At 43.6% G+C, this 288,358-nt stretch overlaps 4 protein-coding genes, 1 non-coding gene and 3 pseudogenes across 13 annotated transcripts; 3 read left to right on the forward strand and 5 right to left on the reverse strand.

Annotated features, from left to right (window-relative positions):
• The first annotated feature begins 12,447 nt into the window (after positions 1–12,447).
• On the forward strand, positions 12,448–94,321 carry IGFBP7 (insulin like growth factor binding protein 7). The gene is made up of 5 exons (XM_002814758.6): positions 12,448–13,022; positions 84,452–84,561; positions 92,087–92,203; positions 92,845–92,971; positions 94,063–94,321. The coding sequence occupies exons 1-5, from the start codon at positions 12,548–12,550 to the stop codon at positions 94,080–94,082; spliced, it is 849 nt and encodes a 282-aa protein (XP_002814804.3). The 5' UTR covers positions 12,448–12,547; the 3' UTR covers positions 94,083–94,321.
• Positions 16,573–16,675, forward strand: LOC112133299 (small nucleolar RNA U13). Its single transcript, XR_002914966.1, has one exon. It is a non-coding gene; the product is annotated as a small nucleolar RNA U13 (small nucleolar RNA).
• LOC103890416 (ubiquitin-conjugating enzyme E2 C-like) lies at positions 49,838–50,420 on the reverse strand (annotated as a pseudogene).
• On the reverse strand, positions 94,241–149,901 carry POLR2B (RNA polymerase II subunit B). Of its 4 annotated transcripts, none has more exons than XM_009239973.4 (26): positions 149,794–149,901; positions 148,579–148,941; positions 141,180–141,252; positions 136,735–136,885; positions 131,350–131,462; positions 131,000–131,219; positions 130,455–130,613; positions 125,939–126,103; positions 119,950–120,146; positions 119,669–119,788; positions 118,389–118,575; positions 114,892–115,035; positions 114,508–114,647; positions 114,295–114,406; positions 109,744–109,898; positions 108,175–108,373; positions 107,688–107,856; positions 104,426–104,522; positions 103,170–103,264; positions 101,832–102,082; positions 101,661–101,750; positions 101,298–101,405; positions 100,402–100,515; positions 99,864–100,024; positions 95,000–95,195; positions 94,241–94,500 (listed from the first exon to the last, which is right to left on the reverse strand). In XM_009239973.4, the coding sequence occupies exons 2-26, from the start codon at positions 148,595–148,597 to the stop codon at positions 94,411–94,413; spliced, it is 3,525 nt and encodes a 1,174-aa protein (XP_009238248.1). In that variant the 5' UTR covers positions 148,598–148,941; positions 149,794–149,901; the 3' UTR covers positions 94,241–94,410. The 4 variants fall into 4 exon arrangements, with proteins under 4 accessions (XP_009238248.1, XP_063579502.1, XP_063579503.1 ...); XM_063723432.1 differs by having other exon boundaries at positions 149,777–149,846; XM_063723433.1 differs by having other exon boundaries at positions 149,585–149,795.
• On the reverse strand, positions 122,612–122,710 carry LOC112133230 (U6 spliceosomal RNA; annotated as a pseudogene).
• On the reverse strand, positions 131,700–131,795 carry LOC112133311 (small nucleolar RNA U13; annotated as a pseudogene).
• Positions 149,899–167,199, forward strand: NOA1 (nitric oxide associated 1). Its single transcript, XM_002814753.5, has 7 exons — positions 149,899–151,140; positions 153,598–153,762; positions 154,246–154,451; positions 159,090–159,221; positions 160,882–160,998; positions 166,017–166,137; positions 166,888–167,199. The coding sequence occupies exons 1-7, from the start codon at positions 149,997–149,999 to the stop codon at positions 167,097–167,099; spliced, it is 2,097 nt and encodes a 698-aa protein (XP_002814799.3). The 5' UTR covers positions 149,899–149,996; the 3' UTR covers positions 167,100–167,199.
• A 4,639-nt stretch (positions 167,200–171,838) lies between these two features.
• Positions 171,839–214,891, reverse strand: REST (RE1 silencing transcription factor). 6 transcript variants are annotated; one of them, XR_008524511.2, is made up of 6 exons: positions 213,709–213,839; positions 211,214–212,120; positions 202,813–202,896; positions 191,082–193,383; positions 172,916–173,172; positions 171,839–172,415 (listed from the first exon to the last, which is right to left on the reverse strand). XR_008524511.2 is itself a non-coding variant. In XM_054553966.2 (5 exons), exons 2-4 carry the CDS (start codon positions 212,109–212,111, stop codon positions 191,120–191,122), a joined length of 3,246 nt encoding a protein of 1,081 aa, XP_054409941.1. In that variant the 5' UTR covers positions 212,112–212,120; positions 213,709–213,839; the 3' UTR covers positions 171,848–172,415; positions 191,082–191,119. The 6 variants fall into 6 exon arrangements, 4 of the variants coding, with proteins under 4 accessions (XP_054409941.1, XP_002814806.3, XP_024101634.1 ...); XR_008524512.2 differs by having other exon boundaries at positions 171,839–172,431; XM_054553966.2 differs by lacking the exon at positions 172,916–173,172 and having other exon boundaries at positions 171,848–172,415.
• Between the last annotated feature and the right edge of the window lie 73,467 nt (positions 214,892–288,358).

Here is a 288,358-nt window from a genome sequence, read left to right on the forward strand (position 1 = left end):
TCAATGATATTTATCTGGGTGTAAACCCTCGATTGACCAGAGCTGCTGCAAGAGGCCCAGATAAAGAATTACGTATGTTCTAATTGGTTTGGTGCATTTACACCTAGGAATACTTTTTTATTTTTTTGAGACAGAATCTCACTCTGTCACCCAGGCTGGAGTGCAGTGGTGTGATCTCTGCTCGCTGCAACCTCCACCTCCAGGGTTCAAGCAATTCTCCTGCCTCAGCCTCTCAAGTAGCTGGGACTACAGGTGCGTGCCACCACGGCCGGCTAATTTTTGTATTTTTAGTAGAGACAGGGTTTCACCATGTTGGCAAAGCTGGTCTTGAACTCCTGACCTCAGGTGATCCACCTGCCTTGGCCTCCCAAAGTGCTGGGATTATAGGTGTGAGCCACCGCGCTCGGCCTTATGCCTGAGAATAGCTTTTATTCAGTCATGAGTTATCCTCTTCTTGCAAACACAATTGGTATAGAATTACCAATTGTGTTTGCAAATTACCCAAAAAGATTTAGCAAGATGAGTTCTGAGAGGCACATAAAGCTGGAAAGCGTTGCTTTCTTGCATTAAGCCAATTTTCCTAGACTTCTGGATGTCCATCTCTTCATTTCAATGGCTAAAGAGATAGGAGGTTTTCCTACACAGGCATCATTGCCACCACATAGCCCCTCCTAAACTTCCCACTGAAGAACTACCAGGATAACAGGACCTTCAGTTGGGTCTACTTCTGACCCTTTGAGGCCATGCAAGCCCCCACTACACTCCTCAGCTATGCCCTAACTTGCCCCATTCCTTCCTGAAACCAGGAACCACACACAGAATGCTAGAGATTTTACTGCAGCCCGAAGACACTTGTTCCTTCCTCTTGAAATTGTATCTTCCCTCCTGTCTCTTGAATATCTCATTCCCAAATCACTTGCCCTGCTGTAAGAAAGCCACAGGGAACGTGCCCTGCTCCTGAAGACCTTGACATTCAAGCCAATCACCATCTCTACTGTGTCACATGGGCTTTCAGGACCCAATTTTATGTAACATGAGGACAAATATTTAACCTTTGAACCTTAGGGAAAACCTAAAAATGCTATTGCTCAATAAGGCTTGGGAATATACTCAAATGACCTGAGAGAATGCCACTCAACAAGAATCAAAAAGAAGAGGGACTTAAAGTTTTCCAGGATTTCCTCTATTCTGACACATCCACATTTCTCTTTTAAAGCAAGCATTACTAATAAGCAATGATGTTAAGAGAAGACACTACAGAGGGAAGTGGCTTAGCATTAAGGAAGTTAGATCTGAAGCTTGACAGCTATAGACTCCGACAATATTGAAATTCGCTTGTTATTCACCTAAGAGGCTGACACCAGCCAGGTAGCTGCACTGCAGAGGCAGATAAACAACACCTATGTCATTCATGTGATCAGTGACTCTTGCTTAAAAAGGTGAATCTTCAGCATCAGTGAAAGGAATGTTGTTATTCTAACATCTTAACAAGCTAAAACATAATAAAAAAAAAAACTAGCATCCATGAAAGAAATGTTGTTAACATCTTAACATCCCAGCTGATCATCTGTTCAGAAGGAAAGGAATCAATGCTTGCAGGATAAATATCCTCCTAAACATTCAAAAACACCCAAGAAACTCCTTCCTGGGCACAAAGTTTTATTCATAGTGAAGTCTGTGAAAAAACCACTGAAAATATTTTATTTTTCCTAATTTGACTTTCTCTCAAGCCTCTTACGATGATGAGGAGAGATTTTTATTTTTTGTCTACTTTGCCAAGGTGAGTTATGAAATCGGGCCACTGGGAGATTAATATGGGGCACTGCATCATTTGCCACCAAATGATCATATCATTTCCCCATAACAAAAGAAAGATGAAGCCTAATTATGGAATAACCCAAAGACATTTTTTTCTACTTGTTGTCACAAAAAGAAATGTTTTCTAATTTATTTTACAGGGAAATGTAAATGTAAAAGTCTGTGTTAATGCAAAGTTAAAGTGTTAAAATGATGAATTTTAAGACAGGAAATTAGGCTATTCTGGGTTTAAAAGCCTCTCATGATATATGCAATATAGGCAGGATCATAGTTTAAAATCTAAATTTTCTTTTCAACTGTGTATATTTGGAAGTTGGCTATTATTCAGTGACCTCAAATCTTCCCGATGTGAAAGGCAGTTAAATAACAGAGCAGAACACAAGACTGACCACACACAAAAAAAATCTTCCTTGATGATTTCTGAGGGTTCTTTACATATTTCTGTGCCCCCGATGACTTAGGATCAGGGCTAATGGATCCAGAGTCACCTGGCTTTAAATGACCTCTAGTGAGTCCTTCAAGTTCTGTGTCTCTAATATTGAATTTTATAGGCTATTAATGCCTTTTCAATTATATCATTAGCTATTTTCCTGCATGGCAGTACCTCTTTTAAGAGATGAGATGCAGAATACTGATAAGAAATCAGTTTCTGTCCTTTATTACACAGTGAGATGTTATCATTGAGGGACTTTACCTCAAGGGCTTACTCTCAGCCAAATGCCCTGCAATGTCTCTGATACAATGTGATATGATCGCTAGGGAGCCCCCCCGTCCTTCCTCTCCAGAACTGTCCACAAAGGGCAGTCTTGATTTGTAAACAACGAGTCCAAAATCAAGCTCATCCTCTTCCCCCAACACAAACTGGTTGTGGCAGAGACTGGCACCTAGTCTCCCATGGGGGAAATGTTGGGGTTTCTCTTGACTTTTCCTCCAGTCAGTTTCTTTACAAGACCTGCATATTCTACTTCTTTAAGATCTCTTGTCCATCTCTTCACCTCTATTTCGGGTAACAATATGTCCCTATTGTCCAGGAAAGTCTTGATTTATGCCCATTGTCCCAGCATAATCATGAACAGTGCTCCCTTTCACTCACAAGAATCCAGGTATAGACAAATGAGACTGTCTCCACCTCGACTCTCATTGCCACAACTGACTTCAGGCCCTTGCTAATTCCTACCTGGATGGTTGTAGTAGTTGGCAGAAGGAGCTGCCAGCTGATTTTCCCTTTGGTCCATTTACTTTTAAAATTTTTTAATCGGCCGGGCGCAGTGGCTCATGCTTGTAATACCATCAGGGAGGCTGAGGTGGGTGGATCACCTGAGGTCAGGAGTTCAAGACCAGCTTGGCCAACATGGTGAAACCCCATCTCTACTAAAAATACAAAAATTAGCCAGTCTTGGTGGTGAGCATCTGTAACCCCAGCTACTCAGGAGGCTGAGGCAGGAGAATCGCTTGAACCCGGGAGGCAGAAGTTGCAGTGAGATGAGATTGCACCACTGCACTCCAGCCTGGGTGACAAGAGCAAAACGCCGTCTCAAAAAAAAGAAAAAGAAAAGAAAAACATTTTCATTGATTGCCAATTCTGTACCAGACACACTATTAGCATGAGGCCACGCTCCCCTGTAGAGACATGCAGTTTGCATACTGTACAAGGGCACCCAGCCCAGGCAGCAAGGAAGACTATAATTCAGTTCTCCACCTGCTGGGCCACGCATCTTCATGTGGACTGGGTCTGCTTCATCGGAGAAAGGGACGCCTTTTTCTTCACACAAAGCAACCACCTGCTTGCCAAGTCTTGAACCCTCAGTGCTGCATCTGCCCAGTGGAGGTGGTTTTTTTTAATTATCATAAAGGCACAGCATAGGCTGACAGTAGCCCCTGCATTGTGGAAACTGCATTCCTTCTTCAAGTCTGTCCCTGTTATGATCCATTTCCCTCTTACTTCTGTAATGACCTTCCAACACCACAACCTGACCTTGCCTCTCCCCTGCACCCCTCAACAGCTCACAGTCATCTATAAGATGCAGTCCAAAGCTCTGGGTGCAGTGTGCAAGGCCCTTCATCATCTGTCATCTGCCCTCTCTCCAGACTCATTTCTCCCCACTTCTCCACATACTCACCTTGCTTCAGCTAAGCTGAACTTCTTGTGGCAGCTGGAACGTGCCAAAGTGGTTTCCACTGGCTTAGCGCCTTTTCATGCACTGTTTATCTGAGTTTGGGTGATCAGATACACCCTACCCCATCACCTGACAATCTCTGACTTACTAATGGTGATAACGATGAAGGAGAGAAAGGAGAAAAAAATGAAATAATAAAGATGATAGATAACTATTGTAACAGACTGTTGAATAGAACAACTCTTCCCTTGCCTAAAAAATGGCACTAGGATCTACAACCCAAAACTATAGGTGCTATGTGTCCCCACATTCTAAAGCAGAGCCACCAAGAATTGGACCAGGGCCAGGTGTGGTGGCTCATGCCTATAATCCCAGTACTTTGGGGGGGCAAGGCAGGAGGATCACTTGACATCAGGAGTTGGAGACCAGCCTGAGCAATATAATGAGACTCTCTCTCTACAAAAGCAAACAAAAATTATTAATAGCCTGGTATGGTGGTATGCACCTGTAATCTCAGCTATTTAGGAGGCTGAATAGGGGGATCGCTTGGGCCCAGGAATTTGATGCTGCAGTGAGCTATGATTGTACCACTGCACGCTAGCCTAGGTGATAGAGCAAGACCCTGTCTCAGAAAAAAAAAAAAAATTGAACCAGAATGCTCCTCAATGCTACATGTCCCTGCCACAAGAACCACAAGCCCCACAAGCCCCACACACCATCCCTCCCCACCCCCGACACACACACACACACACACACACATATATAAACAGGTTTGGGGTGAGAGCTCACTGGAGAAAGCAGGTTTCTCCTCGCCTTAATCCCTGCTCCCCCCCAACTCCTAAGAAGACAAGGGTAATGAAGCCAAGAGATCTGTGATGTTTGCAAGAAAAAGAGACAAGCATTCCATTGTCCAATTAGCTGTCTCCTGAATGGGCAGGCTGGCATCTGGCCCTGTGCTGGCTGGACATAGAGGGACTTCACAGGGGCAGGCTGCACAGCACCACAGGTTTCCCACAGGTATCAAGAAGCTTGCCAGACTGCGTAGTCTTAGAGATACTCCACCAAGAAGGGTGCTCACCAGGTACAAGGACCCATTGGCAAAGGGTTTGGGAGTGTCCTGTGGGCTGGGGAAATATTAAGCTGAAGTAGCATAGAAGAGAGGGGGGCATATATCTCTTGCATCATTACCCTTAAGCCAAAGGTCACAGGAATGCACCTGTAGTTGAATAAGTTGAGTTTTTTTATTTTTTTATTTTTTTTTATTTTATTATTATTATACTTTAAGTGTTAGGGTACATGTGCACAATGTGCAGATTTGCTACATATGTATACATGTGCCATGCTGGTGTGCTGCACTCATTAACTCGTCATTTAGCATTAGGTATATCTCCTAAAGCTATCCCTCCCCCCTTCCCCCACCCCACAACAGTCCCCAGAGTGTGATGTTCCCCTTCCTGTGTCCATGTGTTCTCATTGTTCAATTCCCACCTATGAGAGAGAATATGCAGTGTTTGGTTTTTTGTTCTTGTGATAGTTTACTGCGAATGATGATTTCCAGTTTCATCCATGTCCCTACAAAGGACATGAACTCATCGTTTTTTATGGCTGCATAGTATTCCATGGTGTATATGTGCCACGTTTTCTTAATCCAGTCTATCATTGTTGGACATTTGGGTTGGTTCAAGTCTTTGCTATTGTGAATAGTGCCACAATAAACATACGTGTGCATGTTTATAGCAGCATGCACTTTATAGCAGCATGATTTATAGTCCTTTGGGTATATACCCAGTAATGGGATGGCTGGGTCAAATGGTATTTCTAGTTCTAGATCCCTGAGGAATCGCCACACTGACTTCCACAAGGGTTGAACTAGTTTACAGTCCCACCAACAGTGTAAAAGTGTTCCTATTTCTCCACATCCTCTCCAGCACCTGTATCCTGACTTTTTAATGATTGCCATTCTAACTGGTGTGAGATGGTATCTCATTGGGGTTTTGATTTGCATTTCTCTGATGGCCAGTGATGGTGAGCATTTTTTCATGTGTTTTTTGGCTGCCTAAATGTCTTCTTTTGAGAAGTGTCTGTTCATGTCCTTTGCCCACTTTTTAATGGGGTTGTTTGTTTTTTTCTTGTAAATTTGTTTGAGTTCATTGTAGTTTCTGGATATGAGCCCTTTGTCAGATGAGTAGGTTGCAAAAATTTTCTCCCATTTTGTAGGTTGCCTGTTCAATCTGATGGTAGTTTCTTTTGCTGTGCAGAAGTGCTTTAGTTGAATTAGATCCCATTTGTCAATTTTGGCTTTTGTTGCCATTGCTTTTGGTGTTTTAGACGTGAAGTCCTTGCCCATGCCTATGTCCTGAATGGTAATGCCTAGGTTTTCTTCTAGGGTTTTTATGGTTTTAGGTCTAATGTTTAAGTCTTTAATCCATCTTGAATTAATTTTTGTATAAGGTGTAAGGAAGGCATCCAGTTTCAGCTTTCTACATATGGCTAGCCAGTTTTCCTAGCACCACTTATTAAATAGGGAATCCTTTCCCCATTGCTTGTTTTTGTCAGGTTTGTCAAAGATCAGATAGTTGTAGATATGCGGCGTTATTTCTGAGGGCTCTGTTCTGTTCCATTGGTCTATATCTCTGTTTTGATACCAGTACCATGCTGTTTTGGTTACTGTATCCTTGTAGTATAGTTTGAAGTCAGGTAGCGTGATGCCTCCAGCTTTGTTCTTTTGGCTTAGGATTGACTTGGCGATGCAGGCTCTTTTTTGGGTCCATATGAACTTTAAAGTAGTTTTTTCCAATTCTGTGAAGAAAGTCATTGGTAGCTTGATGGGGATGGCATTGAATCTATAAATGACCTTGGACAGTATGGTCATTTTCATGATATTGATTCTTCCTACCCATGAGCATGGAATGTTCTTCCATTTGTTTGTATCCTCTTTTATTTCATTGAGCAGTGGTTTGTAGTTCTCCTTGAAGAGGTCCTTCACGTCCCTTGTAAGTTGGATTCCTAGGTATTTTATTCTCTTTGAAGCAATTGTGTATGGGAGTTCACTCATGATTTGGCTCTCTGTTTGTCTGTTATTGGTGTATAAGAATGCTTGTGATTTTTGTACATTGATTTTGTATCCTGAGACTTTGCTGAAGTTGCTTATCAGCTTAAGGAGATTTTGGGCTGAGACAGTGGGGTTTTCTAGATATACAATCATGTCATCTGCAAACAGGGACAATTTGACTTCCTCTTTTCCTAATTGAATACCCTTTATTTCCTTCTCCTGCCTAATTGCCCTGGCCAGAACTTCCAACACTATGTTGAATAGGAGTGGTGAGAGAGGGCATCCCTGTCTTGTGCCAGTTTTCAAAGGGAATGCTTCCAGTTTTTGCCCATTCAGTATGATATTGGCTGTGGGTTTGTCATAGATAGCTCTTGTGTTTTGAGATATGCCCCATCAATACCTAATTTATTGAGAGTTTTTAGCATGAAGCGTTGTTGAATTTTGTCAAAGGCCTTTTCTGCATCTATTGAGATAATCATGTGGTTTTTGTCTTTGGTTCTGTTTATATGCTGGATTACATTTATTGATCTGTGGATATTGAACCAGCCTGGCATCCCAGGGATGAAGCCCACTTGATCATGGTGGATAAGCTTTTTGATGTGCTGCTGGATTCGGTTTGCCAGTATTTTATTGAGGATTTTTGCATCAATGTCCATCAAGGATATTGGTCTAAAATTCTCTTTTTTGGTTGTGTCTCTGCCCAGCTTTGGTATCACGATGATGCTGGCCTCATAAAATGAGTTAGGGAGGATTCTCTCTTTTTCTATTGATTGGAATAGTTTCAGAAGGAATGGTACCAGTTTCTCCTTGTACCTCTGGTAGAATTCGGCTATGAATCCATCTGGTCCTGGACTCTTTTTGATTGGTAAGCTATTGATTATTGCCACAATTTCAGAGCCTGTTATTGGTCTATTCAGAGATTCAACTTCTTCCTGGTTTAGTCTTGGGAGGGTGTATGTGTCGAGGAATTGATCCATTTTCTTCTAGATTTTCTAGTTTATTTGTGTAGAGGTGTTTGTTGTATTCTCTGATGGTAGTTTGTATTTCTGTGGGATCGGTGGTGATATCCCCTTTATCATTTTTTATTGCGTCTATTTGATTCTTCTCTCTTTTCTTCTTTATTATTCTTGCTAGTGGTCTATCAATTTTGTTGATCCTTCAAAAAACCAGCTTCTGGATTCATTAATTTTTTGAAGGGTTTTTTGTGTCTCTATTTCCTTCAGGTCTGCTCTGATTTTAGTTATTTCTTGCCTTCTGCTAGCTTTTGAATGTGTTTGCTCTTGCTTTTCTAGTTCTTATAATTGTGATGTTAGGGTGTCAATTTTTGATCTTTCCTGCTTTCTCTTGTGGGCATTTAGTGCTATAAGTTTCCCTCTACACACTGCTTTGATTGTGTCCCAGAGATTCTGGTATGTTGTGTCTTTGTTCTCATTGGTTTCAAAGAACATCTTTATTTCTGCTTTCATTTCGTTATGTACCCAGTGATCATTCAGGAGCAGGTTGTTCAGTTTCCATGTAGTTGAGTGGTTTTGAGTGAGTTTCTTAATCCTGAGTTCTAGTTTGATTGCACTGTGGTCTGAGAGACAGTTTGTTATAATTTCTGTTCTTTTACATTTGCTGAGGAGAGCTTTACTTCCAACTATGTGGTCAATTTTGGAATAGGTGTGGTGTGGTGCTGAAAACAATGTGTATTCTTTTGATTTGGGGTGGAGAGTTCTGTAGATGTCTATTAGGTCCGCTTGTTGCAGAGCTGAGTTCAATTCCTGGGTATCCTTGTTAACTTTCTGTCTCGTTGATCTGTCTAATGTTGACAGTGGGGTGTTAAAGTCTCCCATTATTATTGTGTGGGAGTCTAAGTCTCTTTGTAGGTCCCTCAGGACTTGCTTTATGAATCTGGGTGCTCTTGTATTGGGTTCATATATATTTAGGATAGTTAGCTCTTCTTGTTGAATTGATTCCTTTACCATTACGTAATGGCCTTCTTTGTCTCTTGTGATCTTTGTTGGCTTAAAGTCTGTTTTATCAGAGACTAGGATTGCAACCCGTGCCTTTTTTTGTTTTCCATTTGCTTGGTAGATCTTCCTCCATCCTTTTATTTTGAGCCTATGTGTGTCTCTGCACGTGAGATGGGTTTCGTGAATAAGTTGAGTTTATCACTCATTGTAGCAAGGGAGGATAGACACCATATGGAACTATGGGGGTCTTAGTAACGGGGTATTAGAAAGAGCCTATTATAGGATTTGGACTTTGGTTTAGTAATTTAGGGGAAGGTCTAAGGAAGCAGGAGGTTGCTATGGATTGGGTGCTGTCAGAAAGCAGGAATGATTCTTTTAAACATTAAAAAAAAGTTTTAATTGACAAAAATTGGGCATATTTACAGTGTACATGATATTTTTATATATGTATGTATTGTGGAATGACTAGATTAAGCTAATTAACATATCCTTTTCCTCACATACTTATCATTCTTGAGACAAGAACATTTAAAATGTACTCTCTGTCAGGCGTGATGGCTCACACCTGTAATTCCAGCACTCTGGGAGGCCGAGGCAGGCAGATCACAAGGTCAAGAGTTCGAGACCAGCCTGACCAACATGGTAAAACCCGGTCTCTCCTAAAAATACAAAAATTAGCTGAGCGTGATGGCATGTGCCTGTAATCCCAGCTACTCAGGAGGCTGAGGCTGGACAATTGCTTGAACCCGGGAGGTGGAGGTTGCAGTGAGCCGAGATTGTGCCACTGCACTCCAGCCTGGGCAACAGAGCAAGACTCCGTCTCAAAAAAAAAGAAAAGAAAAGAAAATTCAACACCACTTCATAATGAAAAACACTCAATAAACAGAATAGAAAGTAATTTCCTCAACCTGATAAGACTGTCTATGAAATGCCCACAGCTAACATCATGCTTAACGGTGAAAAACAAACAACTTTCTCTCTAAGGTGAGCACTGGGACAAGGGTGTCCACTCACCTCTTCTATTCAACATTATACTGGAGGTTCTAACCAGGGCAATTAAGCAAGAAAAAGAAACAAAAGGCACCAGTTAAACAGGAAGAAGTAAAAGTATCTCCATCTCCACATCCAGCCTTTCCACCTCACTAAAACTGAAGCTGAACAGGTGACAATATATCTGTTATTGGAAGGGTGGAGTTGTCAACTTGCTCTTTAAAGGCTCCATTCACCTGCCTTTTTTCTAACATCTCTTCTTGTTTTCAAGCCCTCCAGCTTGACTGGCGCTATCACAGAGCTCGGGTTCCCCTTTCAGTGACCAGAAACTTGCTTGTTTCCTTTGCTTGCTGGGCAGTGAGGAGGTTCCTCAAAGGGACTCCGCTGTGGCACATGCTTGCATTCTCACTGTTGGCTCTGATGCAGGAATTTCACACACTGTGGGTGACAGCTCTTAGTGTACAGCTGCTGCCACCGCCCACCCACATGCCCCACACACACACACACATACACACACACACACAGTTTGTAGAGCCTGAGGGCTTCTTCTGGCTGCGGAGATAAGCACCTTTATTGGCTGTCTTCCCTTCCTGCTTGCTCACCTGCCTGGCCCAACCCTCAATCTGTGTGTCCTGATGTGGCCTCTCAGGTGACCTACTTACACTGGAATCCTTGTCTCAGAGTAAGCTTCTGGAGAATCTAAAACTATGACAGATCGTCATACTAGATCATGGAACCAATTTAGTGGCTCTTGACCAGTGAATTAATAAAAATGAAATCAGGGCCAGGCATAGTGGCTCACACCTGTAATCCCAACACTTTCGGAGGCAGAGGCAGGTGGATCACTTGAGGTCAGGAGTTCAAGACCAGCCTGGGCAACATGGTGAAACCCTGTCTCTAGTAAAAATACAAAAATTAGCCGGGCATGTTGGTGCATGCCTGTAATCCCAGCTACTTGGGAGGCTGAGGCAGAAGGATTGTTTGAAGCCGGGAGGCAGAGTTTGCAGTGAGCCAAAATCTCACCACTGCACTCCAGACTAGGCGACACAGGGAGACTTCATCTCAAAAAAAAATAAAATAAAATTAAAGAAAGAAAGAAATTAAATACAATAGGAAATAGAGTGCACTCTGCATTTGTTTCCTTTTCAAGAAAACAAATGGGTCATGTAAACTACATCTCTTAGGATGGAACGAAGACAAAAATATTTAGGAAAACTTTGCTCTAAAGATTTTTCATTGTTTTTTAAACAACTGTCAGGTCAACATATGACCTGTGAGGGGAAAAAAAAAATGCTCCACTTATCTATAATACACTAAGGAGAGGCCAAAAAGCAGTGCTAGGTTTTTCTGGATTGGAGGATGTTTCCCCACTCTCCACCCCCCGATTTTGTGGTCATTTAATTTTCAAAAAATTTGCAATAATTATCCTTTTAAGAGTCTGTTGAAAATGAGTTCTTTACATTGCTAATGGGATTATGAACTGAACTGCTGGCTTTCAGTCAGCAACCCTGTAAATCCCTGGATTTATGCTAAGAAAAAAGAACACAAAAGAACCACAATGTGACACGCAGAATAATGCACGCTGCAGTGTTACACATCCAGTTAAAAAGTGAAAGCAACTTCCATGTCTGCATTGGAGAGGCCAGTGTTCCTGGGAAGAGAGGCTTTCAAGTTGAGTTTGCAGAGCACTTCGCAGAAAGACTGAGGAAGAGTCCACCGTTTATATCAAAAACCTCCTGGAATGCTGGTGAAGACTGGGGGCGCTTTAGGTGCCTTCGTGGCAGCTCCAACGAGGAAGGAGCTGGGACCCCTGCTCCTCTCAGCTGCGCGCTGTTCTCCCGAGAGGCTTGCTGGAGGGCGAGCAGTTCAGCAAGAACTCAAAACAAGGGCACAGCTCTCACACGGATTCCAGTACTCACTGAAAACGGCTCAGCACAAAAAAAGCACAGAGTCTTGTTGAATGCCACTGGGAGACAAAGCGGGGAGGGAGGTGAAGGCAGTTAGGAGGTTCCAGAAAGGGAAGTGGTTGGCAACGATTTGTCCTTTTAGTGCTTGACACCCAAGACCACAGCAGGCCTGTGGCCCCCGGGGACACAGTCCACAAGTGGGGGTTTTTAACAGCTTGTTCTTAAGAGAGCTTCCCAAACCACAGAGTAATGAGCACTCAGGTGTCTCAGGCCCACGGAGGATTTAATAGATGAAACACTGGATCGTCTCGAAGCCATGGTTGTTAAGAAGTTTAAATATATTGACCGGAAACGGGGAGAAACCAGAAGGTGGAGGAGCCGCTCGCACTGCGGTGCGATCCCTGAGGGCTCGGGGCAGGGGAATGGGGACCGGGGACCGAGCAGGAGCTGGAGGGGTGAGCTCTGCGAAGCGGGCGTGAGACCGAGCGCCCATGGGCCGGTCACGCCGGGTGGCCGCTCACCCCCGCACGCCAGCAGGAGCGCGCGCAGGCCCCGCGGGGCCGGGAGGGCGGCACGGGCGGGGCCCCCGCGCTCTCACCGCCCGGGGGTGTGGTTCCCGCGGACGGGCCGGGCGGGGCGGCGGGTTTAAGGCGCCGGCCGGCCCGACGCGGCTCACTCGCGCCCTTGCCGCTGCGACCGCACCCTACCATGGAGCGGCCGTCGCTGCGCGCCCTGCTCCTCGGCGCCGCTGGGCTGCTGCTCCTGCTCCTGCCCCTCTCCTCTTCCTCCTCTTCGGACACCTGCGGCCCCTGCGAGCCGGCCGCCTGCCCGCCCCTGCCCCCGCTGGGCTGCCTGCTGGGCGAGACCCGCGACGCGTGCGGCTGCTGCCCGATGTGCGCCCGCGGCGAGGGCGAGCCGTGCGGGGGTGGCGGCGCCGGCAGGGGGTACTGCGCGCCGGGCATGGAGTGCGTGAAGAGCCGCAAGAGGCGGAAGGGTAAAGCCGGGGCAGCAGCCGGCGGTCCGGGGGTAAGCGGCGTGTGCGTGTGCAAGAGCCGCTACCCGGTGTGCGGCAGCGACGGCACCACCTACCCGAGCGGCTGCCAGCTGCGCGCCGCCAGCCAGAGGGCCGAGAGCCGCGGGGAGAAGGCCATCACCCAGGTCAGCAAGGGCACCTGCGAGCAAGGTGGGCACGAGCGCTTCCCTCTCCAACCCTGCGCCGCTCGGCCCAGCGAAGGGCACATCCGACGGGGCGTCCGCGGCGGCCTCGCCCCGCGCTGCTCACCACGATTCCCCCGCGGGCATCCGAGGAGCCAGATGGGAGGGAAAGAGTTGGCAGCCGCGGAATGCCAGGAGCGGTGGGCGACGCCCCCCCTTCTCCTTTTTGGTGCTTTTATTTTGAGAGTTTGGTGCGTGCGTCCAGAAAGTGAGGGCCGGGTGTATATGTAGAAAAGATTTCCCGAGACCTCAAGACTTCCCCATGCCCAGAGCGCACCCAACTCGTGCTGACATCTGTCCATTTCTCATCATTCTTTCTTGGCTTGGGGATGTAGAGAGAGGTGAAGTCAAGAGATGGGGGAAAGGAGTTTGACAATTAAATATAAAGTAAGGACTTCCAGACAGATTTTTTTTTTAAAAGATAGGATCTTTCTCTGTCGCCCAGGGTGGAGGGCAGTGGCACCATCTTGGCCCACTGCAACCTCTGCCTCAAGCGATCCTCCTGCCTCAGCCTCCCAAGTAGCTGGGACTACAAGCCTGTGCCACCACGCCTGGCCAATTTTTGTTTTTTTGTTTTGTTTGTTTTGTTTTGTTTTGTTTTGTTTTGTAGCGACGGAGTTTCACTATGTTGCCTAGGCTGGTCTCGAACTCCTGAGCTCAAGTAATCCTGGCCTGCTGGGATTACAGGCATAAACCACCGTGCGCAGCCCTGATTTCTTAGTATTGAAGAAAATAGCCCACTTTCTAAAAATTATAGGTTCTCAAACAGTAATCTAACTAGCTAATTATTTGTGGGCAAAAATAAAATGCAAACTCTTTGAAGAATGTTTTTGTGATGCACTTTGTTGTCAACCTTCTGCCATTTTGTTTTTCCTTCCTGTTTCTTTGATTTGTTTTGTTTTGCATAATTTGTCCCCAGGATGCACTGTTCAGCAGAAATGTCTTTGAGATTATGTTTGATTGTTTATTTTATTCCAAACAAGTCCAAGCTTGCTGTAAATGAAATAAGAAAATAGGCCGGGTGGGGTGGCTCACGTCTGTAATCCCAGCACTTTGGGAGGCCAGGATGGGCAGATCACGAGGTCAGGAGTTCGAGATCAGCCTGACCAACATGGTGAAACCCCATCTCTAATAAAAATATATATATATATAAATTAGCTGGGCATGGTGGTGCACGCCTGTAATCGCAGCTACTCAGGAGGCTGAGGCAGGAGAATCGCTTGAATCTGGGAGGCGGAGGTTGCAGTGAGCAGAGATCACACCACAGCATTCCAGCCTGGGTGACAGACAGAGACCCCATCTCAAAAAAAAAAGAAAAAAGAAAGAAGAAAATAAAGTCTGGACTTGCAAATACACGCACACGCACACACGTAGAAATTTTCACTGTAATGCCTGAAATAACATTTTCCATCGGCAGTATTTTCAAGGGAAAGTCAGACGTTCAATGTTGACAGCTCCTGATCTTAGCCGAGGTAGAAAAGGGAGACGAGGCAGTTCTGAGGTGACAGAAGCTGTTGCTTCTTTAACACACTTCAGACTTTCTCCAGAATTTCCACATTCTTTCTTTAGAGCATTTCCCAGAAGTCCACAAACTAATAGGTTGTATGTCATCAATTTCAGAGTTCACTATTGAAAGCCTTAAATTGTGTAACTCAATAGTAACTATTTATAGTATCATCACCTTAAACTTAGAAAATTGCAACCCAAAATAATCTGCATATGTTTCCAATAGAAACAGTTATTTGTTACTTTGGATCTCATTTGTCGGTCACATCATGAAAAGATAAATGTGCGTTATTTAAGAATTTATTCCAAATATTGAGATTTTCTTATAAACGTTACAATGGGGAACTTTATAGTTTTTTCAAAATGACAGATACTTGCCTTATCAAAGCAGAAGGTTAGCTTGGTGATTGTTCAAGTGTTGTCAATTTCTAGTTTATACTTAATATTCCTTTTTCTCACCTGCTACTTACATCACCAAACACTCACACAGTCTGATTATAAAATACTGAGACTGACAGTTTTATAGAACCAGTTTCATAACCTCGTTACCACGTACCCCCAGCTCAGTACCTCTCCAGACTGCAAACCCTTTGAGGGTTCTGGCCCGGCTTTTCTTTATATTTGGGGAAATGTTAGAGAAAACAGCATCTAAAACTGGAAACCTTGACTTAAATTAGCCATTTCTTCTCATCCTAAATTGAGAGAGATGAGGTCTAAATGGCAGAGACCATTTATAGGAGAATGCCAAAGAGAGCAGAAGAGAATGGGAAGCCTTTCCCACAGCAGAACCTTTCCACAGCAGAGACAATAGACTGATCCCTATCACGTCCCCTAAATATTTCTTCTAACACCTGGATGGGTTTTGACAATCATAGAAGCAAACTGGACAGAGTGCCATTTACTTCTGTGCCATTTCATACTAGGGCTTTGCACAGAATAGGAAATGCATTGTCTAGGTTCCTCTAGACCTCTAGGTTCCTTTCTATTCTCAGAAGAAACTTAAGTTATGCTTGAGTATAACTTGAGTAGGGGCCAGGTAGGGGCAGCATTGTGGGATTCAGCCACAATGGTGTGATTCAATCTGCCTTCTGGTCTTTGGTCCCATTTAACATGCATTTACTGAGCAGCTAGCTTGAGTCAGCGCTGTACTAGGTGCTATATACCAGGGATGTACAAAACAGATTTGATGTTGCTGATTAAGAAAGTATCTGTACAAGTTACAAACTCACCTCCCAGAGCACTAGCCCTGGAGCCCTGGAGCTTGCCCCAGTCTTCCTCCTTTCTAAGATCACCACTTACCCACCTGGGAAGAGATCTTGGTCTGCTTGTTTTCCATACCTCTCTGGTAGGAGGCAAAGCGATCTGCTTGAAAATATGTCTGAAAGATAATCAGCAAATAATTTCAAATCTTGGAACTGTCATTATGAATTTACTGCCATTAGATTGTATTGAGGTCCCTGAAGTTGTGGGTAACCAGAGGGGGGAATTTGAAGATTCCATTTAATAAAAAGAAGTTGATACAAAGAAGCTAAGATATATAATAAAATTTCATAGTTGGAAGAGAACATGATGCTTCTCTATTCCAATTACTGGTTGTACCTTTTGTTCATAGTCTTTTAAATCTGAGCTCTTTGGCAATCCCATTTCAGCCACTTTGGTCTCATTAGGTACCATCCTTTCTCCCTCAGAATTAATTTTCACTTCTGGAATCAGAATGTCATTCTCAAGGGTCTCCCTTCTTAGTACCTTTAGGACCAAGTTCAAACTACCTAGCAGGACATAACAGGCCCTTCACAATATAACTCCATTCTATTATTTTGACCTCTTCTCTCCAACCTCCTTTATGCACTAGCCACAGTAAGTGTCTGCTATTCACACTTCAGCACATATGTCTCTATGCTTTCATGCCTCTGTAGAGGTTGTGCCTTCTGCCTGCAATGCCTCTCACCTCCACACGCACCACAATCGCACCCTCCTTCACTTCCTTTCCATCCTTTGAACTCTTACCTATGATCCTTTTGTAGTTCATAAGCATGGTGATTGAGTGTTCATACACATGTGTGAGGTATGTCACCCCCAAACCTTTTATGACATTGGCACATTACCTGTCTGACATGAAAGAAAAAAAATAATAAAAATTTAAAAAATGGGCGGCCAGGCACGGTGGCTCACGCCTGTAATCCCAGCACTTTGGGAGGCCGAGGCGGGCAGATCACGAGGTCAGGAGATCGAGATCATCCCGGCTAACACAGTGAAACACCATCTCTACTAAAAATACAAAAAATGAGCCAGGCGTAGTGGTGGACGCCTGTAGTCCCAGCTACTCGGGAGGCTGAGGCAGGAGAATGGCGTGAACCCGGGAGGCAGAGCTTGCAGTGAGCCGAGATAGCACCACTGCACTCCGGCCTGGGCAAAAAAGCAAGACTCTGTCTCAAAAAAAAAAAATTTTTTTTAAATGAGCTCTTACCTAGCCTTCAAGGATCAGCTCTGTCAGTTTCTCTGTGAAGCATTCTGACTTTCCCCCACCCCAAAATGATGTATGTGTTCTTCTAGGGCTATGCATCCAGCCATTGTTTCAACTAATATTTATTCCACGTGTACTGTGTATCTGTATATAAGAGGCAGTATAGCAGAGAAGTTAAGATGAGGAGCTCTCAAGCCAGACTCCCTTGGTGTGAATCTTGACCACTTACTAACTATAGCCTTGAGCAAGTTATTTGACCTGTCTGCCCAGGGTTTTGCTCACTTATAAGACAGGGATTATAACCATTATCTATCTCATAGCGTTGTCATGAAGATTAACTGTCATGAATATTATCCACAGAAAGCATTGGATGAACGTTAATTGTTGTCATTATTCAACATGAAAGTAAGCTCCAGGTGGGAAGGGAGATTTTGCTCCCTCATACAGACAGACCCAAGGACCTAGATAACTGCATGGTATGTAGTATGTGCTTTAAACACATGTCTAATGCATGAATCAATGAATGAATCAACCTATGAATTGGCTAGGCACTCTCCTAATCTCAGCGTAAGTAGCCTTGAATAAGATATACAGAAACAAGGAAACATTTTCACACAATGTGTACATGCTGTGAAGGGTGTACATCAGAGAAATAGGATAGAGACTCCAGATGAATGAGCAGTATTAAGTGAGATGAGTGGAGCCATGCTAAGAACGCTTGGGAGGATTTCAGCAAAGGGAACAGCAAGGCCTTGGGCCCTGAGTGGAGAACAAGTTGGCTACTATAGACCTTCCCCAACTGCTGCAAAAGGACTCTTTGAATGTCTGTCTTCCCCACTAGACTGTAACCATTGTAAAAGAGGGATTTCATCTTATAACTCCTTATAAACACAGTGTCTGGCTAATAGTTGGGCATATCATAAATATTTGTTGATTAACAAAGGAATCCTCTTAAGAAAGCACCTTCCTGTTTGGAAATGCAGGAAAGCCCCTCTCCCGCCTGTCTGCTCTCTTTCCTCCTGGCATCTTCTGCCTTCCTAAAGTCTAGGCCAGGAAATTCATCTGACATTGATTTGCCTTCCTTTCTGTCATCAGCAGTCCTGAACTCTAACATTGGATGGTAACTTTTCCCCCCAAATCCCAACATTTCCATGTCCCCTTGCCGAGTAAAATTAGGTCCAGAGCTATAGAAACTGTTCTGTAAGTGGAAAATGCTTCAGTATAGATTTTGATTTTCAGGAACTCATTTTATTTGGTGAGTTTTAAACCTCCATTCTTTGAGAAGCTCATTTTAGATTCATTAGACTCATTTTTTATGTTGATAATATATCATTTAAATGCCCATGTTCTACTATCCTTCAGTAAATTTATGAACTTCATTGAAAGTTGAAACAAAGGCGTTTCAAATTAAATGAAGTCGTTAATTGCCTGGTTTATCTTGGGGGAGTGCAAGTCAGTGTAATACTTCGCTAAACTAACACAGTAGTACCATGAGGATTGTCAGAGAGCCAGAGGAGGGGACCCAGGTTTGTGGAGGAAAAGCCAAGAATCACTTAGTGGAAGAATGATGTCCTGGCTGAGACAGGGATAAGAAGGAATTGGCTGGAGAAGAGCTAGCATAGAGGTTGTGGTAGAGTTAGAAGGGAGATGAGAAGAAAACACTGTATATATACAATAGAATACTATTCAGCCTTTAAAAAGAAGGAAATTTTGTCATTGCCACAACATGAGAGGACCTGGAAGGCATTATATTAAGTGAAAAAAAGCCAAGCACAGAACGACAAATGCTATGTGATCTCACTTATATGTGGAATCTAAAAAAAGTCAAACTCATAGAAGCAGAAAATAGAACGGCAGTTACCAGAGATGGGGTTGGGAGGAGGGGACAGGATTGGCAAGATGTTGGTCAAAGGGCACACAAGTTTGGTTAGAGAGGAGACATAAGCTCAAGAGATCTATTGTCCCTCATGGTGACTATAATTAATAACAATATATTATATACCTGAAAATTGCCAGCCTGGGCAACATAGTGAGACCTCATCTCTATAAAAAAATCAAAAAATTAGCTGGGTGTGGTGGCGCACACCTGTAGTCCCAGCTACTTGGGAGGCTGAGGCGGGAGGATTACTTGAGCCCAGGAGGTAAAATCTGCAGTGAGCCATGATCATACCACTGCACTCCAGCCTGAGTAACAGAGCAAGACCCTGCCTCAAAAAAAAAAAAAAAGAAAAGAAAAATTCTAAGATCATAGACTTTAAATGTTGTTACCACACAAACCAAAAAAGTGTATGAGGTAATGCATATGTTAAATAGCCTGATTTAGCCATTCCAAAATGTCTACGTGCATCAGAACATCATGTTGTATACCATATATATACAATTTTCAGTTATCAGTTAAAACAATTTTTTAAGAGAAAGGAGATAACCAGAGCATAGCCAGCAGAAGGACTCACATGAGGTTTGGTGGGACTGCCTAGGGAGAAGGAGGCAGCTGGCCACGTGACAGAGCCCAGTGATAGGGGAGGGCCTGTGACCCCTTAAGGAGCTGAGACGCTGTCATAGAGCAGTGGGAGCACTGAGTGATGGAGCTGGATTTGTGCTTTTAGAAAAGCTTTGTTGGCTGCTGTTGGGAGAATGGATTGGAAGGGGGTGAGACTGCAGTCAGAGACTCCCATAAGGAAGCTGTTACTGTAATCACAACAACAGATGCCTACACTCCTTCCCAAGACTTCCCTCTCTGATCTTAGAAGCATTGTCAAATCCAGGTTCCCAGCCTGCCATGGCAAGCTGCTTGCTATTTGGGAGTGAAAAGCCCTTGTGGAGCTTTTTCCTATTCAGTGACTGCTCATAAAGTGCCCTCACCTCGCTTGCCTTATTAGCCAGTCCTGCCTCCAAATTACCACCACTTGCTCCTTTCAGGAGTCTCTCCCCACTAAAGTCCCTATTACTCTTTCTCTCTGCTTTCAGATCAGAAACAGAAAAAGTCACCTTCCCTAAGAGTCTGCTCCAGTCCAATAGAAATGCTTTAAAATTTTTCTGGCCTCAGCTGCCCTTCTTGAGCACAGAAATTTCTAGAATATTGAGTGAATCACTGGTTCTTTATTATCATTTTGTCCAGTTTCAATCACTGCATTTTAGGAAAGATTTGAAAAACTGAAGGACAAAGTGGGGCCTTAGAGGACTTAGGATTCTTTCAGAGAAAAGTAATCTAAAGAACAAGTTAATGTTTCTTCATCGTTTGGGAATTAGTTATTAAATGGAAGGTGCCTGACAAATTATTCTTTTAATACAGTTCTTCAGGAGGACAGCATTAAAAGGCCTGGAATTAAATAGCCACAAGGCACGTTTAGATGACACATCAGGAAGAACTTTCCAGTAAAAACTATTGAATAGGGTACCGTGTTCAGGCAGAAGTCAGGAGACTCTCTTTAGGAGAGCTGAGAAATAACTTGAGGGGGAGGGGCCACATCTGGGGGAGGATTTTATAATTTTTAAATCTCTTAAACTATACAGCTTTGAGATGGAATGATTAAGCTGAGCAGGCATTTGTTAACATCCTGAAATATGATTTCCATCCTGTCCCTAGAGCCTGCCCTCGGGGTCCACTGTAGACTGGCCTTCTAGAAGAAACCGCCTTATAAGGCTCTCTTGGATAGTTCAGTGACAGAACACCCTTGGATGGAGTCCAAGGCCAGCTAGCCTTCACTGATTCAAAATTCCTCCCCACAGTGGATGAGATTATGATGCTTCCTTTACCTCAAGCCACCCCTACCCCACAAACAGTCTGACCTCATCTGTGTTTTTCATTGTTAGACAAATAACATCTTGTTTTTAGCAGCTGGGAACCCTGAATTATCGTCAAAAGAATTTTTAAGCCAGGGAATGAGTGTAACCTTTTTTTGAAATTTAGGAGTGGCACAATTAGAAAGCTTTGAAACGGAAGGAAACAGGTATATGTGAATTAATAAGCCCGCTTATTTAAGGTAATTTCAAAGATTTCCCAGTGAGTCTTTTACTCTTATGTGGGGGTAGCAGTGGAAGACTAGAAATGTCCAAGGGAAGCTTCCCCCAGCCTGTCATATATGGCTTTTCCAGGTCAATCAAGACCGTCTCCTCCACCAGGCCTCTGAGAGAAAATGAGATCAAAAGAAAAAAGCCAGGATGATAATGGGGGAGTGGGGGAAAACGTTTACTTATATATTTTTTTTACTTAAAATTGATTGTGTTAAATAGTTGACCTCTGTTTTATCCGAAGTTGGATTAATGGCAAAATGATATGGCCCTTTTGAAAAAGCTAATGTGTTGAATTGCCTTTACTGTTTTACAGAGGAGAGCAGTCAAGGTTAATTAGAAACAGCTGGAGCTAACAATAAGCCTCACCCCCATCAATGTACCTACCAGGAGAGGGTTACCAGGGAGAGGAGCAGTCCCGGGAATCCAGGGAGGGGCCTCTGGTCCCAAGAGCAGGCCAGAGTTGCAGAGAAGTTTTGTGTCTGAAAAATAAGAAAGGTTCATTTCAGGTGAAACAGACCTAGGAACCCTGTGTTGATAAAGCCCCATTCATATGGTATGAAGTTCCCACAGTAAAGAGCACTGACAAGGCCAAGGCCAACCCGACAGGTTCAAAGCAGGCTTGGCCACTGTGAATAAACAACCCCCTCAAAACTTCAGGAGAATGTATATAATAAATGAAGGTACAATTTCATACCTTCACAGGATTATTGAGAAGGTCAAATTATGTAACAGATATGAAAGCACTGTGTAAACTATGTGGACTATGCGGCACCAATTAACTGTAAAGAATTATTAACTAGACTGTAAATGCCTTGAGGGCAAGGAATGCATCTGCAATGGGTATTTGTGAAGTACTTGACAGTTTGCTAAGGGCTTCTGTGGATTTTCCTCATATGCTACTCACAACAACCCTGGAAGGTAAGGGGAATTATTATCCCAAATTCCAAATAAAGACACTGCAGGTCAGACATCACATAGGTGGTAAATAGCAATTCTGGTACTTACTTCAGGTATTCTCCTACAGGCTTGCTATTCAAAGTGTGGTACGTAGACCAGCAGCATTGACTCTCTGTGCTACCTTTCTTTTTTATAAACTCGGAATTATTTCAAAATAAGAAGTTTCTAACAAAAGAGATTCAGAAGAGTCAAACCCTTGGGTGTGAAAAAGTTTTAGGAAGACTTTCCTGAATTTATTTTGCCTATATTTTGTTTTTGATGAGTGAGCAAGGGGGATATATGATATATTTGTGTCTAAACAGATCTAAAAGAGCTCTTTCATTAGCATAAAATAAACATTCTGTATGATAACAAAGTTTATTTCAGAGTTGAGATGGCTCTTTATGGTACATATGCTGTGCCTTCTAAAAAATGTCATATTATAGTCAGTGAAAGATGATGTTTCTTAGAAGGAATGAATGAGGTGGCTAACATTAGTCCTTCTACAGCCATATTAGCAATCTTAGAGCCTGGTCAGGCACAGTGGCTTTTGTTTGTAATCCCAGTACTTTGGGAGGCCAAGGTGGGAGGATCTCTTGAGCTCAGGAGTTCAAGACCAGCCTGGGCAACCTAGTGAGATCTCATCTCTACTAAAAACAAAAATAAAATTGTTAATTGGCCAGGCACGGTGGGAAGCACCTGTAGTCCCAGCTACTCAGGAGGCTAAAGTGAGAGGGTCGCTCTAGCACAGTCATCAAGGCTGCAGGAAGCTATGATGGTGCCACTGCACTCCAGCCTAGATGACAAGGTGAGACCCTGTCTCAAAAAAAAAAAAAAGAAAAGAAAAGAAAAAGAAATAAGAAACATAGAGCCTGGCAGGGCACGGTGGCTCTTGCCGATAATCCCAGTGCTTTGAGAGGCTGATGCAGAGGATCCCTTGAGACTGGGAGTTCAAGACCAACCCTGGCAACATAGTGTGAGACCCTATCTCTACCAAAAAAAGAATTACAAAATTAGCTAGGCTTGGTGGTGTGCCTGTAGTCCTAGCTACTTGGGAGGCTGAGGTGTGAGGATCACTTTCAGCCCAGGAGGTCAAGGCTGCAGTCAGCTATGATTGTGCCACTGAACTCCAGCCTGGACGACAGAAGGAGACCCTGTCTCAAAAAATAGAAAAACCTTAGAGCCCAACCCTTCAGTTGCAATCCAGAGGCTCTTGAAGGATCAGCGAGTGTGCTAGGGCTGCTGGCATGAATATTAGTCCAAGAAAGACCTCTTGGAGCATAATGTTTGCATGTGCTGTTTGATCATTTTCCAGGCCTTTCTTGTAACTCTGAGTAGGCTAGAGGAAAAGAATCACTAAGGTAACTGTCAACAAGCTCAAGTATTTGCTTTCACCTGAGGTTTGACCCTGACTGTTGACCTTAACCCCTGACTCCAGCACTGTCCCACCATCAATTTTCCCAGTTTGAGTAATAATATTTAGTCCACATCTAAGCTATGGTCTAAGGAATTTGCATTTTTTTTAATTGAAGCATATTTTTTGTCAGCTAGGTGACAACTTGCAGAAGGAAAATTCATGCAGGGGTTTGAGAACTCGATTAAGCATAATCCATTTAGACTTTTTGAAGAAGAAAAAAAGAGGGCTTTCATATTCTTACAGGCAGAAAGGCAGCTGACTCCAATCATCCTGTTCTTTCATGTTTTTCTTGAAGGGAAGTCTCCAGCTTCTACAGAGGTTTGTCTTTTTCTCTGAGTGAGAAATGCTCAAAGGCATTTTCATTTACATCACCACAGATTAGTGTGCAAGTGGTCAAGTGGTTGAATTGGGAAAGCTTTAGATCTGACATCTGTTCTGCTCTCTTCTGGCCTGACCCCAAGCAAGGAAGAAAAATTTATCAAGAAATAGATCTCCTGGAACATTCAGAAGGTTTTGAAAGAGACCACACAGAAATGAGGCTTCAAGAATTTTTTAGGGTAGCCCAAGCCTGCAGGATTCAGAGCCTGCTCCTTCTCCATGGGAGCTTGCAGAAATTTCTGCTCCAGGAACAGAACTCCAAAAGTGAATTTCAATAGCAGATGCAGCAATTACACTGCACCCCTGGCTTCCAAAGGACCCCCCTCAGGAAGCCATAGAGCGTTTGATGGAGAATGAAATGCTTGTGCAGCAGTGCTCTCTGAGTGAGAGAAGGGGAGATGAGAGTCCCATGCAGTGTGGCTGCTTAGTAGAAATGCTCAGCTCAGTGGGAAAGGGCAGGCTGGGGCAGAGATCAAGACGCCGCCAGGTATTTGACAGGCCAGGGCTTCGGAGCCAGAGGCCCCTCTCTGCTCTGTTGTGTCTCAGATCAGAGCCTCAGAGCAGGATGGAAAAGTTGATCTGACTTGGCTCTTTCTGCACTGCTGGGCCTTTGGTTCACTAGAAAATAACTGGCAGGGCAGGGCAGGCCTGTTCTGGACCCAGTTGCAATGTGGCAAAGTGAGCAGCTCGTGCCCTTTTCCCACTTCCCCATGTCCTCTCATCTGAGGCCTCTTTCTTTTCAGCCGTTCAGCCTGGCCTGTTACTGCATGCTGCCCCTTTTTCTTGTCTGACTGAACTCAAAGAAGTGGAATTTTCTTTTCTCCACTCACCAACCCTTTCTTAGTTATAGAGCCTGGCCAGTAACTTTATAAATGGTGAGTCCTGCTCAGTCCACTCCTCCTAACTCCATCCCCAGACTTATGAGCCACCTGACGTTCCCCCAAGAGAGAGCGAATAAGCAAAAACTTGGCATGCCACCTCTGAAAGGCAGCCAGCTCAGTCCATGTCATCCAGGAGAGATGGTCAGCCCTCTTGTTCTTGACACTCCATTGGGATGAAGTTTTTCACATGTCTTAGGATCATAATCCACCCCATATATCAGCCCCAAGCCTATCTCCCTTTTTAGGACAAGCCCAAGGGGTAGGAGAGATAGCTATAACCCCATGGTGTGACTGTGGGTTTGACAGGTCTCCAATGCTCACCCCAGGGCTGTCCCTACCAGTTACTTTCAACTCTTAGTGCCGGGTCACCCAGAAGCCAAGATTGGCTGGTATACGAGAGGAAATAGAGTAGTTAAGGAGATGAACTTTGGAGTCAGACCACCTGGGTCAAATCCCCACTCTGCCACTTAACTATTTGTGTGACCCTAACCTCCTTCATTCATGATTTTTTTTTACCTGCAAGACAAGTATAATAACAATGTTATTATACTTCGAGTTTTGGGAAGTTAAGTGAGGCAATACGTGAAAAACATTGGTACCTGGTATGTAGTAGGATTTCACTAAATGCTGTTTCGTTTCCATGTTTATTGTTATTAGCATTATACAACTGAGTATGAATTAATATATTAGTGCCTTGCTGATGTCCTACTTTGACCAGTCCAAACACAATACTGCCTCATGTGCTCCCAGGTTAGATCTGAAACCTATGTTCAGACCTGCATAAACAAAATAACAGGGTAGTTTTCTTAAAAAGAAAATTCGTGGGAACGTCCATCTTGCTCTGCAGAGATTCTAGAACAGGGAGTTCTGCCCATCTCTTGAAAGATCCCAGAGTCCAAATGCGGACAGTCTAATGGGAACCACGCAGAATGCTGGCCAGAGGACATGCTTTGCTTTGCAGCATAGAATATTTCCATCTTCAAGCTCATTGTCACTCACATTATTTTTAATAGCACCTTTTAGATATAGAATCATTTTGGATTCAGAGGTCACTGACATTTAGTAATCATTGGACTCTCTCCTCTCTGGATATTCTACCAGTATTTTATACATAGGAAATATTCAATAATTTTTGTTGGATGGTTCATGGGGGAAAAAATCGAAGTACTGGCCCCAAAGAGGATGTGAACCAAAATCACAGAGTTTGGCAGAAAAAGAGCACAATTAGTGCCCATTAGGTACAAATTGAGTATTATCTTTGGCTTTTAGAGTCTTATTGGTGGAAATAATAAAGTTCTTGCTGCAATTCATGTGTCTCTTCTTTGGCTTATACATGTAGCCTCAGCTTAGCAGGAACTCATTTTTAAAAAATCATTTAAAAATCAAAACATTCAACTATAAACAGATGTATTTCGACTCAGAAAGTGCCCACTTAGGTTGGTTCATTGCATCTGTCTGAGAGGTGATAATGTCCACCTTCCAGTGTGGGTTGACAAGTAAAGAAATGAAGGTATGAAGAAGAGGTTTAAGAAGCTGGATAACTTTTCAGATCCACCAGCGCCAGCAATTTTGAGTGAAATTGGCAGAACATTGGGCCTACTGACTCACCATACACTATGCACTCTATCGCCTTCTAAAGCAGTGGTTCTTCACCTTGGCTGTACATCAGAATCACCTGGGGAGCTTTACAGAATGCTGATGCCTGAATTCCACTCCAAGATTCTCATTTAATTGGTTTGGATGTGACCTGGGCAGCAGGACTTTTTAAAACTTTCCAGATGACTTAATGTCCAGCCCCAGTTCAGAACTATTGTTCTAAAAAGACTTCAAGTCACTTTTTGGGATGCTTCATTCCCTTGGGATAATCATAATAATAATAGGCCAGTTTTCGCTCAGTTTATCCAGCATCTAGTGTTTTGCAACAGGGGACTTTTGAGAAGATCTAGTGTGCCATGGGAAGTGTAAGTCCTAGAAAACATGATCACCCAATATAGTGCAGGCAGCATAAATGGTTTGGCTACTTCTTATCTTTTTAGCTATTTCAGAGCTCTTATTTGAATCAGACAGAACGGAAATATGTCAGTTTTGTTGGTATTTTAAAAATGGTATCCCAAAACACTCAGAAAAGTATTCACCTAAAGTATTCACATGATCCAATCTTTCTATTATTTCACTAGAACATACGTTCCATGAGCCCAGTGCTTTTTATCTATTTGTTCACTACTGAATCTCCAATCAGTACTGAATCTCCAGTGTCTAAACCGTCCTTGGGATATGGTAGGCACTCAATAGATTCCTGTTGCATAAATGAATGCCTAATTAAGAGTGGATTTATTATGAGCCCTGTTGGAAAGGGGAACCTTCACACTGATGGAAGCCCACCTCTGTCATCTATCTGGAATCTCTGATAGGGAGAGGCAGCTCTGCTCAGCTTATTGGTCCCTCAGCTTAGAGGAGTATCTCTTGTCACTTGACTGAGGCCTTTCCGATGGGCATCTTCTCAAATTATCCCTTATAGTTACTGTCTATTGTCACAAAATCTCTGAGACTGACAGCAGTGTTCCATTCCATTTTATCATCTCTCCTCTAATCATTTCCCAGGCAATGGGTATGGGGATTGTGCAGCCTTGAGAAATGTACTTAACCTCTCTGAGCATCAGTTTTCTCATCTGTAAAGCGAAGATACTACCGACCTCACAAGGCGGTTGTGAGAGTTACATGACTTAATGTATTTTAAGTGCTTAGCACAGTGTTTGACCCACAATTGGCCTTTAATAAAGGTTAATCTTAGTCTACCTTGCCCTTCAGTTAAACAGTAGCAGAGGAAGGCATAAGTACAATACATTCTCATTATTCACTGAAGTTTTGTTCTAGTAAGTCACCACAAGCACTGAATTAGCAAATGCTGAACCACTGCTCCTAGGAGCAATTCAGTTAGGTTCCTGCAAGCCTCCAATCACATTTTTGTCAACTGATCAATACATAATTTTGTTTTATGTGTGATTCTGTTTAAAGACATGTTATGTAATATAAATTACGATTCATTAACATTGAACTCGTGGCCAACAGCAAGCACTGCAGCTCAAGCCAGAATGAAGCTTATCTAACACACGTGTTTTCCATAAGGCATATCACAGCCTGCTTACTCTTAAGGAACGACTAGACAGCACTTCAGCACAAAGTTTGGGGCCATTTTAGACAGCTGAGTCACCATCAGAAAGCATAAAAATACAAAAGGAAGTGGCACCGCACAGACTGTAAGAGGGGTGCTTGTTGATAGTGTGACAGCTGGAACTAGAAGCCAGAGTGGTGCCTTGTTCCTCCTCAGTGGGGACCCTGTGCATCCAGTGACTCAAATGTTTGCTGCTCTGTGCATGTCTGCAAATGATTTGATTTGGGGGAGGCAATTACATTTTAGCAAGTAGGTGAATTTGCAAATATGGCATCCACAAATAATGAGGATTGACCATATTTGGAAATGTTCAAGGGTTCAGCAACAAGCATTAGAGAACTACCAAGGATTCCGAGGGCAGAACCCAAGTGTGGGTGACGCTTCCTTTATATGCCTCAAAGCATATAACGTCATTCGGGGCACAGAGCAGGTATTTAGGAAATAATTCTTGGATGACTCTTGATGCAATTTAACAAACACGTAAACTAGCCTTGTTTTGACTATCCCATGATGAGCCTGTTTTTGCCCTGCACCCTCCTACAAGATGTTAGTGAGAAGTGTAGAGTTCATTAAGTTTTCATAGGAGTGGCAGGAAGGTTTTGTGGGAGGCTTCTCCTCCCATTTCTCTGCACAGCCTTCCCACCAGCTACAGAGCATCCCACGTGGCCCTTACTTCACATGGAGCCACCCTCAAAGGCACTGTCCTGTCCACACCTTCCCCACAACCATGCCTGTCATCTCTCTCCCAGTTTCCACTTGGCAAGTAGGCTCTGTCCCTGGCTCTGTGGAGTGCACCCATCTTTTAACTCAGGACACAAGGTTACTTGGATCCTCACTATCATTGAAAGTGGAAAATTATAATAATTCCGTCACTCACATCCACTGCCTGCTTTTTGTAAATGATGTGCTGGGTGCCAGATGGAAATTTGCCCCAGGAGAAAGACTGCCCCTGCTCTAAGGAGCTTAGAAACCTGAAGTCCATCCTGGTGGAAGAAAGAAGAGGGAGTTAGTCTCAAAATAAGAGAGTCCCTGTGTAAGCCAAGCCAATAAAATGCACAGGAACAAAGAATGCACACACACACCCCTCAACCCTTCATTTTTAATTATTGGAAGCATATTTTCTGGGCAATTTCTACTGGAAGGGGAAAAAATGAACAAAGGTACATTTACATCTGTGGCCTGTGAATACATTATAATTTGCAGACTCTATGAGCTTATACATAATGTAACTATGGCTAGAGGTGTGGAAGTACATAAATGAATTAGTTATTACTTTGCCCAAAGTGACATTCTAGAGTGGAGATGAGTGAATCTTATGTTTGTTCAGACTTGAGCTAAGGAAAGAATATTGATCCAAAAGAATCTTAAAGATTATATTTAAATACCTTAGTAAATGCTAAGGAAAAAATATGTGGTAAATTCACTTCATTCTATCTAGTTCCCTGGCAAATGTGTAAAAAAAAATTTTAATAGGTGCAATGACCTATTGAGATGATGAGAATACTGTTTGGCAGTTAGTCTCTAACAGTTGTCAGAAGTTTCACTTTTTGGACAAACCACAGTGGATTTTAAATTCTTTTTTTTTTTTTTTTTTTTTTTTTGAGACAGATTCTTGCTCTGTTGCCCAGGCTGGAGTGCAGAGGTGTGATCTCCGCTCACTGCAATCTCTACCTCCCAGGTTCAAGCGATTCTCCCACCTCAGCCTCCTGAGTAGCTGGGACTACAGGTGCCTACCACCACACCCAGCTAATTTTGTATTTTTGCTAGAGATAGGGCTTCACCATGTTGGCCAGGCTGATTTCAAACTCCTGACCTCAAGTGATCCGCCCGCCTCGGTCTCCCAAAGTGCTGGGATTATAGGCGTGAGCCACTGCGCCCAGCCTGGATTTTAAATTCTAGACTTACATATCCTTGTTAATTAAACTTCAGCTGCTGTGCAGCTTCAGTGTGTCCTGGGAATGTAAGCTAATTTCATTTTATTTTCACTAAAGATCTTTTTTGTTATTAAAAACTAACAGTGGAAATTTGTAGAATTCATTGAAATCAAAGACAGTCATTGTTAATATTTTTATTGTATTCCATTCTAGTTTTTTTCTAGGCTCGTATGACATTATTTTGATCATACTAACCATATATATTTATATCTTGTTTTTCGTTTAGCAAGTAGGTGAATTTGCAAATGTGGAGTCCATATATTTGCAAATTTTAAATTTGTAACTAATATTTTCCATGTACTTAATTATTTTATAAATTTTATTTATAAATCTATATTTGTAATAATTTGAATGAACCATAATTTACTCCAGTTTTTCTGTCATAAATAATCTTTTAATTCACATCTTTAGACACAAAGATCTTTCTTCTGAGTTATTTCTTTATAATAGATCCCAAATTGGAATTACCAAATGATATGGAGATCTATATATATATATATAAATTTTTATATATTGACATTAGTGATTCCAGCTTAATAGCCTCTTCTAAACAATTCAGACACATTATCTCCTAAAAACAAAAGACCAAAAGCAAAACATTTCAATAATACAATAGAAATTACTTGTTAATTATCATTAGATTTGTATTGTGACTGCGCATCTTCAATGGCATAGAGACCATTGAGAGTTGTACCTGCATCCTAGTTTCTATTTATAAAATTTGCAGTTACTAGCCATAAAACCAGGGACCCTGCCTGTTACCTAGTTTGCATCTAATATTACCAGGAACCATGGTTTCTATCTCAGATCATGAAGAGTTATTCCAGCAAGAACTGAAAGAGAAGATATGTGTACTATAATAGTTTTCTTTTTTTAAGTTCAATTTGATCAATCAAAGATTTCAAAATAACAGGGAGAAGGAAAGAATATTCCTTTGTACATAATTGAATTGAGGTTCATAAAAAGCACCCACAATCCTACTAGAGCAGCTTGAAAATGTTTGTTGTAAGGGCAGCCACCCGTCTGAGATGTAAACGGGAAAAACTTTGTGAAATTTGGAGGTTTTGTCTTTAAGATTTTTTTCACAGAAGAAAAAAATGGTCACTACTATTCTATTTGACTACAGTCAATGGCATACCTCCAAGTTGAATCTCAGCAGCTCTTTACATGCAGCTTCCCTGCATAATACTGAGACCATGATTTGACCACTTGTTTCACCTCAGTTTCTGATATGTGCTGTTATTCTCCTCCTCTTAGGGACAGACTGTTTCCTGCTCCACTTATTAAAACTAGAAAAAAATTTACTTACAACATTTTTACCACACGTGTCCTTGGAGCTCTCCTTGGGTCCTTAAGGGGGCTGGCAAAACCTTGTTTCTCTTTTTCTCAAGCCCTTTAATCTCCATCACATTCAGCAACAATTGTCCTTTGTAAGGCAGGTATTCCTGTTAATACAGTAAACAGTGCTGAGAATACATGTATAAAATGGAGAAGCTGCGTGTGATTTTCAGGCAGAATTATTCCTGTATTTGACTGGGAAATAGGAATAATAACAGCACGGTGCATTTTCTAAGAATTTTCACGTATGTTCATATGCATATCACCTTTTTTTAATCCTTACAGTAACCCTGTGGTAAAGTATTATCCTCACGTTGTATCAATAAATTAGGCAACCAAGATTCAGTGTGTTTGAGTGTCTAAGCAGAGCTGCTGCTAATGGGAATTGAATGAAGCTGGAACGAGGAATCCAGGTGAGTTGGTGTGTACACGGACACACACACGTACCCACATTTCAATCCAAAGGAAGCTAAAATTGAGTGTCAGAAGCAGTTAAACATACATATGCTTCACTCACTCATTCATTCATTCATGGTTCTTCCATTCCTAATCTTGTATCTCCTACATTAAATTCCCTGTGTAGTTAATACTCTGCATTTCCACAATCTCCAGATACTCTGGTCATTACCAGTATGTGGAAGTGCATATGCTTTTGCTTGTTTTGTTAAACCGTGTGTGTGTTTTTGAAGAAACACATCCAGAGACTCTAAGGCTGTTGTTTTGGTAAATTAAAGCAACTTAAATTCCAGGTGTTGGCAGTGGCAGTTGTCTAACATAGCATGATAAAATTATCCCCCAGGTTCCTATATGCGTGGTTAATTACAGGTGATCCAACTCCCAAAGAATACACATGGCCTGGATCTCTGAGCTCTGCTGAATAAAATAACCAATGTATAATTTCATTTTCCGTGAAAAATGTTAACTAAACTAGAAAAGGTAATCAAATACCTGTTGCTCTCACATGTTTTGTTTTGTTTTTTTGAGATGGAGTCTTGCTGCGTCACCCAGGCTGGAGTGTGCAGTTTCGCAATCTCAGCTCACTGCAACCTCTGCCTCCCGAGTTCAAGCAATTGTCCCACCTCAGCCTCCCAAGTAGCTAGGATTACAGGTGTGCACCACCACACCTGGCTATTTTTGTGTGTGTATGTGTATTTTTAGTAGTGACGGGGTTTCACCACATAGGCCAGGCTGGTCTCAAATTCCTGACTTCAAGTGATCTGCCCGCCTCAGCCTCCCAAAGTGCTAGGATTACAAGTGTGAGCCACCATGCCCTGCCTTCTCACATGTTTTCTAAAAATAAAACCTCTATCACTGAAGAGCATTAAGAACTTTGTGAGGAACAAATTAACTGTTCAGTCAGTTTGAATAAAATTGAGTGCTCTGGGGAGATTTTATTGTTGTTTGTGTGTGTGTTTCAACACTACAGAATAAGAATGTGACTGTGAGCCGCTAAGTCCTTAAAAACAAGAGGGTGTATCATAAGAACTGGAAAACCTAACTTCAGACACTGACAAGAAAGCAGGAAATACTACGTTTCTCACGGTAGCAAGACTCAGGAAATTCTTACGCAAATAAAGAGTCAAGGAACAGTTGACAGCAGTTTTCTGAATCAATTGTATAATTATGAAATTTTCATTCACAAATACTTTTAGGTACATAAGTCTGTACCTGATGTGAAGATCCTACTCTATACCAGCTCCCTCAGCATATAAGGAGATGGTGGGATTTGGGGAAGAAGAAGTGAAGAATGTTGACCAAAAAGGACAATAGCTGGTCTGTTGGTAAAGAATGTGTTCAGCTGCAAGTAATAGAAAACCTGGCTCTAGTGGCTTGGCCAAAATGGGGTTTATTTGCTTGTAGAACAGGGAGTTTAGGTATAGATGGTTGCTGGTGTGGGTTTAACCACTCAGCAGTGCTGTCAAGGACCAGGGTCCTTTCACTCTTTCTGCTCTATCATCCTTTGCATGTTGGCTTTTGTCTTCATGCTTAATAATTGCAAGAAGGCTGCTGCACCTCGGATCATCATCATCATTAAAGACATTTAGAAGGAATAGAGAAAAGGACAATGCCAGCCACATGTCACATTATATCAGGTGAGCAAATGTTTCCCAGAAGCCCATACTCAGCAAATTTCTGCCTAATCTCATTGGCCAGAAATGATCACTGGGCCACCCTAGTGTCAAAAGAGACAGAGAACGGGGTGGTGAACACTGGGGCTGAGTCAGCCGGCTACATTGTCTGCCATAGCTGGGCAGCAGTTCTTTTTAGCTTTTCATTTCAGGCACGGTTGCTGAAGGTGAATTCAAAGGGTGACTAGAAGCTTAGTGTTTTAGAGAACACAGACCCCATCAGACTTCACTGAAATGTGAAATCACATGATAAAATAGGTCATAGCTGGGGGGAAAAATGGAAAGCTTTGTAGCAAATATGTCATTCCCAAAGTTCAGTGGAAAGAAGCCCTATCTGAAAGATGTCAAACCACATAGAGTCCATTTTGAAAGAAATGACATTTCACTCTTTCCTTCACAGAAATAATGGCTACCAGAATTGAGGGTTCCTGCCTGATTTAATTTAATATGTGGAAAGGGATAATTTTAAAATGAACTCAAAAAAGGAAAAAGTTATAATTGTGTATGGATAGATGCAGTAAAACTGCTTTAAAAAAGTCTTTCATTTTTATAAATTGTATAAACTTCAATTCATCCTCAGATCTAAGTATGGTGAATTTCTAATTATTGTAGTGTTTTTAAGCTTATTTAAGTCATACATGTTATGGAGATTAATGTTTTGGACAGTGTGGGGTTCAAATTCCCACTCCCCCACTTACTAAATGTGTGATTATTAAATGGCAAGTTGCCTCTCTTTTTTTCTTTTTTTTTTTTTTTTTGAGACAGAGTCTCACTCTGTTGCCCAGGCTAGAATGCAGTGGTGTGATCTCCACTCGCTGCCACCTCTGCCTCCCAGGTTCGAGCATTTCTCCTGCTTCAGCCTCCCAAGTAGCTAGGATTACAGGTGCCCAACACCACACCCAGCTAATTTTTGTATTTTTTTGGTAGAGATGGGGTTTCAGCATGTTGGCCAGGCTGGTCTCGAACTCCTGACCTCCGGGTGATCCGCCTGCCTCAACCTCCCAAAATGCTGGGATTACAGACGTGAGCCACCGCGCCCAGCCAGCAAGTTGCTTAACCTCAGTTTTGTCATCTTTAAAGTGGGGACAATGTTGCTCACCCAAAGGGTTGGTGAGAGTATTAACTTCATATGAGGTTCTAAGCATAGTGCTTGCCACACAATAGGGTCTCAATCTGGCCATTGGTTTTATCATTAGTAGTAGTGGCTAATGCTTCAGAAACAGCCCTCAAATGTCATACTATGGTACTTTTACCTTCATTCTTCCCTCTTTTTCTGGAGGGATAACTAGAGATGGGATGAAGGGTAGAAGCAGAAACTGAGAGTGGTAGGAATAATTGGATGGTATTATGTGGAGAAAATGAGAACTGTTCTTGCCCAAACTGGTCAGAACCTCAATATTTTTATATACTTACAATTTATAGCCTACCTTATTTTAACATTATATTTGTGGCAGTTTACATCACCATGCTTTTCAGATACAGCAACAGTGCTGTAAAAAGCACTAAACTGCCTGGGCATGGTGGCTCACACCTCTAATCCCAACAGTTTGGGAGGCTGAGGCAGGAAGATCACTTGAGACTAGGAGTTCAAGACCAGTCTGGGCAACATAGTGAGACCCTGTCTCCACAAAAAAAAAAAAAAAAAAAAAAATTAGCCAGGTGTGGTAGTGCATATCTGTAGTCCCAGCTACTCAGGAGGCTGAGGTAGGAGGATCACTTGAACCTAGGAATTTGAGGCTTCAGTGAGCCGTGATTGTGCCACTGCACTCCAGCCTGGGTGACAAAGCAAAGCCCTGTATCAAAATAAACATAAATACTAAACTTAGAAGAAAAGAGTCTGAATCCTCCCGCCTCAGCCTCCCAAAATGCTGGGATTACTGGCATAAGCCACCGCACCTGGCCAAGCATCTGAATCCTGACTATACACTGACTGACAGTGATAATGGGCACATTACTTAATCTCTTGGTCCCTCTGTTGTCTCACTTGTAAAATGGAGCAAGCAGGACCTGTATTAAAGAATTAGGGTTAGGGTTATGGAAATAAACGAAGTCACAGATTTGAAAGTCTTTGTAACTGTTAGGCCTTTATGAATCCAAGATTGTATTCCCTCTGACTTTACCAATTATTGTAGTAACAACTCTCAAATATGCCCTGTCAGTTACCTGATATAACCTTGTGTATAGCTGTGTCAGTTATTTACGTTTTTACCTATATACCTCTGGTCCACTCCTCCCCTTCAAATCACTATCAGCAAGTAGTGCCCAGGGACTCTTGTGTTATAACATTAGCCAGAACCAGTTAGTAAGGAATCTGTTACAACAAATTTATACAGAGCAAAATATAAAGTATTTTAAAATCGGCATCGTTTTGAGATAGTCTGTTCCTCTCCTGCCCTTCATTAGTTGGGTACTCAAGAGTTGGCAGTGTTTTCCCATCTAGAAGCTCATGTTGCATATTGACCTGCAAAGGTGTTAGTCCAGGTACCGATGGCAACTTTTATGTTATCCATCAATCACTTTAATGAGTACAAGAAAGCATCCTGTCACCCTGCCAAAAGACAGAGGAATTAAGAATGACTCATTTATCACTTAAATGTGTAAGTGTTTCCTATGTGTCAGGTGCCATCCTGGTGCTGTGGGGCACAGACCACAGACTCCAGTTTCCAGGGGGTTACCATTAAATGGAGCTGAGGCAGCAACAGTGTGTCGGTCTCCTGTATTCAATCTCCTCATAATAACTGAGCCACTAGGTCAGGAGCAGTGGCTCATGCCTGTGGTCCCAGCACTTTGGGAGGCCGAGACAGGTGGATCACCTGAGGTCAGGAGTTCGAGCCCAGCTTGGGCAACATGGTGAAACCCAGTCTGTCCTAAAAATACAAAAATTAGCTGAGCGTGGTGGCATGTGCCTGTAATCCCAGCTGCTCAGAAGGCTGAGGCAGGAGAATCGCTTGAACTTGGGAGGCAGAGGTTGCAGTGAGCTGAGATCGCGCCACTACACTCCAGCCTGGGCAACAAGAGCGAAACTCGGAATCAAAAATAAAAACAAAAAATAAGATGGTAAAATTTGTATGTGTATTTTACTACAATTTTTTAAAATTAGAAAACAAAAACTTAAATCCTCTAGATACCAAAATCCAAGCCCCATGGACAACATTTACCAGAAAAAGGTGACAAGCTACCCCCACAAATGCCAAAATATAAGTGGGTTGGAACAAGCCACCTATGCCACCAAGCCTGCAGGCTGTCAGCAGCTAGGTGGAAAGACGCAGAGGGCAGTAATGAGGTGATGACAGATCCAATAATAGGTAAATCTCAACATAGCCAACAGGTTTTCAATGGAAAGTCCATTAGTGGGTGAGTGCAAGGGACCCAAAGGGTGGAAGGGGCTTGAGCAGCCTGGGTCCCGTGAACTCAAAACCCCCAGCTGGGCAGCTGGGGCTCCTGATATGGTTTGGCTGTGTTCCCACCCAAATCTCACATTGAATTGTAACTCCATAATCTCCACGTGTCATGGGAGAGACCTGGTGGAAGGTCGTTGAATCATGGAGGCAGGTTTTTCCCATGCTGTTCTCATGACAGTGAGTGAGTCTCATGAGATCTGATGGTTTTATAAAGGGCAGTTCCCCTCTGCATGCTCTCTTGCCTGACACCATGTAAGATGTACCTTTGCTCCTCCTTTGCCTTCCACCATGATTGTGAGGCCTCCCAAGCCATGTGAAACTGTGAGTCCATTAAACCTCTTTACTTTATAAATTACCCAGTCTCGGGTATGTCTTCACAGCAGTGCGAAAATGGACTAATACAGCTCCCTTCCAGGACAGGGCCCTTCACCAAAGAAAAACTACTAGGAATAGAATCAAAATGGAGCAGGACAGAAACAATAGAGATGAATGAAACAAAAGGCCAAATAAAAGTGAAGGAGGGAAACAAACCCAGAAAATCACAGAAAGCAAGTTATTGTTTTTAACACTAAATGAAAACAACACAAAATGGAGTTCTGAGGAGTTGCAAAAAGGTATTTTGGACAATGTCTCCTTGTAAGGCTGTGGAAAACCAATTTTACGTTTTAAACAAGCACAGAGAAGGATTAAGGCCAAACCCCATACTAGAAAGAAATTTTGTATAAGAAAAGAGTGAGAGAGAAAAAGAGAATAACATCCCTACCTACAATGAAAGCACGTCTGCAAACAGGTGAAAACTATAACCGACTATCTGAATAACATGAGCTAAAAGACATTTTTTAAATAATACAAATAAAGAGTAACAACTTAAGCCAAAATTAGAATAACTTGAAAATGTGGTGAAGATCTCAGTTGTTATTTCAGAAATGAAACCAAAAGAAACACAATAGCAAATAAGAACAATAGAGAATCCCTTAAAAGACTAGAAGGTTAAAAGGAGGAAAATTATTAAATTAAAAAGAAAGGAAGAATGATCAAAAGAAGCAACCACTGAAGATATGCAGAGCAGATCTAGCATGCAGATAATAGGAGTCACTGAAGAAGGAAACCGAAGCAAGAAAGCAAGCCAACACTAAAAACTATAACTCCAAAAAACTTCACTGAAATACAAGAAAAATGTAGAACTACATTTTGGAAGACCAGACAGTATACCTGAGAATATGGATCTAGAATGACAAATACCTATTGATATTCTAGTGAAAACATTCCTGCACTTTAAAGAAAAAGAAAAAAGGATCTAGGCCAGGTGCAGTGGCTCATATCTGTAATCCCAGCACTTTGGGAATCCAAGGTGGGTGGATTGCTTGATCCCAGGAGTTCGAGACCAGCCTGGGCAACATAGTGAGACCCTGTATCCATTTTTTAAAAAAAATTATCCAGGCATGATGTCACACACCTGTAGTTCCAGCTACTTGGGAGGCGGCTGAGGTGGTAGGACAACCTGAGCCCAGGAGTCTGAGGTTGCAGTGAGCTGTGATCACATGACTGCAATCCAGCCTGGGCAACACAGTGAGACCTTGTCCCAAAAAAAAACTTTTTTTAAACATCTGAGTAAAAAGATTAAATGACTTATAAGGGAAAAGATTACATTATCATCAGACCATTTGACAGCCCCTCATTTTACCACAGAAACTAGAAGCCATTGAATAATAGAGGCAATTCAGGTTTCCTTGCAAGCCATTTCATGGGCAGTGCCTTATAAGTGGTGGAAACAAGAATTGCTGCACGTGTTCAGAAGCAGCAGCCATGACTTTCATCTAGGAGGGCTTCATGGAGGAGGTGGAATGATTGCATCTTAAAGAAATCTTGGAAAATGTTTAAACTGCTGACATCAGAATAATATAATGCATAAACATGTGACTTACCCTCAAAATGTTCAACTCTGTGTAATGTTGAATTCATTGCATACTATTTCATGTCCATGTTTTTTCTTCATGATTTTTAGAAAAGGCACATCATTTTTGGCTAAAGCGATTTTTTTTAATACTGAAATTTGAGTAATTGATTCTGTTAATCCAGCATATGCTCCTATTAAATAAATTGTATACAATTCAGTGACTTCATTAGAGATGATAAGCCACATACTTAAATTTTGTGATACTCCCTGATAATCTGCATTCATTGATAATCGAGACAAAATTAATCATATATAATCAAACAAAAATGTGAACAACATTAGCTGTCAGAAAAGCATTATCCAGTCTTTATTTTTTAGTTAATTTTAGATATTTGAACAACACATAAAATGAGTGGTAGGGTATGTTTGTATTTTACTGTATAGGACACCTTCAGATAAATTCTAAAAAGAATTTACATTTCATGTAATGCTTTTCACACAGAGTAATGGCCAAACTTTAGGGTCACTTTGCCCTGCTTCATACCACATGCAGAACAAATTTAAGATGGATTAGGACTCCAAATAGAAAAGAAAAATTCTTAATAAAAAACTGTTCAAGATGGATAAAAGGATTAATTTCAAGAAAAATAAAACTAATAAAATAGAACTATTCTGGTAGCCCAGAAACCATAAGAGAAAGGATTAACAGAGTAGCTGCATTAAAATTTCAAGTTTATTACTTATTCATTCACCCATTCATGAGATAATTGTTTTTATTGAGAACATACTATGTGCCACACACTATTCCTGCTGCTGAGGGCACAGCAGTGTACTAAACAGCCAGCATCACTGCCCTTGTGGCATGCTGTATGGCAACCAAAACCATAAACAAAACGGGAAGACAGTGATAGCCTGGAGAAGTTATTTGCAAAATATTTGATAAGCAAAGTAAATATCTGTAGTAAACAGGAGCTCATGTAAGTTGATCGATAAAGCAATAGGAAAAACAGAAAAGTAATAAATAGTGAATTAAAAGAGGAACAACTGCAAGTGGCCGTTAAACATGTGAAGACTTGCTCAACTTCACAACAAGTCCTGAAATGCAATTAGAACAACAATAACCTACAATGTTTTCCCGTTCAGCTTGGCCAAATTTTTTGAAAATTTCTCACTCCCACTGCTGGGAAATGTGTGGGGAAATGGGGACCTTCCTGCACTATTGCCAAGACCAGAATTCCTAACAAGCTTTTCAAAAGTAATCTAGGAGTATTTATTAAAATTAAACACTCTTATACCCTTTGACCCAGCAATCTTATTTCTGGAAACCTCTCCTACAGAAACAAAAGTGCTAACGCATAGGGACATAAGAATTAAGAATATTTATTGTATCATAGTTTGTATATAGAAGAATTTGGAACATCTGGAATATTCTTAAAGAATTATGCCCATGTTTGGGGACATTTTGCAGCTATTGGAAAGAATGAATTTGATTTATGTGTATTGAACTAATAAGGCTAATATGTAATACATGTAATACATGGATTGTTCACTGAAAAAAGGCAGTTTAAGCCAGGCGTGGTGGTGTACACCTGTAGACCCAGCTACTCAGGAAGCTTGAGGCCAGTAGTTCAAGATAAGCCTAGGCAACATAGAGAAACCCTGTCTCTTAAAATAAAACTTAAAAAAAAAATTTAAAGCAGCTTGCATGTTAATAGGTATGAAATTTTCATTAAAAAATAAAATAAAAACTATATGTATAAACAGTTTATATAGGTTGTTGGGGGTTTAGGATTATCATGATGTAAAAGTAGACAACTTGCTGCTTCTTTATATATTTGTATATTGGAATTGTTACAGTGAGCATGCACTTTTGCATTTTTTAAATAGCAACAAAATATTTTAAAAGAATACTGAACCACTACATCACTGATATTCCTCATAACTAAATTTTGAAGGTTTTTTTCTTTCCTTCTGATTACCAAAAACTTGATTCACATTTAAAACTATACACTCATAGATCTAGAATGATTCTGGGGTGAGATTTCAGTTCATCATTAACCTTTCCCTACCCACTTCCCCATATCATCTTAGTCTAAGAGATTTCAAACATCCAAAGACGCAGGTCCCAGAAGAGCTCTCTGAGACCACGATTTGGGACCCACACTGGTCAAAAGAGGAAAATCACAGAGCATCCTTTGTAAACTCAGCCTTCTCTCAGGAAAGTCTTTCTTATTATAACTGATATTCCTTGGGCTGAAACTCACACCTGTTCCTCCACTTCTGATGTAGAGACAAAGAGGATTCTTGACCCCAAAGGACCTCCTAGATCATTGCTTCAACCTTTCCATTTTACAGATGAAAAAACTGAGGACTAAGTAAAATGTGGGGAGAACTGGTACCAAAACCCAATTCCCCTACTTGCTAGTCAGTGCATTTTCTGTTGCTCTAGTAGTACCTTTCTTTCTCACACACCAGCATCCCCGAGTCGGTTCTACAACAGTGCCTTTCACCCAGTAAGCCAAAGTCTGTTGGATGCAAACTGTTTACAAAGAATCCCAAGTAGAAGCTAAGTTATCAACGTCAAAGTACCAGGAAGGCAGGGTGATTCAATTGCAAACCCAAAGCAGCAGCACTTTGGAGCCAGAATAGAACTCTGAATAATCCTTTATTTTGTGCTGAGGACCTAGAACTTCCACTTTTCCTTCTCTGGAGCCAGACTTCATGCTGGGGCTTTGTTTTAAAATCAAGGCCCCACCGGACTCAGAACTAAGGAATTTTTTTCACACATATTCAAAACGGAAGCCCTGCCACCATGGAGAAGCTCAAGGTCCTTGCTCAGCTTCTGCTTGTGTTTGGGCTACATGAAAATCCCTGGGTGGTGGTTGATGTTTCCCGCACCAAATGATTTCTGCACAAGGCCCAACATTCCCCCTGCCCTGATAGAAGGGTCACACCACACACCAAGAAGGATGTGACTAATAAAGAATGTGACTTCAGAGACTTTACAAGTCCAGACAACTTCTGATAAACATTTAAACAGAGGTCAGGAATGTTTTCCTTTCTGAGGGGAAAATATGTGGTCTATGGTGTGAGTGGGAGGGGCTGGTGGGGGGTAAATCTAAGCATTAGCTTCCTCCCTTCATAATTCTTAAGCGTTTTAACAGCAGTCATTTTTAATGCCCTAACAGGCTTTTATACTTAGAACCCATAGCTGACTATTGGCCAGAAAGCTCTGTGAAAAAAATTGGGCAATTCCAAAGTGATTACCAAGCAAGTTTAAAACTAACATTAGGATCATTAGAGGCACTTTCCCTGGGCCCCACCCTGAAGCTAAGAATGTTCCAGAAAGTATCAGTCAAGGCCCATTTTAAGTACCCAGGTTGGGATCTTTACTTCCCCTGCTGACAAAAGGGGGAAGCTCCATAGAGGAAATGGGTGTTGACTTCCAGGAAAGGAAAGGTGAGAAGGACCAGATGGCATCTGTCAGCATCCTCAGCCTACCGGAGAGATTCTGAGAACATTGGCCAGGGCCAAGGAGGAGGGATTGATGAGCGGAAGCCAACAGAGATATCCCCTTGGCAGTGGAAAGGAAAGCTGCAGGTCGTTTTTGTGACCCAACACACTTTCATTGGTAGTGCTGATCCAGCTAATGTCTTTTAGCATTTTCCTTTTCATCGGCTCTTTGGTTTGTCTCCTGACATTTCCTGGATCTGTGTGCACGGTAGGCACAGGGTGAGTAAGACTAGTATTCTCTCTGGTCGGTTCTAAATAAAAAGTAAGAAAAGAAAATGTCAGCCAGGTGTGGTGGTGCACACCTGTAGTCCCAGCCACTCAGGAGGCTGGAGTGGAAGGATCACTTGAGCCTATGAGTTAGAGGCTGCAGTGAGCCATGGTCGTGCTCCTGCACTCCACCCTGGGTGAAAAGTGAGACCCTGTCTCAAAAAATAAAATAAATTTCACTCAGAAATCTTCCTGTAAATGGGAAGATGGGGGCTCAGTATTGGAAGACAGGTTCTGATACCAACTTTAGTAAAACCCTTCATGTGTCTGCAATCAATATTCTTTTGGATATGTCAGCCTCCGTTGTTTCAGCTATAACCCCTGCAGGCTGGAGCACTCGGGCAATGTGAGTAGAATGCAGCAGTGTCAATTTCCCTCCTTTGTATCTTAGGCAGGTAGAGAAATTATCTCATTTTAAAGTCCTAAGTATTCCCATACTCAGTTTTAGACATTTCTTGTTTTTCTTACTGAGATAAAGTATGTTATTTTGAAAACCTAGTCTTCAGAAATCACATTCACTTTTTCATTGGTTCATTCATTCTTGTAGTCATTCATTCACTGAGGTACCCTCCAAGCCCTGTGGGAGACCCTGTGTTGGGGGTAAGGGCCATGTCAATGGGCCATCACTCAGAAAACTGTGGGAATCGTGGTCAGGATGGAAGTTCTGGAGTCAAACCTACCCTGAATCCTGGCTCTGCTTCCCATGTGCTCTGTGATTCTGGGCAAGTTATTTAACCTCTCAAAGCCTCCAGTTCCTCATCTGTACAATGGGGTCATAAGCATAGCCACTTCACTAGATTCCTGTGAAGATTACCTGAGATAATATATGGATGTGCACTGTGCCTGGCATACAGTAAACTCAGTAAATGGTAATAGAGGCAGTGGTAAAGATAGTAGTAACTTTTATTACTAACAATTATTAATGAGACAAATAGCATGCGAGTGATAGGAAAAGCGCTGTCAGTGGAGAGGAGATTGTTGGACAGAAGATAACTGGGAAGATTTCATATAGAATTTGACTTACTAGATTTTTTTCACTTGAGGTTTAAAAAAAAAATCTTAGTGGAGAAATTGGGAAATTCCCTTCCCTTTGCATTTCATTTTCTATTACTTTCCTGAAGACTGAAACTTTGGTGTAGAATTTAGCTGAAGGCTACATCCCAGCATTTGCATTGGCCTTGGAGTGCCAGGGTAATTATTCTGTCAATTATTTGACTTTTTAAAGTCTGTCTACCTTGAAGAACCTCTGCAAAGGAGGATCGTGTTAATGTGTAACACCGAGATAAGCAAGGCTCTGCTTTTTTTTTTTTCCCATGGCTGTTCAACTGGAAAACTGAAATGGTTCTATTTGCATCTCAGCCAGCAGTGTTGAAAGGTGGGGGATAAATGGCTTTTACTAATGAAGTACAGTGGGATGTGAATTTTAGCAATGCAAAATGCCATGTATCACCTGCAATTTGTTTTTTTAAAACACACACACACACACACACACACACACACACCGAAAAAGGGAAATCACAAGACAATATAAACCTCGCTTGAAGAAACGATCGTATTTAACAAGAAGACAGCAAAGAGAAATACTCTGAGTTGAGCCAAGTAGATGTGTGCTGCTTTTGTAGATGGAATAAATGATCCTCACTTGCATAGACAGCAAGGTCATTTTTCTCACCCTAAATGGAAGGCATTAATCATCAGCTCTGAAGAACAACATTCAGGACAAGAAGAAACAAGCCACCGCAGCAGGAGGTATTGAATTGAGCCAGAGGACTGGGGGCCCTGTGGACGGGAGCCAGCTCAGCCCAGGTAGTAGCTCCCAGATCAGCAGGGGTGGGTGGTGGAGCTGGTCCTCTTGAGCCCTAACAGCTTTGCTGGGAACTTTCCATTGTTCAAGAAATCTCCTAGTTACCATCCAAGTGCATTTCTGAAATGCCTGACTGTGCTCCGGGCTCTGTAGGCTCTGGATTAGCTGGTTCTCTGTGGACCCCATCTGCATTAAAAGCAAAGATCAAAGGAACATGGTAGAGCTCTTTTTAAAAAAAAATCCTAAACTCATAAGTGAATGGGAAATGCATATTTATATCACTGGCCCATCAAGGGTAAGGGTTTTCTGTGAGAGGGGAGAAAGAGAAATCGTTAAGTAGGAGTGAAGCTCTTCAGATTAAGAGCTGGAAGAACTGCATTGAAGACTGAGGAGAGGAGACTGAAGGCAAACAGTGGATCTTTTACCATTTTTCTTTTTTTTTTTTTAGACAAGTTTGAAATCGAGTTTTACCACTTTCCCATCAGCTACACCAAGTAGTTTACTTGTGCAGTGGCTAATTAATTTGTTGAGGCAGAATTTTAGGTTACCTATGAGGTAATATGGAATAGTGGTTAGGAGGTGTCTAGCTTTCTAATCCCAGCTCTACCATTTATGAGCCTTGTAGCACTGGGCAAGTTACTCAACCTTTCTATGTGTCAGTTTCCTCTTCTGTAAAATAGGAGACAGTACGAACCTCACAGGGCTGTCGCGAGGGTTAAATTATTTACACATATGAATGCCTATAGTGAGTAGTCAGTGAACAGGTATTGCTGTTGATTTTGTTATCGTGGCCACAGTTGGGTGGAGTGGGTGGTGCGTAGCAGGAATGAGTTGAGGGGGGAAAAGAGTAACATGAAACAGGATAATAGAATGTGGTTGTTGACAGGAACCATGAAAGTCATCCGGTCCAGCTCCCACTTAACCAAGGAAACAAATCCTATGGCATTTTAAAATAATTGTTTTGAAATTGTAAGTAACAGTGCCGATTTATTGATTGAGTGCTCTGTGTGCCAGACAGCATGGGAAGCCCTGCGCCTGCATCACAACACTCCACGAGCCCTGAGTGCTGTTATTACCCCATTCTGTAGATAAGAAAACTGAGGCTCAAACCATTAAGTCATTTAGCTAGCATCACCTGGATCTGAATGCAGACCTGTGTGAATGCAGAGATTCTGTGAGTGACGTGGCAGTTCCGTTCCCTTTGCGTTTCACTTCCTATTACATTCCTGAAGACTGATGATGCTTCAGTACAAGATTCAACTGAAGGCTGCATTGCAGCATTTGCATTGGCCTTGGAGTGCCAGAGTAAATTGTTCTGTCAATTATTTGACCTTTTAAAATATGCCTTCTTTTGGTCAGCCGTGGTGGCTCACGACTGTAACCCTAGCACTTTGGGATGCTGAGGCGGGCAGATCACTTGAAGTCAGGAGTTTGAGACCAGCCTGGCCAACATGGTCAAACCCTGTTTCTACTAAAAATACAAAAATTAGCCGGGTGTGGTGGCATGTGCTTGTAATCTCAGTTACTCAGGAGGCTGAGGCAGGAGAATCGCTTGAACCCAGGAGGTGGAGGTTGCAGTGAGCTGAGATCACATCACTACACCCCAGCCTGGGAGACAGACAGAGTGAGACTCTGTCTCAATAAATAAATAAATATGCCTTTCTTGAAGAACTGCTATAAAAGGAGGACTGTTTGGATGTGTTCTGTGGTCTCATAGAAGTGAATGTATAACATCCATGAATGCATGCCTTATTCTGCTTTGTCTCTTTCATATAAACCCAGAGCACCATATTTTGTTTTTTGTTTTTCTATTTCCACACTATACTGACATACAGAGTACATATTTTGAAAAATACTTTAATACTATTAATTTTGAGTAAATCATTTTTCAGTACTAGTGAGGTTAGCTGTTTAAAATAAATAATATTTATTCATAAAAAATTTCCCTTTGGAATCAAGCCATCATTTGATTGGATATGATTGAAATTATGAGTAAGATGAAGGATACATCCCTGACAACTTTCAACTATTGCTCAGATACACATGACTGCGTTTTCAGGAAGTCTGTTTATTGTTGGATGTCCTTTACTGCTGACAGACCTTTGTTACCTTGACCCTAAATAGGTAATGATTCTTTGATCTTAGTGCTTCCCTCTGAAGTAACTCAAATCAAGACTGCTCATTCTCTGACATGGCTTCCCTTCAAATGTAGAGGATATTTCACAAGTGTGTCCCCACCCCAGGCTTCTCTTCCTTAAGCTAAACACCCACATCACCTTCTAAGCTGGTTTTCAGACCCCACGAGATCCTTTAATCTGTCGGTTCTACTCTTCACCTCTTGGAAGGGAGCCAGTGCTGCAAGACTGTCGGATCTGTACAGAACAGGCTGGAGCCATACACTTACACGAAGGTGACCAAAATGGCTGGCTTCTTAGCTTTCTGGCTTCATTGATGTCAGGGAGGTTGCATGGTTAAATAATGAAGGAGGAGTGACAAGCAAGAGCCAAGGGAGGGATGTCCAAGGACTGTTTCCAAGTGATCCATGGTAGAGGCTTCATGGCATTCCTATTGTTTGTGCTTTGAGCAGGAATTCCTCAGTACGTTGGTTCTAGTAAAGAGATCAGCTATGGTCTGAATATTGGTGTCCCCCCGAAAATTTCTCTGTGGAAGCTTTAACCCCCAGTGTGATGGTATTCACAGGTGGGGCCTTTGAGAGGTGAATGGGATTAGCGCGCTATAAGAAGAGACAAAGAAAGATGATCTCTCTTTCCACCATGTGAAGCTACAGCAAGAAGGCAGCCATCTACAAGCCAAGAAGTGGGCCTCCCAGAACCCTACCATGCTCGCACCCTGATCTTGGACTTCCCATTCAACACACTTCAGAAGCTTAAGCCACCAAGTCCATGGTATTTGTTATAGCAGCCCAGGCTGACTCAGACAAGAGCCTTGGTATTCAAGATTTTTATATCGTATTCCTGAAAGTTCTGAAATTCTCTCAAAAGTTCTGAAAATAAAGAGATGTTCATAGGGCCCATATATAGTTATGTATAACAGATCCATGTTCCAAGTGGATGAGGATGAGTGGAAAGGCAGGTACTTCAGTAATACACAGATATTCAGGTAGCTCCTTGATGACCTGTCTACCCACCACATTCCTCTAACTTGTGTCTACCCTTTTTTTCAAATGCAAAAATTATCTGGACTTTATTTTTCTACTTGTCAAATTCTCTTTAGCTTTTTTTAGCTGTTGTGTTGACCTCTTCTATCTCTAAAAGGCATTTGGTTATTTTTTTTAATGTTTTTGCTTCAGTGAAGTTTAGTGTGGTTTTTATGGTTTTATGGTTACCTTGCAGAAATCTCATTAGAAAAGCACTTTAATGTATCACTTGGCAATGAGACATCTGACCATGTTCTAGTTCATTAGTTAGGAAACCTCCCCCAAGCTTGGAGGAATAGACATTCCTCTGTGAATGGCAGAGCTTTGATCACTCCTGCAGGGGCCAGGATTTATTTTAATGCATTTTAGGGGAGGAGAAGATATCCTAAGCCTGGCAAAATAAAAATAACACAGATTAAGGAAACAATGAAACATTATTTTAAAAGAAATCCACTTCAGTTAATATTATTCTGTGGGATCTCCTGAGTCCTTTGAAGGCAGAGCTTAACGTAGAAAATATGTCTCGTTTAGTGGGCAGGAGGTTAGTTAAGCAACCTCACACCAGATCGCAGATTATACTGAAATGATCCTAATAAGGATAGACTTTCCAAAGCTATATTCATTTTAGCATGAATAAATGGATTCAAGTCTTATTTGTGGGATTTTAATTTCCAACTTTGAATTTGCAAACTATCAAATTCCTTCAAAGACATGGTGTGCAGAGAAGGCTCTGAGTAATAGGATTGCTTATTTTTAAAGGAAGATGTCCTTTAGCAAAGCACTAGGCTTTGAAATGTGATCAGTCAAGGGTCCAATCGGCACGGATTTCCCCACATGGCACTGTTTCTTGTTGAGTTCCAACCAGATTTAATAACTCATACAAAATGCAACTCCACCCTGAGGGTGCCTAGTGCATTCAAAGCAGATAATGCTATATTGTTTTAACACAGATTATGCCAAATGAAGTACAATTTAAATTCCTGAAGCATGACAGTCCTTGGGTGCTGGTGGCTATGTTTTAGTTGGGAGCTGTATCTTTTCTTTCTTTCTTTCTTTTAATTGAAAGACTTAAAAGAAGCAAGCCGTCTGAAAAAGTGTTTAAAAGAGCTTGGTTTTCAAATGGTATAAATAGGACAGAGGCAAAGGATGCTATGGAAATAGGGCCTTCCTCCAACTTTAAGAGGTAGAGGAAAGAAATGGGAGAGTCTGGACAAAAGTGACATAAGCCCCTGAAGTCAGGCTGGAGACTCTTTTGTGTCTCATGTAAGGAGAGAAATGGGTGAAGCCTGTAGTACTTTCACACTCCCCTGAATGGGCAGTAGAGGCCAGATGCCAGTTGTGGCTTCTTTTTAACTTTTTAACACCTTCAGAGGCAGGAGACAATGGTGGGTGGGGGGAATGTTTTTATTTGGGATTAGAGGTAAATTTTCCAGGCCGGAGGAGGTGGCTCACGCCTGTAATCCCAGCACTTTGGGAGGCGGAGGCAGGCAGATCACTTGAGGCCAGGAGTTCAAGACAAGCCTGGCCAACATGGCAAGACCCCGTCTCCACTAAAAATACCAAAATTAGCCAGGCGTGGTGGTGCACACCTGTAATCCCAGCTACTCGGGAGGCTGAGACAGGAGAATTGCTTGAACCCAGGAGGCGGAGGTTGTAGTGAGCTGGGATTGCTCCACTGCACTCCAGCCTGGGTGACACAGCGAGACTCTGTCTCAAAAGAAAAAAAAGAGAGAGAGAGAGATGCATTTTCCAAAGAGGAAAGTACGATGGGCAGAGTTTGGAAGCTCGCTTGCTGGTGCCAGGACAGCGGCTGGGTGACCTGCTGCCCTTGGGAAAGTCGCTAGGTCCTCCATCTTCCCTCTTCCCTTTTTCCTCACCTTTGTGCAAAAGAGATTATGATCACTCCCGATCAACTCCACAGGACTGTGCTGAGGATCAGATAAAGAGAACACACTTTAGAAGGCTCACCACAAGTCGGGTATGGCCGTGGAGGTGGTGGTGGTGACAGTCGTATTGGCATCTGGGCTGGCTTGTAGCCTGGCCTGTAACTGTAGTTGTGGAAGCTTAGGGGGCTGTTTGAAGAGGCCCATCCTAGTCTGACCTCATGAGCCAGAGACACTAGTAATCTTGGGCAGTTCTGGGGCATTTTTGTTGTTATTTATTTATTTAATTTTTTTTTTTTGAGTCAGGGTCACACTGTCACCCATGCTGGAGTGCAGTGGCAGGAATCTCAGCTCAAGCAATCCTCCCACCTCAGTCCCCCGAGTAGCTGGAACTACAGGCATACACCACCATGCCCAGCTAATTTTTGCATTTTTTATGGAGACAGAGTTTTGCTATGTTGTCCGGGCTGGTCTTGAACTCCTGAACTCGAGCAATCCTCCCCTCTCAGCCTCTCAAAGTGCTGGGATTACGGACCTGCACCACCATGCCCAACCCAAAATGCATTTATTTAATATACATCACAAGCACTCAACTGGAGGCTTAAAAGACAAATAATAATAATAATAATAATACCACAGCTCAAGATACAGAGTGCTATACAAAAATCACAGAAAGGACAGACAATCTAAGGAAAACTTAAAAAGACGACACAAGGACAGGCTGGGCAGCCTGGGTCAGGGCTCCTGGCTGGTGACCTGCTTTAAGTAGGTTTCTTACAGGTGCTTCTTAAAAGCTGTGGGGGTTTTCCAGAGCTTGGCAGCATGCCTGTTCAAAGGGCTATCAATGTTGGGTTCTCCTCGAAGGCTGTGGATGGAGAGCAGGATGGTCCTGACATCATACAGGGCAGACCACTTGTCCTTCAGGATGTCCAGGCAGATGTTACCCTGGGTGTCCATGTTGGGGTGGTAGCAGGGCCTGAGGAACTTCACCATGGGTACATTGTAAGAGTAGCCCCTGGGGAACTCTAGGGAAAGCTTATACCTCAGGTCTTCATATGCTGTGCCAGCTGCTCAATGGATGATCCCCACCCATTTGAAAAGGTTGCCTGATTCAGGGAAGGCAGAAATCCCTGCGTCACCAGGCATTGTGAAGGTCACCAACTCCTGCTGTAGCCTTTTGCCCACAGGGTCCCGGGCAGCACCCCTGCTGGGGGTGGTACCTTTATAGGCAGCAGCAATGCTGGTGGCAGCTGGGTCAAGGTTTTGAGAGGCCATCTAGGTGGCACTGACAGAAAGATAGGAACTTAGAGAACACAACTGCAATTTCCTATTTAATTTTTTTGAGACAGGGTCTCCCTCTGTCACCCAGGCTGGAGTGCAGTGGCATGAACACAGCTCATTGTATCATCAACCTCCTGGGCCCAAGCAATCCTTCTGCCGCAGCCTCCCAAGTAGCTGGGACCACAAGGGCATGCCCACACACACACACTCAGCTAATTTTTTATTTTTTTGTAGAGATAGGGTATCTGCAGCCATGAAAAAGAATGAGATCATGTCTTTTGCGGGAACATGGATGGAGCTGGAGGCCATTATCCTTAGCAAACTAACGCAGAAACAGAAAACCAAATACCATGTGTTCTCACTTATAAGTGGGAGCTAAATTATGAGAACTCATGAACCCAAAAAAGGAAACAACAGACACTGGGGTCTACCTGACAGTGGAGGGTGGGAAGAGGGAGAGGAGCAGGAAAGATAACTACTGAGTACTGAGCTTAATACCTGGGTGATGAAATAATCTGTACAACAGTCCCCTGTGACACGAATTTACCTATGTAACAAACCTTCACATGTACCCCCAAACCTAAAATAAGTTTTTTTTAATTTTAATTTTAATTTAAAAAAAGTTAGGGGTCTCACCATGTTGCCCAGGCTGGTCTTGAACTTCTGGCCTCAAGCAATCTTTCCATCTCAGCGTCCCAAAGTTCTGGGATTACAGGCATGAGCCACTGCACCAAGCCGAGGACATTTTTAATAATCACCTCCCTTACCCCAGCCAAGGTTCCCAATCCTCAGGAAAAAAGCTATTCAAGACAAACCTTCCTAAGCAGACCCAAAGTTTTGAAAGCCCGTATGAAACCTGCCTTCCTGAGTACCCTGCTAGCCTCCATGACCAAATATGCCACAGCAAGGCTGATGTGGCTCCCTTAGACCTATTCTGATATCGACTGAGATCAGTCCCTTATTCTGGGCGGAGAGCCTGATGGCCACGTGTGTGCTGTTAGAGGACACTGCCCACACAGTGACCATCCAGGGAAAAAGAAAGAGAGACCCAATTTCCTTGTGTGTGTTGCAGCACGGCCAGTGTTAGAGATCCAGGGTTGCTTAATCTAACCCCAAGTGATTAAGAACCAGCTATGATACCAGACTGAGTGCAAACTTAGTCGTCAGCACAGATGAAGAAAGGAAAAAGACACACCAGATGTAAAAGCCCCAAATAGACCTACTACTGACAGATCCTGCTCTCCTAACGCATGCAGACCTCTCCTGACTTGCTGAGATGTATGTATACTCAATGACAGCATGGAATTGAATGGTTGACTAGAAGTGGCTTTCCAGAGGCTGCAGCAGGAGGAACATTCTTTGTAAACACCAAGTATTTCATTCCCCCCAATATATCAAAAACAGTGTCTTCAGTAGGACCTGGAGTACTGCATTGATGGGCATCACTTTTGACCAACATATGCTCATGCAGTACCTTATAGAGATTCACACACTCCTTCCAGACAGGTTTTGCCACCACCTTACACACATGGACCATCGGGACTTCAGTGACTTTCAGGGCCAGGTGTGTTCAGAGCAGAAGAAATAGGAAGTAGTATACAATGAATAGGTGCAGGGAGAACCCATCTTCAAATGAATTGGCCTTTTTAATTAGCAATTTTATATCAATAAATTATTGAATACATTGAGATGTGTGTGTTACAGCATTCAACACTGATCCACAAGCTTGAACACATTTGTGTTTTAGAATTAATCGATCTTAATCAAGTAGAAAAATACACTGAACATCCCTTGTATCCAGTGCTCATTACCCCTGCGGCCAGTTTGTGAGCTGGCTTGTATTGTCTTAGACTTTCAGAAGAGAAAACAAAGGTATTCTTATTAAACCTTTTGGTTGTACATTGCATGTTTGATTTGAGAACAGTTACGGTTCAGGCCTGCAGTAAGAGATTGAGAGACTTACATCATTATAAATGTGGCCTGGGGCATCCACCTCATTTAACTAGAGGATAATGCAGAGGAGTGATTTGCAACTGACTTCTTCCTCCCACAAACTAATCTTTTTAAATGGTTTGCACTTTTTTCTGTCCCCAAAGGGATTCGTTAAATGTGATTTTCAGCAGGACATGTACTTTTTTTATTTGTTAGCCATAATGGAAATGCATAGATAAACTGAATCCGTGTTAACATAATAAGACAATCAAATTTTTTGTTTAGTTGTGGGGAAGGGACGGGATAGAGGAAGTAGAAAAAGCTCCCTCAAACATAAGCTGAATATTTATGTGGTTTTTGTTTTTATTTAAACCAACCTCTTTAGAAAATTACTTTCTTAATAAGACATTATACAATGAATTTTTCCAGTCATTTTGAAGGAAAAATATGGTACTCTGGGAGAACTTCTAGAAAAAAGAGGAAAGACTCACTTAAGAGTCCCAGGACCTACACAGGGCTGGTGCTGAATAGTTCCCACTGAGGACCTTCCATTTTGGTGTTTTTTGTCTTTCATTTTTTTTGAGACAGGATCTCACTTTGTCACCCAGGCTGGAGTGCAATGGCACGATTCCGGCTCACTGCAACCTCTGCCTCCGGGGTTCAAGTAATTCTCCTGCCTCAGCCTCCCGAGTAGCTGGGATTACAGGAGTACACCACCATGCCCAGCTGTTTTATATTTTTAGTAGAGACAGGGTTTTGTCATGTTGACCAGTCTGGTCTGAAACTGCTGACCTCAAGTGATTCACCTGCCTTGGCCTCCCAAAGTGCTGGGATTGCAGGAGTGAGCCACCGCACCTGACCCTGTTTTGTTTTGTTGTGAGAGACCATAAACAGCCTAGAAAGATAGAAATCTCAATAATGAGAAGTTTCTGTAATGTGTGGCTCCTGCCCACCTTCTCTCTGCTTATTTGCTGTGTGTGTGTTTTTTTTTTTTTTTTTTTTTTAGAGACAGGGCCTTCTCTGTCACCCAGGCTGGAGTGCAGTGGTGACATCATGGCTCACTGCAGCCTCAAACTCCTGGAGTCAAGCAATGCTTCTACCTCCACCTCCCGAGTAGCTGTGACTACAGGCAGGTGCCACCACAGAAGGACAGACCATCTAAGGAAAACTTAAAAAGACAGCACAAAGACAGGCTGGACAGCCACCATACCTGGCTAATTTTTTATTTATTTTTTTATTTTTTGTAGAGACCAGACCTCACTATGTTGCCCAGGCTGGTCTCGAACATCTGGCCCCAACAATCCTCTCACCTTGGCCTCCCAAAGCACTGGGATTATAGACATGAGCCATCACCCCAGGCCTATTTGCTGTCTTGATTCTCTTTTCTGCTCCCTCCAGCCCCACAGATGGCCCAAGACCCCAAATGGGCAGTCAAGCTTCCCCACTAAGTTGAGTTTCTTTACTGGGCAAGTCAAGATGAGATCCTGTCTTGAAACAATGCCAGGAAAGGACATGAGGTCTCCTTCCTCCTAAAAACACCCCTAGAAGGAGGCCTGGGAGGGGCAGGCCTGGCGGTTCAACCTGGTGATTCAACCACCCACATAAGACCCTCTAGGCCTAATGGCTGGGTGAGGGGCTCAGAGAATTTCTCCAATCTTGGCCAGAAACACTTCCTTACCGCTTTCACATTTTTCTCGTGTCCTTCAGAAGGGGCCTGCATCCAAAAGTGGTCATGGAAAGCTTCACAGAATTAGCTTTTATTGTAAAAAAGTAGCAAATGGAGGAATGACTGAAGAGAAAGCATGCTCCAGCTATCAGTCAACTTTGAGGGCATGAGCCCATGTTCTAAATTTAAACACAATCTGTCCCTTTCTCCTTGTGTATCCAGTTTCCTTTCACTACCCTCGGTTCCTTCAACTAATCCCATTCTTGGTTTACTGCTTGGCAGTGATAATTATGTACGTGCACTATGACAGTTCAACCTTTCATGTGCCAGTTCCCATCTTTTGATATTTTCTTTTATATTTTCTGTGGAAAATGATATGACAAAATCCTGCCATTTGTATGTTCTTCATTTTTGACTCCAACCATGCACTACTGAATAGAGAGTATCTCAACCTCCTTTATTTTTCTCTGCCGTTACTGATGTGTTGCTAGGCCCATCTCATCTGTGCATTAGCTCATTACTTATCGTCATCGCTTGTCACTGGCTGCCATTTCCCCTGCCTCCCTTGGTTGTTGTGTCTACACGTCTTTGCTATAGGGGAAATTAGATAGTAAACTGATGATGTCAGTCCTTTAACTGGAGGTTAGCATTTCAAATGCTCACATATTTTTTGTTAAACTCACTTTTTTTTTTTTTTTTTTTGAGACAGGGTCTCTGTCACCCAGGCTAGAGTACAGTGGCACGATCTTGGCTCACTGAAACCTCCACCTCCCAGGCTCAAGCGATTCTCCCACCTCGGCCTCCCAAGTATCTAGGACTACAGGCATGCACCTCCACACAGGGCTGTTGCCCAGGCTGGTCTTGAACTGCTGGACTCAAGAGATCTGCCCACTTCGGCCTCCCAAAGTGCTGTGACTACAGCATGAGCCACCACTCCCAGCCTAAAGCCCACTTCTTTTGAAACCTCAACCTATTTCCAGATCGGTGATTCCCAAATTTCTTGTAACCACAACCTCTTCTCCTTATGTTTGGTTTAGATATTTTATTATATCCACTTTTTCCCTACCCTATCCATTATTCTCCAGGAAGAAGAGAGCAACATTTTTTGTTTTTTATGAAAAACAAGTAAAACTTTTTTTTTTTTCAGTTTTGAGGAATTTTGAGACCATACAATACTAGGTGGTCTATTGGAGAAGTCCTGAAGTGTTGCAAAAAAGCAATCACTGCTTTGAATCTTGGAATAAGGTCATTTTAATCTCACTCACTATGTTTTTCCTTTAGTTTATGTGTTTTCTTTACTTTATGTGTTTTGTGGAAGAAAACACATCTGCCCTCTTCACAAAGTTTTAAGTGTGCAGTGCAGTGCTGTTAACTATAAGCACGTTGTCGTACGTTGTCGTACAGCAGGTCTCTAGAATTTTATACCCATTGAACAGCAACTCCTCATTTCTCCCTTACCCTAGCCCCTGGCAACCACCATTCTGTGTCTGCTTCTATAAGTTTAAGTACTTTAGATACCTCATACAAATGGAATCATGTCATATTTGCCCTCCTGGGACTGGCTTATTTCTTTTAGCATAATGTCCTACAGGTACATCTGTGTTATGGCATATGACAAGTTAATCTCACTTATTATTTCTTAAAGTGTAAATACAAGACTAACAAAAAGAAATCCCTTGTGTCTTCCATGGACTGTTTAAGGTTACAGAGGCTCACAGTTAAGGCTTATGTTTTGGGATCCCTGGGAGGATATAAGTTCCAGTTCTTTTTTGTATAATGATGAAAGTAACATAAAAGATTCTAGGATGGCAGGTACAAAGAACATGTTAAGAACAGCCCTTGAAAATATATATCATCATTGCAGACATCTTCTTGGAGTCAAGTCATAATGTTCCCAAATAAATAACTGTCATCCATGAGGACTTTGTTTGAGTATGTTATTGACACTTTGTTTTGTTTTTGGTTTTTTACCCTAATTCTTGGAGAGAGGACTTTATGACTAAAAACAAACCAAAAAAAAAAAAAAACCTTCCAAAAAGAGATTATAATTATTAACTAAGAAAGAACTCTAGCTGATGATGGAGAAAGTTCAAAGATGTTGTATTATTCGGTTTTTTCTTCTTTTAAAACAATTAAGGCCAAGCACGGTGGCTCACATCTGTAATCCCAGCACTTTGGGAGGCCGAGGCAGGTGAATCACCTGAGGTCAGGAGTTCGAAACCAGCCCTACCAACATGGTAAAACCCCGTCTCTACTAAAAATACAAAAATTCACTGGGCGTGGTGGCGCATGCCTGTAATCTCAGCTACTTGGGAGGCTGAGGCAGGAGAATCACTTGAACCCAAAAGGCAGAGGTTGCAGTAAGCCGAGATCACACCATTGTACTCCAGCCTGGGCAACAGAATAAGACTCCATCTCCAAAAAAAAAAAAACTTAAAACTAAAGGAAAATATTAGTTGTTTGCTGCTACATAATAAATTAGTCCAAAACTTAGCAGCCTAAAATAATAATAAATATTTACCATCTCACACAGTTTCTGTGGATCAAAAACTTGGGAGTAGCTTAGTTTTGTGGTTCTGGCCTGGAGTGTCCCATGAGGCTGCAGTCAGTATGTCAGCAGGGACTTTGTTCTGGCTTTGGATTGACTTACTCACATGGCCGTTGTCAGGAGGACCCAGTTCCTCATCACATGGACCTCTCCTTTGTGCCCTTTGAGCATCCTAACAGCACGGCACTGGCTTCTCCCAGAGTAAGTGATCCCACAAAAAGCAAGAAAGAAGCTGCAGGCATGCACTGTCCCTCCCACTGTATTTTATTCAAGTGCGTCACCAGAGTAAGTCACTAAGTACAGACCACACTCAAGGGGAGCAGAATGAGCTCCACCTAAAAAGTGGGGAGTGGATTTGATAAAGGGATGTGAGACCCATGCCACCAGAAGGGTGGATGGGATCTTAGCCAGATACTCTAGTGATACTCAGGGACAAAGAAAGAGTGTATGGAGTCTGAGCACAAACTCACAGCTATGGTCCATGCTGGGGCTGGAGATGGGGGTAGGGAGCAAAGGAACACCTGGCCAGACAACCCTGAGAGTCCTCGGGGAGTGAGGACCTTGGAGCAGAGAGAGAGAACGGGAACGGAGTAAATGACTCAAAGATGTGTTAGAGATTTCCTGAGGATGAGGCCAGGAGGCCACCAGAGAAGTGAATGCAGGTAAAGACAGTGGTTTTGACCAAAGAGCAAGGGTGGATGCCCCAGGCCAGCCCAGGAGCTTGGCGCCACTGGAGGAAGTGCATTATACCAATCAGAGCTTCTTTTGCTGCTGCTGAAATGGAACGGTGCCATCGGGCCGTCTTCTCCACTGGAGATGCTCCTTCAGCTCAGCAGGACGCTAGCTCGGAACTCAGACTGCACGTTTTTGCGGATTGGGAGGAGGGCCGACACCTTGGCAGGATAGCCTCTGGAGCTGCCTTTTGAGGGTGTTTGCCTGTTGGCATTTTCAGTACTCCACGCGTCAAGAGTGAGTCACTTTCTCTTCTCATCATGAAGTTAAATTCCTGGGATGTCATCTTCATTTTCTTCAGAGCCCCTTTCCAAAACTCAACTTTTGTTTGCTTCACAAATTGCCCTCCTAAACTCCATAGACTGAGTTTATTTGTCTTGATGGATGAATCAGAGTCTCAAACTCATTTCTTTTGCTCCAGCTCTCTTGGCAGAGAACACAGGAAGATGGGTTTTGCTTATGTGTGTGTTTGGGGAGGACTTTTTTCCTTTGTTTTTCTGTCTCAGCCATAGCGTGTGGGCGAGCTGGCACCTGGGACCTTGACCGCCTCCAGGCATGGGCCGAGGCCACATGGGGAGTTCTCCCCAGTACCGTTTGTGATGTTCCCTAATTCCAGGATGGGCTGCAGTTTTCCAAATCCAAGGCTCAGGGGAACTGGGGGAATTACTTTCCTGGAGCCAGCCTTATCTTATTTGTTCATGTTTCATTCATGCAAATTGGAAATACTCCCACAACTAAACTGCCTGCTGACCATCTGCCTAGGCAGTGGAGCTGTGGATGCTTAATGGCTTTCCTCAGCACCTTCCTAATCTCTTAGCTTCGCACTGTTTCCATGGTAGCCAGCCAATTGAGAACAGATCATGTTTTTGCTGTGTTATTAATAAAGTGCAAGAAGTTGAATTCCTGTAATTCTAGTTCCTTTTCTGCCATTATCTAGGAATGAGCTTAGGCAAATATTTAACCCCTGGGGCCTCTCATATAGGAGATTTGGTCAAGATGGATCTCAGGGCCCTTCTAAGTCTCAAGTTCATTGGCTATACCATCTTTCAGGAATATGAAAATATTAGTAGAGAAGGATTTATTTATCACAAGAGGAGAATCTCTATACTTTCTCTTGTCACCTAGCTCACTAGAAAGGATCTGCACCTTAGCAAGAGATTTCCCTCTGCACTGTGGAATCGGCAATTTCTTCATGTTGGGAAATAGAATCTAAGTTCATGTTTTTCTCTTAAAACCATATAAATGTTCTTAACATCTTTGTATAACTGAGGCTTATGCTTTGCTGATTCTTTCTTTTAAATCCATTTTTCCAATATAAAAATATTGCTTGTCAACACAGACTTGCATTTCTGCAGTTTTATTTGTTTGTTTGTTTGTTTTTTAGTCACCCAGGCTGGAGTGCAGTGGTGCAATCTCAGCTCACTGCAACCTCCTGAGGTGGGAAGATCACTGGACTCAAGGGATCCAACCACCTTAGCCCCCCAAGTAGCTGGGATCACAGGCACATGCCATCACACCCAGCTAAATTTTATTTTTTGTGTTTTTTTTTTGGAGGGGTGGAGATGGAGTTTCACCATGTTGCCCAGGCTGCTGTGAAACTCCTAGGCTCAAGGGATCTGCCCACCTTGGCCTCCCAAAGTGCTGGGATTACAGGTGTGAGCCATCATGCCGGCCTGCAGTTTTCAATCGTTACTCTAAATGTCACTTGGGTTTCTCCCACTAAAAAATCTGACCACTTAACCTCCAATTTTTAAACTTTATAAACTGACTAATAAAGGAATATTTTGCTACAGCATTAATCTTTATCTTTTATCTCCTGGGTTTTATCTAAGTTTTTAAATGAAATTGCTACTGTTTTATAGATATTTAACTTATGATCTATGTTAGTATAAGGATAAAAATTGAGAATCAGCAACTCTGGTCATTTTATTGCTCTAGTTGAGTGGCTGAGTCAGAAACATAAAAAGGGCATACCCAAACATTGACCTATTTGTTCCTACGAACAGCTGAGGACCAATTTTTAAATAGGTCACAGTTAATCAAAATCTCTGCACTTTAATCTTTTCCAAATGCTAAACCATGCCCTTCTACAAACTGTGGAACAAAAGTAGTCATAGCTAGCTATGTCTAGCATAGTCCAGAGTCCCCTGAAAATCTTTTCAATGATCCGCAACAACAAAAGCCAGTTTCTTGGAATGGTTCCTAAACTCTTGTTATTTAAACCTTCATAGGAAAATATTAAACAGTGTGTATTTTGGTAGTGACATTGGTTCACTCAACTACTCAGCAGTTTGCTGATTACCTGCTTAATGCCAGGCGTTGGATCACAGGAAAGAACTAGAGAGAATAAATTGACTGGTCCTTAGCAGCACTGAGCCCACGATGTAATGGGGTATGCAGCAATTTCAATGCATTGTGAAAATGCTATGATAAGGGAGAGTCATGTAAGAACCAGGCCCCCATTCTAGGTTGGAGGGGTTGGATTCAGGAGTGAAGAGAGGTGAGGAAAGGTCAAAGGAGGTTTGTCAAACAAAAAGGAAACTAATCTGAGACATACAGGATATCTAGGAGTTAACCAAGCAAAGCTACGGAGGGGTGGGAAATGGGGGGAATATTCTAGAAAAAGTAATGGCATGTGCAAAGGCTAGGGGCTAGGGAGAGCAAGACATGCTTGAGGAGCCACAGCAAGTTCATTATGGCTGGAGCTCAGGGTTCAGGAGGGATGTGGCAAGAAATGAGGCTGGGAAAAGCTACTCAGAGCCAGATCTTATCTATTCTGGATTTTACAGTTTAGTAAATGTATTCATTCAGGACCATTATCTTCTTTCTGGTAGTTAGAAAGTTTTTCTCAAGAGGAAGATGTAAATCTAAAACATTTCAAATCCCAGAGAGAAAACATTTTCTCTAATATAAGGATTGCTGGACTCTACCCAGGAGTGTTTACTAAGTGTTAACATTGACTTTTAAAGTTTTCCTAGGATTCCTGCCATACAAGGTAATTCTATGCATATGGCATCTTTTTAATGATTTGCAAGATGAAACACAAAGCATATTTTCAAATACTGATTTTCACATTAAACACTGATTGAAAACATTAAAATCCAATAAAAAGGGCTGGGGTTCCCAGATCACTTTATTCTAAGATGTGGGTAGGACTTCAGCCATTTGGCCACGATGGGGTTATCATCCACCCAGGATTCAGTAGAAGGAGGATGATTCTCACCTATTTGGGGTTGCAAGTCTAAGCTACTTATCCAGAACCACTCAGATAACACCTCAGAAACATTTCAGACCGGGTGCAAATAGTAAGCCATGACGCCTGTTTATGATTCCAGCAATATGTGACCTTTTCTCCAAAATATATTAATGCTTTTACTTTCTTGTTTTTCTTTCTATCTTGGTAGCTTGTAGACATAACTAATCTCCTTGGCTTGACATTGAAAACCTCTGTAATCTAGTCTGGCCTACAGTTCTTAAGATTCTGTTTTCTTCTCCACAAACACCTCACTCTCCAACAAAGCAAAATGAGACAGAACACTCCAGCCATACGGATTATGTAGAGAGGCATCATGGTAGCATCGGGGAGGCTCTGGGTTTGGACTCAGAAAACCTACATTCATGTCCTGCCCACCCCATTTCCAGTCTGTGTGACCTCGCACAAGACACTTAGTCCCACTGAACCTCAATTTCTTTATCTGTAAAATGACTGGCTTCTCTCACAAGATTTCTAGGAAAAACAAAATGAAGTAATGGCTATAAAAACTTGCTGTGAGGCCAGGTGCTGTGGTTCACAGCTGTAATCCCAGCACTTTGGGAGGCCAAGGCGGGAGGATCACTTGAGCCCAGAAGTTTGAGTCCAGCCTGGCAATGTAGCAAGACCCTAGCTCATTATTTTTAAAAAAGTAAAAATAAAAATAAAATTTCTCTGGGAGGTGTAAAGCCCATTATTAATGTAAAGTACAGGAGTCCACCCTCATCCATGGTTTTGCTTTCCAGTTTCAGTTATCTGCAGTCAGCTTTGGTCTGAAAATATTACATGGGAAATTCCAAAAACAAACACTTTCTGGTTTTACATTCCACACAGTCCTGAGTAGCATGATGAAATCTCACCCCATCCAGCTCTGTCCAGGCTGGGATGCGAATTTTTTCCTTTGTGTAGGGTGTCCACGCTGTCAACGCCACCCACTCATTAGTCAATCAGTAGCCGTCTCGGCTGTCAGATTGACTGCCATGGTATCACAGTGCTTGTGTTCCAAGAAACCCTTATTTTACTTAATAATGGCCCCAAAGCGCAAGAATAATAAATTTGGCTTATTGTTATAGTTGTTCTATTTTACTATTAGTTGCTGCTGTTAATCTCTGACCGTGCCTAATTTACAAAACAGATTCTATCAGAGGTACGGATGTATAGGAAAATATAGGAAAGAACATAGTATTAATACATACTATTAATATATACTGTATAAAGTTCGGTACTATCCACAGTTTCAGGCGTCCACTGGGGGTTTTAGAAAGTATCCCCTGAAGGGATAAGGGTGGACTATTGTATTTTTATTTTTCCTGCAAATGACACACAGTTTTCCCACATCTTGAACATACTGATCCCCTTGCCTGAAAGCCAATTTCCTCTTTCATGAATTTAGTTCTGACCTACTCAGTAAGAATTTTTTTTTTTTTTCAGAGATGAAGTCTCGCTATGTTGCCCCAGGCTGCAATCCAGTGGCTATTCACGGGCACAATCACAGGCACTACAGCCTCAGACTCCTGGGTTTAAGCAATCCTCCTGCCTCAGCCTCTCGAGTAGCTGGGACTACAGGAAAAAAATTTTTTTTTGCCCCGTCACTCAGGCTGGAGAGCAGTGGTGCAATCATAGCTCACTGTAGCCTTGACCTCCCAGGGTCAAGCAATCCTCCTGCCTCAGCCTCTTGAGTAGTTGGGACTACAGGTGCACACCACCACGCCTGGCTAATTTACATTTTATTTTTTAGAGATGAGGTCTCACTATATTGCCCAGGCTCCCAGGCTGGTGTCAAACTCCTGGGCTCAAGTGATCCTCCCACCTCAGCCTCCCAAAGTGCTGGTGTAGCAGGCTGGATCTCCATAAGCCCTTTGCTGTAATGATGAATGTATAAGTTAAACATTAAAGCAGAAGTAGAAAACAATGGATAATGAACTGGGGAAACTGGTGCCTGAGTAAGAAAGCTCGAATGCAAAAACAAACCCATTAAAACCTTACCTGGACTTCCTCAACCTCAAACCTAATTGAGGGATCAAAGCGTGCACCAAGACCCACTTAAGAAACTTTCCTACCCGCAGACCCATAGTTAAAATTAGATTAAGAAACACTCCCACAAGTAGAAATAGAGCTTGAATTGTGTATATAAGCTAAAGGAAAACTTGTAACTTTGAGTTGATCTGGTGAGTTACTCTGACCTTCTTCCTGTAACTGGTTGCAAAAATAAACTCCCTCCTTTCCCAGTCTGTCTGCATCTTGTTATTAGACTGGAGAACAAGCAGCCAGACCTCATTTGTCCGGGAACTCTGGGATTACAGCCCAGGAGATTATTTTTTATATTTGTATTTCTATCGTAGGACCAGTTGCACTTCACCTGTATTATAATTGCGTGTATACTTGTCTGTCTTCACTTCCTGATTGTAAATCCCTGTGGGACAGGAGTCCAACCCTAACATCTTTCTATTCCTCATGTGACCCAGCACATCACTTAGTTCATGATGGACTGGAACAAATTCATCCTTTCCGTGTTTTCACCTGCTTAATCCTATACAAGGCTGAAATGTGATTTAGTTAGTATTATTGTAGTCCTTTCTCACCTTTTATACCATTTTCCATAGGAATTTCCCCTTAAGGAATGAATTCAACTAAGCAGTAGTAGAAGTTAGTGCTCTAGTTATAGGGATAGATATTAAAGATGATGGTGATTAGATGACATTTTTCTTTTTTTAGTTTTAAATATTCTTTTTTTAAAAAAAGTTTATTTTAGGTTTTGGGGTACATGTGCAGGTTTGTTACATAGGTAAACTCGTGTCATGGAGGTTTGTTGTACATCATATTTTATCACCCAGGTATTAGGCCTAGTACCCAATAGTTGTCCTTTCTGCTCCTCTCCCTTCTCCCACCCTCCACCCTCAAGTAGACCCAGTGTCTGTTGTTCCCCTCTTTGTGTTCGTGAGTTCTCATCATTTAGCTCCCACTTGTAAGTGAGAACATGTGGTACTTGGTTTTCTGTTCCTGTGTTAGTTTGCTGAGGATAATGGCCTCCAGCTCCCTCCGTGTTCCTGCAAAAGACATGATCTCATTCTTTTTTATGGCTGCATAGTATTCCATGGTGTATATGTACCACATTTTCTTTACTCGATCTGTCATTGATGGGCATTTAGGTTGATCCCATGTCTTTGCTATAGTGAATAGTGCTGCAATGAACATTCCTGTTCATGTGTCTTTATGGTAGAATGATTTATATCCCTCTGGGTATATATCCAGCAATGGAATTGCTGCATCAAATAGTAGTTCTGTTTTCAGCTCTTTGAGGAGTCGCCGTACTGCTTTCCACAATGGTTGAACTAACTTACACCCCCACCAACAAAGTGTAAGTGTTCCCTTTTCTCTGCAACCTTGCCAGCATCTGTTGTTTTTTGACTATTTAATAATAGCAATTCTGACTGGTGTAAGATGGTATCTCATTGTGGTTTTGATCTGCATTTCTCTAATGATAAGTGATGTTGAGCTTTTTTCCATATGCTTATTGGCCGCATGTGTGTCCTCTTTAGAAAACTGTCTGTTCATGTCCTTTGCCCACTTTTTAATGGGGTTGGTTTTTTCTTGTAAATTTGTTTAAGTTCCTTATAGATGCTGAATATTAGACCTTTGTCAGATGCATAGTTTGCAAATATTTTCTCCCATTCTGTAGGTTGTCTGTATACCCTGTTGATAGTTTCTTTTGCTGTGCAGAAGCTCTTAAGTTTAATTAGATCCCATTTGTCAGTTTTTGCTTCTGTTGCAATTGCTTTTCGTGTCTTTGTTATGAAATATTTACCTGTTCCTATGTCCAGAATGGTATTGCCTAGGTTGTATTCCAGGGCTTTTATAGTTTGGGGTTTTACATCTTTAATATCTTGAGTTAATTTTTTCATATGGTGTAAGGAAGGGGTCCAACTGCAATCTTCTGCATATGGCTAGCCTGTTATCCCAGCACCATTTATTGAATAGGGAGTCTTTTCCCCATTGCTTGTTTTTGTCAGCTTTGTTGAAGATCAGATGGTTGTAGGTGTGCAGCCTTATTTCTGGGCTCTCTATTCCACTGGTCTAGATGTCTGTTTTTGTATCAGTACCATGCTGTTTTGGTTACTGTAGCTCTAAGAGTATAGTTTGAAGTCAAGTAACGTGATGCCTCTGACTTTTTTTTATGTTCCCTAATTATTAGGAATTGAACTTCTGTCCAGCCTGATTTAACATATGATGATCAGTATGTTCCAGAAAGATCTGTTCTTTAATCATCTTCTGAGCACATTACAAGCCATTGAGGAAAGCTAGCTAGTGCTAACCTCATGAAATATTCATGGAATTATTATTCCTTCTTTTTTTGTAAGTTAAAATGCTCCTTGCTGATTAAAAAAAATTACCCAGGACTTTTTTGTGAATGGGATTAGTCTTCTCTCTCTCTGTTCCACAGACCATGACTCCCTGTTCTCCACAGAAGCCAAGCTCCCATGGATATGGGGTGGAAATTTGGAGACAGGTCAAAGTCATACATATCCCAAGAGTCTTGTTCTTATTTTCTCTATTTGAGTTTACTTTGAGCTTTCTTCTCTTCAAGTGTCAGTTCAGCTGATTTACTGGCTCAGACCATAACCCTTTCCCAAGGACTAGCTAAACCTGGATTACTTTCTACCTCTTCCTCCTTGTTGACAAGCAGCTGGTGCTTGTGAAAAAGCATTGTCTTGGTGCTTGAAGTCTGCTGCCTTAGCCAAGTCCAGAGATCCATTCATTATCTTTGAAGCGCCCAGCTTCCTAAAAGGGTCACACATTTTGTTAAAGAGACTCCCTGAGAACATACCCAAAAAGCAAGGATGAGGGAGGCATAAACAGCAGCTCCAAGGCCAATTTCAGGAGTACTGAGAACATTTTCTTCCTTGTGCCTATAAAGAATGAGTTTCCTACTTTTATGTATGGTTGCTCTGAAGAGGCGCCAAATCTGAAATCCCCTGTTTTATGAGGAAATTATTTTCATTTACATAAACAAAAGAATAAAATCTCCAAGGCCAGAACTGATGGTTGCTCTAGAAGAAATGCCTTTGGAAGTTCTACAATAAGCCCCAGGTTCACGTGACCCTTAGGATACTTTGCATGTAGTTTCTCCCAGTCCTTGTAAAGGCATAATGTCCTCACCTTTAAAACCCAATCTGCAGATGAGTGCACTGGCTCACACATGTAATCCCAACACTTTGGGAGGCCTAAGGCAGGGGGATCACTTGAGCCCAGGAGTTTGAGACCAGCCTGGGCAACACAGGGAGACCCTGTCTCTACAAAAAAAATTTTTTAAACTTAGCCAGGGATGGTGGTATGTGCCTGTAGTCCCAGCTACTTGGAAGGCTGAGTTGGGAGGATCTCTTGAGCCCTAAAGGATGAAGCTGCAGTGAGCCATGATCGTGCTACTGCACTCCATCCTGGATAACAGAGTGAGAGCCTGTCTCAAAAAAAGAAAAAAAAAAATCTAGTATAGAAACCATGAAAAACTCCTTTCTGTGTCTCCCTGCACTGTTAGGGAACTAATAATTCAAGTAAAATAAAAAACAAAACTCAAAAAAAGAAAGCACCATTAATTAAAGAAAAATAATCACTGGCTAAAATTAGCCAAAGTGCCAATGCAGAGATTTCTGATGTGAAAAATGCCAATAAGAGCAGAAAAGAGTATTTCCATGCCCCTGCAATCTCCTTCTGTGGGGTAACACGTCCCACGTGCATTGGCATAGCTTTGCTTCACCTTGTTTCCATTTCTCACAGCTCACACCCAGCCGGATGGACTCCTCTGTCCCCCAGCCTGATAAGAGCAAGGGTGACTTGCCTTGCTAAATGGTAAATTCCTTATGCAAAGTTTTCCAGTTCTCACCAGGCAGGTCCTCCTCTCCTGTGATCAGAGAGACATACCCATTTCCCTGATTTCAGAGCAGTGCTATTTGGCACTTCTGAGCCTTACTGAACAGTCTGGCTGTTCCTGGCCCAGGCTGTTTACTGCACCCACATCTAGCACCTTCTCAATTCCTCTCAGCACTCAGAAAAATTGTCTTGTAGCTGAACTCAAACACACACTAATACTTACCCTAAGTACCCAAGACATACGAGAAGAACTAGCCCCACACTAGCATAAGAGGAGCATTCTATTCCAGGTTCAGCCTTAGGGACGACACTAGAGAAAATACCAAAAATGGGAAAAGAAACACGAAATCCTGCTAGGAAGCTGAGAGAAAATCTGAGAACACTCAGCAAAGAATGCATGAGCAAAGGATGGGGTAGATAACAGAGAGCTTTTCAGTCTCTAGACCTCACAAAACGGCTCAGAAAATGACCAGAGGGGCCAAGTTGGAGAAGAGGAAAACACTGAGAAAGAGCAGGAGGAGCTCAGTTATACGCGGCTGGCTAACGTCTGGGGTTGTCTGCCAGGGAGTCACGGTGGCTGGGCTGTGACAATGGGAGTCCGGGGCCTGGAGGGTAAAAACATACGCAAGTACAAACGCCAGACGCCCGCCGAGCAGCCATCACGCCCGGCGCTCTGCTCCACGGAAGCCTGAAGGGGGGCTATTCGCACACAGAGATCCCTTTATTCAACCTCCTCCTTGCCCTCTTAAAGCCAAACCGAATGTCTTAACAGAGAGGCAGTCGGACCAGAAATGAGCAAAGGGCGGCTCCCAAGTTCGAGGGATTTTAAATAAGACCCACGCACTCCAGACACAGAGCCCCATCTCCATACAGCACAGTCAAGGGCAGGAATGAGGAGGGCGGAAGAGGGACAGGGTGCAGGTGGGAGATGACTGCCCTATTTTATGAAAATGGAAAGCAGTCCAGAAGGAGAACCGCGATGACCCTGTCCACCCCCGCGTGATTGAAGTGGTGGCGGTGCTGGTGTTATCAGGTGTCTGTACCCTTCACCCAGAACCAGCCCACTGGATTTTCTCAATTCTCCGTGAATACTGGCACCTCCCAAGTAGTACTTGGTCTCTCACTGCCCAAAAAGACCTACGAACATAATTTCTTCTAATCTGTCCCCCTCTCCTCCTTTCTAACTTTCCACCTTCCTGTCTTCCTAATTATCTGAGTATCTCCTGCTCAAAAACAATGTTTTAATTGAGTGCTTCTACCTAGGGAGTTTTTTTTAAGATGCCTGTACCAGACTCTACGCCCAAACCAATGAGAAACTAGGAGTGCAGCCCAGGAGTGGGCATTTTTTTCGACACACCCAGATGAGTCCAGTGTGCAGCCGGGATTGGCAACCACCGGATAAGATCCTGCAGGGCAGAATCCTTCCCAGAGGCCAGTACCCGGTGGCTGAGGCTCTGCATGTCTGCTGCCTATTTCTGCAGATGGCCCCGCTATGAAATCTTTTCCAATCTGCATAGCCTTCTGGAGACTGAACAAACCTCTGCTTGGTAGCTCCTGGTCTAAGAGGGTCACCCTATACTGCACTGTCGGACCCCACAGGCACTTTCCAGTGCTGTCAGCCTGGCCTGAAGGATTTGCTGGGATTTCTAAAGTGTAAATCTTTTCCTTGGGCAGAGTGGTGCTAAACACTTGTCTGGTTCTCAGGGAGCTCAAGAACTTTAGTCTTCTACTAAAGACCCAAGGTGTTAAGTTTCCTGGTGCTCCTTGGTTGTCAGAGTGTACAGGGAACAGCAGAACTGGCCCCATTGTAGCATCCTCCCAGGGAGTTCAGGCCTCAGCCTTCAGCTTCGCAAAATGTTTTCAGGAGGAGGTTTAGCAAGTCCAACTCTCCTGAAGTAGAAGATCACTTGGGAATCTCTTACATCCTCTTCCCCAGGGGCACATCTATTTCTTCTTTCTCTTTTTTTTTTTTTTTTTTTTTGAGACAGCCTCGCTCTGTCGCCAGGCTGGAGTGCCGTGGTGTGATCTTGGTGCACTGCAACCTACGCCTCCCGGGTTCAAACAATTCTTCTGCTTCAGCCTTCCAAGTACCTGGGACTATAGGCACGTGCTACCAAAATTAGCCTGGCTAATTTTTTGTATTTTTAGTAGAGACAGATTTTCACCATGTTAGCCAGGATGGTCTCGATCTCCTGACCTCGTGATCTGCCCACCTCAGCCTCCCAAAGTGCTGGGATTATGGGCATGAGCCACCCCGTGCCCAGCCAAGTACATCTATTTCTAAGCAGATTGCAATTCTTGTTAGTCAGCTCAGGGCCTATGGATAGAGACTAAGCTTTAAAGATGGTTGAGCCTCCCCTTACAGGTAGTTCAAGAAACCCTTCCTGATGTCTGAGGATACCAGGCACTGGGTCAGTATGTAGGGGCCTGAGAGTGGGCAGGGACTCCAAGATGAAGTGTCCTAGCCAGCCTTGGTGGTTGCTCACCTGTAGTCTCAGCCACTCAGGAGGCTGAGGCAGGAGGATAGCTTGAGCTTGGACTCCTGGGAGTCCAAGACCTCCCTGGGCAATGTAACAAGATCTCATCCCAAAAAAAGAAGGAGAAATTTCCTAGGGAAACTCACTATTTAGGCTTCTAGGAATCCCAGAATCAGGTGTGACCATCCACATGGTTAGCAATAAGTTTCCTATGGAAACTTCCCACCCAATTCAGTGCTTGCAGAATAAAAAAGTGCTAGCAAAAACATTTAATATCTTGTATTTAAGGTGAGTCATAGTCCAGACAGGACAGGCCCATGAGATGTGGAAAAAATGTGTTTCCAAGGCTATGTTAACATCACTAGGGAGTTTCCTCTCAGAAAGGCATTCTCTATAAAGTCAGTTCTTCCAGGTCCTCAAACCAATTCAAAACCTAGCCTGCTGATTCAACTTGTGTAGACCTCAGCCAGTCTGGTATTAGGATGATAGTGTAGGTATTCCAACTTCCTAGGGGAGCTCTGATGAATATGTTAGCTCATCCCTGGGCAATGTTGTTGGCACAGCCCCGTGTTACCTCATCTATCACATGTTTATCAGAGCGAGCTCACCATCTTGCACACCTGAACATGGTTTCAAGTCCTTCACGGATTTGCTTCATGGAAGTAGCAGGTTCCCTTCAAGAATGACACCAGACCACATGTACCAGAACCACCATGGGCAAGAACCACACCCTGGAGTCAGACTCTTTGTCAGTACCCCACTTTTTTTTAATGCTAGACCCGTACAAGGAAGAGGACAAGAATAAGAAAACATCATCAAGGGTCAGGTGCGGTGGCTCATGCCTATAATCCCAGCACCCTGGGAGCCCGAAGCTGGCAGATCATCTGAGGTCAGGAGTTCGAGATCAGCCTGGCCAACATGGTGAAACTCCATCGCTGCTAAAATTACAAAAATTAGCCAGGTGTGGTGGTGTGTGCCTGTAGTCTCAGCTACTCGGAAGGCTGAGGCAGGAGAACTGCTTGAACCTGGGAGGCAGAGGCTGCAGTGAGCTGAGATTGCACCACTGCACTCCAGCCTGGGCGACAGAGTAAGACTTCATTTCAAAAAAAAAAAAAAGAAAGAAAAGAAAGCATCATCAAATAAGAGATTTGTTTGCAAGCAACCAACACATTGCAAGAAGCAACTTTCTGTGCATGTTCTGTGGTCAGTTCAAACTTACAGTGATAATTGTGAGATATCACAAGATTGACAGTCATCGTAGTGAGACCTCTGAGTACTATGTCCACTTGAGAAAAATAGACTTAATGCTCCCTATGAAGATTCTCAGCATCAAAGATTGGAGCCAAAACGAGGTGTCTTATTAATCCAGAGGTAACTAGCAATCAGCCAGGAACTCAGCTCACAAGATCTGGGCACGCGGTCACCCGGGCTGCATTGTATTGAATGGTCTGCTCTTAGACAGACTGGCCCTGCAAATACGTGCCTGGAAGCTAAGCAAGACCTTGCTATTCACTTATCTGCTTTACCTGGGGTGGGGTGGGGACGGGCCAGGTGGTCAGCAGCGAGCTGTTGGAACTCCCTCTGGAGAAACTAGTGAGAGGGAGTGCCAAATCTGTCTTCCTTCCACCCAAAGGACCCCACATAGCCTTCCCAGGGCTAAAATGTCAGCTAGACAGTGCTTGCCTTGGTACTTCTGGTCTCCTCACTGGGGTTCAGTGCCTCCTCAGGGCCCAGGTGATACCTGAAATTCAACAAATTTAAACCCAAGTCCACCCTTTCCCCTCCTTCAATCCAGCACCTTCCTCAGACTGACACCCCTGCTTCTGTTCATGGTGCAGCAGCCTCCTGTAACCTTTGAGGCTCACAGCCTTTAAGTCATGCCTCTCTTTCCTACATCCAGTCAGTTACTGGGTAGTGTTAGTTCTTCCTGAATAATCCTCCAAGTCTTCCCCTTTTGTCTGTCTTCTCATTGCTGTGACCTTGAGTTAGAGCCTTAATCCCCGCCGTGTCCCATCCTGATGCGGAGACCTGCAAAATCATCTTGGGAAATGCCACTTGAATCATGACACTCCCACTTTCAGAGACACTTTGAAGGGTAAGGCCCCACCTCATCTGCCTTCTGCTGTGCCCTGCACCACACACGAATCCTCTTCCCGAGCTGGCCCGCATGCTCACTGTTCCAAGGCAGGCCAGAGTTTTCCTACCTCTCCTCAGGCAGATCCCTGCCTTTCACCTTCCTTGATGAAAGTCTCATTTCTGAAATGAAAAGCAACACCTCATACTTACTGAATGTTTACCCCATGCCAGGTACTGTGCTAATTGCTGTATCTTGTTTGATCCTTTTGATGGTCTAATGACTCGGATACTACCATTCCATTTCACAGGTGAATAAAGCGGGGGAAGTGAAATAACTTGTGCAATGTTGCATAACTCAGGAGTGGTAGAGCAGAATTCCTGATTCCAAGTCCACACTCCAAACTCACTATAGTCTATTACCTCTCAGCATTTTGTTCTTACTCTAAATGCACTAAGCCTCCCCAACACCACCCCAATAGACTATATTTAGAGAAGAGGAGGCAGTTCTTACACACTTTTGCCCTAGACAGTGTTTGGCAGGGTCCCATTATTATAAACTGTTGGTTCTTCATTCACGCTAAAGTGGAAATGACTAACAGTAGCTTCCATAACTAGATGAATTTGCCTTAAACTAAAAGCCTGAGATTAAATCTGGCCTATGCTGCTTAAGCTGTTGTACTTTCTTCTCCTCCCCTGCTGTCCTCAGCCAGTACCCCTGAAACCGTGTGCTAGATTCCCATACCAGGGTTCAGCTGCTACATCATCCCACCTCTGGAAGTTCCGTAAATGACTTGCCTTGGCAGATGGCTCTGCTCTTTAATTAGCCATACAGTTACTGCTTCCCCTTATTTAATATCAGGAAGCTTCCACTTGTTTCATCCCCTTCCCCCTCTTGGCCATAGTGCCTTCCTACTATTCTTTTCCCGTTTTGTACTTTTGTGTGCTCCTGTTCCCTTCAATGTGTTATCAGAATCTCATCTCAATCTAGGGATTTTTGCCAAGTTGTCTGAACTCTCTATCTCCATATATGGTATCTTAGGTCCTTCTTAAACCCTGATTTTCCCCTTATTTGGTATTAATGCAGACACCATTTTCAGGACCCAGCATCAAGAGTCAAGGTGAGTGTTGTTTGCAAATCTATCATAACTCAGAGAAGTCCCCATACTCAAATGTCTTAGCCATGTTAGTATGTACTCAGTAAGAAGCCATGCACAGTGGCTCATGCCTGTAACCCCAGCAATTTGAGAGGCCGAGGAGGGAGGATCACTTGAAGCCAAGGGTTTGAGACCAGCCTGGGCAACAAAGCAAGACCCCGTCTCTACAAAAAAAAAAAAAAAAAATTCTTTTTTACTTAGCCGGGCATGGTTGCACTTGCCTGTAATCCTAGCTCCTTGGGAGGCTGAGGCAGAAGGATCCATGAGACTAGGAGTTTGGAGTCTGCAGTGAGCTATGATCACAGCACCATTGCACTCCTGCCTGAGTGACAGAGTAAGACTCTGTCTATAAAAACTTTTTAAAGGCCAGGCGTGGTGGCTTATGCCTTTAATCCTAGCTCTTTGGGAGGCTGAGGCAGGTGGATCACCTGAGGTCAGGAGTTCGAGACCAGCCTAGCCAACATGGTGAAACCCCATCTCTACTAAAAATACAAAAATCAGCCGGGCGTGGTGATGGGTGCCTGTAATCCCAGCTACTCAGGAGGCTGAGGCAGGAGAATCGCTTGAACCCGCAGCGCAGAGGTTGCAGTGAGCCGAGATTGCACAACTTCACTCCAGCCTGGGCGAAAGAGTGAAACTCTGTCTCAAAAAAAAAAAAAATTAATTAAATAAATAATAAAATAAATGTTCAGTGAGAACCATAATGTGAATAGTATAATCCTGCATGATTTTGGTGTGAGGATAATTGATAATCCTTTTCTTCCAGCAGACCTACCCATCTCGGTGGGATTTGCTTCAAGTGATGTATATTCAAATTAATTTGCATCTTCTGGTCATATACTAATTGGTTGGTGAGTGGTTAGTAGCCAAAAAACATTGCTTATGGCAAGAGAAAGTCAAGTGAAAGATTAAAGAAAATCATGATTAATAATCTGCCAGCTGATAAATAAGATATCTATAACACCACTTTGGTGAGGTGTACGCTTTTGGTCATGTGTACACTGGTGCATTTTCAAGACAGTGGCTATCTTTTCACTTCTGTTTGGTTAATCATGTTATGTTGTTCTGAAGTTACTGCTGCCTTATACCCACTTCACACAGCCTGAGCTCTGTCTCCTTCCAATGAACATGAAGAACATTTGATTCCGTAGTTCCTGGTTCTGTTCTGATTCCGAAGTTCCTGGTTCTGTTCTGATTCCGACAGGATGCTGGCATCCTCAATTAGGCCAGCTGAGGAAAGCATTAGAAAACAGTGATGCACTACACTCTGTGGAACTTACCGAACCCAACAGGATTTTAGAGAAGAAATAAGGGAGAGCCTGAAGCTGTCAGGCTGCAAAAAATGTCAAAGAGAAATGAAACTTCAGCCTTAGAATGTCAAATAAAGTGTGATAAGAAATAAGAGGAGGGAAGATATTCCAAGTAGGTAAGGGCATCAGCATAAGCAAAGGTGCTGGAAGGGGTAGTGAACATGTAATGGTGGGTGAGCAGGACTGCTGGGAGCAGACAGTGAGTTTGGGTAGAAATGACATGGAAGAGTGAATTGGTAAAAATGGAAGAGATGATGGGAAAATGAGAAAGCAAGGAAGCAAAAAATATATAGTTCAATATGATATTGGAGGACAGAAATGATTATTGGGGGTAATTTGACTTTTGACCATTTCCCAGGCTTAATTCAAGTATATTTAGCTTTCAAACATGACTTCTCCTAATATCTTCTACACAGCTCTTTCAGATGAAAAAAAATTGGCTAACTTGGTAAAGGGTGATACCTTTATAAGCTCTATTTTTTTAATCCCTGAGGAAGTGAACCATGTTATGAGTCACATACATTGTGTTTAGGTAGGTGAGGAAATGCATTGAACTGATTTGCAGAGAATGAGCACTCCAGACCCAGACAGTAAGACTTCAGAACTTCATAGATGTCAAAGCATCTTTGACATCTATGTCCCAGCTCTAGGACACATTCATGATAGGTTCACTTACTTCCAAACCCAAAGAGGATATTCTTAGACACTTCCTAGTTTCTTCATCTTGTAAAAGTGGTTAAGTGGCTTGTCCAAGGTCTTTTGGCTATAAATTGTAGACAAGGATTCAGAGCCAAGTGTTCTGTCCCCAAGAATGCTTTTGTCTTTTTTTTTTTTTAAATAGTAACATCATGAGGACGTCTCAGGTCATGGCTGGGGAGTGCTTTGTGCTCTGTAAGGGACTAGGAAATTGTTCACATACTTCTTTAATATTGTTCCTGCTGTGCTTTTTGTAGGATAACACATTTTAACTCTGTCCTCACTACTAAGACTTTATATAAAATCAGCTGGAATGAATTGCTGGTCAAATTCAAAATTAATTTCATGTCAAAGTCTTTTCCTCATGATATTTGTGTGTTTTGTGAGAACTGCCCTTCTTAAATTCTTCTGAACCAACTCATAATACTCCAAATTTAAATCCATCCATCTATAAAACTACCTTTTCTGTATCAGTAGTACTTTTTCAGAACATACCTATTTCTAGATTATAATCAAATATTCTTAAAATAATCTGGTAGTCTGTGAGTCCTTTGTCTAGAACTTAATTAAAAGTGGCAAAGGAGGCTGGGCGCTGTGGCTCATGCCTGTAATCCAAGTACTTTGGGAGGCCGAGGCAGGTGGATCACGAGGTCAGGAGATCGAGACCATCCTGGGTAACATGGTCACCCTGTCTCTACTAAAAATACAAAAAGTTAGCCGGGCATGGTGGTGGATGCCTGTAGTCCCAGCTACTTGGGAGGCTGAGGCAGGAGAATGGCATGAACCCAGGATGCGGAGCTTGCATTGAGCCGAGATTGCACCACTGCACTCCACACTGGGTGACAGAGCAAGACTCCGTCTCAAAAAAAAAAGAGGGGGAGGGGGGCAAAGGAGAAGCCAGGCATGCTGGCTCACACCTATAATCCCAGCACTTTGAGAAGCCGAGGCAGGCAGATTGCCTGAGCTCAGGAGTTCAAGACTAGCCTGGCCAACATGGCAAGATCCCATATCTACAAAAAATACAAAATTTAACCAGGTGTGGTGGCACACACCTGCAGTCCTAGCTATTTGGGAAGCTGAGGTGGGAGGATTGTTTGGGCCCAGGAGATTGAGGCTGCAGTGAGCCATGTTCGCACTGCTGTGCTCTAGCCTGAGTGACAGAGAAGACCCAGTCTCTAAAAAGAAAAAATGTAGCAAAGGAGGAGTATGCGGACTTAGGTGGAGATTCTGCAGGAGACTTCTAAGTACTTTTAAGGTGATCTGATTCATTAAATTGAATTTTAGTTTACTTTATTTTTAATGTTTATTTTTTATTTGCATAAACGTATGGAGTACAAATGTAATTTTGTTCCAAGGATATATTTCATAGTAGTGAATTTTTGTTTTCTTCCAAGCTTAGAACTTTCTTCTTCCTTGCTATAACTTCCTTCAGGATCTGGCTATCTTTCTTCATTTTTTCTTTCTTCTCCTTCTCCTTCACCTCCTCTGTATTAGACTGTTCTTATGCTGCTAATAAATACATACCCGAGACTGAGTAACTTATAAGAAAAAGAGGTTTAACGGACTCACGGCTCCACGAGGCTGGGGAAGGCGAAGGAGGAGCAAAGTCACATCTTACATGGCAGCAGGCAGGACAGCATGTGCAGGGGAACTGCCCTTTATAAAACCATCAGATCTCATCAGACTTAGTCGTTATTACGAGAACAGCACAAGAAAAACCTGTCCCCACGATTCAATTACTTTCCACCGGGTACCCCCCTAACCCGTGACACATGGGAATTATGGGAGCTACAATTAGAGATTTGGGTGGGGACACAGTCAAACCATATCATCCTCCCTCCCTTCTTTCCCTTCAAGGAATGTTCAAATAGAAGAGACCCTCTAAGGAATGATCAAAAGAAGAGATGCTCTAAAGTTACTGAGCAAGAGTTATAAAAAATAGGGAAGGCAAGAAAATGAATTTAGAGGGTTGAGAAGGATCTAAAGAGATTGAATGAGAATTAATTGAGTGTGTAAGGTAAAAGGAAAATGGGGTAGCCTGGTTTGGGTACAGTCATCTGGATAGAAAAATGTGGGTAGTCCACCTTGGGTGGACATCTCTTTACATCAGGCAGCACTGCAGACGGCTTGGTTGCTTTCTGGAGTTGCCGAGGGTGGGCACAAGGCAGAGGGAGGCAGCGCACAGTCATTTATTCTATGAACAGGATGTTTGCTAGACAGATGTTTGAGCAGTCTGGAGCTCTTAATGGAACAAGGGCAAGGATAAATAAATAATTGGACCTATCCTGATGTTTGTCCCTATACATTTAAGAATTCTGTGATCTGTTTTAAATGGAATCCAAACACTGAGTATGAGTTAGATGATAATGTTGTTCTACCCTTGGCCTGGCCTTGAGGACTGATTTTGAGCTTTCTGTATGAGAAAATTAGGTCAGAGTGACCTAAAAATTTCTTTATTCTTAAAAACAGAAATAAATTCTGGATCTGCCTTGGCCTTCTTGGAAGAAAGGTAGAGTGGAAAGAGTTGGAAGTTATTTGGTACAGAGTCATTGAGTAGAGTGCTCTCCTGAGGTAGAACAGAACTGTCAGGGATTAAATTGCAGGACAGACCTGCAATTCAAGATGATTGTTGGCAGTGAAATTGCTTATCAATGGAATATGTGGGATGATGGTTCTTGAGAGTCGGGGAGGAGAGTGCAGCATTGTTGGGGCTGGCATTGTATCCACTGAAAACATTTTCAGCATCTCTTCTCTTCTATACAAGACTTGTCCTCTTGGTGTCCATGTGGGTCACCATTAAGTTGCTTGCTTATTCTTTCTCACCATGTATCTTCATTTACCTTTCTCTAAAACTTCTGTAATTTGCTTTTATCACGAGATTTTGGTCGGGTGCAGTGGCTCACACCTGTAATCCCAGCACTTTGGGAGACCAAGGTGGGCGGATCACCTGAGGTCAGGGGTTCAAGACCAGCCTGGCCAACATGGCAAAACCCCATCTCTACTAAAAATACAAAAATTAGCCAGGCATGGTGTCGAGCACCTGTAATTCCAGCTACTTGGGAGGCTGAGGCAGGAGGATCGCTTGAACCCAGGAGGCAGAGGTTGCAGTGAGCCGAGATCACACCATTGCACCCTGGGCAACAAGAGCAAAACTCCATCTAAAAAAAAAAAAAAAAAAGGAGTTTTTCCATTCCCTCTGCATATTCTGGGGGAATTTCCAGACCAGGTAAGTGGTAAAGAACCAATCAGAGCTTAGTAAATAGGTATCCTACTGGGTATCAGCTCTGAACAAAGTACTGGGAAGAATGTTGAATCCCTACAGATTCTTCCAACACAGGAAGTCACGTGGAGGCCAACCCGCCTCCACCTACTCTAAGAGGTCTGTTGGTCCCTTGAATATTACACTGATAATTTATTGATGTGACTTTCCTTTGCAAGAGACTGCATGTCAAAACCAAAAGGCCGTTCTGTAGCCTTATTTCTTAGCACTTTCCAGTTTACGTATTGTTTTAAACTTTTCTTTTTTTTTTTTTTTTTTTTTTTTTTTTTTAGTATTTATTGATCATTCTTGGGTATTTCTCGGAGAGGAGGATATGGCAGGGTCATAGGATAATAGTGGAGAGAAGGTCAGCAGATAAACACATGAACAAAGGTCTCTGGTTTTCCTAGGCAGAGGTCCCTGCGGCCTTCTGCAGTGTTTGTGTCCCTGGGTACTTGAGATTAGGGAGTGGTGATGACTCTTAAAGAGCATGCTGCCTTCAAGCATCTGTTTAACAAAGCACATCTTGCACCGCCCTTAATCCATTTAACCCCAAGTTGACACAGCACATGTTTCAGAGAGCAGGGGGCTAGGGGAAAGGCCATAGATCAACAGCATCCCAAGGCAGAAGAATTTCTCCTAGTCAGAACAAAATGGAGTCTCCTATGCCCACCTCTTTCTACACAGACACAGCAACAATCTGATCTCTCCTTCCTTTCCCCACACTTCCCCCCCTTCTTTTCAACAAAACCGCCATCGTCCTCATGGCCCACTCCCGATGGTCGCTGTCTCTTCGGAGCTGTTGGGTACACCTCCCAGATAGGGCGGCCGGCCAGAGGCGCTCCTCACCTCCCAGACGGGGCCGCCGGGCAGAGACTCTCCTCACCTCCCAGACGGGGCGGCCGGGCAGAGGCGCTCCTCACTTCCTCCCAGCCGGGTTGGCAGCCAGGCAGAGGCGCTCCTCACCTCCCAGACGGGGCGGCCGGGCAGAGGCGTTCCTCACTTCCCAGAGGGGGCGGCCGGGCAGAGGCGCTCCTCACTTCTCAGACCGGGTGGCCGGGCAGAGGCGCTCCTTACTTCCCAGACGGGGCGGCCAGGCAGAGACGCTCCTCACCTCCTCCCAGACGGGGTGGCGGCCAGGCAGAGGCGCTCCTCACCTCCCAGAAAGGGCGGCCGGGCAGAGGTGCTCCTCACTTCCCACATTGGGCGGCCGGGCAGAGGCGCTCCTCACCTCCCAGACGGGGTGGCCAGGCAGAGGCGCTCCTCACTTCCCAGACGGTGTGGCGGCTGGGCAGAGGCGCTCTTCACTTCCCAGGTGGGGCAGCCAGGCAGAGGCGCTCCTCACTTCCTCCCAGAAGGGGTGGCGGCAGGCAGAGGCACTCCTCACTTCCCAGACGGGGTGGCCAGGCAGAGGCGCTCCTCACTTCCCAGATGGGGTGGCCAGGCAGAGGCGCTCCTCACTTCCTCCCAGACGGGGTGGCGGCCGGGCAGAGGTGCTCCTCATCTCCCAGACGGGGCAGCCGGGCAGAGGCGCTCCTCACTTCCCAGACGGGGCGGCTGGGCAGAGGTGCTCCTCACCTCCCAGACAGGGTGGCCAGGCAGAGGCGCTCCTCACTTCCCATATGGGGTGGCGGCCGGGCAGAGGCGCTCCTCCCTTCCCAGATGGGGCAGCCGGGCAGAGGCGCTCCTCACTTCCTCCCAGACGGGGTGGCGGCCAGGCAGAGGCGCTCCTCACCTCCTAGACGGGGCGGCCGGGCAGAGGTGCTCCTCACTTCCTCCCAGACGGGGTGGTGGCCAGGCAGAGGCGCTCCTCACCTCCCAGACGGGGCGGCCGGGCAGAGGCGCTCCTCACATCCCAGACGATGGGCGGCCAGGCAGAGACGTTCCTCACTTCCTATACGGGATGGCGGCCGGGCAGAGGCCCTCCTCACTTCCCAGATGGGGCGGCTGGGCAGAGGTGCTCCTCATCTCCCAGATGATGGGCGGGCAGGCAGAGACGCTCCTCACTTCCTAGACGGGGTGGCGGCCGGGCAGAGGCTGTAATCTTAGCAGTTTAAGAGGCCAAGGCAGGAGGCTGGTAGGTGGAGGTTGTAGCGAGCCGAGATCACGCCACTGCACTCCAGCCTGAGCACCATTGAGCATTGAGTGAGCGAGACTCCGTCTGCAATCCCAGCACCTCGGGAGGCCGAGGCAGGCAGATCACTCGAGGCCAGGAGCTGGAGACCAGCCCGGTCAACACGGCGAAACCCTGTCTCCACCAAAAACACAAAAACCATTCAGGCGTGGCGGCGCGCGCCTGCAATCCCAGGCACTCGGCAGGCCAAGGCAGGAGAGTCACAGGAGCCCGAGGCAGGGAGGTTGCAATGAGCCGAGATCACGGCAGCACAGTCCAGCTTCGGCAACAGAGGGAGACCGAAAAAAGAAGGAGAGGGAGATCGAAGAAAGGGGAGAGGGAGAGGGAGAGGAGGGAGAGGGAGAGGGAGAGGGAGAGGGAGAGGGAGAGGGAGAGGAGAGGGAGAGGGAGAGGAGAGGGAGAGGGAGAGGGAGAGGGAGAGGAGGGAGAGGGAGAGGAGGGAGAGGGAGAGGAAGGAGAGGAGGGAGCTGTTTTAAACTTTTCATTGTGCTAGTAAACCCAGCATTTGTTCAAGGATATTTGAAATAGTCAAGGGTTTTTGTAAATGTTGTGCAGCAAACTGGTCCTAACAGCCCCTCCTCTGCCCTTCCACTACATCACCCCAATAGGAGTCAGTGGATATTATAGATTTTTGTGGTATGGAAGTCTTGTAGAATTCTAGGCATAGCCTGGTGGCAGGATTGACAAAATCATTTACATTCTTAGAATAATCCAAATGTTGACTCAGCCCATTTACCTAAGGTATTCCAAGCATTGGGAGAGAGAAATAGGAACCCATGATATGATTTGTCCTAATATTGAATCCCCTGACGATGGCTGTCATTCAAAGTATTCCTGGGTTCAGGTATTTTTAAAGAATTCATGGCTGGGCACTGTTGCTAACACCCGTAATCCCAGTACTTTGGGAGGCTGAAGTAAGAGGATTACTTGAGCCCAGGAGTTTGAGACCAGCCTGGTCAACATAGCAAGACTCTGTCTCTACAAAAATAAAAATAAAAAAAGAATCCTTACTTGTCCTAGAGTGTTCTGCTTCTTGGAATAGTAAGAGGATTGGGGGGAAACAGATATATTAGATCTGCCCTCTATTTAGTGCTTCAATTTTAGTACAATTAATTTCTAAATTATGCCATAGTTATTGGTGCAAAGATAGACACATAGACTAGTGGAAAAGAACAGAGAGTCCAGAAATAGACCCACACATATACAGTGGGTCTTAGAGATTTCCACAAAGGCATTATTATGATTCATTAGGAAAAAGATGGTCTTTTCAACAAATGGTGCTGAAGCAATTGGATGTCCTTTTAGGGGAGGAAAAATGAAACTTGACCTCTGCCTCATAGCACACACAAAAATTAATTCAAGATGGAGCAAAAACTTAAATGTGAAAAGTAAAACCATAAAGCTTGTAGAAGAAAACAGGAGATCTTCATAGCCTTGGGCTAGGCAAAAATTTTCTTAAACAGGACACAAAAAGCACTAACCATAGAAAAGAAAACTTGATAAATTGGACTATACTAAAACTAAGAACATCTGTTTTAAAATCCCATGGGAAAAATCCATAGCATGTCTTCAAGATCTCTGGCAGAAAATCAGGCTGGAACTTCCCATTAGCACTCCAGAATCTGCCCCCTGCCCAAGACTGATGACCCTGCTACCTGTACTGGCAATAGGGAGATGGACACAGGTTAAAGTAAGTAGGTTTTGGCAGGGCTGAGGCCCTCAGATCCTCACAATAAAATTGTCTTGCATTCTTTGTGTGGTTTGGATATGAGAGAAGCAGCTTTGTTCCCGAGCTCCCCCTCAAATCTCTGAACACTGGTATGTTCTTCTCAGAACAATCCTTTGAGATCCCCTGAGCTTTGAAGTCCTCCTGCCAAGTCTTTGTGTGGGAAGGAGAACAGAGCAGCATGAGGGCCATCAGAGAGGTGGGCGAAGGCAGTTCAAAGCCCAGCCAGATCCGGCTCTGTGGTGTCCAAGCCCTTGGGGTCTCATAGCCCTAGAGGAAGCCTGGGATAGGGTGAGGCCCAGCCCTTTGCGGGGTTCTCTATTGCTGCATCCAGACTAGGAAATGTCTGAGACAGAGCCAGAAACATAAATACTGCACCACTGTGCTCACCACATTCATGTTTGCAGCAGAAGAACCAAGCCCCCTGGCCAGGATATATGCTTCCTATTCAGACCTATGGTTTGGAGGAAAGGAAGCACGAAATGTATTTAGAGCTTTCCAAGCTTTTGATTGTTTTGCACATTCCTACAAAAATAAAAATATCCCATGAGATTAAAAAAAAAAATCAGCTTCTAATGCTTTAGATGAGTGGGAAAATCTTGCACACTGGGGTCATTTCCTTTCTGTTTCAAGAAATTAATATTGTGCTGCAAATAGCCTGTTGCAGAATGGGAGACTTCATGTCCTTTGAATGCTGATTATGCCAGAAAACTTTCCAGTCCTAAAGGGGAGGTTGTCCCTTTCCCAGGACTCTGATGCAAGATGACCCTGCAGTTTGCTACTTTGCTAGGATAGGAGACCCAAGTCATCAGAGATTTAAAATTCAGAAGGGATCATTAATTTATTCATTCAAGAAACCATGCTAAGCATGGAATAAGGGCCAGGTTAGGTTCTGGAGTCTCACACTGCCCCACATGAGGAACCCAGGCTGCCAGCTCCATGACCCTCCTCTGCGGACGGTCCCAAGTCTTTCTGAAGGCCCCTGGTGGCAGAACCCTGGCATTCAGAATTAGCAGAAGTGACATACTAATTACCAGTAAATAAAAAGTAGGTGTGCACGTCTCTACTGCAGATGCTGGGAAGCCAGGCCGTCAGGGGACAGGCGCAGTCAGCAAGCACCCGCTCTCTCGGTATCTGTTGGCTTCCACAGTGTTGTGTTTCAGAGCCAAACCAGAAATCACCCAGGGGGGTTACTTGCATCAGCTCTGGAAAATGTGTAAAGGATTGAAGTCCTGAGACTTTCCCATAATGTCTTATTTAGGCATCAGTCTCCCTCAGTTGTTTAGAGCAGGAATCAGCAAATTTCTTTATAAAAGGCCAGTGACAGTGAATATTTTAGGCCATACAGTCTCAGCCACAACTGCTCTAGCAGCCAGAGACAGCAGGAAACAAATAAGTGTGGCTGTGTTCCAACAGAACTTTATTTTATGGACATTTCCTTACAATTTTCACATGTCATGAAATATCCATCTTTTAATTTTTTTTTCTACCATTTAAAAATGCAGGCCAGGCACAGTGGCTCACGCCTGTAATCCCAACACTTTGGGAGGCCGAGGTGGGGGATCGCTTGAGCTCAGGGGTTCGAGACCAGCCTGGCCAACATGGCAAAACCCTGTTTCTACTGAAAATACAAAAATTAACTGGGCATGCACTTGTAGTCCCAGCTACTTGGGAGGCTGAGGCATGGGAATTGCTTGAGCTTGAACCTGGGAGGCGGAGGTTGCCGTGAGCCAAGATCATGCCACTGCACTCCAGCCTGAGCAACAGAGTAAGACCCTGTATCAAAAAAATAAAATTTTTCTTAATTTAAAAAAATAAAAATCCAAACACCATTCTTAGCTCACAGGCCATGCAAAAACAGATGGCAGGCCAGATTTGGCCCACAGGCCATAGTTAGCTAGCCCAGGACCAGAGAGTCATACCACTTTCATAGCAAAAAGGATACACATGGTTTGTGTTGACTCTGAGTGGGGACCTTCTCCAGAGGGTGCCATGATACAGAAGGTGGGGAGGGTGTGTTCCCTAATTGGGGGAATGGAGAAGCATCACTCTGGCCTCTCTCAGTGGTCCCATACCTGCTGAGTCTATTTAGGCAGTGGCTTGAGGGTGCCCCCCACTTGCCAATGCCTCCTGCCAGGGACCTGGACACTGAGAACCCTGGGAAAGGGCCCTCTCCTTGGGGACCCTGGTCACACCCAATAGATCAGTCACTCTTCTTCCTTCTTACCAGCTGCCTCTCCCGACCACACCGGAAGAGGGACCCTTGTACCACCTTCCTCGACACCCGGGCCTCTTCTGTTCAAAGGTGCCTCCTGCCCAGGCATGGTGGCTCACACCTGTAATCCCAGCATTTGGGGAGGCTGAGGCAGGAGAATTACTTGAAGCCAGGAATTCGGGACCAGCCTGGGCAACATAGCAAGAGCCCATCTCTACAAAAAAAAATAAAAATTAACTGACATGGTGGTGCACGCCTATAGTCCCAGCTACTCGGGAGGCTGGGGTGGGAGGATTGCTGGAGACCAGGAGTTTGAGGCTGCAGTGAGCTACGATCAAGCCACTGTGCTCCAGCCTGGGTGGCAGAATGAGATTCTGTATCAAAAAAATAATAATAAAATTAAATTAAAAATAAAGATGTCCCTTCCAATCCCCTAAGGCACACAGCACTCCACATGTTTCTTTTCTTCCCTGCCTCATCACCCTTTTCAACCTTAGATCCTAAGCTTCTTGATGCAGAGACTTCCACCAGCACATTTTCAAATATTCTTTTAGATTTTTTTCTTCATTACCCACGGAGCGGTTGCTTGTTGCCTTTCCAGCCCAAAATAGAAATAGCAGTAAACAAAAGAAGAAAAATATTGAACATTTTGGAACTAAAATTTTATTATTACTGGAAAAGTCCCAGATAATAAAAAACAGCTGGTAAATTAGCACTCATTTAAGCATGGTCTGGGGAAGAAGAAAATTTTAATAACAAATTTTTCTCCCTAATTGTTTTTGTTTGTTTAGATTTATGCATTCCCAAAGTGGACCTTAAAATTATGTTGGTGGCAGGAGGAAGCCAGTGTGGTCTTTGAAATTTGCTTCAGATAATCCACCAAGGGGATGGCCTCATAAACACAATTATTATTTTCTCCCTAAGATGCTGACTCATGTGAAGGGCTGTTTAAAAGATGACTTTGGCTTTGTGCCCTTTGCTGCAGGTCCTTCCATAGTGACGCCCCCCAAGGACATCTGGAATGTCACTGGTGCCCAGGTGTACTTGAGCTGTGAGGTCATCGGAATCCCGACACCTGTCCTCATCTGGAACAAGGTCAGTGGCACAGACTTTAAGAAGACATCCTAGGCTGACGAGCCTCTCTTGCACTGCAAAAGGATGGTAAAATGTTCAATCCTCAGCCTGCTTTGTTGACTGCGGCTCCTGCAAGGTGAAGCCTTAGGGCAGGCATACAGGCCCCTCCCCTGGATTCATGGAACAAAAACCAGTCCCTGCCATGCTTTTGTTAGCAGCATCCTAGAAACTGAGAAACTGGAAGAACAATAATGCTGAACACCTGAACCCACCTTCAGGGTGTATGTGCACCTGTGGTGTGTGTATGTGTGTGCATATGTGGGTGTGAGTGAAACTGTGTGTGTCTGTGTTTGTGCCCTCAGTGGAGACAGTATAGCATAGGGGTTAAAAGTGAATGTTTCTCTCTTTCTGTCCCAAAATACCACCTCCAAGCCCCCACCAAGCTGTTTGTGATGGCATCAGTCTCCTTATTTAAGACTGAACATTTAGCTGATAATTTAGATCCTGTCTGCTTGGAGGCATTATTATTATTTTACTGGGAGGCTCGGCTAAGAAGGTAAAAGGACACAAAGCCCTGTAGCCTTCTCCTGTGAGCATGGATTATTTTTTCAGATTCCCTAAGTGCTGGGAGATGGATGAGTACATTTTAAGGGCACTTGGAAGTAGGATAGAAGGAGTGAGGTGGGATCTATTTTTCTAAGGGCCAAGGCTGTAGAACCATAAGTTAGGGACAGAGGAGACCACTCCAGAACAGAGCATTAAAAGGTAACAAGAGGAATATCAAAGAAAAAATTATCTCCTTTCTGAATTTTGCTAAATGCTGGCCCCAGCCCCAAGTGGAAAAAGCATGATATTCTTTTAATAAATCAGCTTTGAAATGACTTCCCAAATGGAAAAAAGAAAAAAAAAAGTGTAAGGCTGGGTGCAGTAGCACATGCCTGTAATCCCAGCACTTTGGGAGGCTGAGGCAGGAGGATCACTCGAGTCCCGGAGTTTGAGACCAGCCTGACCAACACAGTGAGACTGCGTTCTTACAAATAATTTTTTTTTAATTAGCTGGGCATAGTGAGGCATGCCTGTGGCCCCAGCTACTCAGGAGACTGAAGTGGAAGAACCCCTTGAGCCAGGAGATCGAGGCTGCAGTGAGCTGGGATTGCCCCACTGCACTCTAGCCTGTATCACAAAAAAAAAAAAAAAAAAAAGTGTGAATTCCTTACCCAGGGTGGCTGAGTTCTCTACAAGCCAGGGTTTCTCAGCCTCAGCACTATTGACATTTGGGGCCGGATAATTATTTGTTGTGAGGGCTGCCCGTGCTTTGGAAGATGTTTAGCAGTATCCCCAGCCTCTACCCACTATATAACAGTAGCATTCCCCCATCCCCCCATCATGAGAATTAAAAGCATCTTCAGACATTGCCAAATGTCCCCTAAGGGTGTGGGGCTGGGGAATTGCCTGGACTGAAAACCACTGCTGTTAGCCTCAGCTCCCTTCTCTACATTATAAAAGTAGCATGTAATTATGATAAAGATTAAATAAAGTAATGCAGGTAAAAATCACTTGATACTTAGTTAGCACTCAGTAGACATTAGCTACTGTTCCTGGAAATTTTTCCCTTCAAGTGGCATTATCTTGTATAATTATCTTCATATTTGAAGGACGACATCATCTCAACATGTATAGAGAAAGGAAAAGAAAACACTTATTTGTCATCAACTAACACCTCACAATTACACCATACACTTAGGTTTTTGTCTTTTTTTTTTTTTTTTTTTTTGAGACATAGTTTCACTCTTGTTGCCCAGGCTGGAGTGCAATGGCACGATCTCGGCTCACCGCAACCTCGCCTCCCGGGTTCAAGTGATTCTCCTGCCTCAGCCTCTCAAGTAGTTGGGATTACAGGCACCCGCCACCACCTGGCTAACTTTGTATTTTTAGTAGAGACAGGGTTTCTCCATGTTGGTCAGGCTGGTCTCGAACTCCCGACCTCGGGTGATCCGCCCACCTTGCCCTCCCAAAGTGCTAGGATTACAGGTGTGAGCCACCGCACCTGGTCGTTCTTGTCCTTTTTATACATTTTGAATTGCTGAGCCTCACAACCATCCTACGAAAAATAAAAATAAAAAAATTATCAAACTCATGCTACCAAAAAAGAAACTTCGTTTAAGTAAAAGGGCATAACCAGACATCCATTTTTAGCTGCCTTACTTCTCCAGCAAGCTCTAAGGTGGATGATAGTCTCCCTTGACTATTTTGTTTGCTCTCTGTGTGACCGGAGAAGCAACTTCTAGAACTCCAGGAAGACTGTGACTCCCGCAGTCGGAGCTCTTTCTGTTGCAAGTTCTACCAGCCCATTTGAAACTAGCCTAGGCAAAACAAAAAGCGGGGCGGGATCCAGCCTCAAGGGCCCCTGCATCCAGGTACACACGCCATCAGAACTCTAACTCTTGACTCTTTGCTCTCAATATACTAGTCTCATTTTCTTCTGCTTCAGAAAGCTTCCTATGCAGTGGGAGATATCAACTCCACTCACATTTTTATTACAGCTTAAAGACCCCAGAGGAAAGAAAGGGCTTCCCTTCTCCCTGCTGCATTGTGAAAATCCCACGAAGGGCTCAAGCCCAGGTCGGGTCACCTGCTAACCTCTGGCTCCCCCATGCGGCCGGAGGGATGCGGCCACTGACATTGGCGCCGGCGTGAATCCGCCTGGTTTGTGTAAAAATCTGGGAACAGGTACCAGAAAATGCCTGAGGTGGGGGTGATGGCAGAGGCAACACTACTATACCATCCTTTACAGTGAAGCTTCTCTTAAAGGAGCAATAAAATTTGACCCCAATCAATTATGTTTTTAAGAGGAAGGCGGAGCAAGAGTAAGAGCAGAAATGCAGTCCGTGGATGGGTTCCCCTCCATCCTTACTGCAAGAACTGCAGGCGTTCCTCACTGCTAATTTGGAGATTGCTGGTTTACTCAGGGTGTGGGGAGGTGGAGAAATAATGTTCTGAGGAATACCCATGAAAAGCTCCGTTGCAGTTCTCTACAGTTTTCTAGGGATACTTACACAATGAGAAGCGAGGGTCACCCAAGTGTCCTGGGGCATGTGACCTTACTGGCAAATCTTGGCAAAGAATAATTTCTTCAGTCCTTCCTCTACCCAATCCCAGCTACAGTATTCACATACCAGAGGAATACGTCTGCCTCGGGAATCTTTTCCCTTTTAGGACTGTACAGGGCAGATCCCAATAGACAAGGCCTCCCTGAGGGCTTGTCCTCAGGGCTAGTCAGAAACACCAAGGTAGTTGAGGCCGGTGTGGTGGCTCGCACCTGTAGTCCGTAGCCACTTGGGAGGCTGAGGTGGGAGGATCGCTTGAGCCCAGCAGGTGGGGCTGCAGTGAGCTATGATGGCACCACTGCACTCCAGCCTGGGCAACAGAGCAAGATCCTGTCTCTGAAAAAAAAAAAAAAAACCCCACTATGTCAGTCAACGAGATGGGTGCTGAAGCAAAGTGAAGTGGAAGTAGGAGAGAAACAATTTTTTCTGCAGACTTTCCAGAACAAGCAAAACCCAACTGTGATGCTCTGCCGGTTTTCCTCTACCTTCATAATGTAATTTGCCACATGCATGACCCAAAGCAATGTTTCTTACACTGCAGACCGTGACCCATCAGCGAGTCCTGGAACTAATGTAGCGATCACAACCAGCATGTTCTTATAAAAAATAAAAAATAGAACAGAACCTATGTTAAGGCATCACACTTATCACTTATGAAGGTGTCATTTCCTAAAACTTTTGTATATTCCAGATTACAATAGTTTGGTCCATGTCAAAACTAAGGAAACTTGGGAAGTCACTGACCTAAATAATTAAACGGGGTATTTGTTTTCTCATCGCTGTCCTTGTAACCAGACTGTTAGGAATACAAACATATTTACTATCATGTGTGTTTCAAATCCAATTTAAGAGTAGAACACCTTTTTGGATAGATTATTAGAATCCTCACTTGTTAAGAGAAACTGAGGCTCAAATAAAGACAGCATGTCCTTCTTGCTCAAGGATTCTTAGCAACAGCAGAATTAATGGCAAAAGCCTTTTCTCCATGACACTTGAGACTGCAGTGGCAATTCTTAACGGTTGGCACAGGCTGGCGAGTGGTCTTTACTTTCCTTACTGGTAGTAAGGAAAGCTGGCTTTAACAAGCCCCATACCTTTCAGCAAACCCCTAGCCTAGAAAGATTCGAAGGGCAATGTTTTGAAATGGGAACGTGAACTGAAATAGCCATATTTGACTTAACCCTTTTAAATCAGAGATGATGCTCACAGCGAAAGCAAAACACCTTCCCAATACTTGTCTCTGAGATGGAGAGGCTCTCTGTTTAATTCTTTTCTTGCCTGAATATTTCTTCAGATTAGGGCTTCCTTGACCTCTAAGAATATTTTTTAATCAAAAATAGTGACCTCTAAGGTAATGGTAATAAGCAGAAATTATCCAGAGACATATAAAGAAAGAGTTGAGAATCTCCCCCCACCTCCTCCTTCTGCCTGAGGTAACCAATGTTAACTGCCCTGGTTTGTATCTTTCCACACTCTTTTTCATATCCAAGCATATTCAAACATATATCCCTACAGTGAAATGAGAATATAGTGTGCCAGTAAATTATTCTGAAACTCGCCTTTTCTCAACAAATACTTTACGGACATCCGTCCAAGTCTGCTTCTCAACAGCTATGTAATATTCCAAGTATGAATACTATAATTTATTAAATCAGTTCTGTATTTTTTCTGTTTCCAAATTTTTATCAGCTTAAACAATCCTACTTTAAGCATCAAAGTACACATTATCACACATACTAGTGCTTTTATTGCTATAAGATAGATTCCCCGACAGTTACCTGAATAAGTCAAAATATTTGTTTCAGTGTTAACAGACAGTCAGATTACTTTCTAAATAGATTGTAGTAATTCACACTCCCACCAGCAATGGAGAAGTGCCATTTCTCTGCACCTTTACTAGCACTGATATTAACCTCTCTTTTTTAGTTTTAATTCCAATTTTAACTGGAAAACACATATTTATTGGCCGGGCACAGTGGCTCATGCCTGTAATCCCAGCACTTTGGGAGGCCAAGGCAGGTGGATCACTTAAGGTCAGGAGTTCGAGACCACCCTGGCCAACATGGCAAAACCCCGTCTCTACTAAAACTACAAAAATTAGCCAGGCATGGTGGCATATGCCTGTAATCCCAGCTACTCAGGAAGCTGAGGCAGGAGAATCACTGGAATCCCGGAGGCGGAGGCAGAGGTTGCAGTGAGCTGAGATCGCACCACTGCACTCCAGCCTGGGTGACAGAGCGAGACTCTGTCTCAAAAAAAGAAGAAAACACACACTTATCAACACTTAGAATCCCCTTACACGAATAAAGGAGAGTTTGACATATAAAAATTTCTCATATGAAAATTCTTGACACTGTTTTCTATGTTTTCTACATGATGTATAACCTTTTATAATTACATAACATTAATTAAAATATGCCATGCCAACACCTGTGAAAAGAAGGGAAAAATAAAGTATATATATTGTGATTTCTGTTAAATATTATATTTAGCAAGATACATTTCCCTTTCCATAGTGGATCAGGTTAACTGGCATAAAATGCTCCTTACTACGAGCTATGGGATTTGAGGCTCAGTTGCTGAGATTCAGTATTTCAGTGCTGCAGTGTTTATTTTCTTGCTTCAGTCACACATAAAATTCATATGATTCTGAAATTCAGTAAATAAAGGTCAGAGTCATATCACTTGAGACACTGGATCAAATTAATACTTCTACCAAAATATTCTTAAAATCCATTTTTAAGTAACTATTTCAAAAGCTGTATTAGCATAAACCATTTCTGCCAGCTACTTGGGAAACTAAGGGAAAAGGTACCTATTGAGTATATGTTTGTCTTCACAGCATTTATGAGAAAGACATTAAGTTACGTGGTTTTCTTTCACTAATAGTGGCAATGTGGGAAAATGCCAGAAAAAAAATGCAAAAAGCCAGGCTTTCCAAATCATGCAAGATATTTTTTCTAGACCAGGAGTTGGCCTAGGTCACATGTGGTTTGCTGAGTCCCAGTCCTGCCATTATAAAGCTGAGAAAATAGTGTAGGTTTGAAGCCAAGACAACAGCAGAGTACCAAAAAACACATGGTAGGAGTGGGCTCCACATGGGAAAAGCAACACTGAGATGTAAGTTAATAAAGTGTATATATTTATTTATATATGTATTTATTATATATATACATACAGTGTGTCTATATATACACACTATTATCTGGTCTTTATTAACTTAAGATTTGCTTTATTATAGAAGAAAATGAAAAGGAAACTAGCTATTTGAGACTGTAAATCCTAATTACAAAGGTAGTATCAATAAATGTCAAGTTGGTTCTTAAAGGAGGTCTGGGATGGAATGAACAAACAATTCGTGTATCGTTTTTTTTTAAACTCACCATTATCACAAGGCTTAAAATATTTGTACTCTGTAACTCAGCTGCTAAATGTGTATGTATCGAGGAGCTACAAGTGAATTTCATTCTTTTGTATATTTTCCAGAGTTTATATAAGAAACATTTTGCCTTTTTAAATGAGGGCAAAAAGGATACTATTCAGTATTGGCCTTGAACCAAAGAAACTGAGTTTCTTCTGAATCTTGACACAACATACACAGAAACAGTCAGCAAGTTTTGTCATAAAAGAACAATGACAGCACATGTATTTGACAGCTGTTTTTTTGTTGTTGTTGTTTTTTGTTTTTTTGTTTTTTTTTTTTTGAGAGATAGTCTCACTCTGTTGCCCAGGCTGGAGTGCAGTGGCGCAATCTCAGCTCACTGCAACCTCCACCTCCCAGGTTCAAGCGATTCTCCCACCTTAGCCTCCCGAGTAGCTGGGACTACAGGTGCTCGCCAACACACTTGGCTAATTTTTGTGTTTTTAGTAGAGACAGGGTTTCGTCATTTTGGTCAGTCTGGTCTCGGACTCCTTTGATAGGTGTTTTTTATCTTAGTGTTCAGTAAATCATTTGATTAATTCTTAGCCCTCAGAACAAAGTAACGGTATTGGCTTTGGTCTCAGCCTATTTTCCATTGATGAAGCTGTTGAAGGAAGAGCCCCAAGGTCCCAAGCATCAAACCTAGTGCTGGGTGACAGTTCATCAGTCGAACATGGCATGACAGGCAAAAGGCCTGGCACTGAGAAGCAGAATTTCCAAGAGTATGAGTGAATGAATGATGGTGACCAGTAGCAGGAAATTATGACCATGTATATTCCCCAGGCATGCAGAAAAACACATTAGTTTAAAACATGTACACTTAGCAGGAAACTGGCAGGAAGAAATAAAAGAGGATCTATATTTTATAAGTGTTTAGGAAAGGGAAATAGTTGAGTGAAATGCTTGGTTTACTCTGTTACAAAGTCTGACATACACTATGTGCAATTGTAGGGATGTGGCCACTTCCAAGTAGATAATCTGGTGTACAAAACTCAGTATTACTCTTTTGTTTTTGCAGGTAAAAAGGGGTCACTATGGAGTTCAAAGGACAGAACTCCTGCCTGGTGACCGGGACAACCTGGCCATTCAGACCCGGGGTGGCCCAGAAAAGCATGAAGTAACTGGCTGGGTGCTGGTGAGTACCAGTACCAAGAGCTGGCAAGAGTTTCATTCTTAGCATTAGACATAAGCAGACCTGGCAAAGGTGCCTGATATACCGCCAGCCTAAAGGTGCTTGCTCTTCCACATCTCTTTGGAATAGCCTTACCATGGAGTCGCTGCTCCTCTTTCAGAGAAACTAAAGGGAAAGTGCTTAATTGCATGTTTTGAAAACAACCAATGAATTAACAAGAACTAATATTTTCCTAAGAGTTCAAACAAAATCCTCACACGGAGCTGCGTGGCCCAAGCATTGTTTTAACTGATTATTGATTAATAAATACCTTATTTTACTTGACCCTTGATATTCATGGAGAATACTTTGATCATATACCCTTATCAAGATTGCCCTCAAACCGATAATGTGTACCTATCCAGTTTTTAACCTATGCAGTATGATCAAAAGTTATCCATGACATTTCCTCAGATGAATCCTCAGCAAACCAAATATGGTAGCTATCAAAGTCTCCTACCACAGGACTTGCACTACTTCTAGCAGTACCTTTGCTATGAATCCCCTGGTCATCTTAGGAAATTTATGAAATAATGACCTCAATGGAACCACTGACAAAAGAGAAGAGCACCACAGAGGAATACTAGATCTTTTTTCTTTCACAGGTATCTCCTCTAAGTAAGGAAGATGCTGGAGAATATGAGTGCCATGCATCCAATTCCCAAGGACAGGCTTCAGCATCAGCAAAAATTACAGTGGTTGATGCCTTACATGAAATACCAGTGAAACAAGGTACACAATAAATCTCACAGCCATTTAAAAATGACTAGTACATTTGCTTTAAAAAGAACAGAACTAAGTATGAAAGTATCAGACATAGCTATTGATGAAATTCTGTAGTTAGGAACCCATAAGGGCATTAAGTATGCCATTAAAATGTACAGCATGAGACTCCAAAAGATTATCTGGATGGGTGACTGAACGTCGTTATTATGACTTAGATGCTTTTACCTTACCTAACATGTAAGAGTCAAATCAAACTTGCCTGGAATGGCTTCTATTTCCCATAGCTTTCTACCTATCTACTTGGCATTTTCCCTTTGTGTTGTGACTATTATATTAAATTCCCATTTAAAAGAAAATGATTGTGGGCAATTCTCGCCCTTCACTTTTGCTTTTAAAAGAAAAAGCCAGAAAGGAGAGTATATTGGCAAATACCCAGTTCTGTTCTGCCTCCCCTTCCTTCACTGGCAAAAATCTTCCTCCGAAGAACCGATCCTGTCACAGCAGTGCTACTTTACATTATATAGTTCTATGAAACTGATGTCTGAATTGGCTTTCCCTTAGACAAAAGAACAAAATTTACCGTCAGCATCTGTCAAACCATTCCACTGTGCAGATCACTCAGCTGTGATATGAAAAGAAATACTAAGTAAAGAAGTATTTGGTCAGATTCTCTTCAGCCATAATGTGTAATGCAAGGCAATGAAACAAAGCAGTAGCTAAGAGTCAAGCCATGCGTTTGAGTCTCAGCTCTGCTACTAATTATTCTTCCACTTTACCTTTTGAAGGAGATCCGGACTACAAAGGAAAGGTCTTTAACCTCTCTGAGTCTCGTTTGTGAAATGTGCTCTTCCAGTTCTATAATAAGATGTACCTTTGATGCATCAACCAATACAGCAAAATTGCCTTTCATAGCTAAAATCATGTAACTCGAGTTCCACAGAGCACTCCAGCGTATCATTTATACAATTACTCATATATCCTTTATCCCCACATTTTAACATCTTCATTTATTTGGAAACACTCAACTACCTGACAATTCAAAAGTCAACCACATCCCCATATGTAACTAATTTTTATCTTTTTTTTTTTTTAAACAGGTGAAGGTGCCGAGCTATAAACCTCCAGAATATTATTAGTCTGCATGGTTAAAAGTAGTCATGGATAACTACATTACCTGTTCTTACCTAATAAGTTTCTTTTAATCCAATCCACTGACACTTTAGTTATATTCACTGGTTTTACACAGAGAAATACAAAATAAAGATCACACATCAAGACTATCTACAAAAATTTATTATATATTTACAGAAGAAAAGCATGCATATCATTAAACAAATAAAATACTTTTTATCACAACACAGTACATATTTGTCATTTTTAAAAAGCCACATAATAGAAACAAGACACCAAGATATTTAATTATCTTGTTGAGTCTTGTAAAATAGCTAAACACTCATCATTCGCGGTGCAATACTCATAGACATAAGTTCCTGAAACAATAGTTTGCATGCATAAGGCATTCGCACCAAAGAAATCTGAAAAGAAAAAACAAATGGTAATTAGCAGAATTGTATTGAAGTGACCCCACTTCTCTACCCCAGAAAAAAGCAAAGATCTGGTACTGTAGATAATGAATAAATGAGTGGAGCTGAGAACATGCATTCTGCTACCTCGGCTTATGGTGGTTCTTTCTCCTAGTAGGCTTTGGTATTTTACCCATCCTGCCAGACATAATTTATATTCACCCACTCAACTAAAAGGTTTTCAAAAACTCATTGTTTAAAATCCCTTGTACAAAGTCTTATTATTTCCAAAAGATGAATAGCTTAGAGAAATTACCACACTAAAACCTAAACTGGTTTTTAGAAAAATCAAATTATCTTTTCCTTATTTAGAACTAGGAATCTTACAGAAGCATGCTATCAAAATTGTGAAAATGCCAATCTGTTCCACCACACTAAATCTGCCTGGATAATCAGACCAACACAGTTTCCTCTAAACAAATATCAAACTGCCAGTAAAGTCTATACACACCTGGGTTTTATTGCGGCAGCCCCTGCATTCATATGTATGGGTCCTGGTGTTGGCAATTGCCATTATTCCACAAAGATTGCAAACATGAACCTGATATGGATCTGATGCCTCAAACAATCTTTCCCTTAAAAACTGGGCTGCTCCATGGGCAATCTGACAATCTCGTTCCATTTCTCCAAAACGCAGGCCACCATCACTGTTAAGAGAAAAAAATTATTACTTTGTACTTATTTTTTATTATAAACACCACTTTGAATAATGGCAAAGGTGGAGAATAATATTTGCAAAGAAGGAGAACTAGGCTCTAATTTTTATACACTAGCATTCTCTCTATTGGTGGGGAGAGGAGAAGTCTACCAACTATTTGATGTGCATTAGAAAGTCCCCAAATGGGCTAAGCAAAGTGGCTCACCCCTGTAATCCCAGCACTTTGGGAAGCAGACTGGGTGGATCTCTTGAGCTCAGGAGGCTGGGCAACATGGCGAGACCCCATCTCTATTTTTTAACAAATAAAAATAAAAAAAGAAGGTCCCCAAATGGAGTGGATACATTAGATTCTTAAGTATAGCATTTAATTTTCCTCATAAGATACAATAAAGCATAGAGTGGAGGTTCATCATGCTATCATTTAACTTTCTAGAATTCAACTCTATACTAAAAAAAATGAATAATAAAAAAGACAATCTAAATAAGGCAGCTTGTCAATGGAATGACTGTCCCAGGCAATCAACCTTGAAATCATAAATACATGTTGGCTGAAGTAATGGAAAGAACAGGTAAATGACAGTAGGTTTCCCCAACGTAAGAAGTGAAATAAATGCATTATTCAGATGTCCAGGCAAATAGATGGTGATGGCTTCCTTAACATACTTAATATCCAAAATACACAAAATAAAACCAATGGGTTTATAATGATATTCTCCCAAAACGAAAAAACCATTGGTCGACTTTGGACCACTGATCTGGATCATTAGACAACCAGCTCACTATTTTGAAAACTGGTAAATAAAAGAAGAGAATCAAGCATTTATTCCTGCCCTTACTATAGGAACTACGTCACTAGGTAACCAAACAGTTGAGGAAACAAAGTTTTAGAAGTAATCTGGCTAAAAACTGAAGAAGGAATGAGGAAAAAATAGAATGGTATCAGTTTGAAATCTCTATTTAATTAAGGTCTTTAGTAACAGCTGCTAAAATCATAAAAAGAAAGGCAACCAGATACTGGAAGTATAGAATACCACCTATAAAGTATTACTGCCAAAAAACTCAAACCCTAAATCTCAAACCTCAAGATCTAACTATTTACAAAAAACAAAAAACAAACAAACAAAAAACAGCAATGCACAGCACTTGCGATGCAAGCAGCAAAATTCAGTCTCAAGCCCTGGACAAACAGTCCAGGTTCTTCAACAAATAAATTACAAGGGGATAAAAAAGGTTGGAAGGCAACCAATAAATTCAAAAAAGGACTTATAAGACACTATCAATCAATTGCAAAGCATGGACCTTGTCTGTATACTGATTAAAACCAACAAACCTTTAAAAAAACTTATGCGATAATCAGGGACATGTAAACCTGGATATTTAATACTAAGGAGGTACTGTGGTTAGGTTTAACGTCCTAATCTTTTAAAACAGAGGTTCTCAGAGTGTGGTTTATGGAATGCCTGAGAGTCAAAGCTATTTTTAATAGTAATACTAACAACATATATTTGCTTCTTTCCCTGTGTTTACATTTGCACTGATGGTGGAAACATGAATAAAACTGCTGGCACCTTAGCAGAACTCAGGGTAGCAGAACCAAACGTTACTAGCAGTCATATTCTCCATTCAAGTGAAGGGGAGAAAAGCCAGTTTTACTTAAAAATGTCCTTAATGAAGCAGTGAAAAGAAATAGTTTTATTAAACCTTGACCCTTGAGTATACATCTCTTTCAAATCCTGTGACTTTTTAAAAAATGAAAGTCCTCAACCAGGCACGATGACTCACACCTATAATCCCAGCACTTTGGGAGGCCAAGGTGAGAGGCTGGATTGAGCCCAGGAGTTCGAGACCAGCCAGAGCAACACAGTAAGACCCAGTCTCTATATAAAAAATAAAGTAAAATAAAATGGAACACTTCATAAGCACTTTTACTGTATAGTGAAGATGAATGTCTTGAACAAAAGCACTTGCATGATTCTGAACTAGTCCCTTTTATCATAGAATATCTTTTTTACTCGAATAGCCAGCTGACACCAACTATGTTAACTCATCAACATGTTAACACCCATGATGTTAATTCAGACTTAGAATTAAGTTGGCGATGTTGTAGATATTTGGCAGACAAAGAAATGAACAAGAAGAAATGAAAGCAAAAGAAAAAAGTAAGTCTTTGAGGAAAATAATTTTAAGTATTTGTTGAAAATGATGAAAATTGTGAGCTTCAAGCAAAAATCAGAATTTTAGGAAACTTCTGTGCACCACTATGGGATTGATAGCTTCCTGATATATTTAAAGGCTCTTCTAATGACATCAGTAGTCATATTAACAAATGCAATTTTTTTATTATAATGAAATGTGTTAACATTTGAAAATCTACGTAACTCAGCAAACCAATATTTTCCAAATGACCAATTAGGATGCTACAAAATATGCATGTGTAAAAGATACATTTGAAGTACAAGACAAACCAGTGAACTTCAAACATAAAAAATACAGAAGGTTCATTCATATGGTTTCAGTTTCTACATCAAAACCAACCTTTGAGAAACTACAACTTATCGTTTTGGTGTAGCATCGAAAAAATATCCATAGGCCAGGCGCCTTGGCTCATGCCTGTAATCCCAGCACTTTGGGAGGCCAAGGCAGACAGGTGGATCACTTAAGCTCAGGAGTTTGAGACCAGCTGGGAAACATGGCGAAACCCTGTCTCTACTAAAAAACATAAAAAATTAGCTGGGCTTGGTGGTGCATGCCTGTAGTCCCAGCTACTTGAGGCTGAGGATCACCTGAGCCTGGAAAGTAGAGGCTGCAGTGAGCTGTGATTGTGCCACCACACTCCAGCCTAGGCAACAGGGATGAAACTGTCTCAAAAAAAAAGGGGGGGGGTGGTGGGCTGGGCACGGTAGCTCTTGCCTGTAATCCCAGCAATCTGGGAGGCCAAGGCAGGAAGATCACTTGAGGCCAACCGTTTGAGACCAGCCTGGGCAAAATGGTGAAACCCTGGCTCTACAAAAAATACAAAAATTAACCGGGCATGGTGGTGCACACCTGTAATCCCAGCTACTCGGGAGGCCACGGCACGAGAATTGCTTGAATCCGGGAGGCGGAGGTTGCCGTGAGCCGAGATCACACCACTGCACTCCAGCCTGGGTGACAGAGTGAGACTGTCTCACAAAAAAAAAAATCAAAATATTCCTCTCTTTCCAACCACTTATTTGCATGCAATCAGAACTTCCTCATATACTTAAATATAAAAAATAAAATACTACAATGGAATGAATGCAGAAGTAGATGTAAGAATCCAGCTGTTTCTATTAAGCCAGGTCATTAGAGAGATTCGCAAAAATGTAAACCAATGTTATTCTTGTCACTAAATTCATCTGGAAAATAGATATATTTTTCATTAAATATGGTTTTTTGTTTTGTTTTGTTATCGAGACAGAGTCTCACTCTGTCGCCCAGGCTGGAATGCAGTGGCGCGATCTCGGCTCACTGCAACCTCCACCTCCTGGGTTCAAGCAATTCTTCCCTCAGGCTCCCGAGTAGCTGAGATTACAGGTGTGAGCCACCACGCCCAGCCAAAACATGTTATTTATGTTAACATGAATGAGCTTATTAGCACTTTTAAAATAATAAATTTAAAATCTCAGCTTTAACTTCTAATATGATAAATATCAATAAATACAACTCACATAAAACAAAAGCATTTTGGGTTCCTGGGATCAAGACATTTGAGAACCATTCTTTTAAAGATATACACTGAAAAATTTATAGGAGAAATTATATGATGTCTGGGCTTTGCTTAAAAATAATCAAGAGGGCTGCGTGCAGTGGTTCATGCCTGTAATTCCAACACTTTGGAAGGCTGAGGCTAGGGGATTGTGGCCATGAGTTCAAGTCCAGCCTGGGCAACATAGTGAGACCCCCGTCTCTACAAAATTTTTTTTGTTTTTTGTTTTGAGACAAAGTCTCACTCTGTCACCCAGGCTGGAGCGCAGGGGTGTGATCTCGGCTCACTGCAACCTCCGCCTCCCAGGTTCAAGTGATTCTCATGCCTCAGCCACCCGAATAGCTGGGATTACAGGTGTGTGCCACCATGCCCGACTAATTTTTTGTATTTTTAATAGAGACGGTGTTTTGCCATGTTGACCAGGCTGGTCTTGGACTCCTGACCTCAGGTGATCTATCCGCCTTGGCCTCCCAAAGTGCTGGGATTGCAGACATGAGCCACTGTGCCTGGCCTCTACAAAAAAAAAATTTTTTTTTTAAAAGGTGTAGTGGCACATGCCTGTAGTTAAAAAAAGGCTGGAGGACAACCAATAAATTCAAAAAAGGACTTAAGAGACAATATCAATTTAGCTACTTGGGAGGCTAAGGTAGGATTGCTTGTGCCCAGTTCAAGGCTGCAGGGAGCCGTGGTCATGCCACTGCACTCCAGCCTGGATGACAGAGTTAGACTCCGCCTTTAAAACATGATGATAATATCAAAGGTTAGAAGGACAGAGATGAATGCAACAAGACTGGCCATCAGTCGATAATTGTTGAAATGGGGATAACAGGCACACAGGCATTCACTATACCACTATCTCCATTTTGGTGTGTTGACATTTTTCATAATATAAGGTTAATTAATAATAATGATGATGATAACATTTCTTACCGAGATCTACCCTCCATGGGCTGTCTATTGAGGATCTGAATAGGTCCCCTAGCACGAGAGTGAATCTTATCATCCACCATATGCTTCAAACGCTGGTAATAAGTGGGGCCAATAAATATTTGTGATGTGATTTTTCGACCAGTGAACCCATTGTACAGGACCTGCAACAAACACAGATTTTGAAGTGTAGACCCAAAAATTAAACAACATCAAAGAAGATATGTGTATATATTGTGTTACTCCATTTATATAAAAATTAAAGCACAGAACTAATCTATAATGTTAGCAATTAAGAGAGTAGTTAGCTTGGGCTGGGAGTGGAAAGGTAGCGACTGAAAAAGGTTCAGTCGCTACCTTCACATTTTTAGATCTTGGTGTTAGTCATGCAGCTGTGTTTACTTTGTGAAAATTCATCAAGCTGTACATTTCTATATGTGCACATATTATACTTCAATAAAAGGTTATATTGTTTCAGAATAAAACTACACACATACAAAAAAAAACAAGTGACAAATTACTACTATAAGAGCAAATATACCTCATTTCCTCTGAGATGATAGCCATAATCAGATAAAAGATTAGAAATCTTCTGCACGTTAACAGCATCATTAAATGGAGTGGCATCGCCAATTTCACCCTTGTTAGCCGATACCTTTTAAAAAAAAAAAAAAAAAGTACTCTTTAAAATGTTGCTTCAGTCTGTCTCCCCCTAAAAGTCATATCAATAAAAATGCATACAAAAAATGTTTAAATACTTTTAAAATTTGAAAGTATTATTTTAAGTATTTTAAAATTCAAAGATTTTGAACTCAAAATCTAGTTATGGAAAGCTGTGATATATAAGGTTCATTTTATAATCTTACACAAAATATTTAGAACAAATAAACTTGCTTAAAAAAGAAAAACTCAATTATAAGTATTCAAATAGAAGTCGATCCACGGGATCAGGTACAAAAAAGAGTGAGACTCCTAAGTACTTCAGATGGCTCAAAGGAAAATGACATTTTAATGCCCTAAAACCAAGCCATCCATATGTTAGACTATTACCACTTTACCTTAAAAGAATACTTAAAAATAGAAAACCTCCACCAAAAGATGCATGCAGAGCTGATAATAGAACTATAAAATTATTAAGTTCACACTGAACTCTCCATCAACAAATTAACTCTTCATCTATAGAAAAGAACTAGTCAAAAGGAAAACCACATATGTAAGTATTAGTTGAATGTAGTATATCTCACAAAAATTCTGACTTGTCCATAACTTTGCAAATTGCCAAAAAAAAATGGCAGAATCATAAGCAATTTGAAAGCAGAAAAGTAAGTCTCACACTAGCTTTTTACAAAGTACCCTGGCTCAAATTTGAGAGCAATCACCTATCAGAGTTTTAGAAGCATCAGCTCAGAATCTATATTTTTGAAGAACATCTCTTACCTTCCCTTGAAGGCATTCAATTAAGTGACCAATAGTCATACGAGAGGGGATGGCATGGGGATTGATGATGATATCAGGGGTGATACCTTCACAGGTGAAAGGCATATCCTACAAAGAAAAATTTTAAAAGGGACTTAAAGATACATATACTAAACTAGAAATGACATTTCAGTTCTCCCAACTGAATTATTGTATGTCCCAAATTCTGTTTAAACATGGTATGTTCATATACTTATTCAACAATAAAATCGAAAAGTTCAACCTGTATCATCTTCAAGCTCTTAAGTTAAAGCAAATTTTGATTAAAAAAAAAAAATGTTTAACAAAACTGGTTTGGGCATGAGGGAGATCAAAGATACCTACCTCTTGTCTATACTGAATACCACAAGTACCCTTTTGACCATGTCGACTGGCAAATTTGTCTCCAATCTGTGGAATCCTAACAGAGCGTACCTAAATTCATATAAAAATAAGTTAGTTAAGTGGATTTGGTTTACTTTCTAAAACTAGCTACATGAACAAAGTTGTACTCACCCTTATTTTACAAAATTTATATCCTTCCTGGTTGAGAGTTACCATAACCTGATCCACAATGCCCGTCTCGCTAGTTCTGAGAAAAGTGCTACAGTCTCTCTTGGTATAGCGTCTATTGGTGCTCTCCAATTCATCTTCATTTTCAGGCAAGGTGACTGTTTTGCCTATAATAACATCATCTCCTGATACACGAACCCCTGGAGCTATCAAACCATCATCATCCAGCTTGTCATAAATGGCATGCCTCATGCCTGTGAGGAAATAGACATGGAATGTCACATAATCCCCAACAAAGATTAAAAACCACATACATGAATCAGTTCCAAGTCAGAGAGAAGGCCACAGGAGTCTCTATACCATGAATCATACCCTTATTCCAAATATCACAAACTATTCTGAACTCTAATACTACAGTCCACACAGAAAAAAAAAAAAAAAAAAAGTCTTTGAAGAAAAAGAACATTGGAATCAGCATTAGGAAAGCAGATTCTTTCATGACAGACATTTATCGAGTGACTTTGGATATGTTTGTTGCCATCTTCTGATTTCTATATTACAAGAGAAAGAATATCTCTGCCATCAGTGGGTACAGGAGAAAAATTTTTTTTAATTAAAAAGAGAGTATCTATGGATGCCCTCTGCACACATCCTCCCACAAAAATTGTGGATTTCACCTTAACTCAATCTTTACTCCACTGGACATCAATTCACTACTACACAGAACCACCCAATGGAAGGGGAGTAAAAGGAAGATGGCAAAGGAAACAAAATACATTTTACTTCATGCAATGCTATTCAGAGTCAAAACTGTAGAAGAGATATTGCATTTCCCTGGAACATCCCATCCATCCCACTGCATAAGCAGTTTTTAAGTGTCTGTCAAAATAAATAACTAGAAAGTAAGTTTGAGTTTTCTAGAAGAAACAACAAATGCTAGGTATCCTCTTCTCACTGGTTATTTTTTAAATGTTTACAAATAATGTGGCTGAACAAATATTATGATCACACCATAATTTAGAAAGGAAGGGGGACAGGTGTGAAGTGTGTCCCCAGAAATTGCATGACCTCTCTGATTTCCTAAACTCCCTCCTCAATGCAGGACCTACCAGGAAGGAATGTCTATAGCAAGCTCACTCCTAGGTGCAAAGACTTTTATCAAATACACGTATTTTCTTAGATGTAAACTCTAAGAATAACATGAAAACACACTTTCATTGCACAAAAAAAGGGGGAGGAGGACGGGGGCAGGCACAGGGTGACACAACCCATCAAAATCACTTAGGAAAACCACAGTAAGTTAACTTTGGATTCCACCATTTAAATGTTAGTGTCACTTACCCTGGCATGTTTCACGTGTAGGCTTCTCAAAAACTTCTTCTTGATCAAATCCTTTTTTAGACTCCTGTTCTTTGTATGAGCGATAGAAAACAGACCTAAAAACACATGGTTCTAAGGGTAAAGTCTATTTTCTTTTAACAAAAGGGCTGAGACTATACCAACAATTTCTCATTTACTTGAAATTTGGGAGACAATTTAAACTATGAATCTGGGACAAGAGTAACTGCATTAAGGGTCTGAGTTAAACTCTAAATGTTATCACATGAGTTATACATATGTAGCATCTGACCCATAACCTTAACCACCTAGTATTATATGTCAAAATGGAAGAGACCCAGGGGTCAATGAGTCCAACCTCCTACACATTTAAGAATCCATTACATAATAACCCTGAAAGATGGTCACCTAGGTTCTACTCAAACACTTCCAGTGAGAAGTTTCAACACTGGCCAAGCATGGTGGCTCACGCCTGTAATCCTAGCACTTTGGGAGGCCGAGATGGATGGATCATCTGAAGTCAGGAGTTTGAGACCAGCCTGGCCAACACGGTGAAACCCCGTCTCTACTAAAAATACCAAAAAAAAAAAAAAAAAAAAACGCTGGGCATGGTGGTGCGTGCCTGTAATCCCAGGTACTTGGGAAGCTGAGGTAAGAGAATCTCTTGAAACCTGGGAGGCAGAGATTGCAAGCGAGCCAAGACTGCACCACTGCATTCCAGTCTTGGCAACAGAAAGACTCTGTCTCAAAAAAAAAAAAAAAAGAAGTTTTTACATTAAGCCATAGTATCTATCCTCTGAGTTCTAGTGCTACCCTTTGAAACTACACAGAAAAAGGAAAATCTATCCCCTCTACTAAATTCCCAGTTTTTAAAACAATCTTTATATGCCTTGAATTTGAAGTCTGTTTGTCAAGACAATCAAGCTGAAGCATAATGGAAAAAAAGAGTGAAAAGAAAACACACTATAATTTTAACAGTAGTTATCTATGGATTCTAAGTCATTTTTATTTCTTCTTTGGACATTTCTATATTATCTAAATGCAACTGTATATTTCCTTACCAAAAGAAAGGCTCAAAATACTAGCATTTGAAAATCCTGAGATACAAGAAGTAGTATCTTCAGCTGTTTGTGACCATCAACCAGTCCTTCCACTTTTTGGAGTGGGGCGTAGTTAAACTGTATTTTAAGAACTTTTTTTGAATAAAAAATTAGTGTTTCCATTGTATCTGTGTTTTGACAAATTTACAAAATACTAACCTGAAGAAGCCGCGGTCTACAGCTGAACGATTCATGATAACAGAGTCTTCCTGATTATATCCAGTGTATGATGCAATAGCCACAATTGAGTTGATGCCTGCAGTGAATTTAAGAGCATACATTAAAACATCACCTGGAAAACAGAAAAACTGCCCTTTCTTTAAATCAATTTTAATTACATCATATTTGCCATAAATGCTTGGGGGTTTGTTATCATGGTAACTGCCAAAGTCTATTCCTCCTGGAATAGCAATCTGTGAGGCAACTATTCTGATGGCTAAATATCTCCTACCAGCAACTCCTAGGACTAGTCACTCCCAATGTATCCATTCTTATAGTAAGTGATTACACATGAGTCACCTCCTACTTAGAAAGTGCCTCCCCAAACCAAGTTTCCTGATCCTCACAGCAACTCTGTGCCATAAACAAGATAAGCATTATTATTCTCATGAATCAGAGGAGTGAATTAATAATCTACCCATGATCCCAAAATTAATAAGCAATAGGCTCAAGCCCCAGCTTTTAGGTTTGAAACTGATACTACCCTATTCCCCTCTCCTTCTGCCACCAAGAAAGTATCATATCTTTCCCACCACAATGAAATTCTCAGTTGCTGCTACCAAAACACTTTGTTTGATGAGCCCATAAAATAACTTGATATTTAGGTCGGGCACAGTGGCTCACGCCTGTAATCCCAGCACTTTGGGAGGCCGAGGCAGGTGGATCACAAGGTCAAGCGATTGCGACCATCCTGGCCAACATGGTTAAACCCCATCTCTAATAAAAATACAAAAACTAGCTGGGCGTGGTGGCACGCGCCTGTAGTCCCAGCTACTCGGGAGGCTGAGACAGAAGAATTGCTTAAACCCGGGAGGCGGAGGTTGCAGCGAACCGAGATCATGCCACTGCACTCCAGCCTGGTGGCAGAGCGAGAATCCGTCTCAAAAAAAATAAAATAAAATAACTTGATATTCATAACCTGGATATCATCATGAGGAAACAATAGTCAAACCTAAATTGAGACACAATGCAAAAATAACTTTCCTGAACTCTTCACAAATGTCAAGGTAATGAAAGACAAAGAAAGACTGAGAAACTGTTCTAGATTAAGAAAACTAAAGAACCATGCAATTAAATGCAATGCACAATCCTGGATTAGCTCCTAGACCCATTAAAGACATTGTTAGGTTTGAATACAATAACAGTTGCTTTCTCAAAAAAAAAAAAAAGGACATCATTAGGACAACTGGCAAAATTTGAATTGAGGATTGTTGACTATATGGATATCAATGTTATCCTGATTTTGATGGCTACACTGCAGAGAATGTCCTTGTTCTTACGAAACACATACTGAAGAATTAAAGAGTGATATGGCTTCACGCCTGCAACTTACTCTCATGTGGTTCAGGAGGAGAAATAAAAAGGGAGAGAATAATAGAGCAAATGTGGTAAAATGTTAAAAGTTTTTTTAAAGATGGTATGATGGGCTGGCTGTAGTGGCTTACATCTGTAATCCCGGCACTTTGGGAGGCTGAGGTGGGAAAATCACTTGAGCCCAGAAGTTTGAGACCAGCCTGGGCAACAAAGTAGACCCTATCTCTACAAAAAAATAAAAGAATTTCAAAATAAAGATGCCATGATGAAGTCAGGAATAACAGAACTGCAGTCCCTGCCAGCCATGACTCTCCACTTCACACCAGTACCAAAGGAATATTTGCTTTCAAACCCAGTCCTTCTGTATATTTATTTTCTTCTCTAGCCATAAAGAAACTGTATTATCTAAATGTTGGAGAAAACACAGCACTGCAAGCACAGCCCAAAGATACGTGCATACTGTGTAGACAGCCTAACAGATTTTGCTTTTCTAGACAAGAGGAACCCCTTGTGGAAGATTTTGAAAATAAGTAATTTTAACCTATGAGAATTTGCTATCAAAATGTTAGAGCCCCGTTACAGTACACTAAAGATAAACTTTACTAACAAATAACAAATGTTACCCACATTCAAAGCCAAAAGTCTATTAATACAAAAGATAACAGCGCCAAAGAACTCTACTGTCTGCTTTAATAGTCAACACTCACACCCTTCAGATTTCTCTTCGCCATTTTACCTACCATCCAGTCTCCCTGAGAATCTCCTACAAATCCGGAATTCCCCTCCTTATCAGCTACTTCTCAAATCTTCTCTCTTAATTTCTCTTCCTGGTGTCTAAAATTGTCTGCCTCTGGCCTTTTTCTCATTCTAAATTCTCCTTAGGCAATTTCATTGTAATCTATAATTATCATTAATAAATTAAAAATTTTACATCTCTAGACTTGACCTTCTTTCAAATCATGTTTGCAACTCACTGTTGGAAGTTCACGTCTTAGTGTTCTGACACTAAGACACTAAATCAACATATCCAAAACAAAATTATTGTCTTACCTCTAAAACCTCTTTCCCCTTCTAACATGTTCCCAATCTTATTTTTCCCCCAACCTATTCTAAGCACCTCTCTTTAATCACCCAAGCCACAAACACCAACAGTATTTCCAATTCCTCTCTTCATTGCTCCACACTCAACCAGTCATCAATTCCTATCAAGTGTATTTCAAAAGGTATCTTACCCATTATTCTTTTTCATTTCTTTAGGACCTTGCCATTTCACATTTATACTACTGCAAAAACCCCTAAATTAGCTCCTTGCTAATACAGTACCTGATTGTAATCTACCCTTTATGCCGCTGTCAGAATGGTATTCCTAAAACAAATTTCTAATTATATTACTTCCCTGATCCAAAAGGTTGGATGTGTCTCCATTTTCAAAATAAAATTCAACCTGTTCAAGCTCTCTCCACACTGAGACCAAGCTTGCACTTCCATATATTTACACTCCATTCCCACTAAGCTGACATGAGTAACTGTACCGTACATTTTGCATGTCTTCGTCCATCTGGGCCCTTGCTTAAACTACCTCTCAAATGCAAATACCCCTTCATCAATTTTGCTCCAATCTAAAATGCCACCTTCTCCATGAAATTGGATCTAGACTTCCAACAGGAATTAATTGCTTCCATCAGTCTGTGCTTCCAAAGGACTTTGTACCTCCACCATAACACTTTCCACATACCTACCTTTTTATTATATTCATGTTTCCCACCATATTATAAATTCCGTGAGAACAGGCACTATGTCATTTTTATTTTTTAATCCTCCCAAGCACCCAGGAAAGTGCCTTAAGCATGGCAGGATCTTAAATAACGTAGAGCAAAAGTGACCATACCTGCTGGCAGCTCTCTAAATCGTAGATATTCCATAGACCGTGTAGTCACAAGTGGCTTTTGAGGATAATAGAGAACATGGGCCAATGTGTCCATGCGAACATGGAAGTTGGTGATGTAAACTCCCATAGCCTGCTTACCCATAGCAGACTGGTATGTGTTTCTAGGGGACTAAACGTAAAAATGAAAAGCAGAAACAACAAAAAGTTACTATCACTAATGGAAAAGACTCTGACAATAAATCAGAAGAAATATGATTGGTAAAATTCCTGATTTTTTTCAAAAACAGTAAGTAATAACCATTTGGAATAATCAATTACGGCTCTTAACCATGAAACACAACAGCAATTATATCAAATACTGATTCTGTAGGAGTTAATAGCCTTTTCATTAAAAGGCTTTTTCCCTCCAGATAAGACTACAGAGTTACTTTCAATTTTTATTACTTCTCCCAATTCCTCACACCAGAAGACAAAAAGTGATACCAACCTGGTTATGATCAGGAAAGGGAATAATAGATGCACAGACACCAAGGATCATTGAGGGATGAATCTCACAGTGTGTATATGTGGAACAATAAGCTACTTCTTTCTCCTGTAAATCATCTGGAGTCATTGCAAGCATCACTGTTTCTTCTTCCAGGGTATCAATATATTCCACTACCCCACTGGCCACAAGATCCTGCCAACTAAAAAAGAATACACTCAATTTTCTATTTCCTGAAATATTTTAACTAACTATTCCTCCTACTTAAAAGTATTCCTATATTTATATTTAAATAAGTTTAATATTATATATTAAATATACATATATATTTATATATATATATATAGTTTAATATTATATATAACTGACCAACATAGTTACATGATTGTTGACAAGTGAAAAAGGTAAGCTGCTGGAGAATAAGCCCTGGAAGAATACACACCTGTTACCAGTATATACTTGTGAAGAAGAGAGTATACATTGGAGGGCAATTTTTTAAATTTATCATACATATTGTTTGAATGATTTTTACATTAGTATACATAACTATATATTCATATTGCTAAAAAATAAATATTTAAAGCAGCTTCATCTTTTTACTAAATTTCTTGTTATATTATTCATATTGTCATATTATATGTAATATATTTAGATTATATAGGTTATTTCGCATTATTACTATTAATAGATTTTAATATATCACAAAAACTTTTTTTTTGAGACAGGGTCTTGGTCTGTTGCCCAGGCTGGTACAATCAAAGCTCACTACTCCTGGGCTCAAGTGATCCTCCTGCCTCCTGAGTAGCTGGACTGCAGGTGCATTCCACCACACTTGACTAATTTTTTTATTTTTTGGAGAGATGGGAGTCTCAGTATGTTGCCCAGACTGGTCTTGAACTCCTGGCCTCAAGCAATCCTCCCACCTTGACCTCCCAAGGTGCTGAGATTACAGGCATGAGCCACTACAGCTGGGCAATCAAAAGACTTTTAAGCTTAAACAAAATCCTACTAATTATCTTGCTTCATAATAAAAGTTAAGAAAAACAAATGTGACTCCTAAGGGTACAGAGTTTTTTTGGGGCAATGAAAGTATTCTAAAATTAAGATAGTGGTGATGGTTGCACAACCTTGCAAACACACTAAAAACCACTAATTGTATACTTTTTAAAAATCGTTAACTTGCCGGATGCAGTGGCTCATGCCTGTAATCCCAGCACTCTGGGAGGCTGAACACCTGAGATCAGGAGTTCAAGACCAGCCTGGCCAACATGGCGAAACCCTGTCTCTACCAAAAATACAAAAATTAGCCGGGTGTGGTGGTACACACCCGTAATCCCAGCTACTACGGTGGTTGAGACAGGAGAATTGCTGGAACCCAGGAGGAGGAGGTTAGTGAGCCAAGATCGCATCACTGCACTCCAGCATGGGCGACACAGCTGAGGCTGTGTCAAAAAATAAATAAATAAATAAAATTAAATAAAAATATAAAAAATTAAAAAATGGTTAATTTTACAGTATGTAAATTCTATCTCAATTTTTAATACACACATTTTTCTCACTGCATGTTTTTACCTGTAGTTGTTATATTCTCTCTCTTTCAATTGGTCAATATGCCTCTTCTTCAAAAGTAGCTTTTGTTTTTCCACAATCAGAAGTGGTCTACAAATACGGCCTGCATCTGTATAGATCCGAATCTCCCTCTCTCGAATATCTCTGATCATAGAAACCTACATATAAAAAGAAAAAACAGTTCCATGAATTTTTATTTTCTCTTTATTATTAGGCTTAGTTAAAAATACAATACAAATCCTACTAAATTTCTGGAGCAACCAATTTATCAAGTAAAATGTGCAAATCTTAGTTTACCATTGTTTAACATATTAAAAACTTAGGTATAATCTAAAATTTTATGAATGAAAAAAATCTAACCTTGGCAATTATAAAGCTGTACAATAATATCTGGTAATAATGTCATGCAAGTTAACGTAGGAAATATTTTTTCAATACCGCAAACACTAGTATATGACAATTTCTTATTTTGGCTCTTTGCTGATGACATATATCTCACCCTGTAACCTTTCAAAAACCAGCCCTATATCACTTTGCTTTGACCATACTTTCCCAGTCATTAGCCTGACTTCTCACACCCACCTATCAGATGTAAGCCTGACTACTCACACCCACCCTCAGACAAATGGCTTATAGTCTAGCTAATACAGTGGATAGCCACATGTGACTACTGAGCACTTGAAACGTGGCCATTCTGAACTGAGATGTGTTGTACGTATAAACTACATAATGGATTTGAAAGACAGCACCAAAACAGAAAAAAAAGAACGTAAAATAGTTTACTAATAATTTTTATATTAATAGAATGTTGATGTAATACTTTGGGATGTATCAAGTCAAATAAAATATGCTATTAAAGACCAGGCACGGTGGCTCAAGCCTGTAATCCCAGCACTTTGTGAGGCCGAGGTAGATGGATCATGAGGTCAGGAGATCGAGACCATCCTGGCTAACACGGTGAAACCCCATCTCTACTAAAAATACAAAAAAAATTAGCCAGGCGTGGTGGCAGGTGGCTGTAGTCCCGGCTACTCAGGAGGCTGAGGCAGGAGAATAGCATGAACCCGGGAGGCAGAGCTTGCAGTGAGCCGAGATCACGCCACTGCACTCCAGCCTGGGCAACAGAGCAAGACTCCGTCTCAAAAAAAAAAAAAGAAAAAAAAAGACCAGGCACGGTGGCTCATGCCAGTAATCCCAACACTTTGGGAGACAAAGGTGGGCAGATCACCTTGAGGTCAGGAGTTTGAGACCAGCCTGGCAAACATGGTGAAACACTGTCTCTACTAAAAATACAAAAATTATCTGGGCGTGGTGGTGTGCGCCTGTAATCCCAGCCCCTCAGGAGGCTGAGGTAAAGAATCACTTGAACTCGGGAGGCAGAGGTTGCAGTGAGCCAAGATCATGCCACTGCACTCCAGCCTGGGCAACAGAGTAAGACCCTGTCTCAGAAAACAAAACAAAACAACAAAACATCAAGTTTTTCTCTAAAAACTTTGTCGAAAGACAAGAAAGAGAAAAATGTTCCAAGTTCCTAGTCTACTGCCTGTCCTTAGAAAGTAATTTAAGGAGGAACACGGTGAGCAAAACTATCATAAGTAGTATTCTAAAGTCCAAGAAAGATTCTTCTTGCAAATGCACCGCCTTAAGTTCTTAGAAAACTAACATTCCTAACAGAATACAGCTCTATGGGTATTTTTCTCTTTTTTTTTTAATATAAACATGGTCTTGATACGTTGCCCAGGTTGGTTGGTCCTAAATTCCTAGCTTTAAGCGATCCTCCCACCTCAGCCACCCCAAATTATGTGATTACAGGCATAAGCCACCACACCCGACCACTCTACCTCACCCACCAGCTGTTTTTGTAAACACAGTTTTATCGGTTTACGTATTATCTATGACTGGTTCTCACTACAACAGCAGCACTAAATACATAATACACACCGTGTGATGAACAAAACCTGGGTGTGGTGGCATACACCTTGTGGTCTCAGCCACTTAGGAGACTGAGGTGGGAGGATCGCTGGGGCCCAGGAGGTAGAGGCTGCAGTGAACCATGATTGTGCCACTGCATTCCAGCCTGGGTGACAGAGAGACATCCTCTCAAAAAAAAAAAAGAAAAAAAAATACAGCCAACCTACTGCATAGCTCCCAACACTTTGGGAAGCCAAGGCAGGAAGGACTGCTTGAGCCCAGGAGTTCAAGACCAACTGGGCAACATAGTGAGACCCCACCTCTACTAAAAAATACAGAGATAGAGAGAAAGAGAGAGAGAGAGACATTTTTTTGAGCTTTCTCTTAGCCTTGCCTGCCCTCAAGTGAATCACTCTCTTCCTGTCTTCAAGCTGTAAATAAGCCTGGGTCAAAACCCAGGCCAGGCTGGGCTCAGTGGCTCACACCTGTTATCCCAGCACTTTGGAAGGCCAAGGCAGGCAGACGGCTTGAGCCCAGGACTTCAAGACCAGCCTGGCCAACTATGGCAAAACCCCATCTCTACCAAAAATACAAAAATTGGCCAGCCACAGTGGCTCACGTCTGTAATCCCAGCACTTTGGGAGGCTGAGGCAGGTGGATCACCTGAGGTCAGGAGTTCGAGACCAGGCTGGCCAACATGGAGAAACCCAGTCTCTACTAAAAATACAAAAATTAGCCAGGCATGGTGGCAGGCACCTGTAATACCAGCTACTCAGGAGGCTGAGGCAGGAGAATTGCTTGAACCCAGGAGGCAGAGGTTGTGGTGAGCCGAGATCATGCCACTGCACTCCAGCCTGAGCAAGACAGCAAGACTGCACCTCAAAAAAATAAAAATAGAAATACAAAAATTAGCCGGGCATGGTGGTACACATCTGTAATCCCAGCTATTCAGGAGGCTGAGGCATGAGAATTTCTTGAACCTGGGAGACAGAGGTTGCAGTGAGCTAAGATAGCAACACTGCACTCCAGCCTGGGCAACAGAGCCAGACTCTGTCCCCGCCCCCCAACAACAACAACAAAAAAACACTCAGGGCCTGCTGCTGGAAAAGGCCCAGAACAACCAAACTCTCTTCTCTGCTGTTTCAGGTACAAAGACCAGCTACTGGCTAAGTGTGTTCAGTTTCTCTCCAAAACCACTTTCACCCAAGGTATAGATTTGGGAAAATTAAAAGCCTGAGCTACATTCCGCAAACGGTATACTAAAACCCTTATTTGGGAGAGTAATAAAGTTCACAATATATTGTAATGATTTTTTTTTTTTTTTTTTTTTTTTAATTTTTGGAGACAGAGTCTCACTCTGTCACCTAGGCTGGAGTGCAATGGTGCAATCTCTGCTCATTGCAACCTCTGCCTCCCAGGTTTAAGCATTCTCATGCCTCAGCTTCCCGAGCAGCTGGGACTACAGGCGCATGCTACCATGCCTGGCTGATTTTTTTATTTTTAGTAGAGACAAGGTTTTGCCATGTTGGCCAGGCTGGTCTCGAACTCCTGACCTCAAGTGATCCGCCTGCCTCGGCCTCCCAAAGTGCTGGGATTACAGGCATGAGCCACCAGGCCCGGCCTTATTGTAATGATTTTTTTAAAACCCATCCTAATCCCAAAGCACTTCAATATCCTCCAAAATATAAAAGAATCTATTAGTGGTATATCACATTTTATTAATGAATCTCTGGATTCAAAGGATAAATCCCAGATGGTTATTCCCTTTTTAAAAGTAGTCTCAGCTTTATAAAAAGATTCCCAAAGAATTTTTACCTTAAAATGTAATTTGAGTTCTAAAATACAATTTAATAATTTAAAATGTGCCAAAATTTTTGGAAGCATGTATCCAAAGATTAAGGCAAGCAATAACTTCTTTTTTTGAGATGGAGTCTCGCTCTGTCGCCAGGCTGGAGTGCAGTGGTGTGATCTTGGCTCACTGCAACCTCCGCCTCCTGGGTTCAAGCAATTCTCTTGCTTCAGCTTCCTGAGTAGCTGGGACTACAGGGGCGCGCCACCACGCCCAGCTAATTTTTGTACTTTTAGTAGAGACAGGGTTTCACCATGTTGGCCAGGATGGTCTCAATCTCTTGACCTTGTGATCTGCCCGCCTTAGCCTCCCAAAGTGCTGGGATTACAGGCGTGAGCCACCATGCCCAGGCTTTTTTTTATTTTTTGAGACAGAGACCCACTCTGTCACCCAGGCTGGAGTGCAGAGGTGCAATCTCACCTCACTGTAAGCCCCGCCTCCCGGGTTCAAGTGATTCTCCTGTCTCAGCCTCCCGAGTAGCTGCAATTACAGGCCCGTGCCACCGTGCCTGGCTAATTGTTGTATTTTTAGTAGAGATGGGGTTTCGCCATATTGGCCAGGCTGTGCTTGAACTCCTGACCTCAGGTGATCTGCGCCTCGGCCTCCCAAAGTGCTGGGATTACAGGCATGAGCCACTGCACTCGGCCTAGCAATAACTTATAATTAAATTTACACTTTACAGTTCAAGGGAATAAAGTTCAAAGAAAAGATGCCAACGCAAAGATAACTTTCACTAGTCGTATGCCTTGTTTAAAAATCTCACAGACCACACCCTCTTAACTAAAGACTCTTACCTCAGACACAATGATGTCCATCTGACGTCGCAATTTCCTTAGGGTGTTCATAAGTTGTTCGGGATCTTTATGTATTCCAACCCAGCAGCCATTAACAAAAATCTTGGTTGCACTACAATGAAAAAGCAAAAGCATTTTACACTTAACAATTCTATACTAAGCAACAACTAAAGATTAACTATAGTTTAAAAAACTAATTCCATCTATACACACTCAGCAATAGCTGCAGGAGAAATTTCTTCTAAATTTTCCATACTCCATTCTTCTAAAAATTCCAGAATTGGAGATGGTTGAGATCCAACTGAAATATATGCCATCAAAGCTAAATTCTTCACAAGTCCTACAGCATGGCCCTAAAAAATAAACCAAGTATTAGTCATTCTGATTTTACATACCTATCAAACTTCTTTTCCATAAACATTTTTCCTTCAATGTGATTTCAAGATTTATTCTTACTTTCTAAAAATACAATTATAAAAAAAACCTTATTTCTAAACCACTCTGCATAATTTTTTAAACATCTATTTCTAAAAGTAATTATGCCCTACATAATTACCCACTGACTTTTTGTCCTGAATATAAATTCTAATGTACTACCTCTGGGGTCTCGGCAGGACACACCATTCCCCACAACGTATTATGCAACTGTCTTGGTTTTGCTAGCTTGCCGTCTCTACCAATAGGAGAATTTAAACGACGCAGGTGAGAAAGAGTAGACGCAAAAGTCAGGCGGTTTAACACCTAGAAAAAAAGAGCCAATCTTTAAAGTCTGGACATTTCTGTGATTCATACTATTACACTGAGGCAAAGTCATATTTTTACATATAATCTACTGAGTATCAAACTGTTCCCCATTTCTCTATTATTTCCTGAATAATGTTGTTTGACACTTTAACTTACCTGCCACTTGCAGCAGGGATGGCAAATATATTCAAACATACCACATAAACATTCTGTTTATGGTCTCCAAACAAACACTAGGACATTAGTTTCATGAAGGCAGGGAATTTTTTAAAATTGTTTTATTCTCTGTTGTATCCCAGCACCTAGAACAGTACTTGGCATTCATTAGGTACTCAGTAAGTATTAAGTTAAATTCTACCAACTCACACTCCTTTGATCATAGCAGACATCACTAATCCATCTCAGTACTTTTTCCAGACTGAGGCCTCTGAATCTAATAGAAAAATGCAAACATCCATTACTAATACTTACAGGATACTAAGCAAGATTTTATTTATAAATAAGATAATATTTAGGGCAATATAAAGCAGATAACTCAAGCTCTATATTATTAATTATTTATAAATCTCCATCTTCCCCCAGTCCTTAAACAATTCAAACTTCCTTCCTCTTTCCTAAGTCTTCTGTCATGGATAAGCAGCATCACCTTTCTCTCAATCTAGAAATCTCAAAATCATTTTTGTCTCCAACTTCCTCCTTCCACACATCTATTAACATACCCTGTCAATTCTATTTTCAAATTTTCTAAAAAACCTAGCCCCTCCCTTCCTTATGTCACAGTAATAGACCAGCCCATTTCCCCTCACCTATACTACGTCCATCAGCTCTTAAGTCCCTGCCTGGTTCCCTCCAGCCTACCCTCCTCACTTGCCAGAATTATTAACACTTACCCACTTAAAAATTAAACAGGTAGCCACTGGCTACAGAAGAGCACAACATTAAAGTTCTCCTCAATGAAGCCCCAAAAACGACCTTCCCCTATCAGTCTCCTTACATTCCTGTACTCCACTAACATCACCATACACCCTCACCTCCACGCCTTTGACCATGCTATTGCCACAGAATGAAATGCACTTCTCCACTCTGCTCTGCCTGGTGAAATGATACCACCTCTACAAAGCCATCTGACACACCACCAGGAAGAACTATTCTCTTTTCTGTACTCATTGGAGTTTTCAACCATTCAACTAATCAATCACAAAGTCTTACGAAACTTACTTCCTAAATATTTCTAAAATTTACTCTCCATCTCTACAAAACTGCTCTAGTCCAGTCCCTAATTATTTCTCACCCCAGGCTGTTGCAACACTTCCTGCCACCAACCTTGCCCTTCTCAAGTCTTTTCTCCACACTGCCAATTACTGTGAATCTGTCCAAAAGAACAAAAATGACCATGTCACTCTTCTTCATGAGCTGGTTCCCATCCTCCTAAGCCTCCACTTTGATTTGAAAACCCAGAACTGCTCTAGCTCCCCCGACAGACACACATTCCTTCCTGCCTCCATCTCTTTTAATTCAGAATATTAAGAAGTTCTCTAAGCTGTCTTATGAGCTGCTGGTTCTACCTACCTCGCAACTTGGGCGTTTTCCAAGTACTCAAGATTCAGTTCAGGTGTTACCTCCTAAACAAGGACTTCTTTTCACCTTCTCAGGCTGTGCTAAGTATCTTTCTCCAGCATTCCCACAGAGCAGCAGTGCACATCTCTTATTATAACAGTTACCATGCCATGTTGTAATTATCTGTTTACATCTATCTACAAGCATAGACTGTCAACTACTGAAGATCGGGATCACTGCATCTCCAGCATGTGGCAGAGTGCCTGGCACATCACAGGTCCCAATAACAATTGCTTGAACTGGGCCAGGCGCGGTGGCTCGCGCCTGTAATCCCAGCACTTTGGCAGGCCGCGGCGGACAGATCACGAGATCAGGAGATCGAGACCATCCTGGCTAACACGGCGAAATCCCGTCTCTACTAAAAATACAAAACATTAGCCAGGCGTGGTGGCAGGCGCCTGTAGTCCCAGCTACTCGGGAGGCTGAGGCAGGAGAATGGTGTAAACCCGGAAGGCGGAGCTTGCAGTGAGCGGAGATCGCCACTGCACTCCAGCCTGGGCAAGACAGCAAGACTCTGTCTCAAAAAAAAAGAACCAATTCCTTGAACTGAATTTGCAATGTGGCATTTGTCATAACACAGCACAGGGCATAGTGAGCTACACATGAATGAATCTGTTTCCTCTGCTAGATGCTGATGAGCTCCCTGAGGGCTGAGATCAGCATCTCATTCACGTGTGAGAACTCAGTATCACAAATATCAAATATACCCAATAAATCCTTACTGAATTAAAAGGAATTTAAATATTAACTTTGCTATCAGCAGCCCCTCAAAATTTCTTACAGCATCCAGATTTCTAGGAAAAAGGAGCTTGAAATTGGTGTCTGAATGCCAAATCAATCAGGTGATACTGGTATAGGCCAGTTTAAACAAGGAAAGGAGGGAGAGATCCCCCTAAAAATGGCATAAAGCACATTTCAGGTTTTCAATCATCTATGAAAAGCAAATACAAAAAATTAAAATGCCCAGTGATACACTCTTTAAAAAGCTTTTCTCCATTACTCCATCTGAGAATAGCTACTGCAGTCATTATATATGCAACAGACCAACATATAGAAACAGTGTCAGAAGTACTGTATTTTCCAACAAAGGAGGGTGATGACCATTTATTCTCTGGGTTGGCTTCTAATGTGGAGCTTTTAAGACATAAAAATTTCACTAACATGGACTGTCTCACCCACTAAGCAGCTACTCTAATTTCTTAATTATTTTGAGTTTCTAAACTGCAAGCCAAAAATCTATCTTAGTAATGCTAATAGCTAATTTAAGAAAATTTCATGTTCATAATTCAAAAGTCCCCAGTAAGTTTTTTTTTGTTTTTTGAGATTGAGTCTCACTCTTTTTGCCCAGGCTGGAGTGCAGTGGCATGATCTCAGCTCACTGCAACCTCCACCTTCCAGGTACAAGCAATTCTCCTGCCTCAGCCTCCCGAGTAGAGTAGCTGGGATTACAGACACCCACCACCATGCCCAGCTAATTTTTGTATTTTTAATAGAGATGGAGTTTCGCCATGTTGGCCAGGTTGGTCTCAAACTCCTGACCTCAGGTGATCCAGCCCGCCTCGGCCTCCCAAAGTGCTGGGATTACAGGCATGAGCCACCGCACCCGGCACCCAGTAGTTTTACATTTGACCAAGAAAGAAAAGCAAAATAATTTATATTCAACAAACAAAATAATCTACTAGTCCTATAAACATGTTTCCTATTGAGCCTGTAGTCGTAGTTGGCACACTTACCTGAGATACTCCAGCTCTGGCTTGATGAGCTTTCTTTTGATCACCCCAGTTTCCAGTAGCTAAAGAGTATTTTAGGCCATCAGATATGATCCGTGTTTTAATTGCCAACTCCAAGTTAAAATCCTTTCCTCGATCAATAAATTTCTGTGCATAGATCCGCACTTCTTTAAGCAAATTCTTAAACATACTGCCGAATAAAATGGTATTATTTTAAACATGTAGAGGTCTACAACATATATTCTCAACAGGAGCAATATTGCAAAAAAAGTGTGGGGAAGGTAAGCAAAAATTGTTTGGGCAGAGTGAAAGTTGTTGCTCTTTTATGTCTAAAGCACAGATACATGTATAGTACGTGAACATACATGGCAGGGGAGCAACTACACAAAAATGTCAAAGAGGTGGAGCATGGTGGCTCACATCTGTAATCCCAGCACTTTGGGAAACTGATGTGGGCAGATCACCTGAGGTCAGGAGTTTGAGACCAGCCTGGCCAATATGAAGAAACACCATTTCTACTAAAAATACAAAAATTAGCCGGGTGTGATGGCGCATGCCTGTAGTCCCAGCTACTTGGGAGGCTGAGATAGCAGAATCGCTTGAACCCAGGAGGCAGAGGTTGCAGTGAGCCAAGATGGCACCATTGCACTCCAGCCTGGGCAACAAGAGCGAAATTCCATCTCAATAAACAAAAATGTTAAAAGAGGCTCCTTAGTGGGGCAATATCAAAAAAAGGTTGAAAAACACTAATCTATAACATACTAAATAACAAAACACGTGCAAGACAATGCTAATGTTATCCTTTTTGTACTGTCTACATATTTCATTTTTAAAAATAACTTTTTTCCAATTATAGAAAATATGGGAAATATAAAAACATCAATAATAAAATTAAAAACTGCATATAATACCAATACTGTGAGACAATCACTGATAGTATTTTTATATATTTATCTCCAGCTTTTGTATATATGTGTACAAAGCAGGACAAAATCCAATATTAGCCCTTAGGAAAACCAAGGCAATAATTCAGCTTTCTCAAACATCTTACAAAGCTACCAGAGGAATAAAGAAAATATAAACACGTAATATATTGTCCTCATAAACCTGGCTTTCCTAGACATGAACCAAAACTAAATCTGAGCAAGTAGCAATAAGAATGTAGCTAATTTCATAAGTACCCAATGTAGGTGCCAACACAGTTTAGCCTGGCCATATGCAATGATCAATCTAAAGTGAAATAAATCTCCCTGCTTTAACGACTTTATTCTGTAATTCCTTACCCTCTAAATAAGAATGCAAGCAGCGGCCCAGCAAGATCCAATCTCTTGTTTCCATAGTGATCTCTGTCATCTAGTTCTCTTCTACCCAAAGCTGCTAGAAGTAACCTATGAACCATATATCTTTAAAAAAAAAAAAAAAGAAAGAAAGAAAGAAGGAAAACACTTAGTTTTGGATTTTTTTTCTTGATTTATATGTTAAAAACATCATTTTTGACTTTAAGAAAAACCTTTATCTCAAGTGTATCTTGATAAAGAACTTAAAACAATGAAACTTAACATACCCCAAGAAATAGGCTTTTTTGGTCTCACAAAAATCACTGACACCAACATGAGGGAGCATTTCTTTTTGTAAAACTTCCTTTGCATATTTAATTCTCTTCTCTTTAGTAACACCAGGCTTTGCTCCCCTTGAACCAATGAAATTTAGTGCAACATTCTGTTCTTGGATGACAAAAGCTTCATCGAGAGAAGGTTTAACCTATCAGACAATTTAAATAAAAGTTATTTTCAAATTCATGTTGTTACCTTAAAATGAGTAAACTGTCACTTAGTTTATAACATGCCAAGTACCCCTAAGAACCTAATAAAATATGTGAGTATTTTTAGAAAATCAAAGAATCACAAACTCTTAGAAGACACCTCAGAGATCTAGAGATCTCTGACAAAAACCACTCATCAGCACAGGCAATTACACTTTCTAGAAAAATACAAATAATTCCATTATAAAAAGAGTAGTGCATGGCCGGGAGCAGTGGCTCATGCCTGTAATCCCAGCACTTTAAGAGGCTAAGGTAGGTGGATAGCTTAAGTCCAGGAGTTTGCAACTAGTCTAGGCAACATGGCAAAACCCCCATCTCTACTAAAAATACAAAAATCAGCTGATACAGTGGCACACGCCTGTAGTCCCAGCGACTCGGGAGGCTAAAGTGAGAGAATCGCTTGAACCCGGGAGGCAGAGGATGCAGTGAGCAGAGATGGTGCCACTGCACTCTAGCCTGGGTGACAGAGTAAGACACTGTCTCAAAAGGAAAAAGAGTGGTGCATTTCATTTTTACATTTTACCGATGGCAAAATAAAGTTCCAGATATCTAAAATCAATTTACAGAAATTTCATAGTCAAATTAAAATTTACTGAACTACAAATGGTTAATGTGCCAGACTGTTTTCAGTTTTGGTATTAAAAATGTTTGGCCTGCGTGGGGTGGGGCTCACTCCTATAATCCTAGCATTTTGGAAGGCCAAAACAGGAGGATGGCTTGAGCCCAGGAGTTCAAGACCATCCTGGGAAAGAAAGTGAGAACCTAAATCTACAAAAGAAAAATAAATTTTTATCCAGTGTGTACCCTGGATGTAAAAAAAAAAAGATTTGCTGGGCGTGGAGGCTCATGCCTATAATCCCAGCATTTTGGGAGGCCAAGGCAGGCAGATCACGAGGTCAGGAGTTCAAGACCAGCCTGGCCAACATAGTGAAGACCAGCCTGGCCAACATAGTGAAACCCCGTCTCTACTAAAATTACAAAAATTAGCTGGGCATGGTTGCGTGTGACTGCAGTCCCAGCTACTTGGGAGGCTGAGGCAGGAGAATTGCTTGAACCCGGGAGGTGGAGGTTGCAGTGAGCCGAGATTATGCCACTGCACTCCAGCTTGGGCAACAGAGTGAGACTTCCTCTCAAAAAAATAAATAAATAAATAAAAAGATTTAATTTAAATTAAACCTAATATTTTACAAAGGAGACTATTTTTATTTTATTTTTTGAGACAGGGTCTCACTCTGTCGCCCTGGCTGGAATGCAGTGGTGAGATCCCTCCCAAGTAGCTAGGAGTACAGACAACACCACCACACCCAACTATTTCTTCTTCTTTTTCTTTTTTTTTTTTTAAGAGACACAGTCAGTCTCCCTTTGTCACCCAGGCTGGAGTGCAATGGCACAATCTCGGCTTACTACAACATCTGCCTCCTGGGTTCCAGTGATTCTCGTGCTTCAGCCTCCAGAGTAGCTAGGATTACAGGCATGCACTACCACACCCAGCTAATTTTTCTATTTTTTGTAGAGACAGGGTTTCCCCAAGTGGCCTAAGCTGGTCTCAAACTCCTGGCCTCAAACGATCTACCCACCTAGGCCTTCCAAAGTGCTAGGATAACAGGCATGAGCCACTGCACCCATTCTATTTCTTTTCTACAGACACAGGGGTCTCATTATGTTGCCCAGGCCAGTCTCAAACTTCTGGAATCAAGCAATCCTCCTCCCAAAGTGCTGGGATTACAGGCGTGAGCCACCATGCCAGCCCAAAAGTTATTTTATTTTTTTTGAGACAGTCTTGCTCTGTCACACAGGCTGGAGTGCAGTGACGTGATCTCAGCTCACTGCAGCCTCTGCCTCCCAGGTTCAAGCGATTCTCCTGCCTCAGCCTCCTGGGTACCTGGGACAACAGGCACGCACCACCACGCCCAACTAATTTTTGTATCTTTAGTAGACACGGGGTTTTACCACATTGGCCAGGATGGTGTCGATCTCCTGACCTCGTGATCTGCCCACCTCAGCCTCCCAAAGTGCTGGGATTACAGGCGTAAGCCACCACACCCAGCCCAAAGGTTATTTTAAAAACATACTGTGAAAGAGACCTGCCTCCCATTCCTGCCACTATCTGTGGCCTCTGAGAAGGCATGTAATGGATTTCCTCTTCTACAAAAGGGTTATATAAAATAATTTCTAAGTTCCATACCAGTTCTAATATTCTAAATTTCCAACTATACACAATAATGAGCATGAGAAACGAAGGGTAACATTTGACAACTCTGGCCTCTGTAAGTACCCTCTGATCTTATCCCAGGCATTGAAATGCCTTTCTTGCCCTTGATTTCCTATGTCTTTTTATCACTGGTCCACAAATTTGTTTGTTTGGTTTTTTTTTAAAGATAGGGGGAGGACCCACGGGTCAAACAAAAATATGGAACCCTTCTCAAATTTGTGTGTCATCCTTACACAGAGATGTGCTAACCTATATATTGTTCCAATATTAGTATATGTGCTACAGAAGCAAGGACCATTCCACAAGTTTAAACATCAAAATTCCAATCATGGAAACAAAGATCAGGAAAAGGCCATGTAAACCAAAGTGAGGCCACAGATAGTACAGTAAATCAAAGTGATATTTTTTAAAGGAAACTGCCACTCTTGTTTAAAAAAAAAAAAAGATTTTGTTAAAATATAGATTAGAAAAAAGGAATAACAATAATGTACTTTTGGAAGAAAAAAATAAAGCAGTTTTATGAAGTGAATGCTTGACTCAGAGACTTGTAAAAATTGGCCTAAGCTTCCTAAGTGCTGAAAAAACCAACAGTAATACTCAAAAAGACAACATATATAAAGCATATCATATTTTTCACTTTACTACGAAAACTCCAGGTTGGGCCTGGACGTGGTGGTTCACGCCTATAATCCCAGCACTTTAGGAGACCGAGGAAGGTGAACCACTTGAGCTCAGGAGTTTAAGATCAGCCTGGGCAACATGGCAAAACTCCGTCTCGCCGGGCGTGGTGGCTCATGCCTATAATCCCCAGCACTTTGGGAGGCTGAGGCGGGCGGATCACGAGGTCAGGAGATCAAGACTATCCTGGCTAACATGGTGAAACCCCGTCTCTACCAAAAATACAAAAAAATTAGCCAGGCGTCGTGGCAGGCACCTGTAGTCCCAGCCACTCGGGAAGCTGAGGCAGGAGAATGGCGTGAACCCAGGAGGCAGAGCTTGCAGTGAGCCAAGATCGTGCCACTGCACTCCAGCCTGGGCGACAGAGAGAGACTCCGTCTCAAAAAAAAAAAAAAAAACACTCCGTCTGTACCAAAAATACAAAAAATTAGCCGGGCATGGTGGTGCACACCTGTGGTCCCAGCTACTCAGGAGGCTGAGGTGGGAGAATTACTGGTTCCCGGGAAGTTGAGGCTGCAGTGAGCCGTAATTTCACCACTGCACTCCAGCCTGGGTGACAGAGCAAGACCCTGCCTCAAATAATAATAAGGCATATAACTACTGGCAAAATCTGAAAGTAAAATCTAACCAGAACCCAATTTTCTCATGTAACCACACCAACAAATATTCAAATAACTAAAATATACTCCCCGTTCTAACTTTGTGACAAAGATTTAGCCTGCAAAATCTGTGACAAAGATTTCTCTGTAGTCTTAAGCACTCTGGACAATTTAAGACAATTTTAAGAATATCATTTACTGTTCAGACAAGGAGCATCAATGGAAAAAATTTATAAGGAACTGGACATTTAACCTCAAAAATCCTTCCCATAAAAGGTTCCCACGAAAATAGTAACCTTACAGTGGAGGTACCTAACAGACACCACTGTGAAGCGATCAAAGTTAACAGTACCATTAATGGAGCAAAATGACATCACATGACTCTTGTTGAGATGCCCTGGGAAGCACATAATATTACTTAAGTATTTTTTCTGCCAAAAAGTGCATAAATTGAATCTAATCATGGGGAAATATGTGAAAAACACAATTGAGGACAATTCTACAAAATAAATGGCCTGTCCTCTATAAACTTTGTTATGAAAGACAAAGAAAGGCCAAGGAGGCCAGGCACGCTGGCTCATGCCTATAATCCCAGCACTTGGGAGGCCTACACGGGCTGATCACTTGAGGTCAGGAGTTGCGACCAGTTTGGCCAACACAGTGAAACCCTGTCTCTACTAAAAATACAAAAATTAGCCAGGTGTGGTGGCACGCGCCTGTAATCCCAGCTACTCACAAGGCTGAGGCAGGAGAATCACTTGAACCCGGGAGGCAGAGCTGAGATTGCGCCACTGCACTCCAGCCTGGGCGACAAAGTGAGACCTTGTCTCCGAAAAAAATAAGGCCAAGGAAGGATTGTAAAAGACTAAAAAGACATACATCAAAATGCAATGCGTTATTCTGAATTGAACTCTGAACTATAAAAGAGATTAAACCTGAATTACTATATACTATTAACGTACAGATCTTATTACTTAATAGTTTTCAATATTATCAGGACAACTGACAAAAATCTGAGTAAGATCTGTACATTAACACTACTGTTGTAATCCTATCACTTTGGGAGGCCAAGGCAGGCAGATCACCTGAGGTCAAGAGTTTGAGACCAGCCTGGCCAACACAGTGAAACCCCGTCTCTACTAAAAATACAAAAATTAGCTGGGCGTGGTGGCGCGTGCCTGTAGTCCCAGTTACTTGGGAGGCTGAGGCAGGAGAATCGCTTGAACCCGGGAGACAGAAGTCGTGGTGAGCCGAGATCGTGCCACTACACTCCAGCCTAGGCAATGGAGCGAGATTCTATCCCCCACCAAAAAAAAAAAAAACACAGTATTGTATCTAAGTAAAATTTTCTAATTTAAATAATTATACTATGATTATTTAAGTGAATGTACTGATTCTTAGGAAATATACACTGAAGTCTTTAGGAGTAAGAGGCTATTGCCTATAACTTACTCTCCAACAGTCCAGAAAAAAAAATGTGTTATATATAGAAAGAATGAATGATAAAGCAAATGTGACAAAAGTAACAACTGTTGAATCTGGGTGAAGAGCATATAAGACTTTTATATATTATTCTTGCAACTTTTCTTATTTTGAGACAAGGTCTTACTCTGTCACCCAGGCTGGAGTGGGGAGGCATGATTAGGGTTCACTGCAGCCTCCACCTCCTGGGCTCAAGCGATCTTCCCACCTCAGCCTCTGCAGTAGCTGGGACTACAGGCACATGCCACCATGCCTGGTTAACCTTTTGTATTTTTTGTACAGACAGGTCTCCCTATGTTGCCCAGGCTGGTCTCGTTGACTCAAGTGATCCTCCCGCCCTGGCCTCCCAAAGTGCTGAGATTATAGGTGTGAATCACCATGACTGGCCTTTTTGTAACTTTTCTGTAAGTCTGAAATTATTTCAAAATAAAAAGTTAAACAACAGGTATCAACTACTCATTTTCCCTTTTTACTAAATTGCACCAAGCTGGTGTGCTTCTGCAAGCTTCCTTACCAATGTTTCTTCTTGCTGCTGTCATTAACTCCAGCTGCCTCTGGTTTTCATGTCTATTTTACAACAAATTGTCAGAAAAGAGACCCAGGCAGGGCTGAAAGCTTTCACTACACAGTAAATGGCATGAGATTTGTGACAGCTAAATTACTCTTCAGAACAGCTTTCTACTATGTTTTAAGGTTAGCAACAATCAGTAACACTAAATCTCTTATAAAGCTCTGTGAATACATTTTGTTTTCACATTACCATTTCCATCATCTCTGGATCTTCAAAATCATAAATAATATGTTCTAAAATATCTCTGTCGGACACAAAACCTAATGCTCTGAACACAATAATGATGGGAACTTCTTGCTTGATATATGGCAGAGTTGCCACAATGCGCTGACCAATAGCACTCTTCTTGGCACCCTAGAAAAATAAAGTATCATTAGAACATGAATATACAAAAGCTCACAGCAATATAAAAACATCAAGAGAACTATTTAATATATATATATATATATATCCTTTGTGCATATTTCAAAAGAAGCATGCCTCCCAATACTGTGAGGAACCTCCTATGACTGCTTTTCAAAACCACTGAAACAAGTATACTAATTTTACACACAGGCTGGTCACTTAGACCTGAAACAACTTCCATTCTCTCCTATTCGCCTGCCAAGATTCTCTCAGAATTACCCAATACTGTATTTGGAAATGACTTTTGGCTGCAAAAAAATATGAATACTGATTCCTCACCCTCCCCAACCTATCCCCCCTCCAAAAAATTAAACCTCTGGAAGAAAGAAATAGATGAGGTAAAAAAAAAAAAGAGACAATATGGATAGACAAATATGGAAAAAAGCTAAGCACACAATGAAAAATAAATATTAAATCAGAACTGGTCTGTGAGGCATTTCCCTGTCTCAATGTTTCAAAACTAACAGCCCCTTTCACACAGCTTCTTTTTTCCAATTTCTCCCTCTTTAATTGTACACACATACAAAGACAAATTAAAAGTTACTAACCTATGACATACCTGACTTCTCTCAGTTTTAATCATATTTGTTTGCTTCAATATTAATTTCACTCTATCTTCCCTTGGCCTCATAACCCTACATTATTATAATCCCTCTAATAACTTCTGTCATCTTCCTCCTCCCACCACAGGCCTCCTGCTTCAGAACTCCTCTTGTGGGCTTGTTCAGTAACAACTTTTCATAAATGACACCCAAATCTTTATCTTGATCTTTTTCTTGTACCCTCAGCCCCCATATCTCCAAATGCCAATTGGTTGTTTCTACCTGGACATCAATTATTCCATTTAGTCTATTATTTGTTTCATCATGAATCTTATCCCAGAACAAGCAGAACATTAAAAAATAATATAGCCGGGCACAGTGGCTCATGCCTGTAATCCTGGCACTTTGGGAGGCCAAGGCGGGAGGATCGCTTGAGCCCAGCATTTCAAGACCAACCTGGGCAACATAGTGGGACCTCATCTCTATAAATATTTTTAAAATTTTGGCTGGGCACGGTGGCTCACAGGCCGGGCACAGTGGCTCATGCCTGTAATCCCAGCACTTTGGGAGGCCAAGGCGGGTGGATCACCAGAGGTTGGGAGTTCGAGATCAGCCTGGCTAACATGGTGAAACCCTTAAATATACAAAATTAGCTGGGCATGGTGGCACACGCCTGTAATCCCAGCTACTCAGGAGGCTGAGGCAGAAGAATCACTTGAACCCGGGAGACAGATGTTGCAGTGAGCTGGGATAGAGCCACTCCAGACTTGGTCTCCCAAAAAAAAAAGTTTAAAGAAAAAAAAATGTCTACAACATGTACTCCCCAAAAATCTTATCTAAAACTGAACTTATTATGTTCTCTCCTAAATCAGTTACTTGAAGTTCACCACTCTCCTGGAACCTCAGAATACAAACCATAGTATCTTAATGACTCATCCTTTTATCTTATCAAACCTATCATCAAATCCAGATCATTTTCCTTTCTCTGTCTCTAATTAATTCATTTTGCTCAGAGTTGCCATGATAGTCTCCCTAATATACTGTTTATGTCTTTGCCCTCTGTCATCCAGGCCGATGCCTCTCGACAAAGAATGCACATCACAATCACCTGGGGACTTCTTTCAAATACTTGTACCTGGGTCCCATTCCACTCCCATTCCCACTATTGGGTCAGCAGATTTGGAAACGGTGCCCCTTTTGTACTTGGAAGAGTCTTAGGTTATTGATGTGAACCTTTAATTAAGATCCACTAATCCAGATCCACCCTGATCATCTACTTGTCACTCACTATTCAACATACTCCATCCAGCTCAATTAGAGCTATCTTCCAGAGATTCTCCAAATACTCATCCCCACTCTCCTCTAATAAGAATGTCCTTCCAGTTTCTCTCTGCTTATATAAATCCATACCATCTTTCAAAGTGTAAGTCAAGTCCTATCTTCTCTATTAAGTTTCATGAACTGGTCGGGGCGGTGGCTCATGCCAGCACTTTGGAAGGCCAAGGCAGGCAGGTCACTTGAGCTCAGGAGTTCAAGACCAGCCTAGGCAACATAGTGAAACCCTGTCTCTACTAAAAATACAGAAATTAGCTAGGTGTGGTGGAGCATGCCTATAATCTAACTACTTGGGAGGCTGAGGCACAAGAATCGCTTGAGCCAGGAGGTGGAGGTTGCAGTGAGCCGAGATCGCACCACTGCACTCCAGCCTAGAAAACAGAATGAGACCCTGTCTCAAAAAAAAAAAAAAAAACTTTGCATGGATCACACCATACTTTAGTAACCTCACTCTCCTCCAAATTTCTATAAAACTGTTATATGTAATAGGTGTCATTTGGCCTCTGCACTGTGTTACTACCATTTAATGTCTAAAGCTTGTATTCCCAAAAAAACCATTACTTTCTTTTTTTTCACTTTTTTTCTTTTTGGAACAGGCCCTGGCTCTGTCACCCATGCTGGTGTGCAGTGGCGCCAACCTGGGCTCACTGCAACCTCAGCACTCAAGCCATCTTCCCACCTCAGCTTCCCGAGTAACCGGGACTACAGGTGCCTGCCACCACATCCAGCTAATTTCTGGGTTTTTGTTGTCGTTGTTTTGCTAGAGAAAGTGTTTTGCCGTGTTGCCCAGGCTGGTCTCACATCCTGGGCTCAAGCAATCCACCCACCTCAGCCTCCCAAAGTGCTGGGATTACAGGCATGAGCCACCACACCTGGCCACCTTCTCAATAAGGATTGTGTGTTTTAATGATCTCTTAACAACACCCAGCAATGTTGGGCACATGAGAAGAATGCTTATCTTACAAATAAAATATTATGAAAAACATGCTTGAGGTGACAGGTATGCTAAGTACCCTAATTTGATCATTACACATTGTATACATGTATCAAAATATCACATTGCATCCCACACATGCATAATTATTAAATAAAATTGAAAACAAAATAAAGCCTTTTAAAAAATTACAAAAAACAAATGGAAACACCAGTTACCAAAAAACATTCAGTCTCATTCACAAATAAAAACCATTTTAATTATTTAAAACACCTGGCCGGGCGCAGTGGCTCATGCCTGTAATCCCAGCATTTTGGGAGGCTGAGAAGGGAGGATCACGAGGTCAGGAGATCCAGACCATCCTGACCAACATGATGAAACCCCGTCTCTTCTAAAAAACACAAAAAATTAGCCGGGCATGGTGGTGCGTGCCTGTAGTCCCAGCTACTCAGGAGGCTGAGGCAGGGGAATCACTTGAACCTGGAAGGCGGAGACTGCAGTGAGCCGAGATCATGCCACTGCACTGCAGCCTGGCAACAGGGCAAGACTCCGTCTCAAAAAATACATATATATATTTATTATATAATATATATAATATATAATAATATATATAATATATAATAATATATATAATATATAAATAATATATTATATATATAATATATATTATATATATATATATACACACACACACGAACTGAAATAGAGGTTTTCCAAGATAGCTGTAAAAATTAAATCAAGCAATCTGAGTAACAGAATTGGCATACAGCAAATATTTAAGAACTGCTAACTACTACTAGATTCCATTATTATAAGCAACCTATGCTTATAACTATACCAATGGTCTGCAGCTTCTAAGCTGGTACCCAATGATTCCTGCCTCCTACTATTGCCCTTGTAATACCCTCCTCAGTGTGAGCTGGACATACTGACTTGCAACCAACAAAAAGAACATGGCAAAAATGACAGGATGTTGCTACCACTTTTAAGTTATAAAAGACTGATTTCCACCTTGCTCGTACTCTCTATGGCTCTTTTTGCTTACTCTCTCTGAAGAAGCAAGCTGCTATGCTGCTGTCAGCTGCTATACGCAGAGGCCCACATGGCAAGGAACAAAGAAAGGCTTCCAGCCAACAGCAAGCAAAGACCTGAGACTCAGTCCAACAGCCAATAAAGAACTAAATCCTGCAGACAACCATGTGAATGACTCTTGAGATTACGGCAGCCCAGGGAAACACCTGACTGCAGCCTCATGAGAGCTGCTTGGCCAAAGACCCAGCTAAGCTACACCCAGATTCCTGACTCACAGAAGCCGTGAGATGATAAATGTTGCTAGAGGAGCAATTTGTTACACAGCGATAGGTAAACAATACGCTATATAACAACAATATGCTCCAGAAAAGCTTCTTTGGACCAAGAATGCAGTCTAGTAAATTTTAAAACAAAGCACAAAGGAATAAACCCAAATAACATCATATCCAGTCCATACCTGTCCTCCTCTTGCCAGCATGCTAACCCATATAGTACTGGTGGGTCGGGAAGAATTCTCCAGACATGATCTACACTCTCCTGTGTAGGCATATTTAGAATCCTTTTTGGCAAACACATAAACTGTGTTTGTTGCCATTTTCTCTTGGGCAATCAGAACCTATTTGGGCAATAAGAAAGTTACAGCCATAAAATCCAAAACATCACTGAAGAGAAAAGAGAGTAAAATCTGCATCTTAATTTAATCTGATCATATAGGCTCACTGAAATATTTAATTCTTCAACTTTACAAACTCCATTTTGCATAAATGCTTCATAGAAATACATAAACTCCAAAACTGACCAAATTTCTAGTGCATGTTATATACAGCTAAATAAAGCTTTGGTTTATATAAATTTAGCTGTCATACCCTAAACAAGTCAACTGTCACTGCCAGGTTATCCTGCAGGAAAATCTTTTTTTTTTTTTTTTTTTTTTTTTTCATTTCAACTTTAAACTAAATTTTAACTACCATTTTGTAATTTTTTAAAATAATGTTACTATACCTTTTCTGATCCATTAATAATGAAATAGCCACCAGGATCCAAAGGGCATTCATTTAACTCACAAAGATCACGATCTGTCAAGCCATTCAAAAGGCAGTAAGTTGACCGCAACATAATTGGAATTTTTCCTATAAAAGTTTTTTGATGCTGAGTCTGAAGTTGTTCTTCACCTTCTTTAATGACTGTTTTTGTTATATCAACATAAAGCGGAGCAGAATACCTTTGAAAATAAAAGTAGATCACAGTTAAGCAATAGGGTATCTGTTAAAACAAATCCTCAAGTGGTTAAAATTACATTTTCAGAATTCTATTTCAGTATCTACTGCTGACAAGGAAAAATTCTTTCTTACGTGAGATTCCTTAATCTAGCTTCATTGGGCATCATTGGTGAAGGAGCACCATCTCTTTCCCAATGGGTAGGCTTGGAAAGATAAATTTGTTCAAACTTCAGCAAATATCTTGGCTGAAATTAAACAAAAAAACATGAAAAGGGTAAATAATTTTTTCCATAAAAGTTTTAATGATTCCATTTTAATTGACATTAACATTTTAAGTAGAAGCAGCTCTACAAACTGGCAAAATTAATCCATTTTACTGAAATGGGGCCTTCCCAAAGTCAATATCCATATTGCATAGACGTTAAGTTTTAAACCAAATCACTTTCTCTTTTTTTCTTCTTTTCTTAAAAATTTTTTTTTCACATTAGACAGGTAATGTGCTAACAAGGTTTGTAACAAGGTTTAAGAAAGGCACATCTCACACCCAATCATCACACACTTATCAACTACAAAAGGATCTGCTAATTGCTTTCTTAAGGCAGAAGACAAAAAGAAACTTAATATACTAAAAGTAAAGACTGTACACATCACGTGCTCTGAGTTTATATCAAACAGTTAAAATGGATTTACATTAATGATCTATATAGTTTCTTGTGCCCTCTCCTGGTAAGCATCATCAAAAATACAAAGTGACCAGAGAACAAAGATAACAAATCCAGACAACTAGAACTGTGCTCTAATCTAATCAACAAAACATTTTAAAAAATAAACCTCTCTTCAGTTAAATATACAAATTAATCTGTCAAAGGAGTAGAGTTAACAAAAGAAAAAAGATTTTTTTATTTTAAAAAACACACAAAATATCCTAATCATTCTATATAAAGGGCTGAGAACTTCCAACTCTGGCTGGAATATAGCTTAGTCCATAGCAAAAAAAGAAATTTTTCAATTAAACATTCACTTGCTGCCTAATAAAACAAGATCCATGAGGACAACTTTCTAGAGACAAATGGATAGTGTACTTTTCTCTAAATCAAGTCTCAGAGAAGAAAACAGGAGTAAGCAGACGTTTTACTAATGATTAATTATTGACACTCAAGTCTCCCAAGCTGGGGTAGATAAAGGGCAAAGAGAACGGTGGTGATAATGAACCAAAGGGAAGCCAACCCTCTACTCCTTATCTGTGCCATCATCTAGTCTAGGTCATTATTATCTTAATCATAGGCTATTCTAAGATTTTTATCTCCTCCAGTCTCTTTTGTTTTGTTTTGTTTTGTTTGAGATAGGGTCTCACTCTGTCACCCAGGATGGAGTGCAGTGGCGTGATCTCGGCTCACTGCAGCCTCCACCTCCTGGGTTCAAGTGATTCTCCTGCCTCAGCCTCCCGAGTAGCTGGGACTACAGGCGCACCACCAGGCCCAGCTAATTTTTGTGTTTTTTGGTAGAGATGGGGCTTCACCTAGCTGGCCAGGATGGTCTCGAACTCCTGGCCCCAAGAGATCTGCCTGCCTAGGCCTCCCAAAGTGCTGGGATTACAGGCGTGAGCCACCACATCTCGCCTCCTCTAGCCTCTTTCTATTCCAAGCAAGCATCACTTTCCAAAGTAACTTTTCTAAAATAATGCTTTATGTATATTCTTTGACAGTTTCTCGGTAATTCCTCATAACATCCAATGACATTCAAAGCTTTCAACAATCGGGTTCCATCTTATCTTCCTAATGCCTATTACAAACAGAGAAGCCCTGTAATCCCAGCACTTTGGGAGGCCAAGGCGAGCAGATCATGAGGCCAGGAGATCGAGACCATCCTGGCTAATACGGCAAAACCCTGTCTCTACTAAAAATACAAAAAAATAAGCCAGGCATGGTGGCGGGCACCTGTAGTCCCAGCTACTTGGAAAGCTGAGGCAGGAGAATGGCGTGAACCCAGAAGGCGGAGCCTGCAGTGAGCCGAGATTGCTCCACTGCATTCCAGCCTGGGCAACAGGGCGAGACTGTGTCTCAAAAAAAAAAGCCCTCCTCCCTCCTCCCTCTCCCCTTTCTTCGGTCTCCCTCTCCTTCTTTTTTCGGTCTCCCTCTGTTGCCGAAGCTGGACTGTGCTGCCGTGATCTCGGCTCGCTGCAACCTTCCTGCCTCAGGCTCCTGTGACTCTCCTGCCTCGGCCTGCCGAGTGCCTGGGATTGCAGGCACGCGCCACCACGCCTGAACGGTTTTTGTATTTTTGGTGGAGACGGGGTTTCGCCCTGTTGACTGGGCTGGTCTCCAGCTCCTGGCCTCGAGTGATCTACCTGCCTCGGCCTCCCGAGGTGCTGGGATTGCAGACGGAGTCTCGCTCACTCAATGCTCAATGGTGCTCAGGCTGGAGTGCAGTGGCGTGATCTTGGCTCGCTACAACCTCCACCTACCAGCCTCCTGCCTTGGCCTCTTAAAGTGCTAAGATTACAGCCTCTGCCCCGCCGCCACTCCATCTAGCAAGTGAGGAGCGTCTCTGCCTGGCCGCCCATCGTCTGGGATGTGAGGAGCCCCTCTGCCCGGCCGCCCCATTTGGGAAGTGAGGAGCGCCTCTGCCCGGCCGCTATCCCGTATAGGAAGTGAGGAACGTCTCTGCCTGGCCGCCCATCGTCTGGGATGTGAGGAGCGCCTCTGCCCAGCTGCCCCGTCTGGGAAGTGAGGAGCGCCTCTGCCCAGTCGCCCAACGTCTGGGAAGTGAGGAGCGCCTCTGCTCTGCCGCCCCGTCTGGGAGGTGAGGAGCGCCTCTGCCTGGCCGCCACCCCGTCTGGAAGGAAGTGAGGAGCGCCTCTGCCCGGCTGCCCCATCTGGGAAGTGAGGAGCGCCTCTGCCCGGCCGCCACCCCGTATGGGAAGTGAGGAGCGCCTCTGCCTGGCCACCCCGTCTGGGAGGTGAGGAGCGCCTCTGCCCGGCCGCCACCCCGTCTGGGAGGAAGTGAGGAGCACCTCTGCCCGGCTGCCCCGTCTGGGAAGTGAGGAGCGCCTCTGCCCGGCCACCCCGTCTGGGAAGTGAGGAGTGCCTCTGCCTGGCCGCCACCCCGTCTGGGAGGAAGTGAGGAGCACCTCTGCCTGGCTGCCCCATCTGTGAAGTGAGGAGCGCCTCTGCCCAGCCGCCACCCCGTATAGGAAGTGAGGAGCGCCTCTGCCTGGCCACCCCGTCTGGGAGGTGAGGAGCGCCTCTGCCCGGCCGCCCCGTCTGGGAGGTGAGGAGCACCTCTGCCCGGCCGCCCTGTCTGGGAGGTGTACCCAACAGCTCCGAAGAGAAAGCGACCATCGGGAGCGGGCCATGAGGACAATGACGGTTTTGTTGAAAAGAAGGTGGGGAAGTGTGGGGAAAGGAAGGAGAGATCAGATTGTTGCTGTGTCTGTGTAGAAAGAGGTGGGCATAGGAGACTCCATTTTGTTCTGACTAGGAGAAATTCTTCTGCCTTGGGATGCTGTTGATCTATGGCCTTTCCCCTAGCCCCCTGCTCTCTGAAACATGTGCTGTCAACTCAGGGTTAAATGGATTAAGGGCGGTGCAAGATGTGCTTTGTTAAACAGATGCTTGAAGGCAGCATGCTCTTTAAGAGTCATCACCACTCCCTAATCTCAAGTAACCAGGGGCACAAACACTGCAGAAGGCCGCAGGGACCTCTGCCTAGGAAAACCAGAGACCTTTGTTCATGTGTTTATCTCCTGACCTTCTCTCCACTATTATCCTATGACCCTGCCATATCCCCCTCTCTGAGAAACACCCAAGAATGATCAATAAATACTTCATAAATAAAAAATAATAATAATAAAAGAAAAAAAAAAGATAAGCCAAAATCACATACTGATCATTGTGGTCCCCAGGCTAAATACACCAAGTATTTTCTTTTCTTTTTTTTTTTTTTTTTTTGAGACAGAGTCTTGACCTCTCGCCCAGGATGGAGTGCAGTGGCGCCATCTCGGCTCACTGCAACCTCTGTCTCCCACGTTCAAGCAATTCTCCTGTCTCAGCCTCCCTAGTAGCTGGGACTACAGGTGCCTGGCACCACATCCGGCTAATTTTTGTACTTTATTAGTAGAGACGGGGTTTCACCATATTGGCCAGGCTGGTCTCAAACTCTTGACCTCAGGTGATCTGCCCACCTCGGCCTCCCAAAGTGCTGAAATTATAGGCATGAGCCATCGCGCCAGCCACACCAAATATTTCCTTGCTGAAACGACTAAGCACCTTTTCTCTTCTAAGAGAGTTCTTCATAGTAAATTTAAGTCTCTTCCATCTTTTCTACTAAGCTCTGATAACTAGGTGTTAGAGATCTCCTCCTCTTTAAGTACTTCTGTTACTGGCACGTTGAATTTGCTATGTTATATTGTTATCCGGCTTGTTATACAAAGACCATGAAGAAAAAATGACCCAACAAGCCAGGTGCAGTGGCTCATGCCTATAATCTCAGCACTCTGGGTGGCTGAAGCAGGTGGATCACTTGAGGTCAGGAGTTGGAGATCGGCCTGGCCAACCCGTGAAACACCATCTCTACTAAAAATACAAAAAAATTAGCCAAGCATGGTGGTGGGTGCCTGTAGTCCCTGTAAAAAAAGAAAAAAATGACCCAAGAATAAAAAAGAAACTTAATGTCCCCCTTTCCAGCACAGCCCTAGAAGAGCCAATCACTTTTGTTCTTAATAGCAAAATTCTGTACAGCATGTCCAACTAAAATGGAAATAACAGACCAGCCCTTAGGAGATAAGCTACACAGAAGAGAAACTGATCAGGCTAGAAACAATGAACTCTCCCTGTGTCTAGCTCTATTTTGCAGGCTTTCCCTACCTCACTTTGTTTCTCAGTTTTCCCTGTCTCTCAAAGTCCCATATGTTCCAAAAGCTGCCTCTCAACTTCTCTAAAACTGGGACAGTCATTATTTTGGACTACATACTTCTTATAATCACTCATATAAAACCAAATTATAAAATTATACCCTTAGTATGATTTTAACAATGCTAAAAAACCTGCATATATGTGAGTAAAAGATACAAGAAGCTTAATAAAGATAGCTGATATGTTTGGGTGATTTTCCTTTCTTCTCTCATATGGTTATAATAATGTACTTCATGCAATATATAAAATCAGATGAAAATTCCTTCAAACATTTTTTATTATTTTTACACTGTGAGAGAAAAAAGTGGGGTTATCTATCTAAAGCAATGTGACCATCTCTGGCTCACTTCTCTTATTTGTTCATATTTCAGGGTCCTCTCTTCCCAGCTATTCAATACCTACTATGTGAATAAGGATGGGATAACTTGCAAAAAAACACACCTCTTCATTAGAGAGAATAAATCAGAAAGTGATTGACGGTGCTGTAAGTAATTTGCTAAAAGCTCCAACTGACTTTTTTTAACCTTTAAGCCAGGTAAGAGAAGGGCTAAAATTTCAAACCAATACTCTTCTTGTACCTGTGTAACTATTAGAACTACCTTACCGGTTCTTCAACTTCTCCACTAGCATGCTGAGCTTCAGCCTGTAGGTCTATAGGAGGAGCGTCTTCCACAATTCTTTGAACAGACATCTGAATAAACTCATCAAAAGAATCCAGCTGTTGTCTGACCAAGCCTTTCTCGTCAAAATAGGAACTGGGAAAATATTTGAGTTCAGTCAGTTGCAATTCAGTGATAATTTCTAGCATAATTCCCCATTTTCATTATTCAACAAACAGTCATAAAATACCAACCATTATATGTCAACCACTAAACAAGACACTATGAGGTATCTTAAAAAGGATGAACCGGGCATATTTTCTTTGTAGAACTTATTATTTGGGGAAAAGCAGCTTATATTTGGGGGTAAAATACTTAAAGCACGATATAAGAACCATAAGGATCCCAGCTCCTGGAAGGCCAAGGCAGGAGGATTGCTTGAGTTCAGCCTGGGCAATGTAATGAGATCTCATTTCTACAAATAAGAAAAAAATTAGCCAGGCATGGTGGCATGTGCCTATAGTCCCACGTACTCAAGAGGCTGAGGTAGGGGGATCACTTGAGCCCAGGAGTTTGAGGCTGCACTGAGTCATGATTGCATCATTGCACTCTAGCCTGGGAGACAGCGAAACCCCATCTCAAAGAAAAAAAAAAAAACTTTATGTCCTTTATGGACAAATTTTATTCCACCTCTTTAAAATATTTCTTGACAAATGTGTCAGAAGAGAAAACTAAAAAAAAGTCAAAGATAACAATAAGAACTTTCATTTGAATAGGAGGGAGGGTAGTGATATTAATGACTAAAATAATGCATGAGAATGCCAACTTTAGGTTACAGAGCATTAGTTCTATTTTGAATTGTTAAAGGTAGGATAAGAAGAGTAAGTCTTTACATAAAAATACTCAGCAAAAGTCTGGTGATAAAAATGCAGCATGGCTGAGAGACCTGCAATCTAAAAAGTAGACATTATTTTTATAAGCAACAGATACTTTTCAGGTGAGGGGTGGGAAAGACATACAGAGACAAGTAGATACAAGTGCAAGAGGATCTCAACAGATCACTCCCTATTACCATCCAGGGACAGCCGCAAAGCTGGGAATCACAGAGGCTGGAGGATCTAGCACAACCCTGAAGATTATCCCATCACCCTTCAGCAGTACGAAGTGCCCCACCACACCTCCACATCTCCACTCCTATATCTTGTGACCTCTATCATCTTATATCTGTGAGACTTTCTTAGCTTCTACTCCCCAACTACTGACTCCCCCAACTTCACATCAATTTTCTGAGACAATATGCAGAGTCCAACTAATCATCAGCCTCCCATTTTGGCTTCATCAGGTCACCTCACACATCAGTGACAGGCCAACAAATTGGCCCCACCCTGATCCAGTCAAGTATGGCCACCAATATTAGAAGTGAGGTCCTATGGTAGAAAACACAACAGACAATCACACGTGTAAGATGTGACCTAAATAACAGTTGGGGCAATTTATTTCAGTAGAGACTGTCACATAATGGGATAGAAATTTCTCACAACCATGTGGATTAGCCATTGATACTGTAAGAAAAACATGGCATTGCCTGTAATATACATAGCAATGGTTTTTTATAGGCAATTTAAGATGAAATAGCTTCTAAACTATAGATATGTTTCATTACCCCAGGAAGCTGAACTATAGCTACTTTCCCGAAAATCATTAGAATGGTGCTTAAACACCTAAACTATATGAAGATTTGATACTTATGGTCTCTACTCTGTTTACTTTGCCTGCAGTCATCTTATGAAGTTACTTGTGATACTAACTAATATCACATTCACAAGACCACTTGATATTAAAAAGTAAAAAAAAATCAAAATTCATTTCTCAATAGCCAAAGTATCTACAGTCAATTTAAACTTAAAAATCAATAATTTATTTTCTAACAAATGATAAATGCTACGACAGTTCACAATAGAGTATTTTATCCTTGAGCAATCTACCACATATGTTGAAAACAACTTCTTTTCATCTAAGATAAAATATTTTTTCTACCGGGAGAATGTAGAATACAGGCACACTCCACAGAACATCTACCTGGTTATTGTTTCCTAATAAAATATCTCTTGGTGTTTAACACCCAAACATCACAGAAGATGTAACTGTCTCAATAAAGTTTAGTCTTCTACAGCCAATTTATTTTTTGTGTTTACAAAAGTTTACTCTTAAATGGCTCCAAGACAATTCTTCATTCTAGCTATAGGTGGCAAAAGATATTATGGCAGGGAATACAGATGTTTAAATACAATAGAATCAAAGGTCACCATCACCTCAGGCACAATGAAAAGCTGACTTTTTGCCAGATTTCTCTTTTTTTCTTTCTTTAAAAAAAAAAAGAGAGAGAGACAGGGTCTGGCTATGTTGCACAGGCTGGTCTCAAACTCCTGAGCTCAAGTGATTCACCGGCCTCGGCCTCCCAAAGTGTTGCGATTACAGGCAGGCGTGAGCCACGTCGCCAAGGCTTTTTGTCAAATTTCTTAATTCTACCTGTGGCCAGGGGCTCTTTCCCCACAGCCTTCGATTTTAAAGCTTTTTCTGCTCCTCTTTTTGTTTCTGCTTGAAAGCTGTATCTTCCTCATCCATCTCCTTAGCCTGCTTCTTGGGCTGTTTCAGAGGCTTCTTGCTACCTTTGCAACCAAACATGGCAACTGCCGCCCCGGCCCCTTCTCCAAACCCTGCCACCAGAAACAGAGCTCCCATCCTCACCCTCAACTCCTTATGGAAAAATATATACTTATATCCCAAAAACTCAATATATATTTTTTAATTATTTATTTTTAGAGACAAGGTCTCACTATGTTACCCAGACAACACTCAAACTCCTGAGCTCAAGTGATCCTTCTGCCTCAGCCTCCCAGGTAGCTGGGACTATATAGGCACACACCACAGCACCTGGCTTTCAACACTTTTTTTTGTAAGATTCTGGACAACATGCTGAATCAACATCTTTCTTTCTTGAGACAGAGTCTCGCTCTGCCACCCAGACTGGAGTGCAGTGACATCATCTCAGCTAACTGCAAACTCTGCCTCCCAATTTCAGGCGATTCTCCTGCCTCAGCCTCCCAAGTAGCTGGAATTACAGGCGTGCGCCACAACACCCATCTAATTTTTGTATTTTTTAGTAAAGACGGAGCTTCACTATGTTGGCCAGGCTGGTCTCCAATTCCTGACCTCAAGTGATCTGACTGCCTCAGCATCCCAAAGTGCTGGGACTACAGGCGAATCAGTATCTTTTTCACAAAACAACATTCAAGAAAGGTTATTCAGTTGTACTCTGAATACAACTGGCAGAATGTCGGAAGCATGTGTTCTTTGAAAAGAGAAAATGTTGACCAAAAGGACATGCACCTTGGAGCTGATGGGGCTCAGAGAGGCATCCATCATCATGTTATTGTATATAAAACAGCTGTCAGGGGATGAGAGAAGGGTTATAAGCCTTTAACATCCTAACCTTACAGGATGTTACTTTATCACTTATAAGTTACTTTTCTTACCTATACAAGGCTTCTCGCAATTTTATTACATTTAGTTACACTTAGAATTGGATGGGAATTTGGAATGAAATATAACCAATTTTAACTTTGTCCATTTAAAATAATGAGAAAACCAAGCAATCAAATTAATATTACTAGTAATGAAACAAACATGCCTCCTGATATGATGCACTGAGACTATGTCACTTCTGCCAAAAGTAATTATCTGAATCTAATTATGAGAAATATCACACAAACCTAAACAGAAAAGCAGCCTAAAAAGTAACTGGCCCGTATTCTTCAAAAATGTCAAGGTAAAAAAAAGAAGAACAGACACACTGAGGAACTGTTCCAGATTAAAGGAAACAAAAGAATATGCCATGACAAGTAAATCCAGTATGTGATCCTAGGTTGGATCCAGGATGAGAAAAATTTGTATTTTGCTATAAACACCAGTGGGACAACTGGCAAAATGTGGGTAAGGTATATAGATTAAATAAGATCACCATAATTGTGATTATGTAAAAGAATGTCCTTATGTCTGCAGTTATTCTTTTTTTTTTTTTTTTGGAAACAGGGTCTCACTCTGTCACCAAGACTGGAGTGTGGCGGTGCGATCTTGGCTCACTGTAGCCTCAACCTCCCAGGGTCAAATGATCTGCAAGTTACTCTCACATGTTTCAGAAAAAAAAATATGTACAAAAAGAGAAAAAGACAAAGAAATGTAGTACAGGGTAACATTTTCGGAATCTGGTTAAAGTGATTAAATGAATTATTTGTGTAACTTTTAGGTCTGAAATACTTAAAATGTTAAATATATAAATAAAATAACTACTCTCATGTAGCATATTTATATAGAAGAGCTATTTATCAAGAAGAATAAGCAGGAAATCTACAGTGCCTTTTCAGGCTAATTCAGTTTGGTCCAAAGTTACCTGATTACAATCCAGCATGCTTCTTGCCACAAATCCGGGGTGATTTCATCATCATCTTCATCATATTGCATATCTGTAAAAACAAAAATATTGTACTCATTTGCAATGAGATGCCACTTAGTTAACATCTTGCTCCTATGACTTTAAGTAGCAGAAACATATTTACTTTCTGCTGAATAAGTAATGCTTTCACCCCACTTTTCTAAAATTTCAATTACATTAATAAAATAATTTATGTCTATGTCACACAGGTATTCTTCCAATATAAAAAGAGGTTTATTAGAAAGGTTCAATGTAAGTTGTATGAATGTTAAGTTTTCCATTTTATTGATCAGCAAGATTTTCAGACACTAGAGTCAGAGAACAGGGTAACGGGGCAGAGCCATGAAGGATTCCAACAACTGGGCAATATCCTAAGGTGGGGCGATCTATGATAGCAACATTTCATACATGTACAGGTATGAAAGTTTGCATTTTCCAAAGATGGCCACAAGCCTATCTCCCATCCGACATGGTCTTCTATAATGTGATCTTGACACTCCTATCATCACATATAGTGGTCTATGCACCCTCTCCTTGAATCGGGTAGATTTTGACTCTCCTGTAACTTAAGAGAATGCAGCTGAAGCAATGCTGCATGACTTTAGAAACCAGCTCAGAAAAGGCAATGAAGTTTCTGTCATGTTTGCTAAAACACTTCCTTCTGGAGCCCTGAGCTGTCATTAAAAATTAGGGGTGGCTCAGGCCTGTAATCCTAGCACTTTGGGAGGCCAAGGTGGGTGGATCACCTGAGGTCAGGAGTTCGAGACCAGCCAGGCCAATATGGCAAACCCTGTCTCTACTAAAAAATACAAAAATTAGCCAGGCAGGGTGGCACATGCCTGTAATCCCAGCTACTCAGGAGGCTGAGGCAAGAGAACTGCTTGAACCCAGGAGACAGAGGTTGCAGGGCCCGCCTCTCGCTCGCCGCCCGAACGTTGGGGCCGCCCCGCGGGGTGGGGGGGGGGACTGCCATCCCCGCCTCACCGCCGCCCCGGTCCCTCGCGGCTGCCGGGCACGGGTTGGACGGTCTGCCTCCTCGCAGGAGCTGAGATCGCGCCACTGCACTCCAGCCTAGGCAACAGAGCAAGACTCTGTCTCAAAAATTTAAAAAAAAAAAAAAAAATTTTTTTTTTTTTAAGTCATACACTATTCTGAGGCTGCTACATTCTGAGAAAGCCCGAACCATAAGTAGAGGCCACTTACAGATGCTCCATTAGCAGTTTTAGTCCTTGAGTCCTCCTAGGCTAATGTCTCATGTCAGACATTAGAGTCAACACTACAGATCATCTCTCACCCAGCTGTCAACACTTGGCCTTAATGTCTTCCCAAATGAACCAGGGTCACGGTGGAACACAGGCAAGTCATGCCTGCTATGCCCTGTCCAAAATCCTAACCCACAGTATCCATAAACATAACAAAATAATTTTTTAAGTAGCTAAATTTTTGGGTAGTTATGCAACAGTAATTTAAATATACATTCAAAAAAAAATCAGTGTGCATTGGTCCTCTAATATTAGTCCCATCTTCTTAAGTGAAAGAATAAGTGTGCTGTATTTTTGGTTTTTATTCTAATGTACACATATATAGCCTATGAAATTTAGGAGCTTTGGGTTCAAAATTTGATACATATACAAAATAAATTTTTAATAAATCTTTCTTAAATGGACTGGAATTATTAATCCCTACACCTGGGGGAAGGGTAAGAAAGACAAACCTATGTATAATAGCTCAGAGATTTCTAGCTTTGATGAGAGACTAAAAGTTAACATCACTGCCACACAGGAGAAGCAAGTAAGATGGTGGAAAAAGGAGAGGTAATGATGAGATCGGCTTTAGAGATATCTATAGATCACATATACCTTCAAATACTTCTAGTAGGCACACATATATGAATATAAACTCAAACAAAGAGTCTAAATTATAGACAAAGAACATGTGACACATAATAGATATACATTGGCATATAACAAATGTGTATCTATTATGTGTCAATAAAATAAACGTTTTAAAATTTGAAAGAAAAAGTACAGAGTTGGAATCATTAACAAATGGGTGGGAGGAAAATGAGATTACACACAGAGAAGGAAGACTGAAGGCCGGATATCTGGGAACACCTTTAAGAGTCATACGAAGGAAAATGAACCCATGAAGGAGACTCATTTATTCATCCATTCAGCAAATTTTTTTTGAGGCTGGGAGCACTGGCTCACACCTATAATCCCAACACTTTGGGAGGCCGAGGCAGGCAGATCACTTGAGACCAGGAGTTCAAGACCAGCCTGGCCAACATGGAGAAAACCCGTCTCTACTAAAAATACAAAAATTAGCCAGGCATGGTGGCACCTGCCTGAAGTCCCAGCTACTAGGAAGGCTGAGGCAGGAGAATCGCTTGAACCCAGAAGGTGGACGTTGCAGTGAGCCGAGATCACGCCACTGCACTCCAGCCTGGGTAAGAGTGCGACCCTGTCTCAAAAAAAAAAAAGGTGATATGAATATTCCTGACAAAGATCTGAAGAGGTTAGGGAAGACTTCCCCAAAGCTGGGCAGAGGCCAGGTGCAGTGGCTCATGTCAGTAATCCCACCACTGGAAGGCCAAGGCAGCAGGATCACTTGAACCCAGGAGTTCAAGACCAGCCTGAGCCACAAAGCGAGACCCCCGTCTCTAAAATTTTCTTTAAAAAGCTGGCCGGGTGCAGTGGCTCACGCTTGTAATCCCAGCACTTTTGGAACCCGAGGCAGGTGATCACAAGGCCAGGAGTTTGAGAGCAGCCTGGCCACCATGGTGAAACCCCGTCTCTACTAAAAATACAAAAATTAGAGGGGCATGGTGGCGCACGCCTGAAATCCCAGCTACTCAGGAGGCTGAGGCGAAGAATCACTTGAACCTGGGAGGCAGAGGTTGCAGAGAGCCGAGATCGCACCACTGCACTCCAGCCTGGGGGACAAAGGGAAACTCCATCTCAAAAAAAAAAAAAAAAAAAACCCTGAGCAGAGATCTCCTGTTATAAACAGGAGTAATCAGGCAAAAGGAAGGGACAAAGGTAGGAGGAGTCAAGAAAGAATCCTACCAAATAGAAAAAAACAAATTGTGCAAAAGACCCCATAATGCAAGATAGGATGGCATATTCAAAGAATGATAGAAGGCCAATGTAGCGGAAGCACAGAGTGTGAAGTTCAAAGTGGAATAAGAAGAGTTTGGCCTTTACCAAGAGATTTGAGTTTAGCAGGGTTGTGGCTAGGTCAGATTTTCATTTCTGAAAGATCCCTATGGCCAGTGTGGAGAGTGGATTGGAAGTACACAAATCAGTTAGGAGTAATCTAGGCAAGGGACGGCAGCAACATGAACTAGAATGATGGTGGAGGGGATAGAGAAGTGACCAGATTTGACATATTTAGGAGACAGAACCAATAGGGCTTGGTGACTGATTAGATATAAAGGTGAAAGAGAGGAGTCAAAAATGATGCCCAGGCTTTCGGTTTCAACAACAGAGGGTACAACAGTTGTACCTCAGTGTCCATTGGAGACTGGTTTCAGGACCTCCCATGGATACCAAAACATAGATGCTTAAGTCCCTGACATGAAATGGCACTGTTATATACCCTAGGCACACATCCTCCTGTATCCTTTAAATTATCTCTAGATTATTTATAATACCTGATACAGTGTAAATGCTATATAAATAGTTGTTTACTTATAATGTTTATGGAATAATGGCAAGAAAAAAAAGTCTGTACATTTTTACAAGGACACAATTTTTTTTTAATATTCTCTTTTTTGTTTTTTGAGACAGAGCCTTGCTGTTACCCAGGCTGAAGTGCAGTGGTGTGATCACAGCTCACTGTAGCCTCAAACTCTTAGGGCTCAAGCAGTCCTCCCACCTCAGTATCCCAAGGAGCTGGGATCACAGGCACACGCCACCATGCCCAGCTAATTTTTAAATTTTTTTTGTAGAGATCAGGTCTCCCTATGTTGCCCAGGCTGGTCTCAAATTCCTGGCCTCAAGCTTTTTAATATTTTCAATCCAAGGTTAATTGAATATACAGATGTGAAACCTACAGATACAGAGGGCCAAATGTGCCCTTCACCAAGACAGAGAACATAGGAGGCAGTGGCTTTGGGAGGAGAATAGCAAAAGAAAATAATTAGCTCAGTTTGGGCAGTTGACAAGGTTAAGCAGCCTGGGAGATATCCTAGTTGGCTAGTGGTAGTTAGATACCACAGATTTTAAACTAGAAGTATACACATTCAGAAGTTATCCACATACAGATGGTAACTGAAACAATGGAAAATGGATGAGATCACCCAAGGAGAATGTGAACAGGAAAAAAAATGAGAACAAAAGTCAGATAAGAAGAATCAAGTGAAAGCGATGTCGCCAGAAAGCTGAGTGAGTTTCCGGGAAGACATCATCAACAGTTTTGAAGACCACAGGGTTTAGATAAGATTTTTTAAATATCCACCTCATTTATCAATTGAGAAGTCGCTGTCAATCTTAGAGCTATCTTAATGTAGTAGCATGAGTAGAAACATATTGTAATCAGTTGAAAAGCACATGAAAGATGAAAATTAGAAAAAAGGACAGCTTATTATTTTTATAAGTTTGGCTGTGAGTGAAAGGAGAAAGGTAAAATACTAGAAGAAAAAGGTAACAATGAAAAGAGTTTAACTTGTTTCCATGTGGATGACAGAAATCTGACATTTTCACATAGTGACTTAAAACTGATGAGGACATTACCTAATAAACATTTCAGAAGACACAGGCAAGAATAAAATGTAGGTTCACTGCTAAAGCAACTCTGATAAACTCTCTTTTTCCACAGGATCATTATACATTGCTAATAAGAATGCAAAATTAGTACAATCATCACTATGGTGGTCACTTGGCATCATCTAGCAAAATGTTAAAGGTGCATATCATTTGACCTGACAATTTTATATGTAGAAATGTATCCCGCAGACATACTTGGGCAAATTATACGTACAAGATTATTCATTTACAGCACTGTTTGAACCCAAAAATGACTAGAAATAAACGAAATATCCATCAAGAGACTACTTAAGTTATGGTACATCCACACAAACTAAGTAACTGGGGGTGCGGCAAAGGGGGGGGGGCGGGTGATGCTTTCTGTGTACTGATACAAAAATCTCCTAGACACATTCAGCAAAATCTAAAAGTGGAGAAAAGTGTGAATATTACTGTCTTTAAAAAAAGAGAAAATCCCATTTATATTTGCTTAAATATGCATAAAGAAACTGTGGAGGCTGGGCATGGAGGCTCACACCTGCAATCCCAGCACTTTGGGAGGCCGAGGCAGGTGAATCACCTGAGGTCAGGAGTTTGAGATCAGCCTGGCCAACCTGGAGAAACCATCTCTACTAAAAATACTAAAATTAGTTGGGCACGGTGGTGTACGCCTGTAATCTCAGCTACTCAGGAGGCTAAGGCAGGAGAACTGCTTGAACCTGGGAGACGGAGGTTACAGTGAGCCGAGATTGCGCCACCGCACTCAAGCCTGGGCAACAAAGCAAGACCGTCAAAAAAAAAAAGAAACTGTGGAGTGATAAGAACCTATTATAACTGTAGTTACCCACTGTGGAGAGTTCAAACTGGACAGATGGTGGGTAAGAAGGAGACGTGACACTTTAACTTGTTTTTTTTGAGACAAGGTCTCACTTTGTTCTCAGCTCACAGCAATGTCAACTTCCCAGGCTCAAGCGATCCTCCAGCCTCAGCCACCCAAGTAGCTGGGACTATAGGTGAGCACGACCACGCCCAGCTAATTTTTCTATTTCTTATAGAGAGGGGTCTCCCATGTTGCCCAGGCTGGTCTCAAACTCCTGAGCTCAAGCGATATACCCGCCTCAGACTCCCAAAATGCTGGGATATGTGAGCCACTGCACCAGCCATCTCACTTTAACATTTTTAAGTTTTCTGGCTTGTGAGCTATGAGAATATATCACCCAGCCAAAAATTATGCTTTAAAAATCTTTTTTTTCAAATTTTTCTTCTACTGAGATAGTAGTTAAAAAGAACAAGGAATATAATGATGCTAATAAATTTCTAGAACACAAGATATAAATGAGACAGAAGTTTAAACAGCTTTAAAAGTTTAAGCTTTTGGCTGGGCACATTGGCTCATGCTTGTAATCCCAGCACTTTGGGAGGCCGAGACAGGCAGATGGTTTGACCTCAGGAGTTTCAGACCAGCCTGGGCAACATGGCCAGACTCCATCTCTTAAAAAAAAAAAAAAAAAAAAAAAATTTAAGCTTTTGCTTCAATTTTTTCCATCTGATTTATCAGAAGTAGCTGAGGGAATAAAGAGAGGAGATGTAAGAGGTGGCCAAGGAATTGAGAGGTAGAAGAAAATAAGGTTTGAAATTAGCAGATATGGAGAATGGAAAAGGCGGCTACGAAAATACACTAGACTCAACTAAGAATTCTTTTTTTTTTTTTTTTGAGACAGAGTCTAACTCTGTCACTCAGGCTGTGGTGCAGTGGCGCGATCTCAGCTCACTGCAACCTCCGCCTCCTGGGCTCAAGCGATCGTCCGGCCTCAGCCTCCCGAGTAGCTGGGATTACAGGCGCTCGCCATCACACTAGGCTAATTTTTGTATTTTTAGTAGATACAGGATTTCCCCATGTTGGTCAGGCTGGTCTCAAGCGATCTGCACATCTCGGCCTCCCAAAGTGCTGACGGGAGCCACCGCGCTCGGCCACTACTAAGAATTCCATATGCGCAAAGAAACAGATATTATACATTGGCCCAGTGCAGCAGAATACATATCATCTGAGAACTGTGACATTGTGAGAAGAGGAAGTTTAAAAGTCATCCTTTAAGACAATTTACTTTGACTTACAAACAGCATGAAGAAATGTCAGACTAAACCGAGTCCCCCCTGCCACCCCCACCCCCCGATATTCTCTGTCCCGGTGTATTTCCAGGGCCTTCCACACTGCCTGACACAGGCTGACACTCAACAATTGAGCTATTCGTTAAGTCGACTGTGGCTTTAAGGAAAATTTTTAAAGGGTGCCCTTTGCTTCAAATTCAAAACGTAATTTATCTTACGGTTCTGCACGCTACTGCACCACAGGAAGCGAGGATCAGATCTAACGGAACGAGAAAGTGCAGAGAGCAGCAGTGAACGTAACCTGGAACATTAACGCTATGTTCCCTGCACCCTCCGCCTCTCCCTACCCCAGTTTCGTTCCCGGCCTGGGAAGTGTGGGAACAAGGCTGGAGACTGTGCAGCCGGCGCGTGGGAAGGCCCCAAATCCTCAATCCAATCAGTTCCCAACGCTTCCCTGCTTAAATGGACCGCCGCGACGTGTGTTTTGAGCGTTCACCTACCCTCATCCGCGTCGTACATATTGCCAAACGGTTCCCGAGCTCCTAACTCTTGAAATCAAAAAGACAAAAAGCACCCAAAAGCCACCAGCGCCGGGAGCTAAAGACGAAGTAACTTCCGTCTCCGACGTTCCCAGAATACTATGCGTCTCACACCAAAGGCCGCCCACAGGGACGCCAAAGTTAGGATCTGCGCCTGCGCAAATTGTAGGTCAAGCTTGGGCCGGGGTTAGGGTTGCACACGCGCAAATTGTGGGACGCCGCTGCCGGGCTGATTGAGAGCACAGCTCCCGCAATCTGCGGTCGTATCCGTCCCGTCAATGTTTTATTTCTGCTTGTTTTTCAATGTTGCACAAATAACGACACCTGAAAACAAAACCAAGTATACTTATTAAAAAGGGTTCGTTCTGTGAATCCGCGACATTGGGATGCTCAATTTATTTGCCTTTATAAGGACCAAAACAAGAAGCTATTTTTTATTTTTATTTATTTATTATTTTTTGAAATGGAGTCTCCCTCTGTTGCCAGGCTGGAGTGCAGTGGAGCGATCTCGGCTCACTGCAACCTCCGTCTCCCGGATTCAAGCGATTCTCCTGCCTCGGCCTCCCAAATAGCTGGGATTACAAGCAAGGGCCACCACGCCCGGGTAATTTTTGTATATTTAGTAGAGACGGGGTTTCACCACGTTGGCCAGGCTGGTCTCGAACTGCTGACCTCAGGTGATCCGCCCGCCTCGGCCTCCCAAAGTACTGGGATTACAGGCGTGAGCCACGCGCTCAGCCGGAAGCTCCTTTTTATTTTGTTTTTGTTTTGTTTTGTTTTTTTGAGACAGAGGCTCGCTCTGTCGCCCAGGCTGGAGTGCAGTGGCGCGATCTCGGCTCACTGCAACCTCCGCCTCCCGCGTTCCTGCCATTCTCCTGCCTCAGCCTCCCGAGTAGCTGGGACTACAGGCGCCCGCCACCACGCCCGGCTAATTTTTTGTATTTTTAGTGGGGTTGGGGGGTTTCACCGTGTAAGCCAGGATGGTCTCGATCTCCTGACCTCATGATCCGCCCGCCTCGGCCTCCCAAAGTGCTGGGATTACAGGCGTGAGCCACCGCGCCCGGCCCTGGAAGCTCCTTTTTAAGTGTGATTTATTAAGGGCGGCTTGTGCTAGCAGTGAGGCTTTAAGCCTGAAAGTGAAAAAACCCAAAACACTCACTGCTATTTTCTGCCCACCTAGCTCCAGTGCCTTTGCCATAGCTTTAAGTAGGTTCTCAGTCTCAGAGCTTAAATCGCGAGAACTCGCGGGATTAGACGCAAAACGAACCACGACAGCTCCCAAGTACCCACGCGCTTTCGTCTCGGGTCAAATACGCGCCTCGGACTCTAGTGCGCGTGCGCGCTGGTGGCTCCGCCCCTTTGCCCGGAGCTACTTCCTCATGCTGCCCGCTCGCCTACCGTTCAGGCTGTTGAGCCTTTTCCTTCGTGGATCCGCTTCCACGGCAGCGCGCCATGGCCTCCGGGAGCCGTTCCTGGGGAGGAGGTGCGCTGCCGCCTCCTCCTTCCAGCACTCATCGAGTCTGGGACGCGAGCTTCCTCATGACCCCGTGGACACGGAAGGCTTTGGAGAAGGTGCTGACCTGCAGGAGCGTTTTCTGTTCCCGGAGTACATCCTGGAGCCGGAGCCGGAACCCACCCGCGAAAAGCAGCTGCAAGAGCTCCAGCAACAGCAGAAGGAGGAGGAGCGACAGAGGCAGCAGCGGCGGGAGGAGCGGCGACAGCAAAACCTACGGGCCAGGCCCCGGGAGCACCCGGTCGTGGGGCACCCGGACCCGGCATTGCCGCCCAGCGGTGTGAACTGCTCGGGCTGCGGGGCAGAGCTGCACTGCCAGGACCCCGGCGTGCCTGGCTACCTGCCCCAAGAGAAGTTCCTCCGCAGGGCGGAGGCAGACGGCGGGCTGGCACGGACCGTGTGCCAGCGCTGCTGGCTGCTGGTGCACCACCGGCGCGCTCTACGCCTGCAGGTGAGCCGCGAGCAGTACCTGGAGCTGGTGAGCGCCGCGTTGCGGCGGCCCGGGCTCTCCCTGGTGCTCTACATGGTGGACCTGCTGGACCTGCCCGACGCCCTGCTGCCCGACTTGCCCGCGCTGGTGGGCCCCAAGCAGCTGATCGTGCTGGGAAACAAAGTGGACCTCCTGCCCCAGGATGCTCCTGGCTACCGGCAGAGGCTGCGGGAGCGACTGTGGGAGGACTGTGCCCGCGCCGGGCTCCTGCTGGCCCCTGGCCACCAAGGGCCACAGCGCCCCGTCAAGGACGAGCCACAGGACGGGGAGAATTCGAATCCGCCGAACTGGTCCCGCACGGTGGTCAGGGACGTGCGGCTGATCAGCGCCAAGACCGGCTATGGAGTGGAGGAGTTGATCTCTGCCCTTCAGCGCTCCTGGCGCTACCGCGGGGACGTCTACTTAGTGGGTGCCACCAACGCCGGCAAATCTACTCTCTTTAACACGCTCCTGGAGTCCGATTACTGCACTGCCAAGGGCTCCGAGGCCATCGACAGAGCCACCATCTCCTCTTGGCCAGGTGAGTTTTAGGAGGCTCGCCCTCTTCGTTTTCTGGCAAGGTGGACGTCTGGTCCTGGCCGAGGCACCGAGTACATCCTCCCTTAATGTCCACTACGGGTTGCCTGTACCCTTCTCTTTACAAATTCTCTCCCCACTCTGGTCACACCTCTCTTCTGTGTCAGCTTACTGCTAGGGAAAATTGAGGATGTGTTGTAGTAATTTTCTAATGGAAGTGTTTATGGAGCACGTCTCACGTCTCTGTTCCCAGTCACTAAGCACTGGAGATAGACCAGGGAACAAAGCAAAGTTCCTGTTCTGGAGATTTGCTTTGTAACTTCTTTGTATACCGTTCCAGAAAGCGTGCGTCCTTTTTACTGTCTGAACCTAGTGAAATTTGTGTTTTGTTTGTTTGTTTTGTTTTGGAGACAGTCTCACTCTGTCGCCCAGGCTGGAGTGCAGTGGCGTGATCTCGGCTCACTGCAACCTCTGCCTCCCGGGTTTAAGTGGTTCTCCTACCTCAGCCTCCCGAGTAGCTGAAATTCGAGGCGTGTGCCACCACACCAAGCTAATTTTTGTGTTTGTTTTGTTTTGTTTTTTGAGACGGAGTCTTGCTCTGTCGCCCAGGCTGGAGTGCAGTGGCTCACTGCAACCTCCGCCTCCCGGGTTCAAGCGATTCTCCTCCCTCAGCCTCCTGAGTAGCTGGGATTACAGGCGCACGCCACTATGCCCAGCTAATTTTTGTATTTTTAGTAGAGACAGGGTTTCACCATGTTGGTCAGGCTGGTCTCAAACCCCTGACCTCGTGATCCGCCCGCCTCAGCATCCCAAAGTGCTGGGATTACAGGCGTGAGCCACCGCGCCTGGCCTAATTTTTGTATTTTTAGTAGAGATGGGGTTTCACCATGTTGGCCAGGCTGGTCTGGAACTCCTGACCTCAGGTGATCTACCCACCGTGGCCTCCCAAAGCGCTGGGATTACAGGCAAGCACCACCATACCCAGCTAATTTTTGTATCTTTGGTAGAGACAGGGTTTCACCATGTTGGCCAGGCAGGTCTCCAACTCCTGACCTCACGTGATCTGCCCACCTTGTCCTCCCAAAGTGCTGGGATTACAGGTGTGAGCCACCCCTCCCGGCCCATTAGTGCAATTTGATGTGTGGCTTTGCCGGGCTTAGTGGCTCACATCTGTAATTCTAGCACTTTGGGAGGCCAAGGTGGGCAGATTGCTTGAGCTCAGGAGTTCAGGACCAGCCTGGGCATCATGGTGAAACCCTGTCTCTACTAAAAATACAAAAACTAGTCAGGCTGGTGGTGCATGCCTGTAGTGCCAGCTACTCAGGAGGTTGAGGTGGGAGAATCACCTGAGCCTGGAAGGTTGAGGTGGCAGTGAGCCCTAATTGGGCCACTGCACTCCAATCCAGCCTGGACAGCAGAGTGAGACCCAAAAAAACAGAAGTATCAGTCTTGTGACTTTAAGAAACTTCTGTGGCCAGGTGCAGTGGGTCACACCTGTAATCTGAGCACTTTGGGAGGCCAAGGTGGGCAGATCACCTGAGGTCAGGAGTTCCAGACCAGACCTGCCAACATGGCGAAACTCCCGTGTCTACTAAAAATACAAAACTTAGCCGGGTGTGGTAGCTGGTGCCTGTAATCCCAGCTACTCAGGAGGCTGAGGGTAGAGAATTGCTTGAACCTGGGAGGCTGAGCCAAGATCGCACCATTGCACTCCAGCCTGGGAAACAGAGCAAGACGCTGTCTCAAAAACAAGAAACAAAGAAACAAACTTCTGTAATTAGAAAATGAGTCCTTTTATGGTTTAAAATTTTTTTTTTTTTTTTTTTTTTTTTGAGACAGAGTCTCACTCTGTCGCCCAGATTGGAGTGCAGTAGTGCGATCTCACCTCACAGCAACCCTCACCTCCCAGGTTCAAGCGATTCTCCTGCCTCGGCCTCCCAAGTAGCTGGACTACAAGCGTGCACCACCACATCCAGCTAATTTTTTGTATTTTTAGTAGAGACAGGGTTTCACCATGTTGGCAAGGCAGGTCTCGAACTCCTGACCTCAAGTGATCCACCTGCCTGGGCCTCCCAAAGTGCTGGGATTACAGGTGTGAGCCACTACGCTCAGCCAGGTTTAAATTTAAGTTGACAAAACTGACTGCCCCATTTGTTCCCTTGAAACCAAAGTTTCATTTAGTAAGCTGCTCTTCTCTGTCTTGTACTTTGAATTTTACAGAAAAATTATTTTCATACTGAATGGTAATCTGATAAAAATGGAAAGAAATCGGGCCTACAGATTTTGGATTCTAATTCTGGTTTCCCCTGTGAGCTAATCTCTTAACCTATTTCCTCATTTGTAAAGTGGCAGTAATTTTATATTTTATTACAGTAACCAACACAGTGTAGATCCTCAAAAATGTTCATTTTCTTCCCCCTTATTCCCTTTTCTAAAGATGTATTTATTCTTTGTATTTCAGGTACTACATTAAACCTTCTGAAGTTTCCTATTTGCAACCCAACTCCTTACAGAATGTTTAAAAGGCATCAAAGACTTAAAAAAGATTCAAGTCAAGCTGAAGAAGATCTTAGTGAGCAAGAACAAAATCAGCTTAATGTCCTCAAAAAGCATGGTTATGTCGTAGGTAAGCATCCTCTATGGGAAAACCCTTGTTGGTACTATGCTAAAATTCTTTGTTAAGCAACCTGAAATACAGCTGTCCGAGGCTAGCCAGTTTTTGTGGGGAGAGACTGCCTTCCTTATTCTGCAACAATAAGGCTGTTTGGAAACCCAGAGCAGTACAGGTAGTAAAAGTTTTTACTCCATGCAGCAGCTTTAGATTAGGTTGTCTGTCTTTCCTTGGTATATCTTTTCAGCCTTTCTTTAAAACAGTCTGATTTCCACACACCCTCGCCCCCGCCACTCCATGTACACAGCCAGCCACACGCTTGATTATTGCAAGAGTTTGACTCCCACTGCTTTTTGGGAAAAAAAAGCAAAAGTATCATTATGGTCTCACTTCCGTACACTGTAATCTTAGTAACTTGTTTGAGGGAAACATAAAAATTATGTCTGGAGTTAAAAGTATTAAAGGTGTGACTAATAACCTTACTATAACTTGTTCTAGGAAGAGTTGGAAGGACATTCTTGTATTCAGAAGAACAGAAGTATAACATTCCCTTTGAGTTTGATGCTGATTCACTTGCCTTTGACATGGAAAATGAACCTGTTATGGGTACACACAAATCCACCAAACAAGTAGAATTGACTGCACAAGATGTCAAAGATGCCCACTGGTTTTATGACACCCCTGGAATTATAAAAGAAAATTGTGTATGTATTTGGTTTCTTTTAGAAACATTTACTTTCTTTTTCTTTTTTAATGGGTTTATATTGCCTGCTGCCTAGATACAGCCAATTTATCAAGACAGGGGAATTGCAATAGAGAAAGAGTGTAATGCATGTAGAGCCAGCTAAACGGGAAACTGGAGTTTTATTACTAGTCATATCAGCCTCTGAAACATTTACTTTCAATTGCACAAGTACTGCTGTCTTAATTGGCAGAAAACAGGAAAATAAGTTTACTTCCATTTTAGACTCAGTTCTAATTCATTCATGAAAGCTGTTAGGGGTGAATCTGTATGCCATCAAGTTCTCTGTTCCATTTGATAGACTTCATTGCTGACAACCAACTTATTTTATCATTGTGATTGTTACCTTGGTTAGGGAAACATTTACAGAAGCCTAGGTTTTGAGGTAGGAGAAACACGTGAATATCACTGGAGTCCAACGCCCTAGGCCCTGCTTGAATTACCTCTATAACATATCCATGAAGGGGTCCTCTATCTTGAACTGAAAGGAGTGACTCACCATTAGCTGAAACTGTGTGATGTCACCTTCCAAGGTAACTCATTTGGGTCTTTGACCTTCTCTTTGTATTGAGTGTACTGAGCTGAATAGTCTCCCTGTAACATGTATCCATTGTTCCCCAAAGCCATCTGGGACTAAGGTAATACCTATTTCCCTTGCCAGACTTTGAAATATTTTAAAATGTAACGTCCCATCTCTTCTTCACCTATCCCTCCCTTTTCTTCTCTTTCATTAGTTCATCCAGCAAACGTTGAGCATTCACTGTGCTGACAGTCTGGATTATTTATCTTCATTTCCTACAGCTATGCTCCCTGAGAAACAGGCTATTCATTGGCCCAGGCCTCTTCAGAATGTTTTCTATGTTTGTTCTTAAAGTGTGACACTGAGAACTCAGTGCTCTCAGGTGAGCATGATTTAGAATAGCATTAACTCCCACCGGGCGCAGTGGCTCACGCCTGTAATCCCAGCACTTTGGGAGGCCCAGGCAGGTGGATCACAAGGTCAGGAGATCGAGACCATCCGGGCTAACACGGTGAAACCCTGTCTGTACTAAAAATACAAAAAATTAGCCGGGAGGTGGTGGGCGCCTGTAGTCCCAGCTACTCGGGAGGCTGAGGCAGGAGAATGGTGTGACCCGGGAGGCGGAGCTTGCAGTGAGCTGAGATCGTGCCACTGCACTCCAGTCTGGGTGACAGAGCGAGACTCCGTCTCAAAAAAAAAAAAAAAATAGCATTAACTCCACCTGTCTTGTCCCTATGCCTCTCTTTATCCAATTGCTCATGGACAACTTTGGGCCTCATAGGTAACTTTGACTTTGTCTTGTTGAATTCAGCCTATATCTTACTCTGTTAAATATTCATTAAATCTCATTACTTTTTATATTTGCAGTTTGGATCTTCATTCAGATCACTGATTGACTCAAATGTGCATCCAGGATACAGCCTCACAACAGATTCATTAATCATTTCCTTCAAATCTGGTTACTGACCAGTTTCCGATTATTCTAATTATCTCTGTATCTCCCTACAAAACCACATTGGTTTCTTAGGTACTTTTCTTGGCCTCATCAGGAACACTTACAGTTACATTCTCAGAATTGTATTCTATTTGATGTCCCCTGTCATTGAATCATACAGACCTTTTAACTTTTACTGCTCTCCTGGAATAATTGCTCATGCCATCTTTTCTTCCTTAGCGGTCCAAAAGTTCAGAACTGCTTTCTAATAATATTCTGTCACTTTAGCTTAATGAACTAATTCTTCCCCCCCCATACTTTTTTTTTTTTTTTTAAGACGGAGTCTGACTCTCTTGCCCAGGCTGGAGTGCAGTGGCGTGATGATCTTGGCTCACTGCAACATCTGCCGCCTGGGTTCAAGCGATTGTCCTGCCTCAGCCTCTCGAGTAGCTGGTATTAGAGGCATGTGCCACCACACCTGGCTACTTTTTGAATTTTTAATAGAGACAGGGTTTCGCCATGTCGGCCAGGCTGGTCTCAAACCCCTCACCTCAGGTAATCCACCCACCTCAGCCTCCCAAAGTGCTAGGATTACGGATGGGAGCCACTACGCCCAGACTAATTCTTCCCTTTCAGATGCTATTAGATCAGGCATAGCAGTTACTTCAGTCATATATTCTCTATTAAATAGTTGTGTCAGAAAGGCAAGAATTTGCAAAATACTCTAGACAGCAGAATGAGAACCCCAAATTTTTAGATATAAACGTCTGTCAGCACTGGTAGTTTGCTTCTCTGTTAGTTTACAGATAAACTTATTTGATGTCTTAAACCAGGGTTTCCCAGACTAAACCAAGGATCTCTGTTGTGAAATGAAAGTATTAAGACTCAGGCCGGGCACAGTGCCTCACGCCTGTAGTCCCAGCACTTTGGGAGGCTGAGGTGGGAGGAGTGCTTGAGCCCAGGAGTTTGAGACCAGCCTGGGCAACATGCCAAAACTGTATCTCTACTAAAAATACAAAAAATTAGCTGGGTATGGTGGTGCATGCCTGTAATCCCAGCTACTGAGGAGGCTGAGGCACAAGAATCACTTGATACACTTATTGGGAGGCAGAGGTTGCAGTGAGCCGAGATCATGCCACTGCAGCCCAGCCTGGGCAAAAGAGTGAAATCCTGTCTCAACAAAAAAAAGAGAGAGACAAGGTTTCCCCCTGTTGCCCAGGCTGGAATGCAGTGGCATGATCAAGTAACTTCAAAGTCCTAGGCTCAACTAATTCTCCCACTTCAGCCTCCCAAGTAGCTAGGGCCACAGGTACACACCACCATGCCCAACTAATTGTTTAGTTTTTGTAGAGACAGGACCTCGCTATGTTGCCCAGTCTGGTCTAGGCTGGAGTGCAGTGGTGGGATCTTGGCCCACTGTAACTTCTGCCTCCCTAGCTCAAGCAATCCTCCACCTCAGCCTCCGGGGTAGCTGAGAACTACAGACACACGCCACCCCAGCTAATTTTTGTATTTTTCATAGAGGTGAGGTTTTGCTGTGTTGCCCAGACTGGTCTCAAACTCCTGAGCTCAGCTGGGCACGATGGTGCATACCTGTAATCCCAGCATTTCGGAAGACCAAGGCAGGTGGATCACTTGAGGTCAGGAGTTCGAGACCAGCCTGGCCAACATGATAAAACCCTGTGTCTACTAAAAATACCAAAAAAATTAGCCAAGCATGGTAGCGCACGTCTGTAATCTCAGCTACTTGGGAGACTGTGACAGGGGAATTGCTTGAACCCGGGAGGCAGAAGTTGCAGTGAGCCAAGATCACACCATTGCACTCCAGCCTAGGCGACAGAGTGAGACTCTGTCTCAAAAACAGAAAAAAAACTCCTGAGCTCAAGTGATCTGCCTGCCGCTGCCTCTGAAAGTCCTGGGATTACAGGCATGAGCCACCATGGCTGACCTGCAAATGGCTTTTAATGTGCCTTTTCAAACACAAGTAATGAAGAAAACTATTTGCAGCCCCCTTATTATTTTCTTGTGAGCCTCTATGTATCATTTCTATTTTTTATTTTCTTGTTATTCTTTTTTTTTCCTTTGAGACAGAGTCTTGCTCTGTCACCCAGGCTGGAGGGCAGTGGTGCAATCTTGGCTCACCACAACCTCCGCCTCCCAGATTCAAGCGATTCCCCTGCCTCAGCCTCCCGAGTAGCTGGGATTACAGGTGCACGCCACCACGCCCGGCTAATTTTGTATTTTTAATAGAGATGGGCTTTCTCCATGTTGGTCAGGCTGGTCTCGAACTCCTGACCTCAGGTGATCTGCCCGCCTTAGCCTCCCAAATTGCTGGAATTACAGGCGTGAGCCACGTTGCCCAGCCTCTTGTTATTCTTAAGAAAGAAGTTTACAAGTTTTGTGTCCAATTTGTACCTTCTTTATTCTTTTTTAACCAGATTTTGATTCCTTAGATCTTTCCAGAATCTTATACTTGTGTCTTTCCTTTTCTATTTTTCTCTAGTCTCTCTAGGAACTTGTCATCCTTAGAAGGGATTTATTATAAATCATAGGGATAAATTATAAATCCTCTGTGTTATAAGCATGGGGGATTTATAACTTTTTCTCATTCTCTGCTGAATATTTGGGAGAAATAAGGAAATTGAAGACCAGAATTTAGGAAGAGGTTCTTCAGCCACTTTACTTGCTCCTAGAATGGGGTGACCATTTTGCATTTAATGCATGCATACTTACCACTAGGACATGAGGTCACATACACCATTACTTTAGGCGGAAATTGCTACTGCCCACAAGCCTTGATAAGGAGAGCATATATTTTCTATCTTGGTATTGAATCAACATGTTTTCAGGTTCACATTAATTTTGACATTTAGGGAATGCTGCTGACATAGGAAAGTCTCATACACCTATAAAGTTATTTTGCCATTACTGTAGATTAAGTTGTAAAACAAGGGTAGAGCCATCAGATTGAAATTAATTTAGACAGGAAGAATCTATATAAATTTGATGTGTAGCAAACTCTGACATAATTTGGTTTATTTTGAAGTCTGGCATATTTTTCATCACTTTTTATTTTACAAGTAAATCATAATATATCATATTTTCAATAAAAGTATTTTCTAAAAAATCTGCCATTTGCTTCACAGATTTTAAATCTTCTGACAGAAAAAGAAGTAAATATTGTTTTGCCAACACAGTCCATTGTTCCAAGAACTTTTGTGCTTAAACCAGGAATGGTTCTGTTTTTGGGTGCTATAGGCCGCATAGATTTCCTGCAGGTAAGAAAAGTCTGTACTATTAAAAAATGATTTTAAAATATTGGGATTCACTTTAAGGAAGCAGATAAATGAACAAGACTGACAAAATGTTGATAACTAAGCCATGATTGTATAGGATTTAATTTGTTTTTATGTTTAAAAATTTCTGTAATAAAAACTTGGGGATGGCTGGGCACGGTGGCTCACGCCTGTAATTCCAGCACTGTGGGAGGCTGAGGCAGGCTGATCACTTGAGGCCAGGAGATCAAGACCAGCCTGGTCAACATGGTGAAACCCCATCTCTACTAAAAATACAAAAATTAGCTGGGTGTGGTGGCACACACTTGTAATCCCAGCTACTAGAGAGGCTGAGGCAGGAAGATCACTTAAACCTGGGAGGCGGAGGTTGCAGTGAGCTGAAATTGCACCACTGCTCTCCAGCCTGGGTGACGGGGCAAGACTCCATCTCAAAAAAAAAAAAAAAAACACTTGGGGAAAAGAAATGCCCTACTCCCTCATCCTCCCAAAAAAGTGCTAGGTCTTGAAAACTTATGTTTTCAATTGAGTACCCCACACAGCTTGGCATTTAACACAAGATACTATCCCTACTCTATGGGATAGAGTCAAACCTATGGGATAAAGTCAAACCTTTAGGTACAGGGTTATAGGCATTAAATTAATTCCGCACTTTGTATCCCATGATATGTGTGTTTTTATGCATATACTTTTTTGTTTGGTATTCGTTTATATAGCATCTAGGGATTTTGGAGTGTCTATAGAATTGCTCTCCATTTTGCTAAAGTGAAGAGAAAAAGGAAAATGAAACATGGATATGGATATGTCCAACAACACAATACAACTGTGTGCCATTACTATAGCACATTTCTTGGGTTTTGTGTTTGCTCATACTTTGTTAGAAATTTTGCCTTACACACTTAGAACCCTTATATATTTCGTTTTGGGAGGTTGTTGGTTTTTTGTTTCTGGGGTTGGTTTTTTGTTATTGTTTTTTTTTTGTTTATTTGTTTGTTTTTTGAAACAGCATCTCTCTCTGTTGCCCAGACTGGAGTGCAGTGGTACAGTCACGGCTCACTATAGCCTTAACCTCCTGGGCTCCAATGATCATCCCACCCCCGCCCCGCAAGTAGTCGGGACTACAGGCACACATCACCACACCCAGCTAATTTTTGTATTTTTTATAGAGACAGGGTTTTGCCATGTTTCCCAGGCTAGTCTCAAACTTGAGCTCAAGGGATTCACCCACCTCGGCCTTCCAAAGTGCGGGGATTATAGGCATGAGCCACCACACCAGGCTTGCACCTTTATATATTTCATCAGAACACATAAAATGTTAATATTTTAAACCTAACTTTACACAGAGATAATTAAAGCAGATAGTATTTCCTTTTAATTTTTAATAATAGACGTTTTTTCAAAAATAGTATTGAGTCTGTCAAAGAAGTCATAGTTCACATGAATTGCTGAAATGCACTGCTTCAGTATTGTGCCCCTGTTCTTATTAATAATTTGATTTACAGCTACTGCCATACCAGTACTTATAAAGGGAGTCTGATTGGGTTTTTGTTTTTTGATTTTTTTTTTTTTTTTTAGTTGATCGTACCTTGAATATGCAGGTTTTCCAAGTTTTTCACCAGGTCAAATAACTTCTTCCTTTCTTAAGGGAAATCAGTCAGCTTGGTTTACAGTCGTGGCTTCCAACATCCTCCCTGTGCATATCACCTCCTTGGACAGGGCAGACGCTCTGTATCAGAAGCATGCAGGTCATACATTACTCCAGGTAAGGCAACACGCCTTGATTGCATGGTTATGGTTAGTATACACTGGGATGGTCCCATAGCTCTGTTAAGAAAGCCTTTGTTATACAGAACTGTTATACAATATCTTGAGCTAGCTTTCCCTCACTTCATTCTCTTTGAGAATTCTGGCTATAAAGCAAAATTGCTCTATATAGACTGATCCTAGAATAGCCACACAGCTGTTTTTTCTCTAGACTACACTGTCCAGTTTGGTAGCCATTAGCCACATGTGGCTATCTAAGTTTAAATATATTAGTGACAATTAAAATTTGCTCAATGGCCAGGCGCGGTGGCTCACACCGATAATCCCAGCATTTTGGGAGGCCAAAGCAGATGGATCACAAGGTCAGGAGTTCAAGACCAGCCTGGCCAAGATGGTGAAACCCCACCTCTACTAAAAATACAAAAATTAGCCAGGCATGGTGGTGGGTGCCTGTAATCCCAGCCACTCAGAAGGCTGAGGCAGGAGAATCACTTGAACCAGGGCGGCAGAGGTTGCAGTGAGCCAAGATCGCGCTACTGCACTCCAGCCTGGGCAACAGAGACTCCATCTCAAAAAACAACAAAAAAAAGAAAATTTGCTCAAGTTAGCCAGGTATGGTGGCATGCACCTGTAGTCCCAGCTCCTCGAGAGGTTAAGGCAGGAGGACCACTTGAGCCCAGGAGTATGAGGCTGTGGTGAGCCATGATTATGCCCACTGCACTCTAGCCTGGGTGACAGAGTGAAATCCTGTCTCTAAAAAAAAAAGGAAAATTTAAAATATGGTTGCTTAGTGTCACCAGCCACATTTTGAGTGCCCAATAGTGACACTGTTGCAAAAAGTTGTATAAACTCCTGACAGCCTCATCACCAATACACACACACACACACACACACACACACACACACACACACACCTCATCACCAATACACACACACACACACACACACACACACACACACACACACACACACACACACACACACACACCATACTTTGGACAATTAAGCTATAGTTCCCTGAACTCATCATCCTTTTTCCAGTTTTTATCTGTACCTGTGGTGACCGAGAATATCTTTCCACTGAATAACTTTGACTCATTTCTCAAAATATTGCTCATGTATTGCTTATTTGTTTTTGTTGTTATATATATATATTGCTTCTTTACTAATGTTTTCCTTGACTGAACACATTCATTACCCCTTCCTTCACAACCATAGTACTTATAGATGCCTCGTATTACATTTCTGACCTTGTATTAGCTTACATATTATCTACCCCTTTGATTTCCTTGGGGGCAGAAACCATACTGCAAAATCTATCTTTGTGTTCTTAGTGCTAAACACAGGAGAGATTTGCTAATTAATAGATGAATAAATTACCCAATTATGGCCAAGCGCAGTGGCTCACACCTGTAATCCCAGCACTTTGGGAGGCCGAGGTGGGCAGATCTCCTGAGGTCAGGAGTTCAAGACCAGCCTGGCTAACATGGTGAAACCCTGTTTCTACGAAAAATACAAAAAAATTAGCCTGGTACAGTGGTGCGCGCCTGTAATCCCAGTTACTCGGGAGGCTGAGGCAAGAGAATCACTTGAGCCTTGGAGGCGGAGGTTGCAGTGAGCTGATATCGTGCCATTACACTCCAGCTTGGGCAGCAAGAGCAAAACTCCATCTCAAAAAAAAAAAATTACCCAATCACTTCTAATCGTGGAAACACCTGTAAACATAAAAGCTAAATATTATCCATTATATATGGACCCTTAACTCATAAAGACCAGGCACTAATCTTGATGGCCACACCTATAAGAACTAAGGTACTTGGAAGGACCGTGCCTTAATTGCCCAGCATTAAACTATGTGAGGCCCTGTGGAGGATTCTAAAAACAGTGTCAGTGAAGCACAATTCTCCTGTCCAGAGGCTGCTGCCAGGTGCTTGCCCAATGTGTGGCCCAGAGCCCTGAGATTTGTAAGCTTCATCCCATCACAGAGTTCCCTTGCTTTTCATTTGACCCCAGAAGTGATTGCAAGTTCTTTTCACCAGTTGAATATTTGAAAGAATTTTATTCTTTTTTTTTTTTTTTAAGTATTTATTGATCATTCTTGGGTGTTTCTCAGAGAGGGAGATATGGCAAGGTCATAGGATAATAGTGGAGAGAAGGTCAGGAGATAAACACATGAACAAAGGTCTCTGGTTTTCCTAGGCAGAGGTCCCTGCGGCCTTCTGCAGTGTTTGTGTCCCTGGGTACTTGAGATTAGGGAGTGGTGATGACTCTTAAAGAGCATGCTGCCTTCAAGCATCTGTTTAACAAAGCACATCTTGCACCACCCTTAATCCATTTAACCCTGAGTTGACACAGCACATGTTTCAGAGAGCACATGGCTGGGGGAAAGGCCATAGATCAACAGCATCCCAAGGCAGAAGAATTTCTCCTAGTCAGAACAAAATGGAGTCTCCTATGCCCACCTCTTTCTACACAGACACAGCAACAATCTGATCTCTCCTTCCTTTCCCCACACTTCCCCCCCTTCTTTTCAACAAAACCGCCATCATCCTCATGGCCCACTCCCGATGGTCGCTTTCTCTTTGGAGCTGTTGGGTACACCTCCCAGACAGGGCGGCCGGGCAGAGGTGCTCCTCACCTCCCAGACAGGGCGGCCGGGCAGAGGCGCTCCTCACTTCCCAGATGGGGTGGCCGGGCAGAGGCGCTCCTCACTTCCCAGATGGGGTGGCCGGGCAGAGGCGCTCCTCACTTCCTCCCAGACAGGGTGGCAGCCAGGCAGAGGCGCTCCTCACCTCCCAGACAGGGCGGCCGGGCAGAGGGGCTCCTCACTTCCCAGACGGGGTGGCCGGGCAGAGGCGCTCCTCACCTCCCAGATGGGGCGGCCGGGCAGAGACACTCCTCACCTCCCTGAGGGGGTAGTTGGGCAGAGGCGCTCCTCACTTCCTCCCAGACGGGGTGGCAGCCAGGCAGAGGCGCTCCTCACTTCCCAGACGGGGCGGCCGGGCAGAGGTGCTCCTCACTTCCCAGACGGGGCGGCCGGGCAGAGGCGCTCCTCACATCCCAGACGGGGCGGCCGGGCAGAGGTCCTCCTCACGTCCCAGATGGGACGGCCGGGCAGAGGCGCTCCTCACCTCCCAGACGATGGGCGGCCGGGCAGAGGCGCTCCTCACTTCCCAGACGGGGCGGCAGGGCAGAGGCGCTCCTCACCTCCCAGACGGGGTGGCCGGGCAGAGGCGCTCCTCACCTTCCAGACGGGGCGGCCGGGCAGAGGCGCTCCTCACCTCCCAGACGGGGCGGCCGGGCAGAGACGCTCCTCACCTCCCAGACGGGGCGGCCGGGCAGAGGCGCTCCTCACTTCCTCCCAGAAGGGGTGGCAGCCAGGCAGAGGGGCTCCTCACTTCCCAGATGGGGCGGCCGGGCAGAGGCGCTCCTCACTTCCCAGACGGGGCGGCCGGGCAGAGGCGCTCCTCACATCCCAGACGGGGCGGCCGGGCAGAGGTCCTCCTCACGTCCCAGATGGGACGGCCGGGCAGAGGCGCTCCTCACCTCCCAGACGATGGGCGGCCGGGCAGAGGCGCTCCTCACTTCCCAGACAGGGCGGCAGGGCAGAGGCGCTCCTCACCTCCCAGACGGGGCGGCCGGGCAGAGGCGCTCCTCACCTTCCAGACGGGGCGGCCGGGCAGAGGCGCTCCTCACCTCCCAGACGGGGCGGCCGGGCAGAGATGCTCCTCACCTCCCAGACGGGGCGGCCGGGCAGAGGCGCTCCTCACTTCCTCCCAGAAGGGGTGGCAGCCAGGCAGAGGCGCTCCTCACCTACCACACGGGGCGGCCGGGCAGAGGCGCTCCTCACTTCCCAGAGAGGGCGGCCGGGCAGAGGCGCTCCTCACTTCCTAGACCGGGTGGCGGCCGGGCAGAGGCGCTCCTCACTTCCTCCAAGACGGGGTGGCGGCCAGGCAGAGGCACTCCTGACCTCCCAGACAGGGCGGCCGAGCAGAGGCACTCCTCACTTCCCAGACGTTGGGCGGCCGGGAAGAGGCGCTCCTCACTTCCCAGACGGGGCGGCCAGGTAGAGGCGCTCCTCACTTCCCAGACGGGGTGGCTGCCGGCCAGAGGCGCTCCTCACTTCCTCCCAGACGGGGTGGCGGCCGGGCAGAGGCGCTCCTCACCTCCCAGAGGGGGTGGCCGGGCAGAGATGCTCCTCACCTCCCAGACGGGGCGACCGGGCAGAGGCACTCCTCACATCCCAGACGATGGGCGGCCGGGCAGAGGCGCTCCTCACTTCCTATACGGGATGGCGGCCGAGCAGAGGCGCTCCTCACTTCCCAGACTGGGCGGCCGGGCAGAGGGGCTCCTCACATCGTAGACCATGGGCGGCCAGGCAGAGACGCTCCTCACTTCCTAGCCGGGGTGGTGGCCGGGCAGAGGCTGTAATCTTAGCACTTTAGGAGGCCAAGGCAGGCGGCTGGGAGGTGGAGGTTGTAGCGAGCCGAGATCACGCCACTGCGCTCCAGCCTGAGCAACATTGAGCATTGAGTGAGCGAGACTCCGGCTGCAATCCCAGCACCTTGGGAGGCCAAGGCGGGCAGATCACTCGAGGCCAGGAGCTGGAGACCAGCCTGGTCAACACGGTGAAACCCCGTCTCCACCAAAAATACAAAAACCAGTCAGGTGTGGCGGCACGCGCCTGCAATCCCAGGCACTCGGCAGGTCGAGGCAGGAGAATCACAGGAGCCCGAGGCAGGGAGGTTGCAGCGAGCCGAGATCACAGCAGTACAGTCCAGCTTTGGCAACAGAGGGAGACCATAAAAAGAAGGAGAGGGAGACCGAAGAAAGGGGGAGAGGGAGACCGAAGAAAGGGGAGAGGAAGAGGGGGAGGGGGAGGGGGAGGGAGAGGGAGAGGGAGAGGAGGATTTTATTCTTGATCCCTGTACAGAATTATCTTATCAGTGATTTGCTTAATGTTAGAGTTCCAAGAAATTTAATTTGAACTTGTAAATATCTTTATTTCATTGGAAGATTCCAATGGGTGGAAAAGAACGAATGGCAGGATTTCCTCCTCTTGTACCTGAAGACATTATGTTAAAAGAAGGACTGGGGGCATCTGAAGCAGTGGCAGACATCAAGTTTTCCTCTGCAGGTAATTTTATGCCAAGCACTTTTTAAAGAGTGAATAAAAGGGCGGGCACGGTGGCTGACACCTGTAATCCCAGCACTTTGTGAGGCTGAGGCAGGCGGATCACCTGAGGTCGAGAGTTTGAGACCAGCCTGACCAACATGGAGAAACCCCGTCTCTACCAAAAATACAAAATTAGCCAGGCATGGTGGTGCATGCCTGTAATTCCAGCTACTTGGGAGGCTAAGGCAGGAGAATCGCTTGAACCCAGGAGGCGGAGGTTGCGGTGAGCCAAGATCGTGCCATTGCACTCCAGCCTGGGCAACAAGAGCCAAACTCCATCTCAAAAAAAAAAAAACAAAACAGAAAGTGAATAAAGCAGCCTTACCGACAATTTTTTTTATAGAAAAGTGCCTTAACTGATGAAAGCTGATTATTTTAAGGTGTACATACTAGTTTATTCATAAAATACAACCTATTCTGAAAATAAATTTGTACTTTGCACAAATGCATTGTGTGCTTTTTTAAAAATAAGGTGTACCCACCCATGCCCCCAGCTTCTCAGGACGCCAAGGCAGGAAGATCGCTTGAGCCCAGGAACTTGAGTTCAGCCTGGGTAACATAGCAAGACACAGTTTCTTAAAAAATAATAAAATAATAAGAGAGTGAAAGAGAGTGACAGCGTTCTCTGATATTCCATTTTCAGCTTTGGTTTGGTATTTTTAATAAGATGATTGCTAACAGCCTTTTGTGTTGTGTCACATGCCTGCATAGGTTGGGTTTCAGTAACACCTAATTTTAAGGACAGACTGCATCTCCGAGGCTATACACCTGAAGGAACAGTTTTGACCGTCCGGCCCCCTCTCTTGCCATATATTGTTAACATCAAAGGACAGCGCATCAAGAAAAGTGTGGCCTATAAAACCAAGAAGCCTCCTTCCCTTATGTACAACGTGAGGAAGAAGAAAGGAAAGATAAATGTATGAGACCGACCTTGTTTACTCCAGATATTAACTGTATTGAACACAACAAAATACATTGAAATTGTATTAAACATATAACACATAAATAAAGCTCCCATTCTTACCCTTTTTTTTTTTTTTTCTTTTTTTTTTGAGACTGAGCCCTGCTCTGTTGCCCAGGTTGGAGTGCAGTGGCACAATCTTGGCTCACTGTAACCTCTACCTCCCAGGTTCAAGCAATCCTCCTGCCTCAGCCCTGCTAGTAGCTGGGATTACAGGCATGCGCCACCATGCCCAGCTAAGTTTTATATTTTTAGTAGAGGTGGGGTTTCACCATGTTGGCCAGGCTGGTCTCAGAACTCCTGACCTCAGGTGATCCATCCGCCTCAGCCTCCCAAAGTGCTGGGAATACAGGCGTGAGCCACCACGGCCAGCCTCACCCTTTTCAAAGCTCTTAACAGTTAACTTTTTTAAACTATTCAAGACATGTTCATAATGTATTCAGCTTATAAAAACAAGTGGTTTTTTTTGTATAGTATGTATATGGTATGTATCTGTGACCCACATATATATAAAATTGGAAGCCTGCTACATTCAAGTTTCTCCCACTACTGTTTTTTTTTTTTTTAGACAGGGTCTTGCTCTGTCACCCAGGCTGAAGTACAGTGGTGCAATCTCAGCTTACTGCAAATTCCACCTCCTGGATTCAAGCGATTCTCATGCCTCAGCTTCCTGAGTAGCTAGGATAACAGGTATGCGCCACCACCCCTGGCTAATTTTTGTATTTTTAGTAGAGACAAGGTCTCACCATGTTGTCCACCCACCTCGGCCTCCCAAAGTTCTGGGATTACAGTCGTGAGCCACCATGCCCCGCCTCACTACTGTTTTTTATATTGAGACCGGATGTCATTTCTCTTATTTGGAGTTAGCAGTCAGTATATGAAAAAATGGCAGGAAAATTAATTTCTCCAAAATTCGTTGGCTTAAATAAGGTAGAAGTGAGTAGGTGGCACTGCTACAAGGATCCAGCTGGTGGAACATTCCATGGCCATCTGTAGGTCTAAGGTGGCTGCCCAAGTTGTCATCCTTTTCCAGCAAGGGTAAAAAGGGGGAAAGCATGGACAGCAAGCAACTTCCCTATTTAAAAGAAAGGAGGAAAAGCTGGATGTTGCACACATCAGTTTACACAGTCCACAGGTCAAGTCACATGGCCACACCCACCCATAAGGAAGCTGGGAAATGGAGGAGGAAATGGCAACCATTTGGGGTTTTTATTAAGGAAAAATGGGGAGAAAGGATACTAGAGAACAAGTAGAAATTTACCTTACACAATTTGACAATGCCTGAAAATCTTAGATAAAAAAGGATTCAAGGCCAGATGTAGTGGCTCACACCTGTAATCTCAGCACTTTGGGAAGCCAAGGCAGGATAATTGCTTGAGGCCAGGAGTTCAAGATCAGCCTGGTCAACATAGTGAGACCCCATCTCTATTATATTTTTTTAGTAAAAATGAATTGTAGGCTGGGCACAGTGGCTCAACGCCTGTAATCCCAGCACTCTGGGAGGCCAAGGCAAGTGGTCAGGAGTTAGAGACTAGCCTGGACAACATGGTGAAACCCCGTCTCTACTAAAAACACAAAAATTAGCCGGGCATGGTGGTGGCCACCTGTAATCCCAGCTACTCGGGAGGCTGAGGCAGGAGAATTGCATGAACCCAGGAGGTGGAAGTTGCAGTGAGCCGAGATCACACCACAGCACTCCAGCCTGGGCAACAAGAGCAAAACTTCATCCCAAAAAAACTAAATAAATAAAGATTTTTAAAAAGCTATGTATTTCTAGCAACTGAGGTCTATTCTGCAACTGAGAGGACACTTTAACCATTTTATTTACATTTCATCTTTATATGACTGAATAACACTACATCAATCAGAAGTCTTTATTGGCCAGGCGCAGTGGCTCATGCCTGTAATCCCAACATTTTGGGATTGCTTGAGTTCAGGAGTTCAAGACCAGCCTGGGCAACACAGCAAGACCTCATCTCTACTAAAACCCAAAAAAATTAGCCAGGCGTGGTGCTGTGTACCTGTAATCTCAGCTACTGGAGAGGCTGAGTCAGGAGGATCACTTGAGCCTGGGATATGGAGGCTGCAGTGAGCTATGATCACATTAGTGCACTCCAGCCTGGGCAACAGAGCGAGACCCTGTCTAAAAAAAGGAAAAAAGAGAAAGTCTACACCTTTTGTTATTCCTAGCTGAGTAAGTAGTACCACAGCTGTGTCATGAACAATTGGCAAGTCAAGTCCCAGATCCTAATGTTGAAATAAATGCTGGTAAAATAAGCTAGGCTGAAACTCAGTTAGAGCCATGAAATTCCTGAGAGGACCATATTCTGTCCCAACATATGGGAGCCCCCAAGTATTTCACACTCTCCTGTCTTCTCCCCACTCCTCAGTCCTCTTCTAAGTCCTCTTAGACTAAATATAATGGAGAATTTTTTTAAGATGCAACTTGTAATGTTGTAGACCTTTTATAGTGTTTCAAAGTGAGTACTACTGGTATCTTGGGCAAGGTGGTTCTTTTATATATAAAACTGCATTTCAGTCGGGCGCGGTGGCTCACGCCTGTAATCCCAGCACTTTGGAAGGCCGAGGCGGGCGGATCACGAGGTCAGGAGATTGAGACCATCCTGGCCAACATGGTGAAACCCCGTCTCTACTAAAAATACAAAAATTAGCTGACCGCGCTGGCGCGTGCCTGTAATCCCAGCTACTCAGGAGGCTGAGGCAGGAGAATCGCTTGAACCTGGGAGTCGGAAGTTGCAGTGAGCCGAGATCGCGCCATCGCACTCCAGCCTGGCAACAGAGTAGGCGGAAGCTGCAGTGAGCCAAGATTGCGCCACTGCACTCCAGCTTGGGCAACAGAGCAAGACTCTGTCTCAAAAAAAAAAAAAACTGCATTTCATTATGTCTGGTATCTCTCATCCCAGTCACTAAATGCAGTAGCAGCTCCCTTTGCCGTCAGTCCTGGTGACAACTGGAAAGTGCCCCCAACATCATATTACCTCTAGAGGGTGGCAGCTTCCCAAATGGAGAAAATTGATTGGCAGTTGATTTCCAGTTTTTATTTTGGAGGGAATGAAATACCATTTATTTTATAAGTCAAAATTGTGTCTGGGTGCGGTGGCTCACACCTGTAATCCCAACACTTTGGGAGGCCAAGGTGGGTGGATCACCTGAGGTCGGGAGTTCGAGAGCAGCCTGACCAACATGGAGAAACCCCATCTCTACTAAAAAAAAATACAAAATTAGCCAGGTGTGGTGGCACATGCCTGTAATCCCAGCTACTTGGGAGGCTGAGGCAGGAGAATCGCTTGAACCCGGGAGGCAGAGGTTGCGGTGAGCTAAGACTGTGCCATTGCACTCCAGCCTGGGCAACAAGAGCAAAACTCCATCTCAAAAAAAAAAAAAATTGTGGTCATTATATTTCTACCTATGGTTGAAAACAGGAGTTCACAGTTAAGAGCTTAGGCCAGGATATTTAGGTAGAATTAAAACAAAAAACAGGCAGGAAAGAAAGCCAGCAAAGTGTGAACTGGGCCTTTGTGGAGAAACAATCTAAAAACTGACTGCTATCACCCTGACAACTTAAGAAAATGGATTTCAGAAAACAGGGCTCACACCCATAATCCAAACACTCTGGGGGGCCAAGGCAGGAGGATCCCTGGAAGCCAGGCATTCAAGACCAGCCCTGGCAACATAGTTAAGACCCTGTCTCTACAAAAAAAATTTTTTAATTAAGCTGGGCATGGTGACACACACCTATAGTCTCAGCTATTCAGGAGGCTGAGGTGGGAAGATCCCTTGAGTCTGGGAGGTTGAGGCTGCAGTAAGCCATGATTGCACCACTGCACTCCAGCCTGGGTGACAGAGCAAGACTCCATCTCAAAAAAAAAAAAAAAAATACAGGAAAGCGTGAGAAAGATGCTCTATGCCTAGAATTAGTTGAGGACTTCTACTGGGATCTGGTATTAATTTGTTCCATATTGTACCTCCAATCTAATGCAGCCTAGGATCACTACTAGGATCAAGTGCTTCCTAGTAGATTTTCCTTTAAGAAAGTTCCATTACTGTATTGGTGCAGTACTGCATTGCTTAGCAACAGGGATGTGTTGTAAGAAATGCATCATTAGGCGATTTCATCTTTGGGCAAACATCATAAAGTGTATTTACACAAACCTAGATGGTATAGCCTACTCTACACCTAGGCTGTATGGTATAGCCTATGGCTCCTAGGCTACAAACCTGTACAACATGTTGCTGTACTGAATTCTGTAGGCAATTGTAACACAAATCATTAGGCAATAGGTATTTTCTGACTCCATTATAATTTTACCAGACTACGGCTGTATATGTGGCCCATTGCTGACCAAGAAGTCATTATGCGACACATGACTGTACTTCTTTATCCATTAATCTGAATATAAAGACATCTTTTGAATCAGTAGTCACTTTACACTATGACAGGGTACAAGAATTAGTGGGTTCTTCTGGCCAGGAAAGGGAGGAGAAATTAATGGCAAAGTACCAACTCCTCACTTCCACAGATCACAGAGGTGGTTAGGGGTTGCTAGAAAACAATGAAGCAAGTTTATTCTAGATTGTTTACCTGGCTCTGCAGCATTGTGGTGTTGAGCATGTCACCTCTTTTGTATTCATGACACCCAAAAGAAGTAAAATAAATTCCATCAAAGTACTTTTTGACTTTTATGTGATATTAGGTTCAAAGTTTTATTTTAAAAAGTTACACGTAATCTCTCTGCTTTTCCCCCTTCTAATTAAACTAAAATAACATCTTCTTCAAAGTTACTAAGACAAATTGAAGTTGTAATATGTTTTGTATCTTTAATTACCATAAATGCCAAGCTGTGCCGATCACTAAGTCTTTACTGTATAGTTCCCCAGAGTCTAGTTTATTTAACTTGAGACACTCACTTCCCATAACAACCAAGGAGAAGCGGAATAGAGATGCAATCTTGTGTGCCTGTGTCTCTAGTGTTCAGACCCTTCTTGCACAATGGACATAGGCTGGTTTCCTGCAGCTGACTAACGTGGAGGAGCTCCAGCTGTGTCAGCCATGACAGAGTTGTTATTGCTTCACTGAGTGAGCACCCAGCGCGCAAGCTGAGGCGGGCTGTTTCGTAGACGGGCTCGGATCATTTACCCTGGCTTCCCTTCCACTTGGCTGTGTGTTGTGGAGCATTAGAATCACTTCCATTCTTTCTCAGCTGTTCCATTTTCTTTTGGCCGCTTTCCTCCTCCCAGGGGGATTGTTTTCTCTCAACTGTCAAAGAGTAATGCTTAAACATTAAAAACAAGATTTCAGACTCATGTGAATCAAATAGATGACACCTCTGCCTGCTCTGAATGTCTCTCTGTCATATTATCTGCCCCTATTAAGACCTTGTAGTGAGAAGGGAATGGTTCAAGATAGGTTTTTTTGGTGTTTTTTTCTTTTTTTTTAGAGACAGGTTCTCACTCGGTCACCCAGGCTGGAGTGTAGTGGTGTAATCACAACTCAACGCAGCCTCGACCTCCTGGGCTCAAGTGATACTCCCGCCTCAGCCACCCGAGTAGCTGGAAGTATAGGCAAGTGCCACCACACCCAGCTAATTTTTTTATTTTTGTAGAGACAGGGTCTCACTTTGTTGCCCAGGCTGATCTCAAACTCCTAGCTTCACCAATCTTCCCACCTCAGCCTCCCAAAGTGCTGGGATTACAGATGTGAGTCACCACACCAGGCCAAGATTACTATTTTAACATCATATTGCAATGATGCCTCACCTTTTTCCTTCATGTCATGGAGTTTCATGATCTGAACACTCCTAAGTGTATCTGGATCATCCTCAAAACACCCACTGCTTGGATTCCCAGGTTCCTGTTTTCAAAAGCTTCTTTTGGCTTCGCAAATAATTCTCCGAGTTTACCTACTGTGTAGTCAATCTCGTGGGAGTATTTATTTGGTCTTAATATTCTCATTGTTGATGCTGTAATAGGTATGATGCTTAATCACAGACACCGTCAGTACCTCTACCTGGTAGCTGTGGTAAATTGGAAAAAACTGAGGTCACACATACACAAAACAAGCAGACGCGTTAGAGAATACATCGTCACGTGTCAGGTGATATTGGAAGTGAAATATATGGAAGTGAAAGACTGCCAAGATCCTTTCTAACCTTTCAGTAAGCCCTAGAAAATAGCAGACATGGCTGGGTGCGGTGGCTTACCCTGGTAATCCCAGCACTTTGGGAGGCCGAGACAGGTGGATCACAAGGTCAGGAGTTTGAGACCAGCCTGGCCAACATAGTGAAACCCCGTCTCAACTAAAAATACAAAGGTGGCACATGCCTGTAATCCTAGCTACTCGGGGAGGCTGAGGCAGGAGAATTGGTTGAACCTGGGAGGCACAGGTTGCAGCGAGCCGAGATCATGCCACTGCACACCAGCCCCAGGCGACAGTGTGAGACTCAGTCTCAGAAAAAAAAAAAAAAGAAAGAAAAGAAAAAGAAAATAGCAGACATTCAATGAATGAATCAATAGAGTGAGAGGATTTTTTTGTTTGCTTGGTTTTTGCCTTCCCTGGAAAACAGGGAAAGAGCAAACTTAAATTTGCTTAGTAGCATTTACACTAACCTCTTATAGAGTTTCTTCCTTTCCTGCATAAAGCCAGTACCTCATGGTTGTTGTATTTCAGACTTCAGATTACTCATAGTTGCTATACTCATATGATAGCCCATATATCTTTTTATTCCTTTATTTTCATATAATAATAATAATAGCTATCACTTATATAGTAATAAAATGAGCCAGGCACTCTTTCAAGTGCTTTACATATATTAACTGAATCCTTACAGCAACCCCATGCAGTAGATACTATTATTACCCACATTTACAGATGAGGTAACTGAGGCACAAATAACTTACCCAGGATCTAACTAATAAGTGATGGAGCTGTGATTCAAACAAACCCAGGCACTCTATCTCCAGAACTCATGTGGGGCTTTGTTGTTTTGTTTTATTTTGAAAAATGTTCTCACTCTGTCACCCGGGCTGGAGTGCAGTGACACAGTCTCAGCTCACTATGGCCCCCACCTCCCAGGCTCAAGCAATCCTTCCGTGTCAGCCACCCAAGTAGCTGGACTACAGGCACGCGCCACCACACTCAACTAATTTTTTAATTTTTTGTAGAAACAAGGTCTCACTATATTTCCCAGGCTGGTCGCAAGCCCCTGTGCTCAAGCGATCTTCCTGAGTCAGCCTCCAAAAGTGCTAGGACTGCAGGTGTGAGCCACCGTGTGCCCAGCCTGGGGTTTTTAATTGTAACAGACTTTGTTTTCATGTACAGTTCTATGGATTTATCGCACGTATATGTTTGTTTAATGACCACCATAATCACAATATAGAACAGTTCTGGCCGGGCACAGTGGCCTGTAATCCCAGCACTTTGGGAGGCTGAGGTGGGTAGATCACGAGGTCAGGAGTTCAAGACCAGCCTGGCCAAGATGGTGAAACCACGTCTCTACTAAAAATACAAAAATTAACCGGGCATAGTGGCGGGCACCTGTAATCCCAGCTACTCATGAGGCTGAAGCAGGGAGAATCCCTTGAACCCGGGAGGCGGAGGTTGCAGTGAGCTGAGATCACGACACTACACTCCAGCTTGGGCAACAGAGTGAGACTCCGTCTCAAAAAAAAGAAAAAAAAAGAACAGTTCCATCAGTATCCATGTCTTCAACCACTGCACAGTAATTCCTCTATATACTAAAACCCATCAACAAATCTAAAGGTGAGAATTTTTCAACCTTAGGAAGGAAACCTACTTTGAAGACCTTCAAAGATAATAGCACAATTCTCTTGGGAATTCTGGACAACTACCACTTAATCTCCTTCTGGCTTCCTTTGAATTCTACCATATATAATTTCTCCCTGAGCATTTGTCTCAGAGCAGTGTGTGTGTGTGTGTGATGTGCTGTGCCCCTGCTGTCTTACTTCAGCACTGCTGCCCAAACCAAAACAGGTATCCCAGGGTGATTTCCATGCTCTCTCACCACCTCAGATGGCTTTAAATGGACTGTGCTTCCCTGGCTGGCTGGGAATCTTTCACATTGCTGGTGAGCTTGCCAAGTACCACGGACAGATCACAGCATGCATGGAGATCCTTACCCACAATTCTGATTAAGAAAATAGTAAATTCGATATACAGAAAATTAAGCAAACATCCAAAAATTACACTAAACTATCATAGAAAAGACTGTAATTTTTCATCCTAATCCTACTCATGAGATTAGAACCAGTGATCCCCGTTTACTTGCAAATCAAAAAGCCTCAAAAACCAATTTGTTAGTTTGGCCCTGAACTTGTTTAAATGCCCCTGCTTTTCCTACTTGTGTAGCTCTCAATCCAGTTGCCTGTTTCTTGCTACATCTTACTGACTTTCCCTAAACAGGAGTTACTGGGTTGTCCAATTAAAAGCTTTCTATTATTGCAAGTTTTGCTCGGCATTTAGCATTTGACCTAAATAGATTTATCTTTTTTTTCCCTGTCTTTGACTTTAAACTCTGTGGTGAGGCCAGGCATGGTGGCTCACGCCTGTAATCCCAGCATTTTGGGAGGCCAAGGCAGACAGATCACCTGAGGTTGGGAGTTTGAGACCAGCCTCACCAACGTGGAGAAACCCCATCTCTATTAAAAATACAAAATTAGTCGGGCATGGTGGCGGGCGCCTATAATCCCAACTTACTCAGGAGACTGAGGCAGGAGAATCACTTGAACCCAGGAGGCGGAGGTTGCAGTGAGCTGAGATCGCACCATTGCACTCCCGCCTGGGCAACAAGAGCGAATCTCTGTCTTAAAAAAAAAAAAAAAAAAAAACTATGGTGAAATACTCAACAGGAAGGCAAATTAGAGAAATGGGGCTGCTTTCCTTTAAAATACCAGATAAAAGATGTATTTTACTGAAACACTAGCTTTTTCATTAGATAAATAAAGCTTTATGTAAAGCTAATTCTGAGAAATGTGTTAAAATTTTTCAGCATGGGAACATGGACAAGAGACTGTTCAACAAAGGAGAACAATGTGTAACTGTCCCATGTACCCACTAACCCCCCGTTGGGCATGGAGTAAGTCACTTCTAGGTACAGTTGCTCATTTGTTCGTTGAAAATGCTTCTTTTTTATTAACTAGGTTTGAGGACATTATTAGGTTTGTATCCACATCTATTGCTGAATAACAAACCACCCTGAAACTTGGTGACTTGAACCAAGCGATTATTTGCTCCCATTCTTTAGTTTGGCAACTTAATCTAGGCTCCGCTCAATGGTAGTTCTGCTCTGTGGCGACATGCATTTGCACACAGCACACAGCCAGGCTGACCTCACGCACAGGAGTTTCAGCTGAGATGGTTGTAACAGCTGAGCAAGTGAGGCATTTTCCATTGATCACTCTCTCTTCCAAGGGTCTCATCCTCAAGTAGGCTAGTTCAAGCTTGTTCACAAGGTGACAGTGTTCACAAAAAGCCTGAGAGTAGAGATTTCAAGCGGCTGAAGCTCAAAGTCACACAGTGCCACTTCTGCTGCATTTATTGGTCAAAGCAAGTCACAATGGCAGCACAGATTCAAACATGTACTGGAATTTGTGGCTATTTTAATCCATCACAAGCTTTTGGCGTTGATCACCCTGAAGAAAATACAAATATAATGTACTATCTAATTGGCCTATAGAAAGTGAATCCAGGGCGGGCACAGTGGCTCGCACCTTTAATCCCAGCACTTTGGGAGACCAAGATGGGTGGAACACAAGGTCAGGAGTTCGAGACCAGCCTGGCCCATATGGTGAAACCCCGTCTCTACTGAAAATACAAAAATTAGCTGGGTGTGCTTGCGTGTGCCTGTAGTCCCAGCTACTCAGGAGGCTGAGGCAGAACACTCACTTGAACCTGGGAAGTGGAGGTTGCAGTGAGCCGGGATCGCACCACTGCACTCCAGCCTGGGCAACAGAGTGAGACTCCATCTCAAAAAAAAAAAAAAAAAAAAAAAGTGAATCCAATATAAATCTATCAAATAAGAAATACTGAGGCCGGGCACAGTGGCTCATGCCTATAATCCCAGCACTTCGGGAGGCAGAGGCAGGTGGATCACCTAAGGTCAGGAGTTCGAGACCAGCCTGACCAACATGGTGAAACCCCATCTCTACTAAAAATATAAAAATTAGCTGGGCATGGTAGTGCATGCCTGTAATCCCAGCTACTCAGGATGAGGAGGCAGGACAATCGCTTGAATCCAGGAGGCGGAGGTTGCAGTGAGGTAAGTTTGCGCCACTGCACTCCAGCCTGGGCAACAAGATGAAACTCTGTCTTAAAAAAAAAAAAAAAAAAAGAAAAATTATCCTAATTTAAATTTACCTCAGAAGTCTGATACATAAAGCTGCTATATGACGAAGAAAGAAGTGGGGACAGATTTTCAGCTTTTGATTTCATCATAAATCCTTCAGGAATAGTTTGCTTTTACTTATGTGTACGTATTACTTGGGTAAATTTCAATGAAAAAAAAAATCCATGCAGACTCAATTCTGGGCTATCTCCCTCTAGCTCCAGTACTTACACTAGAAGAAAGCTATCCTAGGAAGTCCTCTACCTGGGAAGTCTCTGTAATGGGGAAGGTAATGAGAACACAGAAATGAAGGGCCTTCATGTCTCAAAATAGTATCCTACTGCTCTCCAAGGAAGAAAAATGGACAAGGGTTTGAGGCAGAGTTCAAGTTGAGGGTCCTGAAGCCATACAAACTCCTTTCTTTTCCTGGCTCCATGACCAGGGAGAAAGGTGGGGAGGCCGTGTGGCTGGAAGTAATTTCAGAACCCCTGTTAGCAGTGGCCATCTGCCAGCATTTTCGCATCGCTATCCCTCCCCTCCCCACAACCGCTTGTCCTGCCAGAGCACACTGGACCCATACTGAGACAAGGGGAGGCAGAGAACAAGAAGAACCATATAGGAGGTCCCTTTGTTCCTAAATCCATCTTCAACTCCATGTTTTACTAGAATCTTATATTGGGGCCGGGTGCAGTGGCTCATGCCTGTAATCGCAGCACTTTGGGAGGCCGAGGCGGGCGGATCACGAGGTCAGGAGATCGAGACCATCCTGGCTAACACGGTGAAACCCCATCTTTACTAAAAATACAAAAAATTAGCCGGGTGCGGTGGCGGGTGCCTGTAGTCCCAGCTACTTGGGGGGCTGAGGCAAGAGAATGGCGTGAACCCAGGAGGCAGAGCTTGCAGTGAGCCGAGATCGCGCCACTGCACTCCAGCCTGGGTGAAAGAACGAGACTCTGTCTCAAAAAAAAAAAAAAAAAAAAAAAATCATATATTGGGGTATCTAGAGATGTGATAGTGTTGAAACCCAAAAAGAAACTACTTGAACTGTCCCCACCAGTTAGTGTAAAAACATTGGGCAAAAAGGTGTAAAGTCAATTTTTTTTTTTTGAGATGGAGTCTTGCTCTGTCGCCCAGGCTGGAGTGCAGTGGCACAATCTCGGCTCACTGCAACCTCCACTTTGTTCAAGCGAGTTTTCTGCCTCAGCCTCCCGAGTAACTGGGACTACAGGCGTGTACCACCATTCCTGGCTAATTTTTGTATTTTTAGTAGAGACGAGGTTTCAGTATGTTGGCCAGGCTGGTCTCTAACTTCTGACCTCAAGTGATCTGCCCGCCTCGGCCTCCCAGAGTGCTAGGATTACAGGCATGAGCCACCACGCCTGGCCAAAAGGTGATTTTTAAATGCTTTATGAATTAATTTCATCATATATTTACAAGGTTATTAAATTGAAGAGGCCACTTACTCTAATGAAAGTGATCAAGTATTCTGGCAAGACTTGAAATCTGGGGATCTGCATAGGTCTCAGGGAATATCTTGAGATTTTCCAGGTTCTGCTACAAGGCACATTTCCCACATAGGTATGCGTGTCAGTGGTGTGTGAACCAGAGCAACTTCATCTTAAATAGGAGCTGGGTAAAATGAGGCTGAAACCTACAGTGCTGCATTCCCAGATGGTTAAGACATTCTAAGTCACAGGATGGGACAGGATGTCAGCACAAATTACAGGTCATAAAGACCTTGCTGATAAAACAGTTTGCAGTAAAGGAGCTGGCCAAAATCAACCAAAACCAAAATGGTGACAAGAGTAACCTCTGGTCATCCTCACTGCTACACTCCCACCAGTGCCATGACAGTTTACAAATGCCACAGCAACATCAGGAAGTTACCCTACATGCTCCAAAAAGGGGAGGCATAAATAATCCACCCCTTGTTTGGCATAGAAATAACCATAAAAATGGGGAACCAGCAGCTCTCGGGGCTGCTCTATGAAGTAGCCATTCTTTTATTTCTTTACTTTCCTTTTTTTTTTTTTTTTTTTTGAAATGGAGTCTTGCTTCGTCACCCAGGCTGGAGTGCAGTGGCACGATCTCAGCTCACTGCAACATCCACCTCCTGAGTTCATGCAATTCTCCTGCCTCAGCCTCCCAAGTAGATGGGATTACAGGCATGCACCACCATGCCAGGCTATTTTTTTTATTTTTAGTAGAGACGGGGTTTCACCATGTTGGCCAGGCTGGTCTCGAACTCCTGATCTCAAGTGATCCACTCGTCTCAGCCTCCCAAAGTGCTGGGATTAAAGGCATGAGCCACCATGCCCAACTCCTTTACTTTCTTAATAAACTTGCTTTCACTTTGCATTGTGGACTCGCCCTGAATTCTTTCTTGCGTGAGATTCAAGAACCCTCTCTTGGGGCCTGGATCAGGACCCCCTTTCCTGAAACATATTTCTGGTGACCACAGAAGAGACTATAGTGCAGAAACCTTGACCCAACAGCTACCTTTGGGTGAGTGTTGGGGTCCCATAACATCTTTCTGGTGACCAGGGAAGTGACTATACTGCAGGAACTCCAGACCCAAAGGCTAACATTGGGTAAGTAGTGGGGTCTGGTAACATCTATCTTGCAAACCACAGAAGGGACAATACCGAGGAGACCCCCTGACCCAAAGGAAATAGACTCTAGCAGTGATTGGACGACTTTGGGTAAGTGGTGGGGTACCCAGGTAAAGAATGGGATTGGGTTAGAGACCCAACTTAGGGGAGTTATAGTCTCCCCTAAGACAGAGTAGGTTAGAGGCCCCTCTTAATAAAAGGCAACGATGCTTGACTAACCGCGGGTTAGAGTCCCTTCTAAGATTTAGGGGGTTAGAGACCCCTCTCAGTAAAGTCTACCTCTCAGCTAAAAGGGGTTTGGCACTGCAGGCTACGCTCTTTGTATTAATCTGCCTTGCATTCTTTGCTGACTAACATGGAGAGACCCCCATCTCTATTAAAAATACAAAAATTAGCTGGGTGTGGTGCAGGTGCCTGTAATCCTAGCTAGTTGGGAGGTTGAGGCAGGAGAATCGCTTGAACCCGGGAGGTGGAGGTTGCAGTGAGCCTAGATCATGCCACTGCCCTCCAGCCTTGGCAACAGAGCGAGACTCTGTGTCGGGAAAAGAAAAAAAAAATTCGACTTTATAAGATATTAAGGGACATCATGTTGATTTTGGAAATGTTAAGAAGTGGAAAACAGAATATTTAAAAGACCATAACAAATTATGATATTTATGGATATTCCTTTAGACTTACACTAACTTACTAGATTTCAAAGATATACGGGTCTCATTTTTTTTTTTTCCTTGAGGAAGAGTATCACTCTGTTGCCCAGACTGCAGTGTAGTAGAGCAATCCCAGCTCACTGCAACCTCCACCTCCTGGGTTCAAGAGATTCTCCTGCCTCAGCCTCCCGAGTAGCTGGGATCACAGGCGTGCGCCACCACACCTAGCTAATTTTGGTATTTTTATTAGAGACGGGGTTTCACCGTGTTGGCTAGGCTGGTCTTGAACTCCCGACATTAAGTGATCTGCCCATGTCAGCCTCCCAAAGTGCTAGGATTACAGCGTGAGCAACCGCGCCCGGCCAGATCTGACTTTTTAATAACCTATAACATTTAGGATTTAGTAATACGATAGTAGATAACTTAATCTACAACATGAACGTGGATCAGCATGAAGTTGTGAGAGGTGTGATATTAATAAAAATAAGCGCATTAGGTTGCAAATGCTGATTCCATGTTGAGAAATCATGCATTTCAATCCGCATATACAAGTAAGTAACAAGTTAACAGTAAGCAGTTAACAGTGGTTAATTCTGGAGAAGAAACAAATTAAATAGAGTTAGTAGGAAGAGAGCTGTAATCAAGATGAATTCTGAGCATGTAATTGTGTGAGTTGTGACTTAAACATTATCTAATTAGAGCACATAAAGGAAGACATGAAAATTGTGGTATTTCAAAGTTAATAAAACAGTTAGGATATTGTTCTCTAAGATTGCCTCTTCTAGTAGAATCTTCAGTACTGGTAAATTTCCATTTGCAGTTTATCCCTTAAGGTATTCCATCAAGCTTTCATAAATTTTAAATCTTATAGTACTGTTATGACTTATATAGACGTTTGATGTAGCTGAGTTTGAACGTCTTTGGTCACAAATTGGAACCCTTCAGTGTATTAATAGACTATACAAAGTCTCATTCAAGGACCTGAGATGAGCACCCCAGCCCCCAACAGCTGAATGTGGTAAAGTGAATGACTGTCATGGGTCATAACACATTAATCAAATTAAGAATTGAGTCTACACCAACACTGGTGTAGAAATTAGATATGATATAAAAGAAATGAGAAGGGAAAGCTCTTCTTGACTGGAGAAGTTATCAGCTAATATATAAGGTATGATACTAATAACTGATTCAAGCAAGAATCAACAGATGTTAAAATCAGTGGGTTTGTTGAGGAAGGAGACTCAATGTATCCTCCCACAGAATTATAAGAAACCTTACAGTAGAGAAATCTGGCAGACAACACCTTAACCACCTAAGTTAACACAACAAATATTGGAATAAGCTGACATCAGGTGCCTTCTCATGTAATATAACAGAGTTAAGTATCCTTGCCAAAATGCATAACCTGAACTGAAGCTGGAAGAAACAGAAAAAAACAAACTAACGGACATTTTTTAAACATCTGGTGTGCACCCTTTAAAGTGTCATTGTTAAAGACAAAGGCTAAAGAATTGTTCCAAGTTAAAGGAAACTGAAGAAATGGACAAGTGCAATGGGTAATAAATGGAGGGGATTAGGTATCAAGACGTATCAGTTTGAAAAGACATTTGTTGAGCATCCCAAATCTGAATTGGACCATTTCAGATTTTTTATTTTCAGATTTGGGATGCTCAACTGGTAAGTATAATGCAAATATTCAAAAATCCAAAATCCAAAACACTGTAGTCCCAAGCTTTTTGGTTAAGGGATACTCAATCTGTATAGACCGTCTATTAGAACATTACATTAATCTTGCTGGGTGCGGTGGCTCACGCCTGTAATCTCAGCACTTTAGAAGGCCAAGGTGAGCAGATCACTTGAGGCCGGGAGTTCCAGAGTCTGGCCAACATAGTGAAACCCCGTCTCTACTAAAAATACAAAAATTAGCCAGGAGTGGTGGCACGCGTCTGTAATCCCAGCTACTCAGAAAGCTGAGGCACGAGAATGGCTTGAAACCGAACCCGGGAGGTGCAGGTTGCAGTAAACCGAGATTGCGCTAGACGACTGTCTCAAAAAAAATTTTTTTTAATAATACTAATCTTCAATGTCCCGAATTTATTATACTGATTATAGAAGAAAATGCCCTTATCCTTAGGAGATACAAATGACATATTTAGAAAGGGTATATCTGCAACTGAATTTCTAGTGGTTTAGCAAATAACATAAATATATAGAAAGCAAATGTGAGTGGTGAATCCAACTGAGGAGTATGTTTTCTTTTTTCTTTTTTTCTTTTTTGAGACAGAGTCTCACTCTGTCATCCAGGCTGGAGTGCAATGGCACGGTCTCAGCTCACTGCAACCTCCGCCTCTGGGTTCAAGCGATTCTCCTGCCTCAGCCTGTAAGTAGCTGGGATTACAGGCGCATGCCACGATGCCCGGCTAATTTCTGTATTTTTAGTTGAGATGGGGGGTTCACCATGTCGGCCATGCTGGTCTTGAACTCCTGAGCTCAGGTGATCCGCCCACCTTGGCCTCCCGAAGTGCTGGGATTACAGGCGTGAGCCACCACGCCCATCCTAGTATACCATTCTTTCAATGTCTCTATAAGCTTGAACCTTTCTCAAAATAAAGTTGAAAAAAATATATTTTTCGGCCGGTGTTTCAATGTCTCTGTAAGCTTGAACCTTTCTCAAAACAAAGTTGAAAAAAATATCTTTTTTGGCCGAGTTTGGTGGCTCACCCCTGTAATCCCAGCACTTTGGGAGGCCAAAGTGGGAGGGCTACTTCAGGTCAGGAGTTCGAGACCAGCCTGGCCAAAAGGCAAAACCCCATCTCTATTAAAAATACAAAAATTAGCCGGGTGTAGTGGCGCATGCCTGTAGTCCCAGCTACTTGGGAAGCCGAGGCAGGAAAATTGCAGTGAGCCGAGGCTACAGTGAAACAAGATCGCGCTACTGCATTCCAGCCTGGGTGAAAGAGTGAGACCCTGTCTCAAAAACAAATAATAATCTTTTTCAAGTCTTGCTATTTCCTGCTACTTGGGATGACTCTCCTTTTTTTTTTTTTTTTTTTTTGGAGATGGAGTTTCGCTCTTGTTGCCCAGGCTGAAGTGCAATGGCGCAATCTCGGCTCACCACAACCTCCGCCTCCCAGGTTCAAGCAATTCTCCTGCTTCAGCCTCCCAAGTAGCTAGGACTAAAGGCATGCGCCACCATGCTCGGCTAATTTTGTATCTTTTCAGTAGAGACGGGGTTTCTCCATGTTGGCCAGGCTGGTCTCAAACTCCGGACCTCAGGCGATCCATCCGCCTCGGTCTCCCAAAGTGCTGGGATTACAGGCGTAAGCCACTGCGCCCGGCAACTCTCCTTACTTTGTTAAGGCATACAGAAAGAAAACAATCTGTTTACAAAGAGATTTCTACATTATCAGAATTTTAAAATCACAGTAAAACTACCATTGTGTATTAGTTAATATCAATATACACATACTATTCTTGGCCTAGGCAATTAACTCTTTGTCCCAATAAGGGCCAGTATGTAAAAATAAAGCATTCTGGCTCTCATGGAAATGTTAACAGATTGACACAAAGGCTTACATACTTATATACCAGTAAAATGCTCACTACTTCGCAAACCATGCAAGAAAGGAGATGAGCTATATACAACTTAACCAGAAATTGAGAAAGCACCTTTTCTTTAATATTTGGTTTGTTATCTAGTGGAAGAGGTCTTAATGCTAGCACTATATGCCAAGCAAATGCCACTCTATAGATAGACGTGCTACACATCCACTTTATAGATGAGGAAACAGGCGTAGTAGTTAAAATGATCTGCTTAATTATAGAAGAGAATCCCCTTGTAAACCTGGCTCCCACTGCAGGGCCCACAAAGCACTTGATACGGTGAACTTCAAATCCTTCGAAAAGCCACTTCCGGCTGGGCGCAGGGGTGGCTCACGCCTGTAATCCCAGCACTTAGGGAGGCTGAGGCGGGCAGAACACGAAGTCAGGAGATGGAGACCATCCTGACCAACATGGTGAAACCCCATCTCTACTAAAAATACAAAAATTGGCTGCGCATGGTGGCGCGTGCCTGTAATCCCAGCTACTCCGAGAGGCTGAGGCCGGAGAATCGCTTAAACCAAGGAGTCGGAGGTTGCAGTGAGCCGAGATCGCACCACGGCACTCCAGCCTGGGCGACAGAGCAAGTCTCCGTCTCAAAAAGAAGAAAAAAAAAAAAAAAAAAAAAAAAAAAACCACCACTTTCTTCACACTGACCTCCCTGAGTAGCAAATATTAGCATATGGTTCTTAGAACTTTCATCAATCTGCCTTCATGAAGCTGAGGATGAGTTTTAACAGGCTGCTCACCCTACTATACTGTTAACTCTTCCTACATTCAACCCAAGGGAGACCCTTGGGAAAAAAAAGGGATGGGGCAACAAAGCAAGTGTGAATGTGTAATGTATGTAAAAACCCTTACCAGGGATAGTTGTGGGAAAGCAACAGCAAAGGACTGGAGAGAGACCTTGTAGCAATCATTTCGTTCATTAAACACCCCAAATCAAAGGATTTATACATTCAAGATAAACTCCCCATATATCCCAGCTCAGCTAGAAAATTCCATGCTGCTCATCATCGACTCTACCATAATAAAATCAATGCTTAGAAAATTCATTTTGTAGTCAGGCATGGTGGCTCACGCCTGTAATCCCAGCACTTTAGGAGGCCAAAGCGGGTGAACTGCCTGAGTCCAAGAGTTCAAGACCATGCTGGGGAACAAGGCAAAACCCTGTCAATAGAAAAAAAAGAAAAAAGAAAAAAACTAGCTGGGTGTGTGGCATGCACCTGTAGTTCCAGCTACTCCAAGAGGCTGAGGTGGGAGGATTGCTTGAGTCCAGAAGGTTGAGGCAGCAGTGAGCCATGATGGTGCCACTGCACTACAGCCCGGACAACAGAGCAAGACCCTGTCTCAAGGGGAAAAAAAAGTTCATTTTGCTTTGTTGCTGATAAGGAGTTTTGCAGGAAGTGGGAAGAGGCTGAATAACTCACCAACCCAAATATGAAATACCATTCTCCTGACTCAGAATCTTCCAGATCTGACGCTGCATCAAAACAAAACGTGGCAGGGTATGATGGCTCATGCCTATAATACGAACACTTTTGAGAGAAGGCAGGCGGCAAGAGGCGTGGTGGGGCAGTTCTGTAGTCCCAGCTACTCAGGAGGCTGAGGCAAGAGGACCGCTTGAGCCCAGGAGTTCAAGGCTGCGGGAACTGTGATCATGCCACCACACTCCAGCCTGGGAGACAGAGTAAGACCCTTTCTCAAAACAAAAAAACAACAGGCCAGGCATGGTGGCTCACGCCTGTAATCCCAGCATTTTGGGAGGCCAAAGTGGGAGGAATACTTCAGCTCAGGAGTTCGAGACCAGCCTGCGCCACATGGTGAAACCCCGTCTCTACTAAAATACAAAAATTAGCTGGGTGTTACGGCGGACACCTGTAATCCCAGTTACTCAGGAGGCTGAGGCAGGAAAATCGCTTGAACCTGGAGGCCGAGGTTGCAGTGAAAGGAGATCGTGCCATGGCACTCCAGTCTGGGCGACAGAGCACAACTCCGTCTGGGGGAAAAAAAAAACACACAGGCCGAGCATGGTGGCTCACATCTGTAATCCCAGTATTTAGGGAGACTGAGGTGGGAGGATCATCTGAGCCCACCCTGGGCAACACAGAACTCTGTCTCATTTTATAAAAAACGGCCAGGCGCGGTGGCTCAAGCCTGTAATCCCAACACTCTGGGAGGCCGAGGCAGGTGGATCAGGAGGTAAGGACATCGATACCATCCTGGCCAACATGGTGAAACCTCGTCTCTACTAAAAATACAAAAATTGGCCAGGCACGGTGGCGGGCGCCTGTGATCCCAGCTACTTGCAAGGCTGGGGCAGGAGAGTTGCTTGAACCCGGGCAGCAGAGGTTGCAGTGAGCTAGGATCATGCCACTGTACTCCAGCCTGGGCGACAAGAGACTCTGTTTCAAAAAAAAATAAATACATAAAATAAAACATCTTCATGAATCAAAATTCACTAATTCAAGGCCTGCTACTGAAAAGGGATATGCATATGAAAACTATTAAAGGGACTTGTGGTTGGGAAGTAATTACTATTTAAATCTTGTGTGAATTGTCCAATTTCTCCCCTACCTCCCACCAAGCAGTGTATGCTTTGGGTTACTACGCATACTGGACTGTTACCTCAAACAACATGCTGTGACTTTTCTACCTGTGATACTTTTTTTTTTTTTTTTAAGACGGAGTCTCGCACTCTCGCCTGGGCTGAAGTGCAATGGCACGATCTCGGCTCACTGCAATCTCCACCTCCTGTGTTCAAGCGATTCTCTTGCCTCAGCCTTCTGAGTAGCTGGGATTACAGGCGCCCGCCACCACACCCGGCTAATTTTTGTATTTTTAGTAGAGATGTGGTTTCACTATGTTGGCCAGCTGGCCTTGAAATCCTGACCTCGTGATCCACCTGCCTCAGCCTCCCAAAGTGCTGGGATTACAGGCGTGAGCCACTGCGCCCAGCCTGAGAAATAATCTTGAAAAGCCTATTAATACACTTGCAGTTTCAGCAACATAAATTTGGCTTTCCTACATTCTGGATATACCAATAATAAACAAAGGCATCATGGTTTTTAAAACTTTATTTCAACATAACTATGCTTACAGAAATACACTCATATTGGTTAATAGAATGCAATTTAAGTTTAACTTATCCTACACAATTTGGACCAAAAACTTGGTACATGGTTTAAGATTTTAAAAAAGGATTTGCAATCTGGTTTATTTTTATCTATTACAAATGTATAAAAGATCTTCCATCAAATGCTGCTAAAGAAGGCAGCGAGAACCTTGAGAAATTTACCTTTGGTTTGCCTCAGAAAAATAACACGTATTGCACTGCATAAGTTTATAAAATTGGTGCAACAAAACATTGTTGTAATGTTTCAATGCCAGTTTAGAAAGTTCAATAACTAATGGATATAGAAGGGACTGGGAGGGAAACTATGTACACATGTGAAACTGTAAAAGCTATCTGATTTAGTTAATATTGCATGTAGATTGTAAATCTACACAAACCAAGATTCAGATAATTTCTTCAATCTGAATTAACACTATCTGTTCACTTCATCTGCTGAGGTCAACCAGGAAACTAGGAACACCAGCTCTAAGTTTTTCTGACTTATGTAAAAAAGAAACTTAACTTTCTTCCTCAGCTTTTCAGTCCAGAAGTGACAGTATACTACAGGCAAGGTATTCCTTCCACTGTCAACATTCATAGGGTGACATGCAATGAGGTCTACTTGGGTTTTAATTTGTATCAGAACTCATATGCAAAACAGTCTCCAAAGTTAATTACCACATGACTTTAGAAGTGACTCTAAAAAATAAAATGGCCCTTCTTAGAAGACTAGAGCAAAAGATCCAGCCATAGTTATAAGCCTTATTAAAAAAAAAAAAAAAAAAAGCAGCCCCTTGTGAATTACACAATTAAAAAAAAAAGTAGCCCCAGAATAAGAAGCAGCTCTGAAAAGAGGAAAAAATATAACTTAAAATATCTTGAAAACCAATGTGAATACAGGTTCAAAAGATAGTTAAGAGATTCATTTTCTTAAGACTACCTAAGATTAAGGCTTATAATATATGCTAGTATTTCAAGTTTATCACTAATTACTAAACATCAATTTACAAATAACATGTTCAATTTTTGTTCTTTTATCCAAAGGGAAAATTCTAGGCTAAATTCTATCCAGTGTGGGGGAAGGGGACTAGAAAATAAAAAAGTTTCAAACAGTTCCATGCAAATATCACATTTTTCAAATGGAAGAACTTCCAACTGGACCAGAAGTTCATACTGCTAATGTACTTTTCATTGAAACAATTTTTAGTAAGTACAAATACACGGCATTAAGGTTCAGAACCTAATATAGGCCTGACAGTCAAGTCCTTATTTTCTGGAGGAAGGCCTCAAGTCCAATCAATTTCCAGTAACAATGTTTTTACAAATCAATTTAATAATAAAGGGTTTTAATTTCCTTCATGTTTTTGTTTTTAGCATTCTAGTCTTAAGACTAGATTAGAATTTAGCTCAATTCCCCAAAAGGCAAATGGTTTTTCTTTGCAGTATGAAAGAATCCACAAAAAAACCTCTTCCCCAAACTATTTCCTAATAACCAATCTGTGCTTAAGATGTATCTTTTTCTATACAATGTAAACGGTAACTTAGGTAAAATGTACCCATGAACATTAAAACTAGTCATTAGAAAGACTTAACTAGCTTTATAATTTAAGTTTTAAAACATAAATATCTGCAGCTTGATCTTCTGTTGACAATGATTGTCGGAGCCTAGAATTCAACATTTACAATGTCCATTCATGCACACAAAACACATACCATTATCACACAACTTACTCCTCATGTCTTAAGAGAAGAATCTTCTGCTTCTTTAAATCTTTGGCCTCCCAGTCAATTCCATGTTCAAACAACTTTTAACTCAAACTTCACTCTCAGATTTTTAACAAGCTTTCCACCCACACGTTATTAATGCTTTTCCTAATCTTTCATGTTGTACTGCCAAAATCTGAACCTGCCTCAAAGAGATAATCAGATTTTTAAAAAATGAAATATAAAGTGGTTATTTCAAAACAGAGTATGGGAGGTCAGAATTCAAGATTCCCTAATGGGATCATATTTTATTTTACTGCAATGAATGACTGCTATCAATAAGAAAAATCCTCTACTGGATTCTTTCATACTCTTTGGCAACTGGCCAAAGAACCTACAAAATGTTTTGGAGTACATGCCCTTTTTCACACAAAGTGCCCTCATAGGAACACCAGAATAGCTGCAATTCATCTGAGGCCTCACCTATAGAAAGAGGCTATCACACAGACAGCCAGGACACCCACCAGTTTGTGGAGATCCCTGAGAAAGTATGATTTTTAAAAATCTGGACTGTACTTGTTTCACCAGCCTTTTTCACTGTGTAAGAAAGTTGCAGCTGGTCTACCAGCACTCATACTACCTCTCTTATCCTAGGTTTGCCGCGTAATAGCTATGGCTTTGGAATCTCCCAAGTGATATTCTATAAAACTTGAAGGAATAATTATGTCTCCTAATTCCAGGTTTGCAGTTTCCAAATATCACTTACAGTTCTCTTTATTGTAAAGTAGCCATATGAACACCAACCATCTATGAGAAAAGGTTCTCCTCAAACATTTAACACTACAATTAGGAATTAGCTGTACCAAAACACATGAAAAAAAAAAACTGATGGTTGGTATTTGAGATAAAAATTTGTTCAATATGCAACCTAGTGGTTTATTTATTGCAAAATCAAAACTGATAGCTGTGAATTTACTACATCCATTCAAAATAAATAAGTTATGTGAAATACAGATTCTGGCATAGGTATAAGATGTAAAAATCAAAATCAATAGATTGAACCTGCATATTTCATTTGCTCACAAACTTGCACACACTATTATTCTGCAAAATAGACAACGGCAGCAAAGAAAAAGAAAACTGCCCTTTTGCAAACAAGTCTAAAAGCATCCCTCCAAAGACGCCAAACAAAATAAACATGCATATATATATATGTATAAAGTGTTACTGTTCAACACAAATGCTATTTCTAGGAAAAATTTAACTGCATAGGCAAAAAAACATAAACAGAAACCAAAAGAAAAAAAATGTGCAACATCTTAAGCCATTAAAGCACCAAAATAAAAAACACACCAAAATCACTGTTTTTATGACGATTAACATACACAAATAAAAAATATTGATCAAAACTCAGGAAGTAAATACTTGAACTGACAGAATGTCTATTGCTGGGATAATTTTTCTTCAATTTAAATGTCTTCTCATCTCTAAAAAAAAAATCTTAAAGTGCTAACTTTATATAAAGCAGGCAAATTCTTCAAGTAATTTGCTATTAAGTAAGCCAATTTTTTATAGATCTCAATAAAAAACGAAGAATAAACTAAAGTGAAACAGGAAGATAAGACATGGAGAAAAAAATGACAAGTTGTAGCTGGACAAAGCAATAAAATGCTGTTATACCATCTTAGCCTTCTAATTTCAATTAAACACATAAGCTAACAGATATAGGTATCTGCTGGTTTAGTACACTAACTCTTAGATTTGCTAAAATTTACACAACAATCAACAGGTATACATAAAAAGTCCTAAGGGAAAGAATGCCACTTAAAAATCAACATCAGATACTAATTAAAGCAATCTTAAAAGGTTGTCTGCTATTATAAATGAATATAAAATGTAATATACCTTACAAACTAAGAACTGAAACCTTGTTCAAAGTTTCATTACTCCTGCCCTTGAGCTGCTTCTTCAAGATAGTACACATTAACCAAATGGCGATTGAGGTGTTTGCTGTAATCTTTTCCCTTTCTGAAAGAACGATCACAGAAGATACAAACAAAATCTCCCTTAGCCGCTTTGACTGCCAAGGCTTCCTTTGCATTTTTTCTGCTAGATTCTTGTGGAACTGGCCGAGCCCCATGCAATCCAGAATCATCACTACCCTCTGACATGTTGTCACTTAGGTCACTTCCTTCATGGCTGTGGATGCCTTCATCTTCATCAATTTCCTGAGACTCATTTGCTGCCACGGTAGCAGGAGGTGATGCCAGTGCAGTTTTGGACACTGCTTCATGTTCTTCTACTGCTGAAGGGGGAAGCATTGGTGAAACTGGTTCTTCAGCTGTTGAATTTATACCAGTGAGATTCTCTCTTGTGTTCTGATCAGTGTCCATTTTCATTTCACAAACTATAGTGTCAGTCTGATGTTTACCATTTAAAGTTTCACCCTCTGGCGTATTCAAGTTTTGTCCAGAGGATGAAACATGGGTAGATTCGTTAATATTAGCAGCAAGACCAGGTAGGCTCTCATCTGCCTCTTCTGCTCCTACTTTCTGAAGAGGGGCTTCTTTATTTCCTTCATCTGTGTTGAGTAATTTTTGGTCTCCTGATGCCTCCTCTCTTAAATTTTCCTTTGGCAGTGGTGGTGATGATGGTGAGAGATCCTCTGTGCTTACACTTTCCTTTAGAAGCCAGCTATCTTTAACAGGCACTAAGCCAACTTCAATAAGGACTTGCTCCTTCCGTGCCCTTTCACTCTGCATGTTAGACTTTTCCTTTTTATCTTTTCGTAGAGGAGGCTTTTTGGAAATTGGCTCCATGTGAAGGGGAGGCTCTCTGGGAGGAGGTGGCTCCCTCTGAGCAGGCTCCCTCTGAACCACCCCCATGGGAGGAGACAACTCCATCTGAACAGGCTCCTTCTGGACCACCTCTATGGGAGGAGACAGCTCTATCTGAACAGGCTCCTTCTGGACCACCTCCATGGGAGGAGGCAGCTCTATCTGAACAGGATCCTTCTGGACCACCTGCATGGGAGCAGGTTCTACCTGGACAACCTCCATCTGAGCAGGTTCCATGGGAGCAGGCCCCATTTGGGCAACCTCCGTCTGAGCAGTCTCCATGGGAGGAGGCAGCTCCATGTGAGCAGGTACCATCTGGGCACCCACCAACTGAGCAGGCTCCACGGGAGGCAGCAGCTCCTTCTGAGCAGGCCCCTCCTGAACCACCTCCATCTGAACAGGCTCGTCCTGAGCAGGCCATATCTGGGCACCCTCCATCTGAGCAGGCTCCACAGGAGGTGGCGGCTCCACCTGAACGGGCCCCTTCTGAACCGCCTCTGTGGGAGCAGGCACCATCTGAGGAGGGTCCATCTGAACAGATCCCTTCTCAACAGGTTCCTTCTGAGGAGGCTTACTGCTTTTCTTACTTGATTTGTTTTTCATAGTTTTCTTCTTTGTACTTTTTTTCATGTAAGTATTTTGCTTTTTATTCTCCTCCACTTTGCTGTCACCCTTTGGCACTTCCTGACTATTATTTTTGGATTTGCTTTCTACCTTCTTTTTCTTTTTTGTTGAAGATTCCTCATCATTCACAGGACCATGTAAAGAATGGGTGTCAACTTCCAGCTTCCTTTTGCTTTTCTTAGTTTTACTGAATTTTTCTGAATTGCTTCCTGTATGCACATCCATCTCTTTCATCTCTGTTACTGATTTTCGAGTTCTGGTAGTTACCTGGATCATTGACACATTATTAGAAGGCTTTTTCTCTTTTGAGACATCTCTTTTCTCCGCTTTGACGGACTTTTCGTTTTTCTTTCCAGCCACATCCCCTTTTATTTTTGTTTGTTCTATTTCTGTTTTTTCATTGGTAATATTATCAGGCAAGTCAGCCTCTCGTTTTTTGGTTTTCTTTAGTTTCACTTTTGAAACATCCATTGTTTTATTAGGACAAGTAGGATGCTTAGATTTGAAGTGATACTGTAGATTACACTTCTTGGAAGCTGCGTAGTCACATACAGGGCAATTGAACTGCCGTGGGTTCACATGTAGCTCTACGTGTTTTTTGAAGTTACTTCTATCTGCTGTTTTGTAATCACAGTGTGGGCAATTAAGAGGTTTAGGCCCATTGTGAACCTGTCTTGCATGGCGGGTTACTTCATGTTGATTAGAGGCCACATAACTGCACTGATCACATTTAAATGGCTTCTCACCTGAAGGCAAATCAAAAGTATGAGAGAAGACACAGATTAAGACAAATTCAAGATTAAAATATAAAGAACTGTATATGTAAAGTAACAACAAAGACTATTTATTTAAAATGCTGTATCATGCACCTTACATTTACCATATTTATTTGTATAACATTTCTCTATCCTTTGACATTGATTCTCAAAAGACAGGAATAAATCTCAGTTAACCACAAGCTTCAAAAAAGTTCAAGTTAGAGTCCTCAAGCACTATTAAAGAACAGAGATTCTTTACACAACTATTGGCAAAGTTCAATTGGGCTCTGGATGTTAATTTGGGGGAAAATTATCAATTTTAAAATTTTTTTGTGTTTAGTTAAATGCCTAATGGAGTAGAAAATAAAATTCTGGCCAGGTGCAGTGGCTCACGACTATAACCTCAACTCTCTGGGAGGCCATGGCAGAAGGACTGCTTGAGCCCAGGAATTAGAGAACAACCTGAGCAAAATAATAAAAACAAAAATTAACTTTGGGAGGCCAAGGTGGGCGGACACCTTGAGGCCAGGAGTTTGAAACCAGCCTGGCCAACATGGTGAAACCCCATCTCTACTAAAAATACAAAAAAAATTAGCTGGGCATGGTGTTGCACACCAGTAATCCCACCTACTCAGGAGGCTGAGACATGAGAATTGCTTTAACCCAGGAGGCGGAGGTTGCAGTGAGCTGAGATCGCACTACTTCACTCCAGCCTAGGTGACAGCAAGACTGTGTCTCAAAGAAAAAAAAAAAAAAATTAGCCGGGCATAGTGGAGTGCACCTGTAGTCCTAGCTACTCAGGAGGCAAAGGCGGGAGGACTGCTTAAGCCCAGGAATTTGAAGTAGCAGTGAGTTGTGAATGTGCTACTGTACTCCAACCTGGGCAACAGGGCAAGGTCTTGTCTCAAAAATACATCAATAAATAAAATTCCCAGCCAGGCGGGGTGGCTCACACCTGTAATCCCAGCACTCTGGGAGGCGAAGGCAGTGGATCACCTGAGGTCAGGAGTTCAAGACCAGCCTGGCCAACATGGTGAAACCCTGTTTCTACTAAAAATACAAAAAATTAGCCGGGTGTAGTGGCAGATGCCTGTAATCCCAGCTACTCGGGAGGCTGAAGAAGGAGAATTGCTTGAACCCAGAAGGCAAGGTTACAGTGAGCCAAGATCGCACCACTGCACTACAGCCTGGGCAACAAGAGCAAAACTTCGTCTCAAAAATAAATAAAAATAAAATAAAATTCCCACACTCCCTCCACCCTAAATTTCTTATGGTAAATCTTGAGAAAAATATCTTTCACTCTGGGCTATACTCCCAGATCCTAGGTGCAAAAGTTTTGAAATTCTGCTTTAGCCTGAGCAAAGGCTTTTTCTTGAAATTTAATCCTTCTGTCCATCATGGCAAGAGCTGAGTAAATTTTCACTTAGCAAACTTCCTGTGCTAGCATTGCTATTTTAAAGCAAAAATACAGGCCAAAGTAATTATTCAGAAAACTTTCTTGATTTTCCCCCCACCTTTCTATAAAATACGTAAAGGAACTAGGTAATGAGAAGTGGCACACAAATAGATATGGTATGTAAAATAAGCAAAGTCACAATCACTGATACATAAAAAACCAGAACCCCCACCCCCAAATTAAAGGCATAAGAGTAATACATTCTACCTGAATACATACCCATCTAGATCACACTCTAGTAAATATTACCAAATGGTATCCATACCCCACTGGTCCAATGGAATGCATAGTAGAAAAACGGAAATTGACATTTATGAAAATTCATCTCAAACATTCTCAAATTCATATCAAATCTTACTAAAATTTTTCATAAAGGAAAACTCAGACATTAGGTAAAACCATGTAGATGTTAAGTTTTACATGATTAGAAAATGCCTGGTAATAAAATAATCACCTTATCCAAGTAGTCAAATTGGATATTCAGCTGACTGGACAATTCTTCTCCATGTTGGTCTACTAACAGATTTACAAATATGCAAGTTTCTACAACATGCTACATTACTCTGTACCTGGTTCTCTCCAGTGAATGATTTAAATGGAGACAAACATTTTTTTAACATATGTGGACATAGAATGTAGAAAGATAGGTAGCATAAGGCCTAAGAACTTCTAGATAGAGCTAGACTGTCTGAGAGATAAAACATGAGCACTAATTTGCTCACTCTGAGACTTTGAGCAAAGTCCTGAAACCTCTCTAGAGTTCAATTTCTTTTTGTTTTTCTTTTCTTGAGATGGAGTTTCGCTCTTGTTGCCCAGTCTGGAGTGCAACGGCGCGATCTCGGCTCACTGCAACCTCCGCCTCCCAGGTTCAGGCGATTCTCCTGCCTCACCTTCCCTAGTAGCTGGGATTACAGGCATGTGCCACTAAGCCTGGCTAATTTTGTATTTTTAGTAGAGACGGGATTTCTCCATGTTGATCAGGCTGGTCTTGAACTCATGATCTCAGGTGATCCACCCTCCTCGGCCTCCCAAAGTGCTGGGATTACAGGCATGAGCCACCGCGCCCGGCGTCAATTTCATCTATAAAATACTCTCTAAGTGTTGTGAGTTATAAATAATCTAATCTATGTAAAGTCCTTAACATGGAGCAGACAGCAAGAACTCAAAATGCATTACCTATAATTGTTCACTTTTGGAACCAATTGGTAACTTTGAGTATGGATAAATAAAAGGGAAGACTCAGCCAGGCGCGGTGGGTCACGCCTGTAATCCCAGAACTTTGGGAGGCATTTTTTTAAAAATATAAAATTTGGGGAGGCATTTGGTAAAAATACAAAAAAATTAGCTAGGCGTGGTGACGCGTGCCTATAGTCCCAGCTACTTGGGAGGCTGAGGCAGGAGAATCCCTTGAACCCGGGAGGCAGAGGGTGCAGTGAGCCGAGATCGCACCACTGCACTCCAGCCTGGGCAACAGAGCAAGACTCCATCTCAAAAAAATAAATAAATAAAAAAGGCTGGGCGCAGTGGCTCACGCCTGTAATCCCAGCACTTTGGGAGGCCGAGGCAGGCGAATCAAGAGGTCAGGAGTTGGAGACCAGTCTGGCCAACATGGTGAAACCCCATCTCTACTAAAGATACAAAAACTTAGCCAGGCGTGGTGGTGCATGCCTGTGATCCCAGCTACTCGGGAAGCTGAGGCAGGAGAATCACTTGAACCCAGGAGGCGGAGGTTGCAGTGAGCTGAGATCGTGCCATTGCACTCTAGCCTGGACGACAGGGTGAGACTCCATCTCAATCAATCGATCAAGGGGAAGACTCTTACGTATCCTGTCTTTCCTACATTATGAGTAAATAGATAAGTGGAATTTATCTCTTTTCTTCATATTTACACACTAATAAAATAATTATAATTAAAATAGCACCATTTTATAACTCTAATGAATAAGGAGCTCTATACAGCAAGCATGCATCAATCAAGGTAACAAGGGTCCACCTAAGGAATGGTGAACGGAAAAGGAGGATGTAGAAATTTTCTGTTTAACATTTGATGGCATGATTTATTTGCTCCGTTGTTTTTCTCCCGTAATTTTTACTTCACTGCCATTAAATCTTGCTTATATTAAAATATATTCATCAAGATTTTCTAACTAGTACCTACCTGAGTATTAATCTTTTTGCCCTGTACAAACAATTTTAAATTCTTTTTCCCAATTCTAGTAACAGGTTCTCTTCTTTATAAATCTGCCAGTTGTCTGTTTTATGCCTCTAAAATGAATTTATAGGTGTAAGCCAAGACAAAAGGGGAAAGAGTTCTGCAAGCTTTACACATATGTATCAAAAATATTCTTAGAAGAATGGCCAGGCATAGTGGTTCACACCCGTCATCCTAGCACTTTTGGGAGGATGAGCTGAGGAAGATTGCTTGAGCTAAGGAGTTTGAGACCAGTCTGGGCAACCTAGTGAGACCCTGCGTACAAAAAAATTTAAAAATTAGCCACATGTTGTAGCAGAAGCCTACAGTGCCACCTACTCGAGGCTGAGGTGGGAGGATTGTTTGAGCCTAGGAGGTTAAAGCCGCAGTGAAAAATACACAAATACAAGCCTCTCAATTTTTTAAAATTTTTAAATTAATTCTCTTAAAAATAAAAACAAAACAAACAAAAATCTAGAGAGAATGGCAAAGAAATTTTTTTTTTTTTTTTTGAGACTGAGTCTCGCTCAGACGCCCAGGCTGGAGTGCAATGGCGCAATCTTGGCTCACTGCAACCACTGTCTCCCGGGTTCAAGTGATTCTCCTGTCTCAGCTTCCGGAGTAGCTGGGATTACAGGCACCTGCCATCATGCTAGGCTAATTTTTGTATTTGAGCAGAGATGGGGTACCACCATGTTGGCCAGCCTGGTCTTGAACTTCTGACCTCAGATGATCCGCTCACCGTGGTTTCCCAAAGCGCTAGGATTACAGGTGTGAACAACCGTGCATAGCCAGCAAAGAAAATTTTTAAGTAAAAAGTAATGGCGGCATACATTACCAGCAATAAAATGAAGTCCAATAACGCAACATGGATAAATCTCAAGAACATTTTATACAAGAATGTTCTAAAACTAGGCGCAGTGGCTCACGCCTGTACTCCCAGAACTTTGGTAGGCTGAGGCAAGTGGATCGCTCGAGCCCAGGAGTTCAAAACCAGCCTGGGCAACATAGTTAGACTCCACCTCTACAAAAAAGAAAGAAAAAAAAAAAAAAAACAGGCATGGTAGTGCACACCTGTGGACCCAGCTACTTGGGAGGTTAAGGTGGCAGGACTGCCTGAGCCCAAGAGTAAACCTGCTGTAACTGCACCCACTGCACTCCACCCTGGGTGACAGAGTGAGATCCCACCTCAAATAAACAAACAAACAAATTCTATAATGTTCTTTGGTAGGAGACAGAATATCATCCAGGGGAAAGACTGGGTGGAAAAGGGCAAGGTGTTTCTGAGAAGAAATATTCCATCTCTTGTTCTTGAGTGATAATCAAAATAGGTGAAAGCATAGTCACTGAGCTGTACACTCAAGACCCATGCATTTTTAAATTTATAAATTATACCTCAATAAAATAGTTTTTAAAATTTATTCTACAGACTCTCAAACCATCACAATATCTTTCAAACAATCCCAGCTATTTAAAATAGTCCCTTGGCACCAACATATCAATAGAAAAAAATAAAACATATGTCTGTCTGGGCACAGTGACTCATACCTGTAATCCCAACACTTTGGGAGGCTGAGACAAGAGAATTGCTTGAGGCCAGGAGTTTGAGGCCAGCCTGGGCAACACAGCAAGACCCAGTCTCCATAAAAAGAAATAGGATATTGGCCGGGTGTGGTGGCTCACGCCTGTAATCCCAGCACTTTGGGAGGCTGAGGCGGGCGGATCACGAGGTCAGGAGATTGAGACTATCCTGGCTAACATGGTGAAACCCCGTCTCTACTAAAAATACAAAAAATTAGCCTGGTATGGCGGCACGAGCCTGTAGTCCCAGCTACTCGGGAGGTTGAGGCAGGAGAATCACTTGGACCTAGGAGGCGGAGGTTGCAGTAAGCCGAGGTCGCGCCATTGCACTCCAGCCTGGGTGACAGCAAGACTCAGTCTCAATAAATAAATATGATATTTAAATAAAAATAATAGTTCCAGCCAGGCGTGGTGACTCATGCCTGTAATCCCAGCACTTTGGGAGGCCGAGGTGGGTGGATCAACACCTCTACTAAAAATACAAAAATTAGCCAGGCATGGTGGCGGGCGCCTGTAATTTCAGCTACACAGGAGGCTGAGGAAGATTCTATAGCTTGAACCCGGGAGGTAGAAGTTGCAGTGAGCCGAGATTGCACCATTGTACTCTAGCTGGGTGACAAGAGCGAAACTGTCTCAAAAATAATAATAATAATAGTCCCCAATTAGCTGGAGTGGTGGCATGTGCCAGTAGACCTAGCTACTCAGGAGACTGAGGCAAGAGGATAGCTTGAGCCTAGGCATATGAAGTTGCAGTGAGGCATGATCACATCACTGCATTCCAGCCTGCGCAACAGAGTCCCCAACTCCAAAAACAACAACAACAAAATTACTTATTTGTGAGCTTGTATCCTATAATATGTAATCTGAAACTCAGTATCTTGGTAGTACTAAAGATTGGAGACAGCAAATACTTGTTTTTAGTATCCAGCATACATACAATAGCTAGTGGCTACTACTAGTTTTTAAGACATCATTAAAATACTTGCTATACTGTAACAGCAAATACTAAAAATAATCTTTAAAATACAGCAGGCAAAACTCAAAACATTTGCAAACCCAAATACAACTGTTTCAGGCAAAGATTATCAACTGGTGTTAAAATTCCATAAACATTTAAACAGTGACAAGACAAAGTATTACTAATTGAACGAAAGGATAAAAGTATGTAGTCATTCTAAATGCAGTGACCTAACATTATATTAATGGGTCAACCACATGTGACTTTAAATGAGGCATATCATTTGCGAGAAAGATTATCAAGCATTTAAATTTAATTTCCAGTTTACAATACAAAGGACAGAAGAAAAGCTAAATGACAGCATGAGAAAACAAGTGGACATATCCAGAAGGAAGGACATTCTACAGGAAAAAGGGTCATATTTTTTTCAATGCCCTATATTCCCCATCTGTAAAATGGGGATAATAGAACTCATGCAACATAAAATAGTTATGAAGACTAAAACTAGTTAACTAATATAAAGCTCTTGGCCAGGAGCAGTGGCTCACGCCTGTAATCCCAGCATGTTGGGAGGCTGAGGCAGGTGGATCACCTGACATCAGGAGTTTAAGACCAGGCTGGTCAACATGGTGAAACCTCATCTCTACTAAAAATACAAAATTAGCTGGGTGTGGTGGCGCATGCCTGTAATCCCAGCTACTTGGGAGGCTGAGGCAGGAGAATCACTTGAACCTGGGAGATGGAGGTTGCAGTGAGCTGCGATCACACCATTGTATTCCAGCCTGGGCAACAAGAGCGAAACTCCATCTCAGAAAAAAAAAAAGAAAGTAATAAATAATAATAATACTACAAAGCTCTTAAATATTTTACTAAAAAGCTAGTACAACTATCAACAGGACATGATGCTTACCTCCAAAGTCTGAGATTGCATCCACGTTACCATCAGAGAATGAAACCAAAAAACACCCAAAAATAATAAAACCAGGTTTCTGGTTAAGTGGCACCACTCAATGGCTTAGATTCAGGAAAAAAACACTCAAAGTACATTAGCGTGACAAGCATGTAGGGTCAAGAAAGGCTAGCAAGTATACTATAGGACACCTTCATAGCTGTTCAAATAAATCAGAATCTGCGACATAATCAAGTCTTATTATCAAGTCTTGTTACTAACTCATGGCAGCAATGTCCAGTAGAAATATAATGCATATCACACATGTAATCTTAAATTTTCTAGTAGTCATAACACAAAGGTAAAAAGGAAACAGTTAAAATTAATTTTATTACTTTTTAAAGCCAATGTATACAATAATTTCGCCATATGATCAACTTGAAAAATAAATATTTAACATTCTTTATTTTTTCTCTAACCTGCTTCAGAGAAAGATAGTCTTTTCTTCATACTGTTTGAAATCTGTGGCCGGGTGTGTTGGCTCACACCTGTAATCCCAGCACTTTGGGAGGCCAAGATGGGCAGACCACTTTAGGCCAGGAGTTCGAGACCAGGCTGGCCAACATGGCGAAACCCCATCTCTTCTAAAATTACAAAAATTAGCTGGGTATGGTGGCACATGCCTGTAATCTCAGCTACTGGGGAGGCTGAGGCACAAGAATTGCTTGAACCCGGGAGGCAGAGGTTGCAGTGAGCTGAGATCCGTGCCACTGCACTCCAGCCTGGGGGATACAGCAAGACTGTCTCAACAGAAAAAAAAAAAAAAAAATCTGCTAAGTACATATTTTATAAGTGTCAATTCAAACTACTAACGTTTCGAAAGCTTAATAGCCACATGTGGCTAGTGGCTACTCAACTGAATAGCACAGATCTAAGGTAATTATTAACTTAAGGGAGATGGGTCTACATAGGCTTTTGTAACAGCAAGATTTAAGATATTTTTCCCACAGGGATATACATTCTAAATCTGTATTCTAATTAGAAGTGGTAGTTCGGCCAGGCATGGTGGCTCATGACTGTAATCCCAGTACTTTGGGAGGCCAAGGTGGGTGGATCATGAGGTCAGGAGTTCGAGACCAGCCTGACCAACATGGTGAAACCCCCTCTACTAAAAATACAAGAATTAGCCGGGCGTGGTGGTGCACGCCTGTAATCCCAGCTATTCAGGAGGCTGAGGCAGGAGAATCGCTTGAACCCAGGAGGCGGAGGTTGCGGTGAGCTGAGATCGTGCTACTGCACACCAGCCTAGGCAACAGAGCAAGACTCCATCTCCAAAAAAAATTAAAAAATAAAAAGTAAAAGTGGTAGTTCACCAAGAGTCAATCAGGGCTACCCATTCAAGCAAGATCACCGATGCTATTACTTTTTAACTCGGCCACTTACATACTTTGATAATAGGGACTTTTTTATCGAGACGGAGTTTCACTCTTGATGGCGTGATCTCGGCTCACAACCTCTGCCTCCCAAAGTTCAAGCAATTCTCTTGCCTCAGCCTCCTGAGCAGCTGGGATTACAGGCATGTGCCACCCCGCCTGGCTAATTTTGTATTTTTAGTAGAGACAGGATTTCTCCATGTTGGTCATGCTAGTCTCGAACTCCCAACCTCAGGTGATCCGCCCACCTTGGCCTCCCAAAGTGCTGGGATTACGGGCATGAGCCACCGTGCCAGCCAACAGGGACTAATTCTGAGTGGTGATGGTGATTGTTTCAGTCACTGGAGTGGACGAATCTCTCATGTTATAGTCCTATACTCTTAACTACAGCTTAATAAATTGGCATCCTAGATTGTCTATCATTTTCTTTTTCAAGCTAAACTTTTGCAGTCAGTCCTCAAAAGCTCGACCAAACTTTGAAACAGAACAAACCTTAATTTCAGGACCTGAGAAGCTAAGAAGGAATCCCTGACACTTGTCAACCACACATTGTGAGTCTCAGCTTTATACTGTTAGGAGAAATATGAGAACTGGGGGTTAAAAGATCAATCAGCCTTGGTCTACATTAGTTTAACTTTTGTTGGAGTCACAGAACGCTTCAAAGATTTGATGAGAATTAAGGCCTCTCCTCCCAGAAAAAGTGTACACAAAAATTCCATTTTCAGGAGGTGCACCTTTGGATTCCATGTTAGCAATCCCCAGATTGATGGAACACTGATTTTTACATTCTGACTTCTAAATTATATTAAAAATAAATAATAAGTAAATGACTCGGTTACAAGTCTAAAAGAACTTCCTTAAAATGGTCATTTACTGAAAATGATAGAAAAATCCCGATTTCTTACCAACCTGAATGAGTACGCATATGTCTAGTTAGATGAGTCTTCTGAGAACTTGAGTAAGGACAAAGTTCACATTTATATGGGCGTTCTCCTGCAAAATTTCAATAATGAAGCGTGTTTAAATGTCACGAAATAAGCCAAATACAATTCTCAATAATAATGCAACAATGTTCAGCACTCAGCACATTTTAACAAGAATTTTTTTTTCCTATTTCTGGCAAAAAGATCAATTTATCATGTATTTAAAATGTAAGTTATTTATTTCAGAAACTATGACTACATTATTTTAGCTTTGCTGACAAAAAAACAGCATTGACTTTCTGAATTCTCACAGCCCTTTTAATTTTCACAGTGATACTGCATGTTAATACATTAAGTAGTGATAAGTAAAAAACTATCTTGATAAGGTACAAAGCACTTTTGTTATATAAGAATCACCTTTTAAAAAATCTACCTGAACTGTCTGATGCTATTAACACCAGTTTTTGTTTTTTTTTTTTAACTTGTAAATGACGAATCTACTACCATTTGAAAGTGTTAGCTTAAAACAATACTTTTGAGTGAGAATGTAATTGCTTTATGCTAAAAATTTTCAAGTGGTAGAGTTCCAGACCAGCCTGGGCAACACAGCAATACCTCATTTCTAAAAATTTATTTTAAAAACTAGCCTGGGGCTGGGCACGGTGGCTCACGCCTGAAATCCCAGCACTTTGGGAGGCCGAGGCTGGCAGATCACAAGGTAAGGAGTTCAAGACCAGCCTGGCCAACATAATCAAACCCTATCTCTGCTAAAAATACAAAAAAAATTAGCCGGGCATGGTGGCACGTGCCTGTTGTCCCAGCTACTCGGGAGGCTGAGTGAGACTTCGTCCTGTTTAAAAAAAAAAAAAAAAAATAGCCTGGGCTGAACATGGAGATTGTGGCCCCTGACTGTAACCCCAACACTTTGGGAGGCCAAGACAGGCCGATCACTTGAGCCCAGGAATTCAAGACTAGCCTGGGCAACATAGCAAGACCTCCTCTCTACAAAAAACAGAAAAATTAGCCAGGCGTGGTGGCGCATGCCTGTGGTCCCAGCTACTTGGGAGGCTGAGATGGGAGGATTGCTTGAGCCCAAGAAGGACGAGGCTGGTTTGAGCCGTGATTCTACCACCGTGCTCCAGCCTGGGTGAAAGTGAGACCCTGTAGTCTCACTTGGGAGGCTGAGGCGGAAGGATCACTTGAGCCCAGAGTTTGAGGCTGCAATGAGCTATGACGGCACCACTATACTCCAGCCTGGAGTATAGAGAGAGATCTTGTCTCTAAAAATAAAAATAAATAAAAAACAGTAAGTTAAAAAGAAAAATTTAAGAGAAGGTCATCAATTTTCTTTTTATTGTTTTTTGTGAGACAGGGTCTCGCTCTGTTGCCCAGACTGGAGTGTGGTGGCGTGAACGTAGCTCCCGCAGCCTGGACCTCCCGGGCTCAACAGATCCTCCCACTTCAGCCTCCTAAGTAGCTGAGACCATAGGCGTGTGCCACCAAGCCCAGCTAATTTCTTTTTTTTTTTTTTTTGGTAGAGACCAGGTTTTGCCAATGTTGCCCAGACTGGTATCGAACTTCTGGGTTCAAGCAATCCGCCTATATTGGCCTCCCAAAGTGCTGGGATTACAGGCATAAGCCACCATGCCCAACCAGTCAATTTTTAAAACAAATTATAAAAGCCACAGGGACTGAAGACTAGAGGTCAGTGATTTAATACTGAAGAATTTAAGACTCAAAGGTAGGACACGTATATTCTTTTTAAACATAGCTGTCAACAACAAAACAAGCCTTTTTTTTTTTTTGAGACGGAGTCTCGCTCTGTTGCCCATGCTGCAGTGCACTGGTGAGATCTCGGCTCACTGCAAGCTATGCCTCCTGGGTTCACACCATTCTCCTGCCTCAGCCTCCCAAGTAGCTGCGACTACAGGCGCCCGCCACCATGCCCGGCTAATTTTTTGGTATTTTTAGCAGAGATGGGGTTTCACCTTGTTAGCCAGGATGGTCTCGATCTCCTGACCTCGTGATCCACCCACCTCGGCCTCCCAAAGTGCTGGGATTACAGGCATGAGCCGCCAGACCCGGCAAAACAAGCTTTTAAAAAAAGGTATACAATTTGTTTTAATATAGTCTCCAAACACAAGATAATTATGACCTTGGTAAAGCTACTAAAACACCCTGTTTCCCCATCTGTAGAAGTAACAGAATCTTCATTTCCTGTAATTGCAAAAGTTTAAATAATACATGCAGAGCATTTAACACTGTGTCTGGCACATAGTAAAGCCCTCAATAAATGTAAGCTATCAATTTTGTCTAAGACAGAAACAAATGTGTCTAATAAAATAAGGAAAAGGTGGTACACAGAAAAAAAGAATAGGCCGGGCATGGTGGCTCATGCCTGTAATCCCAGCACTTTGGGAGGTAGGCGGATCATTTGAGCCCAGAAGGCCGAGGCTTCAGTGAGCCGTGATCACACCACTGCACTCCACACAGGGCAACAGAGCGAGACCCTGTCTTAAAACAAAAAACAAACAACAAAAAGAATGGTGATAGATGGGAAATGTGCTCCTCGTAACTATTCTGCTGTAATTCGCTGGTAGCTACGTATTAGCTGTAAAGAGTTGGTAGCAACAGAATGCCTACCTTATGACCTGGAACAATTAAGACAGTTTTATGTTAATGGAATTCTGTAAAAAAAAGATATACAAATAGCCAATAAACACATGAAAAGATGAACATTATCATTAGCCGTGAGGGAAATGCAAATCAAAACCACAATGAGATGAAGACTTCATACCCACTAAGATAGCTGTAATCACAAAGACAGATGTTAACAGTATTATTGCTGAGGATGTGCTGAAATTGGAACCCTCACACATTGCTGGTGGGATTGTAAAATGGCATGGCTAATTTGGAAAACAGTTTGGCAGTTACCCAAAATGTTGCTACTATACTGCCCCACAATCTCACGCTTAGGTATATATCCAAAAGAAACAAAAACATACGTTCACACAAAACTTAAACATGAATATTCATAGCAGCATTATTCAGACTGCTTATTATATGATTCCACTTATGTGAAATATTCAGAACAGGCCAATCTATAGTGAACTGCATATGTAAATTGTATCTCAATATAAGTTGGAAAAAATTAAATACCACTGCAGATAAACTTGAAGAATCAAAGATAATTTACTTTTAAATTCTTTAATTTTATTATTATTATTTTCTGAGACGGAGTCTCGCTCTGTTGCCCAGGCTGGAGTGCAGTGGCGCGATCTTGGCTCACTGCAACCTCTGCCTCTCGGGTTCAAGTGATTCTCCTGCCTCAGCCTCCCTAGAAGCTGGGACTACAGGCTGTTTTGTATTTTTAGTAGAGACAGGGTTTCACCATGCCGACCAGGCTGGTCTCGAACTCCCAACCTCAGGTGATCTGCCTGCCTCCCAAGGTGCTGGGATTACAGGCATGAGCCATCTCGCCCAGCCTGCTTTTAAATTCTTTACAACAGATTACTTTATCTGTGTAATTCCACAAACTAGGCATAACTCTCCTCCAGAAAGCTTAGTTACCTACTGATTTTTCAGTTACACACACAGGCAGAAAGGTTTTCTTTAAAAGTAGATTTTGTGAACCAGTTAAATATCAAAACCACTAAACTAAAGAGGTCAACCTGAATGAAAGTCCCCAGCTCCCCGCCACCCTTTTGGTGGAGGTTGCAGTGAGTCGAGATTGCTGAACTTTAAATGCTACTTGTTTTGTTTGTTTTTGAGACAGAGTCTCACTCTGTCCCCCAGGCTGGAGTGCAGTTGCGCAATCTCGACTCACTGCAACCTCCACCTCCCAGGTTCAAGCGATTCTCCTGCCTCATCCTCCCAAAGTGCTAGGATTACAGGCGTGAGCCATGTGGAATGGCTATAAATGATACTTGTATACGACCTTGGGAACATCACTTCAGGCTTTTAAACCTCAAGTTTTCCCCTGTGTAAACATGAACTATCATCACAGATGCTATTTTCCTCAATGGATTGTTCTGAAGATTAGCACAGAATAGAAGGGCACAAGAAACACAATTAAGCCCATTAAGTCAATTAGAAAACTGGGTTACTTACTAATGCAAGTGGAAACGAGAAGTAATTCCTGAACACTATCAATTTAAGTGATTCCTGTCTTTTCTCTCTCTACTCTTCCGCACCAGATGAGTTTATTTTCCATAATTTTCAGAACTATCCATTTAATACCAGAGATACTTTCAGAATTTACATAATCAAAATATTAACCTTCAATCTATACATCACCAAATTGTTTTAAAATGTAAAAAAAGGCCAGGTTTGGTGGCTCACGCTTGTAATTCCAGCACCTTGAGAGGCCGAGGTCAGCTGATCACAACATCAGGAGGTCGAGACCAGCCTGGCCAACATGGTGAAACGCTGTCTCTACTAAAAAATTTTTTAAAAATTAGCTGGGCGTGGTGGCACGCACCTGTAATCCCAGCTCCTCGGGAGGCTGAGGCAGGAGAATCACTTAAGCCCGGGAGGCGGAGGTTGCAGTGAGCAGAGATCACACCATTGCACTCCAGCCTGAGCAACAGAGCAAGACTCCATCTCAAAAAAAAAAAAAAAAAAAAAAAAAAAAAATATATATATATATATATATACACACACATATATATACACACACACACATACATAAAAAATTGGCCGGGCATGGTGGCTCACGCCTGTAATCTTTGGGAGGCCACAGCGGGTGGATCACTTGAGGCCAGGAGTTTGAGACCAGCCTGGCCAACATGGAGAAACCCTGTCTCTACTAAAAATACAAAATTAGCAGGTGTGGTGGTGCATGCCTGGAATCCCAGCTACTCAGGAGGCTGAGGCAGGAGAATTGCTTGCACCTGGGAGGCGGAGGTTGCAGTGAGCCGAGATTGCACCATTGCACTCCAGCCTGGGTGACAAGAGTAAAACTCTGTCTCATTAAAAAAAAAAAAAAAAAAAAAAAAAAAATCAGAATGAAGGTAATACCCGGGAAAAATAAGCATTAAGACCAAATAAACCAGGCCAGGCTTGGTGGCTCAGGCCTGTAATCCCAGCACTTCAGGAGGCTGAGGTGGGCAGATCACCTGAGGTCAGGAGTTCAAGACTAGCCTGGCCAACATGGTGAAACCACATCTCTACTGAAAATACAAAAATTAGCCGGGCATGGTGGAAGGCACCTGTAATCCCAGCTAAATGAATATGATGTACTTATTTATGAGTTTAGTATATATGATGGCTGGGATTTAAGATATTGTACGTAAGGCTGGTTTAGTCTAAGAGTTTGTCCCATTCAAACTGTCAAGTGATTAATGGGGTTGTATCCCCAAGTAACTTTCATTTCCTACTCTATGTATTTTTGTAATGCTTGACCTTTACTTCTGAAATCGAATGGTTTCAAAGCATCGAGACAATCAATCACAGCTTATGACAAATTCCAAAGGGACTACAAATTCTTTTACTGGACTAAATTTTAAAGCATTCAACACATGAGCCATCCATCTGCTGGGGCTTAGCAATCCTGTAACAGAGGTCACTCTTGTAATGGAATTTCACCTGCAAGTTTTATTGTTTAAGCCTACCAGTTAATAGTTTTAAGTCTTTGGGACGTAAAAAATAAGTAAATAAAATAAATTTTTAAAAATTAAGTCGCTGGATACAGTGGCTCACACCCATAATCCCAGCACTTTGGGAGGCTGAGGGCAGATTACTTGAGCTCAGGAGTTAGAGACCAACCTGGGCAACATGGCAAAACCCTGTCTCTACCATACAAATATCAGCCAGGTGGCACGCGTCTGTGGTCCCAGCTACTTGGGGGACTGAGGCGAGAGGGTCACTTGAGTCCAGGAGGTCAAGGCTGCAGTGAACAGTGATCGCGCCACTGCACTCCAGGATGGGTGACAAAGTAAAACTATCTCAAAAAAAAAAAATGGCCAGGTGCGGTGGCTCACGCCTGTAATCCCAGCACTTTGGGAGGCCAAGGCGGATCACGAGGTCAGGAGTTCAAGACTAGTCTGGCCAACATAGTGAAACTCCATCTCTACTAAAAAAACAAAAAATTAGCTAGGCATGGTGGTGGGCACCTATAATCCCAGCTACTTGGGAGGCTGAGGCATGAGTATCGCTTGAACCTAGGAGGTGGAGGTTGTAGTGAGCTGAGATCGCGTCACTGCATTCTACCCTGGGGCATAGAGGGAGATCCTATCTCCAAAACAAAACAAAACAAAAATTAAGTCTACCACTCCACTTAAAGCAGCATCAATTCCCCTCCTAAGTGTTCCCTTTACCAGTGGGGTTCAGTCCTGGCAAGTGCCAACTCCTATAAGAAGAGACCTGAGGCAAACAGCATCCCATACCCGCTATTCATTTGTGATCCCAAGAGGAGAGTACTGGATTATTCTCTATCCATTCATCAGGACTCAAATGTACCAATTCTTACCAGGAAAATGTAACAGAAATGTCCAAATGAGCTACCAAGAGTTAAAAACATTTATTTGAAAAATGAGGCCCCTCAATTACAATATTTAAAACCCAATTTAAATTTTAAAAAATTAGGGTGTGGTAGTGCACGTCTGTAGTCCCTGTTACTTTGGAGGTTGAGATGTGAGGACTGCCTGAACCCAGGAGGTAGAGGCTGTGGTGAGCTGTGATCACACCACTGCCTGGGCTCCAGGGTGAGACTCCATCTCAAATAAATCAATAAATGAATAAATAAATCCAATTAAAAAAACTACAGTGGACAGCAGCTGAATAAAACCCAATTTAAAAGTGAATGACTAGTGTGCACAGTAGCTCACGCCTATAATCCCAACACTTGGGAAGGCTGAGGCAGGAGGATCACTTGAGGCCATGTGTTCAAGACCAGCCTGGGCAACACAGTGAGACCCCCCCATCTCCACAAAAAGAAATTAAAAAAAAAAAAAAAAAGTTTTCGCCGGGTGTGGTAGCCCACCCGTATAATCCCAGCAATTTAGGAGGCCAAAATGGGTGGATCACCCGAGGTCAGGAGTTTGAGACCAGCCTGGCCAACATGGCAAAACCCCATCTCTATTAAAAACACAAAAATTAGCCAGGGGTGGCACTCACGCCTGTAATCCCAGCATTCTGGGAGGCTGAGGTGGGCGGATCACGAGGTCAGGAGTTCAAGACCAGCCTGGGCAACATGGTGAAACCCCATCTCTACTAAAAATACAAAATCAGCTGGGTGTGGTGGTGGGCACCTATAGTCCCAGCTATTCGGGAGGCTGAGGCAGGAGAACTGCTTGAACCTGGGAGACAGAGGTTGCAGTGAGCCAAGACCATGCCATTGCACTCCAGCCTGGACAACAGAGCGAGACTCTGTCTCAAAAAAAAAAAAAAAAAAAAAAAAAAATAGCCAGGCACAGTGGTGGGTGCCTGTAATCCCAGCTACTCGGGAGGCTGAGCCGGGGAGACTGAGGCAGAATAATCACTTGAACCCTGAGGCAGAGGTTACACTGAGCCGAGATCGTGCCACTGCCCTCCAGCCTGGGCGACAGAGCCAGACTGTCTCAAAAAAAAAAAAAAAAGTTTCAACTTTTTTTATACAGTTGCACTGAGTTCAAACACCCTAAACATAATTGTCTGAAAAATACATTTTCTACAAGTGTTTGCTTTCATAGGAAAATAGTTTCAATTGGTGATAATCCCACCCATCCTTTAAAAACTACCTTCTCACATTTCTTTTTTGTGGACAAAGACAAGTTGTTACATTTAGGAACTCAATGCTATAAGTCAAATGTTTTAAAGTTTGAGGCTTTTGTTAAGTGGGCATGTGCAAGGTTAATCACTGAGTTTTCCTTTTTATATGAGCTCTCAATTCCTTTCAGAAACTATATTGCATCTTAAATGTGTTCACTGACACAGAAATAAATATACAAACTTTTTTTTTCTGTTTTCTTTTTGAGACGGGGGTCTTTCCATGTTTCCCAGACTGGTCTAGAACTTCTGGGCTCAGGCAGTCCTTCCGCCTCGGCCTCCCGAAGTGCTGGGATTACAGGCGTGAGCCACCATGCATGGCCAGTCTAACTTGCTGAAGGTAAATCCCGAGTTAGGATATGTACTTTAGTAAGACCACGGTAAGATCTCTTGGCTGTTCCTCCCAGGTAACACTCTGTGCTTTACATGTAACTTCACATAATCCTCCCATCCTAGATATTGTTACTCCATGGAGAAATTTCTGAACAAAGAGGTTAAACAACTTGTGCAAGGTCACAAAGATAGCAAAAATGGAAACTGGATTTGAACCAGAGTCCTTTTTCTCAAGCACTACTTAACTAACCACTCAAGTAACAATCAGAAAAGAGAACTGAACTTATGGACTAGAAAGCTTCTCTTACCTGTATGAGTTCTAACATGCTGAACATAATTGTTTTTTCTGTCTGAAAAATAGTTGCATTTTCCACATGTGTATACTTTCCTTGGAAAATGGTTTCTTAAATGTTTCCTCCAGTGATACTCGCTCACTGTTGTGTATGTGCAAATGATGCACTTGTAGACTCGCTCATTATCCCCAGCTCTGGTGTGGTGTTTCAGGTGTGCAGTATAGTGATCATATCGATTGGTATTGTAGCCGCAGCGGTCACAGCGAATGGGGCCCTTGGAGAAATCTCCCTCTTCTGCAGTGGCAGAGCCAGATTCCCTGGCTTTTGCCTGCTTCTCTGCACTCTCTTCCACAAAAAATTTCTTAGCACTGTGAACTCTGATGTGATGCACAAACTGTTCTTCAGATTCTGCTTCATATTGGCATGGCTTACAGCGAAACGGTTTGGTCTTCGAGCTCTTGCCTTTGTCCTCTGCTCCAGGTGTTTCAGGGGGAAGATCTTTATTTGAAGTGTAAATCTCTGGAGCACCTGATGCCTCAAATACAGGCTGAGGTTCTACCACGCTGAGTTCCAAACTTCTCAGTTCCATGTTTTCCAGTCCATGAGGTTCACCTTTTATTTCAGCAGACTCTTCAAGTCCTTCTCCTTCTTCACTATCTGAAAAGTTGTTATCCCCAACAGGCATCAATTCTGCCATCTGTCTTTCTTCACCGACCAGGTAATCACAGCAGCTGCCATTTACTTCACCAGTTAAGGCCACATTTGCCAGCATAATAAGCTGAGGTGCGGCCAGTTCAGCTTTGGAAAGGTCATGCAAGTCATACATGTCGTTAGGCAGGGCCATTCCAATGTTGCCACTGCTGGTAAACAGCCCTCCTCCTCCAGAAGACTGCCCCATTACCTGGGTGGCCATAACTGTATTCTGAATTAAAAACAAAACAAAACAAGAGCACCAGTTTAAACACTACTGTTACTGGCTTAAAACCACATCGCTGTAATTCTTCATAACTTAAAAATTTTCCAGTATGATCTTTATAACTCAGTAAACTTCATCGCCTATTAAAAACAAATCTTTAAAATAGTTGTTAATTCCCAATAGTCTTTACTGCAATCACCAAAAAAAAATTTCTACTATCCCTAGAAAACAATTCTACCAATTGTCTGACACAACTCATTCATCAGTCAGCCACTGGCATGTGGTCCCTCCTCAAGCACTTTTAATTGTTCTGGTGGGGATAAAAAGTAACCTTCATTTTTACTGTTAAAATTTTAAAAATTCAAAACATGAGTAGTAAATTATTGTCCTCCCAACTTTTCCGCCCTTCAACAGTTCAATGGTCTGAATCAGAAAGCCCAGAAATCCACAAGCCATTCAGTGCACTTATTAAGTACACAAACACATCTGGAAAGTACAAGCCTGTAATAATTGTTTAACTTAATTGGATTTCGCATGAACTCAACTAACTCCAAAAGAATAAACTACTGTGAAAAAGTAGCAGTCAGTCCCTTAATTCTTCGACAACTCCACAGGCTTAAAAGAAAAAACATTATGGACCCCTTTTCTTGTGAAAAAGGAAGTTTGATTTATTCAAAACTTCACAAATAAAAATTAATAAGCTTATTTTTCTGCAGGCTGAAGTTCCACAACACTGAATTCCAAGCTTTTCAATACGAATAAAATCATCGTGCAACTCAACTCGACAATCAGCAACTTTCTTGCATTGTGCTTGACTTGGCCTACTTGCCTAGTGGAAGCCATTACAAGATCACCTTCTTGAAAACAAGTTGGGCTTTCTAAATGCTACGTTACTTCTCAATCTAAAAGGTGCCATTCTCAAACGAAGTGTTCACTCGCAAATTAAAAAAAGTAAGAAGTTCTAAGAAAATAAAGTTAAACCGAAAATACAAAAAGTAACCCGCTTCACCCAAGTGTATAAACACAAACCGGTTTAGTTCTACGTACCAACAAAAGTTGGAAGCAAATGCCATCACACAAAACAGAGGGCGAAGGCTGTCCCGGGGCTGAACAGCCCAAGCTACTCGGTAATTTGGCCCAACATCGACTTTCTAATTGCTCCCTAACCCCTAACTGCCACCCCAAATGGAATTTTAACGATTGTTAGGAAGACCGTCCAGGCACAGCCCGAAAGCCCAACGTGCTGCACGAATTCCTCCGTGCTGCTGCCACCAGCGCCTGCCTCGGCGGCGGCATTCCTAACTGAAATAGGCATTCGGCCATTTTCTCAAAATACCAAACACAAAGCAGCTCTTTGCAAACTCGGGCGCTCTCGCTTCCTCTCGCCTCGGCCCGCTCACTGCACACACTTACACACCAACTCGCGGGAGTCGCCCCGACACTCGTCCTGAGCCTTTTCCTGCGCTCTCCAACACTAAAACGGGGGAGGGGATCAAGCTCCGGGCGCTGTTTGGCCGGAACGAGTCCTCCCCGAGCCCAGGCAGCCCCCTCCCCAGCCCTAGGGCCCCCTTCCCGGGAGACGACGAAAAGTTACCGTACGGCCGGCGTCCGGGCTTCTCCGACCGCCCCTGGGCCCCTCCGACCGCCCCGGGGCTCGCCCAACGCCCAGGGCCGGGGAGGCTCCGCGGGCGCCCTCGCGAGGCGTCGGGCTCCGAGCGCCGGAGGGGGCCCCCACGCGGGCCAGCCGCCACCCCCGCGCCCCGGAAGTTTGCAAACTTCACTCCCCCACGGCGCCCGGCAGGACGCGCGCCCCAGCCCCGCCAGCTCCAGCGGTCGGGTGGCCGGACGCGGGGGCCAGCGGCGCCGGACGGCCGAAGCGCAGAAATCGCTGTCCAGCCCAGCGGGCGGAACCGCCCGGGCCCCGGGGCTGACTCAACCCGCCCGGCCGCACTCAACGGCGCCTTCCGGCGACAGGGAGAGGCCCTGGGGGAGGGGGCCAGGAGGGCCGCGGGCCGGCTCGGGGCTGCGGTGGGACCCGGGGGCAGGAGGAGGAAGCAGAGGAAGTTTCAGGACTAGGGGCCCGAGCAGCTCCGCTCCTTGGCCTCAAAGGACCTGAGTCGGAGGAGCGTCCGGGCCAGCGCGGAGGCGGCGTCCCAGCCTCCAGTGGGGAGGGGGTCCAGGCGACGCGCGGCTCCCAACAAACGCCCCCAGCCCCCAGGCGGCTGCTGTGTAACCCGATCCTGCTCGGCCGCCAGCCCCCGCCCGGCGCGGCCGCCGCCGCCAGAGCCACAGTATCTGCAAATCAGCCCTGGACAGCGCCTGACTCCGCGTCCTTCCGCGCCCTCCCCCTCCCGCCACTGCCGCCGCCCGGGCGGCCCTCCCCCACCCTGACCGAGCCCCCAGCCCCGCGCCCCACTTACCGGCCTTCCTCGGTGAGGAGGGGCGGGCGACCCTGAGTCGCCGCTCCTTCTCCGACTACTTTTCTTTGTTGCTGGAGTTTCGGGGGAGAGGTGGGGGAGGGCGGAAAAGTTGGGTGCTGGGGCCGTCGTGGACCAAGAAGGCCCTGGAGTGGGGCTGCAGAGGGTGCTCAGGCCTCCGGGCCTCGCCCTGCCTTGTCGGCTGCCGCAGCCGCCGCCGGGGTCTGGGGCCCCGGGCCTCGGCGGCGCTCGCTCCGCTGCTGCGCCGCGAGCTCGCGGGAGCCGCACATTCCAACACAGGACGCTGCGCCGCGCACCCAGTCCGCGCCGCCGCCGCCGCCGCCGCCGCCGCCGCCCGCGGGACACGCCCCCTCCGACGCCCGCGCGCGCCCGCGAGACACGCCCCCACCGACGCCGGCGCGCGTGGCCGCTAGGCGCGCCCCGCCCCTCGACCAAGCAAGGAGTGCCCCAGTCTCCAGCCCGCCTGGGGGCGCGTCTAGGGGCAGCCGCCCGTAATCCTCCTGGCCCCTCACTCCTGCCCTTAGGTTAGAAAAGAGGCGGGCCCCACTCCCTTTCTCGATTTCTATTACAAACAAACAACAAAAGTTCCCCCCAGCCCTGGCGTGCATGCATGAGAATAGAGCTGTTAAAAGAAGAATCCGCAGGCTTTGACGGGTCTCTTTAGAGCTATTGTCACCGGCCTCTCAAGTCTAAAGCGCTCCAAGATACCCTTCAGATCTCTTCAAGTCTCCACCCATAGCTGTCCTTGACTAATTAAGCTTCGTTTTAAGCGTCTGCGGTAAAAAAAAAAAAAAAAAAAAAAAGTCTTCCAAATTTCAAACTACCGGAGGGGGAATGCAGTCGGTTTGGGAGAAGTGAGAAGAAAACGTTTCGGGAAGGAGGTTATGGACTCAGAAAGCGTGAGCGTGAGGACTGAGGGGACAAATCCCTAGACGTGGCAGGTAGCAGGTCATTGCTGAGCCCAGAAAGCACGACTGCAGGGGAGGAATTACCCTCAGATGACAGAAGAAAAGGTGGTGAGGACGGGGAGGCTGCCTGGGACCACGGTGTGTCGGAGTAACCGGGCTCACGTTTATGAAGCGGGATAACCAAGCGGAATGCCTAGCCCATAGTCATGTGCTAACAAAAACAAAAACAACAAAAAAGAACAGAGAGAAATTCCACCCCCTTTCACACCTGAAAGAGCTTCTCAGTCTGCCTTTGATACCGTCCTAAACGTCAGTCATAAGTCACACCTGTCCTCAGAAGCATAATGGCTCCCCATGACTACAAACTTAAAGCTTAAACCCCTTAGTGTGGCGTTCAAGCCCCTATTTAACTTGACCTACATAAGTCTGACTATTGCTTGGTATTACAACAGAAGTAGCAAGTGCTATGGGGGTTTGCCAGTAGGGAGATGGATCCCAAGAGGTTCTAGAAACTTTTCACAGTAGATGTATTCAGTCTGACCTTGGAGGATGAGGAAAACTTCAACAGGTGGAAAGTAGGGCAAGGAACATTCTACACAGTGAAATGGGCAAGCTCAAAATCCCAAAGCAATTGTTAAGACATCCCAGCTTCTCCTCAGGGTACTTCACTTCCTTCTCTTTGAAGTTCCTTTATTTGTTTCTCTTAGGGCAGGGCTTCCAGACTCTTCATTTCCTGGTATACCCACATAGGACCTCTGTTTCCCTCTATCTGGACAATATATTGCTAATTAATGCAGCCTCCGATGCAAGATGAAATGAAGACCCTAAGGTGCTCGACCACCAAAAGTTTCAGTGAGGCAATTTCAAATGTAACACCTCTCCATGAATCAAACCTGAAAAGTATTCATTTTCATTGAACCAAAGAGACAGGAAGGAAGGGAGGGAGGGAGGGAGGAAAGGAAGATCAACATTTTTAGGACTGGTACAAACTTTTCTATATATATTTTATTTGTTTAACTAAAATCAAGTTTGAGGTCACATGGCTTTTTTAGATGCTGTAGCCCAGGGTACAATTCAGGCCTCTACCAAGGTTGTCAAAGACATAAACTTGTTTTCTTTCCCTTTTTTATGTCCAAAAAGGCAAAAATGAAATATCTCTTGTTAAACTTCCTAAACGTCCTTCATTTCCTCAATCTGACTGCTTACTGGAAATGTCTTATTAATTGCAAATATATTCCCACATATTGTGATGCAAATAGAAGAATGGCAAATGGGCAGCTGCATTCATTTAAAATTAGCAGAGGCCCTTGTTCAAGGGATGGCATATTCAGAGTGACCCAAATTATCATGACATGAAGGCCACAGGTCAAATTCAAGGCCAAATTACAAATCAATAGAAAATTTCCTTGGGGGAAACTGTTGCTATGAACTTGAATTCCTAACTGTTTTTCAAAAGTCTGTATTTTACTTTGCTGTATCCAAACTTTAGGATCTTCTGCAAGATAAAAACTTTGAAATGAGAATGAGTTCTCCTTTTCTTATATGATTTTTTTCCTGCATATTTAACTCGTCAATTTTTTGTTTTAATTATCATATGTTCTTAATTGTATTTTCTCTAGAGAGTTTTCTTTTTTCTTTTTTCTTTTTTTTTTTTTTGAGACAATATTTGGCTCTTTTTGCCCAGGCTGGAGTGCAATAGCACGATCTCGGCTCAACCGCAACCTCCGCCTCCCAGGTTCAAGCGATTCTCCTGCCTCAGCCTCCCGAGTAGCTGGGATTACAGGCATGTGCCACCACGCCAAGCTAATTTTGTATTTTGAGTTAGAGATGGGGGTTTCTCCATGTTGGTCAGGCTGGTCTCGAACTCCCGACCTCAGGTGATCCGCCTGCCTCGGCTTCCCAAAGTGCTGGGATTACAGGTGTGAGCCACCGCACCTGGCCAATTTTATATATATATATATATATATATATATATATATATATTTTTTTTTTTTTTTTTTTTTTTTTTTGAGACGGAGTCTTGCTCTGTCGCCCAGGCTGGAATGCAAAGGTGCGATCTTGGCTCACTGCAACCTCCACCTCCCGGGTTCAAGTGATTCTCCTGCCTCAGCCTCCCGAGTAGCTAGGATTACAGGCACGTGCCACCTTGTCTGGCTAATTTTTGTATTTTTAGTAGAGACGGGGTTTCACCATGTTGGCCAGGCTGGTCTTGAACTCTTGACCTCAGATGATCCACCTGCCTCGGCCTCCCAAAATGCTAGGATTACAGGTGTGAGCCACCCCACCCGGGAGTCTTGCTCTGTCGCCCAGGCTAGAATGCAGTGGCAAGATCTTGGCTCACTGGAACCTCTGCCTCCTGGGTTCAAGCAATTCTCCTGCCTCAGCCTCCCGAGTAGCTGAGATTACAGGCACCCACTAGGACGCCCAGCTAATTTTTGTATTTTAGTAGAGATGGAGTTTCACTATGTTGGTCAGGCTAGTCTCGAACTCCTGACCTCAGGTGATCCACCCGCCTCGGCCTCCCAGAGTGCTGGGATTACCTGTGTAAGCCACCAAGTCCAGCCAGCATCATCTACTCTTGCTGCCGGTTGGACTCTGACCTCTATTTCTGGTTCTGATAACTGGAATAGTGTCTTATTCATTATAGGCATCAACAGCTTGAGCCAGGGAGCTTCCCCATGCTGAGAAGGGAAGGAGGTGAACAAAGAGAACTTGAAACTTGAGCTGGGCTCCTTCCTGCCTTCTTTTGGAGCCTAGATCACATTTGGAACCCACTCCCATTTTCAACCAATCCTAATGCCCTTCCCTGCTGTTTCTGTCTCTAGCATTTATTACTAACATGCTAGATATTTTTATTTATTTACCCTACTCAGGAACTTAAGCTCCAGAAAGGCAGAGACATTTCTTTATCCCCAGCACCTATAACTTGGCGGTTGCTCAACAAATATTAGTTAGATGAATGGTTACAAAATCCTAGCTTGGTATCACAATCTCTCCAAGTGGGGACGATCCTTACCCATGTCGGTACCCAACGTTCAGTACCCATCACAGTCTTCCCTCATGTTAAGCATGAGCCTGCCTTCTTGAATCTCCCTAATAACTACTGTTAAATAAATAAATGCTCCTGGATCCCTGGTCTTGGGGTTCTACCCTCCTGGTGAAAATCTCCCTGCCTGCTCTTCTGCGTATTGTATTCCTAGCACATTCCTGGTTTCACGCATCAGCCTCTGGTTGGATTTTCCTTGGTGATCATTAGCAATCTGTTTTGGCCGGGTGCGGTGGCTCACGCCTGTAATCCCAGCACTTTGGGAGGCCAAGGCAGGCAAATCACCTGAAGTCAAGAGTTCTAGACCAGCCTGACCAACATAGAGAAACCCTGTCTCTACTAAAAATACAAAATGAACTGGGCGTGGTGGCACATGCCTGTAATCCCAGCTACTCAGGAAGCTGAGGCAGGAGAATGGCTTGAACCTAGGAGGCGGAGGTTGCGTGAGCAGAGATCACACCAGTGCACTCCAGCCTGGGCAACAAGAACAGAACTCCATCTCAAAAAAAAAAAAATTGTTTCAACCTTAGGTGTCGTTCCATTTGATGGGTTTAAATACAAGTTGCATAGCCCATCATCTGCATTGCTCTGCCCCTCTCTTCTCTGGCCTTTACCATTGTCCTTCTTTCCAGAATTCTCCCTCCAAATGGTATGTAGGCCACAAAATGCAAGAGATCTTAGAGGTGCAGGCTCTTGTTTTATATGTAAAAGGAGACAGGCCTACAAGCTTTTGGCTTGTCCAGGTTTGCACAAGTAGTTAGGGCACAGATGGAAGTAGGACCCATGACTCATTTCCAGCCAGTCCAGTGCTCTTTCCATGTCTCTCAGACACTTCGTCCAGTCTTCTTTCTGCTCTACCCTGGCCCCATTCCTGAAAACATCTTTTAATCTTTGGGGCCTGATGGACCACTATGTACAATGGCTTTAGAGATGTATATATTTGAGATAGGGGGACTTTTCAGATCCACAATTCCATAACTCTGAAGCCTACTTTTTATATTAAGATTAATTACCTTCAGGGCCAGGCCCAGTGGCTCACGCCTATAATCCCAGCACTTAGGGAGGCCAAAGTGGAAAAATCACTTGAGCCCAAGAGTTCGAGACCAGCCTGGGCAACACAGTCAGACCTCATCTCTAGTAAAAATAATGTTTTAAAAATAGCTGGTGTGGTGGGGTGTGCCTGCAGTCCCAGCTACTTGGGAGGCTGAGGTTGGAGGATTGCTTGAGTGCAGGAGATTGAGGCTGCAGTGAGCCAGGATCACACCACTGCACTCCAGCTCGGTGACACAGCAAGACCATGTCTCAAAAAAAAAAAAAAAAAAGATTTATTACCTTCTGGCTTGGGAAGCAGAAGCCCTTATTGTCTTCCATGGCATTTAAAACACTCAAGAGCCAACATTGACATGTTAATTTACAAAGCTAATCATCAATTTAGAGGAATATGGACTTGACTCAGAAGACAACTTCTGGCAACCTTTCCTTCTTCCCAAGGAGAGGTTAAAACCTTCCCACATGAGCTCCTAAAGTGCCATAAGTATACTCTTGCACCTGTTTTCTTTCCCATGTCTTTCTCATCTGTCTGAGAGGGTCTAGAGACAAGAAACTGTGTTGTGTGTTCTCAACATGCTAATAATCCTGACCCAGTAAATAAAATCAAACTTCTGGCAAAGTGTATCAACCCAAAGCTAAAGCCAGGCACTGGTTTTATGCATAAATGTTCCCTAGATTAATGAACCTGTACGTTTTCCTTGTTTGTCTAAAAATTATCACTAAACCTACTAGAATGACTAAAAGTTTAAAAAGCTAAGTATAAAATGCAACAAGGTCTGGGTGCGGTTCTCAAGCCTATAATTCCAGCACTTTGGGAGGCCGAGGGGGGCATATCACTTGAGGTCAGAAGTTCAAAACCAGCCTGGGCATCATGGCAAAACCATGTCTCTACCAAAAATACAAAAAGTTAGCTGGGTGTGGTGGTGTGCACCTGTGATCTCAGCTACTCAGGAGGCTGAGGTGGGAAGATCGCTTGAGCCCAGGGGATGGAGGTTGTAGCGAGCTGAGATCGAGACACAGCACTCTACAGCCGGGCACAGTGGCTCACGCCTGTAATCCCAGCACTTTGGGAGGCCGAGGCGGGCAGATCACGAGGTCAGGAAATCGAGACCTTCCTGGTTAACACGGTGAAACCCTGTCTCTACTAAAAAGTACAAAAAAAATTAGCCAGGCATGGTGGCAGGCACCTGTAGTCCCAGCTATTCGGGAGGCTGAGGCAGGAGACTGGCGTGAACCTGGGAGGCGGAGGTTGCAATGAGCCAAGATTGTGCCACTGCACTCCAGTCTGGGTGACAGAGCGAGACTCCATCTCAAAAAAAAAAAAAAATTGTGACAAGGATGCTGAGCACCTGGAATTCTCTCTCTCTTTTCCTCTCTCTCCCTCTTCTCTCTTGAGACAGGATCTTGCTGCATTACCCAGGCTGGAGTGCAGTGTCATGATCTCAGTTCACTGAAACCTCTGTCTCCTGGGCTCAAGCGATCCTCCCCCCTCAGCATCCTGAGTAGCTGGGACCACATGTACGACCTACCACACCCAGCTAATTTTTTAAAATTTCTTTTTTGTAGAGACAGTCTCACTATTTTTCAGGCTGGTCTTGAACTCCTGGACTCAAGTGATGCTCCCACCTTGGCCTCCCAAAGTGCTGGGACTATAGGGGTGAACCACCTGCCTGGCCTATGACTCTAATATTGCTGATGGAAATGCAAACTGTTGTAACAACTTTGGAAATGCAGCACTTTCGCAAACTTGAATTTTCTGATAGATACTTAGCATATAATCCAGTCATCACATTCCTAGATATTTACACAAGAGAACTGAAAACCTGTGGTACCCAAAGACCCAAATGGGAGGTGTCTAACAACTAGAAACAACCTAAAAGTAGTCTAGACTGTGAATGAAAAGCAAATTTGTATCTACCCATTCAATAGAATGATATTGTTGGGGAGGAAAAACTTTTCCTCTATCCTCTTAGGTTGTTTTTTTTTTTTTTTTGAGACAGAATCTTACTCTGTCACCCAGGCTGGAGTGTAGTGGTGCGATCTTGGTTCACTGCAACCTCTGCCTCCCATGTTCAAGTGATTCTTCTGCCTCAGCCTCCTGAGTAGCTGAGACTACAGGTGCACACTACCACGCCCAGCTAATTTTTGTGTTTTTTGTGTTTTTTGAGACGAAGTTTTGCTCTTGTTGCCCAGGTTGAAATGCAATGGCGTGATCTCAGCTCACCACAACCTCTGCATCTCCACTTCCCGGGTTCAATCGATTTACCTGCCTCAGCCTCCCGAGTAGCTGGGATTACAGGCACGTGCCACCACACCTGGCTAATTTTGTATTTTTAATAGAGACGGGGTTTCTCTATGTTGGTCAGGCTAGTCTCGAACTCCAGACCTCAGGTGATCCACCCATTGTCTCAGCCTCCCAAAGTGTTGGGATTACAGGTGTGAGCCACCGCTCCTGGCCTATCCTCTTAGGTTTAATCATTGGGGGCATGCAAATCAAATTGACAAAAGACATACTGGCAACAGAAAAGACAATTTTTTTTTTTTTTTTTTTTTTTGAGATAGAGTCTCTTTCTATCCCCAAGGCTGGAATACAACGGCGCGATTTCGGCCTACTGCAACCTCCTCCTCCTAGGTTCAAGTGATTCTCATGCCTCAGCCTCTGGAGTAGCTGAGATTACAGGCACCCGGCACCATGCCCACCTAATTTTTGCATTTTTAGTAGAGACAGCCTTTCACCATGTTGGCCAAGCTGGTCTTGAACTCCTGACCTCAGGTGATCTGCCCGCCTCAGCCTCCCAAAGTGCTGAGATTACAGGCATGAGCCACTGCTCCCAGCCCAGAAAAGACACAATTAATCATATATTAAATGTACATAAAAGATTTGATCAAAAAATGTGATTCACGGGGCAGTTAGAATCTGGGCCTATATACCAACTTAATAGAGGAAGGAGAGAGGGGAAAGGGCACTTAGGGGAAAACAAATGACTTTTTGGAAAGACAAATGGGCTTTAGGAGAATAGATGGGAGATATGATAGTTTTGTGACAATGCCTTTTAGATGTGGTGTGCAGACTTCTCTCTCTTCTTTTGTTTTTCTTCAAACCTTGCTTGGTTGAAAGTGACTTCTCATTAGTGGTGATGAGAGTCAATTGTCCCTGGTTGCTTTGCTGGGAAGGGATTTACGAAAACTGAATTCTTTTGGGAGGTTCTGCTTTTAGGGATATAAGAGATTTCAAGAACTCAGATGCCTTCTACTCAAAATAATTTTTATGCCACAGCTGTGTATTCTGGACTCATTCAATAATGAAATAAAAAGAAAGTCACTACAGATACATGCAACCGCATAGATGAGTCTCGAAAGCATTATGATAAGGGAAAGAAGCCAGATGCAAAAGGCCACTTACCTTATAATTCCATGTGTATACCATCCAGAGAAAGGCAAGTTATGGAAACAAATCAGTGGTTGCCAGGGGCTGGTGGTAAAGGAAGAGGATTGACTACAAAGGGCACAAAGGAATTTTGGGGGGTGATATAATTGTTGCATTTACTTATTTATTTATTTATTTAGAGACAGGGTTTCACTCTGTTGCCCAGGCCAGAGTGCAGTGGCATAATCATAGCTCACTGCAGCCTCAAACGCCTGGACTCAAGAGATCCTTCTGCCTCAGCCCCCCAAGTAGCTGGGATTACAGGCATGCACCACTCTGCCAGGAGGGTGATGTAATAATCAACATCTCAACTATGGTGATGGCTACACAACTATATACATTTCTCAAAATTTGTAAAACTAAACTACTTACGGCCAGGCTCGGTAGCTCATGCCTGTAATCCCAGCACTTTGGGAGGCTGAGATGGGAAGGGTGGGGAGTTCAAGACCAGCCTGACAAACATGGAGAAACCTCATCTCTACCGGGCATGGTGGCGACAAGAGCGAAACTCCATCTCAAAAAAACAAAAAGAATCTGAACTACTTACAAGGGTAAATTTTACCGAATACAAATTATACCCCAATAAACCTGACTTTTAATAAATATAACTATAGGCCAGGTGCAGTGGCTCATGCCTGTAATCCCAGCACCCTGGGAGGCTGAGGCAGGTGGGTAGCTTGAGGCCAAGAATTTGAGACCAGCCTGGCCAACACGGTGAAACCCCATCTCTACAAAAAATACAAAAATTAGCCAGGCATGGTGGCACGGGCCTGTGGTCCCAGCTATTCGGGAGGCTGAGGCACAAGAACTGCTTGAATCCAGGAGGTAGAGGTTGCAGTGAGCTGAGATCACACCACTACACTCCAGTCTGGGCAACAGAGCAACACTCTGTCTCAAAAAATAAATAAACAGGCCAGGTGCCGTGGCTCACGCCTATAATCCCAGCACTTTGGGAGGCCAAGGTGGGCAGATCATGAGGTCAGGAGTTTGAGATCAGCCTGGCAAACATGCTGAAACCCCATCTCTACTAAAAGTACAAAAATTAGCTGGGCATGGTGGCCGGTGCCTGTAGTCCCAGCTACTCGGGAGACTGAGGGAGAAGAATCGCTTGAACCCAGGAGGCAGAGCTTGCAGCGAGCTGAGATTGCGCCACTGCACTCCAGCTTGGGCCACAGAGCAAGACTCTGTCTCAAAAAAAAATAAAATAAAATAAATGAAAATAAATAAATAAACAAAAAACTATAAATAATAGATACTAGTTTTTGTGTGAGTGTTTCGGGTATATGCATTGTTTTGGTAAAGTGTTCAAAATCCTTTCATAAAATGTTATATCTGAAAATGTCTTCCCTCCTGATACAGTCTCTATTAATTTACACTAAAAAGTCACTTCCTATCCTTAACACTATTTATCCAGCAGGTATTTATTAAGCACCTTCTCTGTTTAAGGTGCAAGGGTGGTGTGGGGCTAGGAGGTGGGTAAAGAAGTATAAAGTGGGTTTTGACTTTCACCAGCTCATTATCTAGTTGAGGAAATAAAATATATCCTGCTTTAGTAAAAGCACAGTCAGTAAGAGCTTTTAGAGTTTGAAGAATTTGCTTCCAGCTAGTAGACTTGAGCAAGCTTCAAGGAGGAGGTGGAGTTTGTTTTGCCAGAAACGATGCAGCCATGGCACAGTTTACATGGGGAGAGTCCAAAGTACAGAGATCAGTTACCTTAAGGTCATTCCTAATGTGTCACTCCATGAAAGGCAGGGAAACTCGTCCTCGTGAAAGATGAAAAGGCAGAAGAATCAATGCAGGAAAAACAGCTAAACCAAGATGGCACACTAGCTGCAGTTGGAGCAAAAGAATACTGAAGATGAAGTGCACAGGATCAATGGGGTACAAACACCCTCTTACATATGGGTATGGCTTGCTCCAAAGAGGTATTTAAAAAGCAGGGATCTGGCCAGGCACAGTGGCTCACACCTGTAATCTCCCCGAGATCGTGCCACTGCACTGCAGCGTGGTGACACAGTGAGACTCCGTTTCAAAAAAAAAAAAAAAAAGGCTGGGTGTGGTGGCTCACACCTGTAATCCCAGCACTTTCGGGGGCCGAGGCAGGCGGATCACGAAGTCTGGACTTCAAGACCAGCCTGTCCGGTATGGCGAAATCCCGTCTCTACCAAAAATACAAAAATTAGCCAGGCATGGTGGAGGGCGCCTGTAGTCCCAGCTACTCAGGAGGCTGAGGTAGGAAAATCGCTTGACCCGGGGAGGTGGAGGTTGCAGTTAGCCCAGATCACCCCATTGCACTCCAGCCTGGGCAACAGAGTGAGACTCCGTCTCAAAAAAAAAAAAAAAAAAGCAGGGATCAAGTCTCTCAGCAAAGCACAACCAATAGCACTACAATCCAATCATAAGCATGGATGTCACAGACAAATCGTAAACTAATGAAGTGCATAAATTGGGATGAAGATGAAGTCCAAATTCCTGGATTATACTAAGAAGAAATAATGTATTTCCATAAGAAACTAGTCTGCATGTAATCTATAAGGACAAAAAAGAAGGTGAAACATTGAGCACTATCAGGCCAGGCGCAGTGGCTCACGCCTATAATCCCACCACTTTGGGAGGCAGAGGCGGGTGGATCACCTGAGGTCAGGAGTTCAAGACCAGCCTTGCCAACATGGTGAAACCCCATCTCTACTAAAAAATACAAAAATTAGCCGGGCGTTATGGTGAGTGCCTGTAATTCCAGCTACTTGGGAGGCTGAGGCAGGAGAATCACTTGAACCCAGGAGGCGGAGGTTGCAGTGAGCCCAAATCGCGCCACTGCACTGCAGCCTGGGCAACAAGAGACAAACTGTCTCAAAAAAGAAAAATTGGACACTATTCACCTAAAATTGTCTAACGATTATTAAGACACTGAATCTGGTAGACAGAGACGCATAATCTAGGTTTAGGACAAGGATAGTTCACTCAGATTTTTCATGGCTTAGATAAATGTCAAGTTTTTGTTTTGTTCTCTTTTGGTTTTTTTGAGGAAGAATCTCGCTCTGTTACCTAGGCTGGAGTGCAGTGGCACGATCTTGGCTCACCGCAACCTCCGCCTCCTGGGTTCACATGATTCTCCTGCCTCAGCCTCCCAAGTAGCTGGGACTACAGGCGTGAGCCACCATGCCTGGCTAATTTTTGTATTTTTAGTAGAGATGGGATTTCACCATGTTGGCCAGGCTGAGCTCAAACACCTGACCTCAAGTGATCCAACTGCCTCTGCCTCCCAATTACAGGTGTGAGCCACTGCGACCGGCCAAATGTCAAGATTCTTTATCTCTCCTGACATTAAGTCCATACTCGACCGGACACAGTGGCTCACGTCTGTAATCCCAGCACTTTGGGAGGCTGAGGCAGGTGGATTACCTAAGGTCAGGAGTTTGAGACCAGCCAGGCCAACATGGTGAAACTCTGTCTCTACTAAAAATACAAAAATTAGCCAGGCATGGTGGCGCAGGCCTGTGATACTGGCTACTAGGGAGGCTGAAGCAGGAGAATTGCTTGAACCCAGGAGGCAGAGGTTGCAGTGAGCCAAGATCGCACCACTGCACTCCAGCCTGGGAGGCAGAGAGAGACTCTGTCTCAAAAACAAACAAACAAAAATTAGCCAGGCATCATGGCAGGTGCCTGTAATCCCAGTTACTCGGGAGGCTGAAGCAGAAGAATCGCTTGAACCCAGGAGGTGGAGGCTTCGGTGAGCCGAGATTGTGCCATTGCACTCCTGCCTGGGCAAAAAGAGCCAAACTCTGTCTCAAAAAAACAAAAAAAGGCTGGGCTCGGTGGCTCACACCTGTAATCCCAAAGCACTTTGAGAGGTCGAGGGGGGTGGATCACCTGAGGTCAGGGGTTCAAGCTGGTCAAGAGACTAGCCTGGCCAACATGGTGAAACTCCGTCTCTACTAAAAATACAAAAATTAGTTGGGCATGGTGGCGGGTGCCTGTAATCCCAGCTACTTGAGAGGCTGAGGTGGGAGAATCAACTGAACCTGTGAGGTGGAGGTTGCAGTGAGCCGAGATTGTGCCACTGCCCTCCAGCCTGGGCAACAGAGTGAGACTCTGTCTCAAAAAAAAAAAAAAAAAAAAAGAGTCCCTACTCATCAAGTAACTTAATGGTTAATAATATGCCCTTCCCAGTATTTTGATTTCTAGCCACAATTAAGTCATTTATCAACTGGTATTCTAAATTATGCATCTCTTCCTACTATTCTATTACATCTCCTACCATATCACTTCCTTTTCTCACACTCACTAAACTCCAGCCACACATGCCAGCCTTTGCAGATGCAATCATTATTTTTATTGTTATTATTTTTGAGACAAGGTATCACTCTGTCACCCAGGCTGGAGTGCAGTGGTGGGATCTCAACTCACTGCAACCTCCACCTCCCAGGCTCATATGATCCTCCTGCCTCTAAACACGTGACACTGCCTGCCACGGTGGCTCAAGCCTGTAATCCCAGCACTTTGGGAGGCCTAGGTGGGCGGATCACCTGAAGTCAGGAATTTGAGACCAGCCTGGCCAACATTGTGAAACCCTGTCTCTACTAAAAATACAAAAACTAGCCAGGAGTGGTGACATGCGCCTGTAATCCCAGCTACTCCAGAAGCTGAGGCAGGAGAATCGCTTGAACCCAGGAGGCGGAGGGTGCAGTGAGCCGAGATCACGCCACTGCGCTCCAGCCTGGATGACAGAGTGAGACGCTGTCTCAAGAAAATAAATAAATAAAAATAAACACATGACACCCTGCCCAGCTAATTAAAATATATATATATATTTGTACAGACAAGCTATATTGCCCAAGCTGATCTTAAACCCCTGGGTTCAAGCAATCCTCCCAACCTTAGCCTTCCAAAGTGCTGGTATTACAGATGCGAGCCACTAAGACTGGCAATATTATCATTATTTTAGAGACAGGGTCTTGCTATGTTGCCGAGGTTGGACTTGAACTCTGGACTCAAGGGATCCCTCCACCTTGGCCTCCCAAAGTGTTGGGATTATAGTGTGAGCCACCACACCTGACCAAGTTGTTAATTTTGATAAACTATTTTATTTATTTATTTGTTTGTTTATTTATTTGAGACAGAGTCTCATTCTGTCGCCCAGGCTGGTGTGCAGTGGCATGAACTCAGCTCACTGCAACCTCCGCTCTACTAGGTTCAAGCGATTCTCCTGTCTCAACCTTCCAAGTAGCTGGGATTACAGGCATGTGCCTCCATGCCTGGCTAAATTTTGTATTTTTAGTAGAGACAGGGTTTTGCCATGTTGACCAGGCTGGTCTCAAACTCCTTAGCTCAAGTGATCTGCCTGCTTCGGCCTCCCAAAATGCTGGGATTACAGGCATGAGCCACCGTGTCTGGTCCTAAACTAACTATTTTAGTTGGTTCATAGTGACATCTTCCATCAGCAAAAATTTCGTAGAACAAATAGCTAAGTTATTTTTGCCTAATCCGAGAATTGTTTAGCACAGGAAGAGGAAAATGTTTGTTCACAGAATATAGCACAGAGACAAGAAAGTTAGTTTCAGTTCTCAAGGCAAACAATTTTAAAATACACATTAAGGGATTAGATTATATTCATTGGAGGGACGTGGCGGCTCATGCCTGTAATCCCAGCACATTGGGAAGCCTAGGCAGGTGGATTACTTGAGTCCAGGAGTTGAAGACCAGCCTGAGCAACATGGTAAAACCCAGTCTCTACAAAATATACAAAAGGTAGCCAGGTGTGGTGATGTGTGCCTATAGTCCCAGTTACTAGGGAGGCTGATGTGGAAGGATCTCTTGAGCACAGAAGGTCGAGGCTCCAATGAGCCATGATTGCCCCACGGTACTTCAGCCTGAGCCTGGGTGACTGAGCAAAACCCTATCTCAAAAAAAACCCAGAAACCATAAAACAAAATAACCCACGGTACATCAACAAGAAAAAAATATTATCAGCCATTAAATAGGAAAATTATTTAAAATACTCAAAAATATGTTTATGTGTTTATAATATCAAATGATCAAAACAGAAGACAAAATATTAACTTACGTGGCTGTGATAATGTCAAAATATGTGAGCATGTAGAAGGAAGTATGCTAAGAAGATAATGCTAGGATGGTGGCGTGATCAGCATGTCAGTCAGGGTTCTACTAGGAAACAGAATTCTTTCAAAGTACTTAAAACAGGGAATTTGAGGCAATTAATTTTTTACGGAGGTGATATGGTTTGGCTGTGTCCCCACCCAAATCTCATCTTGAGTTGTAGCTCTCATAATCCCCAAATGTTGTGGGAAGGACCCAGTGGGAGGTAATTGAATCTTGGGGACAGGTTTTTCTGTACTGTTCTGGTGATAGCGAATATGTCTCAAAAGATCTGATGGTTTTATAAAGGGCAGTTCCCCTAAACACACTCTCTTGCTTGCCACCATGTAAGATGTACCTTTGCTCCTCATTGGCCTTCTGCCATGATTGTGAGGCCTCCCCAGCTATATGGAGCTGTGAGTCCATTAAACCTCTTTCCTTCATAAATTACCCAGTCTTGGGTATGTCTTTATTAGCATCATGAGAATGGACTAATGCAAGAGGTGACTGAAGTGCTGAGTATCCAAGTGGGGCAGTCAAGGAGTTGGGGACACCAACAGAAGCTGGAACCACCCCAGGCCTGTTTACCAGGAGGGGGAGCCATGGAAGAGCTGGAGCAAATGAGGAAGTAACTGCCCTTGCTATAAGACACTGCCCAGGACAATCTGTTGCCAGTGCTTCCCACTGACCAAATCCAGCCTGATGCCAACTTACATGAAGCCTGGGAAATAAAGGCAGCAAAGACCACTGCTCAGATTCAGAGGAGTGCAGAGACCAGATTTGAGGCCACATTGACAGCTTTTCATTTGCTTTAAAAAATATTTATTTAGGCCAGGCGCGGTGGCTCATGCCTATAAACCCACCACTTTGGGAGGCCGAAGCGGATGGATCACCTGAGGTCAGGAGTTTGAGACCAGTCTGACCAACATGGGAGGCTCTACTAAAAATACAAAATTAGCTGGGCATGGTGGCACATGCCTGTAATCCCAGCTACTCCGGAGGCTGATGTAGGAGAATCACTTGCCCCTGGGAGGCAGAGATTGCAGTGAGCAGAGATCACGCCATTGCACTCCAACCTGGGGGACAAGAGTGAAACTCCTTCTCAGGAAAAAAAAAAAAAAAATTATTTGTTGGCAAAAAAAAAAAAAAAAAGGTAGATAATGAAAAAATATCTGGAATAACTAACTTTTTTTTTTTTTTGAGACGGAGTCTTGCTCTGTCGCCCAGGCTGGAGTGCAGTGGCACGACCTCGGCTCATTGCAGCCTTTGCCTCCCAGGTTCAAGCAATTCTCCTGCCTCAGCCTCCTGAGTAGCTGGGATTACAGGCGCCCTGTACCATGCCCGGCTAATTTTTGTATTTTCAGTAGAGACGGGGTTTCACCATGTTGGTCAGGCTGGTCTCAAACTCCTGACCTCGTGATCCACCCACCTCGGCCTCCCAAAGTGCCGGGATTACAGGCGTGAGCCACCACACCCGGCCTGGAATAGCATTTTAAAATTATTAGGGAAGTGGAATGAAAGAAGACTTCTACTTTCTTTTTTTTTTTTTTTGAGATGGAGTCTCAATCTGTCGCCCAGGCTGGAGTGCAGTGGTGCGATCTCAGCTCACTGCAACCTCCACCTCCCGGGTTCAAGCAATTCTCCTGCCTCAGCCTCCTGAGTAGAGTAGCTGGGATTACAGGCGTATGCCACCAAGCCCGGCTAATTTTTGTATTTTTACTAGAGACGGAGTTTCACCATGTTGGTCAGGCTGGTCTCAAACTCCTGACCTCATGATCCACCTGCCTTGGCCTCCCAAAGTGCTGGGATTACAGGTGTGAGCCACCATGCCTGGCCAGACTTCTACTTTCTTTCTTTCTTTTTTTAAAATTACACTTTATGTTCTAGGGTACATGTGCCCAATGTACAGGTTGCATGTGCCACGTTGGTTTGCCGCACCCATCAACTTCCCATTTACATTAGGTATTTCTCCTAATGCTATCCATCCCCCAACCCCCACCCCACCACAGGCCCCAGTGTGTGATGTTCCCCACCCTGTGTCCAAGTGTTCTCATTGTTCAATTCCCACCTATGAGTGAGAACATGCGGCGTTTGGTTTTCTTTCTTTTTTTTTTTTTTGAGACGGAGTTTCCCTCTGTTGCCCAGGCTGGAGTGCAGTGGCGTGATCTCGGCTCACTGCAACCTCCGCCTCCCGGGTTCAAGCGATTCTCCTGCCTCAGCCTCCCAAGCAGCTGGGATTACAGGCACCTGCCACCACACCAAGCTAATTTTTGTATTTTTAGTAGAGATGGGGTTTCACCATGTTGGCCAGGCTGGTCTCGGTCTCTTGACCTCGTGATCCGCCCACCTTGGCCTCCCAAAGTGCTGGGATTACAGGCGTGAGCCACCACGCCTGGCCCGGTGTTTGGTTTTCTGTCCTTGTGATAGTTTGCTGAGAATGATGGTTTCCGACTTCATCCATGTCCCTGCAAAGGACATGAACTCATCCTTTTTTATGGCTGCATAGTATTCCATGGTGTGTATGTGCCACATTTTCTTCATCCAGCCTATCATTGATGGACATTCGTGTTGGTTCCAAGTCTTTGCTGCTGTGAATAATGCCACAATAAACATATGTGTGCATATGTCTTTATAGTAGCATGATTTATAATCCTTTGTGTTTATACCTAGTAATGCGATTGCTGGGTCAAATGGTATTTCCAGTTCTAGATCCTTGAGGAATCGCCACACTGTCTTCCACGATGGTTGAACTAATTTACACTCCTACCAACAATGTAAAAGTGTTCCTATTTCTCCACATCCTCTCTAGTATCTGTTGTTTCCTGACTTTTTTTTTTCTTTTTCTTTTTTTTTTTTTTTTTGAGACAGAGTCTCGCTCTGTCGCCCAGACCGGACTGCAGTGGCGCTATCTCGGCTCACTGCAAGCTCTGCCTCCTGGGTTCACACTATTCTCCTGCCTCAGCCTCCCGAGTAGCTGCGACTACAGGCGCCCGCCACTACTCCCGGCTAATTTTTTTGTATTTTTAGTAGAGACGGGGTTTCACCGTGTTAGCCAGGATGGTCTTGATCTCCTGACCTCGTGATCCACCCGCCTCGGCCTCCCAAAGTGCGGAGATTACAGGCGTGAGCCACCGCACCCGGCCGACTTTTTTTTTTTCTTTGAGATGGAGTCTCACTCTGTCGCCCCGGCTGGAGTGCAGTGGCATGATCTCGGCTCACTGCAACCTCCGCCTTCTGGGTTCACGCGATTCTCTTGCCTCAGCCTCCCAAGTAGCTGGGACTACAGGCATGCACCACTGTGCCCAGCTAATTTTTGTATTTTTAGTAGAGATGGGGTTTCACCATGCTGGTTGGCCAGGACGGTCTCAATCTCTTGACCTCATGATCCGCCCACCTCAGCCTCCTAAAATGCTGGGATTACAGGCATGAGCCACAGCGCCCAGCCTGTTTCCTGACTTTTTAATGATCGCTATTCTAGCTGGTGTGAGATGGTATCTCATTGTGGGTTTTTTTTGTTTGTTTGTTTTTGTTTTTGTTTTTTGTTTTTTTTGACGGAGTCTTGCTCTGGCACCAGGCTGGAATGCAGTGGCACAATCTTGGCTCACTGCAACCCCCACCTCCTGGGTTCAAGTGATTCTTCAGCCTCAGCCTCCAGAGTAGCTGGGATTACAGGCATGCGCCACCACACCCAGCTAATTTTTGTATTTTTAGTAGAAACGGGGTTTCACCATGTTGGCCAGGATGGTCTCGATCTCCTGACCTCATTATCCACCTGCCTTGGCCTCCCAAAGTGCTGGGATTACAGGCATGAGCCACCATGTCTGGCCTTATTGTGGTTTTGATTTGCATTTCTCTGATGACCAGTGATGATGAGCATTTTTTCATGTGTCTGTTGGCTGCATAAATGTCTTCTTTTGAGAAGTGTCTGTTCATATCCTTTGCCCACTTTTTGATGGGGTTGTTTGTTTTTTTCTTGTAAATTTGTTTGAGTTCTTTGTAGATTCTGATATTAGCCCTTTGTCAGGTGGGTAGATTGCAAAAATTTTCTCCCATTCTGTAGGTTACCTGTTCACTCTGATGGTAGTTTCTTTTGCTGTGCAGAAGCTCTTTAGTTTAATTAGATCCCATTTGTCTACTTTGGCTTTTGTTGCCATTGCTTTTGGTGTTTTAGTCATGAAGTCTTTGCCCATGCCTGTGTCCTGACTTGTATTGCCTAGGTTTTCTTCTAAGGTTTTTATGGTTTTAGTTCTAACATGTAAGTCTTTAATCCATCTTGAATTAATTTTTGTATAAGGTGTAAGGAAGAGATCCAGTTTCAGCTTTCTACATATGGCTAGCCAGTTTTCCCAGCACCATTTATTAAATAGGGAATCCTTTCCCCATTTCTTGTTTTCGTCAGGTTTGTCAAAGACCAGATGGTTGTAGATTTGTTGTGTTATTTCTAAGGGCTTTGTTCTGTTCCATTGATCTATATCTCTGTTTTGGTACCAGTACCATGTAGTTTTGGTTACTGTAGCCTTGTAGTTTAGTTTGAAGTCAGGTAGCGTGATGCCTCCAGCTTTGTTCTTTTTGCTTAGGATTTTCTTGGCAATATGGGCTCTTTTTTGGTTCCATATGAACTTTAAAGTAATTTTTTCCAATCTGTGAAGAAAGTCATTGGTGGCTTGATGGGGATGGCATTGAATCTATAAATGACCTTGGGCAGTATGGCCATTTTCATGATATTGAGTCTTCCTATCCACAAGTATGGAATGTTCTTCCATTTCTTTGTGTCCTCTTTTATTTCGTTGAGCAGGGGTTTGTAGTTCTCCTTGAAGAGGTCCTTCACATCCCTTGTAAGTTGGATTCCTAGGTATTTTATTCTCTTTGTAGCAATTGTGAATGGGAGTTCACTCATGATTTGGCTCTCTGTTTGTCTGTTATTGGTGTATAGGAATGCTTGTGATTTTTGCACATTGATGTATCCTGAGACTTTGCTGAAGTTGCTTATCATCTTAAGGAGATTTTGGGCTGAGATGATGGGGTTTTCTAAATATACAATCATGTCATCTGCAAATAGGGACAATTTGACTTCCTCTTTTCCTAATTGAATACCCTTTATTTCTTTCTCTTGCCTGATTGCCCTGGCCAGAACTTCCAACACTATGTTGAATAGGAGTGGTGAGAGAGGGCATCCTTGTCTGATGTCTGTTTTTGAAGGGAATGCTTCCAGTTTTTGCCCATTCAGTATGATATTGGCTGTGGGTTTGTCATAAATAGCTCTTATTATTTTGAGATATGTTCCATCAATGCCTAGTTTATTGAGAGTTTTTAGCATGAAGGGCTGTTGAATTTTGTCGAAGGCCTTTTCTGCCTCTATTGAGATAATCATGTGATTTTTGTCGTTGGTTCTGTTTATGTCATGGATTACGTTTATTGATTTGTATATGTTGAACCAGCCTTGCATCCCAGGGATGAAGTGGACTTGATCGTGGTGGATAAGCTTTTTGATGTGCTGTTGGATTTGGTTTGCCAGTATTTTGTTGAGGATTTTCACATCAATGTTCATCAGAGGTATTGGTCTAAAATTCTCTTTTTCTGTTGTGTCTCTGCCAGGCTTTGGTATCAGGATGATTCTGGCCTCATAAAATGAGTTAGGGAGGATTCCCTCTTTTTCTATTGTCTGGAATAGTTTCAGAAGGAATGGTACCAGCTCCTCCTTGTATCTCTGGTAGAATTCGGCTGTGAATCCATCTGGTCCTGGACTTTTTTTGGTTGGTAGAGTATTAATTATTGCCTCAATTTCAGAGCCTGTTATTGGTCTATTGAGAGATTCAGCTTCTTCCTGGTTTAGTCTTGGTTGGGTGTATGTGTCCATTTCTTCTAGATTTTCTAGTTTATTTGCATAGAGGTGTTTATAGTATTCTCTGATGGTAGTTTGTATTTCTGTGGGATCAGTAGTGATATCCCCTTTATCATTTTTTATTGCATCTATTTGATTCTTCTCTCTTTTCTTCTTTATTAGTCTTGCTAGTGGTCTATCAATTTTGTTGATCTTTTCAAAAAACCAGCTTGTGGATTCATGGATTTTTTTAAAGGTTTTTTGTGTCTCTATCTCTTTCAGTTCTGCTCTGATCTTAAGTTATTTCTTGCCTTCTGCTAGCTTTGGAATGTGTTTGCTCTTGCTTCTCTAGTTCTTTTAATTGTGATGTTAGGGTGTCAATTTTAGATCTTTCCTGCTTTCTCTCGTGGGCATTTAGTGCTATAAATTTCCCTCTACACGCTGCTTTAAATGTGTCCTAGAGATTCTGGTATGTTGTGTCTTAGTTCTCATTGGTTTTAAAGAACATCTTTATTTCTGCCTTCATTTCGTTATGTACCCAGTAGTCATTCAGGAGCAGGTTGTTCAGTTTTCATGTAGTTGTGCGGTTTTGAGTGCGTTTCTTCATCCTGAGTTCTAATTTGATTGCACTGTGGTCTGAGAGACAGTTTGTTGTGGTTTCTGTTCTTTTACATTTGCTGAGGAGTGCTTTACTTCCGATTATGTGGTCAATTTTAGAATAAGTGCGATGTTGTGCTGAGAAGAATGTATATTCTGTTGATTTGGGGTGGAGAGTTCTATAGATGTCTATTAGGTCCGCTTGGTGCAGAGGTGAGTTCAAGTCCTGGATATCCTTGTTAACCTTCTGTCTCGTTGATCGTCTAATATTGACAGTGGGGTGTTAAAGTCTCCTATTATCATTGCGTGGGAGTCTAAGTCTCTTTGTAGGTCTCTAAGGACTTACTTTATGAATCTGGATGCTCCTGTATTGGGTGCATATATATTTAGGATAGTTAGCTCTTCTTGTTGAATTGATTCCTTTACCATTATGTAATGGCCTTCTTTGTCTCTTTTGATCTTTGTTGGTTTAAAGTCTGTTTTATCAGAGACTAGGATTGCAACCCCTGATTTTTTTTTTGCTTTCCATTTGCTTGGTAGATCTTCCTCCATCCCTTTATTTTGAGGCTATGTGTGTCTCTGCACGTGAGATGGGTCTCCTGAATACTGCACACTGATGGGTCTTGACTCTATCCAATTTGCCAGTCTGTGTCTTTTAATTGGGGCATTTAGCCCATTTACATTTAAGGTTAATATTGTTATGTGTCAATCTGATCCTGTCATTATTATGTTAGCTCATTATTTTGCCCGTTAGTTCATGTAGTTTCTTCCTAGCATTGATGGTCTTTACAATTTGGCATGTTTTTGCAGTGGCTGGTACTGGTTTTCCTTTCCATGTTTAGTGCTTCCTTCAGGAACTCTTATAAGGCAGGCCTGGTGGTGACAAAATCTCTCAACATTTGCGTGTCTGTAAAGTATTTTATTTCTCCTTCACTTATGAAGCTTAGTTTGGCTGTATATGAAATTCTGGGTTGAAAATTCTTTTTTTTTAAGAAGGTTGAATATTGGCCCCTACTCTCTTCTGGCTTGTAGAGTTTCTGCTGAGAGATCCACTGTTAGTCTGATGGGCTTCCCTTTGTGGGTAACCCGACCTTTGTCTCTGGCTGCCCTTAACATTTTTTCCTTCATTTCAACCATGGTGAATCTGACAATTACGTCTTGGGGTTGCTTTTCTTGAGGAATATCCTTGTGATGTTCTCTGTATTTCCCGAATTTGAATGTTTGCTTGCCTTGCTAGGTTGGGGAAATTCTCCTGGATAATATCCTGAAGAGTGTTTTCCAACTTCGTTCCTTTCTCCCCATCACTTTCAGGTACACCAATCAATCGTAGATTTGGTCTTTTCACATAGTCCCATATTTCTTGGAGGCTTTGTTTGTTTCTTTTTACTCTTTTTTCTCTAACCTTGTCTTCTCGCTTTATTTCATTAATTTGATCTTCAATCACTGATACCCTTTCTTCCACTTGATCGATTCAGCTATTGAAGCTTGTGCATGCATCACGAAGTTCTCGTGCCATGGTTTTCAGATCCATCAGGTCATTTAAGGTCTTCCCTACACTGTTTATTCTAGTCAGCCATTCATCTAACCTTTTTTCAAGGTTTCTAGCTTCCTTGCAATGTGTTAGAATATGCTCCTTTAGCTCAGAGAAGTTTGTTATTACTGACCTTTTGAAGCCTACTTCTGTCAAGTCGTCAAAGTCATTCTCTGTCCAGCTTTCTTCCATTGCTGGCGAGGAGCTGCAATCCTTTGGAAGAGAAGAGGTGCTCTGGTTTTTAGAATTTTCAGCTTTTCTGCTCTGGTTTCTCCCCATCTTTGTGGTTTTATCTACCTTTGGTGTTTGATGTTGGTGACCTACAGATGGGGTTTTGGTGTAGATATCCTTTTTGTTGATGTTGATGCTATTCCTTTTTGTTTGTTAGTTTTCCTTCTAATAGTCAGGTCCCTCAGCTGCAAGTCTGTTGGAGTTTGCTGGAGGTCCACTCCAGACCCTGTTTGCCTGGTTATCACCAGCGGAGGCTGCAGAACAGCAAATATTGCTGCCTGATCCTTCCTCTGGAAGCTTCGTCCCAGAGGTGCATCTGCCTATATGAGGTGTTTGTCAGCCCCTACTGGGAGGTGTCTCCCACTTAGGCTACACAGGGGTCAGGGACCCACTTGAGGAGGCAATCTGTCTGTTCTCAGAGCTCAAACGCCATGCTGGGAGAATGACTGCTCTCTTCAGAGCTGTGAGACCGGGATGTTTAAGTCTGCAGAAGTTGTTTGCTGCCTTTTGTTCAGCTATGCCCTGCCCACAGAGGTGGAGTCTATAGAGACAGTAGGCCTTGCTGAGCTGTGGTGGGCTCCACCCAGTTTGAGCTTCTCAGCCACTTTGTTTACCTACTCAAGCCTCAGCAATGGCGGACGCTCCTCCCCCAGCCAGGCTGCCACCTTGCAGTTCGATCTCAGACTGCTGTGCTAGCAGTGAGCAAGGCTCCGTGGGTGTGGGGAATCTCCTTGACTACAGGTTGCTAAAACCTTGGGAAAAGTGCAGTATTTTGGTAGGAGTGTCCCGTTTTTCCAGGTACAGTCTCTCATGGCTTCCCTTGGCTAGGAAAGGGAAATCCCCCGACCCCTTGCACTTCCCAGGTGAGGCAATGCCCCACCCTGCTTTGGCTCGCCCTCCTTGGGCTGTACCCACTGTCCAACCAGTCCCAATGAGATGAACCAGGTACCTCAATTGGAAATGGAGAAATCACCCGTCTTCTGCATCAATCATGCGGGAGCTGCAGACCAGAGCTTTTCCTATTTGGCCGTCTTGGAACCCACTAGACTTCTACTTTCAAATAATACTTTTCCTACTGTCCGAACCTTTTTTTTTTTTTTTTTTTTGAGACAGAGTCTCACTCTGTTGCCCAGACTGGAGACTGTCTGAACTTTTTATTATAATAAGTATAATTATTTTATTTATTTATTTGGCTAAAAAAAATTTTTTTGAGACAGTCTCTTGCTCTGTCACCCAAGCTCAGTGCAGTGGCACAATCATGGCTCACTGCAGCCTCAAACACCTAGACTCAAGCAATCCTTCTGCCTCCCTAGTACCTAGGAATACAGGAATGAGCCACCCCATCATGCTCAGCTAAGATTTTTTTTTTTTTTTTTTTGAGACAGAATCTCCCTCTGCTGCCCAGGATGGAGTGCAGTGGCACGATCTTGGCTCACTGCAACCTCCACCTCCTAGGTTTAAGTGATTCTCCTGCCTCAGCCTCCTGAGTGGCTGGGATTACAGGCACGTGCCACCATACCCAGCTAATTTTTTTTTATATTTTTTAGTAGAGACAGGGTTTCACCATGTTGGTCAGGCTGATCTCGAACTCTTGACTCTGTGATCCATCTGCCTCAGCCTCCCAAAGTGCTGGAATTACAGGAGTGAACCACCGTGCCCAGTTGAGCTAATTTTTTAATTTTTTGTAGAGAGGGGTTCTTGCTTTATTTCCCAGGCTGGTCTGGAACTCCTGACCTCAAGTAATCCTACCACTTTGGCCTTCCAATGTGCTGTGATTACGTATGTGAGAAGTTGAGGCTGGCCGGCTAAAATCATAACATCTTTTTTGGCCGGGCGTGGTGGCTCATGCCTGTAATCCCAGGACTTTGCAAGGCCAAGGCGGGTGGATCACGAGGTCAGGAGATCGAGACCATCCTGGCTAACACAGTGAAACCCCGTCTCTACTAAAAATACAAAAAATTAGCTGGGCGTGGTGGTGGGCGCCTATAGTCCCAGCTGCTCAGGAGGCTGAGGCAGGAGAATGGCATGAACCCGCATGGAGGAGGTTGCAGTGAGCCAAGATTGCGCCACTGCACTCCAGCCTGGGCTACAGAGTGAGACTCGGTCTCAAAAAAAAAAAAAAATCTTTTTTTTTTTTGAGATAGGGTCTCACTCTGTCACCATGCTGGACAGGCCGGAGTGCAGTGGTGTGGACATGGCTCACTGCAGTCTTGATCTATTTTTTCTTTTTTTTCCCATAGTATATGTAACCAGCCTATGTCACTGCTAAGGCATTCTGTGAGAGACCTGCCTAGGCCTCCTAGGCCCCCAGCTGTCTTAATTTTGAAGATCCTACCAATCATTTTCAAATGCATCCACCCACATAAAATACATATACATACATAGTATACAAATATATTTATTTATTTGCAATAATGTAACATTCTTTTCTATTAAAAATACTTGGCTATAAGTAACTTATTTAATTTACCAGCAATGATTTCTCAATAATTGTTCTACCTATTTAGGATATCTTGGAAGTGGGAAAATGTAACTTTTCTGAAATATAATGACATTTTTATAAATGCTAAATCTATGACTAAGTTAGCTGACATAATGTATTTTATAGACATTTTATTAAATCTTTACTAATTTCTGTCTTACAGTTTACCTTTCAAATTTTGGAGCCACCAAAATAAACAACTTTCAGGTTCTGACATTTTCATAAATTGTTGTAATCCGGTAGACATGTTTGATTCGCTTAGAAATGATTGTAGCAGGCTGGGTGCGGTCGCACATGCCTGTAATCTCAGCACTTTGAGAGGCTGAGGCTGGAGGATCACTTGAGCTCCAGAGTTCCAGATCAGCCTAGGGCAAAAAAAGACCAGGCAAGGTCAACATCATGAAAACCTGTCTCTACTAAAAATACAAAAAATTAGCTGGGTGTGGTGGTGGATGCCTGTAATCCCAGCTACTTAGAGGCTGCGGCAGGAGAATCGCCTGAGCCTGGGAGGCGGAGGTTGCAGTAAGCCAAGATCACGCAACTGCAGCCTGGGAGACAACAGCGAGACTCCGTCTCAAAAAAAAAAAAAAAAAAATTACAGAGCTCACATTTGCTTATTCATTGCTTCATTTGCTCAACAAGTTTTTTTTTTTTTTTTTTTTGTGACAGAGTCTTGCTCTATATATAGCCCAGGCTGGAGTGCAGTGGGGCGATCTCAGCTCACTGCAAGCTCCGCCTCCCGGGTTCACGCCATTCTCCTGCCTCAGCCTCTGGAGTAGCTGGGATTACAGGCGCCGGCCACCATGCCCAGCTAATTTCTTTTTGTATTTTTAGTAGAGACGGCGTTTCACCGTGTTAGCCAGGAAGGTCTCGATCTCCTGACCTCATGATCTGCCCGCCTTGGAATCCCAAAGTGCTGGGATTACAAGCGTGAGCCACCCCGGCCTCAACAACTATTATATAGTTGTAACATGCCGGATTTGCCCCTCGAATCTGCCCTCACCAGTTTAAGATTGGAATAAAAAGGACATGTGTTAAAGGAGAGGAAATGGAGAGGTGACTAGTCAAATGTCTTCTGTATACCAGAGTGTCTATGTGGAGTAGAAAGATTGGGAAGAGGATAAAATTGAGGGTGCTATTTGAAGAGCTCCTCCTTGAGCACATTCTCTAAAGAAGGCCAACCAGCTGCTTGAAAATAAGCTGATTAATTTTTATTTATTTATTTTTTCTGAGATGGAGTCTCGCTCTGTCTCCTAGGCTGGAGTGCAGTGGTTCGATCTCGGCTCACTGCAAGCTCCGCCTCCTGGGTTAGGCCATTCTCCTGCCTCAGCCTCCCGAGTAGCTGGGACTACAGGTGCCCGCCACCACTCCCGGCTAATTTTTTAAATATTTTTAGTAGAGACGGCATTTCACCATCTTAGCCAGGATGGTCTTGATCTCATGACCTCGTGATCCACCTGCCTTGGCCTCCCAAAGTGCTCGGATTACAGGCGTGAGCCACCACGCTCGGCCTAAAGCTGATTAATTTTTTCAACTGTCCACCACCAGCCTCGAAGACCCAGAGACTTCAGATCGAAAGCAAATCTCCACCTTCCACATCATTGTTTTAGCAACTGTAAATTGTCACCCTTGCTTTCTATGTTGTGAGGGTTTAAGATGAATAACAATCCCTGAATTAAATAAAAATAAAAATAAAAACACAGACTCTCTTTAAGGTTAACATGTAATATAAATCACGTGTAGACAACTATGCCAGCCTGGCCAACATGGTGAACCCCCGTCTCTACTAAAAATACAAAAATTAGCTGGGTGTGGTGGTGCCACCTGTAATCTCAGCTACTTGGGAGGCTGAGGCATGAGAATCACTTGAATCCAGGAGGTGGAGGTTGCAGTGAGCCGAAATCATGCCACTGCACTCCAGTCTGGGTGACAGAGAGACTCTGTCTCAAAAAAATAAAAAATAAAAAGCCAGGCACGGTGGCTCACACCTGTAATCCCAGCACTTTGGGAGGCCAAGGTGGGCAGATCACCTGAAGTGAGGAGTTCGATACCAGCCTGATCAACATGGAGAAACTCTGTCTCTGCTAAAAATACAAAATTTTAGCTGGGCACGGTGGTGCATATCTGTAATCCCAGCTACTCGGGAGGCTGAGGCAGAAGAATCCCTTGAACCCGGGAGGCGGAGGTTGTGGTGAGCTGAGATCGCACCATTGCAGTCCAGTCTGGGCAAAAAGTATGAAACTCCGTCTCAAAAAACAAACAAACAAACAAAAAAACCCCACAGCTATGTGGTCACTCTTGGTGGTTTATGCAGACAGCTGTGGTAACATTACCCAATTTCAAGGAAAGTTTTTTGTAAAATAACATTTATTTGATGAGGGAATGAGGGGCAGACAGGGACTTGTAAATACTCACTTCAGTCTCACAACATTCTTTGTGTCATAGGCATGGACTCCCATTTTACAGAAGATCCAGAGGTTCTGTGCACTTCCAAGGCAAGTGTCATGGAGTCCAGCAATCTAGCATTGTGTATGACTGTGACAATAGGTCCAAACACAGCCCAGCTGAGTCAGGACGCAGATTATCGAGTGCCATGTAAGGATGTGAGTGCCAAGAAGCCCTGGAGCTCTTTCCTTTCCCAAACTGTTTGAAAGGCCTTGAGTTAGCACCCATGCCACAACAGTTTTAAAGTGTTGCTTCTTATAAACCTGATTACTATCGACATTTTCAAACATATCAACGTAGAAAGAATAGTGTAGTGAACTTTATATATCCATTGCTTGGTAAAGCACTGCTTTTTTTTAATTCAAAAACTAGCTGAGTCACATGGGAAGGTCCACGAAAAAAGAGGAAAAGACACAAAGTGCACGACTGGTTTGTAATCCTAACTGTGCTCTGAATGAATTGTAATGCACTGAGTCATTTACGGTTCCACTCTGGGACTCAGTTTCCTAGTTAACTGAGATGGGATTTCTGGGGACTTTCCAGGCCTTGCATCCTACACTTTGGTTCTCATTCACTCCACATACACTCATGAAGCCACCATTATCTCTTGCCTCAACTAATCTCCCTTTGCCTATTCCTGCTTCTCTACATTCCATTCTTCTTCTAGCAGCCTAAGAAAGGTCAGCTTTCAGAAATCCAAATCTCATCATCTGATCACATCATTCTCTGCTAAAATCTCCTCAGTGCTTTCACATTTCTTTCTTTTTTTTCTTTTTTTTTTTTTTTGGAGACAGATTTCACTCTTGTTGCCCAGGCTGGAGTGCAATGGCATGATCTCGGCTCACTGCAACCTCCACCTCCTGGGTTCAAGTGATTCTCCTCCCTCAGCCTCCCGAGTAGCTGGGATTACAGGCACACGCCACCATCACGCCTTGCTAATTTTTTGTATTTTTAGTAGAAATGGGTTTTCACCATGTTAGCCAGGCTGGTCTTGAACTCCTGACCTCAGGCGATCCGCCCACCTCAGCCTCCCAAAGTGCTGGGATTGCAGGCATGAGCCACCACGCCCAGTCCACATTTCTTTTCTTTTTTTCTTTTTTTTGACATGGAGTCTCGCTCTGTTGCCCAGGCTAGAGTGCAATGGCACAGTCTTGGCTCACTGCAACCTCCACCTCCCAGGTTCAAGCGATTCTTCAGCCTCAGCTTCCCAAGCAGCTGGAACTACAGGCACATGCCGCCACACCCACCTAACTTTTGTATTTTTAGTAGAGATGGGGGTTTCACTATGTTGTCCAGGCTGGTCTTGAACTCCTGACCTCGTGATCTGCCCACCTTGGCCTCCCACAGTGCTGGGATTACAGGCGTGAGCCACCGCACCTGGCAGGCCCACATTTCTTTTAAAGCAATGTTTGAACTGCTTAACAAGCCTATGAGGAACTGCCTGATCTTGACCTCTCTTCTCAGCAGCTCAGCCACACTGACCACTTCCAGCTTTAGCCTCCTTCTGTGTGCTGTTCCAACTACTTGAAGGGTTCTTCTGGGCCTCAGCACCCCACCTATCCCCATTTCACCACAGACACACTTTGCTTGGGCAACTTGCTCTCATTTTTCAGAAATCATCTTAAATGTCATATCCTCCAGGAAGCATTCATCTGAACTCAACCAAGTCCTGCTAAAGCTATATATGCTCTGTTAACCCTCAGTACTTGGATGAAGTGGCCCTAAGCACCATCTTAATTAATTAGTTATTTGTGTATTATTTTAATGACTGATTCACCTAACAGACTGTAAATCCCATAATGTCAGTATTTACTGTTTTGGTCACCATTACAACTCCAGCACCTAGCACAGTGTCTGGCACAGACTAGCCATTCAAATAAATATTTGTGGACACATGACTAATTCCCTGCTAGGCCTTAGGGATAAAAAGAAGCTCACAATTTAGTGGAGAATACAGACTGATAAGTCAGTGGGAAGATGAAAATGCATTTCTAGAAGTGCTAGGTGGGGAAAGAATGCATGACATCTGAGAAGACCCATGAAAGGGGTGCTTAATGCAGGCTGGGTCAGAATAGGCCTACAGGAGAGGCAACAGTGACTTTGTGGAGGAAATCCATCCATAAGCCTCAAATGCAGAGCAGTATCTGTAGGGAGGGGTGGGGTGACCCTTTAAGAATGTTTAGAGATTTCTACTTGATATTCTCCCTGACTTATTTGGCCTGTAGTCAGGTGCCATCCATTAGAAAATAATCACTGAAAATTTGTCTGCTAGCAAGTTTAAGGTCATCTTAAACTGAAAGTCGAAATAAAATGGACTTAAATGAAATAAGCCAGTCACAGAAAAATAAATACCCTATGTTCTCACTCATACATGGAAGCTAAAAAAGTAATCCCACCACTTTGGGAGGCTGAGGCGGGTGGATCACGAGGTCAGGAGTTCAAGACCAGCTTGGCCAAAATGGTAAAACCCTGTCTCTACTAAAAATACAAAAAATAGCTGGGCATGGTGGCATGAGCCTGTAGTCCCAGCTACTCAGGAGGCTGAGGCAGGAGAATCGCTTAAACCTGGGAGGCAGAGGTTGCAGTGAGCCGAGATCATGCCGCTGCACTCCAGCCTGGGCAACAGAGTGAGACTCCGCCGCGGGAGTGGGGGTAGTTGATCTCATAGAAGTAGGGAGTAGAGGCTGGGTGTGACGGCTCATGCCTGTGATCCCAGCACTTTGGGAGGCCAAGGGGGAGTTGAAGCCAGGAGTTCCAGACCAGCTTGGCCAACATGGTGAAACCCGATCTCTCCTAAAAATACAAAAAATTAGCCAGGCATAGTGGCATGTGCCTGTAGTCCCAGCCACTTGAGAGGCTGAGGCTTGAGAATCACTTGAGCCTGGGAAGTAGAGGTTGCAGTGAGCTTACATTGTGCCACTACACTGCAGCCCGGGTGATAGAGGGAGACTCTGTCTCAAACAACAACAATAGCAAAAACAAAAAAAAAGTAGGTTGTAGAATAGCAGTTATTACACCTGGGGAAGGGGATAGGAAGGGAGGAATAGCCAAAGGTTGGTTAATGGAGGCAAAAGCACAGCTAGATAGGAGGAATAAGTTACATTGTTCTATAGCACTACAGGGGGACTGTAATTAACAACAATTTATTGCATATTTTCAAATAGTGAGACCGGCCACGGTGGCTCACGCCTGTGGTCCCAGCACTTTGGGAGGCCAAGGCGGGCAGATCACCTGAGGTCAGGAGTTTGAGACCAGCTTGACCAGCATGGAGAAACCCTGCCTCTACCAAAAATACAAAATTAGCCAGGCGTGGTGGAGCATGCCTGTAATCCCAGCTACTCGGGAGGCTGAGGCGGAGAACCGCTTGAACCTGGGAGGCGGAGCTTGCGGTGAGCCGAGACTGGGCGCCATTGCACTCCAGCCTGGGCAACAAGAGTGAATCTCCAACTCAAAAAAAAAAAAAAACAAATAGTGAGAAGAGCAGATTTTAAGTGTCCCAACAGGAAAAAATGATAAATGTTTGGATGGATATGTTAATTTCCTGGATTTGATCATTACACATTGTATACATGTATTGCCACATCACACTATACCCCATAAATACAATTATTATATGTCAATGAAAAACAATAAAAGCAGGCAAAAAATGGGTCCTTCACATCCATAAATAAATTTTAATCCAATCATTGGCCATCATTTTATGGTAGTCTTTTTTTTTTTTCTGAGACAGAGTCTTGCTCTGTCACCAGGCTGGAGTGCAGTGGTGTGATCTCAGCTCCTGGGCTCAAGTGAACCCTGTACCTCAGCCTCCCAAAGTGCTACATAACAGGCATGAGCCACCACTTCCAGCCCAAAATAAATGTATTTATTTATTTATTTAGAGACAAGGTCTCACTCTGTATTAGCCCAGGCTGGAGTATAGTGACACAATCACAGCCCACTGCAGTCTTGACCTCCTGGGCTCAAGAGATCCTCCCACCTCTGCCTCCCGAGTGCCTGGGACCACAGGCGTGTGCCACCATGCCCAGCTAATTTTTGTGTTTTCTTGTAGAGACAGGGGCTTCACCATGTGGCCCAGGCTGGTCTTGAACTCCTCGACTCAAGCAGTCCTCCCACCTTGGCTTCCCAAAGTGCTGGGATTACAGCATGAGCCACCGTGCCCAGTTCAAAATAAACATCTTTAAACTGAAATTGTTTCACACTGTCCTAAAACCTTTTTCCTTTAATAATAGATCTTGAATCCTTGAATCTGCTTTTTGTTTTGTTTTGTTTTTGAGATGGAGTCTCACTCTGTCACTCAGGCTGCAGTGCAGTGGCACGATTTCAGCTCACTGAAACCTCTTCCTCCTGGGTTCAAGCAATTCTCCTGCCTCGGCCTCCTGAGTAGCTGAGATTACAGGTGCGTGCCACAATACTTGGCTAATTTTTGTATTTTTAATAGAGACAGGGTTTCACCATGTTGGCCAGGCTGGTCTCGAACTCCTGACCTCAGGTGATCCACTCACCTTGGTCTCTCAGAGTGCTAGGATTACAGGCGTGAGCCACCGAGCCCAGCCTGAATCTGTTTTTATATAAAGATCTATCCAGTGTTTTAAATAACTTCCCAGAAATCCACCAGGCATGGAGGCTTTATGTATATAAATACCAAGTCTTTGTTTATTTATTTATTTATTTTTCTGAGACAGAGTTTCGCTCTTGTTGCCCAGGCTGGAGTGCAATGGCGCAATCTCGGCTCACCGCAACCTCCGCCTCCCAGGTTCAAGCAATTCTCCTGCCTCAGCCTCCCAAGTAGCTGGGATTACAGGCATGTACCACCACGCCCTGCTAATTTTGTATTTTTAATAGAGATGGGGTTTCTCCATGTTGAGGCTGGCCTTGAACTCCTGACCTGAAGTGATCCGCCCACCTCGGCCTCCCAAAGTGCTGGGATTACAGGCGTGAGCCACCGTGCCCGGCGTCTTTTTTTTTTTATTTTTTTTTGAAACAGAGTTTCGCTCTCGTTGCCCAGGCTGCGACCTCCGCCTCCCCAGTTCAAGTGATTCTCCTGCCTCAGCCTCCCAAGTAGCTGGGATTACAGGCATGTGCCACCACGCCTGGCTAATTTTGTATTTTTAGTAGGGATGCAGTTTATCCATGTTGGTTAGGCTGGTCTTGAACTCCCAACCTCAGGTGATCTGCCCACCTTGGCCTCCCAAAGTGCTGGGATTACAGGCGTGAGCCACCGCGCCCGGCCAAGACCAGGTCTTTATATACATAAAGCCCAAACTGAATTTCATGGAGAAATCTCCCTAGAGTAGGGTTCTGAGAGGATAGAAGCAAAAGGGTCCAAAAGGTCAGTATAGAACTGTAAATAAAGGGAATGTTCCACAAACCTCTTTGTTTTTTACTTGGTGCATTTGTGATATGCAGTTTCAGGGACAAGATGAAAACTTCTTCATTTACAGGAAGGAGGCCTTTAAATGGAGATAAAGTTTTGACCAAATAGATAAAATGAATCCCACCACCCCCTTCCCACCTCCACCCCACCCTCACTTCCTTAATCACTGTAGGTAAAAATCTATTTGAGAAAAAAAAAAGATACATTTTATTTTCAAATTGACCTATTTTGCTGAAATTATTTGTCTTTTCTTTTCTCTTTCTTTTTTTTTTTTTTTTTTTTGACAGGGTCTTGCTCTGTGGTTGGTCGCCCAGGCTGGAGTGCAGTGGTGCGATTGTGGGTCACTGCAGCCTTGACTGCCTGGGCTCGAGAAATCCTCCCACCTCAGCCTACTGAGTAGCTGAGACTATAGATAGGCACACACCACTGTTATATAAAGTTTCGGTGCCACAAAAGAAATAGCACTCGAATATAAAATTTTCTTTTTAATTCTCAGCAAGGCAAGGTACTTCTATAGAAGGGTGCACCCTTACAGATGGAGCAATGGTGAGCACACACTTAGACAAGGGAGGGGAAGGGGTTCTTATCCCTGATGCACGTGGCCCCTGCTGCTGTGTCGTTCCCTTATTGGCTAGGGTTAGACAGCACAGGCTAAACTAATTCCGATTGGCTAATTTAAAGAGAGTGATGGGGTGAGTGCTTTGGCGGGAAAAAATGGTTATGACAGAGCAGGTAATCGGAATGAGTCAGGGTGGTGCAGGTAATCGAAAAAGGTTGCTTTACGAGGAAGTTAAGTTTAAAGGCAGAAGGCAAAGAATTGAACATACTGACATAATGATTCTTTGGAAAGAAATTTAGAACTTATATCTAACACCACCATACCTGGCTAATTTTTTGTTTGTTTGTTTGTTTTGTTTTGTTTTTTTGGGATGGAGTTTTGCTCTTGTTGCCCAGGCACTATCTTGGCTCACCGCGGCCTCCACCTCCCGGGTACAAGCGATTCTCCTGCCTCAGCCTCCCGAGTAGCTGGGATTATAGGTATGTGCCACTACGCCCAGCTAATTTTTTTGTATTTTTAGTAGAGACGGGGTTTATCCATGATGGTCAGGCTGGTCTCGAACTCCTGACCTCAAGTGATCCGCCTGCCTCAACCTCCCAAAGTGTTGGGATAACAGGCGTGAGCCACCGTACCAGGCTACTTTTTACTTTTTTTTTTTTTCTGAGACAGAGTCTTGCTCTGTTGCCCAGGCTGGAGTGCAATGGCATGATCTTGGCTCACTGCAACCTCCGCCTCCAGAGGTTCAAGCAATTCTCCTGCCTCAGCTTCCCAAGTAGCTGGGATTACAGGTGCCTGCCACCATGTCTGGCCCAATTTTTGTATTTTTAATAGAGACAGGGTTTCACAATGCTCGCCAGGCAGGTCTCGAACTCCCAACCTCACTCGATCCACCAGCCTTGGCCTCCCAAAGTGTTGAGATTACAGGCGTGAGCCACCGCTCCAGGCCTTTATTTCTATTTTTTGGTAGAGAGGACGTCTTGCTATCTTGCCCTAGCTAGTCTCGCAGACTTCTGAGCTCAAGAGATCCTCCTGCCTTGGCCTCCATAGGTGCTGGGATTACAAGTGTGAGCCACTGTGTCCAACCATTGCCTTCTTAGTATTTATCACAAGTCGTTTTCGTTTTTATTTACAGTGAAACTTTTTTTTTTTTTTTTTGAGATGGAGTCATGCTCTGTCACCCAGGCTGGAGTGCAGTGGCCTGATCTCAGTCCACTCCAACCTCCGCCTCTTGGGTTCAAGCGATTCTCCTGCCTCAGCCTCCCAAGCAGCTGGGATTACAGGCTTGAGCCACCACACCTGGCTAATTTCTGTATTTTTTGTAGAGATGGGGTTTCACCAGACTGATCTTGAACTTCTAAGTTCAAGAGATCTGCCAGCCTCGACCTTGCAAAGTGCTAGGATTACAGGGGTGTGCCACCGTGACCAGCTGATTTTTGTATATTTAGTAGAGACGGGGTTTTGCCATATTGGCCAGGCTGGTCTTGAACTCCTGACCTCAAGTGATCCGCCTGCCTCGGCCTCCCAAAGTGCTGGGATTACAGACATGAGCCACCATGCCCGGCCATTTTTTTTTTGTTTTTTTTTTTTGAGAAGTCTTGGTCTGCTGCCAGGCTGGAGTGCAGTGGCGCAATACCAGCTCACTATCACCTCCACCTCCCGGGTTCAAGCAATTCTCCTTCCTCAGCCTCCTGAGTGGCTGGAACTACAGGTGTGCACCACCACACCCAGCTAATTTTTGTATTTTTAGTAGAGACGGGGTTTCACCATGTTGGCTAGCATGGTCTCTATCTCTTGACCTCATGATCTGCACACCTCGGCCTCGCAAAGTGCTGGGATTACAGGGGTGATTTTTTTTTCCTTATAAAATTTTATTGTTCTTTCTTTCTTTTTTTACTATTTATTTTAATTTCTCTTTTTAAAAATATTACTTTTTATTTTTTTATTTTTCCTTTTTGAAACTTCCAGGTTCTAAGAGCACTAAGTCCTGGTGAGGGATATTTCAACTGAGCCCTAAAACCTGAAAATCTCAATAGTATCTCTCCCTCCAAAAAATATATTATGTGCCAATGGAGTGTGAGGAAGGAGTATGACCTTCAGATCTTTTTTTTTTGAAGATGGGGTTTCACTGTGTTGCCCAGGCTGGTCTCAAATTCCTGAGCTCAAGGGATCCACCTGCCTTGGCCTCCCAAAGTGCTGTGATTACAGGCACGAGCCACCACACCGGGCCATGAGCTTGGCAGGGGCACATGACTGTAATCCCAGCTACTCTGGAGGCTGAGGTGGGAGGATCACTTCAACCTGGGAGGCGGAGGTTGCAGTGAGTCAAGATTGAACCACTGTGCTCCAGCCTTGGCAACAGAGTGAGACTCTATCTGAAAAAAAAAAAAAAAATCCCAGCTCTATTAAAAACTCTGTGCTCAGGAAAAAAAAATGTGTGGAGGTTCTGACACTTGTTAAAAATAATACAAAACACGGAAGAGAGGCAAGAAAGAGGGCTGTATGTTTTCAGTGTCATACTTGAGTTCTGTATGAAAGACCCACTCACAGATGATTTAATTCCCTAAGGAAATGATCGTTTTTGGCATGCAATTTACTATTGACTAGGCCCAGACTCTGCGAAGTTGCATGTTAACTTGCAGATTTTTGTCTGGTAAAGATGCAAATGACTTCTCTTTAGTAGAAAAAGTACCCCAAATGGCCATAATCTTATTGCCCTGTAGCACATTAACTAGTTTCACTCTCTAACCTAGCAAATTTACTCCAGCATGTCTTTCCTGGAGAACTTTATAAATCTCTATTTCTCATATGCATTTTGAACCAGCTTTACTATCTGCAGATTCCTTCACTGACAAGTCAAACAAATCTTTCTTTCTCTCTCTCTTTCTCTCTCACACATACTAACACACACATATGTATATATTTGTCTGGGAGCCGTATTTTAACTTTGGGCAAATTACTGATACAGGAGCTAGAAAGAAATTATTTAGGCAGATGGTGAGGGTAAAAGAGTCTTCAGTAAGGTTTCCTTTTAATAAAAAGCAGCCCCGAAATCATTTCTTTTCTAACAAAGAGCAGCCTGAAAAATCAAGCTGCAAGCAGAGATGAATAAGCAAGCTAAAAGCTTGCATAGGTAAATGCTGGCTGCTGTGCCAATAGAAAAGGGATACCTGGAAGCCAGGGATGTTCAACATAGAGGTTCCCTCCTTCCTTTTCTTTGTCACCATGAGTGCAGTAAGAAAGCAGGCAACATGGCACTGTCCAGGTAAAGACTCCATCTGCATAATAAAAGATTAGGGTGGGATGGCCAACTTCTTTGCGTGCTATGCAAACGGCACACCTGGTCTGACCAATCTCTTGTGCCTCATGTAAATCAGATACCGCCTCCTCAAGCTTGTCTACAAAACCCTGCGCATTTCACCATGGAACTGGAAGACCCACTAGGATGTGCCTTTCTCTGTGCATGGAGAGCTGTTCTCTTTTCTCTTTCTTTTGCCTATTAAACCTCCGCTCCTTTTTTTTTTTTTTTTTGAGACAGACTCCTGCTCCGTTGCCCAGGCTGGAGTGCAGTGGCACGATCTCAGCTCACTGCAACTTTTACCTCCTGGGCTCAAGCAATTCTCCTGCCTCAACCTCCTGAGTAGCTGGGATTACAGGCGCCCACCACCACGCCTGGCTAATTTTTGTATTTTTAATATAGACGGGGTTTCACCATATTGGCCAGGCTGGTCTCAAACTCCCAACCTCAGGTGATCTGCCCACCTCGGCCTCTCAAAGTGCTGGGATTACAGGCCATGAACCACTGCACCTGGCCTAAACTTCTGCTCTTAAATTCACTTCTTTTGTCTCCGTGTCCTTGATTTCCCTGGTGTGAGACAACGAACCTTGGGTATTTACCCAGAGAATGACGTTGCTTCATTACTAATAAATATGATTTTCCTTACCCCTTAGTTTTCTCTTGTAGTCAGTGCCATATGGGAAAATACCTTTTTCTTGGTAAGAGGTTTTTCCAGTCTCCACAGCTTCGAGGGCTTATTTTACTCAGCTCGTAATTTACAATTGAGTTTTGAACATGTGAGGTTTAAGATGTCCTTGAAACATGCCAGAGGAAATTTATTTTATTTTGTAGAGATGAGGCTCTCACCATGTTGCCCAGGCTGGTCTCAAATTCCTGGGCTCTGGTGATCCACCGTTCTTGCCCTCCCAAAGTGCTGGGATTACAGGCATGAGCTGCCACACCTCATCAGAAAATTTCAAGTAAATTCTGAGTTTGGAATTCAGGAAGAAGCCTGAGTTGCCAGTATATGTTTGGGAGTCATTGGCGTCATCGAGAAGGTACTTAATAAAGTCAAATGGAGCCAGGCACAGTGGCGCACACCTGTAATCCCAGCACTTTGGGAGGCCAAGGCTGGCAAATCACGTGAGCCCAGGAATTTGAGACCAGCCTGGGCAACATGGTGAGACCCTTCTCATCTCTACAAAAAAAAAATATTTCCTGGACATGATAGCATGTGACTGTAGTCTTAACTACTCAAGAAACTGAGGGGGTAAGATTGCTTGAGCCCAGGAGGTTGAGGCTATAGTTAGCCCTGATCACACCACTGCACTCCAGCCTGGGTGCCAGAACGAGACCTCATCTCAAAAAATAAAATAAGAAGTGAAATTGCCATATCGTTTATTTCTTTTCTTTTACATTATTATTTTTATTTTTATTTTTATTTTTTGCAGAGACTCTATTGCAGAGACCTTTTTATTTTTCCTTCCAGAATCAACTGTAGCCAATTAAAAAAATATTTTTCTATTTGTAAAGAACTCATCTTACATTGCTTGTAGAAAACCTAACATTTTCTGTGTCAATTTGTTCTTGTACTATTTCACACAATTAAGAATTTGATATTTGTTTGTTTGTTCGTTTTTGTAGAGACAAGGCCTCACCATGTTGCCAAGGCTGGTCTCAAACTCTTGAGCTCAAGTGATCCTCTTGCCTTAGCCTCCCAAAGTGCTGGGATAAGTGCTGGGATAAGAGGTGTGATAGGCGTGAGCCACTGCACCTGGCCTGCTTGTTTGTTGAAACTACTTTTTATTTTCTGTGATCTTTTTGGCTTCATGGAATTTTTTTGTAATCCTTTGTTTCTGCAAATCTTTGTCAGATTTCCAAATACATTTTAAATATCATTTATAAGAAACAATTTGTCAATTTTAAACAATGCTAGGGTTAGGCTCAGAAAGACATTGGGAAGTTCATAATGATAAGTGTAACTTAAACTACTTTGGCATGTTTGAAGTGTAATTAATATTGGAAGACAATGGGAACAGAATACAATGTTATTTAACATGGCCTTAGTCTCTGGTTTTCCTTACAGGGAAATGACCAACAGTGGAAACTGGAGAGCAAGGATCAGCAAACAAAGCCTCTCATCCTTCTAGATGCTTTCCTTGACTAGCTGTGATGACCTGGGAATCAGCATATTTAGCAAACTGTTAAAAAGTTCATAATGAGGTTCCTTCAATAGTTGTTTTGTTTTGTTTGCTTGTTTGTTTGTTTTGAGACACAGTTTTGCCATTGTCGCCCATGCTGGAGTGCAATGGCGTGATCTCAGCTCACTGCAACCTCCGCTACTGGGTTCAAGCGATTCTCCTGCCTCAGCCTCCCAAGTAGCTGGAATTACAGGTGCCCACCACCATGCCAATCTAATTTTTTGTATTTTTAGTAGAGATGGGGTAACACCGTGTTGGCCAGGCTGGTCTCAAACTCCTGACCTCAGGTGATCCACCAGCATCAGCCTCCTAAAGTGCTGGGATTAGAGGTGTGAGCCACCGCGCCTGGCTCCTGCCTGAAATATCTTAATCCTTCAAAAAACATTGCTGGGTGTGGAAGGTGGAAATGGCTTACAGAAGGCAGCCTCTGGGGCAGCGCCATCACTTTAGCCAGGGTTTCCTCTTTCCCCTACTCTGTCCTCTGAATTCCCCAGCTGCAGCCGCCTAATGTTAAGAATCACTTTGCATCACAGGCAGCTTGGGGATCTGGCTGAGATCTGAGATTGAAATACCACCTAAAATCGTGGGTCAGTGGTCATACATAGTAGAAAGGAAAATCACAAGGGGAGAGCAAAGCCTTGGAAGTTGCCCTAGCTCACAGTGTAGCCCTCAGCACAGCCTGCAGCCATTTGGCACCGCTGATACTGAGGGCCTAGGCGGCTGTTACTGAGGCAATAGTCTCCATTGTTGTGGGCAGCCTCCCAGGGTAATTGACAGCGACAGGGGTTAGGCAAGGGAGAAAGACCGAAGAACAGACATCAAAGGCAATTACCACAAAACCCAGCTTGCCCTGAATGGAGGCAGTCACTCAGAATGTCATTTTGGAGATAAATTCCTGAGACCGATTAAAAATTTTGGTAGTTACCAACGTAAAAATAAAACCCTAGGGTTTTCTATGAAAAAGATGTTTTCACCAACAGCAAAGCAGCATCTGCTTCCTGGGGTTGGATATTTCCTGGTTTGCAAATACACTCCTCTCCAGTACCTCAAACACTGATTACATTTCCAAAGTGGTCCCATCTGTTTTTCATTCCTCAGTAAATACATACATTCTTTTCTGCCAGCTTGCATCAACTAGTCATGCAGCATCTACTGCGTGAAAGCATTGCTTCAGCTGATATGAAAATTTTACCTTGGACGTGGGCAGGGGAACATATTAATGTGAGATCTTGCTTTAATTATCACCCTGCCAATTATTTTTGTCAGTATTGGCTCGAGGCCATCAGGAAAAAATCCTCTCCAGGGGCCATAAAATCTGATAGACCAGATGTTTGGATGTTTCCTGAGAATTAAGCTCTTCCTATTTTTCTCCCACCTCCCCCTTTTTTTTTTTTTTTTTTTTTTTTTGAGATGGAGTCTCGCTCTGACACCCAGGCTGGAGTGCAGTGGCACAATCTCAGCTCACTACAACCTCTGCAAGTGATTCTCACGCCTCAACCTCCTGAGTAGCTGGGACTACAGGCACTCACCACCATGCCTGGCTATTTTTTGTATTTTTAGTAGTGATGGGTTTTCACCTTGTTGGCTAGGCTGGTCTCAAACTCCTGAGATCAAGTGATCCTCCTGTCTCAGCCTCCCGAAGTGTTGGGACTACAGGTGTGAGCCACTGTGCCCAGCCTCTTCTCCTTAATATTGGGAAATAGATCCCAAATTCAAATGCCTTCATTACAAAAATATTTTAATATACTTATATTTTAGTGTATATACTTCTCAACTTTCCTTTCTTGGTAATACACATGCATATTAACTCCCTGCCTTTTTTTTTGAGACAGGGTCTCACTGTCACCCAGGCTGAAGTCCAGTGGTGCACTCTCAGCTCACTGTAGCCTCAACCTTCTAGGCTCAAGTTATCTTCCCACTTTAGCCTCTCAAAGTGCTGGGATTACAGGCGTGAGCCACCACACCCAACCCCATTTTCATTTAACAATATACCCTAAAGGTTTTTTCATATCAATAAAATATCCAAATTTGTATTCTTCTGTTCATTTCACATCACTAGCTGATATTATTTTACTATGTTATTCATCCTTAGTTCTTAGGTGTCCTGTCTAGAACATTTAAAAAGGAAAAAAAAAAAAAGCCCAGCGCAGTGGCTCACGCCTGTAATCCCAGCACTTGGGGAGGCCGAAGTGGGTGGATCACGAGCTCAGGAGATCGAGACCATCCTGGCTAACATGGTGAAACCCTGTCTCTACTAAAAATACAAAAAATTAGCTGGGCGTGGTGGCCGGCGCCTGTAGTCCCAGCTACTAGGGAGGCTGAGGCAGGAGAATGGTGTGAACCCAGGAGGCGGAGCTTGCAGTGAGCCGAGATTTCACCACCGCACTCCAGCCTGGACGACAGAGTGAGACTCCGTCTTAAAAAAAAAAAAAAGAAGGAAAAAAAAAAGAAAAAAGAATAATACATTACTTATAGATCTTCTCCTTACCTCTGTTTATTGTCATGTTTTCCCACCATAATGCAAGGTCTAGAATGCAGAGACTTTGTCTGGTGCATTCCCTGTGTCTGGAACAATGCCTGGCACACAGTAGAAACTTCATAAATATTTGTTAAATGAATAATTGAAAAAACAAGTCACAAAAATCTTTACTTGTATTTATTTATTTTTTAGGCAGGGTCACATTCTGTCACCCAGGCTGGAGTGCAGTGGTGTGATCTCGGCTCAAGGCAACCTCCACTCCTCTGGTTCAAGCGATTCTCCTGCCTTAGCCTCCTGAGTAGTTGGGACTATGGCCTCCTGCCACCATGCCCAGCTAATTTTTTTTTTTTTTGAGATGGAGTCTTGCTCTATTGCCCAGGCTAGAGTGCAGTGGCGTGATCTTAGCTCACTGCAACCTCTGCCTCCTGGGTTCAAGCGATTCTCCTGCCTCAGCCTCCTGACTAGCTGGGATTATAGGCACATGCCACCACGCCCAGCCAATTTTTGTATTCTTAGCAGAGACAGCGTTTCACCATGTTGGCCAGGCTAGTCTCGAACTCTTGATGTCAAGTGATCTGCCTGCCTCGGCCTCCCAAAGTGTGGGATTACAGGCATGAGCCACTGTGCCCGGTCCATGCCCAGCTAATTTTTATATTTTTATTAGAGATGGGGTTTCACCATGTTAGCTAGGCTGGTCTCCAACTCCTGAGCTCAAGTGATCCGCCTGCCTTGGCCTCCCAAAGTGCGGGGATTACAGGCATGAGCCACTGAGCTGGCCAAAAATCTTTTACTTTATTTTTTTAATTTGTTTCTATTTTTAATCAATTAATTTTTTTCTTTTTTAATTTTTGAGACAGAGTCTCGCTCTGTCACCCAGACTGGAGTGCAGTGGTGTGATGTTGGCTTACTTCAACATCTGCCTCCCAGTTTAAAGCGATTCTCCTGCCTCAGCCTCCTGAGTAGCTGGGACTACGCCAGGCTAAATTTTGTATTTTTAGTAGAGATGGGGTTTCACTATATTATCCAGGCTGGTCTGGAACTTCTGACCTCAAGTGATCCACCTGTCTCCGCCTCCCGAAGTGCTGAGATTACAGGCGTGAGTCATTGCACCCACCCAAAAATCTTTTCCTTTAAATTTTAAGATGTAGCTTTTTTTTTTTTTTTTTTTGAGACGGAGTCTCGCTCTGTTGCCCAGGCTAGAGTGCAGTGGTGCGATCTCAGCTCGCTGCAAGCTCCGCCTCCCGGGTTTACGCCATTCTCCTGCCTCAGCCTTCTGAGTAGCTGGGACTACAGGCGCCCGCCACCAAGCCCAGCTAATTTTTTGTATTTTTAGTAGAGATGGGGTTTCACCGTGTTAGCCAGGATGGTCTCAATCTCCTGGCCTCGTGATCCACCCACCTTGGCCTCCCAAAGTGCTGGGATTACAGGTGTGAGCCACCACGTCCGGCCAAGATGTAGCTACTATTTTATTAAATGTTTGTTTGTTTGTTAGTTTGAGACGAGTCTTGCTCTTTCGCCCAGGCCGGAGTGCAGTGGCACTGTGTCAGCTCACTGCAACCTCCGCCTCCCGAGTTCAAGCGATTCTCCTGCCTCAGCCCCCCAAGTAGCTGGGATTACAGGCACATGCCACCGTGCCCGGCTAATTTTTGTGTTTTTAGTAGAGACAGGGTTTCACCATGTTGGTCAGGCTGGTCTCGAACTCGCAATCTCAAGTGATCTGCCAGGCTTTGCCTCCCAAAGTGCTGGGATTACAGGTGTGAGCCACTGTGCCTGGCCTAAAAGATACATTCTTAACAATTTATAAAACTTCAGGAAGTAATGTAAACATTTTGGGGAAAATTTCTTTAACATTTTGGGGGCATAACTTAAAGAAAGGCCTGAACTACCTCCAAATATAAATTTGGAAATGTTGAGAATTTGACGAAAATAAGCTATTCTGCTGGGCATGGTGGCTCACACCTATAATCCCACCACTTTGTGAGGCTGCGGTGGGAGGATTGCTTGAGCCCCGGAATTGGCGACCAGCCTGGGCAACATAGTGAGTCCCCATCTCTATAAAATTTTTTTAAAAAATTAGCTGGGCATGGTGGCACATTCCTGTAGTCCTAGCTACTTGGGAGATTGAGGTGGGAGAATCCCTTGAGACCAGGAATTCAAGCCTGCAAAGAGCTGTGATTGTGCCACTGCATTCTAGCCTGTGTGACAGGGTGAGACCCTGTCTCCAAAAATAAAATAAAATAAGGCATTCTAATAAAATTAACCAGAACAATCTGAAATCTTTTATGTTCTTTTCAAGAAGTCATGGTAAATCTTCCCATGACTGAAATTCAAGGAACTTTGAACACCTAAAAGTATCCAGAAGAATCAGCGACTAAAATTGGACGACAAAAAATGTAAAATATCATAGTTTTATGCTCCATCATATATTCACTAGCTCCTACTGCTTGCCTGTAAATATACACTTCTTTGTGCATGGCTCACAATTCTTCTTTGAGTACAGCTATTGTTGATACATTGAGCTCATAAGCTTCAAGTGGCCGAAATTGTTGCTTCTTGAGAATGTTTATAGATCTCTCTAAACGAGAAACAGAAAACAATATTCTTCCTTTGTTTCTTGCTTGGAATAAGTAAAGCTCAAAGTAACATGCAAAGATCAGAGGGAAAATGGGACTCCAACATAATAATTCTGAAGGGCCGGGCGTGGTAATTCATGCCTGTAATCCCAGCACTTTGGGAGGCAGAGGCGGGCGGATCATGAGATCAGGAGTTCGAGACCAGCCTGGCCAACAGTGTGAAACCCCATCTCTACTAAAAATACAAAAATTAGCCGGGCGTGCTGGTGTAATCCTCAGGAGGCTGAGACAGAAGAATTGCTTGAACTTGGGAGGGGGAAGTTGCAGTGAGCCGAGATCGCGCCACTGCACTCCAGCCTGGACGACAGAGTGAGACTCCATCTCAAAAAAAAAAAAAAAAAAAAAATTCTGGAGGCTTCCGTGTTTGTTGATCATCACTAAAGATATCTGTATATGGCTTCAGAAAACAAAAACAAACAATAAGAAAAAAAGCCCTTCAGAGATAAGGAGTTTGCCCTTCATGTTTTGTTGTTGGTTTGGTTTGTTTTTGGGGTGGAGTCTCACTGTTGCCCTGGCTGGAGTACCGTGGTATGATCTCAGCTCACTGTAACCTCTGCCTCCCAGGTTCAAGTGATTCTCCTGCCTCAGCCTCCTGGGTTGGGACTAGAGGCTCCCACCACCATGCCCGGGCTAATTTTTGTATTTTTAGTAGAGATGGGGTTTCACTATCTTGGCCAGGCTGGTCTCAAACTGCTGACCTCAGGTGATCTGCCTGCCTTGGCCTCCCAAAGTGCTGGGATTACAGGTGTGAGCCATGGCACCCAGCTCCTTCATGTTAAAAACATGTACTGTGGGCATTCTCAAGGTGCCATGAGGAATTCAAAGGTGTCCATGACAGGTTCTTAGCCCTGGGTCTCTGCCTTTATAATTCTGGGACAGATAAATCTGAAAGCCAAGGCCAATATAAAATGAAAATGTGAGCCGCTTGTTAAATTTCTTTTAAAGGAGAATTTCAAGACAGTGACAGCAGAACATTATATCTAGCACAGGGTGCTTCTAACTGTGGGGCCCCATGTGGCTGTACATGTTGCATACTGGTATGGTTTGGATATTTGTTGCCTCCAAATCTCATGTTGAAATGTGATTTCCAGTGTTGGAGGTGGGGCCTGGTGGGAGGTGACTGGATCACTGGGTGGATCCCTCATGAATGACTTAACACTATTCCCTTGATGATGAGCGAGTTCTCCTTCAGTGAGTTCATGTGTGATCTTGTTGTTGAGGAGTGTGGGACCTGCCTCACCCTCTTTTTTGCTCCCACTCTGGCCATGTGACACGCTGGCTCCCCATCGCCTTGCACCATGATTGGAAGCTTCCTGAGGCCTTGCCAGAAGCTGATGTCAGCACCATGCTTCCTGTAAAGCCTGCAGAACCGTGAGCCAATTAAACCTCTTTTCTTAAATTACGCAGTCTCAGGCATTCCTTTCTAGTAATGCAACAACTGACTAATACACATACCCATGAAGGGGTTCCTCAAGAAAACCATTAAGATAAAATAGAATGAAATAAATGCTAAAGAAATACAAAGGTGCAGAGGAAATAAAAAGGAAGAAGCAATTATGTACCCGCACTACAGAAAAGGAGTTAAAAGGCCGAACACGGTGGCTCAAGTCTGTACAATCCCAGCACTTTGGGAGGCTGAGGAGGGTGGATCACCTGAGGTTGGGAGTTCAAGACCAGCCTGGCCAACATGGCAAAACTTCATCTCTACTAAAAATACAAAAATTAGCCCAGCGTGGTGGCACGCACCTGTAATCCCAGCTACTCGGGAGGCTGAAGCACAAGAATCACTTGAACCTGGGCGACGGAGGTTGCAGTGAGCTGAGATCGTGCCACTGCACTCCAGCCTGGGTGACAGAGCAAGACTTTGTCTCAAAAAAAAGGCGGGGCTAATAGATTATAGACAAACATGTTGCTACCTCACACTTCCCCCTCCTAGGGGTCGGTCTCTAACATCTTTGTCAGTGCACTTACCACCTCAAATGGTAATTATCTGTTTAGGAGCCAGCCTGCTCCACTACAACACTAAAGCTCCTGGAGGTCTGGGCTGTGCACTGCTCCATCTTTGGCCTTGTGCTAGCACAGCAGCAGCCATAAGCATCATAGTAGCAAGATCTCAAGCCACTTGCAAGAGTAGAGGTGCAAGTGGGTCCCAGGACTGCCTGAAATCCCACTGTGATGTCACAGGAATCTGTTTATCTTAATTTCCCCCACTACTCTGCCTGTGTATGGGCTACATGGCCTCTGGGAGGCCCCAGGAAAGGAGTCTTTTTCTTTTTCTTTTTTTTCTTTTTTTTTGAGAAGGAGTCTCTCTCTTGTTGCCCAGGCTGGAGTGCAATGGTGCAGTCTTGGCTCACCACAATCTTCTGGGTTCAAGCGATTCTCCTGTCTCAGCCTCCTGAGTAGCTGGGATTACAGGTGCCCACCACCACACCTGGCTAATTTTTGCATATTTGGTACAGACGGGGTTTTGCCATGTTGGCCAGGCTGGTTTCGAACTCCTGACCTCAGGTGATCCTCCCGCCTCGGCCTCCGAAAGTGCTGGGATTACAGGCGTGAGCCATCGCGCCCAGCCAGGAGTCTTTTTCTTTAAGTATGAACAGAAAAATTCCAGGAAATGATTCTGATTGGTCTAGATTGAGTCACAGGCCTTGTGGTGATAGTTGGAAGTTAGAGGTGCCCACAAGAACCCCTGACTTGAGTCAGAGTAGTACTACTTCCCCAAAAGAAGCAGGATGCTATTACTAATGGAAAAGAGGTGTGCTATGTAAATACTACAAACTGGGGGTATCTACTGTAGAAGTGGCTTCCAAATCTTTTTGACCTTGGTTCCCAGCAAGAAATGCATTTGATTATTAGGACTCACTATACTAGCAGGCTAGGTTCCCTTGGAAGCAGATCTGGGCTGGGGAGTTACATGCAGCCTGTTCACTGGGGAGCACCCTAGGAGCAGCACCGGTCAGAGAGCAAGGGATGCAGGACTGGGCAGAGAGAGAGGTTGAACTGTGATGCTCTTACAACCCAGGGGGAGCCTCAATTGATCCCAGAGAGAGTTCTGAAGGTGGGTCATCAGTGATGTCCCAAATTGAGGCAAGAGTAGGGTGGCCAATCATCCCAGTTTATCTAGTTTGCCCTGGGTTTTCAGGACACGGGACTTTCTGTTTTAAAGCCAGGAAAGTCCCAGGCAAACCAGGACAAGTTGGTCACTCTGGGAGGGCTGGGCCTTTGTACCTACCTTTCAAATTGGCCAGTCACTGGATGTGGGCTTTCCTGGGAAGGGGTCCTGACCCTGGGTTTACTCAGCTCTCTCAGACCATGGGCAGCTCCTGGGGAGGGATTAAATTCTGAGTAGTCAGCAGGCAGCATTCATGGGAGCTGGGGACTCTGTGCCTTAGTCCTAAAGGACAGACTCTGGGTAGTACATCATAGCATCTTCTGCAATCTGCAATATATAAAACTAAAACTAGGCCAGGTGTGGTGGCTCATGCCTATAATCCCAGCACTTTGGGAGGCCAAGGCGGGCAGATCACAAGGTCAGGAGATCGAGACCATCCTGGCCAACAGGGTGAAACCTCGTCTATACTAAAAGTACAAAAATTAGCCAGGCATGGTGGCGTGCGTCTCTAGTCCCAGCTACTCCGTAGGCAGGAGAATTGCTTGACCCCGGGAGGCGGAGGTTGCAGTGAGCTGAGATCCCGCCACTGCACTCCAGCCTGGTGACAGAGCAAGACTCTGTCTCCAACAACAATAACAACAACAAACCCTAAAACACATATATGTAAAGCACATATATGTAAAGCACATATATGTAAAGCACATATGTGTAAGGCACATATATGTAAAGCACATATATGTAAAACACACATATATGTAAAACACACACATATATGTAAAACACACATATATGTAAAACACACACATATATGTAACACACATATATGTAAAACATATATATGTAAAATTATGTGTGCGTGGTGTGTGTATGTGTGTGTGTATAAACTTATATAACTGTTTCAGGTAAAAAATATCTATTCTTGCTATATATGATGTACCTTGATATTTTCTTTTTTCTTTTCTTTTTCTTTTTCTTTTTTTTTTTTAGATGGAGTTTCACTCTTGTTGCTCAGTCTGCAGTACAGTGACTTGATCTTTGCTCACCACAACCTCGGCCCCCCAGGTTCAAGCGATTCTCCTGCCTCAGCTCCCGAGTAGCTGGAACTACAGTAGTGCGCCACCACGCCCGGCTAACTTTTTGTATTTTTAGTAGAGACGGGGTTTCACCATGTTGGCCAGGCTGGTCTCGAACTCCTGACCTCAGGTGATCCACCCACTTTGGTCTCCCAAAGTGCTGGGATTACAGGCGTGAACCACTGCGCCTGGCCCTTTTCTTTCTTTCTTTCTTTTTTTTTTTTTTGGAGACAGGGTCTCACTCTGTTGCCCAGGCTGGAATGCAATGGGGCAATCTCAGCTCACCGCCACCTCCACCTCCTGGGTTCAAGCGATTCTCCTGCCTCAGCCTCCCTAGTAGCTGGGATTACAGGCATGCGCCACCATGCCCAGCTAATTTTGTATTTTCGGTAGAGACGGGGGTCTCTCCATGTTAGTCAGGCTGGTCTCAAACTCCCGACCTCAGGTGATCTGCCCACCTTGGCCTCCCAAAGTGCCGGGATTACAGGCATGAGCCACTGCACCCGGCCATGGCTAGCATCTTTTAAGAATTTTGGGCTGGGTATGGTGTCTCACGCCTGTAATCCCAGCACTTTGGGAGGCCAAGGCGGGTGGATCACCTGAGATCGGGAGTTTGAGACCAGCCTGACTAACATGGAGAGACCCTCGTCTCTACTAAAAATACAAAATTAGCTGGGCGTGGTGGCGCATGCCTGTAATCCCAGCTACTCGGGAGGCTGAGGCAGGAGAATCGCTTGAACCAGGGAGGCCGAAGTTGCGGTGAGCTGAGATCGCACCATTGTACTCCAGCCTGCATAACAAGAGCAAAACTCCGTCTCAAAAAAAAAAAGATCCTAGCCATAAGCCATGACTTGATTTCCCAATGCACAAACAGATTACAGTTCAGTGCTATGTGCTTGGTGCCTTATGGAGTTGTACAGGACAGCAGCTCAGAAGTGACCTTGCTCAGAGAGCCAGATTCCTCTCTCAGGTCAGCTGCTCGTGAATATGCATCACTGACACAAAGCCTCCTGCATACCAGAGGCTATTGGCTCACTGCCACCACCTGCAAAGCTAATGGGGAAGACTCTTTCTCTTCAAGTCTGAATGAATTGAAGTCTGGCCCAAAAGAAGGCAGAAGTATCTTGGGTTCTTAAGAACATAGAGTCAGGTATTTGATAGACTTGTGCTCTGAATGGTGTCCAGCAGGTTAATTTAGCCTTCATGAAAATATTTCTTCAGTGCTTACTCTGTACTAGCATTTTAGGTGAACAATCTCATCTGATCATCAGAACAAACCTCTGAAGTAACTTAGTTACTAGTGCTGTCTCTGTTTTAGGGATGAGGAAATTAAGGACTGGAGATTTTAAATAACCTGTTGGAGTTCCTAAAGTTCGTTTGTTTATTTATTTATTTATTTATTTATTTTTATTTTTATTTTTTTGAGACGGAGTCTCGCTCTGTAGCCCAGGCTGGAGTGCAGTGGCGTGATCTCAGCTCACTGCAACCTCTGCCACCCGGGTTCATGCCATTCTCCTGCCTCAGCCTCCCGAGCAGCTGGGACTACAGGCGCTCACCACCACGCCCAGCTAATTTTTTGTATTTTTAGTAGAGACGGGTTTCACTGTGTTAGCCAGGATGGTCTCGATCTCCTGACCTCGTGATCCACCCGCCTTGGCCTCCCAAAGTCCTGGGATTACAGGCGTGAGCCACCGTGCCCGGCCAAGTTCAGTTTATTTAGATAGAGTTTACGAATATCTAATGATAGAGCCTGAATATTACTATATTTATTGAGTTGCCTGAGTAAATGGGCAAATTGCAACTTGAAAGATTGGAAATAGGGATACAAAGCCAAACATGGAAGAAAGAGCTTTATCCACCAGGCTGCAGATTTTTAGACAAGGGCAAAGTCAGGTCAGGAATCTATAAGCCTGGGGTTTGGGTTTCATCTTTCTCTTTGACTCATCTTTAAGTTGATTCATTTCAGTCCTTTTTTTTTTTTTTTTTTTTTGAGACAGGGTCTCATTCTGTTGCCCAGGCTGGAGTGCAGTGCCACAATCTCAGCTCACTACAACCTCCGCTTCTTGGGTTCAAGCAATTTTTCTGCCTCAGCCTCCTGAACAGCTGGGACTACAGGTGTGTGCCACCACGCCCTGCTATTTTTTTTTTTTTTTTTTTTGAGATGGAGTCTTGCTCTGTCGCCCAGGCTAGAGTGCAGTGGCGCAATCTCAGCTCACTGCAATCTCCACCTCCCGGGTTCAAGCGATTCTCCTGCCTCGCCTCCTGAGTAGCTGGGATTACAGGCATGTGCCACTACACCCAGCTAATTTTGTATTTTTAGTAGAGATGGGGTTTCTCCATGTTGGTCAGGCTGGTCCTGAACTCCTGACCTCAGGTGATCCGCCTGCCTTGGCCTCCCAAAGTTCTGGGATTACAGGCGTAAGCCACTGTGCCTGGCCTAATTTTTGTATTTTCAGTAGAGATGTGGGATTTAGCCATGTTAGCCAGGCTAGTCTTGAACTCCTGGCCTCAAGTGATCTGCCCCGCTCAGCCTCCCAAAATGCTGGGATTACAGGCGTGAGCTACCACCCCTGGCCTAGTTTTGTTTTCTTTTTTATACTGTTGTTACCTTTGTTTTCCTTCTACAAATAACTTGTTTCAGAGGAACAATTGTTAAGAGTTCATTGTCTCTTCTGATCTTGGTATGATTAGCTTCTTTGTATCATTCAGGTCTCTGGTCAGATGCTACTGGCACAGAAAGCTCTTTCCCAACCACCTTTTCTAAAAGATCCTTCCGGCCTCTCTCTAACTCCTTTTATTCTTCTTTGTTTTTCATCTAAGTACAGTAAGCCCTCTCTATCTGTGGGTTTCATATCTGTGAGTGTGACATCTGTGGATTCAACCAACCATGGATTGAAAATATTCAACGAGAAAAAATAGGTGACTGTTGCTGTACAGACTGAATATGTATAGGCCTTTTTTCCCTTTGTCATATTGTCTAACAAGAGAGTATAAAAACTACTTATATAGCCAGACGCGGTGGTTCACGCCTGTAATCCCAGCACTTTGGGAGGCCGAGGTGGTGGATCATGAGGTTAGGAGCTCAAGACCAGCCGGCCAAGATGGTGAAACCCCGTCTCTACTAAAAATACAAAAATTAGCCGGGCATGGTGGCAGGCACCTGTAATCCCAGCTACTCAGGAGGCAGAGAACTGCTTGAACCTGGGAGGCAGATGTTGCAGTACCGCACTGAAGCCTGTTGACAGAACCACGCTCCGTCTCAAAAAGAAAAACCAAAAACAAAAAACAAACAAAAAAACTGGCCGGGCACGGTGGCTCACTCCTGTAATCCCAACAGTTTGGGAGGCTGAGGCAGGCAGATCACCTGAGGTCAGGAGTTCAAGACCAGCCTGGCCAAAGTAGTGAAACTCTGTCTCTACTAAAAATAGAAAAATTAGCTGGGTGTAGTGGCGGGCGCCTGCAGTCCCAGCTACTCAGGAGGCTGAGGCAGGAGAATCGCTTGACCCTGGGAGGCAGAGGTTGCAGTGAGCTGAAATGAGGACATTGCACTCCAGCCTGGGCAATAGAGCATGACTCTGTCTCAAAAACAAAACAAAACAAAACAAAGCAAGCAAACAAACAAAAACACTACTTATATGCATTTACATTGTATTAGGTATTATAAGTACACTAGAGATCATTTAAAGCACACGAGAGGGTTGGGCAGACTGGCTTATGCCTGTCTTGGGAGGCTGAGGTTGGAGGATCACTTGAGGCCAGGAGTTTGAGACCAGCCTGGGGATCAACGCAAGACCTTGTCTCTATAAAAAAATAAAAACAAAAATAACCCCGCATGGTGTCACATGCCTGTAGTCCTGGCTTCTTGGGAGGCTGAGGCAGGTGTTTAAGCCCAGGGATTTAAGGCTGTAGTGAGCTGTGTTTATGCCACTTCACTGCAGCCTGTGTGGCATGGTGAGACCCTGTGTCAAAGAAAAACTCAAACTTTTTTTTATTAAGAAAAAAAGTATGCAGAAGGATGCGTGTGGGTTATATACAAGTACTATGCCATTTCATATAAGGATCTTGAGCATCTTTGGATTTTCTTATCCATGGGGAGGTCCTGGAACCAATCCTTCATGGATACAGAGGGACAGCTGTAATAATCAGTGCTTGAAATCTTATTATTTGTCTATTGCCTGTGTTACCCATTGTAAGGTGAGCTTCATGAGGGCAAAGATTTGTCTGCTTTGTTCACTCAGGATCCCCAGTGCTTAGAACAATGCCTAGACAAAATATGGATATTCCATTAGTACTGGGAAAGGAAGGAAAGAATGAATGAAGCATGGAAGGAAAGAAGGGGAAAAGGAGGAAGACAGAGAAGGAGGAAGTGGGAAGGAGAGGGAGAGAGAGGGAGGAAAGAAGGGCTGATGTAAAGACATTCGAGGTCTGGGAGATGGCATTTTGTGTTTGAGGTTGTGTTGGTAATACTCACTGCTATAGCAAATACCGCCCGCCCCCGCCGAATCTCAGTAGCTTAATACAAAAAAGGTTATTTCTCACTCACAATGTAGTCTAACACAGATGTTCCTGGTTGGGCAGTTCTCCTCCAGGAGTGATTCAAGGACCCACACTTCTTCCTTCTAGCTTTTTTGCTATATTAAAAATGTAACTGGTCGAGCATGGTGGCTCACGCCTGTAATCCCAGCACTTTGGGAGGCCGAGGCTGGTGGATCACAAGGTCAGGAGATGGAGACCATCCTGGCTAACACCGTGAAACCCCGTCTCTACTAAAAAAACACAAAAAATTAGCCGGGCGTCATGGCGGGCGCCTGTAGTCCCAGCTACTCGGGAGGCTGAAGCAGGAGAATGGCATGAACTCGGGAGGCGGAGCTTGCAGTGAGCCGAGATCGCGCCACTGCACTCCAGCCTGGGCAACAGAGCGAGACTACGTCTCACAAAAAAAAAAAAAAAAAAAAAAAAGTAGCTCCCAAGATTGTCCAGGGAGTCATGTTTTTTCCTTTCATCCGGGAAGGTTAAACGGCATGCAGTTCTAATTGGCCAGGTCTGGAGTATATACATACATATATTACTTCCCCCACCCCCACTCTGTCGCATAGGATGGAATGCAGTGGTGTGATCACAGCTCGCTCACTGCAGCCACAACTTCCTGGGCTCAAGTTATTCTCCTATCTCAGCCTCCTGAGTAGCTGGGACTACAGGCGCCTGCCAGCCACCATGCCCAGCTAATTTTTGTAATTGTTGTAGAGACAAGGTCTTGCTATGTTGCCCATGTTAGTCGTGAACTCCTGGGTTCCAGCAATTCTCCTGCCTTGGCCTACCAAAGTACTGGGATTACAGGCATGAGCCACCACGCCCGGCTGTGTATCATTTTTGACCACATTCTACTTGGCACATCCTAAGTGCAAGTGAAGTTGAGAAATATAGTCTAGCTCCGTGCCCAGGAGAAAAACAGGTTTGGTGAATAGCTAGCCAATGTCTGCCAGTATGGTTAAATTGGTCCCTGTTAGGTTTCTATAAATAAATAATTTGAATTAAAGTAAATCACTACTGTATATTTGTACTGTATTTATAACATCTCAAAACCATTTGTTTCAGATACTTTCTAAAGTCTCTATGATAAAACCATTTCCTATTTTTTGAGAGCTGCCTTTTATATTCTCTAGGGAGAGGAAAGAAAAGAGAAACATAAACCTGATTTTGTAAAACATTTATTTGTATCTAAATTGCTTTACAAGATTGTGAAATGTTTAAATATAAGCTGCAGTTTTGACTTGATTACAAAACCTGTTAGAGTTGCCCCCAGAGGTATGGATTTTCTCACAGAGGGGCTGTCGACACTGCAAAATACATTTCAGAGGGTTTGAAAATCTTACCACATTGAAAGGAATGGATTTTTAGAAAAATTCCAAATTCTAGTTTAGGTACAGGTGAAGCCAGTGTTGCCACTTAGATTGCCTTACCATAATGCTTCTTTTCTAACTTAATACTGGTCAAGACCATAAACTCCAGAAGAATGAGTTTTCGGCCATTGGTCAGAGGGGTTAGAAAGGTGATAATATGAAAGGAACTAAAATTTACTGAGCCTTATTTGTCAGGACCATGCAAGACACTGTGCCCATAGTTGATTTTTCTTTAATCCTCACTTCAACACTGACAGGAAGGTAGAGGAGGATAGCATGCTCCCGGTCTTATTGGTGGAGACCCTACCTCTAGGAGGCTAATTTACCCGTGATCCCACAGCCAACAAGGGACAAACATGGATGTGGCTAAGGTTCATCTGACTCCAAAGCCCACACTCTTGACTAGACCGGACTAAGCAAGAGAGTGAAAATGAAGAACTTGGGAAATGAGCTAGAGACTAACACTAAGAAGTTGTGGAACTCAGCTCCTCTGTCTTTTCTTTCCTAAAAATCCCTGAAGATGATTAATTCCTTTGTATCTCTGTTAGCCACTAGCCCTGTAGAAAGACTCAAGTCAGGTGTATGGTTAGAGCTTCAGATCCAACACGTATCAGCTTTCTGATGTGTCTCATCGCTTATCAAAATTGCCTTGCAAGGAGTTTTTCCCAACCAGCTGTCTGTGGGAGCAATTAAGTTCCAATCCTGATTCTGACGGTGAAGGTCTGGCTGCCCAGACCACACCTCCATGGGGAAAAAACTGAAACAGACAGACGAAGGGAGCAATTCCAAGAATAATTTTGGCACTTGATTTAAGACTGGAAAATAATTTTCCTTCTTACTTGGGCAAGGAAAATGCCTCAAGGACAGTAAGAGCCTGTGGGAGCGGTCCAGCGGACAGCCCCTTTTCCTCTTCTCTTCTGCCAGGGCTCAGGTCTGTAAAACAGCTGAACTATTTGCCACCTTCCTGAGTTTTGCTCTCTGTAGTTTAGTGCAGCTGGAAATATGTACATTATTTAAATAAAAAATTAAGCCAAATAGCAAGACTTTGGAGTGTTAGAAACAACAATATTTACAATGCTTGTACAATACTTGTACAAGAATTAAACTAAAATTTCAACGTCATCTATAAGGTAAGTTTTTTGAACTCTACGAATTTTATATTGACTGGGCACGGTGGCTCATGCCTGTAATCCCAGCACTTTGGGGGGCCAAGGCGGGTGGATCACCTGAGGTCAGGAGTTCGAGACCAGCCTGACCAACATGGCGAAATGCCCTCTCTACTAAAAATACAAAAATTAGCTGGGCATGGTGGTGTAATCCCAACTACTCGGGAGGCTGAGGCAGGAGAATCATTTGAACTCAGGAGGCGGAGGTTGCAGTGAGCTGAGATTGCGCCATTGCACTCCAGCCTTGGTGACAGAGCAAGACTCCATCTGAAAAAAAAAAAAGCTGACACTTAATGTACTGATATTTAATGATCTCCAGGTTGTATTGTTAAATTGTTAAGTGAAAAAAGGCAAATGCAGAACAGTGTGGAAAATATACACAAAAGTAACAGTACAGAAAGGGGAGTGGAGAGAATATATACGTTTTTGCTTTATATACGTGTTGTGGTCTGAATGTTTGTGTCTCCCCCAACGCCCTTCTCCAAATTCATATATTGAAACCTAATCCCCAACGTAATGGTATTTGGAGGTAGGGCTTCTGGGTGGTGATTAAGTCATGAGGGTGGAGCCCTCATAATGGGATCAATGCCCTTATAAAAGTGGCCCCAGAGATATTTTTTACTGCTTTCAGCCATGTGAGGACACAGCAAGATGGCTGGCTGTGAACCAGGAAGTGGGTTCTCATCAAACACCTAATCTGGGCCAGGTGCTGGTGGCACACACCTGTAATCCCAGCACTTTGGGAGGTCGAGGCAAAAGGATTGATTGAGGCCAGGAGTTCAAGACCAGCCTGGACAACATAGTGAGACCTTGTCTCTACAAAAAAAAAACAAAAAATAAAAAATAAGTAACTGGTTGTAGTGGTATGTGTCTGTAGTCCCAGCTACTTGGGAGGCTGAGGTGGGAGGATACCTTGAGCCCAGGAGTTTGAGGCTGGAGTGAACCACGATCCTGCCAGTGCACTCCAGCCTGGGCAACAGAGTGAGACCTTGTCTCAAACAAACCAAACAAACAAATGAGAAAACACCTAATCTGCTGAACCTAGATTTTAGGCTTCCAAGCTCCCAGGACTGTGAGAAATAAATTTCTGTTGTTTATAAGTCACATGGGCTATAATATTTTGTTATGGCACCCATATGAACTAAGATAATGTATAAACTGTCTCTAAAAGGACATAGAGAAAGTTGTAACATTAGTTATTTCCAGAGGAGACCTGGGTAGCTGGATTATAGGTGTGAGAGGGAAACTCATTGTATGTTCTTTGTAGCTTTTGAGTTTGATACCATTCAACTATATTAAAAATTTAACAGATTTTTTTTAAATTAAAAGGATTGAGAATTTAAAAACATAACAAAATAAGCATAACAAATAGTCTTGTTTTGTTTTTTAATAGAGACAGCATTTTGCCATGTTGCCCAGGCTGGTCTTGAACTCCTGGACTCAAGGGATTTGCCCACCTCAGCCTCCCAAAGTTGCTGAGATTACAGGCATGAGCCACTGCACCCGGCCACAGATAGTTTCTTTACTTTAATAATATGATGTATTTCTTTATTTTTCATTTTTAATTAAAATTTTTTTTTAAGATTAATAGAGATGGGGTCTCACTATATTGACCAGGTTGGTCTTGAACTCTTGGCCTCAAGCATTCCCCCTAGCTTGGCCTCCCAAAGTGCTAGGGTTACAGGCATGAGCCACCATGCCTGTTTTTGCCATGTTGGCCAGGCTGTTCTTGAACTCCTGGCCTCAAGTGATCCACCTGCCTCTTGGCTCCCAAAGTGCTGGGATTACAGATGTGAGCCACCGCACCCAGCTGGCGATGTTAATTTTGGTTACATAGACAAGATGTTGTCCAGTTTCTCCACTATTTTGCGCCATGCAATTAGTTTTATTTTATTTTTATTTTTTATTTCTGTGTGCAATTAATAAGCAATCTATGGCAAGATATTTTGAGACCAGGCCGGGTGCAGTGGCTCAAGCCTGTAATCCCAGCACTTTGGGAGGCCAAGGCGGGCAGATCATTTGAGGTCAGGAGTTCAAGACCAGCCTGGCCAACATGGCAAAACCCTGTCTTTACCAAAAATTCAAAAATTAGCTGGGCATAATGGTGGGCACCTATAATTCTGGCTACTTGGGAGGCTGAGGCATGAGAATTGCTTGAATCCAGAAGGCAGAGATTGCAGTGAGTCGAGATTTCACTACTGCACTCCAGCCTGGGCAGTAGAGCGAGACTCGGTCTCAAAAACAAAAAACAAAACAAAACAAAAGATATTTTGAGACCATGAAAGTGTCTAGAAATTTCTTAATGCTTATCTTTTGTACATTTTACTATTTGGTTTTGAATTTTCTCTTGATTTTTCTGCTATTCACAGTTATTATAAAGACAGCATTAAATGTCTAAATATTGAGAAATTACTTAATGGGTACAATGTACACTATATTGGCCAGGTTGGTCAATCAACCCACACTATTTGGTTGATGGTTATACTAAAAGCCCAGATTTCACCACTATGCAATATATCCACGTATCAAAACTGCACTTGTACTCCTTACTTTTATACAAATAAAAATAAATAGATAGGTGAGGCGTGGTGGCTCACGCCTATAATCCTAGCACTTTGGGAGGCCAAGGTGGGTGGATCACTTGAGGTTAGGAGTTCAAGACTAGCCTGACCAACATGGTGAAACCCCATCTCTACTAAAAATACAAAAATTAGCCAGGCATGATGGCACATGCCTATAATCCCAGGTACTCAGGAGGCTAAGGGAGGAGAATTGCTTGAACCTGGGGGCAGAGGCTGAAGTGAACCTAAATGTCCAGCTGTTAGGGTGTATGATACAACTCCATAATTATTTTAGTCCTTTTAGTTCTGTTCTGTTCTGTTCTGTTCTTTTAGAGATGGGGTCTCACTATGTTGCCCAAGTTGGTCTCGAACTCCTGGGCTCAAGTGATCCTCCTGCCTTGGCCTTCTAAAGTGGTAGGACTGAAAACATAAGCCACTGTGCCTGGCCAATTCCATAATTATTGTTATTTATTATTTATTATTATTATTTTTAAGACAGAATTTCGCTCTTGTTACTCAAACTGGAATGCAATGGCGCGATCTTGGCTCACCAGAACCTCTGCCTCCTAGGTTTAAGTGATTCTCCTGCCTCAGCCTCCTGAGTAGCTGGGATTACAGGCATGCACCACCACACCCAGCTAATTTTGTATTTTTAGTAGAGACCGGGTTTCACCATGTTGGCATGTTGGTCAGGCTGGTCTTGAATTCCCCATGTCAGCCTTCCAAAGTGCTGGCATTACAGGCATACAGGCATGAGCCACTGTGCCTGGTCCTTTTTTTTTTTTTTTTTTTTTTGAGATGGAGTCTCACTCTATTGCCAGGCTGGAGTGCAATGGATGACACTATCTCAGCTCACTGCAACCTCTGCCTCCTGGGTTCAAGATATCCTCCTGCCTCAGCTTCCCGAGTGGCTGGGATTACAGGTGTGCATCACCACACCCAGCTACTTTTTTCTATTTTTAGTAGAGACGGGTTTCACCATGTTCGCCAGGCTAGTCTTGAACTCCTGACCTCAAGTGATCTGCCCGCCTTGGCCTTCCAAAGTGCTGGGATTACAGGCATGAGCCACCGTGCCCAGCTGAAAAGCATTCTTATGATGGCTTGTGTTTTTTATAAGATGTCAGTGCCATGACAGACTCTGACAGGAACCATGCAGTAGGAAGGAGCCTGGTCCTGCTCCCCTGTCCTCCTTCACATGTTTCTCTAGTGCCCCCTACTAACTGACCCTAACAGAAGCTGGCTGACAAAGAATATATGTAGTTTGTAGAGTTCCAGACCCACTATCTCAAAGTCCAGCATGGAGGTTTCAAAACCACTGGCATGGGCCGGGCGCGGTGGCTCATACCTGTAATCCCAGCACTTTGGGAGGCCAAGGCAGGTGGATCACAAGGTCAGGAGTTCAAGACCAGCCTGGCCAAGATGGTAAAACTTTATCTCTACTAAAAATACAAAAAAAAAATTAGCTGGGCGTGGTGGCAGGCGCCTGGCACCTGTAATCCCAGCTACTTGGCAGGCCGAGGCAGAGAGGTTGGCCTGGGCAACAGAGTGAGATTCCATCTGAAAAAAAAAAAATCCACTGGCATATAGGATTCAAGGTACTTGGAAACTAATTCTGGGTTTGGAGCTGACAGATCATAGCTTACGTAGGCACAGTCTACATATTAGAATTCTGAGATACATGTAAGGCCTAGCTCAGAAGAAAAGTCATAGCTTTAGATACAAACACTAATCTGTAAATTCTTGTTACTTGCAGTAGTTATATTCTATAAAGTTGCCATAAACACTGAATTAGCAAATATTGAACCATTGCCTGTGGGGGAAATGCAGAGTTAGGTTCTGTTGAGCCTGTGGTCATATTTTTGTCAACTAGTCAATAAGTAACCTTGTTTTATGGGCGTTTCTGTTTTGGTTTTGTGTTGTTGTTGTTGTTGTTGTTGTTGTTGTTTTAATTAATTTATTTTTTTGAGACGGAGTCTCGCTCTGTCGCCCAGGCTGGAGTACAGCGGCGCGACCTGGGCTCACTGCAAACTCCGCCTCCTGGGTTCACGTCATTCTCCTGCCTCAGCCTCCGGATTAGCTGGGACTACAGGTGCCCACCACCATGCCCGGCTAATTATTTTGTATTTTTTAGTAGAGATGCGGTTTCACCGTGTTAGCCAGGATGGTCTCAACCTCCTGACCTCATGATCCGCCTGCCTCGGCCTCCCAAAGTGTTGAGATTACAGGCATGAGCCACTGCGCCCGGCCATGTTGTTGTTGTTTTTTGAGATGGAGTCTTGCTCTTGTCGCCCAGGTTGGAGTGCGGTGGCATGATCTTGGCTCATTGCAACCTCTGCCTCCCAAGTTCAAGCAATTCTCCTGCCTCGGCCTCCTGAGTAACTGGGATTACAGGCGCCCACCACCACGCCTGGCTAATTGTTGTACTTTTAGTAGAGATGGGGTTTCGCCATGTTGGCCAGGCTAGTCTTGAACTCCTGACCTCAGGTGATCTGCCCGCCTTGGCTTCTAAAGTGCTGGGATTACAGGTATGAGCCACCGTGCCCGGCCCTTGTTTTGTTTTTGAAACAAGGTCTCTGTTGCTCAGGCTGGAGAGCAGTGTTGTGATCTCTGCTCACTGCAGCCTCTGCCTCCTAGGCTCAAGTGACCTTCCCATCTTAGCCTCCTGAGTAGCTGGGACCACAGGTGAGCGCCACCACACCCAGCTGATTTTTGTATATATATATATATTTTTTTTTGGTAGAGACAGGGTTTAGCCATGTCGCCCAGGTTGGTCTCCAACTCCTGAGCTCAAGCAATCCACCTGCCTCGGCTTTCCAAAGTGCTGGGATTACAGGTGCTAGCCACGGTACCTGGCCCAGAGCAGCATTTTCAACCTGCATGTCATAACCTATTAATAGTTCATAAAATGTTACAAAAAATTTAATGGTTCTTAACATAAAATATTTTTAAGAGACATAGAATATAAAAATTTGAGTACATAGTACATAATCAGGGTAAGTATTGTTTTTATAAAATTTGTATTTTCATTTTGTGTGTGTGAGTGTGTGCATAGTAGTTGCTGTGTGAAATGTATTTCTTACTTTTCGTTCAGGTCAAAGGGTTTGAAAATCACCAATGCACAGTTCTCAGGGTATATGGAAAGTAGTTCCTCAGTACACTCTAGGGAGTCTAGAGACTGTTTAATTTTTTGTTTTGTTTGTTTGTTTGTTTTCTTTTGTTTGAGATGGAGTCTTGTTCTATTGCCCATGCTGGAGTGCAGTGGCGTGATCTCAGCTCACTGCAACCTCTGCCTCCTGGGTTCAAGCAATTCTCCTGCCTCAGCCTCCCGAGTAGCTTGGATTACAGGTGCTAGGTGCCTGCCACCACGCCTGGCTAATTTTTGTATTTTTAGTAGAGACAGGGTTTCACCATGTTGGCCAGGCTGGTCTCGTACTCCTGACCTCAGGTGATCTGCCCGCCTCGACCTCCCAAAATGCTGGGATTACAGGCATGAGCTACTGCACCCAGCCTAAGCCTGTTTAATTGTTAACCCTAACACTGATACAGGAAAGTCAACTTTTCTCTACTAAAAAGCTTTTCTCAGGGAACACTTTTACATTGCTGATGGGAAAGTAAATTAGTACAACCACTATGGAAAACAGTATGGATATTCCTTAAAGAGCTAAAAGTAGAATTACCATTCGACAGCAATCCCACTGCTGGGTATCTACCCAGAAGAAAAGAAGCCATTACATGAAAAAGACACTTGCACACACAAGTGTCTTTATAGCAGCACAATTCATAATTGCAAAACTGTGGAACCAACCTAAATGCCCATCAACCAACGCGTGGATAAAGAAAATGTGGTATATATATATATATATATATACACCATGGAATACTACTCAGCCATAAAACAAAATGAAATAATGGCCTTTGAAGCAACTTGGATGGAGCTGGAGGTCATTATTCTAAGTGAAGTAACTCAGGAATGGAAAACCAAATACCACAGATTCTCATCGAAAAGTGGGAGCTAAACTATGAAGATACAAAGGCATAAGAATGATATAATGGACTTATCCACGGAACCAAAAACGGCCTGTACCTCAAAAACTATTGAAATTTTAAAAAAATGTTTTTTCTCCATGGTTTATATCATTTCCTTATGGCTTCATTTTTTTCAGAGGTTAACTTTTTTTTTTTTTTTTTTTTTGAGACAGAGCCGTGGTCTCTTGCCCAGGCTGGAGTGCAGTGGTGTGATCTCACTGCAACCTCTGCCTCCTGGATTCAAGTGATTCTCGTGCCTCAGCCTCCTGAGTAGCTGCAATTACAGGCATGTGCCACCATACCCAGCTAATTTTTTTCCTGGCCTCAAGTGTTCTACCCAACTTGCCCTCCCAAAGTGCTGGGATTACAGGCATGAGCCACCGTACCCAGCCTCCAGAGGTTAACTTTTCTTTGCTACCTGCTGCATAATATCATTGATAATTTCTTTGCTACCTGCTGCATAATATCATTGATAATTTCCATCTGTTCCACTGATATTGTTTCTCCTGGCAACTGTTAGCTGGACTCCTTCAATTTTATCCATCTTAAAATTATATTTGCATGTTTTTCTTTTTCTTTTTTTTTTTTTGAGACGCAGTCTCGCTCTGTCGCCCAAGCTCGAGTGCGGTGGCGTTATCTCGGCTCACTGCAAGCTGCACCTCCCAGGTTCACACCATTCTCCTGCCTCAGCCTCCCGAGTAGCTGGGACTACAGGTGCCTGCCACCACACCCGGCTTTTTTTTGTATTTTTAGTAGAGTCAGGGTTTCACCATGTTAGCCAGGATGGTCTTGATCTCCTGACCTCGTGATCCACCCGCCTCGGTCTCCCAAAGTGCTGGGATTATAGGCATGAGCCACCACGACCGGCCTCTTTCTTTCTTTCTTTCTTTCTTTCTTTTTGAGATAGGGTCTTGCTCTGTCACCAGGCTGTAGTGCAGTGGCGTGATCTTGGCTCACTGCAACCTCCGCCTCCTGGCTTCAAGCGATTCTCCTGCCTCAGCCTCCTCAGTAGCTGGGACTACAGGTGTGCACCACCACACCCAACTAATTTTTGTATTTTTAGTAGAGACGGGGTTTCACCATGTTGGTCAGGATAGTCTCTATCTCCTGACCTCGTGATCCGCCCACCTCGGCCTCTCAAAGTGCTGGGATTGCAGGCGTGAACCACCGCGCCTGGCCCTTTCTTTTTTTGAGATGGAGTCTCACTCTGTTGCCAGGCTGGAGTGCAGTGGGGTGATCTCGGCTCACTGCCAATCTCCGCCTCCTGGTTTCAAGTGATTCTCCTGCCTCAGCCTCCCAAGTAGCTGGGATTACAGGCATGTACCACCATGTCGCACTAATTTTGTATTTTTAGTAGAGGCGGGGTTTTGCCATGTTGTCCAGGCTGTTCTTGATCTCCTGACCTCAAGTGATCCTTGAGCTTTGGCCTCCCAAAGTGCTGGTATTACAAGGATGAGCCGCCACACCCAGCCTTATTTGCATGTTTTTCATATTGAGAATTTATTAAATTTTTTACTGCATGGTAGATTCCTGAACTTTCACTGTATTATTTCTCTTACTCTTTAGTTATAATAATTTTTTCCATGTGGAAAAAATATCTGCCTAACATATGGAAAAACAAAAGAAAAAACATGGAAGATCAAGCCATTTCACCAGTCTTTCAGGCTGCCCTTGCCTCCTGCTTAATTCCTTCTTTCTGCCCTTCTCTAAGCTCTTCCTAAATATGGCATTGAGAAGGCATTTACATTTCTTTTCTTTTTTTTATTTTTATTTTTGAGATGGAGTCTCGCTCTGTCACTCAGGCTGGAGTGCAATGGCGTGATCTCGGCCCACTGCAACCTCTGCCTCCCAGGTTCAAGAGATTCTCCTGCCTCAGACTCCCAAAAAGCTGGGATTACAGGCGCCTGCCACCAGGCCTGGCTAATTTTTTTTTTTTTGTATTTTTAGTAGAGACAGGTTTCACCAGGTTGGCCAGGCTGGTCTCAAACTCCTGACCTCAAGTGATCCACCCACCTTAGCCTCCCAAAATGCTGGGATTACAGGCGTGAGCCACTGCACCTGGCCGGTATTTACATTTCTCTCTCTCTCTCCCCAGCTTCTCCTTCCCTTCCTTTTTGAGAGTTGCCATAGGAGCCTCTAAGATAGCTCCCAACATTTCACCCTCCTGGTATTCATGCCCTTGTGTACTCCCTCCCCTTCCTTTAAGTGTCAGCTGAACAAGGTGACTTGCTTCTAACAAATAGAATAGGGCACGAGTAATGGGATGGCACTTCCAAGATTAGCACACAAAAAGAACATGTGGTTTTCATCTTGTATTCTCTCATTCTCTCTGCCTTCATTCTGGGGGAAGCCAGCTGACATGTTGTCAGCAGCCCTGTGGAGGGGCCACATGGCAAGGAACTGGTGACTTGGGCTAACAGCCAGGGAGATCCTGAGACCTGCCAACAACTGCTGACTAAGCTTGGAAGTGGACTCTCCCCTAGTAGAGCCTTGAGATGACTATTTCCCTGGCTGACACCATAATTGCTTCCTTGTGAGAGACGTTGAGCCAAAGGACCCAGCAAAACCATCCCAGAATCCTGACCCGCAGAAACAGTGAGATATTTCTTGCCCCAAAGGCAGTCATCTGTTTAGCTTCAGCCCAGTCAACTCTCACCTGGATAACTTCAGTAGCCTTTTTTTTTTTTTTGAGACGGAGTCTTGCTCTGTCACCAGGCTGGAGTGCAGTGGCGTGATCTGAGCTTGCTGCAACCTCTGCAAGCTTCTGCCTCCCAGGTTCAAGTGATTCTCCTGCCTCAGCCTCCCGAGAAGCTGGGACTATAGACAGGCACCACAACACCTGGCTAATTTTTGTATTTTTAGTAGAGACGGGGTTTCACTGTGTTGGCCAGGCTGGTCTCGAACTCCTTACCTCAGATTATCCATCCACCTTGGCCTCCCAAAGTGCTGGGATCACAGGTGTGAGCCACCGCACCCAGCCTAACTTCAGTAGCCTTCTAGCTGCCTCTTCATAAGGAAATAGTCATCCATTTCTTGCGTGTGTCAAACACTGTGTGAGACACCTTCACTCTAGCAGTCCCCTCACCTCAACCAATGCATTCATCATATAACAGAGTAATTTTTGGCCAGGCGCGGTGGCTCATGCCTGTAATCCCAGCACTTTGGGAGGCCGAGGCGGGCGGGTCACAAGGTCAAGAGATCGAGGCCATCCTGGCTAACACGGTGGAACCTTGTCTCTACTAAAAATACAAAAAATTAGCTGGGCGTGGTGGCAGGCGCCTGTAGTCCCAGCTACTAGGGAGGCTGAGGTAGGAGAATGGCGTGAACCCAGGAGGCAGAGCTTGCAGTGAGCCGAGATCGTGCCATTGCACTCCAGCCTGGGCGACAGAGTGAGACTCCATCTCAAAAAAACGCAAACACAAACAAAAAAAACACAGATTAATTTTCCTGAATGGCCCACCTTCCCAAGGCCAAATTCCTTAGCATGGCTCATAAGCTCCTCCATGCTTTGGTCCTGGCGTCCACTGCAGTCTTGTCCTGCCTGCCCCTACCCTCTAGGCCAGCTGACCCTCTGGATTCAGCTCACCCTCATTACACTCATTCATTCAGAAAACATTCATGAGGGCAGGCCTAGTGGCTCAGGCCTGTAATCCCAGCAGTTTGGGAGGCCAAGATGGGAGGATCCGATGAACCCAGAAGTTTGAGACCAGCCTGGGTAACATAGTGAGATTCCATCTCTATTAAAAAGAGAGAGAGGGCCAGGCGCGGTGGCTCACTCCTGTAATCCCAGCACTTTGGGAGGCCGAGGTGGGCGGATCACAATGTCAGGAGATGGAGACCATCCTGGCCAACATGGTGAAACCCTGTCTCTACTAAAAATAGAAAAATTAGCCGGGCATGGTGGCGGGAGCCTGTAATCCCAGCTACTCAGGAGGCTGAGGCAGGAGAATCGCTTCAAAGGGAGTCGGAGTTTGCAGTGAGCTGAGATCACGCCACTGCACTCCAGCGTGGTGACAGAGCGAGACTCCATCTCAAAAAAAAAAGAAAACATTTATGAGGGCCTACTGAGTGCCTGGAGCTTTTGAAAGGCAATCGAATTCCAAGATGAATAAAATGGAACAGTTCTATGCCCAAGGAACTATGACATTACTATACAGTAGGTGATATCTTTGGGGTGTTCTCCAAGTACCATGGAAAACTAACCCAGACTTAGGGGTCCTAGAAAGGCTTTCTGGAAGATAAATGAGGGAGGGCATCCCAGGCAGGCAGAATAGATAGACAAAAGCCTGGACAAAAGTCCTGGCCTCTGCCCACCTGGGAAAACCTCAGATTGTTTTGTTTTGTTTGTTTAGAGACAGGGTCTCCTTCTGTGGCTCAGGCTGGAGTGCAGTGGTGCAATCATGGCTTATTGCAGCCTGAAACTCACCATCTGTAGAGCCAATCCTGAACCATGCATCATACATCACTGCCTATATAAGCACTTACCCTTGAAGGAAAGAACTGCAATTGTTCTTCCTTTATTTGGGCCCAACTGCTTTAAGAGGGCTCTGAATGCCCAGGGGATGGAGAGGGGCAGAGGAGGGAGAAGGCCCCAGAGAGCATAGCAGAGGAGGCATTGGCCCAGGGCTAGAGGCATTGAGCTCCTCTAAAGCCAAGTTGCTAGAGGCATCCCTGAATCTCCAGTTGTCTGATTCTGGAAACCTGTAGGCACTTTCAAGCTGGAAGGAAAATGAGCACCTTTATGATGCATCTAAAGCTTGTTTGCTCCCTGGGGGCAGTTCTGTGACGGTCAGGTTTTGAACATTTGCATATGAATGAAAACCAGAAACAATAGTTACGTAAACCCCTAGGGGGCTGATTTGGGCTGCAGAATTGGGGGAGGATTGCACTTCAACTCCTCTGGAAATCTGCAGAGCAACTAAATGGACTGCAGAGTCTATTCAGAAGGATGGGCTGGGTGGGGTCTGAATACTAGAATTCTCTTTTATCTTCATTTAGGCTGAGAGAAGCTAGGGACGGGTGGAGGTTTCTGGAAGGCTTTTGCACCATGGCCCTCACCCTCTTATTTAGGCCCTGCACACTACACTTTACTCTGTAACCCACTCGCTACCACTAAGATAGCAGCCCCTGCCTCCAGTTGACATCAGATGTCGAATTTTTCCAAAGGGCTGGAATTTTTGCGGTTGTCCCTGGTCTGTGACTGTATCGCAATGCCAAATCTCTCTCTCTCTCTTTTTTTTTTTTTGAGACAGGGTTTCGCTCTGTCACGCAGGCTGGAGTGCAGTGACACAATCGTGGCTCACTGTAGCCTCAACTTCCCAGACTCAAGCGATCCTCCCACCTCTGCCTCCTGAGTAGCTGGGACTACAGGCATGCACTAATGCCTGTAGCATGTTCATAGTAATGTAGCATGCCTGGCTAATTTCTTTTTCTTTTTTTTTGAGATGGAGTTTTGCTCTAGTCGCCCAGGCTGGAGTGCAATGGCACCGTCTTGGCTCACTGCAAACTCCGCTTCCCGGGTTCAAGCATTTCTCCTGCCGAAGCCTCCCGAGTAGCTGGGATTACAGGCATCCGCCATCATGCCCAGCTAATTTTTGTATTTTTAGTAGAGACAGGGTTTCACCATATTGGCCAGGCTAGTCTCAAACTCCTGACCTCAGGTGATCCGCCTGCCTTGGCCTCCCAAAGTGCTGAGATTACAGGCGTGGGCTGCGCTCGGCCATTTTTTTTTTTTTTTAAATTTTTTTGTAAAGATGATGTTTTGCTATGTTGCCCAGGCTTGTCTCAAACTCTTGTCTCAAACTCCTGGATTCAAGTGATCCTTCTGCCTTGGCTTCCCAAAATGCTGGGATTACAGGCATGGGCCACCTTGCCCAGTCCTTCAGCACCAAATCTCTAACCTAACCCCATGTTTTATCCCCTTCAATAACCCCATGTGGCCTGTCTCACTCAACATTGCTCTAGAGACCCAGTGTTGTTGCTTCCTACTGCAGGGGGTGCTACTGACAATGTCAGCAGCGGCGATTCCCAGGGGTCAGAAGAATTCCATTCTTGCCTTCTCGGAGGAAATATTTCAGCCAAGGGGCATAAGGCACAGTGACAGACTGAGGCAAGTTTTAGAGCAGGAGTTAAAGTTTATTAAAAAGCTTCAGAGCAAGAACAAAAGGAAGTAAACTACACTTGGAAGATGGCCAACCGAGCAACTTGAGAGATCCAAGTGCTCCAACTGACCTTGGCTTGAGGTTTATACATTGGCATGGTTTTGGGGTGTGCATTTCTTCTACCCTGATTCCTCCCTCGATGTGGGCTGTCCTCGCGCAGTGGCCTGCGGATACTTGGGAGGGGCCGCGTGCGCAGTGTGTTTACTGAAGTTATGCGCATGCTCATTTAAGGCATTCTTCCCTTACCAGTTGAGTGTTCCTAGAGGAAGGTCATATACCAATTAAACTCTGCCATTTTGCCTCTTAGTGCACACGCTTGAGCCCACTCCCCCAACTCCTGAGATCTTATCAGGAAGCTGTGGCTGACCAGTGTCAGGTGTTTTCTATCTATTGGGAGACTGCCTTTCCCTGGTGCCTGCTGTAACCAATTTTTATTTTATTTTATTTTATTATTTTTTAGATGGAGTCTTGCTCTGTCGCCCAGGCTGGAGTGCAATGGTACAATCTGGGCTCACTGCTACCTTTGTCTCCCGGGTTCAAATGATTCTCCTGCCTCAGCCTCCTGAGTAGCTGGGATTACAGGTGCCCACCATCATGCCTAGCTAATTTTTGTATTTTTGTAGAGATGGGGTTTCACCATGTTGGCCAGGCTGGTCTTGAACTCCTGACCTCAGGTGATCTGCCCACCTCGGCCTCCCAAATTGCTGGGATTATAGGCGTGAGCCACAGCTCCTGGCCCCATTATTATTTTAGAGAGATAGTTTAACAGCTGCCTGACCATCACCTGACGGTCGCCTGACCATCACCTGACATTCCTAGGGGGAGGGGAGTCCTCTCCTGTCCTGCCTACATCTGCCTAACTACCGATTCTAACAGTATGGCGCTGTTTTGGAATTTTAGGCTAAAAATTGAACTCTCCAGTGATGGAGAAATAAAGAATGTTTCAACTCAATTGTGAGGAAAACTGGTTACCAGATACATGTGTATCTTTCTTGAATTGGGCCTCATGTAGAAAAGATTGTTCATCGTGAACCCCACGCCCATTTTACTGCCATCTCTCAAAGTTTCACAGAAGAGGCCCAAAGCTCCCTCAGTATCAAGACCCTGAAGCTCAAGGATGTGTCCTATTTATTCCTGGAGCTGCCACACTGCAGACATTCAGTAAACATGATGGTCTATTTAGGAGAGAAGAAGCCACCCACATTCTCTGGGTCAATTTCTCCCTCATGCCTTTCCCTTTCTGCATAACTCCATAGCTTCTGGTGTCACACCTGCAAAACCAAACCAAACAAGCTTCCCCATAAGCCATCCCTGCCCCACTTTCTTTCTCTCATTTGCCCCTGCCATCCAACTTAGCTACTGTTCTTTCTCTTTCTAGAAAAAGAGATTAGCTCTACTTCCCCTATTCACTCCCTACACCCCAACATCACGAAATCTTTCAGCTTCTATCATTCACATAAACCACATTTACTACATTGATCAGTAGCCTTTTCTTTTTCTTTTTTTTTTTTTTTTTTTTTTGTAGTTGCCTCTTAATTGAGAAACCAGCAGGGCCCCTTACTGTCACTTAGCTTGTATTGCTGTTGACTATTTTGCCTTGAAATGCTTCTATAGGCCAGGTGCGTTGATTCACGTCTGTAATCCCAGCACTTTGGGAGGCCAAGTGGGACGGATCACTTGAGGTCAGGAATTCAAGATCAGCCTGGCCAAAATGGTGAAACCCTGTCTCTACTAAAAATACAAAATTTAGCTGGACTTGCTGGCACACGCCTGTAATCCCAGCTACTCAGAGGCGGAGGCAGGAGAATCACTTCAACCTGGGAGGTGGAGGCTGCAGTGGGCCAAGATCGCACCACACTGCACTACAGCCTGGGCGACAGAGTGAGACTCCAGCTCAAAAAAAAAAAAAAAAAAAAAGAAAGAAAGAAATGCTTCTATAGTATCTTTTCTGACAACACACTGTCCTGGTTCTCCAAGGACCTTTTCAGGCCAAGTCCCCTCTCACCCTCAGGCTCCTTCAGAGCCTCCTTTTATTCCCCTCCTACCCCAATAACATAGGCGTTACTAAGAGTGCTAGTAAATTAAACTAAGTTTGGCTGGAGGCTGCCTCCATACCTTGAGTTCCTACTGAAAGAACTGCAACCTAACTTCAGCAGGTAAACTGAGAGCCTAATATAGAAGTTTTGTTTTGTAACAAATAGCTGAGTGTCAGCCAAGCACAGCAGCTGGGCTTCAGTCAGTCACAGGCTACCAACTGATCAGACCATGTCTCAATACTGAGCTGTAACCAATCAAGCTGTTTTCCACACCTCATTTCTGTTTTTTTCTGTCTATAAGTGATCCCTGCCTACCTTGCAGAGTGGAACTCTCTGAAGCTCTGCTTGTTCCCAGAGCCACCGATTCAGGAATTGTTCTTTAGGCTGGGCATGGTGACTCACATCGGTAATCTCAGCACTTTGGGAGGCTTAGGTAGGAGGATGGCTTGAGGCCAGGAGTTCGAGATCAGCCTGGGCAACATAGCAACACCCTGTCTCTATGAAAATAAATAAATAGCCGCTGCGGTGGCTCATGCCTGTAACCCCAGCACTTTGGGAGGCCAAGGTGGGTGGATCATCTGAGGTCGGGAGTTCGAGACCAGCCTGACCAACATGGGGAAACCCTATCTCTACTAAAAATACAAAATTAGCCAGGTGTGTAATCCCAGTTACTCGGGAGGCTGAGGCAGGAGAATTGTCTGAACCCGGGAGACAGAGGTTGCATGAGCCAAGATTGGGCCATTGCACTCCAGCCTGGGCAACAAGAGCAAAACTATGTTTTCAAAAAAAAAAAAGAAAGAAAGAAAAGAAAAGAAATAAATGAATAAAAGCTGAGCATCATGGCATGTGTCATGTGGTTCTAGCTACTCAGGAGGGTCCCTTGAGCCCAGAAGTTTGAGGCTGTGGTGAGCTATGATTGTGCCACTGCACTCCAGCCTGCGAGTGAGACCAGCCTCTAAAAAAATATATATTTTTTTAAGGAATCATTCTTTGTTCAATTACCCTCTGTTAAATTTAATTTGTCTAGAGTTTTTCTTTTAACAGTTCTAATGTTGCTCCTCTCCCCTCCCTCCCCTTGCCAGAACTTTGCTCCTCAAAGTGTGATCCACCTTGGCCAGCAGCACTGTCCTCACTGAGAGCTTTATAGAAATGCAGAATCTTAGGCCCTACATCAGGCTTTCTGCATCAGAATCTGCATTTTTGCTTTTGTTTTTGTTTTTTTCTTTTTTTTGAGACAGAGTCTAGCTCTGTCACCCAGGCTAGAGTGCAGTGGTGCAATCTCGGCTCACTGCAACCTCCACCTCCTGGGTTCAATTGATTCTTCTGCCTCAGCTCCCTGAGCAGCTGGGATTACAAGTGCTCACCACCATGCCCAGCTAATTTTTGTAGTTTTAGTAGAGACGGGGTTTCACCATGTTGGCCAGGCTGGTCTCAAACTCCTGACTTCAAGTGATCCACCCGTCTAGGCCTCCCAAAGTGCTGGGATTACAGGCGTGAGCCACCACGCCTGGCCTTTTTTTTTTTTTTTTTTTTTTGTAGAGACATGGTTTTGCCATGTTGGTCAACCTGGTCTTGAACTCCTGGGCTCAAGTGATCTGCCTGCTTCAGCCTCCCAAAGTGCTAAGACTACAGGCATGTGCCACCATGTCCAGCTATTTAAAAATACATATTTTTTATAGAGATGGGGGTCTCACTATGTTGCCCAGGCTGGTCTTAAAGTCCTCCTGCCTTGGCCTCCCAAAACACTGGGATTACAGGCATGAGCCACCATGCCTGACCCAAGTTATAATAACTTTTTAAAAAATTGCTTACAGGTTGAGAACATAGGCCCTAGAATTAAACTTCCTGGACTCCAATTCTGGCTATGCTTTTCACTAGTTGGTGACCTTGAATATCTTGCTTAACTCCTCTTGGTTTCTTGATCTATAAAATGGGAATAATAATTATACATACTTCATACATTTTTGGTTTTGTTTTTGTTTTTTGAGACAGGGTCTCATTCCTGTCACCCAGCCTGGATGCAGTGGCGCGATCATGGCTCGCTGCAGCCTCAACTTCCCGGGTTCAGGTGATCCTCAGCCTCCAGAGTAGCTGGGACCACAGACAGGTGCTACCACGCCCAGCTAATTTCTTGTCTTTTTAGTAGAGATGAGGTTTTTTTTTTGAGACAGAGTCTCACTCTGTCACCCAGGCTGGAGTGCAGTGGCACGATCTTAGCTCACTGCAAGCTCTGCCTCCCGAGTTGACGCCATTCTCCTGCCTCAGCCTCCCGAGTAGCTGGGACTACAAGTGCCTGCCACCACACCCAGCTAATTTGTTTGTATTTTTAGTAGAGACGGGGTTTCACCATGTTAGCCAGGATGGTCTCGATCTCCTGACGTCGTGATCCGCCCGCCTCGGCCTCCCAAAGTGCTGAGATTGCAGGCGTGAGCCACTGTGCCCAGCCAGAGATGAGGTTTTGCCACGTTGGCCAGGCTGGTCTTGAACTCCTGACCTCAAGTAATCTGCCCACCTCTGCCTTCCAAAGTGTGGGATTATAGGCATGAGCCACCTTGCCTGGATCAGGTTTTGTGAAGATTAAATTAGCTGATACCTATAAACAAACTGCTTAGGAGAATGTCTGACACATTTTGTGATGTTGGTTATAACTTATGTTAATAATACATGCCTTGTAGGATCCCCTACTTTGACCCTGATGCTCCCACTTTACTAGCTGCTGGACTTTCAGCATGCTTCTTAAAAGTATTTTTTTTTTTTTTTTTTAAAGTATTTATTGATCATTCTTGGGTGTTTCTCGGAGAGGGGGATGTGGCAGGGTCATAGGATAATAGTGGAGAGAAGGTCAGCAGATAAACACATGAACAAAGGTCTCTGGTTTTCCTAGGCAGAGGTCCCTGTGGCCTTCAGCAGTGTTTGTGCCCCTGGGTACTTGAGATTAGGGAGTGGTGGTGACTCTTAAGGAGCATGCTGCCTTCAAGCATCTGTTTAACAAAGCACATCTTGCACCACCCTTAATCCATTTAACCCTGAGTTGACATAGCACATGTTTCAGAGAGCACAGGGCTGGGGGCAAGGCCATAGATCAACAGCATCCCAAGGCAGAAGAATTTCTCCTTCCAGACGGGGCGGCCGGGCAGAGGCGCTCCTCACTTCCCAGACGGGGAGGCTGGGCAGAGGTGCTCCTCACCTCCCAGACGGGGCGGCCGGGCAGAGGCACTCCTCATTTCCTAGACGATGGGCGGCCAGGCAGAGGTGCTCCTCACCTCCCAGACGGGGCGGCCAGGCAGAGGCACTCCTCACTTCCCAGACGGGGCAGCCGGCAGAGGCGCTCCTCACTTCCCAGAGGGGGCGGCCGGGCAGAGGCGCTCCTCACTTCGTATACGGGATGGCCGTTGGGCAGAGGCGCTCCTCACTTCCCAGACGGGGCGGCCGGGCAGAGGGGCTCCTCACATCCCAGACGATGGGCGGCCAGGCAGAGACGCTCCTCACTTCCTAGACGGGGTGGGGGCAGGGCAGAGGCTGTAATCTTAGCACTTTGGGAGGCCAAGGCAGGTGGCTGGGAGGTGGAGGTTGCAGCGAGCGGAGGTCACGCCACTGCACTCCAGCGTGGGCAC

The sequence above is a fragment of the Pongo abelii genome, chromosome 3, assembly GCF_028885655.2.
Source record: "Pongo abelii isolate AG06213 chromosome 3, NHGRI_mPonAbe1-v2.0_pri, whole genome shotgun sequence".
NCBI lineage: Eukaryota > Metazoa > Chordata > Mammalia > Primates > Hominidae > Pongo > Pongo abelii.

Bases quoted from the DNA above. Each gene is read 5' to 3' on its own strand.
- IGFBP7 (XM_002814758.6), top strand. From the start codon at position 12,548: ATGGAGCGGCCGTCGCTGCGCGCCCTGCTCCTCGGCGCCGCTGGGCTG. The intron at 84,562-92,086 runs GTCAGTGGCACA...TTGTTTTTGCAG, and splicing joins CTGTCCTCATCTGGAACAAG to GTAAAAAGGGGTCACTATGG. The intron at 92,204-92,844 runs GTGAGTACCAGT...TTTCTTTCACAG, and splicing joins AAGTAACTGGCTGGGTGCTG to GTATCTCCTCTAAGTAAGGA.
- POLR2B (XM_009239973.4), bottom strand. The intron at 118,576-119,668 runs GTAAGGAATTAC...TTTATTCGGCAG, and splicing joins CTTGCATTCTTATTTAGAGG to TATGTTTAAGAATTTGCTTA. The intron at 107,857-108,174 runs GTTGGTATCACT...TTTTACGTTTAG, and splicing joins CCTTTCCTGATCATAACCAG to TCCCCTAGAAACACATACCA.
- NOA1 (XM_002814753.5), top strand. From the start codon at position 149,997: ATGCTGCCCGCTCGCCTACCGTTCAGGCTGTTGAGCCTTTTCCTTCGT. The intron at 153,763-154,245 runs GTAAGCATCCTC...AACTTGTTCTAG, and splicing joins AAAGCATGGTTATGTCGTAG to GAAGAGTTGGAAGGACATTC. The intron at 160,999-166,016 runs GTAAGGCAACAC...TTTCATTGGAAG, and splicing joins CAGGTCATACATTACTCCAG to ATTCCAATGGGTGGAAAAGA.
- REST (XM_054553966.2), bottom strand. From the start codon at position 212,111: ATGGCCACCCAGGTAATGGGGCAGTCTTCTGGAGGAGGAGGGCTGTTT. The intron at 202,897-211,213 runs GTAAGAGAAGCT...GAAATTTTGCAG, and splicing joins GCATGTTAGAACTCATACAG to GAGAACGCCCATATAAATGT. The intron at 193,384-202,812 runs GTTGGTAAGAAA...ATTTGCCTTCAG, and splicing joins ACATATGCGTACTCATTCAG to GTGAGAAGCCATTTAAATGT.